Source organism: Euprymna scolopes, chromosome 37, assembly GCF_053919585.1.
Source record: "Euprymna scolopes isolate OS-2025 chromosome 37, ASM5391958v1, whole genome shotgun sequence".
Taxonomy (NCBI): Eukaryota; Metazoa; Mollusca; class Cephalopoda; order Sepiida; family Sepiolidae; genus Euprymna; species Euprymna scolopes.
This window is the reverse complement of record NC_136518.1, coordinates 34,475,304-34,763,661: the sequence shown is the minus strand read 5'-3', so window position 1 is coordinate 34,763,661 and position 288,358 is coordinate 34,475,304. Positions and strand designations below refer to the sequence as shown.

General features: G+C 33.1%; 2 protein-coding genes and 1 long non-coding RNA gene across 5 annotated transcripts; 2 read left to right on the top strand and 1 right to left on the bottom strand.

Moving 5' to 3' along the window:
• Positions 1-8,825: 8,825 nt before the first annotated feature.
• LOC145261128 (high affinity cationic amino acid transporter 1-like) lies at positions 8,826-90,643 on the top strand. 2 transcript variants are annotated; one of them, XM_080119393.1, is made up of 15 exons: positions 8,826-8,959; positions 38,588-38,707; positions 43,371-43,490; positions 49,029-49,157; positions 50,740-50,895; positions 57,252-57,391; positions 63,057-63,177; positions 68,490-68,712; positions 74,059-74,198; positions 76,519-76,621; positions 78,450-78,506; positions 79,748-79,866; positions 81,311-81,474; positions 83,924-84,032; positions 90,354-90,643. In XM_080119393.1, exons 2-15 carry the CDS (start codon positions 38,593-38,595, stop codon positions 90,428-90,430), a joined length of 1,773 nt encoding a protein of 590 aa, XP_079975519.1. In that variant the 5' UTR covers positions 8,826-8,959; positions 38,588-38,592; the 3' UTR covers positions 90,431-90,643. The 2 variants fall into 2 exon arrangements, with proteins under 2 accessions (XP_079975519.1, XP_079975518.1); XM_080119392.1 differs by having other exon boundaries at positions 84,664-90,643.
• A 23,949-nt stretch (positions 90,644-114,592) lies between these two features.
• Positions 114,593-249,683, top strand: LOC145261130 (cationic amino acid transporter 2-like). Of its 2 annotated transcripts, none has more exons than XM_080119394.1 (15): positions 114,593-114,751; positions 182,859-182,978; positions 185,946-186,065; positions 193,005-193,133; positions 200,981-201,136; positions 202,445-202,584; positions 206,925-207,045; positions 209,708-209,930; positions 216,986-217,125; positions 228,274-228,376; positions 232,158-232,226; positions 235,142-235,248; positions 238,561-238,724; positions 245,043-245,151; positions 249,380-249,683. In XM_080119394.1, the coding sequence occupies exons 2-15, from the start codon at positions 182,864-182,866 to the stop codon at positions 249,496-249,498; spliced, it is 1,815 nt and encodes a 604-aa protein (XP_079975520.1). In that variant the 5' UTR covers positions 114,593-114,751; positions 182,859-182,863; the 3' UTR covers positions 249,499-249,683. The 2 variants fall into 2 exon arrangements, with proteins under 2 accessions (XP_079975520.1, XP_079975521.1); XM_080119395.1 differs by lacking the exon at positions 114,593-114,751 and adding an exon at positions 144,022-144,632.
• An 18,490-nt stretch (positions 249,684-268,173) lies between these two features.
• On the bottom strand, positions 268,174-288,065 carry LOC145261127 (uncharacterized). Its single transcript, XR_013864416.1, has 3 exons — positions 287,945-288,065; positions 281,645-281,703; positions 268,174-270,984 (listed from the first exon to the last, which is right to left on the bottom strand). It is a non-coding gene; the product is annotated as an uncharacterized LOC145261127 (long non-coding RNA).
• Between the last annotated feature and the right edge of the window lie 293 nt (positions 288,066-288,358).

Here is a 288,358-nt window from a genome sequence, read left to right as displayed (position 1 = left end):
GATTTTAGCATAGTGAACAGTGGGAATTTTGTAACTTGGATTACTTAGGGGGACGATTCAATTAGAACTCGTTCACATTGGACTTTTTCTTTTTTTTTTTTTCATAGGTATCACCACATTATCAAGGCCAAGAGGCCACTCAAGGATAAGGGTTAAAGAGTGTACAGTAGAAATTGGACAATATAATAATCATTAGTAATGAAAATTTGTTAAATTTGATAACTTATATGGAACGGCTCATCAAGAACTTATTTACGTTAGACTTGAAGACAACCATATTGTAGTCAGCCGGAAAGCAGGACAAACGGAAGACAATTCCACAGGCGTGCAGTTCTAATAAAAAAGCTTTGTTCATGGAATCTACGTTTAGGTTTAGGCACAGATAAAGAGTGGGGGGAATTATTGATAGTGTTTACAGCTAGACGAGTGTTTCTTGTGAAAGTTTGGCGAGGGGGGACCATAGATTGAAGCTCAGTCGAACACTTTCCATGAAAATAACGATACATCAGAGACAAACTCGCAACATCTCTTCTGTGAGATAGAGCTTGCAAGGAAGAGAAAAGGACATCTCCTACGAGGCTACAAAGTCTATTTTGAACTCTATCAAGGCAGGACAAGTCCTTTCTAGCAGCTCCTGCCCAGATGTGGCAACAGTATTCCATCCTTGGACGTACCTGGCTCTTATATAAATAGAGAATTGCATCAGCAGTGAGATATCAACTGGATCGATAGAAAGATCCCACCATTTTTCCAGCGGCCTTGGCAACAGATTTGATGTACGTGTTCCATTTCAGATCAGGAGTAATGGTCAAGCCCAGAAGCTTGTCAAAACTTGAGGCCTCCTGAAGACGAGAGCCATTCATTTCAATTGATGCCAGATGGGGATCAGAATGTTGATGATGTAAAGAGAGAAGCTTGGTTTTAGATGCATTAAAAGTAACCAGCCACTCCTTTCCCCATTGTACTACATGCTCAAGATCAGAGGAGAGAGAATTGGAGAGAACTTGATCGTTTACTGTCTTAGATGTGCTACCATAAATGGTAGTGTCGTCAGCATAAATGTCTACAAATGATGTAAGGATGTGATTTGGAAGATCATTAATGTAGATCAGGAAAAGAGTTGGGCCCAGGATGGACCCCTGAGGGACACCGGCATTAATACTGTGGGCTTCTGATTTTTGCCCCTCAACTACTACTCTTATGAACCTATCAGAAAGAAATGATTTAATAATTGAGAAGACATTTCCAGCTATACCATAGCTAGAGATCTTATGAAGTAAACCTTTATGCCATACCCTATCAAAGGCCTTAGATATGTCAAGAGCAATTGCCCTAGAAAGGTTGCCTCCGTCGAGAGATTTGCTAATCCTATGAGATATAACTGTAAGCACATCTGCTGTAGATCTAGCAGAACGGAAACCATATTGAGTGTCACTAAGAAGGTTATTTTTTTTGAGATGGTTGATCACTTCTGTATTTAACACAGATTCCAGCAACTTACTCATGACGCACAGAAGACTTATTGGCCTGTACTGAGAGGGAGATGAGCGATCACCTGAATATTTAAATACAGGGCATACTGATGAAATTTTCCAGGGAGATGGGAAACTATTCTCCTTAAGACAACGTTTAAATAGTTTTGTAAGTATGGGCGCTAGTTCAGGTTGAAGTTTTTTGAGTACTATAATCGGAATACCGTCCGGGCCAGTTGCTTTACTGGAATCAAGGTTTTTGATTAGCTTGGCAACATCACGTACAGATATACGTATATCACATAGTGTGTTTTCAGATACAGGAGGAAATATTGGGGGTTGGCGGCCTTGATCGCAAAAGGTAGAATTAGCTGCAAAGTTCTTGACAAAGAGTTTGGCTTTGTCTGATGCTGACGAGATTACCTCAGGTCCATTGATAATAGTTGGGATGGAGCACACGCTTCTGTTCAGAATTCTGTTTGCTATTTGCCAAAACTGGTGGGAACCAAGCCGCTGCTCAGCTACTTTAGACTTAACAGATTGAGCATACAACCACCTTGCGCTCTTTATTACTTTCTTACAATGGTTGCTGGCAGTCCTGAAAGCGGTTTTAGTTTCCATACATCTATTACGTTGGAAACAGTGGAAAAAGTGATTTCTGTGTGCAATGGCAGCAGCACATTCTGGAGAGAACCATGGCTGGCTGTTAGGTTTTTGCTGAAACTTTTTCGAGGGTATGAAACGATCAATACCTACAATTAACCATTCCGTCAGGTCTAATACTATAGAGGACACATCCTTTTTAAATATGGAATGCAGAGGTAGATCAGTTATAAATGTACGGAAGCTATCCCAGTCAGCCTTAGTGTATCGATATACTGTACGATGGAGAGGTACGTCTGGGGACTTATTACATTTCATTTTTATCTTAATTGATACAACAGAGTGGTCGGAAGATCCAAGAGGCGACAGAACAGAAACTGAACATAGTTCAGGGCAAGTTGTGAGAAAAAGGTCTAGTAGGCTCGCATACTGGCCATCATTGTCGGGCACATGGGTGGGTTCCTGAACAATCTGAGTGAGGTCATAGGCAATGGAGAAATCATGACAGAACCTCCCCTCATCATCGGTCTTGTTTGAGTGGGTCAACCATTCGACGTTGTGAACATTGAAGTCTCCACATACGTGAATGTTAGCTGAAGGATAAGCAGATAGGACTTGGTCAATTTTCTCAGATATGCTTTTAAAGATAGTAACTCCGCTGTTGTGGGGGCGATAGAGAGTAAATAAAAATGCCGTAGTGTGAGCTAAAGCAACCCGGAAGCACATATAGGGTAAGTTAGGATCTTCCCTGGAGACGTCCCTACCACATGGAAAGCCATCTTTAATATAGGCACATATTCCATGCCCATGGCGATCTTGGGGGTCAGATTTAGAAGTCAAGTTAGAGTATCCTTTAATTGCAAACTGTTCTAGGGAAATAGCTTGTCCAATGCCAGTTTCACTTAAAAATAAAAGGTCTGGTTTAGTCTCCTGTAATTGGGTTTCAACCTCTGGAAGGTTAGAACGTAGACCCCTGATGTTGGAGAAGGAGACATGGTAGTAGGGGTCTACGTTGGAAGTTGGAGAACCGGGTTTAATCGTGTATTTTTTCTTGAAACTTGTCATGATGAAATTTTGAAATTTGTGGACTAGGTCGTCAGATTTACTTAGAGCAGGACAGAGAGGGGAAATTAAGAGAGAAAAAGAAACGAAGAATTTTTTTTTTTTATTTGTAGCTAATGATAAGGTAAAGCCGTAACCCACTAGTATGGCATCGAGAGGCTTCACCAGAGGCTACTGCATGGTCCAGAATCCATTCACCAAATGGCAATACAGCAGCCCCAGTACTTTGCACCTGCTGATAGGACAGCCTCCTTAGTGGTTAATCCAAGGTTCGGGTCCCTGACTATCAGGCGGATAACGTCAGCCCAGACAAAACGTTTACCTCCAGCACCCTTACTAGTGACATGGCTACAAGGATAGACATAGAAACAGAAAATTTCCGCCATCTCAGCCAACTGTTCGCAAAAATACTGCCAACCTAGAAAACAGCTTTTTCTTCTCCCTTTGTCCGAAAAATCACTCATTAAACTTGAATAGGGGATATCAGAGGTGACAGATTGCTGACATGTGATACGACATGAACTCGATGAAAGTAAATTGAAAGAATCTGTTTTCATAAGATGATGTCAACTGATATTGGTGTTTTTTTTTGTTTTTATAATTTTATCTTTTTGCTTTTGTTGGAGATGAGGCATTCTATCGGATTCCAGACATTCATCCACTATTTCAGAGACTCCAACTAAGAGATCCTTTTTAGAATTCTAACCGTCTCTTTAAGTACAATTGTTTGGATCTCTTTTGCACTTGGTTCACCGGGTATATTCACCAGATAGTTTTTGAAATTTTTTTCTATAAGCCTGGTAAATCCTATGATTACTGTTTCTTTTCATGTTGTACATAAGACATTGGTACTTAATTATCTTCCTTTTCTCAGCTCTATTTAAGCCAGCATCATTAGGGACATTGAATTCAACGAGGGTTGCTACTCTCCCCTTCTTGTCCCATGTCATTGTATGAGGTTTAACAGCTCCGTTTTCAAGGTATGTAGCTGCAGTGGTGTGTGGTATGTTGCCAATTGTCATGTTTGGAACAAATTGTTTGCTTTTCCTCTCTAGAATTTTTTAACATATTTTATGTATATGCTATTTAAATAAATTTTTTTTATTGATTTTGAAGTACAACCTAGTTTAAAAAAAATACTTTTATACGGACAGTGGAACAGAATATTTCTTTGCTTTGCAGACGATCATTAATTACCATCGTTTCATCTGAAAAATATTTTTTGTTTGTAGGATGATCACATTTTTGAAAATTGAAGCTAAATTCGAGATATTCCAATGAAGAATTCTACCCTGAGTTTTGTGTAACTTGCATCATGGATTGATTACATTCTTAGTTGTAATTATCGCCAACGACCATGTTAACACACACAGTCGTTAACTGTGACCAGAGTGTAACTAAAAAGAACGACATTAACCAGTTATAATTGGTTAATCATAATTGAATATCACCAACATCATTGACACCTTTTATACCTCTTCCCCGGAAAATATATCCTTTTGTGTAATTGTGTTGAGAACTTTCTGTTCTTAACTCTGTAACCTTCTGGATATGGACGACTCAATCACAAAAAACATAAAGTGGAATAAGTACACAGAATATGATGTCAAGTTGAAAACAAACATATTTAATTTATTTTTGTTTATTAACAGTTTACTTCCAATTTAGAGGCGCACATTTCCGACTAGTCAAGTGTATCCACTCATGAAATTATCTTCGCATGAACTATGAGACTAACTCCTACAATTACTTTGTAATGAAACGATCATCAAACAAAAGGAAAGCAAAGGAAAGCAAAGGAAGGCAAAGGAAAGCAAAGCCTGATATATTTATTTGAGTGACCTACACCGTTGGGTGTAGGTAGTCAAAAGCTAAGACAGTTTTATTGTGAAGAAAATAAGAAAGTTCGTTAGCTCCCTCTTTTCTTTAATCTATGTTTCTTCCAGTGGAAATTAGTCTTGCTCAGCTTTCCAGCAGACAGAGGCAGAAGTAGAGGACATTTTTCTTCATTTGTGTCAGGAAGCTTTCTGTTAGCTCTCCATAATCCTCTAACTATTTGGAAGTAGTATTTCAAAGGTCAGTTGAAATTAATCGGTCCTCAAATCACCTTGTTGGGGGGGGGGGCTGCTTTCTGCCAGAAGAAAGAAATACAAATATTTATAACTGCTAGATGTTTACTAAAAGCACTTTCATTCTTCTGCAAAATTTGGAAATTTAATCTGGCACAGAATTCTGGGAAGAAAGATTTTTATAATTTATGCACCTCAATTTGTAGATTTTAAAAACTTCTTTTATCTCCATTTATCTGACTCTATTTAGTTGTGGATAAAGCATTTCTCCAGAATGATGTAACTGAAACAGCACACAATTTATACCCGCATTACAATGCATAAAAAAGTTTTTCCACATTTACATGTTCTGGCAATCTCTGTCATTACTATCCAGCACAACGCTACCATTGAAGATCAAAAGGAAGACTCTATCAAGCATGTGTATAGAGTGTGATGATGTGTAGAGATAAAACCTAACCTGGACATGTGTTGCATGGAGAGAAATTATATAAGAATGATACGATAGATGTGTAATGCAAGTCTTAAAGAGAGGCTTAGAACTGATGACCTTAGAGGAAGATTAAATTTTGGTAGTATAGGAAGATATGTGCAGAACAGTAGCCTTTGATGGTATGTTCACATTGAAAGAATGTATAGTTTTTTGGTTTGTAGATGTAGAGCAGTTGTGGTATCAGTGCCATGTATGGAAATGATGCCTGGCCAAGAACGTGTTGCAAGGAGCGAAATAATATAAGAACAATATGATTGATATGTAATGAGAGTTTTATAACGAGATGATGACCTCAGAAGAAGATTAAATTTGAACAGTATGGAGAGATATGTGCAGAACAGGAAACTTTGATGGTATGGCCATGTTGACAGAATGGATGACAGTTATTGGGTTAGTAGATGTAGAACAGTTGAGGTAGCAACTTCACTTCACAGGAGAAGGTAAAAAATACAGGATGGGGTGCGTAATGAGAATGAACTTGCAAGATAGAGGGATAAATAAAGACCTGGTCAGGGATAAATTCTTGAGGCCGCCCATTGCATAACAGCATGTAAAATGAATGCTTACAAAAATAAGAAATAAAAAAGATTACACGAAACAAAGACATTTACAGGAAACACTTTTAACCAATCAAATTCAGACACATCCACTAGAGTTAGCTCATTTTTTATATTATTATTATACACTAGCTTTTCCAAGTTTTCCATTTGTTTTCAAATGTAGATAACCCTTATCATAATCGTTAATTTTAAATATGAGTTATCCACCTTGCTGCATATTATTTATTTACAATAGTAGGAGGTGTGATCCTGCATGGAATTCACACTTACCATAACATTATCCCTACACCTCGGCACTAATGGAATTAGATGGTATCACAGAATAATTTTGGTGACAAAAAGCAGTGTACTTTTTATCTGTGACAGGTGCGCTAGTTAACAGATTAGGAGGAGGCTGAATCCCGGCTAGAACCCAAATTCGTTATCTAAGTGAGTGTTTGTGTGTGTGTGTGAGAGAGAGAGAGAGAGAGAGAGAGAGAGACACGGTGGGGTTAAACAATTAATTACTATCGAAGATCAACTAGAAACAAAGTTTCTTGTGCATTATAATTAAATATCTAAAAAAAATTTTTTTTGAGTATATTAAGTAAAGACATTACATGATCACGTGTTATGTCGAAATTTATAAATATTCAAAAAAATGATCGAGTAGAAGAATTATTAAAAAAAACAAACATCGTAATTATCATAAGTCTATCATAATTTTATCATAAGTCTATCATAATTCTATCATAAGTCTAGGTCATTGGTTATCCGACTAGGGTATTAAGACCCTATGTTAAGATTTTGATTCTCTTCCTTCGAAGAGAGCAAGTACAAGTAGCACTAGTAATTCACATGAAAAATATGAGGGTAGGGTCACTGGCTCAGTAGGAAAACTGGTATTGATATAGGTCTTTGTGGTTCTTCCATTACTGCAGCCAGGCGTAATTTGAAGGTATTTACTGAGGGGGCATTGATAGTGTGGGAACTTAGCCTGTCCCAAATAGAAGTCACTCAAGAAAAGAAGTGGCCATGGAAGCCAGGATAGTAAAAGTTAAGTGAAACACATATAGCCTCAAGGTTTTATAAAAAAGGAGATTAGGGGGTGGGAAAGGATGCCATAGAGGCCACAACCAAGAATACATGAAATGAATAACATTGGAAGTGTGTAGATTCTGACTCCATATAATTAAAGACAAACGAATATTGAAGGTTGAGAACCGATTTTATTTACTACTAACAACTTGTATTAGGAGAGGCAAAGTGTTTGTAGGATGGAATGTGATTTAACAAAGGAGATGAATGTTTGTAAAATGTTTGTAGGTATGTATGAATTGACAAGTAATGAATGTTCGTAAACTGTTTGTAGGTATGTATGAATTGACAAGGAATGAATGTTCGTAAAATGTAACTTATCTTTTGGACGATGGAGAGGGTAAGGGTAGGCCGGTCATCCTGCTGTCGGTGATGCGTGTCCTGGCTTGTAACTGGAAAGCGAGTGACTCCTTTCATCAGCTCTAGCAGCCCAGCGTCTTTGTCTTCTTTTTCCTCCTCTGTTCTTTGTTTTGTGTGAATTAGGCATTGTTTAGAATTGAAGGCGTTTGGCCCATAACATGAGAGTGTAGTCGGCTTCAGTTCACTGGTGCCTTATTTCTTTTTCTTCTTCATCTCTTTAGGTCGGGTGGGAGAATCCGTCCGTGCGTTCACTGACGCAGCAGGGCGAGTTTCGTCTTTCTCTCCTTTTGGTTCCCTCATTTTATAGTGGCAAACTGGCTCCCAGCGACTGTGATATTTGAGGTGTTTATTTTAGGCGCGGAGCTCTGCCATTATTCGATAATTATTTCGTGGTTATCTTATTTTTTTCTTCCCAAGCGGAAGCGATGCGTGGAGCCATGTGCAAAGGACGATTTTTCATTGTGTCTCTCATGGTGGATACGTTCACATCCAGTTCGCTGTTAATTCTCATCATGTTCCCTCACACAAAAGATAAGTTTGTCATATGGAATTTGACTAAATCGTTAAAACTGCATCAGTCGATAAATTTGATTTTTTCACGTAACTATTTTTGTACTCGATCATTTTCGTAATTTATGTAATTTTTACTAATGTTTACATGACAGGTAATAATAGTATTTTTGCTTAAAATGTCATATTCCAAAAACCATATAAATTGATAAAGTTAGTAGTTTTATTTTTAATTAAGAAAATCAAATTTTATGAGTAAGCAAAAAGAGGCTGTCTGGCATCGCCATCTTGAAAACAAAAACAAAGGAGATAACTCCATGATAATTGAAACTCGCGAGACCAGATTATTAAATAGTAAAGATTTCACAGTAATCGTTTAAAAATGATTTCCTTTATAAATAAATGCTTGATCAATTTAGATTACTTTTGGAATATAACATCTTTGTTCCGTGACAACTTCGTATATCATAAATATTTTTCTGCACTTTATTTATTTATTTTTTATATGTTTAACTCTAAATAAGTACTAAATTTACATTTACAATAAATTAGGTACAATTTAGGATTTCAATTAAACAGTACAGGAACAAAGAACGATAACTCTCTCGACATTCAATTCCAAGAACGATAACTCGTGATTGTTTATATAATGATTATTTATCATCTGATCGAAGCAAGCATTTCTTGACATCGGACCCGACGTTAAAATCTGTTGAGGAAATTGGCTTTACACGATTGAAACAGATTTTAACGGTAAGTTAACGACTCCTTCTATGTTTAAATTTATTTTATAAAAACGAATGTTAATGATACTTCGAAACACATGTACGACCAATTTTTACTTTTATTTGTATATTCCTATTTTTAAAATAACATTTTTTTAGTGTTTGTTTTCTTGTTTTCTATAAGTTGGTGAAGTCTGTAAGATATGTAATAATATACACAAATATTAAATAATAGAATAAACTGCAAAATCACCTAATTTTACACGTATGCGTGAAATTTAAAACGATAGATTTTTTTTTTTGATATTGATAATACTCTTTTAATATTGATAAACTTTTTACGAAATGCACTTTTTTTTTATCGACCGCGTTACGTTACGATGACCAACACCAAAAAAAAAAAAAAAAAAAAATTTTTTTTACGTCGTTCGAAGTTATGCCCACTATTTGCGTACCTTCTGTCTTTTAAAAAAATATTTGTCGTATTGCCACCCGGACCCTAAGGTTAGTGGTCGCGGGGCCAATGAAGAAGAGCATACCCATTTTTATTTATTTTATGATTTTTAACATTGATATTGTTTATACTAAAAGTTTGATTAGGAGCAATAACGGTTCAATAGATTGTTCGGAATTGTTAAATGTTTAGAAACCATGAAATCAAGTATGACTTTTTTCTTGTTGCTTAAACGTTAATGCGAATCAGAAATTGCATTTGTTAACAGTTTAAAGGCTTTCAAATTACTTTCGAATTTGACATAATCACCATATGGGCATTTTTACGAATTTTTTTATTTCTTTAAGTTTATAGTGTGAAAAACTATTGAGAAAAGGTGTTTGTTTCGGATCGTTCAACTTCACCTTAATAATTCAGGTGGTGGAGACCCTAAAGTTGTGCAAGGCGATCAGATTGGAAGTTATTTATGAACTTGGGTAAAAAATAGGTTTAATAAATTTTTTTTTTTTTATAAAACATTGGACTTTTTATTGTTTTACAATAATTTATCAATTATAACAATAATTATAAACTTACAATATCTTTTTTTATTGTTAAATTGTTAGGCGGAAGTACAGAAAAACGCCCTCCCCATGTTAAGAATAGCTTTCTAATTATTTCAGCATGGTAACATAAGTGCATAAGTATTGATATTTCATACAAAAAAAAGTGTGCTTAACGTAGAATTAGAATGATTACATTTTTTGGTACTTATACGCAGAATTACAGACCGTCCTGAAATAACGTTATTATTTAGAAATAGCCTCCTTAACACAGAGAGGGAGGAGGCCTAAATTGAAATTTTTAAGGGTAGTAGAAACCTACTCAATAAATGGGTTTGGGACATTTATTAGGTGTGTTTCTATAGGTGTGTCAGAAATTTCGTGAAAATAGTGAATAATTCCACCCCATCTTTCCAAGCTTATAACTCCTCGAAAAATGTAATTCAAGCCATAATTTTTTTTTCAATTAAAGGAGCAAGGACCAAGGTTTCATTAAAAAAAAAAAAACAACGTGTTTTTGTTTTTTTTTAAGGTTTTAAACTTCGGACTTTACAGGTAAATTTCTAAAAAAACAGTACTTTTTTTTTGTTTTAAATTTGAATATATTATTTATTGACCTTTTCTCTTCAATTTGTGATATATAAGACTTTGGTACATAAATTAATTATTTACTTTTTAATATACATTTCAAAATGGGAGGCGTGAATTATTCGACCCCCTGTCTTTCCAAGCTTATAACTCATCGAAAAATGTAATTGAAGCCCTAATTTTTTTTTTTCAATTAAAGGTTCCATTAAAAAAAAAAAAATAACGTGGTTTAAAAAAAAAAGGTTTTAAACTTCAAACTTTACAAGTAAAATTCTAAAAAACACTACGTTTTTTTTTGTTTTAAATTTGAATATATTATTTATTGACCTTTTCTCTTCAATTTGTGAGTAAATTAATTATTTACTTTTCGGTGAGTAAATTAATTATTTACTTTTTAATAAACACTTGAAAATGGGGGGGGGCGTGAATTAAAAAAAAAAAACGTTTGTCTAAAATATTATATTCGGTTTATTGGAAAGAACATAAAATTTCACATTGACCCTGAAAATATCGTAAAAATAGAATCAATAGAAAAATTTTGATAGATTTTTTAAAGTTTAAAAATTGAAAAATATTGAGTTCGGAAAATTCATTACTGTTTTTAAAAAAAATATATATATTTCTATTACTTTTAAAACAACTTTAATATTTTATTTTGGAAGTATAATCCATAAAGAAAATAAACAACCCACTTTTAACAGAGAAATTACGAGATTTTTATATTTTATTTGCAGTTTCGTGTTAGGGGTGTCAAAAATTCCTACAAAAATTCTGATACACATAGTGTTTCTATCAGCGTTTTGTTTTATTTTTTATTTTGAAGAAATTATCGAGTGTTCAGACATCGTGGCCCTCTTTTCTTGTTCTCCGGCAGCGTTCAACATTACTCGTTTTTCGAACCGAATAAATATTTTACATTAAATAAAAACACTAAAAACACTAAAAACTTATCCAGTTAGGTAGAAAAGTAACTTGTCTTTGATAATATTTATTTGTTATTATATTTGTTTTTTTTGACAACTTTTTCGAATCTGAGTGTATAGTAAAACAAACCCACTTCATAATAAATAAAATGACAAAGCAGGGTAGGGTAGAGAGAGAGAGAGAGCGGTAGCCCAAAATGTATCTAAGGCTTTTAACAGGGTATGGCATGATTGTCTTTTCAGAAAAATCAGACCATATCACTGGACGAATACGTAACATAATTAAATACTTCTTAAATAAGAGAAGAATCCAGGTTGTTCTCAATGGTCGTACATATAAACAATATGATATAAATGCGGGTGTACCTCAGGGATCTATCCTTTGACCTTTATTATTCCTAATATTCATAAATGATCTTCCTGATAAAATTGTCTCGGAGATGGGTATTGTTAAATTTGTGTTGGTGCATCTGCTACTAGTTTCTCGCTCCTTGACAAGGTTCAAAAGAGAGTCGCCAACCAGATAGGTCCTGTACTGTCATTTAAGTTTCAACCACTGTCCCATTGACGAAATGTTGCATCCCTCTGCCTGTTTTACAAGTATTTTAATGATGGATGCTCTGACAAACTACAAGCCCTTGACAAAATCGACAAGCAGCCAAGTCCCACCCCTACACAGTAAAGATCCTTAGATGTAAGAATCTTTCTACTCTAATAGTTTCTTCCTCAGAACTGCTAGACTCTGGAACTCCCTTCTGGGTTCATATTTTCCCAACTGTACTGACATGCAGAAGTTCAAATGTAATGTGAACAAACATCTTGCTACTCAACTCTCTACATAGTATCCCTTCAAATTCTTTCCCTGATAGTAGCCCTCTACATCAAAGTGGCACTGTGCCTTGTTTGGGGTGAAAATGTAAAAAAAATAAAACTTATAAAAACAAAACTAAAATAAAGAAAGGTGACTTTCAAATCACAAACTAATTTGGCAATTTCTAACGAGACTGAGATGTCCGAAACTCTTGATTATTTCCGCATTTTATTCGATCTTTTAATGATCTTCGCAATTCATTTGATTTTGCTTTCCGTAAACGCTGTTAAAAAGTATTTGCATGGCGAACTAAAGCGTGGCGTTCGTAATCCAAATACATTTTTGGAAACGACCAAATTTCGTTGTTACGGTAATTCGAATTCCTTATTCGGTCGGATTGTGAGACATATAAATGTTTTTTTTTTTTTTTTTTTTGTTTTACTTATTTCTTCTAACAATTTTCATTTTGAAATTGTGGATATCAGACGACATTTTTATTCAATTAGAAAAATATTCAATAAAGTAACGTGAATTTTATCCTGTTTAAGTTGCCACCATTGATCAGTACACAAATGTGGAATCACATGAATGAGATCGTGCTGAATCGTTCAAGGTTGGACATGGAATTTCTTGAATTAATTTACTTTTCAGGGCAACGCCGGGACACGTGTCAGCTAGTTCAAGAATGAATAACAAAATACATATAAAAAAGATAGTTTGCCAATTTAAGTGCGACTTTTGACATTCCCATTCGGTCATTTTAATTAAATGTTTATCTTTTCTTGATAACATGGTTTCCAAAGTATTTTGATTAGATAAGCTTAGTTTTGAGTTGATAAAATAATGCAAAAAGTCATTGTGTTTTTTTTTTTAATTTTTTTTTTTTTTATAAATATTGATTGTGACGTTTGCTTAAGCGGTAGACTTTGTTCGTGATTCGAAATCAAAATATAAATTGTAAGAAACAAGTTATTTTCTCCATTTTGGATAAAATTATCAATTTGAAGGACTGAAATCTCTTCATTCTCAAATTATTTATTTTTCCCCTACCCTAATAAAAAGTGTGTGTGTGTGTGTATTTCCGTCCCGTCACACAAGTTAGTAAAAAAAAAAATCTGCCATATATTTAAGGGAATAAAGAAAGTAAATAACAAGAAAGACACTAATGTCATTAATCTATTTCCATAATGAGACTTAATTTTTCTTACTGTTTTCGATACTGATTGATATGCTGTTTTTTTTTGTTTTTTTTTCGTTAAGACTGTTTTCTTCTTTTAAACATTCCTCATTCAGACGTTATTTTATGAGAATATTAGTATGAACACTGACAAAGGATAATTTTTTTTTGACATTTTTGGCAGAGAGTGTATATTTGGTTATTTATTAAACACAGTTTATTCTGAAATACTAAAAAGTTATAATTTTACAGAAAATATATGAAATATAGTACTAAATTCAGTAAGTAATTTGGAAAAACCTGACTTGGTTAGATTATTTCAATAAAGAAAAGTAATTTTACAAAGTTATTTAAATACCAAATTAATCCCCTTCTCTCTCTCATATATATATATATATATATATATATATATATATATATATAACTTGATCACTCTCTGATTGTCTGCATTAAACGTTAAGCTTCATTAATGTTAAAATTTTTCTTAATTTTGTGGCGGTGAACAATGGCCATGGGGTATGTCCCTTGCTAATGGAGTCAAAGGTGACTTCATGGCAGGGTTCAAATCCTTAAACCAGTGTTAATCGTCATCTCCTGCTCTGATGATTGCATAAACATGAAAGATATGAAAATAATTATTTATTATTTCTAATAGTATTACTACCTACGGTGATATTTTTTGGTGGTAAAATAATGAACTGTTAGTTTTATTACCGTTAATAAACAGGTATAGAGTATAAAATAAGATGAGGATGTCGAGATAAAGTGTAGTAGGAGAGAGTGAAAGTGATAGACAAGGTCTGGTCATTTGATGAATTAATTGCAAATTACGGTTACTTGTGACAATTAAAATGGACATTTTTAAAACTTAACTCAATCTCAGAACCAAAACTTTTGGCATTTAAACAAACGTTGATTCACTCAACTTTTAATAATAAATAATTTGTTTTTATATCAACTATTAATTAAACTTGGCTTTTTATTTTAATGGAAGAAATGTTCTTATCGAAAATTGAATTAAACCTAGTGTTCCAAGGTTTAATGAATTACAAAAAAAGGAAAACCAAACAAAGTAGCATACAATACAAACAATTCTTAACAGTAATTAAAAACATAGCAATGGAGTAATACGAAAAAAAAAAAGCTTTTGACACTGACACATTTCCATATAATTTGTTATTGTCCCAATTTATTGTCGCATGGGCATGGTTTTTAACGTGAGGAAGATCTGTTGGAAGTAGCAGCAGCAGCAGATATTTTTATGTATTGACTCATAATGAGTCGGTTCCAATATTTTTCCCGATTCCAATACAATTACTAATTCTGTTCTAAATTTTCAATTTAAATTCTCCTTAAATCTTAATATTTAGTTAGTTATTTTTTATTTTTGGATTACTGTAAAAACCTCATAATATATCGGCATATACTTTCACAAACGAAAGTATATGCACATTTGGATTGATTTTAGGTTTACTGGTAGTTTAAAAGCAATATATATTTATTTTATCATTGGAACTAAAAATAAACACTTAAAAGAAATATTTTTGGCATTGGAAAATATGCTGATACCTTAAAATGTTCCAATTCAAATCAATCATCTCGACACTCTTACGCCTTCAATCAGCAGTTTCTTTCAGTCAACCAAGGATGCAAAAATATTCACCGATGAAAATTTGCATGTATTATAAAAAACAAAAGTATTTTTTTTTTTTTTTTTTTTTCTTATCTGATGCATGTGGATATGTCCTTATAAGCTAATCTCAGACTGTGGCAGACAATGAAAGAGTTTTATGAACTACTAAACACAGTACCAGCACGTACACATTGCTATTTGAACTCTCTCACATACAAAATTGTACATAAACTATCTCACTAACAAAACATGCATGCTAGTATATGTACCAGTCTACAATTCCTGTCACATTTACACACACATAAAAGCACAAGAAGACAACTGAAATGTTTACTTAATTCCTCCTAACAGATAAAACACCTTCTTTCACCCAGAACGTTCTTGGACTCTTTGAACTCATTTATTGACAACACTTTATTTTGCATTGTTAATTTTGTATGGATTATTCTTTGTATTATTTTGAAACATAGCGGCTTAAGACGGCTGACACACGGGTACATTGAGTTCATTTTTTACAGGGGGAGGGTGGCTATAAATAAAACAATAAGTAAATGTCTATTTTTTTTCATCAAATCCTTTTTCGTTCCAAGGATACATCTGGAAACAAAAATAGGTTTAAGGTTCCTAAAATTCAGACTAGAGATGTTTAATCTGTCATAGCTGAAGGAACAAGAGCGTGCTGCTCCCATAGGTTGAATGAAGGATTCCATTCAAAATTCCATATAGATTTCAGAGTCCAACAAAAATTCAAGATACACTCGAAGAAGGTCGGAGGTTACATCAACTGAAATGTTGTACAAATAACACTCAAGATGAGAACAGTAGTCTGAGGAATCCAATTAATACCAACAATTAATCCTCATCTAAAAAATTCAGAACTGTAGGATCATTCTTTCTTTTGATATTGCCTTTCGCTCTACAGTATTGTGTGTGTGTGTGTGTGTGTGTGTGTGGTCTCTCCTAACTATGCTGACATCAATTGCATCGTTTTCGTAAATGTTCAACAGGTGCCAGTGAATGTTGATTGGTTCAATTTTTACTTCCTGAAAGAATTCAGTGATGTATCTCTTGCTTCTTGTGCATGTCCATTGCTTTCTTAGAGTCTCACATCGTCAATATCTACAACAGAGATGAAACTTTTAGATCATAAATGCATAAGGCCAGTCATCATAACAATGCAATTTTCAATCTCCTCTAATATAAGACTGAATAAAAAATAGGATGCATTACTTTTAGAACACCCCTGGTAACACTCAAGATGAGAACGATAATCTGAATAATCTAAATACAAATTGTCAATACTTATCTAAAAAATTCAGAAACTTAATGGAATAAAAGAAACAGTTTCTGAAAACATGCATCAATAATTTGGTTTAAATTCATACAGTTTTTAGATTGGTTTAAATTCATACAGTTTTTAGATTGGTTTAAATTCATACAGTTTTTAGATTGGTTTAAATTCATACAGTTTTTAGATTGGTTTAAATTCATACAGTTTTTAGATTGGTTTAAATTCATACAGTTTTTAGATTGGTTTAAATTCATACAGTTTTTAGATTGGTTTAAATTCATACAGTTTTTAGATTGGTTTAAATTCATACAGTTTTTAGATTGGTTTAAATTCATACAGTTTTTGGATTAAAAACAAAACATACAGGTTAATGAAATAGATGAAAAAAAAACTATATCGGTCAATGAAATAGATGAAAATCTAACTTTACTTTTTATATACGAGAAAATATGGTTACGAATGTTTGGATAAGATTTTAAGTCAAATGTTGTATACACTTAAACCCCCCCCCCAAAAAAAAGGCTTCTATTTTGTTATATATTCATCTAGGCAACGTCGAGTAACCCTGTTAATAAAATAAAATCGTTACATTTTTAGATTTTTAAAGATAATAGTTTTATGGTGTGGTTCCTGGCCATGGTAGGGCCATTTGGACGACAATAGCGTCTTTGAGTATTGCCAGAAATTACGCCAACAATTAATGTAAATTGTCTATAAATCTTACGTTATAGTGGAGAAATAAAATGACGCATATTAAACGGTTGCTCATGCATAATAAAATGGAAATGGAACATTAGCGAATATTAGGGTCCTGTTCCAACAAATGCTAACTTTACACGAACAGTGTTTTGTAAATGAAAAATCAAGGAAAACATAATTAAATAACAAAACATATAATTATAAGTTTACAAGAAAATGAAAGTCAGTTTTAGTCCGAAATGTTAATTTGTGAAAGCTTACACAACTCTTGTTTTTTGTAGGAAAATGTCTAGTAAATATCAGACACGACTGTTTGAGCTGTGTGTGTGTGTGTGTGTGTGTTAGTATTAGTACATGTGCACGAGGTTATTGAACTCGTACATGAGTCTTGAAATACTCTTTCTTTCTGGGTGGGGAGCATACATTCTAGGGTTCTTTGAGATGCGGTTCGCCAAGTTTGATTTTTGGAAAACTCTAATTTCGCTGACCAGGTCACCGTATTATAAAGTTTTCGACCTGATTGTCGTGAACTAAAAAATAAGTTCCATTTTCTTTTCATTTAACAAAACTTGGGTCGGCCATTTCAGAATGTAAGCCTAACAATATTGTATTTCAGGGAAAAAATTAAATATAAATAAAAGCACTTTTAAAGTATTTTAAGCTTTGAAACAAAAGCAAATGGGTAGAAATGTAACTTTTATTGCCTTTGGTAACAGTTATTTGACTTTTTGGCACCACTTTTTGTTCTTTTGGAAATTCTTGACGATCATCTAAAATTGCTTAATGGTGACATTTGAAACGGTTTTAGTTTCATTTGATGAACGATGCTCACATGCGCACGCATCACGTGTGAGAATTTCGTAGATGTCTTCTGTCTTCAGCATGTGACGATGTAAAGAGAAAGAACTTGTGCCACATTTTGCCCTCTTAGTATTGACATTAGTTTTAAACTGTTGATTTAAAAACAATATCGAATATACTCTTTAAGTTTGCAAAAACAAAAAAACAATTGAACTATGTATTTGTTTGTTTAGAAGAATCGTGATGGAGGGAGGGTTGGGTTCATATTACACTGTGTGAAATACATTAATACATTAATATTATGGTTCGTTTAGAAACCATTCATGTGAATTTTATTTACATTTTTTTTTTTTTTTTTTTTCTATGTACGTAAAATGTTTTTTTTATTTGTATATACATTGAAAAGACAAAAATATGAAAAACTCGTGTCCTAAGATGGCATACAACGACCCCATATGGGGAGATGCTGCTAAAAGCATTTTTCATTTTCTAGACAGTTCAAAATCTGTTCTGGGTAATCTCGTGTATTACTTATAGTCCATTTCTCATGAAGAGACGTTGCTATTTTCTCTCTAGTCTATTGTCTGGGAAGGGGCTCGACTAAGCTCCAATTTCTGTTTTCGTCCATGCAAAAAATCTTCACAAGAACGTACCTTTTTATGACAACCTAAAAATAACTTTATTTCCACGCGTGCTTAGAATCAGTTGAAATTTTTATGAACAAAGTTTCTTCACAAACGCTTCCTGTAAAACACATTTCCTCAGAACTGCTTCTTTGCAGACTACAACTTGGTCGTTTTCAAATCCAGTTTCAGAATACTTGTCATATATCGTCCCCACAAGTAACCACACTTGATTCCATTGGTCATCTCATGTGCTTATCTCATTAACACTTATTTATCCTTGAGTGACCTTTTAATAACATTTTTTTTTTAAAGCCTGATTTTCTTATGCTTGGCAGATGCAATAATGCTTATCTCCATATCAGAGTTGTGCAAACTTTGCATCACAAGAGCCACATTAAAATCTTATAGAGCCACATATTAACCTACAATATTCAAAATAGAAAAATAAAAAAAAAACATTTAAAGAGAAAAAAACAAATCCAATTAATTTTTATTATTCAATATTTTTAAAATGCTGTAGAATATTTTTGAGAAGATGGAACAACTTTTTTCTTTTTTTTTTTTTTAATAAATATTTTTAAGTAGGTACTTCACCTTTTGGGGAAATTTTATTTTTGATTAAGAGAATTTTTGGGAGAGAAGGGGTATTTTTTTTTCAGTGCGTGTGTGAGTTAAGTCTATGATTTCAATGAATACTGTCAAATGCAGTCTAGTCGCAACCAGCCTCCAATTCCAGACAGTCTTAGTAGAAACCTAAGTCTAATGTGTACTTATTCATTGTTTTCGTTTCAGCTTTAAAAAAGATTTGTTTGTATATATTTAAATTCACTTATTTGTGCATGTCATTTTATGTAATACTAAATGTATGTAGCATTTTATTCGTCGAACCTGGATTCCATTTGAAAGATCCTTTTAACTCCTATATTTTTACATTATTATCAACTTTCATGCAAGCATGACTTCTTTCATAATTTGTAGTTTTAAATTTACGTGCTAAACAGCAAAATTTATAGTCTGCCTATGAATGTCATTTTTCTAATTACTTTCCTCTGAAGATAAAAGCCATTCATGGAATTAGGAAAATTTTTAAAATTTGTATTCCTTGTCGAATAATAAATTGTGATTTCTCATTTACAAAGTTTATATTGAATTCCTTATATATATATATGAGAAAGAAAATTAAAACTGTAAGTTGAACTTTACAATCCAAATTTATTGTTCAACTGAATACTCCAAAAAACAATTTACAGAGTCCTTATTCCGCAGAGTTTCAAATAATGCTATTCTTGTTATTCTTCTCATCAGAGGACATAAAGAAATCAGCAAATTATATTTGTAGTAATGCTAGAATTTGCTAGTTAAGGCATTAAGTGAAACCGCAATTTATTGTAGTTATAAATTGCCCCCCCCCCCCCCAAAAAAAAACAAAAAAACTGCACATAATATTTCAGCTTGCATGAAAATCCTCTCAAGTTGATCCGAAAAGTGAAAATAGTTCTTACTTTGGACTCTATTCTTTCTAAAGAACTATTTTCGCTTAGTAGAAGTAGTAGTGTCCCCAATTATGTTGGGTTTAACAAAGCTGAAAGGGAAAAGATAAAAAAAATACCAAGATCTTATGGACGACATGAAAAGAAACCAGTGTAAGAGAGATTTGAACACTCTCACTTTAAGGGACGGTCAGAATCTAAAAAATATCTCTCGGTTGAAATATCCGAGTTAACGGGTTAACATTTGGCATCAAGTAGAGTGCTTTATCCCTAGCTTTAACAAACTGATAAGAAAATTAAAAAAATAATTACTCTTAATATTGTCGATAATCTTATATGTGTAGGAAGATTGAAAAATACTTTTTGCCTTGTGAGTTTTTTTTATTTTTACATGGAGAGTTGCATAAAACTTTGATTAATATTTTTATCGCTATAATTTGGCACAGCCTTAATGTTTTATTGGAGATACTATTATTTCCGTGTAATTTCTAACTATATACGGTTGATAGTATATCATTTATTAATTTCTCCAAGGCATGTTTATTTTACCTGTTTGTAATTGGGCAACTTTACTTGCAGAAAAAAATTGAAATAAGATTCCCTCTTTCGTTGCCATTGTGCTAATTTGCAGTTGGATATTTCAATTAAGTCAAAGCACATCATGTGACATACATCATTCCTCTCTCTTTACTTAACTAAAACTCAAATCAAATATTGATTTTCTTTTAATTCTGATTAGGAATTGTCTCCCTTTAATTGAACTTTTAATTAGAAGTGTGTATTTATTTCTCCCCCTCCCCCCCCAAAAAAGGTGGGGGCGAACCTGTAAATTCACCCTTGTCTGTTCATCTGTCCGCACATTTCTTAATGACTATGCCTTGGAACTTTTTTGAAATTTTGTACAAACATTAAACATGATACGAGTAAAAAAGTAACAGAATGGATTTTCCAAGAAAACTCCGGTTGCCCCTTTAGGGGTGCCTTTTGGGTTAAAATGGCTAAAATTGACACTTTTGTACTTAGCAAAAAAATTGATGCCTTGGAGTTTTATAAAACTTTCTGAAAAGTTGTAACTAACTGATTTCTATATAATTTTGTTTGTCTATACTTCGTGATAGCTCTTTTAGGGCTAATAAAAAGCACTCCATTTTTGGCACTATTTTACCATATTTGTCCAAAATTTTCTGTGTATGTCTATTTAGCAGTTTTTCATGGTGCTGAACTCAAATTTAAATATGTTAAGGCCTTGGGGACTTTTGGGGCTAAATGAGGGGTGCAATGATGGGCTTAGTCATTTATTTTTTTGCATGGTGCAGAACACAAATTTACATATGTTAAGGCCTAAAACTGCATTGTTTGTTCATTTTCACTAGAATTTGACATCCCCTGACCACTTCTGGGGCTAAATGGGGGAGGGGGAAGGGGCAAGTGCTGAACTTAGTCATTTTTTTCATACCTCGTTCATTGTACACTCACGGGGGACCATGCATGCTTCATTTGTGTTGGTCTTGTTTCAGCCGTGAAAAGGAAATAAAATTTTTCTTTATAATTCTACTTTGATTATAATACGTGCCGACTTCATTTATTTATTTAAGTGCTTTTGTTTCGAATTGTATTTGTTCCTAATTTGTTTAGGTTTGGTTTAATATTTTGAAAAGCCACAAGATGTCGGTAACTTCATCTTTAAGGAAGAGAAAACTTGATGTTGATAAGATTATCTTTGTATTGAGCTTATTGAAGTCTGAGGTCTTTCTTCTATGAAAGCCGCTATACAAGTGTGGTTATCATCAGTGAAAGATGTAATTAACCAGATAGGTGCTTGTTGGTTTACCAAGAATACTGAGTATTCACTTGTAGAACCAGATACTACTAATATAGTCGTGTTCTAGGACAGAGGAAAATCTCGCAAATTTAAATGACTTTAAGAGGGTGAATTCTCTAGACATATCTGGTTTTTGACATCCCGAAAAAAATGCGTTGTAAAAAACCTTAACTCCTAAGTTAACATTTGAGGTTAAGTTTGCTAAGTACTGGCAAGTTTGGTTGAGAGAATGTTATATCACTATTTCAAAACTTGTTTTTGGCAAAGACCAATAAGAACATGGAAGTGATAAAGATGGGTTAGAAAGAAAGAGGGATAAATAACCTGGTCAGAGATAAGTTAGTTAAAACTCTAACATATATCGGCATTAAAACAGACACTAAACCGAATATGATGATGGTTTCAATGTAAATATTGGATTGGAAGTGAATTTCTTGGGTAGCATTAATGATAGTTTTGTCCACAATTTGTAAGGCATGAACTCCTGGATTTTGATAAAATTTATGGAATTAATTTTGCATATTATCTGAACTAAAAAACGCGCTGCTTTTTGTATTTTTTTTTTCTTCTAAAGTATGCATTACTTCTAGCTAAAGTTAATACATAACCCTAAAGGTATTACTTCTTAACCAGCTTTTTAAACGAGTTAAAAATAACCAGACTTTTTTCAATTTGATAAAAGTTCCATTATAGCATATTTATTATGGGGTCGAGCTGGAACGGTTTAACATCCCAGCTCGACCTTGATAAAGACAAAAAGTATCCATGCATTAACTATCTTCAAGTACTACCCTAAGCCGTGAATGGGGCAACAGACTTACTAAGTAGATATTAATAAGTCCTTCTCACCTTTTATTTTATTTTAGTTTATTTATTTATTCTTTTTTCAATGGAGAGTAGATAATGCATGTGGATGTGTTATCGGCAGCTCCAGTAACTCTTGCTTCTCCTTTTTTGTCCTTCAGTCCTCATTTCCAATGGATGAAGAAAATGCTATTTTCTAGGTTGTTAGTACTTTGTAAAGAGTAACCTGAGATGTCGGAAAATTTCTGTTTCTATGTCTATCCTTGTGGTCATGTCACTAGTAAGGGTGCTGGAGGTAAACGTTTCATCTGGGCCGACGTTACCTGCTTGATAGTCAGGGACCTGAACCTTGGATTAACCACTAAGGAGGCTGTCCTATCAGCAGGTGCAAAGTACCGGGGCTGCTGTATTGCCATTTGGAGAATGGATTCTGGACCATACAGTAGTTTCTAGTAGGGCCTCTCGATGCCATACTAGTGGGTAATTGTTACGGCTTTACCTTATCATGTGCCACAAAAAAAAAAAATTTCTTGTCTTTTTCTCTCTTATTTTCCCTCTCTGTCCTGCTCCAACCAAGTCTACCGACCTGCTCCACAAACCCCAAAACCTCAATCATGACAAATCAAAGAAACACAAATAAACCTAGAACCCCATCCACCAACGTAGACCCCTACTACCAGATCTCCTTCTCCAACATCAGGGGTCTACGTTCCAATCATCCAGAGGTTGAAACACAATTACAGGAGACGAAACCAGACTTATTTTTTCTAAGTGAAACTGGCATAGGGCCAACCACTTCTCTAGACTAATTCATAATTAAAGGATACTCCAACTTAACATCTAAATCTGACCCCAAAGATAGTCATGGGCATGGAATATTAAAGATGGCTTTCCATGTGGTAGGGATATCTCCAAAGAAGACCCTAATTTACCTTATATGTGCTTCCGGGTTGCACTAGCTTACACCACTGCATTTATATTTGCCCTCTATCGCCCCCACAACAGTGGGGTTACTATCTTTAAGAGCATATCTGAGAAAATCGACCACATCCTGTCTGCTCATCCTTCGGCTAACATTCACATTTGCGGTGACTTCAATGTCCATAATGGGGAATGGCTGACCCACTCAAATAAAACCGATGATGAGGGAGGTTTTGTCATGATTTTGCCATTGCCTATGACCTCACTCAGATTGTTCACGAACCCACCCGTGTGCCCGATATATACCTGGTCAATATGCAAGCCTTCTAGACTTTTTCCTCACAACTTCCCCTGAGCTATGCTTATGTTCCATTCTATCTCCTCTGGGATCCTCTGACCACTCTGTTGTAGCAGTTAAGATAAAAATGAAATGTAATAAGTCTTCAGACGTACCTCTCCACCATACTGTATATCGATACTCTATGGCTGACTGGGATAGCTTCCGTACATTCATATCTGACCTACCTCTGCATTCCATGTTTTAAAAGGATGTGTCCTCTATAGTATCAGACCTGACTGAATGGTTAATTTTAGGCATAGACCGATTCATACCATCCAAAATATTCCAGCAAAAACCTAACAGCCAGCCATGGTTCTCCCTAGAATGTGCTGCTGCCATCGCACACAGAAATCACTTTTTCCATAGCTACAAACGTAATAGATGTACTAAGACTAAAGCTGCTTTCAGGACTGCCAGCAACCACTGTAAAAGAGTAATAAAACATGCAAGAGAGCTATATGCTCAGTCTGTTAAATTCAAAGTAGCTGAGCAGCGGCTTGGTTCCCACTAGTTATGGCAAATAGCAAACAGGATCTTGAACAGAAGCGTGTGTTCTATCCCAACTATCATCAATGGACCTGAGGTCATCTCATCAGCATCAGACAAGGCCAGACTATTTGCCAAGAACTTTGCAGCTAATTCTACCCTATGTGACAATGACCATCAACTCCCTGTATTTCCTCCTATAACAGACAACACGCTATGCAACATACAAATATCCGTGCATGAGGTCGCCAAGCTAATCAAGAACCTTGATTCCAGTAAAGCAACTGGCCCTGATGGCATTCCAGTTATAGTGCTGAAAAAGCTCCAACCAGAACTTTCCCCCATACTTACAAAAATGTTTAAGCGTTGCCTTAAGGAGAAGTGCTTTTCAACACCCTGGAAAACCTCATCAGTATGCCCTGTATTTAACAAATTCAGGTGAAAAAGGTTTCCTTTCCAGGGCAATTGCTCCTCACATATCGAAGGCCTTCAATAAGGTATGACATAAGGGCCAACTTCACAAGATTTCCAGCTACGGTATTACTGGAAATGTTTTCTCAATCATTAAATCATTTCTCTCTGATAGGTTCATAAGAGTAGTGGTTGATGGGCAGAAATCAGAGGCCCACAGTATTAATGCTGGAGTCCCCCAGGGGTCGATCCTGGGCCCAACTCTCTTCCTGATCTACATCAATGATCTCCCAAAACGCATACTTAAATCATTCGTTGACATCTATGCTGATGACACGACCATCTATGGCAACACATCAAAGGCCATAACTGACAAAGTTCTCTCTAATTCTCTCTCCTCTGATCTTGAGCGCGTGGTACAATGGGGAAGAGGTGGCTGGTCACTTTTAATGCATCCAAAGTCAAGCTTCTATCTTTACATCATCAACGCTCTAATCCCCATCTGGCATCAATTGAAATGAATGGCTCTCGTCTTGGGGAGGCTCCATGTTTTGACAAGCTTCTGGGTTTGACCTTTACTCCTGATCTGAAATGGAACACGTACATCAAATCTGTTGCCAAGGACGCTGGGAAAATGGTGGGATCCTTCTACCGCTCCAGAAGATATCTCACTACTAATGCAATTTTCTATCTGTATAAAAGCCAAGTACGTCCAAGGATGGAATACTGCCTATCCTGCCTTGACAGTACAAAATAGACTTTGTGGTTTAGTGGGGGGTGCACTTTTCTCTTCCCTGCGACCTCTCTCCCACAGAAGAGACGTTGCGAGCCTGTCTTTGTTTTATCGTTATTTCCATGGCAAGTGCTCGTCTGAGCTCCAATCCCTTGTCCCCCCTTGCCAATCTTTCACGAGAAACACCCATCTGGCTGAAACTACTGTCAATAATTTTCCCCACACTTTATCTGTGCCTAAATCCAAACGTAAATTCCATGAGCAAAGCTTCTTTCTTAGAACTGCATGCCAGTGGAACTCTCTGCCGCTTGCCTGTTTCCCACCTGACTACAACTTGGACATCTTCAAGTCAAACATAAACAGACTCCTGACAAACCGCCCCCTTAAGTAAGACACTCTATCAAAACCCCTAATACTAATGATTACTACAATACTATCTCATTGATTACTGTACACGCAATAACCCATATCCCTGAGTGGCCTTCGGACCTTCATAAGTGGTGAACCCCATGTAAAAAAAAAAGAAAAAAAAAAAAAAGGGAGTTGTGCGGAATGTTAGTAGAGGCACCTTTTTAATAATATCTGTTACAGGACGGTCATCTTATATTTGGAAGGATCTCTGTGGACAGTCACCTTAGATATAATGCCCTATATTCTACACACAGTGTTTAGCATGTATGTTTTTAATCTCGCTATACTTTTGGCCAATTACCGTCCGCTTATCAAGATACTAGTAGAGTTGGGTGAGAGGGTAATTTATTTATCCTCTATCTATCTATTCTTCTTCTTCTTCTTCTATCTATCTATCTTCTATCCATCTCCTATCTATGTTCTATCTATATTCTATCTATCTATCTTCTATCTATCTACTATCTTCTTCTATCTATCTACTATCTTCTTCTATCTATCTACTATCTTCTTCTATCTATCTACTATCTTCTTCTATCTATCTTCTATCTTCAATCTATCTTCTATCTTCAATCTATCTTCTATCTTCAATCTATCTTCTATCTTCAATCTATCTTCTATCTTCAATCTATCTTCTATCTTCAATCTATCTTCTATCTTCAATCTATCTTCTATCTTCAATCTATCTTCTATCTTCAATCTATCTTCTATCTTCAATCTATCTTCTATCTTCAATCTATCTTCTATCTTCAATCTATCTTCTATCTTCAATCTATCTTCTATCTTCAATCTATCTTCTATCTTCAATCTATCTTCTATCTTCAATCTATCTTCTATCTTCAATCTATCTTCTATCTTCAATCTATCTTCTATCTTCAATCTATCTTCTATCTTCAATCTATCTTCTATCTTCAATCTATCTTCTATCTTCAATCTATCTTCTATCTTCAATCTATCTTCTATCTTCAATCTATCTTCTATCTTCAATCTATCTTCTATCTTCAATCTATCTTCTATCTTCAATCTATCTTCTATCTTCAATCTATCTTCTATCTTCAATCTATCTTCTATCTTCAATCTATCTTCTATCTTCAATCTATCTTCTATCTTCAATCTATCTTCTATCTTCAATCTATCTTCTATCTTCAATCTATCTTCTATCTTCAATCTATCTTCTATCTTCAATCTATCTTCTATCTTCAATCTATCTTCTATCTTCAATCTATCTTCTATCTTCAATCTATCTTCTATCTTCAATCTATCTTCTATCTTCAATCTATCTTCTATCTTCAATCTATCTTCTATCTTCAATCTATCTTCTATCTTCAATCTATCTTCTATCTTCAATCTATCTTCTATCTTCAATCTATCTTCTATCTTCAATCTATCTTCTATCTTCAATCTATCTTCTATCTTCAATCTATCTTCTATCTTCAATCTATCTTCTATCTTCAATCTATCTTCTATCTTCAATCTATCTTCTATCTTCAATCTATCTTCTATCTTCAATCTATCTTCTATCTTCAATCTATCTTCTATCTTCAATCTATCTTCTATCTTCAATCTATCTTCTATCTTCAATCTATCTTCTATCTTCAATCTATCTTCTATCTTCAATCTATCTTCTATCTTCAATCTATCTTCTATCTTCAATCTATCTTCTATCTTCAATCTATCTTCTATCTTCAATCTATCTTCTATCTTCAATCTATCTTCTATCTTCAATCTATCTTCTATCTTCAATCTATCTTCTATCTTCAATCTATCTTCTATCTTCAATCTATCTTCTATCTTCAATCTATCTTCTATCTTCAATCTATCTTCTATCTTCAATCTATCTTCTATCTTCAATCTATCTTCTATCTTCAATCTATCTTCTATCTTCAATCTATCTTCTATCTTCAATCTATCTTCTATCTTCAATCTATCTTCTATCTTCAATCTATCTTCTATCTTCAATCTATCTTCTATCTTCAATCTATCTTCTATCTTCAATCTATCTTCTATCTTCAATCTATCTTCTATCTTCAATCTATCTTCAATCTTCAATCTATCTTCTATCTTCAATCTTCAATCTATCTTCAATCTTCAATCTATCTTCAATCTTCAATCTATCTTCTATCTTCAATCTTCAATCTATCTTCAATCTTCAATCTATCTTCAATCTTCAATCTATCTACAATCTTCAATCTATCTTCAATCTATCTTCAATCTATCTTCTATCTTCAATCTATCTTCAATCTATCTTCTATCTTCAATCTATCTTCAATCTATCTTCTATCTTCAATCTATCTTCAATCTATCTTCTATCTTCAATCTATCTTCAATCTATCTTCAATCTATCTTCTATCTTCAATCTATCTTCAATCTATCTTCTATCTTCAATCTATCTTCAATCTATCTTCTATCTTCAATCTATCTTCAATCTATCTTCTATCTTCAATCTATCTTCAATCTATCTTCTATCTTCAATCTATCTTCAATCTATCTTCTATCTTCAATCTATCTTCAATCTATCTTCTATCTTCAATCTATCTTCAATCTATCTTCTATCTTCAATCTATCTTCAATCTATCTTCTATCTTCAATCTATCTTCAATCTATCTTCTATCTTCAATCTATCTTCAATCTATCTTCTATCTTCAATCTATCTTCAATCTATCTTCTATCTTCAATCTATCTTCTATCTTCAATCTATCTTCAATCTATCTTCTATCTTCAATCTATCTTCAATCTATCTTCTATCTTCAATCTATCTTCAATCTATCTTCTATCTTCAATCTATCTTCAATCTATCTTCTATCTTCAATCTATCTTCAATCTATCTTCTATCTTCAATCTATCTTCAATCTATCTTCTATCTTCAATCTATCTTCAATCTATCTTCTATCTTCAATCTATCTTCTATCTTCAATCTATCTTCTATCTTCAATCTATCTTCAATCTATCTTCTATCTTCAATCTATCTTCAATCTATCTTCTATCTTCAATCTATCTTCAATCTATCTTCTATCTTCAATCTATCTTCAATCTATCTTCTATCTTCAATCTATCTTCAATCTATCTTCTATCTTCAATCTATCTTCTATCTTCAATCTATCTTCTATCTTCAATCTATCTTCTATCTTCAATCTATCTTCTATCTTCAATCTATCTTCAATCTATCTTCTATCTTCAATCTATCTTCAATCTATCTTCTATCTTCAATCTATCTTCAATCTATCTTCTATCTTCAATCTATCTTCAATCTATCTTCTATCTTCAATCTATCTTCAATCTATCTTCTATCTTCAATCTATCTTCAATCTATCTTCTATCTTCAATCTATCTTCAATCTATCTTCTATCTTCAATCTATCTTCAATCTATCTTCTATCTTCAATCTATCTTCAATCTATCTTCTATCTTCAATCTATCTTCAATCTATCTTCTATCTTCAATCTATCTTCAATCTATCTTCTATCTTCAATCTATCTTCAATCTATCTTCTATCTTCAATCTATCTTCAATCTATCTTCTATCTTCAATCTATCTTCAATCTATCTTCTATCTTCAATCTATCTTCTATCTTCAATCTATCTTCAATCTATCTTCTATCTTCAATCTATCTTCAATCTATCTTCTATCTTCAATCTATCTTCAATCTATCTTCTATCTTCAATCTATCTTCAATCTATCTTCTATCTTCAATCTATCTTCAATCTATCTTCTATCTTCAATCTATCTTCAATCTATCTTCTATCTTCAATCTATCTTCAATCTATCTTCTATCTTCAATCTATCTTCAATCTATCTTCTATCTTCAATCTATCTTCTATCTTCAATCTATCTTCTATCTTCAATCTATCTTCTATCTTCAATCTATCTTCTATCTTCAATCTATCTTCTATCTTCAATCTATCTTCTATCTTCAATCTATCTTCTATCTTCAATCTATCTTCTATCTTCAATCTATCTTCTATCTTCAATCTATCTTCTATCTTCAATCTATCTTCTATCTTCAATCTATCTTCTATCTTCAATCTATCTTCTATCTTCAATCTATCTTCTATCTTCAATCTATCTTCTATCTTCAATCTATCTTCTATCTTCAATCTATCTTCTATCTTCAATCTATCTTCTATCTTCAATCTATCTTCTATCTTCAATCTATCTTCTATCTTCAATCTATCTTCTATCTTCAATCTATCTTCTATCTTCAATCTATCTTCTATCTTCAATCTATCTTCTATCTTCAATCTATCTTCTATCTTCAATCTATCTTCTATCTTCAATCTATCTTCTATCTTCAATCTATCTTCTATCTTCAATCTATCTTCTATCTTCAATCTATCTTCAATCTATCTTCTATCTTCAATCTATCTTCTATCTTCAATCTATCTTCTATCTTCAATCTATCTTCTATCTTCTATCTTCAATCTATCTTCTGTCTTCAATCTGTCTTCTGTCTTCAATCTGTCTTCTGTCTTCAATCTGTCTTCTGTCTTCAATCTGTCTTCTGTCTTCAATCTATCTTCTGTCTTCAATCTGTCTTCTGTCTTCAATCTGTCTTCTGTCTTCAATCTGTCTTCTGTCTTCAATCTGTCTTCTGTCTTCAATCTGTCTTCTGTCTTCAATCTGTCTTCTGTCTTCAATCTGTCTTCTGTCTTCAATCTGTCTTCTGTCTTCAATCTGTCTTCTGTCTTCAATCTGTCTTCTGTCTTCAATCTGTCTTCTGTCTTCAATCTGTCTTCTGTCTTCAATCTGTCTTCTGTCTTCAATCTGTCTTCTGTCTTCAATCTGTCTTCTGTCTTCAATCTGTCTTCTGTCTTCAATCTGTCTTCTGTCTTCAATCTGTCTTCTGTCTTCAATCTGTCTTCTGTCTTCAATCTGTCTTCTGTCTTCAATCTGTCTTCTGTCTTCAATCTGTCTTCTGTCTTCAATCTGTCTTCTGTCTTCAATCTGTCTTCTGTCTTCAATCTGTCTTCTGTCTTCAATCTGTCTTCTGTCTTCAATCTGTCTTCTGTCTTCAATCTGTCTTCTGTCTTCAATCTGTCTTCTGTCTTCAATCTGTCTTCTGTCTTCAATCTGTCTTCTGTCTTCAATCTGTCTTCTGTCTTCAATCTGTCTTCTGTCTTCAATCTGTCTTCTGTCTTCAATCTGTCTTCTGTCTTCAATCTGTCTTCTGTCTTCAATCTGTCTTCTGTCTTCAATCTGTCTTCTGTCTTCAATCTGTCTTCTGTCTTCAATCTGTCTTCTGTCTTCAATCTGTCTTCTGTCTTCAATCTGTCTTCTGTCTTCAATCTGTCTTCTGTCTTCAATCTGTCTTCTGTCTTCAATCTGTCTTCTGTCTTCAATCTGTCTTCTGTCTTCAATCTGTCTTCTGTCTTCAATCTGTCTTCTGTCTTCAATCTGTCTTCTGTCTTCAATCTGTCTTCTGTCTTCAATCTGTCTTCTGTCTTCAATCTGTCTTCTGTCTTCAATCTGTCTTCTGTCTTCAATCTGTCTTCTGTCTTCAATCTGTCTTCTGTCTTCAATCTGTCTTCTGTCTTCAATCTGTCTTCTGTCTTCAATCTGTCTTCTGTCTTCAATCTGTCTTCTGTCTTCAATCTGTCTTCTGTCTTCAATCTGTCTTCTGTCTTCAATCTGTCTTCTGTCTTCAATCTGTCTTCTGTCTTCAATCTGTCTTCTGTCTTCAATCTGTCTTCTGTCTTCAATCTGTCTTCTGTCTTCAATCTGTCTTCTGTCTTCAATCTGTCTTCTGTCTTCAATCTGTCTTCTGTCTTCAATCTGTCTTCTGTCTTCAATCTGTCTTCTGTCTTCAATCTGTCTTCTGTCTTCAATCTGTCTTCTGTCTTCAATCTGTCTTCTGTCTTCAATCTGTCTTCTGTCTTCAATCTGTCTTCTGTCTTCAATCTGTCTTCTGTCTTCAATCTGTCTTCTGTCTTCAATCTGTCTTCTGTCTTCAATCTGTCTTCTGTCTTCAATCTGTCTTCTGTCTTCAATCTGTCTTCTGTCTTCAATCTGTCTTCTGTCTTCAATCTGTCTTCTGTCTTCAATCTGTCTTCTGTCTTCAATCTGTCTTCTGTCTTCAATCTGTCTTCTGTCTTCAATCTGTCTTCTGTCTTCAATCTGTCTTCTGTCTTCAATCTGTCTTCTGTCTTCAATCTGTCTTCTGTCTTCAATCTGTCTTCTGTCTTCAATCTGTCTTCTGTCTTCAATCTGTCTTCTGTCTTCAATCTGTCTTCTGTCTTCAATCTGTCTTCTGTCTTCAATCTGTCTTCTGTCTTCAATCTGTCTTCTGTCTTCAATCTGTCTTCTGTCTTCAATCTGTCTTCTGTCTTCAATCTGTCTTCTGTCTTCAATCTGTCTTCTGTCTTCAATCTGTCTTCTGTCTTCAATCTGTCTTCTGTCTTCAATCTGTCTTCTGTCTTCAATCTGTCTTCTGTCTTCAATCTGTCTTCTGTCTTCAATCTGTCTTCTGTCTTCAATCTGTCTTCTGTCTTCAATCTGTCTTCTGTCTTCAATCTGTCTTCTGTCTTCAATCTGTCTTCTGTCTTCAATCTGTCTTCTGTCTTCAATCTGTCTTCTGTCTTCAATCTGTCTTCTGTCTTCAATCTGTCTTCTGTCTTCAATCTGTCTTCTGTCTTCAATCTGTCTTCTGTCTTCAATCTGTCTTCTGTCTTCAATCTGTCTTCTGTCTTCAATCTGTCTTCTGTCTTCAATCTGTCTTCTGTCTTCAATCTGTCTTCTGTCTTCAATCTGTCTTCTGTCTTCAATCTGTCTTCTGTCTTCAATCTGTCTTCTGTCTTCAATCTGTCTTCTGTCTTCAATCTGTCTTCTGTCTTCAATCTGTCTTCTGTCTTCAATCTGTCTTCTGTCTTCAATCTGTCTTCTGTCTTCAATCTGTCTTCTGTCTTCAATCTGTCTTCTGTCTTCAATCTGTCTTCTGTCTTCAATCTGTCTTCTGTCTTCAATCTGTCTTCTGTCTTCAATCTGTCTTCTGTCTTCAATCTGTCTTCTGTCTTCAATCTGTCTTCTGTCTTCAATCTGTCTTCTGTCTTCAATCTGTCTTCTGTCTTCAATCTGTCTTCTGTCTTCAATCTGTCTTCTGTCTTCAATCTGTCTTCTGTCTTCAATCTGTCTTCTGTCTTCAATCTGTCTTCTGTCTTCAATCTGTCTTCTGTCTTCAATCTGTCTTCTGTCTTCAATCTGTCTTCTGTCTTCAATCTGTCTTCTGTCTTCAATCTGTCTTCTGTCTTCAATCTGTCTTCTGTCTTCAATCTGTCTTCTGTCTTCAATCTGTCTTCTGTCTTCAATCTGTCTTCTGTCTTCAATCTGTCTTCTGTCTTCAATCTGTCTTCTGTCTTCAATCTGTCTTCTGTCTTCAATCTGTCTTCTGTCTTCAATCTGTCTTCTGTCTTCAATCTGTCTTCTGTCTTCAATCTGTCTTCTGTCTTCAATCTGTCTTCTGTCTTCAATCTGTCTTCTGTCTTCAATCTGTCTTCTGTCTTCAATCTGTCTTCTGTCTTCAATCTGTCTTCTGTCTTCAATCTGTCTTCTGTCTTCAATCTGTCTTCTGTCTTCAATCTGTCTTCTGTCTTCAATCTGTCTTCTGTCTTCAATCTGTCTTCTGTCTTCAATCTGTCTTCTGTCTTCAATCTGTCTTCTGTCTTCAATCTGTCTTCTGTCTTCAATCTGTCTTCTGTCTTCAATCTGTCTTCTGTCTTCAATCTGTCTTCTGTCTTCAATCTGTCTTCTGTCTTCAATCTGTCTTCTGTCTTCAATCTGTCTTCTGTCTTCAATCTGTCTTCTGTCTTCAATCTGTCTTCTGTCTTCAATCTGTCTTCTGTCTTCAATCTGTCTTCTGTCTTCAATCTGTCTTCTGTCTTCAATCTGTCTTCTGTCTTCAATCTGTCTTCTGTCTTCAATCTGTCTTCTGTCTTCAATCTGTCTTCTGTCTTCAATCTGTCTTCTGTCTTCAATCTGTCTTCTGTCTTCAATCTGTCTTCTGTCTTCAATCTGTCTTCTGTCTTCAATCTGTCTTCTGTCTTCAATCTGTCTTCTGTCTTCAATCTGTCTTCTGTCTTCAATCTGTCTTCTGTCTTCAATCTGTCTTCTGTCTTCAATCTGTCTTCTGTCTTCAATCTGTCTTCTGTCTTCAATCTGTCTTCTGTCTTCAATCTGTCTTCTGTCTTCAATCTGTCTTCTGTCTTCAATCTGTCTTCTGTCTTCAATCTGTCTTCTGTCTTCAATCTGTCTTCTGTCTTCAATCTGTCTTCTGTCTTCAATCTGTCTTCTGTCTTCAATCTGTCTTCTGTCTTCAATCTGTCTTCTGTCTTCAATCTGTCTTCTGTCTTCAATCTGTCTTCTGTCTTCAATCTGTCTTCTGTCTTCAATCTGTCTTCTGTCTTCAATCTGTCTTCTGTCTTCAATCTGTCTTCTGTCTTCAATCTGTCTTCTGTCTTCAATCTGTCTTCTGTCTTCAATCTGTCTTCTGTCTTCAATCTGTCTTCTGTCTTCAATCTGTCTTCTGTCTTCAATCTGTCTTCTGTCTTCAATCTGTCTTCTGTCTTCAATCTGTCTTCTGTCTTCAATCTGTCTTCTGTCTTCAATCTGTCTTCTGTCTTCAATCTGTCTTCTGTCTTCAATCTGTCTTCTGTCTTCAATCTGTCTTCTGTCTTCAATCTGTCTTCTGTCTTCAATCTGTCTTCTGTCTTCAATCTGTCTTCTGTCTTCAATCTGTCTTCTGTCTTCAATCTGTCTTCTGTCTTCAATCTGTCTTCTGTCTTCAATCTGTCTTCTGTCTTCAATCTGTCTTCTGTCTTCAATCTGTCTTCTGTCTTCAATCTGTCTTCTGTCTTCAATCTGTCTTCTGTCTTCAATCTGTCTTCTGTCTTCAATCTGTCTTCTGTCTTCAATCTGTCTTCTGTCTTCAATCTGTCTTCTGTCTTCAATCTGTCTTCTGTCTTCAATCTGTCTTCTGTCTTCAATCTGTCTTCTGTCTTCAATCTGTCTTCTGTCTTCAATCTGTCTTCTGTCTTCAATCTGTCTTCTGTCTTCAATCTGTCTTCTGTCTTCAATCTGTCTTCTGTCTTCAATCTGTCTTCTGTCTTCAATCTGTCTTCTGTCTTCAATCTGTCTTCTGTCTTCAATCTGTCTTCTGTCTTCAATCTGTCTTCTGTCTTCAATCTGTCTTCTGTCTTCAATCTGTCTTCTGTCTTCAATCTGTCTTCTGTCTTCAATCTGTCTTCTGTCTTCAATCTGTCTTCTGTCTTCAATCTGTCTTCTGTCTTCAATCTGTCTTCTGTCTTCAATCTGTCTTCTGTCTTCAATCTGTCTTCTGTCTTCAATCTGTCTTCTGTCTTCAATCTGTCTTCTGTCTTCAATCTGTCTTCTGTCTTCAATCTGTCTTCTGTCTTCAATCTGTCTTCTGTCTTCAATCTGTCTTCTGTCTTCAATCTGTCTTCTGTCTTCAATCTGTCTTCTGTCTTCAATCTGTCTTCTGTCTTCAATCTGTCTTCTGTCTTCAATCTGTCTTCTGTCTTCAATCTGTCTTCTGTCTTCAATCTGTCTTCTGTCTTCAATCTGTCTTCTGTCTTCAATCTGTCTTCTGTCTTCAATCTGTCTTCTGTCTTCAATCTGTCTTCTGTCTTCAATCTGTCTTCTGTCTTCAATCTGTCTTCTGTCTTCAATCTGTCTTCTGTCTTCAATCTGTCTTCTGTCTTCAATCTGTCTTCTGTCTTCAATCTGTCTTCTGTCTTCAATCTGTCTTCTGTCTTCAATCTGTCTTCTGTCTTCAATCTGTCTTCTGTCTTCAATCTGTCTTCTGTCTTCAATCTGTCTTCTGTCTTCAATCTGTCTTCTGTCTTCAATCTGTCTTCTGTCTTCAATCTGTCTTCTGTCTTCAATCTGTCTTCTGTCTTCAATCTGTCTTCTGTCTTCAATCTGTCTTCTGTCTTCAATCTGTCTTCTGTCTTCAATCTGTCTTCTGTCTTCTATCTGTCTTCTGTCTTCTATCTGTCTATCGTCTTCTATCTGTCTATCATCTTCTATCTGTCTATCATCTTCTATCTGTCTATCATCTTCTATCTGTCTATCATCTTCTATCTGTCTATCATCTTCTATCTGTCTATCATCTTCTATCTGTCTATCATCTTCTATCTGTCTATCATCTTCTATCTGTCTATCATCTTCTATCTGTCTATCATCTTCTATCTGTCTATCATCTTCTATCTGTCTATCATCTTCTATCTGTCTATCATCTTCTATCTGTCTATCATCTTCTATCTGTCTATCATCTTCTATCTGTCTATCATCTTCTATCTGTCTATCATCTTCTATCTGTCTATCATCTTCTATCTGTCTATCATCTTCTATCTGTCTATCATCTTCTATCTGTCTATCATCTTCTATCTGTCTATCATCTTCTATCTGTCTATCATCTTCTATCTGTCTATCATCTTCTATCTGTCTATCATCTTCTATCTGTCTATCATCTTCTATCTGTCTATCATCTTCTATCTGTCTATCATCTTCTATCTGTCTATCATCTTCTATCTGTCTATCATCTTCTATCTGTCTATCATCTTCTATCTGTCTATCATCTTCTATCTGTCTATCATCTTCTATCTGTCTATCATCTTCTATCTGTCTATCATCTTCTATCTGTCTATCATCTTCTATCTGTCTATCATCTTCTATCTGTCTATCATCTTCTATCTGTCTATCATCTTCTATCTGTCTATCATCTTCTATCTGTCTATCATCTTCTATCTGTCTATCATCTTCTATCTGTCTATCATCTTCTATCTGTCTATCATCTTCTATCTGTCTATCATCTTCTATCTGTCTATCATCTTCTATCTGTCTATCATCTTCTATCTGTCTATCATCTTCTATCTGTCTATCATCTTCTATCTGTCTATCATCTTCTATCTGTCTATCATCTTCTATCTGTCTATCATCTTCTATCTGTCTATCATCTTCTATCTGTCTATCATCTTCTATCTGTCTATCATCTTCTATCCGTCTATCATCTTCTATCCGTCTATCATCTTCTATCCGTCTATCATCTTCTATCCGTCTATCATCTTCTATATAAATAAAATGAATTCATTTTCCCCCTCCAACTTTGACCTTAATAGGATTAAAAATCATAACATTACATGCCAATGTAATGTGTACAAACTCGACAATGGTACATTCCTATATTTTTTTTTATGAGAGTCCACTGCCAAAATCAGTTAGATTCAATGGAAATTGCAACATGTTTTCTTTCTATTAGATTCCTCCTTTCCCCGCTCCTCATTTACACCGCAGCGGAAGCGTTCACAAGGAACAGTATGAGGAAACACCGGTTTGGAACTGTACAAGTTTATTTATTCTGTTTTTTTTTGTTTTTTTTAATGATATATGCGTTTTGTTTTTCTCATAATAAAATAGAAATAATAAAAAAAAGAATGCGATTATTATTATTGCTTTCTCCTTGCTTTTTTTTACTTCCGGTTTTAACGACTCTAACCGTGAAATCAAACTATGACCTTTATTTATTAGTGCTTCCAACTCAACATTTACTTTTACACAAAGAATTCATTCTTTAGTATTTATTATTACAACGCAATGATAAACCAAAACAAACTTCACTGCGGAATTGACATTTAACCTAATTCACTTTTTAGTTAATTCATTACGTTTTTTTTTTTGTTTTTTTTTCGCCGGACCTTTCTTTAAAGTTTAGTGTAAAATGCAATGATGTTGTAATTTTTCTTTAAATCTTTGAGTAATTGTAAGAAAAATGATTTTTTTTTTTTTTTTTTCAACTACTTTAGTAAAATAGTTACTTCCCTTAAAACAATTAATTAAGATTCTGAATAACCGTTACTTACACTTTGAACTATCTTTTAACACTCGGTTCAGAGAATGGGGTCTTAGTGTTGTATTTATTCTGTTGTAATGAGACTATTCTTCTAGGCATTATCTCCTCCTTTGTAGGTGAGAGTATAGTGTTGTAAGGTAGAAATTTTTACCGTCCGCTGTTCATTAGCAAACTCAACATATTTGTATTATATATATATATATTCTAGCAAAAATGTGATTGAAGGGCGAACATTAATAATATATTAATTTAAATAAAATAAACATATATTGTACCACCACGTGCACATATATACATGTGGTGGCACAATATAAAATGGTCGTGAAGTGTCAAAAAGGATGGAAAGATGATAGGGAGAGTTTCACTGGTAGGGTGCAGAAATTATGGGAACATTAAGTGGGGGTTATTGTCACTTAAATTCGAGAGATTCCAAGATCAATATTTGTTGCTAGTGAAAAATTTATGGTGAATGGCTGTTGTGATAGCACAAAATGATTTGCAATAGTTATCAAAATAAATCTAAGGAAACGTGTAACTCGCTTCAAGGAACACTACTGGTTATTGTCATTCAGCAATCACTAAAAATGATTGTGTAAAAAATCCTTGTAAGTAAAAAACATTTCATGATTATGATATAAAAAAAAAAATAGGTTGTATGGATACCATTGGAAGCTTTCAGATGAGATTTTTAAAAATGATGTGAAATTTCTAAGTTATAAAAACGTGTAAAAAAAAAAAAAAAAATTTTAAAAACTAATTGCTGAAATGTTTTATTACATGTTTTCTTTTTCTCTCATGAAATGATAATGGATGCATAAACTTCATTTAATATTTTTCCAGATAATATGGGACTTTTATTTCACTTATCCAAGCTGTTTAGGAAAAAAGTTCTAAAAGAAGAAGATATTGGAAAAACAAAGCTTGCTCGAGTATTATCTTTGGTTGACCTTACGCTTTTGGGTATGTATTGATGTTTCTTTATGCCATATTTTCTTTTTAGTATTATGCTTACAAATATATTAACTCATATTGTTATGCAACATGCATAGCCACAAAATGCTAATGAAATAAAGAAAAAGGAATATGGTCTTGCTTAAAATAATTGAATATATAAAAAATAGCATAGAATTGCGATGAAAAGATGTCTATTAATTTGCTTGTTAAGAGAGGTAAGTGGGTAAATGTTATTAGTGACATTTCATGTCTGACAGTTGTGTTGTTAGTTGAGTCTTGAGAAAAACTGAATTTCGGTTTGAAATAAATCATTTTTCTTAGTGAAGATCAAATTGTCTTAAATCATCTGTCATGTTTCTTTTTTTTTTTTTTTTTTTGAAGTGTCTATTTGAAACGATCATTTATATATCTTTAGCTTTATACTTTATTATACAATTAATAAATCGACAAAATAATTTAGAATTCTGTCTATTATGTTTTCTTTTTATTTTTCCATTAATTTCATTTCAAGTCTTAATGATTGATAAAAGAACAGTAGAAATCATCCTAAACTCTTGACCCCAAGTTGAAAAGCCATTACTCAAAATGACAAGCTACTATAAAAAGGCTGACTGGAAAGCCATAAGAGATCACATCAAAGACGATCCATAGTGTAGTATTGTTTCTCTTCCTGCGAAACCATGTGCAAATGAGACTTCTAAATAGTTCAAAGCAGTAATTAAAGCGTATATTCCCACTTGAAGTTCTTTAACAAACCACATGCTCCCCAATGGTTCACCTCTGATTGTGCAGCTGGCATCACTCAAAGTCAGCATACATTGGGCATACTTATCAGACATAAGTCCACAAATAGACAAAAGTTAGAAATAATTGGAAGAGAAGTAGTCGCAGACAAGAGAAAGTATTCAGAAGTCACTAGAAAATGTATTGAGTCGCAGAAATTAGGGACTTGTGATTTCTGGAAAATTTATAACAGTTAGTAAATAATGGTCAATCAACAATTCCTCCACTATCCAATAACCTTGAGAATGTCTGCATGGCAACCAAAAAGGCAAATCTGCTTGCCTGAAGGTTTGCGTTTAACTTTAACCACCTAACCGCTCCTTCCTAAATTTCCCTTTGCCGACTGAGGTTATACTCAATGATCTGAAAATCATCCTTTCCCTTGTTCGTGATGTCGTAAAAAACCTGGACACTTCAAAAGCATGTGGGCCTGATCTTATCCTTGCTATACTATAAAAAAAAGTTCCGCTGAAGTTGCTCTGGTTCTCTCCAAATTCTCTAACAAATGTCTGACTGAATCTTGCTTTCCTGACAGCTCGAAAATTGCTTCTGCTGTGCCAGTTTTAAAAAATTTCACTAAATTATTGCCCCATTAGCCCCCTCCATCTCTCCACCAAAATCTTTGAGTCTTCAATCAATCAATCACTAATTCGTTACCTCATAGATAAACTTTTTTCTAACTGGCAGTATATTTAAGCAAGCCCGTTCTACTGCAGATACCTAACTGTAATCTCTGAATGTACATACCATGCACTGAATAAGGCAGGGGAGGCTAGGTCAATAGATATATCTAATGCCTTTGACATGGTTTGGCATGATGTTCTTCTAATCCAAATTAAATCCTATGGCATTACTGGACACATACTTAACATAATCAAATCCTTCTTAGATTTGAGAAAAATGCAGGTTGTCCTTGATGATCGTACATCTGAACACCGTGATATAAATGTGGGTGTACTACAGGAGTCAATTCTTGGACCTTTATTATTCCTGATATTTATAAATGATCTCCTGATAAAATTGTCTTTAAGATGGCTGTATTTACTGATGACACTATGCTCTATAAGACTTAAGGGGAAAAATGAATGAATACATATCTAAGAAAATGGCTAAAACTATAGGAAGACCTCCAGTCTGTGATGGAATTGGGCCGAAACTGGATGCCTTCTCAACCACTGATTTCCATGGCTAATGATGCACTGCTTGAAAGTACTTCCTTCAAGCTCATAGGCTTAATATTTGTAGGCAACATGAATTGGAACAAATACATTGAGGTAATTTCCAAGGCTATGGCAAGGAAAGAGTACTCTCTCTAACTTACTAGAAGGTTATTCACACCTGAGAATGTTATATGTCTACAAAGCCACTATTTTCCTATGCTTCGAATACTGTTGTCATATCTGGGCATCAGCCATTAGTCTCTCGCTCTTAGACAGGGTTAAAAAAAGAGTTGCCAACCTAATAGGTCCCGCACTGTTAGCCAAACTCCAACCTCTGTCACATCGCCCAAATGTAGCACCCCCATGCCTGTTTTACAAGTATTTTAATGGAAAGTGTTCGGACGAACTCAAATCACTAGTGCTCCCTCGATGTAAATACCACCAACAAACCAGACAAGCAGCAAAGTCCCACCTCTACACCATAGAGATCCCTAAATGCTGTAAAGCCTTCTACTCAAATAGCTTCTTCCCTCAAACTGCTAGACTTTGGAATTCCCTCCTAGGCTCCTGCTTCCCTAACTATACTGACATGCAGAAGTTCAAGTGTAATGTAAACAGACATCTTGCTGTCCAACTCCCTACATATATTAGTCCCTTATAACTTAGTGGTACTGTGTCTTGTTTCGGATGAAAAAAACCCCCAGTAAAATGTGTATGTGTGTATGTATGTGTATATATATATATATATATATATATATAATAAAAATCTTGATATTGAAAATTTATTCAAGTTTTCAAAAAACTTTATAAACCTGTAAGGAAGGTATACAAAATTTTAATTATTCGACAAGGGGTACAAATAAAACAAGAAAACCTTATTCCATGGAGTTTCGAAAAGAGCAATTCTTCTCATCAGAGGGAAGAGATTTACAAAATATACAAAAAAATTTGCATCTCAGAAAACACACAATATGAAATTTATATTTTCATCAAAAAAGTCATTTACCAGTTTTTTTTTTAAAAGTTTATAGTGATTTAAAAAGATTGGGAAAGCAAGAAATGGAAGAAAAAGGATATGATGAAGATTCAATCGGAAAGACTTTCAGAACAGGAAAAATGCATAAAGGGTATGTTGAAAATCCCATGCTGATCCATAAGGAAACCGAAATATAGATATAAATGTCCAGGGTAAAAATGGAGTTTAAAAAAAAGCATCAGGTCCAGCAGGTTTTTTTTTTTTTTTCTTTTAATAACGGATCAAGGAAATTGAAGATGGGAATTTTAAATGAGATTAGAAAATGGGGTGGTAAGAGAAAGAAAAATGAAAAGAGAAATGTAAGGATAAAAGTGAGGAAGAAAGAATAAAAATTCGAGACATAGTTAATTGGGGAAATGATAAAGTAAGGATAGAAAGGGGCAGATAGTCATTTTTCTAAATCTATTTTTAGAACAAATAAATATAGGTCAGTGATTGACCTAGACAGAAATATGATTCAGGTTGAATAATTTTAAATTTGGAGAGAGGTAAAGAAGGGGATGGGAATGCAATGATGCAATGCAAAAATTGTAATTGTATGCATACACATATATACGTATATAAATGCATATACACACACATATATAAAAATATATAGAGAGAATAAAATATATATATATATATATATATATATATATATATATATATAGAATAAAAAATAATAAAATAATGTGAAATAATATAAGAAAAAAGTGAGACTAAAGGTATTATATCTATATGGTTGCTTAAAAGAATTTTCTACAATATTAAAAAATTCTTTTGGTATATTTGTTTTGACATTTGAGCTGAAGGAAGGATTAAACCAAATATTTTTCTTTTTCCTCGGACGGTTGTGGGTTTTTTTAGCTTATTATGATTATTGCATTGGGCTGAGCTTGTATGTAAGGTGGTTGGTTATTAGTTATTATTCAACGGAGTAGATTGCTTTCTAGAACATGATTTATTTCTTATCATATTATGGGTAATTACAGAGGTTAGATGGTTGGTGACAGGGTTATAATGGTTACATTGTATTTTTTCATGAATTTCTCCCAAACCTCTGGCCTTGATGGAGGGGAGACTAAAACTTGCTGCTATGGTTTCAAATGATCTGAAATAACAGCAAGAGGAGACTTGATTCCAAATATTTCTCATATGTTAAATTTCCCCTCTTTTGGAAATAGGGTACGATTATGAATATCTTCAGTATCCAATAATCCTTATACACTGTGAAATTTACTTTATGTATGGAAACCAAATATTTGGAATCAAGTCTCTCCTTGCTGTTATGTTAATGACAAAGTATGCAAACAAAAATGCATCCTTTGGCTCGGTCATTATTAATAAATTTGATAATGCTCTTTCCTGCTTTCTAAAAAATTTGATAATGCTCTCTCCGCTTTCTGAAAAAGAAAAATGAGCTTCCATTTTTTTTTCTTTTTGGGCGATTACAAGTGAACACCCTAAAAAACTTGACAGAAAGAATTAAAAAATTTAAAAAATCTTCTAGAATTTAGAGTGTGGCATCAATATCATATATATATTTTATGTAAAATGAACCCCTAATACATTTTAACTTTTTAGGGCACTTGACATTTTCTTTTTACCAATGAACGTTTGTCTAAGTGACACGATCATAAAACCACATTCTAGATTTTATATATTTGTTAACCATGATTCATTTGGTTCTTTTCGTTCTTTCTTTTTTCAGGCGTTGGCAGTACACTTGGCGCTGGTGCTTATGTTCTTTCTGGAGATGTTGCTAGAAAAACTGCAGGTCCCGCAATCGTTGTTTCATTTTTTATCGCAGCAGTTGTCTCCATTCTTGCAGGTAACTCGTTTAATATACTTAAAAATGTGTCTTTATAAATAAATTGAAAAAAAAAACTACCAGTTTTAACGTATATGCTCCATCTGTTTGTTTGTCTGTCTGTCTAGACATTTTCAACAGTTGATCTTGCAAAATCAATATCTTTTTAACCTCCCATGTGTCCTTAGTAAGTTGCTGGGATCTGTAATAAATAGAGAAGTGATCAGCCACCGTGGCAAAAATAACCTACCTAATGACATGCAATATGGTTTCCGTTCTACTAAATCTACGGCTGATGTGCTAACTGTAATATAACACAGGATTAGTGAATCTCTCTATGAGAACTTCATTTCATGAGCAATAGCTTTTGACATATCAAAGGCTTTTGATAAGATATGGTATAAAGGTCTACTTCACAAGATAGCCACCTATGGAATAGTTGGAGATGTCCTCTCAATTATTAAATACTTTCTCTTCAATAAGCTTATAAAAGTAGTTGTTGATGGGCAAAAATTAGAAGCTTATTGTATTAATGCTGGCATCCTTCAGGGTTTCATCCTGGGCCTGACTCTCTTCCTGATCTTCATCAATGATCTCCCAAATCACATTCTTTGATCATTTGTATACATTTATGCAGATGACATGGCAATCTATGGCAACACTTCAAAGGCCAGCAATGACCAAGATTTTTCTTATTCTCTCTCTTCTGATCTTGAGCACGTGGTGTAATGGGGAAAAAAGATGGCTGGTTAATTCTAATGCATCAAAAACCAAGCTTCTCTATTTTCATCATAATCACTCTGATCCCCATCTGGCACTAATTGAAATGAACGGCTTTCGTCTTGGGAAAGGCCCATGTCTTGACAAGCTTCTGGAACTGACCTTCACTCCTGATCTGAAATGGAACACATACACCAAATCTGTTGCCAATATTGCTGGAAAAATGGTTGAATCATTATATCGCTCCAGTAAGTATTTCACCGTTAATGCTATCCTCTATCTGTATAAGAGCCAAGTACGTCTTAAAATAGAGCACTGTTGCCACATCTAGGCAGGATCTGTTCGGCGCACCCTAGTTAAAAACTGGCTTTGAAACCTAGTAGGTGATACTCTTTTCTTTCCTGCAACCTCTTTCCCACATTGCGAGCCTGTCTCTACTCTATCATTATTTTCATGGCAAGTTACAAAAATGTCTACCACAAAAACTGGCTTGGATTCTCTACTTACACAGATGCAGTGGGCAGCACAACTCATAGCTTCTCTATATCTCATTCCCTATCACAAATTGTTACATTTCCAACCCGTTTCCCTGACCAGCAAGAACAACACGCATCACTTCTAGATCTGTTTTTGACCATAGTTCCTGATGATTGTATAACGAATGCCGACAGCCCACTTGGGAATGCAGTGATAATGGTTGAAATCACCCTAAACTCTAGAGCCAGTGCTTAAAACAATGAGATATTATAAAAAGGCTGACTGGGAAGCCATCAGAGATATTATCAGAGATGCCCCATGGGGAAATATTTTTTCTCTTCCTGCTGAACAGTGCGCAAATGAGACCACTGAATGGTTCAAAACTGCAATCGAAGCGCATGTTCCCATGCGGAAATTTTATAGCAAGCCCCACTCTCCCCAATGGTTTACTTCGACTTGCACAACTGCCATTGCTCAAAGGCAGCATGCATACCGCAGATTTAACCAACATAAGTCCAGTTCAAACAGACAGAAGTACATAGAAGTAATGTTAAGAAAGAAATAGCGACAGCTAAGAGAGAATTTACGGAAACCACTAAAAAATGCATCGAAGCACAAAAACTAGGAACTTGTGACTTCTGGAAAATCTACAACAGTGTAGTAAATAATGAGCAATCAACAATTCCCCCACTAACCAAAAATCACGAGGTTGTTTGCTCAGCAACCGAGAAGGCTAACATGCTTGCCAGTCGGTTTGCTTCAAACTCTACACTGGATCCTTCCAACCACCCCCTACCTGAATTTCCTATGCGGACAGACGCCACGCTAGACGATCTAAAAATCACCCCTGCTCAGGTGCATGCTATCATAAAAAAACCTTGACACTTCAAAAGCATGTGGACCCGATCTCATCCCAACTGTGCTATTAAAATTGCTCAGCCGAAGTAGCTCCAGTTCTCTCCAAACTCTACAACAAATGCCTTAATGAATCCTGCTTTCTGGGCTGTTGGAAAACTGCTTCTGTGGTACCAGTATTCAAGAATTCTGGCGAAAGAACTGACCCATCAAATTATCGCCTCATTAGCCTCCTCTCACTTTTTGCCAAAATATTTAAGACCTTAATTAGTCCATCACCTTACAGATGCTAAACTTCTGACTGACAAACAATATGGATTTAGACAAGCCCGTTCCACAGCAGACATCCTAACTGTAATCTCTGAACGTATATACCATTCACTGGACAAAGCGGGGGAGGGCAGAGTGGTAACTCTAGATATATCTAAGGCTTTTGACAGGGTATGGCATGAAGGTCTCCTCAGGAAGATTAGATCATACGGTATCACTGGTAAAATACTTAACATAATTAAATCCTTCTTAGATAAGAGAAAAATCCAGGTTGTCCTCGACGATCATACATCTAAACAATATGATATAAATGCGGGAGTGCCCCAGGGGTCTATCCTTGGACTTCTATTGTTCCTGATATTCATAAATGACCTCCCCGACAAAATTGCCTCTGAGATGGGTATATATGCTGATGACACCACACTATAACAGACACGACAGGAAAACAAATGAACACATATCTAAAGAAATGGCAGAAACACTAGAGGATGACCTCCAATCTGTAGTGGAATGGGGACAAAAATGGATGGTCACATTCAATGCTGCCAAGACTAAACTAGTTTCATTCAATAATTACAAGAAACATTCTCTACTACCTATAGCAATGGCCAACGACTCTTTATCTGAGAGTACATCTTTCAAACACCTTGGCCTAACGTTCACAGAAAACATGAGTTGGAACAATTACATTGAAGGCATTGCCAGGGCCGCTGCAAGGAAGGTGGGCTCTCTTTCTTGCTAGAAAACTACTAACACCCGAAAGTATCCTGTACCTCTGTAAGGCCACCATTTGCCCATGTATGGAGTACTGTTGTCACATTTGGGCTGGTGCATCTACTACTAGTCTCTCACTCTTTGACAAGGTTCAAAAGAGAGTCGCAAATCTGATAGGCCCTGAACTGGCATCTAAGCTTCAGCCTCTGTCTCATCAACGAAACGTTGCATCCCTCTGCCTGTTCTACAAGTATTTTAATGGTGAATGCTCTGACGAACTGCAAGCACTTGTGCCCCCATGACGTGAACACCCTCAACAAACCCGACAGACTGCTGAATCCCACCCCCACACTGTAGAGATCCCTAGATGTAAAAGATCTTTCTACTCCAGTAGTTTCTTCCCCAGAACCGCTAGACTTTAGAATTCCATTCCAGGTCCCTGCTTCCCCAACTGTACTGACGTACAGAAGTTCAAGTGCAACGTGAACTGACATCTTGCTGCCCAAATCCCTACATAGTACCTCAGTAGTTGTTGCCCCTGATAGTAGCCCCCTACACCAAAGTGGCAATGTGCCTTGTTCAGGGTGAAAATGTAAAAAAAAAAAAAAAAGTCTGGGTTCCAATCTATGGCCCCCCCCCTTGCCAAACTTTGACAAAAAAACACTCGACTAATTACAACCACTAGCAACAGTTCCTCCACTCTCTATCTGTGTCTAAATCTAAATGCAGTTTGTATGAACAAAGCTTCTTTCCTAAACTTGCCTGTCTATGGAACGCTGTGTGACGTGACCGTCCCAGGGAGCAACAGCAACCAACCTTACTGAGAGAAAGATTTGATTTATAAATTCCATTATTTTATGAAAACGACAACTTCATGTCACTGTGAAAGTTGTAATGAAAACATAATTTTGTTTCCGATGCCAACGGGTGATGACTCTGTTTGGCCTTTGAGTGCAGTTACCAGACCTACGAGGTCACAGGGTTAACCTTTTGATCGTGAGAACAGTGCCTGCAATCCACAGGTGTAATCGGGGGTAGATGGGACCTCCCCTGAGGTGACGTAGCTAGTTGCGATTGGTCCAGGAAGCAGCCCCGACCACCCCTCACCTCCCTGAACGGGCCCTGCGGCAAAACCGGCAGAATCAAGCTGAGATTTTGAGAGAACCAAATACAATCGAAGAGTCGCCCCCCCCTCTCTTCCCGCATCCTTCCACCGCCATATTGAGAGAGAGAAATCAATCTATTGTTATTTTTTGGCTCAGTTGAGTCCGTCAATATACAGACAATTGTGTATAAGTATATATATTGTACATCTATCTTGAATTAACCAGTAGAATAGATAATCTAGTCTGTCTTTCTTTTGTGTGCATGAGATTGATTCTCTTCCAGTGACGAAGCAGCAACATATCAACCCGAAGGTGAAATTGATTCCGACCAAATCGATTAACGGGCCCTGCTACATTGAGACACTGTGTGAAGGATCCCCTGTGACTGGGATAGCATCACATGTGGACCCGTTTAACCAGGATAGCTGCACAGCTGTTCTGCTAGCCTGCTTCTTAACTGACTACAATATTTTAGCCTCCAAGTCCAATTTAAACCGGTTCTTGTTGAACCAGTCCCTTAAATAATCAATTTCTACCTAACTTTTACCATTAACAATTACTACATTATGGTCTTACATTCATTAACTCTTATCCTCAAGTGGCTTTTGGGTCTTGATAAGTCGTGACTCCCAAGTAAAAAAAAACTAACAGGTTAATGGAGGTGTTTTAGTCATAGTTTTCATATATTTTGATCGTTTTGAGATGTAAAGTGTTCCTCCTTCCTCTCTAAAAATTCAGATAAAAATTCTGATTTTACGTGAAATTTGAACTACAGAGAATTACGAAAGATTCTCAATATTTCAAGACCATCTGATTTATTTAAAGTGGTTAAAGGTGCATAAAGAGTGCACTACTCATTTCAATTTTGATTCAACTGAGTCATTCTATGCTCGTAGTTGAAATCTTCGACAAAATCCAGATCACTACTCTTATATACGTGTACAATTCCTGGTATTCCTAAATGGTCACCCATTTAGTATTGCTCAGGTTCAACCTTGCTTAACTTTGGTGATCTAATGATAACTGATGTGTCAACATGATTATGTACCGATTTGATAATTCAGATATTTCAAGCATGACATTTGAACAATGGATTTTAGAGACAAATGAACATAATTCTCACATTAAAAAAATTTATTTTAAGAATTCTGAAACCTAGTCGAGGGTGTCGTGCTTAAGCTTCAAATTTAAACAACCACCTTTTTAAAAGTTCAATATTTCTGATTTGCATGACTTTGCTACATATGTAGTAATATTTATCTGTTTTAAAAGAATATTTTTTTACGGTCAAATCTGTCAGTTGTTTTAATTTCTATTTTCTGTTTTCTTATTATAATATAAAAAAAGCATTGCAAATAGGTAAAACACTTACATAAAATCTGTTTAATTTGCCATTTTTCTTTGTCTTTTCCTAAAGGTCTGTGCTATGCCGAATTTGGAGCTCGTGTTCCTCGGACAGGATCTGCTTATGTTTACAGTTACATCACTGTTGGAGAATTCATAGCATTTATTATTGGATGGAACCTTATATTGGAATACGCAATTGGTAGGTTCCTTTTTCATTTTCTTATATTGGTACTTATGCACTTATTGTACCATGCTGGAATAATATTACTTAGAAAGCCATTCTTAACATGGGGAGGGTGATTTTTAACTATTTTGTACTGTCACCTAACAATTTAATGAAAAAAAATATTGTAAAACTTGAATTTAACTTGAAAATATTTTCCTTGTCTTTCCGGGATGTCAATTGTCTCTCCAGTCATCATCAGTTCTTTTCCTTGGTCGTCAACTGAACTGTACTATCGTCACCGTTAGAAACAGAATAAACATTGCAAAATACATTTGAATACGTTTAGGTGGTCCTCAGTGATGATTGCCATCTTCACTGGCGATTTCGGGGTTCTTACTCACCAGATTGGCTCGGACAGACAACCCTGACCTGTTATCCAATCCTACAGGTTGCCACCTTGTAAATATTTGTGCTACTGTTCTCTTTGCAGAATTTATAATTCTCGCTCAAAAAAAAAGGGGCAAGTATCTTTGTAGATCCGATACAATAGAATCTACAAAGATCTATGTTAGAAGGAATCCGTCACAGCACGTTTAACTGTCTGACTTCAACTGCAGGTGAGAAATCACTTGCCTAAACACATAAAAGAATCATTTCAACAAACATTTAAATTGGTTGATGAACTAAATCACTATTTCCATCAAGAAAAAATATTACATAAAAATATGTGACTAATTTCTGAAAGTTAAATTTAATTATGATGTACGATAACAATTAAATTTAACTTTCAAAATCCTATTAAAAAAAAGATAATTTGGCTTATAAAATAAATAAACAAAAACGAAATGAACATAAAAAGACCCTTGGACAACACTACATAGGTAAATGTAGATTTAGTACTTGTACAGTTTAATCAAGACACTAAAAAATGAAATATTGAAAAAAAGTTATGTTGTACGTATCCGTTTTGGACTGAAGATCCTCGAAAAAATTTTTACTTATTTGATCGAGTAGTTTTTTTTGCAGCAAAAAATACATATTTATGACAGTGCGTTAAAGATAGTCATCTTTGAAGTTTTTGAACACGTCACAGGGAGATAACTCAGTTTAAAGCGCCGACACTCCCTCCCCATCTTTAATACTAGCTTTTCTTCCAAAAAATCGGACTTTTTGCTGATCATTTTGTATCATAACAAATTGTTTTTTTGCTGTAAAAAAAAAAAAAAAATACTTGATGAAATTAAGTGAAATTTTTGTTCGGAGAACTTCATTCCATAACGGATACATACAATATAACCTTTTTTCAATATTTTCATTTTTTAATGTCTTGATTAAACTGTACAAGTACCGTACATTTATATAAAACACTAAAAAAAATAGTAACCTAAATCGATATTTTTTATTTTTTAAGGTAAGTCAAAAAAGTTTCCTACTAAGAGAAACTAACTAAACTAGCAACAAAACTATTTGATCACTTGTTTGCTTCAAAAAATAATAGTGTCAATGTTTTTGTTTTAATTGTAAAAGTATTTTCAAAGATGTTTATTTTACAGTCCAAAAATCAATTTTATATGTATATGTATCCATCAAACTTGTCTTTAAATTTCCTTAACAGGTACAGCAAGCGTTGCCCGTGCATGGTCAGCCAATTTTGATTCCCTGATTGATTATAAGATCAGTCATGCTTTAAATTCATCTCTTCATATGCATGTCCCAAACTTGGCCGAATTTCCAGATTTCTTTGCATTGGGACTTACGCTACTCCTAACAGGTAAAACAAATTTTCAGGTTTATTTCTTAAAAAATAATTAAAAAAAAGGCTATCTTTTAATTTTTCTTTTCACTCTATTAAATTCTGTTTTAGTCAATATTTTACATTTTTGATCTATGCATGCTAGAATAGAAATCTTGAAATAGTCATGCTTATGCTGAAAGCCGTTCTTAACATAAGGGCAAGTTTTCCATAAGGAAACTTTAACAGGTTATGAATAAACTATTGCATAGTGACTCAAATAAGTTACATTTCAAATATAGAAAGGTTATTTTAAATGTATATGGATTCATTACTTAGAAGAAAAAGTTCAAAATAATATTTATAATCTATATATATAAAAGCGAAAATGTATGTATGTATGTATGCTTTTCCTTGATGTCTACAAAAGGCTTCTTTCAGAGAAGTGCTTGCTCGGTTCACAACTTCTTAAAAACTTTTTATATCATCTATAAATTGTAATATCTCAAAGTTACCCACGGAGCTCGCCTGTCTATTTAATTTAATGCACTTTCAAACGTTAATTATTCGACATTTACCGCATCGGCACGCACTACATTCGGTTTTCGGTATAAAAAAAAGCGAAACTCGACTCTAATAACAGGCCCAGAGCCAGTGAACGTTTGTCGACTTCGTCATATCAGACGGGGGAACGGGTTTTTGAAAACAAACAAACCGATTAATTGACCTCATTAAAAACTGTCCCACACAAAATTCTGACTGCTGAATACCTATCGCCGTCACGTCAATCAAAAACGAGCATCTGTTTTTTTTTTTTTTTTTCACACTTTACTATTTTCCAACTGCGCGTCGTAAAAGCTTCTTTTTTTTTTTTTTCACACTTTACTATTTTCCAACTGCGCGTCGTAAAAGCTTTTTTTTTTTTTTTCACACTTTACTATTTTCCAACTGCGCGTCGTAAAAGCTTCTTTTTTTTTTTTTTTTCACACTTTACTATTTTCCAACTGCGCGTCGTAAAAGCTTCTTTTTTTTTTTTTTCACACTTTACTATTTTCCAACTGCGCGTCGTAAAAGCTTCTTTTTTTTTTTTTTTCACACTTTACTATTTTCCAACTGCGCGTCGTAAAAGCTTCTTTTTTTTTTTTTCACACTTTACTATTTTCCAACTGCGCGTCGTAAAAGCTTCTTTTTTTTTTTTTTCACACTTTACTATTTTCCAACTGCGCGTCGTAAAAGCTTCTTTTTTTTTTTTTTTTCACACTTTACTATTTTCCAACTGCGCGTTGTAAAAGCTTCTTTTTTTTTTTTTTCACACTTTACTATTTTCCAACTGCGCGTCGTAAAAGCTTCTTTTTTTTTTTTTCACACTTTACTATTTTCCAACTGCGCGTCGTAAAAGCTTCTTTTTTTTTTTCACACTTTACTATTTTCCAACTGCGCGTCGTAAAAGCTTTTTTTTTTTTCACACTTTACTATTTTCCAACTGCGCGTTGTAAAAGCTTCTTTTTTTTTTTTTCACACTTTACTATTTTCCAACTGCGCGTTGTAAAAGCTTCTTTTTTTTTTTTTTCACACTTTACTATTTTCCAACTGCGCGTTGTAAAAGCTTTTTTTTTTTTTTTTCACACTTTACTATTTTCCAACTGCGCGTTGTAAAAGCTTCTTTTTTTTTTTTTTCACACTTTACTATTTTCCAACTGCGCGTCGTAAAAGCTTCTTTTTTTTTTTTTTCACACTTTACTATTTTCCAACTGCGCGTTGTAAAAGCTTCTTTTTTTTTTTTTTCACACTTTACTATTTTCCAACTGCGCGTTGTAAAAGCTTCTTTTTTTTTTTTTTCACACTTTACTATTTTCCAACTGCGCGTTGTAAAAGCTTCTTTTTTTTTTTTTTCACACTTTACTATTTTCCAACTGCGCGTTGTAAAAGCTTCTTTTTTTTTTTTTTCACACTTTACTATTTTCCAACTGCGCGTCGTAAAAGCTTCTTTTTTTTTCACACTTTACTATTTTCCAACTGCGCGTCGTAAAAGCTTCTTTTTTTTTTTTTTCACACTTTACTATTTTCCAACTGCGCGTCGTAAAAGCTTCTTTTTTTTTTTTTTCACACTTTACTATTTTCCAACTGCGCGTCGTAAAAGCTTCTTTTTTTTTCACACTTTACTATTTTCCAACTGCGCGTCGTAAAAGCTTCTTTTTTTTTTTTTTCACACTTTACTATTTTCCAACTGCGCGTCGTAAAAGCTTCTTTTTTTTTTTTTTCACACTTTACTATTTTCCAACTGCGCGTCGTAAAAGCTTCTTTTTTTTTTTTTCACACTTTACTATTTTCCAACTGCGCGTTGTAAAAGCTTCTTTTTTTTTTTTTCACACTTTACTATTTTCCAACTGCGCGTTGTAAAAGCTTCTTTTTTCTTTTTTTTCACACTTTACTATTTTCCAACTGCGCGTCGTAAAAGCTTTTTTTTTTTTCACACTTTACTATTTTCCAACTGCGCGTTGTAAAAGCTTCTTTTTTTTTTTCACACTTTACTATTTTCCAACTGCGCGTTGTAAAAGCTTCTTTTTTTTTTATGGGCACCTGTTTTTTTTCACACACACCTACAAACACCCCGGCAATGCCAGGTACCCCTCGCTAGTTAATATATAATAATCTATAATATAAATCTCACCTGTCTGTTTAAATGTATGTATGTTTGTATGTCTGCCTAAAAATTTCGACACAGGTGACGGATTTTCACGAGATCAGTATCGTTTTGAAGCTCGACCCTTCGGACAACAAATATCGAAAAATTGGCTAAAAACATAAATTCCTTCACCCTCAACTGGGCACTTTTCTACAGGGAGGGGTCGCTTTTTTTTGCTGATATTTTTTAAAGTCATCCCCTTTTCAATTGACTAGTCTTAATTTAAACCTTTGCCACTTCCAGTTTGGCGATGAACACAACGGCAAAAATGTCACTTTTTTTTCATGTTCTTTTCCTCTTTCACGGTACGGCTCAAGCCTGCCTGCCTACTACCACTTTTTTTTTTTGCTCAACACACACCTTAAAACATCCGTGCAATGCCGGGCATGAAATAATATTTTATAACATTACTGTTATAACATAACAGTAATGTTCAAAATAATATTTTATGACATTACTGTTATAACATTATAACAGTAATGTTCAAAATAATATTTTATAACATTACTGTTATAACATTATAACAGTAATGTTCAAAATAATATTTTATAACATTATAACAGTAATGTTCAAAATAATATTTTATGACATTATAACAGTAATGTTCAAAATAATATTTTATAACATTATAACAGTAATGTTCAAAATAATACTTTATGACATTATAACAGTAATGTTCAAAATAATATTTTATAACATTATAACAGTAATGTTCAAAATAATATTTTATAACATTATAATAGTAATGTTCAAAATAATATTTTATGACATTATAACAGTAATGTTCAAAATAATATTTTATAACATTATAACAGTAATGTTCAAAATAATATTTTATAACATTATAATAGTAATGTTATAAAATATTTTATAACATTATAACAGTAATGTTCAAAATAATATTTTATAACATTATAACAGTAATGTTCAAAATAATATTTTATGACATTATAACAGTAATGTTCAAAATAATATTTTATAACATTATAACAGTAATGTTCAAAATAATATTTTATAACATTATAATAGTAATGTTATAAAATATTTTATGACATTATAACAGTAATGTTCAAAATAATATTTTATAACATTATAACAGTAATGTTCAAAATAATATTTTATGACATTATAACAGTAATGTTCAAAATAATATTTTATAACATTATAATAGTAATGTTATAAAATATTTTATGACATTATAACAGTAATGTTCAAAATAATATTTTATAACATTATAACAGTAATGTTCAAAATAATATTTTATAACATTATAACAGTAATGTTCAAAATAATATTTTATAACATTATAACAGTAATGTTCAAAATAATATTTTATAACATTATAATAGTAATGTTCAAAATAATATTTTATGACATTATAACAGTAATGTTCAAAATAATATTTTATGACATTATAACAGTAATGTTCAAAATAATATTTTATAACATTATAACAGTAATGTTCAAAATAATATTTTATGACATTATAACAGTAATGTTCAAAATAATATTTTATAACATTATAATAGTAATGTTCAAAATAATATTTTATGACATTATAACAGTAATGTTCAAAATAATATTTTATAACATTATAATAGTAATGTTATAAAATAATATTTTATGACATTATAACAGTAATGTTCAAAATAATATTTTATGACATTATAACAGTAATGTTCAAAATAATATTTTATGACATTATAACAGTAATGTTCAAAATAATATTTTATAACATTATAACAGTAATGTTCAAAATAATATTTTATAACATTATAACAGTAATGTTATAAAATATTATTTTATAACATTACTGTTATAATGTTATAAAATAATATTTTATAACATTATAACAGTAATGTTCAAAATAATATTTTATAACATTATAACAGTAATGTTCAAAATAATATTTTATAACATTATAACAGTAATGTTATAAAATATTTTATAACATTACTGTTATAATGTTATAAAATAATATTTTTTAACATTACTGTTATAACATATCAATTGGAGTAGAACTAACTAATTGTCCCTTTTAAATGCTTTAGTATGATTGTGGCCTTATGTGTTTTGGAATTTTTGAGATGAGGATTAATAATTTGGATTATTCTGACTACTGTTCTCATCTAGATTGTTATATTTTTGGATTGTCCATCTTCAGATGCATCTTTTTGAACCAGGATTCGATAGAAATGTTTATTTATGCTATTTTTAGTTATTGCCTGGAGTAAGGATTGAACTTGTAACTCTTGGAAGAAATCTGTCACTCAGAACTCATTTATTAACCAATGTTTTAAGTCATCAGACAATTCTAGTAAGAATTTTGGAAGAAATTCACTACAGCTTAATCTTTAGTTAGCATACTAATGACAACAAATGTAGTAATATTTATAGAAGGGAAATAACTATTAACTGATAGTAATATAGAAATGACTAGCAACAACAACTTTACTGTTATTTTAGTTATAGTCAGCTAACATACTTCCTAACTTCTGGCATAGCATTACTGGCTGCAGTGACAAGGTAAATCGGTTCCTTCACTTTTATTGTTCTTCAATATTTTTATTCTGAAGCGATTTATTGAAATAAAATATAACAAAAGGACATTATTAGAAAATATACAATTAAAAATTAACAAAATTATAAAAAAATAAAAATAACACCATCAGTCTTTATTTGCACTTTTAATAACAAAATTAAAAATAAGTTTTTAGTTTATTCAAAATTTTAGAAGAAATGTGTTTGAAATTATAAAAATATGTCTTTGTTTTCAAATTTTAAAAATAAAAGATTTTATTTCAATTTATATGATAAATATATATATGTTAATGAAAGTTTAAAAATATCAGAAAAAAGAGTATATAGTGGGCGAAGGGCGCCCACTGTAATTATAGTGGAGGGTTAGAGAGATAGTCGCATAGTCTCCTTAGCCAAGAAATTGGTACACAAAATTTGCCAAAATTATATTTACAACCGATGTACATTTATTTACAGAAATTGATACAAGTATAACGTAAAACGGTTCAATAGCGAAAAAGTATAAGAAAACTTGTGTGATTGTTTCAAGAGTTTTTTGTGGGAGTGCAAAACACGAGTGTGAGTTTGACGCGTCTGCATGATTCCAGGTTCAAGGAAGAAAGAGAGAAAGGAATACAAACTGGATGTGTGAGATGTATCACCATCTTGTGGCAAAAAATGGCATTGTCAGAATTAAAGGGCAATAATTATGATTACCTTAAGGTCATCATTTTGTGCTCGTGTGTTCGCTTGCATATGGAACTTGGTTCCCATAAGTACATGCACAGGGAAGATATAGGCGTGAGAGAAAAACGTGAAGGAACCGATTTGCTTTGTCACCACTTCCAGTAGCACTACAACAGAAGTTAGGAACTTCAAAGAAATTTATATTTGGAAAATATATATTGACTTATGTCTAATACATATTGTTCAAATTTCACACAAATCTGAAGTATTTGAATCTTCCTAATTTGCATTAAATAAATATAGCTCACATTACCTACCTTTACTTGTTCCAAAATTCATAATTGATTATCTTTAGAATGAATCCCATACATAGAAATACATAAAACATACACACATACCTAACTTTATATAGTTATATATGAAATGTTAGTGGTGTATATTTAATTCAAAATCAATGTACACTTGTATATATTTTTTATATTAATTTTTTTTTTTCTTACAGTTCTTTTAATTCTCGGAGTGAAGCAGTCGGCAACTTTTAACAGCATTTTTACAGTTATCAATCTTCTTGTTCTTCTGTATTTCATGATTTGTGGATTTTTTAAGTGTGACCCGAAAAATTGGAAAATTCATAAAGATGATGTAAGTAGATTTTTTTTTTTTTGCATTATTGAAATATTATCAACACAAAAGAATGTTTAATATGAAGTAAAACTTATTTTGCTATTTAATTTACATGTGTGTTTGTGGTGTGTAATATCATACTTATGTAACTTAGATAACAAACTTAGTCATACTTTCTTTAAGTGCTCTGAGACATTAAGAAATATTAGAGCGTGATTAAATCATTATAGAATGTGATGAGAAAAATACATAGTTAAGGTTACTCGTTCAGTTAATTATAAATTACAGCTAATTAGAACAATGCAAATAAACTGAGATTTTATGAATAAAGTACATTTTAGCATGTTTTGTGATTGAAGAGTCATAGGGAAACAAACGTTGATAGACTCGCATTTATTCATGACTTTTTTTTTTTAACCTCAAATTTTTGTATTCTAAAAAGATAAATCTCCCAAATACATGAAATCAAAAAACTATTCAAATCCATACAAAATGTTGTTGGATTTAATTAGTAAATATTCAAATTTAAAAAAACAAAAAAAAGAAAACATTACTTTTAATGAAAGTAAACACCAAAAGTTTGTATGATAAAATTATTTTTAATTAAAAATGAATTTTCATCACTTAAATGAATTGTTGAGAGAAATGTATAGATGTTAATGCATAATTTTTGCGACCTGGTATAACAACTTAGTTTTTATGGTTCTGAATTTTTGAGATGAGGATTGATGATTTGGATTCTTCAGATTACTGTTCTCATCTTGAGTGTTATTTTCACAATGTTTTAGGTGTATATTGTTAAACTTGATAAATCTTTATGCTGAATTTTGAATTCTGCAGGGAATTTCTAACAGAACAATTTATTTAATCCACTGGGGTAGCATGCTCTTGTTCCATCGGCCATGACTGGGTAGAAGTCCTTAGTAATTTGCAATTGTATTTTTGGATTGGCTGCACTGAGGATTGAACCTTCAATCAATAGGAATGTAACTTTTACAACTGAATTTCACCACTGCACCATAGGATAAGAATAAAATGCCACAGGTTTCACACTTAAAGAGCCTTTCAGTTTACCCCCGTAATTAGAAAGTCTGATGGGGTTTAAGCATAGAGAAGTTTTCTTGACTGAATGTTCAATGGGACGACCCAACGAATCCCTGGAAATGTAGAAAAGATGAGGATTTAAGTACAGATATTTTCTCGATTGAATGTTCAATGGACAACTCAACGGTCCTCGCTCATAGCCAAGAATCTTAAAAGAATATAGCAAAGTTATTTTTTTCTTTTCACATGAGATGAGGGGGAGGGTAAGAACTTGATATGAATCTGTGAACCAGGGCTAGCAAGAGAAAATATCATCAACCTGTTTCTTTTTGGCATAATTCGTAATCACCTCGCTACTCCAGGAGAATGTATCTGGTTTGATGCGTAAAAGTTCCAATTTCCAGAGATGGTCACGCATCCTCGCAATAATATCAAATGAGGGACCTTGTACCTCTCGGGGCAGGAAATTACCCTCCATCATTGCTCCATGTGCGATTTACTGTGATTAAGCCCTTTTTGCCCAAAGAAAACGTGTCTCTTCATGCTGACATAAACTGAACAAGAGAAAAAATCTTTTTTTCTTTTTTCCTTTTTTTTTCCTCACCACCGATCGGCATGTGCATGGTGTCATTTGCCCATATCCTGTATCATATCTTAAAATAGAATGTACTGCCGTCTGATAGATTTCCTGTCGCCTATGTGATCTCTCATTCTGATTTAATGGTGATGCTTACAACTGCCCTGTTGAGTCAGGGCACCACTTTATTACTTCTTCCTTCTTTTTCCAGTGTTGCCCTAAGTGTTAGATGGATAGATGTTGGGCTAGAAAATAGTAATTCTTCCCTTTTTGTCAGAAACATCGCTCATGGAATAAGAGGACTAAAGGATACAATACGGACAGTGAGAGTTACAAGGCTGCAAAAAGTATACACAAGGTCCACTCCTAGATTGCTTTTGATATGAGGAGGGGGGTTGAAAAATCAGCAGTATCCTGTGTAACAGGGATGCGAGATCTCAGCTTTTTTTGTAAATTAGAAAAAAGTGGAATTTTGCTTTTTATTTTTTTGAATCCAGAAAATGCATTTTTGTGATTTTTTTTTTTTTTTTTTTTTTTTTTTTTTTTTTGTTGTGTAGATAATCTATATATATATAAAAATCTATAACATTATACTTAATTTTTCTATGATAAATAGGTGGTTTTCTTTGTACCGATAGGCCATTTTTTTTATTTAGGGACAATTATTTATTACCGCTTCCTGTTACATGACCAGTGTTTCCAATTTAGCGGTTTTCCTGCTAGATCTGGAGATTTCGTTTGCAATCTAGCGGGGAATTCTAGAAAATCTGGAGATATTTTGCACCCACACACTCGCAATTTTAGATTAAAAAATAAAGAAAAGCGCTTGAAAATACTTTAAAACATAAAATAAACTCATTCATGTAAGTAAAAAAAAGTAGCATTTATTGCCTTTGGTAACAATTATTTATTGATTATTTGTTTTGTTTTTCACCTTGTCAAAAAAACTAACCATTCTTAAATCTCGCTATAAAATCGATTTTTCCAAGTACATTTTAGGTGGGGTGGGGGCATTCCAATCTGTGAAGTTTAGATTAAAATATGATTTAAGTAACCCCGCTTAATTTAGTTGAAAATTGTAAAAAGCTAGAAACAGCAAAAAAAAAAACTTATACCAATACAGTAGAATTTAATTATCTACCAACCTAAATACTTTTAACATGCTAAAGCAAAGTTTTTTTGTTTTTCTAATTTCAAAATATGTTGCACCATTATTGTGATGTTTAATTTGCAGTATATTTTAATTTAACTTTTATTATAAAAAGTTTGAGTTTATGATTTGTTTCTTGCATAAAAAAAAAATACCCTCTCTGAAAAAACAGGTAAAACTAGCTGATAAAATATGTAAGCCTTCGTGGGAGCTAACCGCTTCAATATAATTCCAGAAACATATAGTGAGAAAACACGGAACATTTTATATATTGAATATATTATATTTATAATTTTTTTATTGTAGGAAGTTAAAATATGGAGGTTTTTTTTTTGGGGGGGGTGAATTAGCGATTTTTTAAAATTTCAGATGATAAAAGTTAAAAATCTAGCGATTTTCTAGACATTTCTTTCTCCTGATCTCGCGTTTTTTTTAAAATCTCAGTTGCCAACACTGCATCACTAAAAGGATATTTTGCTCTAAGCACTACAGGCTTAATGTAAACAGAATGTGTTTACAATATCGGTAAATTTTCAATAGGTTTAATCACATGATTATTGATAATATAACCATATGATTGAAATTTGATTTAAATTAACCACACGTGGTCGCTTTCCTATCAAATATTCATAGAAAAATGGTAGGTACAGACAAAATGAATGCCGACACTCAGTGTATAAACATTTTGACCCCTCCCTTTACTTAAAAATTCACCAAAAATCAGGAAATTAACCAATTTTAATGAAAATTTCAGTATTTATCAAATAATGATCGCAGAATATAATGAACTAATTATTTTTACTTAACTCTTAGTGAAAATGTTTTATTTTGTTTAAACAAAAAATACCTTTACTAAAGTTATGGTTTTCAGTAGTAAATAAAAACGCAAGAATTTATTTTTGCTTTTTTATATAAATAAAGCATCGTAATTTGTAACAATAAAAAATAATTTTTACAGGAACATTCCGAAAAAAGCCCTTAAAGTCCATATTAATGAATTCGATATAACTCGAAGAAAAATGAATTTTTCGCATACTATTCAGGAAATTAAAGATTCAATTAGATTCCTATTTCAGTCACCTAAATTATTTAGGGTGAAATGAGTTTAGGAATTTATAGCCAAATATTTTTTTTTTTTGCTTAAAAAAAATAGCATTAATACAGTAAGTTATGTAAAATTTGCATAGAATGCTCTGCTTTACGGTTGTTGTAAAAATGGAACGGAAATTTGAATTTCGTTCCCTTTTAAATTCGGTACATTTTTACATTATGTCCAACTCATCGTTCACATTCGACATGTCAACTTTTATAGCTTTTCGGGTATGCTGGCAAGGTTAGGGGTGTCTATTCCGAAAGCCGTTCTAACATGGGTAGATTGGTAGGTGTGTCAGAAATTTCGTGAAAAATACTGAATAATTCCACCCCGTCTTTCCAAGCTTATAACTCCTCGAATAATGTAACTCAAGCCCTAATTTTTTTTTTTCAATTAAATCGGCAAGGACTTCAATTTGTGATATATAAAACTTTGGTGTGTAAATTAATTATTTACTTTTTAACAGACACTTGAAAATGGGGGGGGGCGTGAATTTAAAAAAAACGTTTGTCTAAAATATTATATTCAGTTTATTGGAAAGAGCATAAAATTTCACATTGAACCTGAAAATATCGTAAAAATAGAATCAATAGAAAAATTTTGATAGATTTTTAAAGTTTAAAAATTGAAAAATATTGAGTTCGTAAAATTCATTACTGTTTTTTAAAAAATAAAATAAAATATTTCTATTACTTTTAAAACAAAATAGTTTATTTTGGAAGTATAATCCATAAAGAAAATAAACAACCCACTTTTAAAAGAGAAATTACGAGTTTTTTATATTTTATTCGCAGTTTCGTGATAGGGGTGTCAAATTCCTACAAAAATTCTGATACATCTACTAGATTGGAGTGTTTATTCGTTGTAAACGTACCCGACAACCTATAAATGTCGACATTTCCAATGTGAATGGTAAGCTGGACTTATGTAAAAAATAACAAAAAGATATACCAAACTGACTTTTTTGTTTAAAAATGGAATTATTTCCCTTTCGTTATTAACTTTTTTTTTTTTTTTTTTTTTTTTTTTTTAAATATTTTTTGTTTTATATATATAAAGTACAATTGTTGAATGTTACTGTTTTGATTATATTCGTTTGGGGGGGGGGGCACAATTAAAAAATTAAGAAAGATTAAAACGGAGCGAAATTTAAGTTTCCGTTCCATTTTTTTTACAACAACCGTAAAACAGCGCATACTCAGCAATTTTTATCGTAATTTATAAGCATAATGTTGAAACACTAAATCAACATTTTATTTATTTTTCTGCATAATTAATGATGGAAGTATTTTTCTGTTTATTTTCTGAACATCTGTTAAAAAAAAAATTAATTTGTGCATTCTCTTAAAAAAAAAGAATCAAACTTTTCTGAACATTCACATAACTATTTACAGTGTTCATGTAAAGCATTCATCCGTTCTTTTTATAATAAAAATTCCGTTTTCAAAGAGAAACGTTTACTGCCAAATTTCTTTAAAAAAAAAAAGTGCAAGTTTTCCTGAAAAAAAAAACTTTCACCTAACAATTTATGGTAAAAAATTAATCTTTTTTGGGGGAAAAAAATAACAACTTTTATTGATAAAAAAAATTGCAAAAAATAATAAAAGTAAATAAACGAACAAAATGCAATTTTTCTTGAGGAATGTGTTCCATTTTAACACACTGAGCCACAGCAACGCATGGCCGGGTACAGCTAGTATTTAATAATTTTACAATTGAAGTAAGAGATGCCTGAACAAGCAAATACATATTTCTATCATTATTTAATGTGTGCCAACAAAATGCATTTTCTTTAATATATTTTTATTTATAATCAAAGATTCCAGGGGATGTCGAAGGAGGGAAAGGTGGTTTCATGCCTTTTGGACTTTCTGGTGTGCTTTCTGGTGCTGCCACCTGTTTTTATGGTTTTGTCGGATTCGATTGCATTGCAACAACAGGTTGGTTCCATTAATTTTGTTTTTCAAAATTTTCATTAATCAATAGGGTAGCATGTTATGAACTTGTTCATGTGGTGTTAATGTAGCATGTTATGAACTTGTTCATGTGGTGTTAAAATCCCTCTAGACTTAGTTGATTTTTTTTGTTTTACGGCATATCAACCTTTTTCAGGTTATTTAATGTCGAATCTAGTTATTTTGAGGAACAATTTTTAATGGAGTATATTTGTTTTTTAAGTCGGATTCTATTTAACCCATAGTTGGGATCCTAACAGGTACTATCATTCCGGGTCAGAGTGGACCTGGGAGCAATGGCAATTAAAGGGTGGCTCCACACTCCCCAAGGCCTGCAAGGTGAAGCCTCACCATCGGATATAGTTTTAGGTCATATCCAGGACCCTTTAGACTTATTGTGTTCAATTATGGTCTTATCATTTGGTATTGTCCACCTTAGCTTAAATTCAATTTAAATTCAATTTTATACAACAAAATTGTCTTCCTGACTTAAAATACACAAAACATTGATGTTATTGTTTTTTCTTTCTCTTAGCAAAATACAATCGTGTTATGTAAAGGCAAAAATAACAATTTTCATCCACAAAACAACCAAACCAAATCAAAAGCTATAAATATTTGAAGATATAAGGAAATTAAAGCATAAAAACTTTCAGCAAAATAACTGGATTAAATAAAAAAAGGTTGATATGCCATAAATCAAACGAAACAATAAAATTGTAGTTCAGTGTGAATGGTATGGTTAATTAATATTATGTTTAATTAGTATTATGGTTAATTAGTATTATTTAAAACTCATCTACATAATATTCTGCTTGTTCCTTCATTAGTCTGAACATTACACTTTGAAAAAAGCCAACCTGTTTCTAAAAAGGCCAAATTCACAAAATGTGGCCTTAAAAAGATCAATCTTGGACAAGAATATGAGGGTGACTTCCCTTTGATGTAGCTTCATTTTTAAATATCATTATAATAATATATGATCATTGTTGTAATGGTGTGAAAAAGTAATTCTTAGTAATTTCAACATGTAGTAGTTTGTCATCAAAGAAAGAAGTCAGTGAAACTTAATGCCAAAAAAAAAAGAACATTCAAAAGAAACATGGCAAAAAAAAGAACATTGTCAAGAGGTACAGGACTGAAGGAGTAAATTAAAGATTGTCTCTTAGGATGTGATTTTAGTATTGATATTGACCTATGTAATACAATATTATCTTCTGAGTATTAGTATTTATTAATTTATCTTATTAGGATCAGTTCCGTTTTTAAAATACAATGGGCACTATCATAGAAATGTTAATAAACTCATATTCGCTGTATGTTATTGGTATTGTCCAAATAACAATTTTTTGTGCTATTCAGAAAAATATTAGCTTTATGAAAACATTTGTTGATTAAATATATTTCTCAATCCGTGGAATTTCCATAGATCCTACTAGTTTTAATAAATACATTATCAGTTTTAATAAATACATTATTAATGATTTATAATTGATTTTTATTTTTATACATAATTTCAAAGGAAAAACAAAACTGTAATTAGTAATTATCTACTTTTTTAGTTGAAATTTTAAATTCAACAAATCTCAAAATAAATTGAAAATGGTCTTTATTTGATTATTTACATATTCTGAAATAAATTACAATCTGTTTTGAAAAATAGAATTTACTGTATATTAATAAACATATTCTATTATAAACAAAAAACACAAATTTAAATGGTATTACCACTGTAAGAATTATATTTTTTTCTAAAGAAACCATTTTTTGTCTTCATTTAGTGTTTCTTCCAAATCAAATGCAGGTTGTACATTGACTGTGGTGACATGAAGTAACTTTTTTGTAAAATTTTATCATTTGTTGGTTTCAATGTGCTATTGCTTCAGGTCATCTTTGAATAAGTTATTCCAAGTCTTTCTTTCACTTGAAATGTGTTGTTTATCCAACCAGAGCACCATTTAGTGTATCCATATCACTGCAAGAAGTTTTTAAAAAATTTTTTTATCGCATTTTCACCCTAAACAAGGCACAGTGTCACCTTAATGTAGAAGGGCTACTATCTGGGACATAATTTGTAGGGACACTACGTAGGGAGTTCAGCAGCAAGATGTCTGTTTACATCAAACTTTAACTTCTGCATGTCAGTACAGTCAGGGAAGCAGGGATCCGGAAGAGAATTCCAAAGTCTAGCAGTCTGAGAGAAGAAACCATTAGCATAGAAGGCTTTCTGGTATCTAGGGATCTCTTACTGTGTAGGAGTGTGATTTAGCTGTTTGTTGGGGGTATTTACGTCAAGGGGGTAGGTACAAGGACTTTCACTTCTTCGGAGCACCTACCATTAAAATATTTGTAAAACAGACAGAGGAATGCAACATTTTGTTAATGGGACAGAAGTTGAAGGTTAGCTGACAGTACAGGACCTATTAGGTTAGCGACTCTTTTGAACCGTGTTTAAATGATAGACTAGTAGTAGTAGATCCACCAGCCCAAATGTGGCAACTATATTCTATGCATGGGCGAATGGTGGGCTTGTAGAGGTACAGGATATTCTCAGGCACAAAGCTGACAATTCGATAAACATTCGGTCTCAATAAGAGGCAGTTCGAACAAACACAATCATGAAGGTGCGCACAACAAATCCACCAAACCATTCATCGTATCATTCCTTTGCATCTTCAGAAAGATAGTTAGTGGGAGACTAGAATTCATTAACATATAACATGAGTCATGCATTGTGATCTGTGCCGACCAGAAGTATTGAGAGATTGATTTTGGATTTTAGATTTGGATTCAGTAGCCATTTTGCTATTTCATCATTTACTACATCCTTTCAAAAATGAGCTTCATAATAATAATGATCCATTCCATATTTTTTTTCGTTTATGAAAAATGATTGATTTACACAATTGAACAAATTTAATTATTATGTAATAATTTTTAATGATTACGAAACAATTTTTTACATTTGATGAACTTTGGGTTTTGGCACGTGTGCCAGTGTGATTGCATGAGTTAGGAGTTGCTGGAAACTTCTATCATTACTAACCAGCAAAGCATTACCATTGTTGAACAAGGGAAGAGTTTATCAGGGATGTACATGCAGTGATAATGTGTGAAGCTGAAACCTGATGGTTGAAGAATCTTTTTTGCAAGGGAATCACCTCTTATCACCACAAAAGCCACTCAAGGATAAAGGTTAATGAATATACGGTGGTCACCGAGTAGTGATCGTTAGTTGTGGAAAATAAGTAGAATTTGATTATTTAAGAGGGCGGTTCTTGTAGCTAGTCATGTGCTTCATGTGAAACTTTGACAGAAAGGCACCATAGATTGAAGCTCTGACAAGTACTTGCCATGAAAATAATGACATGGCAAAGACAGGCTTGTATTATCTCTTCTCTGAGAAAGAAGTTGTACGGAAGTGAAAAGGGCATTTCTTACAAGGTTTCGAAAGATTTTTGAACTTTATCAAGGCAGGATAAGTGCTCTAAGCGGCTCCTTCCTAGATGTGTGAACATTTTAGGATGTATCTGGTTCTATTACAGGTGGAGGATTGCATCGGAAGTGAGATACCTTCTGGAGCGGTAAAATGACGCAACCATTTTTCCAGCAACATTGGCAACAAATTTGATGTAAGTCTTCCATTTCAGGAAGGTCAAACCCAGAAACTTTTCAAAGCAGGAAGCTTCTTTGAGATGAAAGTCAATTAGGATCAAATAGGGATCAGAATGTTAGTGGTCAAAAGATAGAAGCCTGGTTTTGTATGCATCAAAGTTAATCAGCCACCTTTTGAGAAATCGGCTAAGGAAGCAGTTGAGTAAGTGCTAGTCTTAAAGAACAACAGATCAGGTTTGGTTTCCTGTATTTGTATTTCTTCAAACTCTGGAAGGTTGGAATGTAGACCCCCCCCCCCCCCCAAAAAAAAAGGAGACCTTGTTGTTGTAAGGGTTTACATTGGAATTTGGAATTCTCGGTTTTTTCATGTTGTGTTTGTTTGAATTTTTCATTGTTAGGTTGGGAAGTTTGTGGAGGAGATCAGCAGAGTTGTTTAGAGCAGGTTTGAGGGGAAGTGTAAGAGGGAGAATAGGGATGGAGGAGAAAGTGAAGAAGGAAGACATTTGTGGACTAATGAAAAAGAAGAGCCTTAGTAGTTCCCACAAATATGGCATCGAGAGGCCCCATGAGAAACTACTGCATGTTCCAGACTCCATTCAACGAATGGCGATGCAGCAGCTGATAGAATGGCCTCCTTTGGAGTTGGTCCCTATCAGATGGATATCGTCAGCCAGGAAAACATTTACCTCCAGCACCCTTATTAGTGACCTGGCCATAAGAATAGAAAGAATTTAGTCATCTCTAGCTACTGTCTGCATACTGATCAAGTACACAGCGTTTTCTTCCGCCTTTGTCAGAAACATCACTCATACATTGAAGATGAGGACCGACGGACAAAACGGGGCACGTGAGTTTCTGGGCCGTCTAAAATGCATCCACAATGCCTTTTCTACTTTCATTTAAAAAAGACAACTAAGTATTGTACTTAGTATAAGTTGAGAACTATTATTCTAAAAGAAAGTTTGAAGATAGGTACCCCTCTCATGGGGTCATGAAATGGAAAAATTTTTGAGAGGGAGCTAATATTGCCTTATTTAAGAGTGCAAAACTTAAGGAATTTCACCTACCTGATCAAGTGGCTCAAGCATTAATGTAAGGGGAGGTAAGAATGGTAGAACTTATTTTATTCTATACGAAATATAATCACGTTCATAATGAGTTTAAAAGAAAAATAAAGAAATGAGAAGCGGTTTCAAATAAGTTCCTTGCATCTTAAAACCTGCGTTATATGGAAAGAAACGCTATGAGAATATGATACGTAATTTGAGTCTTAAAAACCAGTTTGGTTCTGACAACTTTCAAGGAAAATTAAATCTAGAAAGTATAAGGAAATGTGTGTAAAACAGGATACTTTGATGGTATGGTCACATTTAAAGAATGAATGAGTGTGCTTGGATCATTAAATGTAGAACAGTTAAGGTAGCAGGTCCAATTTAAAGGGAAAAGCTAATGAAAACATGAGGGAGGGTAGTGATAAAAATGGACTTCTGAGAAAGATGGATAAATACATACCTGGGCAGAGAGTTATTCTGGAAGTTAATTTTTTAAAGCCAGCCAATGTATATCAGCATATGTAATGGATATTTAAACTGAATGAAATGATGATAAACTCTTCTTTTTTTTTATTTTAATTATATTTTTTATTTATCTATTTATTTATTTATTTATTTATTTATTTTCAGGTGAAGAAGCCAAAAACCCAGAAAAGTCGATCCCCATCAGTATTATCGTCTCTCTACTCATCGTGTTTATCTTCTACTTTGGAGTCTCTGCGGTCCTTACAATGATGGCCCCTTATTACACCCTTGATTCTGGTGCCCCATTGCCAAAAGTGTTTGCATTGGCTGGATGGCCTTTTGCCAAATATGTAATTGCTGTTGGTGCAGTCTGTGCCCTCACTGCCAGGTATAAACATCTTTCCCTTTTTTTTATAACTTTTAATCACTCAAACCAGAAATGACTTGTCGCCAGCTTCGAATCTATTGACTGGTGTTAATCGTGACACCCTGCACTGAAGATTCCCGAAAGGATGAAACACTAGTGTTTGCAGGTATTTAATTATTATAGTAAATACTTATGTCGGCCCTTTTAAGAAACTCGTTTCTTATTGTTGAGCACTTTCAGTTGAATTAAGTTGGTCAATTTAGCTCTTATGCATAGATCGTCATATAATGATTAGATCACTCTAACTGATGTAAAAAACATTTAAAAAATAAAATGTTAAATTTCAACGTTATTTCACGCGGTTAACGGTAGCCGAATGGATACAGTCCTTGCTAATCAAGCCAGAGATGGCTTGTGTCGCCGGCTTCGAATCTATCGACTGGTGTTAATCATGACACCTTGCACTAAAGATTCCCAAAAGAATGAAACACTAGTGTCTGCAGGTTTAAATTATTATAGTAAATAATTATATATATATATATATATATATATATATATATCTCTTTCCCTTTTTCATAACTTTCTCTTGAATTTAAAATGTTTTGTTTTTGTCTGTATTATGCTTTCTTGGAAATCTTATTTTATCAAAATTTAAGGTTTTAATAAACAAAAAAAAATCTTATTGTAATGGAGATTGTGTTTATCAGTAATTGTAAATTTATCACTGCCTGTATCCCACTTCTTTTGTTAATGTAGACATACTGAAGCAGGAGAGTGAATTATTTCTATATGCACTCATGAACATGGTAAACTTACAAAGTGCTTGTCTGGGAAGCTATGATGAAATCGTGTTATACATTTGTCACCAGCCAAAACGAGGCTAAATCAAGTGTGAAATTTCAGATTAAAAAAAGTGGTTTTTGATTGAACAGCAGTTTTGTCTCTGGGACTGGTGTAGACTTGACCCATCTTTTGAGGAAAGAAAGAGAAAAGAAAAAAGCTCCAAACTCTGTACCATTTCCACAATATTGCATCCCTATGCATGATTATAAGTATTTTAATGGAATGTGTTCTGATGAACTCCTAGCACTTGTGTCTCCTCAATGTAAATACTCCGACCATTTCACTGATGTTTTGAGGTGCCAAAAAGCCTTCTACTCAAATAGCTTCTTCCCTCAAACTGCTAGACTTTGGAATTCCTTCCCTGTTTTCTGCTTCCTTGACTGCACTAACTTACAGAAGGTTAAATAAATCTTGCTGTTGAAATTCCTACAGTCCCCTGTTAGACACAATCCCAAATATTAGCTCCTTATATTCCAAGTGGTAATATGCCTTGTTTGGGGTGAAATAGTTAAGAAAGAAAGATATATAGAGGAAGAGAGAGCTCTTGTTTGCAGTGTTGGCCAATGTGCAGGATTGGTTGATTCAGTAGCAGTTACTTGATTAAGGTCGGTTTCCTTTTGTATTTACATGTAATCATTTTTATACTAATGTGAAATGAGATTCGGTTGGCTGATACAAGCATGTCCAAACTTGCATACAAATACTATTTCAGCATCACTGCACATGTTCATGTTTCAGCCGTTTCTGCCCATACAGTTTTGTGTCAGTATGAACAGTTAGTTCCTATCAAGATGTCACATTTCTGGGTTCATCTCTTGTTGTAGCTTAGATAAGAGGCAAACCCCAAAACCCAAGGCCAACAGGCCTGGACTCTATTACATTTCTATAAAACATGCCTACTGTCTTGGCCTTTTGGTCAAGATCAAAGTGTAGTATCTGTTCCGGCAGATGGTGCACTTAAGATGGTTTGTACCAGTCAATGGAGGGGAAACCCTCTATACTGGGACAATTATTATTTTTGGTAACCAGAGTGACCCCTTTTAGGGGAGCTGGTTTTTACCTCACATTAAAAACGGCCTTGTGCCTAATTTGCTCAGTGGGGGAGCAAATAAATACCATCTGTTCCGGCAGATACTGCAAGCTATGACTAGCTATGACTAGCAAAGACCAGATGTGGGGGCAACCCCACATGCCTGACCTTTAACCAGCTCCCATTTCCCACCTCTCGGGAGCTGGTCCCCCCTTTCCCTTCCCCCTCCCTTCACTCCTCACATTAAAAATTGGCCTTGTGCCTAATTTGCTCGGTGGGGGAGCAAATAAATACCATCTGTTCCGGCAGATGGTGCACTTAAGATGGTTTGTACCAGTCAATGGAGGGGAAACCCTCTATACTGGGACAATTATTATTTTTGGTAACCAGAGTGACCCCTTTTAGGGGAGCTGGTTTTTACCTCACATTAAAAACGGCCTTGTGCCTAATTTGCTCAGTGGGGGAGCAAATAAATACCATCTGTTCCGGCAGATACTGCAAGCTATGACTAGCTATGACTAGCAAAGACCAGATGTGGGGGCAACCCCACATGCCTGACCTTTAACCAGCTCCCATTTCCCACCTCTCGGGAGCTGGTCCCCCCTTTCCCTTCCCCCTCCCTTCACTCCTCACATTAAAAATTGGCCTTGTGCCTAATTTGCTCGGTGGGGGAGCAAATAAATACCATCTGTTCCGGCAGATACTGCAAGCAAAGACCATATGTGGGGGCAACTCCACATATAAGACCTTGGTCAATGTAGGGGCAACCCTTCATACCAATTGTCACTATCCAGCTCCCCTACTCCCCGGGGAGTTGGTCCCCATTTCCCCTTCACTCCTCACTTTAAAAATCGGCCTTGTGCCTAATTTGCTCGGTGGGGGAGCAAATAAATACCATCTGTTCCGGCAGATGCTGCAAGCTATGACTAGCTATGACTAGCTATGACTAGCAAAGACCAGATGTGGGGGCAACCCCACATGCCTGACCTTTAACCAGCTCCCATTTCCCACCTCTCGGGAGCTGGTCCCCTTTTTCCCTTCTCCCTCCCTTCACTCCTCACATTAAAAATCGGCCTTGTGCCTAATTTGCTCAGTGGGGGAGCAAATAAATACCATCTGTTCCGGCAGATGCTGCAGGCTATGACTAGCTAAGACTAGCTATGACTAGCAAAGACCAGATGTGGGGGCAATCCCACATGCCTGACCTTTAACCAGCTCTCATTTCCCACCTCTCGGGAGCTGGTCCCCTTTTTCCCTTCCCCCTCCCTTCACTCCTCACATTAAAAATTGGCCTTGTGCCTAATTTGCTCGGTGGGGGAGCAAATAAATACCATCTGTTCCGGCAGATACTGCAAGCAAAGACCATATGTGGGGGCAACCCTACATATAAGACCTTGGTCAATGTAGGGGCAACCCTTCATACCAATTGTCATTATCCAACTCCCCTACTCCCCGGGGAGTTGGTCCCCATTTCCCCTTCACTCCTCACATTAAAAATCGGCCTTGTGCCTAATTTGCTCGGTGGGGGAGCAAATAAATACCATCTGTTCCGGCAGATACTGCAAGCTATGACTAGCTATGACTAGCAAAGACCAGATGTGGGGGCAACCCAACATGCCTGACCTTTAACCAGCTCCCATTTCCCACCTCTCGGGAGCTGGTCCCCTTTTTCCCTTCCCCCTCCCTTCACTCCTCACATTAAAAATCGGCCTTGTGCCTAATTTGCTCGGTGGGGGAGCAAATAAATACCATCTGTTCCAGCAGATGCTGCAGGCTATGACTGGCTATGACTAGCAAAGACAAGATGTGGGGACAACCCCACATGCCTGACCTTTAACCAGCTCCCATTTCCCACCTCTCGGGAGCTGGTCCCCTTTTCCCCTTCCCCCTCCCTTCACTCCTCACATTAAAAATCGGCCTTGTGCCTAATTTGCTCAGTGGGGGAGCAAATAAATACCATCTGTTCCGGCAGATACTGCAAGCTATGACTAGCTATGACTAGCAAAGACCAGATGTGGGGGCAACCCCACATGTCTGACCTTTAACCAGCTCCCATTTTCCACCTCTCGGGAGCTGGTCCCCTTTTTCCCTTCCCCCCCCCCCTTCACTCCTCACATTAAAAATTGGCCTTGTGCCTAATTTGCTCGGTGGGGGAGCAAATAAATACCATCTGTTCCGGCAGATGCTGCAAGCTATGACTAGCAAAGACCAGATGTGGGGGCAACCCCACATGCCTGACCATTAACCAGCTCCCATTTCCCACCTCTCGGGAGCTGGTCCCCCTTTTCCCTTCCCCCTCCCTTCACTCCTCACATTAAAAATCGGCCTTGTGCCTAATTTGCTCGGTGGGGGAGCAAATAAATACCATCTGTTCTTCAGATGCTGCACTTCATTTTCTTGTTCTCTTTAAATAGGTACATGCCTACTGAACCAACTTACTTTTTTTTATTAACTCCTTCTCATTCCTATTTTGTTAGACAAAATTGTTAAGGTTGACTTGAATAAATCTAATTTAGAAAACCAGTGCAACATGAGATTTTATAAAATAAATATTTGTTTATGATCCAGATTTTCAATGATATTACATCTTCATCAGATATTTCTTTTTTTTTTTTCTCTTTTTCTTCGTTCTTCTATGTGGCGAGCAGTCAAACTGTGATATTTTGAATATTTGAGTCTCAAAGAGTCCATGTGGCAGCATGAAATTGTTAAAGATTTTTTTTTCTAATTTTTTAACCAATCCATGCTGCAAGAAAAAGAAATCCTTGATAAAAGTGTAATATCACCAAAAATTTGGATTATAAACAAATGTTTATTTTTAAAAATCCTGTATTATATTGGCTTTCTAAATTACAGATTTATTTAAATTTAAAGAACGTTCCCAAAGAGGTTAAAAAAACTTTTAAAATTGATTTAATCCTTTAGGATTAAATCAATTTTAAAAGTTGGTATTTTTTTTGTTGATTCCTTTTTTCTTCATTTAAAAAAAAAAGGCTAATTACAGAATGTCCATCTTTCCCTCTCTTTCTGATAAGCATATCCAGCTCATTAATTCCAGTTACAATAGTTTTTTCTTTTTTGTTTTTTTCGTATGAAGTGGGTGATGTCAAGTACTAAAAAAGAACTTTTTTGAAATCCTGTTTCACAAAATAATTTGATTACAAAATCAAAGTAAAAATAATTACTTTCAATGTTTTTTGGTAAACTAATAATTGATTGAATAGAGTGCAACAGAAAAATACTAAATTACAATTATTATTGCATTAATACAATATTGTTTTCTTTTACGTTTCAATGCACAATGTTATATTGCATTATTATCACTGTTGATATTCTAAACTTTCTATATGGTATGCACAATCCTTCAAAAAGACTAAGACTTGCTTTATAAATCGAGTTATTTTAAATTAAATGTTAATCTATTTAAAACCTATCTTAATTTTATTTAATTTTTACTTTTTTATATTGATCATAATATTTTAATTTTATTTCAGTTTAATTGGTGCTATCTTCCCCTTGCCCCGGGTTGTGTATGCAATGGCAGAAGATCGGCTTCTCTTTGCTTTCCTTGCTAAGGTATCAGACAAATTAAAAACACCAATTTATGCAACAATTGCTACAGGCCTCTTATCAGGTAAACTATCTTTCAATCACTTAAATTCTTGTCTTAAATTGTTTATTACAACTAGTATCGACCAATAACAAGTTATGCAATGTGCGTGTGTGTTATTTCAATCTGATCACCATCAAATGTGAAATCTGTGACACTGAAGAGTGAATATAATGAGAAGTGGTGGAGAAAGGGGATGCATTTTTTTTATTTTTGTATTGTTACAAAGAAGTCACCACTTATTTAGTTTGTTAGCTCAGTTCGTGTACGAGGTGGTACATTTTCATTTTCTATTCAATCATGCCAATATGCAAGAAGAAACTGATGTAAATGTAACGTATTGGCCTCTCTATTCTTTGCATGGAGTCTGCATAAATTCCTGTAAAATTCCTCAAATACTTAGACTGGATGATGCTAAGTATATGGTCACAAGAACAACTTTTCTAGCAGCCAATTTTTGCATTGACTGTAAAACCAACTCTTATAATATTTTATGTAATAAAACAATTGTCAAATAAAATCCTTTTATAAACATGTATCATGAGTAACCTACATAGTTGAGTATAGATAGCTGACTATTAAGTCTGTCACCATGGAAGAAGTAAAACAGTGAGAAAAAAGTTTGCTGGCTGCAGAAAATTTTGAGCAAAACTGTTTTGCTTGGAGGCAGGGAACGTCTTTCTTTGTTGGTGCCAATTAGCTCTGCTTAAAGGTAGAGGAGAGGACGTCTTTCTTTGTTGGTGCCAATTAGCTCTGCTTAAAGGTAGAGGAGAGGACGTCTTTCTTTGTTGGTGCCAATTAGCTCTGCTTAAAGGTAGAAGAGAGGACGTCTTTCTGCATTGGTACTACTTAACTCTGCTTTGAGGTAGGGGAGAGGACATCTTTCTTCGTTAGTGCCAATTAGTTGCACTGATGTTTAAATCTCAAGAGGTCAGTTCAAAGTTTTTATTAAAATTAATATGCTCTGGATTAACATGAAAAAAATCGCTTGTTTATGTTTATGACTGCTAGATCATCTGCTTAGGCAGAAATCCAACAACAGAGAAAAGGTAGTTTTTGAAAAGGGAAAGACAAAAACATGTGTACTCTATTTACTGATGAGTATGTAAGACAGGTTGAGGTAACACAACAGAAGAGAATGTCATTTATTCTATCGAATTACAATGTTCATGTTCTACTGTCTCTGCCATTTATTGCTAAATCGCTGATTTCTACTCCATGTATCTAAATCTCCATCTGCTGTATTTAACTTTTTTCTGGAAATCAAACATCCACATTTCAAATTAATCTCCTTGAAATTAGTTTCTGTTTTTCTCTGATATCCTCACATTGCCATAAAACCGATTGTTGGAGGATTAGTTATTAACTACTATTTTTTATGTCTCAGAAATGACGGCCAGATTGTTTATCGGCACCAATTTTTATCTGTCTACTTGAAACTCACATAGTCTATGAGAAGGAGGGCTGAAAAAATATGATGCAGCTGACAAACAGTTTGGGTTAGAAACACGATCATCTCAACTGGAAGATACACAATGAAAATAAAAACAATTTGGATTATTTTAAGCACAATTTATAGAAATTGGAAATCATCACTTTTTTTAACTTGAATAAGATGGACAATGATGAATGTGATTCCTCAAATTTTTTAAACATAATCCAATAAGGAATTTTAACTCAAATTAAATGGCAGCTTTTAGTACTGACTGAATACAATTGACTGAATGAGGTACAATTTCAATCTGGGGAAAAGTGGTTATCAAAAAAAAAAAAAACTGCTATAAAACTTGATACTTAAATGTTCAAAATTTAAGTCAGAAATTATGTGAAACAATAAATAAAAAATATTGGAAAATTGAAGATCAAAGAAGTGATGTAGAATGGTATAAATGAGTGTTATATAAATTACTGGAGGATGAGCAGGGAATAACAAAATGGAAGACTGGTGTTTCATAACTGGATCGAACCACACATGCAGTCAGTTTGTGCAAAAGTTTGGGAATTGTAGTCATATCAAATGTGAAGTAAATAAGAATATAATTTTTGTATAATTTATCAAGTCTTATATCTACTGCTTTTTTTTTTCTTCAACCACCGATGATAGAAATCGATGAAAGAAAAACAACTTTATATCAAACAAACAAAAGTATGAATTGGATTGTCTTCTTTATATCCTAATTGATTTTAAAAGTTTGTCCATCCATAACATCTAATGGAATATATTTTCTATTCCAAACAAAAGAAAAACAGTTTTTATAAACACACACAATTGGTATTATAGATTATATATTACCATGTTTTTTCTTTTTTCTTTTTTTCTTTTTTTTTTTTTTTTTTTTTTCAGGAATAACTGCATTAATTTTTGATTTAACTGAACTTGTAAATATGATGTCGATTGGCACGTTGCTGGCTTATGCTTTTGTAGCCAAATGTGTTGTTATCTTAAGGTAAGTCATACTTTTCTATTCAATGTCAGTCTTTATCTTGAATAACTGTCATTTCGTGTAAATAAAAGTAACAAAATCTTACAACTGCACGAGTTAAGGCGACAGATACAGGGTAAACTTTTTAAGCTTTTTAAGCAAAGGAACACAACTCAATACTTTTTATAGTAAATTATAATTTTGCTGTATTTATGTTGAATTATAATTTTGCTGTATTTATGTTGAATTATAATTTTGCTGTATTTATGTTGAATTATAATTTTGCTGTATTTATGTTGCCTAGAATTCTTTTTATTTTCATCTTGTTTCATTTTTTTTTTACTATTACTTTTTTTTTTTTGTTACAATATATTTTTTCAAATAGAATTTTGAAAGTTTAATTTAATTATTATGGTATTGTTTGTTCATTATTGAACTCAATTGTTATAAAGCTATAACTAATATTTATACATATTAATCATGTTTTAATCTTTTATAAAATTTTTGAATGTAAATACCTTACAAAGCTTTTAATTCCCTGGTATATGTGGATTTGCTAAGGATTTTTAAGCAAAGAATCAATTTCTACTCGATAGTTTAAATCCTTTCCAAAACAAAAGATTAAAAAAATCTTTCCAAACATAATTTTGGGGATTTAACTTTGTAATTGAATTACATTTTTAAATACAATTTTAAAAATTTTGTAATTAAACTTTATTTTTAAATACAATTTTAAAAATTTTGTGATTGAATTATATTTTTAAATACGGTTTTAAAAATTAATTGAATTATATTTTTAAATACAATTTTTAAAATTTGTTTATTTTATGCTTTTGGGTTTTTAATTTCAGTAGATTATTGAAATAACAAAATTAATAATTGAAAGTGTAATTATCAAGTTATGCTAACATGAGAAATACACAGACATGCAAGAAGTGATTGCACATTAATGTTTTTTCCCCTTTTATTATGCCATGGTCATAAAACTGTTAACAATAGACAAAGGCCAATAAGCTAATTAGGGAATGCATAAAGCTTAGGAAAATCATGATAGCAACTACAAAACTCTTAATGTGTGACAGTAATACATATTCATTCACACAATTCTGAGGCAGCACGTTCAGGACTACAGAACACAATGTGAAAGGAGATCGTTGGTACATCTCTGAGCAAATACCAGTGTGATTATGTAGAGTCTAATGTGAGTGTATATCGTTGCAGGTTTAGTCTGTTCAGCTGCAGCACAGGGTGGTTTTTAAGTATTGTGGTGGGCAAAAACTACAAAATAATCTGTACACAACAAAAACAACTATTAAATTCCGGCGAATGGACAGCTATATATGTCAATATAGAGATTATAAATATTAAAAAGAAAATATTCCAATTAAAATGCCTTTACTGACCCTTATACTTAACATTCCAGTCAATGAGATCTTTCTCAATATGTGTAGTAGTGTGAATCAAGTAAAAATATATATATCTTTTTAATTCCACATTTTTAGGCTCAATGGCGACCAGATCGTCCCTTTTAATCTGGGAACGCGTACTCCAACTTTCCATATCAAAGGAAGAAACAGACATGTATTACACTGGATTTGTGTTGGAAGAAAATTATATGCGAAATGTCTCTTCCCACAATTATGAAAGAATGATTGAAAATTATGATTTCGGCCATGGTTCTGCTCAGAGGAGTAAGATGACCCGATGCATAATGCTTATTATTTGGAATTCGTTTTCAAATCAAAGTTGGTAGAGAAGGATGATAAATGTTGAATAAAAAGTGAGGCACATCTAAAAATCATTTAAGAATAAAACAAAATCTTCACAAATAATGTTCTTTCTTTTCTTTTAGGTACAAAGTAAATGCCTTTGAGACTGAGGATTTAAATAGACCTTCATCAATCAATAGGTAATCAGTTTTTGATGCTTTTAAAAGATCAGTTTTTGATTTTAATTTGAAGAAAAACACTGTTTATTATCAACTATACTTATTTTTACACAACTATAAAGTAACATTTTTATTTTCTTGGTATCCTTGTTCTGCATGCCAAAAGGGTGTTAGATGTAATGTGATATGATGTAACTTGTACAGGCTCACAAAAAGTATGGTGACTTGAAAGGTATGTTAGCTCTGAACCCCAATTTTGTGTGTAGATATTTGGGATGGATTCATCGTATTGATGGACATTCTTATAAATAGGTTTTATTAGAGAACAATACTCTGGAGAAAGCAGACTCTTTCTGTTACAGAGGAGAAATGCTACGTGCAGATCGCTGATGTGCCTCTGTACAACCACAAGAGTAAAAGCAGCATAGACAAAATTTTCTGAGCTGCTGCCACTCTTAGCATCATGAATTGCCCCTCTCTAGATCAAACGAAATTTGTATAATATCTGTGTCAGAATCGTCATTGTAGCAAGTGTTTGTCTCTTGATTTTGTTTTGTCTGATTGCAGCATAATCCATAATGGATTTGCAATGTGAAATCTGGTTAAACCAAACTTATCAAATGAGAGGATTTGCTAAAAGCACTACATTTGCTCACTATATATTTACTGATATGATCATGTGAAGTGTCCTTCTGGATTAAATGGTTGCAGAAGTTGAATTGCAAAGAGGTTGACCAACCAAGGAAGATTTCAATATGTATGCTTGGATGGGGCAGTATAGAGTGGAGTTTGGAAACTTGACCTGGTGAACTGTTAGGATTGGAAAATGAACTTGGGAAATAAAAAAAAAGAAAAAGACACTTGACTCTCAAATAAATAAATGAAGAGAAAGAGAGAGGACAAATGATTTTGTAGTTGTATAATATCAACTTCATAACTTCATAAATTGTTCTGTTAAACATTTTCTGTCTTATGTGAATTTTAGCAGTTGGAAGTTTGTGACATTTTACAATTTGATTCATATAATTGTATAACTTTTTTTTTAAAATATTCTTTTAAGATTAGTCATGCAAGAAAAGGTAATTTTTATTATGTTTCTATTGAAGTTTTTTTTTTTTTTTTTTTTTTTAGTGTGTGAAAACGTTTATAAATTTAAAAAAATTGTTTTGTCATTTCTAATATTGCAAAACTAACAAATAACAAAAACTGTCTACACGTACATCAATCACGTACATCAATCTCAATGTTATGTTTTCTTTCAGTGATGATCATGTGGCATTTATTACACCTCGATTTACTTTTAAAGAACTTTTTTATCCACTTTCAACCATACCAACGAAAAGGACAGAAAAAATAGTGCTTATATGCTCAGGACTTCTTTGTAAGTGATTTGATTATTTAAATTGAAATTAAATTAAAATTTTGAAGTGAAGGTGCCTTTTAGTCTAGTTTTAACAAAGGGATGTTGTGTTATTATTAGTATTACATAAAGTATTCCAAAGGTCCTTTATATCAAGTTTGGCTTAATTATTATCAATTATGTTTGAAGCTTATAAGTGTTTATAATTATTAATATATAATCATGATTATTTTCCTTCATGCAATGCAAACATTTTAACCGAAGCATATAACTTAAACTTTAAATAATGCATATGTTTATAATTATTAATATATAATCATGATTATTTTCCTTCATGCAATGCAAACATTTTAACCGAAGCATATAACTTAAACTTTAAATAATGCATATGTTTATAATTATTAATATATAATCATGATTATTTTCCTTCATGCCAAACATTTTAACCGAAGCATATAACTTAAACTTTAAATAATGCATATGTTTATAATTATTAATATATAATCATGATTATTTTCCTTCATGCAATGCAAACATTTTAACCGAAGCATATAACTTAAACTTTAAATAATGCATATGTTTATAATTATTAATATATAATCATGATTATTTTCCTTCATGCCAAACATTTTAACCGAAGCATATAACTTAAACTTTAAATAATGCATATGTTTGTGCATTTTTTTTGCGGACTGTTATCCTCATCTTCGTAGTTGTTGTTTCACCATATTTTGGACAACTTACTGGGGATAAGTTACAAGACTCAGCATTTCTATACTGTCGTAGTTAATCACCTGAAGAAGGCCAGAGGATGAGTTGGCCGAAACGTGGAGAAACGAAATGAAGTTGAGGTCTGCAAAAAGAATGAATGCACAAAGTGTAAAGACTCATCTCAAAGGATTCCCTCCAAAAATTACATGTTTAAATAATGCATAAAAGAGAAAGATAAATAAAAAAAATAATATTTAATCTCATCATTTTTGGTTTTATTTGCAAATTCATTGCTGCAGCCACATAAAACCATTTCCAACCAACACCTATGTGGATCCAATATGGATTTACTTTGAAAAGGTGTTGATCAACCTCAAAATATCAGAAAAAACTTTAACATGGTATAAATACACATGCTTATTTTTAATCAGTTGATAGTAAATATAAAATAAAGTGCTTGCATATTGTCTCTTTGTGTTGATCATCTCATTTTTCTGTCTAACAGTCTATAATTCAGCCGATACATATTGCATTCTTGCAGCCTTCTAAACTTCAAACTTATTAATTATTAATGTTTTGATTTAAATATAAAACATGTATAACTTGTCAAAGGTTTGTTCATAATTTTTTTGTCTGTAAATTTCAATAAGCGTGAGCAAATTAATTAAAAATCCAAAACCTTTTTAATTGAAAATGAAATTATTGATTTTAAAAAATATAAGATTTTATTGGATAATAATCTGTTGTCTTTCAGCTCTTTTCATCATTTTTCTAAATGTTGATCTCGTCTATGGTGAAAACGATCTTAACAAGTTCAGCTGGGTAACCGGATTTTTGGCAATCTTCGCTATCATTTGTGTTGGATTGGGAATCATTATCTGGTGCCAACCTCAAAGTCCAGACAAGCTTCCTTTCAAGGTAAAATTCAAATTGTAATAAGAATAAAGATGAAAATCTATGAGTCTCCCATGCATTCGTTGTTGTTGTATTATTTCTGTAAAAGAATGGTCTTGTATGAAATATATATTTTACTGCCCAGTTGCAGCGAATGAGTAGAATAAGAAAGAGTAAAGTGAGTAAATCCATGGAAATTGGTTTACCAAATTTGCTCATCAACCGTCTTTCTGCTGATGTCTACGCCAGTTAACCTTTTTGAACACCCATCACCTGCAACATTTTTTCCGAGATTTTACCTATGCACTCGATGTATCGACATCACCTAAGGGATGTGGTTTGCAGACATTTTATTGCTTATTTAGCAACATCTGCTTAGTCTACAATTGTACTTTGTTAGTGTGTCTGGATCAAATCACTGGATGTTTATTCTTAGTCTTGTTGTATATGATATTAACTGCTCACTCTCACCAGCCCAGTGAACTCTGAATAACCTTACTAATATAGAAATGAATATTTTTCTACCCTTGTTATTTAAACTATGAAGTTTAAATTTTATAGAAATGATATCCTACCTATAGTCTTCAGTTGGAGTTTTTTTTAGATTTTTGTTGTTTTTTGTTTTAGGTGATCTTCCCAGGAAATCAAGTTTCTTTACTTATATATAAATATAAATAATAATTTGCTAGATTCCAAAAATTCATCTTACCAATTATTTTTATTTTTATTTTTTTTTTCGAAACAAACTTTTACAGATTTCTTTCATTCATGATGAGCAACCAATATTTGTTAATACTGGATATTTCCTCTGTTGATTCCTAAGGAAAAAAATGTTCTCAAATAAAAATTGCAATGCTATATAACAAATACACCCTCCCCCTCTAAAAAAAAAATCAACTCGCATTGAATCCATCTACAGCTACAAGAAAGTTTTAGTAATTGCTATGTACTGTGGGCAACCATTTTGTCTTATCAAAAAAAATTATCAAAAGTATAACTATGCTGCCTAATAAAATTCTATAAGAGTAATATTTAATTTTGGTTGCAGGTTATTTTTTTTTTTTTACATAGGCATCATCACTTATCAAGGCCAATAGGTCACTCGAGGATAAGGGTTAAAGAGTGTACAGTAGATAATTGGACAATACAGTAATCGTTAGTAATGGAAATTCAGTAAATTTGTTAACTTAAGTGGAACGGCTCATCAAAAACTTGTTTACGTTAGACTTGAAGACAACCATATTGTAGTCAGCTGGAAAGCAGGAAAACGGAAGGCGTGCAGTTCTAAGAAAGAAGCTTTATTCATGAAATCTACGTTTAGGTTTAGACACAGATAAAGAGTGGAGGGAATTCAAAAAATAAATTTATAAAATATCTTAGAAATTTTCTAAATAATATATTGAACTTTGGAATCCAGCAAAATTGTTATTTAGTTATATATATCCTATTGTTATATCTTAATCATTGAGCTTCAGATTTAAAAAGATTGACATACACAAATGTAAAGTAATAATACACAAATACTATACCTGAACATAATGAAAAAAGGAAACAAGTTAATTAAAACTAAAACAATGTTAAGTAACAAAATAATTAAACTTGTTAATTAACACAAAATGAAAAATAAACTGTAACAATAAAAAAATGTTAGAAGTACAAAAATTAAATGAACTTTTTTAATTAATGGAAAAAAAAATCACATATTGATCTTTGATTACAATAATTATAAGAAGGAATACTTCTCCCCCCTTCCCTCTTTTCCACCAAATAAAATCCATGAGATGAAAGTGGAACATCTCACTTCTAGTCTCCAATCATTTGTGGATGCGTCTTTTGGAATAAGATCAAAAACCTTCATTTTAAAATAAAAAATTGTTTTTCTTTACTTTAGTTAATCATAAATACTAATAAAAATATGTAAATTTCAATGTTAATTATTTATATATATATATATATATATATATATATATAATGTATTTTAGTATAGATAATAATATACAAAGCAACACAAAAAATGTTAATTTATAAAATTTCAAGTAACATACTTTTTTCTATAAAAATGAGAAATAAAATAAAAATGGATGAATTGAATTTCAGCCATAAAATGAACTTGAGTAACAGGTTAAAAACTGTTCAAATTATTATTTTATTTCAGCCAATCAGCATCATTTATTATAGTGCCATCTTAGTATCATAGCAGTTGTGATAGATACAAGTGACTCTTTAAATTATCCTATTAAGACAATATATTCGTCTATATTTGATTCACTTATTAGATTTGATTCCTTGGAATTTAAATTGTATTATTTTTCACAAGAATTGCTTGTAATGAAAATCATGTTTTTAGAGTTTACCTCATGTATAAATCCCTCTACACTTGACCAATTCTAGTAGAAAAAAAGATCTTTTTTTCAAAGTTGAAGAGAATTTAGAATGCAGTTTTACCAATTTTTTTTTTTTTCTTTTTTAACAGGTACCATTAGTTCCTCTTTTTCCTGAGCTCAGCGCTGCTATAAATATATATCTTATGTTGAAGTTACCAATATCAACGTGGGTGAGGTTTGCTGTTTGGATGACAATTGGTAAGATAGATTTTATTTCATTAACATCCTGCCCTGTTTACCTTTTTTGTTCTGTAGCAAAACCAAACCTACTAAGCCTTTGTTGGTCAAGTGGAGGAAAAAAAATATTTCTGCAGCAACAAGTCCGACATTTGTTATAGAAGTTATGGTCACCATATATATTAATTTCAATAAACTTATTATTTTAATTAACTAATATTTATTACATTTCTGTATTTTGACCCAAAAATGTGAAATTAGTAGTTTATTTGTGTAACAGAGCGCAGACCTGTAAATGCATACAAAGTGTGAAATAATGTCACTGTAAGGAAAAGACTTTAAAAAGGAGAGGTCACATGCGGCAAATGATGTGATCATGTCGCCATCTACTGCAGAGACCAATTAGCTGCAGGGGGAATAACTTTGAACCAACAATCAATTTTTTAGATATAAACTAAGCTAAATAGAAAAAATACTTCAATGTTTCCTGTAGATTTTTAATTGCTATGAAATGTTTGAAATATTTTGTACAACTAAAAAAAAATTGAATTCATATAAAATAACAATAACAATTTAACATCCTGTTTTTGTTGCAAATTTGTTCTAGATTTTATATTGATCTTGCTTCATAAATGCTCCCTCTTTCGTGCAGGCTTTATCCTCTATTTTGGTTATGGGTTCTGGCACAGCATGGCAAGGGATGACCGTCGCAGACCACACCACTACAGTCCTATCCCCAAGGAAGAAGACTGTCCAGATTATGATGACATATCCTAACAAGAAATTTATTTTTTGTTTTACAAAAAAAAAACTTGGTATTTTATCCCAAAATGTCTGCCACGATTCGGTTATATCCTTTCCTCATTATTCCTTTGTCATTCTTCGCTTTTACATCTTGTGTGTGTGTGTGTGTGTGTGTGTGTGTGTGTGTGTGTGTGTTTTAATCCTTCATTGAAAGCAATTTTTTCATTTGATTTAAAGAGATGTTGATAATCTTAAAAGTCATTTGTATAATATGAACATACATATTTTTGAATTTTTGGCAAAAAGAAAAATTGATTTATGTTTTCTTTAATTGAAATATTATCTCCATGAAATGCGATTACCATGACATAAACACAAACGACTTCACAAATTCATGTTTACTTTAAAAAATTTTTATTTCATTTCATGAACAATTTTTACTGTAAATTTGATATTTTATTATCAGGTTATTTTACATGTTTTGTAAGGAATTATTATGTGATTAATTGGCATAAATTTTGAGATATCATTTGAAATAAGACGTAGTTCTCAAATTGGTAATTTTTTTTCTTTTAGGTTAAAGTTGAATCATTTTTACTTTTAGTAAATATAGTTTCTTGGAATTTAGAAAATGCTCCAAAAACCTCGTTTTGATTCATCAAAATATTCAACTGTTTTTTCCCCTATTTTTTAGACTTTTACGCTTGACTTTTTTTATTTGTCACCCCCCCCCCCAAAAAAAAACCCCAATAACATTTCTTTAGTAAAGACAAAAATGCATTATTTTATAAATTAATGGCCTTCAAAGAAATGCTATTTATTATTTACTTTGCAGCATAATGTTTGACTTTGCCCAATAAATTTTAATTCTGTCCAGAAATTACTATCTGTAGATTTAAAGGATTCAAAATCACTTTGGAATTTCTTATAGAGAAAGAAAACAGTGGCATTGTAATATATATATATATATATATATATATATATATATATATGGATTTGAGCCTTTGGATTATTTTGGACCATCTTCCAATTACAGGATTTCCTTGGATTTCACTTGTGCAAATGGAAATTCAATTAACTTTCTTGAAGTTATATTTTTGGATTATTTATCTTTCACCAGACTATCCATCACGTGTAATCACCTTTTTCTTCACCATATTCCCTCTGCTTCACTTTTTTGTTATCAAGTAAGATCTTTGACTTACTTGTTGTTTCATCAAATACTTTTGTATGCAAAATCCGATCCCGCATTTTGCTAATTCCTACCCTCTGATGAGAAGGAAAGTATTTCTTCGAAACTCCGCGGATTAAGGACTATCCATTTATCAAGTGTTTCCTTTTCAGATTAAATATGTTTTTAACTCTTTTTCAAAGTGTTTAACATGTTTTATTAACTGTTTGCTCGTATATATATATATATATATATATATATATATATATATATATGAAACAATATCTGATACAATGTTTACTATGACTATGCGAAATTTTGATGTAATTTTGAAATATTTAAAATGCCAACTTGAAAGTGAATTTCTGGCTTGAATTAAAGTTTATAAATCCAAGTGGTTTATTACTTTTTATTTGAATTCCTAAATTAAAAATTTAAATCAGATTTCCTTGAAGAACCATTAATTTTAAAGAATCAAACAAAAAATCCCCCCTCCTCCCCCAATTAAAAATCATTAAAACATAGTTGCAAGGAATTACCTAAGGATGAAAATGATATGCAATGTAATCCGGATATAAGAGACTTCTTATCCGATCCCTACAACTCTCTAATATCTGTATTTCTTATATCTGCATTACCTTACTGTACATTAACACAGGCTTTAATTTGGGACCAGAGAAAATCTCTCTTATATCCGTTTTTCTTATATTCGGGTTACACTGTATATATTGTTTTATATTTAATCGGATCTCATAAATCATTAACTGAAAAAGTAAAGGCACATAACTCGGAGCTTTGGATGTCTACTGCACACAACCAGAGCACACAACTCTTAATTAGTATTACTGCTTATGGCATAATAACTAAGTTTAATTCAATGTTTAAGATATACATGAATATCTTTTTGATGCTGCTGACATTTTAGGAAATTCTATAAAAAATTCAAAGTGTTTCTTCGGATTTTTGTCAACTACTTTCTCCCTCAAACCCTTCATTCCTTGTTTCTGTTTACCTTGTTGATAAAAAAATACAATCAAATCTATTTTTATTTATGAATTATTGTGTATTTGTATAGACCACTCACCATGATTCAAGTAAGTACCTTTATGTAACGTTGAAGAAATTACAAAGTATGTTCCAATTCTTTAAACCTGTTGCTTTACATTTTTACCAGGTCATTTTGCATAAAATCATGATTTTCTTGCATAACTCAATGAATTTTAATATTCATGTTTTTAAAATTGTCTAAGTGAAATAGACTTGCTAAGATATGTGCCATAAGCATTCTACTGTTTTTGTAATTTCTCCGAAGATACAGCATGAATAATGGTCTATACAAATGCTGAATATTGTTGAATTTTTTTTTCAGGAAATTCTGTAAATTTTATTTGAATAGCAAAATTAAAAAAAAATAAAAAAACAACCTTAAGAATATGAATTATATTTTCAAATTCCATGAAGATTCCCAAGTTGGACAAAACTTGCATAAAAAAGGTAAAAGATTACATCAACTGAAAGAGTGTGAGAATAATAATTCAAATAATACAAACTTATAAATTTCGGATCAGCGAAATTCTTATTTTATTTAACTTAAATTGATTTTAACAGCAAAGAATGCTTATTGAGTTAACAACTCAGACTAAGATCTGTTAAACTCTGTAAATATGACTAATTTTGAAATGCAGTCTTATGTTGTAAAAATGTGATGTTTCAAGTTTTAGTGACAACAGAAAAATAGTTTGATTTAAGATTTTCAAATTATTCATGATTTATAAAATAAAAGTTCACTGATTGCTATTTTTTTTCAAAATAACACACAAACTGGCAAGGATAATTTGATTAAAACTCTTTCTCTAGTTTTTGTTCTTGGTAATTGCTGTGTTATTTGAGGGTGGACTTTTATTTTGCAGCCCAAGAAAAATTTTTTAAATCTTGAATAAAAAGTACTTCACCGAAACTTTAGATATCACGATTTTTCTACACAATAACAAATCTGCATAACATAAAATTAAAATCATCTACAAATTTTATCAGATCTTAGCGTTGGTTTCATTTACTCAGAAAGCACTTAAAGTTAAGAAAAAAATATTTTTTCCCTTTTTCTTTAGCTTCATTTTATTTTTTATAAATACTATTTAGATTTAAACCAACAACTCTTACATTTTTTACCCTGTTTATGAAATTAAGTGTTTCCAACTCCATCTCAATTATTGAATAATTTCTTAATTTTCATGTTCTGCCCTTCTCACACTGGTTGTTATAATGTGCACAGCATTTCAGGTTTTGTACTCTCCAAACTTGTTCAGGTGCCTTCTGTTTTAGTCAGTAACCTTTCAAGAATTTCAAACCGGACCCTTTATTAAATTCACTGTGATAGACTGACCTCATTCCATGTTCCATGCCTTTCAGATATCTTACACCAGTTTAAAAATTTTTTATTCCTTTTATTTCCTTCAGCTGGTATTGAACTTAAACTTGTAGGTAGAATCCACTCTAGAATATATCTCAATCCAATGGACAAAGGTTTTCTTTCACACAACGAATACAACATAAAAAGATATGGAATTCAGAATGATTTTCCCCTTTTCTTTTATTGAGTTTTGGTATTTAGGGTGCTGTGATTTGGGATAGATAACACCGGGCAGCATCCTATGACTCCTTTCCATGCGATTTGTTGACGTCAGTCAAGTTGCAAACAGTTGTATCACTTCTTAGACACTCAAATTGGGTCTTCTATCATACTTTTTTGGTGCCTGAGATATCCAATTATGTTATGAAGTTGGCATCCATAATTCAACCAATACCAAGTTTTTGATAAAACATGGGTGAAAAGATCCTTTAGTTTGCAGCCACACATTTAATCATGGTGTGATCATTGCTCTCAAGGTATTGCAAATCAAGTGTTTGAGGCTTGTGTCTCATTGCCATACAAGATGGTAGAATAAACACAGACTGTAAAGACCTTACCCAGGCTTCTGGAAGAAATGTGCATATGTGTAAGGATTGGCAGCCTTTTTAACTTTTCTCATGAAACCTAACGGCAAGCAAAGATAGTGTGTTTGTAACCATCACCAGCATTTAACATGTCACTCAAATCGTAGAAAGTAGTTTCAACATCTAGTGGGACATCATCTACATCAACATGGGTCGCAGTTCGATCACGAATTGGGTGGACAGCAACCTGATATCTGCAACAAACATAATCTGGGTCGACTCTCCATGAGGCCACAACACTTATGGACTCTGAGTTTGCACTGGGAGCATTCAATGGTGTTTGCCGTTTGCTCTCTATGCTGCTCTCCCATGTCTGCAACCTGGAAATTAACTCTTCTAGGGATCTGCAATAATAAGATCGTCCACATACAGAATCTTGCAAGAGGCACCCAAATACCTGACAATTAAATAAAGAGTTCATTTGAAATTTCTAGAACAAAACAAGGGTACCTGAAGAAGACCAGAGCCGAAATATTGTAAACATGACAACAGTTCAAAAATTTTAAATAACAACAATAACTTATCTCTGAAATATTGTGCATTATATAAAAAAAAAAATAACTTAATGTAATAATTTCCAAAAATAAAGGTAGGCCGGTCATGTACTCGATTGATCGAACTAAGCATCTGTATAAATCTTAATTTACAATATTTATGCCTTGGTCACATGATATAATCTGTGATATAACCTTTCAAAAATTGCTTTTTCTCCTTTTTAATATGTATATTTGGTCACTGTTTTGTAAATATGACTGGTGACATTTATAAAGAGCATAAGAATGTCCCAGATTTGCTAATAAGTAGCATTGTCATTTTAAACCTTAAAAACATGTTAATCTAATAAAAAAAACAAAACATTTTTATGTTGCTAAAAACAAATTAATTCTGAAACTTATGTGATCATCTAAAACCATATTGAGATTTATATATCATTTATACCATAAACAAAATTTATAACATGTTTTACTTATTTCTTTTTGTAACCATCTTTTATCTGTTTTAATGGGCATACAATAATTATTAAATGACAGCATAAATGTGCCTTGATAACAATGCATGATTCGTAAAATTAAACAATTTCTTTAAAAAATGTCGCCCGGTATCATAATGTTATATTGTTTTTCATCAAATATATTTTTGATATAATCTAAAAAATTTTTATTCTCAATAAAAATTAAATCCATTTCTGCTGAGTTTGTAAATTTTATTGAATTTCTTGGTGCAATTTATTTTCAAGCTAGGCTCAAAGCTTCACATTAAAAATCAGTTTTCATTGATTTACATTTTTTTTTTTTTATTCAGCATCACAAATTATTTTTAGTTTAACATCAATATTTTGTTTTGCAATTTTATTAATGGAATAAAATAATAATATAAAAAGATTTGCCAGTGGATTTTCGAATTAAAGATTCTCGTACAAATCTGTTATTCAGGTTTTTTCATCTATTTTTGTTATGGTTTTCGAAAGACACAACCAGTCAAAAAAAGCACTCAAGGAGCATCATTCTAATGAAATGAAATGCAGAAAATGTCCATAACTACTCTGATAAATATATGAAAACATATTTTATTGGGTAAAGAAAAAAACAGAATGTCCAGTTGTATCCAAAACCTATGGAGAAATGAGATGATTTCAGATTTGTGAAACAGTTTTGTAAAATCTTTTTTTTATATTGTGTAAATATTTTTATATGTTGAATGAAACTTTATTTTTTGATTAAAATTTGTTTTTGTTATTATTTTTATTTTTTTTTATACTTGCATTTCTCGGTTGAAAGTGGGTTGCGATAGCATCATTTCAACTTTGATATGATACTTGCATAAAAAATGATATGCAGAAATATTCTATAATATCTTCACTGACGTATATCATTGTGATCAATCATCTGGTGCGTGTGTCTTTACGTTGTGTGTGTTGATGATTACTTGTGGCTCGACTTCACTTACTATTAATCTTAATCAACTATAAAAAATGGTTCTTATTTGGGATTCAACCTAATTAAAAAAATAAATACAGAAAATGGAATGAGAATGCCATATTCCAAAATCATGTAAATTGTAATTTTATATATACATATATATATATAAAATCATTTTATACGATTTTTAGTGCTTAATAGTATATCATTTTTTTATTTTTATTTTTTATTATATTTTCACCCCAAACAAGGCACATTGCCACTTTGGTGTAGGGGGCTACTATCAAGGGCAAGAACTACTGGGGTACTATGTAGGGATTTGGGCAGCAAAATGTCGGTTCACGTTACATTTGAACTTCTGCACGTCAGTACAGTTGGGGAAGCAGGGACCTGGAATGGAATTCCAAAGTCTAGCGGTTCTATGGAAGAAAGTACTGGAGTAGAAAGATCTTTTACATTTAGGGATTTCTACAGTGTGTGGGTGGGATTTAGCAGCCTGTCGGGTTTGTCGAGGGTGTTCACGTCGTGGCAGTTCGTCAAAGCATTCACCATTAAAATACTTGTAGAACAGGCAGAGGGATGCAACATTTCGTCGATGGGACAGAGGTTGAAGCTTAGATGCCAGTTCAAGGCCTATCAGATTTGCGACTCTCTTTTGAACCTTGTCAAGGAGCGAGAGACTAGTAGCAGATGCACCAGCCCAAATATGGCAGCAATACTCCATACATGGGCGAATGGTGGCCTTATAGAGGTATAGGATACTTTCGAGTGTTAGTAGTTTTCTAGCACGGTAGAGAGAGCCTACCTTCTTTGCAGCGGCCCTGGCAATGCTTTCAATGTAATTGTTCTAACTCATGTTTCCTGTGAACGTTAGGCCAAGGAGTTTGAAAGATGTACTCTCAGATGAAGAGTCGTTGGCCATTGCTATTGGTGGTAGAGAAGGTTTCTTGTAATTATTGAATGAAACTAGTTTAGTCTTGGCAGCATTGAACGTGATCATCCATTTTTGTCCCCATTCCACTACAGATTGGAGGTCATCCTCTAGTGTTTCTGCCATTTCTTTAGATATGTGTTCATTTGTTTTCCTGTCGTGCCTGTTAGAGTGTGGTGTCATCAGCATATATACCCATCTCGGAGGCAATTTTGTCGGGGAGGTCATTTATGAATATCAGGAACAATAGAAGTCCAAGGATAGACCCTTGGGGCACTCCCGCATTTATGTCATATTGTTTAGATGTACGACCGTCGAGGACAACCTGGATATTTCTCTTATCTAAGAAGGATTTAATTATGTTAAGTATTCTATCATAATCATTTAATTATGTTAAGTATTTTACCATAATCATTACAAAGCTGATTTTAAAATCTGTAGTTGTCTCACATTAGTTATTAAATATAAATCAAGACACTTATCGATTGCTTCCTGATAAAATTTATTCTTAGTAAAAAAAACCCCACCTAGTCAGTCAGCGTGACTTTTGGAATATGATAGGTATATATATTACTGTATTTTTTTTTTTTTTAATTAGGTTGAATTCTGTACTAGCACCAAAAAATGTATATAAATCTCCTGTCATTGTCATCAGATTACAATGATGGTCAAAACCACTTAGGAAGCAAGAATGCAAGATCTTCACTTTTTAATGGAATTCCACTTTATTTTGTAAATCAGAATAAACAGTAATTTTGTTTTATCTTTAAATTTAGTAAAAAGCATATTTCAAAATATTTTGTAAAAAGACTGATTTTAGCTGAATTGCTAAAATTAGGCTTTCTCTTTTTCACTCGTTTCCTCTTTCTTTCTCCATTTCATTTTTCTGGTTTTTGCCCCATGCCATACTTCAAATGATTCATGATGTGATTAGTGAGAGGGAGAAGACCTTGAGTTCATCAAAGAATTGGTCAATATTTTCAGTATAAAATTATCGGATTCTACTTTTTATTTTATTTTTTTTTTAAGGCAATTCTGTGACATTACCCTGAAAAAAAAAAACAAAAAAAAAAAAACTTCAGGTTAGTGGTAGAGTTAACAAAGAATTTTTGTCAGGCTGGGAGATTTATCTCAATTTCAGATTTTTTGTCATTGGCTGCTCATATTTCTGAAGAAGGAACACTGACAAATTTCCAAAAGTTTCTCTCTCAAATTCAACTCCCCAGTTGCCTTTAATGCATCATTTTAGTCATTTGATCATTACATATGCAAATTAGTTTACACTAGAAAAATCATTTGATCATTACATATGCAAATTAGTTTACACTAGAAAAATCATTTGATCATTACATATGCAAATTAGTTTACACTAGAAAAATCATTTGATCATTACATATGCAAATTAGTTTACACTAGAAAAATCATTTGATCATTACATATGCAAATTAGTTTACACTAGAAAAATCATTTGATCATTACATATGCAAATTAGTTTACACTAGAAAAATCATTTGATCATTACATATGCAAATTAGTTTACACTAGAAAAATCATTTGATCATTACATATGCAAATTAGTTTACACTAGAAAAATCATTTGATCATTACATATGCAAATTAGTTTACACTAGAAAAATCATTTGATCATTACATATGCAAATTAGTTTACACTAGAAAAATCATTTGATCATTACATATGCAAATTAGTTTACACTAGAAAAATCATTTGATCATTACATATGCAAATTAGTTTACACTAGAAAAATCATTTGATCATTACATATGCAAATTAGTTTACACTAGAAAAATCATTTGATCATTACATATGCAAATTAGTTTACACTAGAAAAATCATTTGATCATTACATATGCAAATTAGTTTACACTAGAAAAATCATTTGATCATTACATATGCAAATTAGTTTACACTAGAAAAATCATTTGATCATTACATATGCAAATTAGTTTACACTAGAAAAATCATTTGATCATTACATATGCAAATTAGTTTACACTAGAAAAATCATTTGATCATTACATATGCAAATTAGTTTACACTAGAAAAATCATTTGATCATTACATATGCAAATTAGTTTACACTAGAAAAATCATTTGATCATTACATATGCAAATTAGTTTACACTAGAAAAATCATTTGATCATTACATATGCAAATTAGTTTACACTAGAAAAATCATTTGATCATTACATATGCAAATTAGTTTACACTAGAAAAATCATTTGATCATTACATATGCAAATTAGTTTACACTAGAAAAATCATTTGATCATTACATATGCAAATTAGTTTACACTAGAAAAATCATTTGATCATTACATATGCAAATTAGTTTACACTAGAAAAATCATTTGATCATTACATATGCAAATTAGTTTACACTAGAAAAATCATTTGATCATTACATATGCAAATTAGTTTACACTAGAAAAATCATTTGATCATTACATATGCAAATTAGTTTACACTAGAAAAATCATTTGATCATTACATATGCAAATTAGTTTACACTAGAAAAATCATTTGATCATTACATATGCAAATTAGTTTACACTAGAAAAATCATTTGATCATTACATATGCAAATTAGTTTACACTAGAAAAATCTGCCATTTTGTATGATTTTTAGTACTTAATAGCACCACATAGTCATAGCACAACTGATTTTAAAATCTCAGTAGTTCGAATTTTAAAGAAAAAAGAACTTGTGTGTATAAATACACAAGTTCTTTTTTTCCCTGTAGAACATGCATGCAAAACATTTAAAACACTTTGAAGCTGGTTAGTGTTCATTTTTACCCATTGCTACAGCAACAGACAACAAACAGGCTTACCCTGAATAAGATATCTATCTTTATTTTTTGGCAAAATTGGCAGAAATGTCTCTGTTAGTCTGAGAGAAAGAGGGAGGGCTTTAAGCAGATGGACTGTTTGTATTCAGTCGGAAGAAATGTTTGTTCTGGTTGCAAGTTCATTGTTCAGTAGAGAAACCAAATATCATTGTAACCTCTTAAAAATTAAACCTCATTACATGTTTTTAAGTTGTGAAGAAAGGGTGTTAGGAAATCATTTGCAGGTGTTTAGGGCCCAAGAAAAAGTGAAAAAAAAAAAAAAAAAAAAAAATGAAGGGAGTCCTGCATAATTTGACCCTAATTATTGTGAATTCCTATCAAGCATTGATCAGCGTCAGCCGCAGAGTATAGGAAAAAACAAAACAAAGAAAGAAACAAACAAACCAACAAAATGAAGTGGAATGAATACAAATGGGGGGGAAAAAGCTCCCAGAAAACTTATCGTGTAAAATGCAATTATGTTTAATTTATTTTGTTTTTTGTTTTTATTTTTTATTTTTATTTTTTTTGTTGGTTTGTTTTATTCAATAAAATCAAAGGAAGAAAACAAACCAGAAAAAAGTACAAATGGGGGAAAAAGAAAGAAAGAAATAAAACCAGAAAACTGATCGTGTATAACGAATAAATGTTTGATAGATTTTATTCATAATTTTTTGTTTTATTGTTGGTTTGTTTTATGCAAAAAAAGTATTTTTCACCGTATAATTGTTAGGTGTAAGTATAACGGTTTGTTATGTGTTTTGTTTTGTATCTTCTTTGTTGTATTGTTTTCTTTGTTGTCACATTTTACCAATTGGAATGTCATCTGGTTCCATATCAATAGCGTAATAGTAATTGGGCTTATGAAATTACCATAAAATCAATGTATAGAAATAAATAATGAATGAGTAACTAATCCTAGTATCACGTATAAAATCACTGTAAACATGATAGAAGGAAAAATATAGTAAATAAAATATATAAATCGAGTAATTATTTGAGCATTTGAAGGACTCTAGTGCCTGACTGTTATAGCTTGTTGAATCCAAGGTTGGTTCATTTCGTTTAAGTAACCCTTTGAACCGCAGTCCCCCCCTCCCCCAAAAAATAAATAAATAAATAAAAGAAACTGTATAAGTAACCCATGTAATAGGTGTAATTGAAAGTTGTGTTTCACCCGACGGTAAAATGCCATTCCATTTTTTTTTTAAACAATTAAGAACCGGTGTTGGCTCCCAAATTCTTCTGTGGACGTATCCGCAACGGTGTTAAGTGGTTGTGGGGGGAGTATGAACGTAATAGAGAGAAAATATTTTACCACTTCCATTGATTTTTACAGGTTTTGGCGGTGAACTCTCACCAGAAAAAATATAGGAATGTACGGTTATCGAGGAAGTGTAAGGGTAATAGGCCTATAGCACACCTCAGATCCCGTGCTGCAGTTTGTGCACATTACATTTGCATGAAATGTCTTGAGTTTTAATCCTATTAAGGTTAAACTCACACCGTGAAAAAAATGACTTAATTTTATTTATATAGATAGATAGACGAAGAATAGAAGATGAGATACAAATTGGTATTGTGAGAGGTCACGGGTCTTTTTTTTTTTTTTTTTTATTAATAATGAAAATCGCTCTATACATGTACAAAGCTAAAGAAAATATCATGTCAAGGTCAAAACGATATTGATAGATTCTGACCCAGAAAACAGCAATATTCTCCCTTTGTCAGAAACATCACTTATGGAATGTGAGGTCTAAGGACAACATGTGTTACGAGACTGCTGAAAGTAAAGCCAACATCCAATAAATACCATTGCAATTTGAGCGATGCTACACCCTCGCCCCACTCCAATATTTTGGTCACCAAATTAGGATATTTTAGTGAAAAAGAACAACAATTATTAAAAATGTTTATTTTATGTTTTTGAGATGAGGATTGATAATCTGTATTCTTCGTACTATTGTTCTCATCTTGGATGTTATTCTCATGTTTTGGCCGATACAAACTCTAATCATGGAATCTGGAAATCTATACTGAATTTCAATCTGAACATGCTATTTGATTCATGGAGGTAGATTGTTCTTGATTCCTCAACCATTAATCGCTAAAAGTATTGTGTCATTATTTTATTCTGATTGTAGTGAGGATTTGAGCTTTCAACTGTCAGAAGATTGTTACTCTGAACTGAACTTAATGCCTTTTTCTAGCACCTGAAGAAGGTTGGAGGTTACATCGGTGAAAACATGGGGTGAGAATAATATCTAAAAAAAACTCACACAAAATGCGATATAGTTCATCGAGTTGATGAAGATGTGGATCAGTACGTTTCTGTAACACATATCAGTGGAAGAAAATCCCGGAAAGAAGAGTATTTTCTAATTGGAACTAATAAAAAGGTATCCAGTGGATAAAAATCCAGCAAAGTTCATTTTTTAGAATTGGATATAGAGGAAGATTACAACCATGGAAGGAAAACCAACATAAGAGAAAAAGTCTCAAAAAACTAAAAAGTTTTTTTTTTCTTTTTTTTTTTTAAGTCTTGTTTTGACAACACTTTATTTTTTTAGTTTTCATTAAAAAACATAGAAATCAGATAAAACTTAAATCCTGTGAAGTTAAAATCTTTAATGAAATTTTGCAATAATTTCTCGTGTTTGTTTTTCGCATCTGAGACTTATATGTTAATTATTTTACTTATAATCAATTATTTCATTTAATGCCATATCGGGAATGTGCAGGTCTATTTGTACTTCAAACTTAAAAAGTTTGTTCTTATTTGTTGCAAAGGACCAAGTAAAGAACAGACACCCTGTAGCAGAAGATGACGACCTGCGCACATTTTAAGTGACACTGGTGATTTGACCTTGACATTGGCACAAGCGCATGGCGTTGGTTGTTTGTAAACACGTCAAATAGCGACATGGTCGAATGTTCGCAAGCAAGATTTTTCAAATATATTTACAAAACTTTTGAAGATTTAAAAGAAAAATATATATTTACAAAACATTGTTTTTAAGTAACAAAACGAGCGTTTTTAAATAAAAGATATTTAAATAAATGGGTGTCTTTCTGAGTGCGTTTTTAATATTTACAGAACTTTTTAATAAAACTTAGAATAATAATAATACAATAAATAAATTTAAGCCAGAAACAAATAGAAAATAACTGACTGGTTCGAATTTTTGCGAATGTTTCGCGGATTTTTGAGACCAAGATTGATTTTTATATATAGTGTTTTTTTTTTCTTCTTTCTGTGTGCATTTTTTAATACAATTCAATATTTATTTAATTATTCTTTAAAACATTAACTTTAACGACAATATATTTTTAAGATAATATTTTTAAATATTAAATTTTGATTTAATCTCATGATACCATCACGTGATCAATTTATTAAATGACAAAAATAAATCCAAAAGTAATATATTTAAATAAATGGGCGTCTTTCCGAGTGTGTTTTAAATATATTTACAGAACTTTTTAATAAAACTTAAAATAATAATAATTATAATTATAATAAAAAATAAATAAAAAGAATGAGCTATATTAATTAAAAAACATTAAAAATCGACGTTCTGTCTATTAAAAATACATAATTTTAAAAACTTTTTAAAATAAATTTATTTGAACCAAACTTTTTAATGATAGAAACAGATATAAATAGGCACCGCCAAAACTGGGGGGGGGGGGGCAGGTAAGTACCTTTTGACGGACCATCTTTTTAAAAATCTACCAAAAATCAGGTAATTATCCAATCAACACAAAAATTTCAGTGATTATTAAGAGAAGAATGAACTTTATAACAGTGTACTTATTTTTCATAAACAATATTTATATATATATATATATATATATATTTTTTGCTTACAACCCCCCCCCTTGTTTTGAGGGGGTTCCAAATATGCTTAAAATAATCATCTGAAACTGAACAAAACATATTGTGTTGTTGTAAGGGACAGGATTATAGATAAAAAAAAAAAAATTGTTTGCATACCTTATTTGGCGTCTGAATATCAGAACTTCGATTGTGTTTAATTATCCCGCTTTTGAGTTTTGAAGTGTAAAATTCGGTGAATATGTTAAGTAAAATAATTAATTTAAGCAAAACAAAAAATTTTTTTTAATATTTATATGAAAAAAGCCATTTTAAAATCTTTGATAAATAAATTAACAATTTTTTTTTAGCGAGCCGAATAATGCATGACCATTATTAAACATGGCATGCTTTGAAGAATCGATACAAAAAAAAAATTCAATAAATATTGTGCTCTTTGTGGTAAAAATAGCATCATTTTTTCGATTCCATTTGAAAACGTTTGCCGCCTTTCGACTACGGTGGACCAAACACGCTGAAATAATTTTTTTTTATTCTGCTTTAAATTGCCCCCCCCCCATTTTGGGGAGCCTGGCCCCCACACACATACACATTAAAAACCAAACTCATACAAATGGTCACCCATCTGGTACTGGCCAGCCTCAGCGTTAATAATACATTGAAATTTTTGTCACTGAAAAATAAGTTTTTTAGGGCCTGTTTGGTCTTCCATAGTTTGCTTTTTATCAACTACAAACGTAAACATTGTCTAGATTGACGCGGAGTAACTGGTTGCCTATATGAATAAGTGGAATTATTTGAAATCCAGGTACTTATATTATAATATTTTTGCATATTCTCATAGAAAATCACCCTAAATCTTAGTTAGACAACAAATAAATAAATTAATTAATTCAAAAACCTTTTTTTTTTTTTTTTTTTTTTAACTATTTATATACGTTTTTTGTGCAAGACAAAAAATGTCAATTGTTAACTTTTTGGGAAAATTTAACATTTAAAATTTAATTAAAAATAGTAGAAAAAGTTTTACATTATTCTGTTTTCTATATGATAAAATTCAGGGTTTTATCTTTCTGGGGGGAAAAAAGTTACTCAGAAATAATGGATTTTAATAAATGTAATTTCGTTTTAAAAAACAACAACTTGATTTTTCGGCCATTTTTGGCGGTGTCTAGATATAAAATAACTGTGTAAATGTGTATTTTAGTGGTGTAAATTATTTGACACACAAAAATTTATAAAAATGATTTATTTTTATATAAAACACATTATTAGACTCAAGGGCTGAAATAAAATCCGAAAAAATTTAATTTTTATTATTTTTTCAACATTTTTTTAAATGTACAACAACGGAGGTCGCCGCCATCTTGTTTTGAAATTTTGGCTTTTCTAAGGCTTGCCAGATTGGCCTTTTTGAGGCCAAATTTGACCTTTTTTACGCTCTTGCATGGGCCAATCTGGCAAGCCTTAGAAAAGCCAAAATTTCAAAACAAGATGGCGGCTTCGATTGTTGTACATTTTAGTATAATAAAAAATGTTGAAAAAATAATGAAAAAAATAAATTTTTTCGAGTTTTATTTCAGCCCTAAGGTCTAATAATGTATTTTATATAAAAATAATTTGGTAATCGTGAAGAAAGATAGAGCCTGTTTCCTCCGTTTGACTATAGGTGGCGTTACTGTCTGTTCACCCAGTTACGGAAGCACAAAATATATATAATGCCACCAATGCCACCATTGAAATAAAAATAAATGTTTTTGTTATATTTTAGTTTTAAACATTTTTTTTTTTTTTTTTGCAAGCATATTTAAGTTTTATTTTTCCAAACATTTACGTTTTGATGCTTGTTTATTTTTAAGCATTTACGTTTTTTTTTTTTTTTGGTTTATTTTGCAAGCATAAGCTAAATGTTTTTGCTATATTTTTCTTTTAAACATATTTATGGGTACAACCGTTTTTCCGCGAGTATTTTTTACGCTCTTATAATAATAATAAAAAAAATCAACGTTTTTTCTTTTATCTTTTTTATGGACCCCCCCTTTTTTTTCTTAATTTTTCTGCACTTATTTTACCTTTTCCGCAAGTATTTATATATATACATATTTGAAAAAGGATATTGTAAAACTTGAATCTTACTTGAAACTACTATTAAAAAATAGCGCGGTACAATAAGTGCATAAGCGTTGATTTTTTTTTTTTTTTTTTTTTTTATCATAAGAGCGTAAAAAATACTCGCGGAAAAACGGTTGTACCCACAAATATGTTTAAAAGAAAAATATAGCAAAAACATTTAGTTTATGCTTGCAAAAAAAAAAAAAAAAAAACAAACAAAAAAAAAACGTAAAAACAAAAAAAACGTAAATGTTTGGAAAAATAAAACTTAAATATTTTCAAAAACACAAAAAACGTAAATATGTTTGAAAAAAAACATGTTAAAATTAAAATATAACAAAAACATTTATTTTTATTTCAAAGGTGCCATTATATATATTTTGTGCTTCCGTAACTGGGTGGACAGACAGTAGCGCCACCTATAGTCAAACGGAGGAAACAGGCTCTCTCTTTCTTCACGATTACCAATAATAATAATAATAATTCAACCTTTTTAAATCTACTAATATTATATCTTTCATGATGATGATTAATTGTCAAAATTCGTAGAAAATATTTACTGAACAAAAAGAAATAAGTTAGTTTTCTTCAAACAAGAAAAAATTGGAAGCAAAAAAAATGTTAAAATAATTTGAAAAAAATGTTAAAATAATTTAGCTTAAATATGTTTGCGATTTTTTTTTCATCAGCTTTTTTAATAAATTTGATTTAATAAATAGTTTGTATTAATTCTCAGTTGGTTAAGAATCATTGTTTGATGCAATTCTTTAGACATTATGCTTTTGCAATACCACCTACTAACAATGTGTCACTCATGAAGATAGTGCTTAATTTGTTTGGAAAGTGATTTCGAATTTTTTTTAAAGATACATGAATTACTGAATGCTTAGTGATGAAAAATATGGGTGTGCTACAAAAAGTGTTTAATATTCTTGTCTGTTGTTAATTAGCAATCAAATCGATTTATAATATGTAGGAGGTGGACATGCGTGACATAATGCACTAATGTTAAAATGGAAAATGATAATGTATAACTTATAATAAAAGGTAGCAAATGTTTGTGTTTCAGATGAAAAGAAAACAATGGTGTTGCTGTTGTAATATCCCCCCCCCCCCAAAAAAAAATGGGTAGATAAAGTGATCAAATCAAAGTTAACAGTTGGTGAGAAAAAATTTCAAAGTTGCAGAAGCTGTATTTGGTCTGGCCATAAGAATTGAGAAAGAAAAGGTACATGAAGCTGTAAGATGAAGAAAGATAAGGTGACAGAATTCATGGATATTATTGCAGAAAAGTTGAGGGTTGTGGTTAATACCGGCATTGAGATGATCATAACTTTGACAAATCAGATCATAAAGAAAAGAGTGGCATCAAAAGAGTTGCCATCATTAAAACAAAAAACCTATCGCATATGCATCAAAGTTTCTTACAGACATTCACAAGCAGTATGCATGCATATAAAGAGAACTTCATGCAATTGTATTTGATGTTCAAAGATTCCATGCATAACTATATGGACATGAATTTAAAGTATTCAGTAAATCTAAAGTACACTGGTTTTGTTGGTCCTTTTTTGACTAATACTTTCCCAATTGATAAGGCCTCGTTGCATTATAATAGACTGGGAATGAAATTGTAACAACGTTAAAAAAAAAAAAAGGTTTTGCATCTTATGCTTATGCTGGCTAATTCGAAAGAAAACGGGCACTCCAGTCATCGTTTCTCAAAAGATAATTTTGGAACAATTTTTATCCGACCTCATAATGCTGAGGTTGAGGATAATTGCATCTATGATGAATAGCATTTCCTCTACCACTGCACGGTAAGAAGAATCGGAAGACATGCTACGGCTTTTAAAAATGTTAATTATAAACTAGAGGCGATTAAATATCATAAAAAATTCTAACTAAATTTTCTTTCACGGAAATATGCATTAAACTGATGTTTGTGTTAGTCCTGTAATAAATTGTACAAAATAAAAAATATTTAGTCGTCTACTCACCAGTGCCAAGTTAGACACAAGGTCAATTTTAACGAGGGGAAAATCCAGGTCCAAAGAGGCACTCTGGATTGAGACAAATCAAATAACCTCAAAATGAATTTTATCCTTCATGTGGACAGAAATAAATCTATCACACTAAGTGTAAAAGTGCAGAAGAATTTTTCTAATGTTTCTTCTCACTGAAAAACTATAATTTTTCCTTCTCTGACTGAGGACAGTAGGATTTTTTTCCTATTTTAACTAAGTGCAGAAGAATTTATATTCTCACAGGAAATAGAATATATTCTTTCTTCTATCAGAAAATACAGAATTGTTTTCTTCTACTAGGAACAGAATAATTTTATCTTCTTACTGGGAACAATAAATTTTATTTTTCTTAACTAACTAGCTTTTAAGACCTCTTTATAAAAATAGAAAAAGTATAAAGAAATTTTTTCTTCTGGCCAAGGACAGATCCAAAGTCAGAAGGAAACTACAACTTAAACTTAATTAATAACGCTAAGTCCGGGGGTAAATGTCCCACATGGTAGATCTTACAATAATTAAATGCACCCAACTGCAAATTAGGTTGGGGAAAACAAAGAAAGGAAATATTTTTCCTTAAAACCTAAAGCACTATGTCCTGGGTATAAATGAATTAATGAAAAAGAAATAAATTCTTTGTTGAACTAAACGAATACAATTTACCGAAAACCTATCTCTTTTTTAAACATTTTTCTTTCAAATCATAAACCCATTATAGGAAAATAAATTAATCCTCAGTAAAGAAGTTTATCGTAAATTAAAAATTGTAGGAGAGCTAAATATCTCAAGAAACCTACGCTAGCGGGAGGTAAATATTTTATTAAATTCTCGTATAATTCACGAGGTAAAAGGGTAATTTCTATATATCAAGTATAAAGAAGAAAAATTAAATAATACATTTAATTTTTAAATAAAATTTGTTGTATACCAACAAATGTTACGTGTGCTCAGCTAATACAACAAGTAAAAGAAAATGTAAATTTAGCATATAATTATCTATTTAAAATTTAACAAATTTATTTGCCATGTAATTAATTTGGAAAAAATTCAATATGGCATTGAAGCAAATAGGCAGACGCATGGGATTAAAAAAAAAACGGCGGGAAATAGAGCAGTGCCAGGTAAAAATACAAAATTTACACATATAACATACAAAATTTACAAAACATAACATACAAAATTTACACATATAACATACAAATATGGAAATGAAGCAACCATCCACTCGACCAAGTAAATGAATGGGTCTTGCTCCAAAAGTTAAATTTTTAGATAGGGGAAATTTAACTACACAACAAACATCGTACTGTTATAGAGGAATAGGAAATGAAGAAGGGGAAGACAAAAGTGTGTGTTGACGTCACGCACACAAGTTTAGAAAATAATGAGAGGATTCTAAAGAAAGCTAAAGTGTCATTTGTAAAATACCCACGACAATAGGAATCACAAAGGTAAAATAAAAATTGTGACTTAAAATGTAGAGTTGAATGTAATAAACAAAGAAGAAAGCACCCACGTGTGTGTGTGCATTATGTGGTTATATGACTTACCTTCAGATGGGATCTGAAAGAGAGAGAGAGAGAGAGAGAGAGAGAGAGAGAGAGAGAGATTAAAGATGGTGGCCATAGATTTATATCTTGTGGAATGGCATGAGATCTCATTACCCACTGCACACATATGCAAATGGAATGGAGTCAGTTTTCTAATAAAATGCCTGTTGGCAGAGGTGGTGGCGAGAACGCGTGCTGGAAGTTGAGAAAGTTGACAGTGACGAATTTTTGTTTATTTATTTTTTTGCTGTTTACCGATTTTACTGCAAGCTATTTCGGCGTAATGGGGGATAACATTATTTTTCTTGATCGTTTTATTTTAACCATACTTTGTCAGTGCTTCTTACTAAAATTACAGTAATAATAAGTAATAAGTAGAGTGCAAGGTAGGGGTAACATTTTTTTATATTGCGCGAGCCTTTTCTAGTTTCACACAAAAACACGCGTTCACATTTCAAGCTATATTACTTGTCATATACATACGTGCACACAAACATACGCGCCCACGTCCACACACGTACATATATTCACGGTCGCGTACATACACTCACATTCACGTGTATATACACACACGCTAACATACACACGTACTCACACACGTGCACACGTAAGCACACACAAACAACGTCACTTCCCCTTTCAAAGGAAATCCACACATGCGCAAAAGACACACCGGAAACACCTATAAAAGGAAGAGACAAGCTGTTTCCAGCCTTTTCAGACCAGCCTCCTAGCTGGACGGTCTACGGACTGACAGCGTGCCGTTTCAGCATGCGCGCGCATGCGCGTGCCTCACACCACTTGCTACTATGTGGGACAAAAAGCCAACAGACAGTACGTACACTTCATATGCTTTCTATCTCCATAACCTGGATTGACTTTCTCACTCTATCTCCCTTTTCGTTTTGGTCCATCAAAACAGACATGTGCGCGCCTCTCTACTGAGCTTAACCCTCTCTTTCTACAGGCCAGCTTGCCACTTTGCGTTTCTCTATTGCATTCCCCTTTCCTTCCATGCACGTACTCGTCAACGGCTGAATGAACACGTGTACACCCAAGACTTTCATTTCTCAACAGAAAATAAACGACATGTTTATTTTATTCCAGCATTTGAGTTCTTTGTTTCCTTCATTCAATTCGTTTCATTATTTTTTCTTGTAGCGAGTTTAGGGTATTTATATCCTAGTCTTCTACAATATCGACATTTCCCTTGAATAATATAATTGTCATTATTAACCTAATTTCTTTTCATATTATTAATAATAATGAATAATATAATTGTCGCTATTAACCTGATTTCTTTTCATATCATTTTATTATTACGTTTGGCAGTTCTGTGAAGATCTCCTTACTAACATTACATTATTATATTTGATAGTAAGGAGGGTGGAAACAAAAACTTCTGTTATACTTTGTGTTGTGCACGAACAATAAAATTCTTATCATTAACGTCATTTGTCTTCACAAGAACCCAGCTGGGCAAACTTGAGTCCTTGTACCGGAAAAAATATCCAGTAAATAAAACGTTGTTTAGTAAATCGTTATTTTTTTTTTCATTTCCATACATATACATGGCATAAATATCATTGAAATATCTGCTGGCTCATAATCTTCATTTTGATACCTACCTTGCCTGAGTGGATTGCTTGTAGGCTGAGACAAATCGCGTCACACACACACACACACACACACACACACACACACACACACACACACACACACACACACACACACACACACACACACACACACACACACACACACACACACACACACACACACACACACACACACACACACACACACACACACACACACACACACACACACACACACACACACACACACACACACACACACACACACACACACACACACACACACACACACACACACACACACACACACACACACACACACACACACACACACACTACGAAAATTTATAATAGGATATGTTTATTTTAACCATAGTTTTGTTAGTGACATGAAGGCATCATGACTAACATTACATTTTTATATTTATTAAATGATGGAGAGTAGCAGAAACTTTTGTTCTATTCAATGTTTTCTAGTACCAACTAAACTGTTATTATACACATTATTTCTCTTCATAAGTTGATTCGAAGCGTAGTGCTGTGAATCTTTCCTTACTAGCATTGCTTTATTATATTTGGTAAGTAAAGCAGAACGTAAGGGAGGGGAACAGAAACATTTGTTGCAATCAGCATTGTTACCAGGGTTGCTGAGTTGGAGTGGAAAGGAGTCTGAGGTTTTAGCTGGAGTCGGAATCGGAGTCAGAGTCGGATTTTTAAAAGTACTAGGAGTCGGAGTCGGAATTTTTTATCCGACTCCGACTCCTTAAGTCCAATGAATTTATTTTTTACATGTTTTTCTATTTGACTTTCCTAGTTTTTTCTTGTTGTTTTATTGCATTTTTACCCCAAACAAGCACATTGCCACTTTGATGCGCTGGGCTACTATTAGGGACCTAAGTTGCAGGGGTACTATGTAGAAAGTTAAGCAGCAAGATGCCTGTTCACATTACATTTGAACTTCTGCATGTCAGTACAGTTGGGAAAGCAGGAAACCGGAAGAGAATTCCAGAGTCTAGCAGTTCTGGGGAAAAAACTATAGGAGTAGAAGGCTTTATTACATCTAGAGATCTCTACTGTGTAGTGGTGGGACTTCACTGCTTGTTGGGTTTGTCGGGGTATTTTCGTCGAGGGGGTACAAGGGCTTGTAGTTCGTCAGAGCGTCCACCATTAAAATACTTTTAAAACTTTTTAAAAAATTTCATCGATGGGACAGGGGTTGAAGCTTAGATAAAAGTTCAGGACCTATCAGGTTGGCGACTCTCATTTGAACCCTGTCCAGGAATGAGACTAGTAGCAGATGCACCAGCCCAAATATGACAGCAGTACTCCATACATGGGCGAATGGTGGCTTTGTAAAGGTACAGGATACTTCCAGGCGTAAGCAACTTTCTAGCACGGTAGAGAGAGCCACCTTCTTTGCAGCAGCCTTGGCAATGATCTCGTTGTATCTATTCCAATTCCTGTTCCATGTGAACGTTAAGCCAAGGATTTTGAAGGGAGTATCCTTAGCCATAGCTATTGGTGGTTGGTAAGGTTTCATGTAATTATTAAAGGAAACGAGCTTTGTCTTGGCACCGTTGAACGTTACCATCAATTTATGACCCCATTCTACTACAGACTGAAGATCTTCATCTAGGGTTTCTACCATTACCTTAGATATGTGCTCATTAGTTTTCCCCATGTGCCTGCTATAGAGTGTGGTGTCGTTGGTAAATATACCCATCTCAGAGACAATTTTATCAGGTAAGTCATTTATGAATATCAGAAATAATAAAGGACCAAGAATCGATCCCTGAGGTACACCCGCATTTATATCATATTGTTTCGATGTACACCCATCGAGGACAACCTGAATTCTTCTCTCATTTAAAAAGGATTTAATTATGTTAAGTATTCGCCCAGTAATACCATAGGATTTTATTTTCATGAGAAGACTATCATGCCATACCCTGTCAAAAGCGTTAGATATATCTAGGGCTACTGTCCTCTCTTCCTCTGCCATATCCAGTGCTTGGTATATACCTTCAGAGATTACAGTTAGAGTATCTGCAGTAGAATGGGCTTGTTTAAATACATATTGAGTGTCAGGCAGAAGTTTAGCAGCTGTAAGGTGGTGGACTAGAGCTTGATTAATTATGGACTCAAATATTTTGGCGAAAGGAGGGAGGAGGCTAATTAGGTGAGAATTTAATGGGTCAGTTCTTTTGCCAGAGTTTTTGTAAACTGGTACCACATAAGCAGTTTTCCAGCAGTCAGGAAAGCAAGATTCGTTAAGGCATTTGTTAAAGAGTTTAAAGAGAACTGGAGCAACCTCAGTGAAGCATTTTTTTAATAGCACAGCCGGGATGAGATCAGGTCCACATGCTTTTGAGGTGTCAAGGTTTTTTATGATATCATGTACTTGAGAAAGGGTGATGTTAGATCATCTTGCGTGGTTTCTGTCCGCCAAGAAAAATCAGGGAAGGGATGGTTTGCTGGGTCCAAGGTAGAGTTTGTAGGCAAACTGATGGGCAAGCATATTAGCCTTCTCTGTTGCCGTGCAAACAACATGATTGTTGGATAGTGGGGGAATTGTTGATTGCACATTATTTACTACACTATTATAGATTTTCCAGAAATCACGAGTTTTTAATTTCTGCACTTCCATGCGTTTCCTGGTGGTTTCAGTATATTCACTCTTCTTACTTCTTTCTTACAATTACTTCTATAAACTTTTTTTCTGTTTATACAGGTCTTATGCCGGTTAAATCTATGGTATGCATGTTGCCTCTGAGCAATGGCAGTGTAGTAGAATGGGGTCAAAAATGGCGAAAGAACTGACCCATTAAATTTAAGTAGAAGTAAACCATTGGGGAGAGTGGGGTTTGCTATAGAACTTCCGTGTAGGAACATTTGCTTCGATTGCTGCTTTGAACCATTCAGTAGTCTCATTTTCGCGCTGTTCTGCAGGAAGAGAAAAGGTATTTCCCATGGGGCATCTCTGATGTGATCTCTAACGGCATCCCACTCAGCCTTATTGTAGTACTTTGTCGTTTGGAGCAGTGGCTCTTCAACTTGGGGTCGAGAGTTTAGAGTGATGTCCATCATTATCACAGCATGATCAGCATTCCTGAGTGGGCAATGAGTATTTGTTATACAATTCTCAGGAACTGTTGTCAGAAATAGATCCAGAAATGAGGCTTGCTTGTCCTGACGATCTGGGAGATGAGTCAGGAATGTTACTATCTGTGTCAAGGAATGGGATATAGCAAAGTTATAGATGACACTACCAGCTGTGTCAGTGCAGTTAGAGAAGCCAAGCCAATTTCTGTGGTGGGCGCTAGTGTCAAGGGAGAGTGTTACATATATGCTATCAGAGACATAATTGATTATAGTATAGTCCTGGTTTGATGGAGAGCGATAAAAAAAAATACAGGTAGCTAATGCTATGTTGTAAATTTTGTTTAAAGCACATGAAGGCCTGGTCACCTGATTTTAGTTTAGATTCCCTAGACATGGAGAGGGTGTTACGAATATAGACTCCAAGTCCGTGTATATGTTTGTCAGAGTTTTTACGACAAATGGAAGATAAACAGACATGTTAAAGTGGTTTGATGGGATGGAGGAGTTCAAGTTAGTTTCACTTAGTGCTAAGATATCCGGGGAGTTTGCTAGTAGAAATGATTTGACATCATCTAAGTTAGCTGTAAGTTCACAGATATTTGTAAATGCAAGCCTCAAGGAAGGAGGCGAATTCTTTGAGTGTGTGTCTGGTTTGAACACTTTTTTTTTGGATTAAGCTGTCATTTCATTTTATTTCATAGTTTCAGACCTAGCGTGAGGTGCTAGGCAAAACGGATGTGCATAGCCACCACCATGCAGCACAAGTAGACCATCAGCCGGCTACTCATCTACAGGAATGTGGCCTCAGGAATGCCCACCAGAGATGAGTGCAGGACCCCTTTCCATGCACGACATTGAACTACAAGCATCCCGATATTATACAACTGATGATAGAGCAGCTGCTCTTAGGGTTCTCATACAGTCAGTCGGAAACAACAACCAGCAACTATCAAACTGGTACCCTCAAATCTATCTGACAGCAATCCAATCATGTTGGCATATATGGTAAACAAGCACCCCCAAAATGCCCAGCTATTGGGGAATAGAATGATGCAAATGTGGGGGACAGCATTCATTTCCCTAGTCAGGAAACAAGGCTAAGCATTGGATGTCTCTAATAAGTCCCTGCAGCCCTACCTCTGCTCCTGGCTAATAGGCAAAAAAGGAGTATGGAAGCCGGGCGATAGACTGAGGCTATCTACTCCTTAAGCAGTTTAGGTTTGCAAACCGGTGATTTGATCAAGTCACCAGCTCTAAGAAGGTTGTCATCAAGGGCTGAGGAGGCCTCTCTCCTCCGTTTGGTACCAAGATGTATGAAGTCAATGGCACAGATTTACAAATTGGAGTTTACCTTCTAGATGGCTGACCTGACAATCAGTGCCAAAAAGTTTTTCCACGCACCTGGTTTCAAAACCCTGAAGTGATAGTTTGGATTAGTAGAGTTAATATCAAAGAATTAGTATCTGCTTTGAAGTTACACTCCTCAGAATAGGAATAAAATTGGAAGATGTGGTTACGTTTTGAAAGGAGGTATCTATGAGTATGGGGTGTAGATTTAAGGGTTAAGAAAATACAAAATATGGTTTGTGGATTAGTGACGTTTCTTGTGCTTTAAGTGTTAGTTTTCATGTAAAGATAATCACCAGTACTTTATCCCATCTACGTGAAAGAAAGATATAGTTGCTAGTTAATATAGATCATTGATAATCTGGGCACAAACTGTGGCTATTAGTTATCTATTTTATAGACATTCTATAGAGTATAAATATAGGTTTAGCTAATGCATGCCTTAGCAATAAAAATCTACAGATGTTTAGTATTTATCGATTTTTAAAGGGTCAGCCTACTAAAGTTTAGGACTGGAAGCTAAACCCCCTCCCAAGGTATGTGCAAAGTATATGATTTTATATCAGCTTGGGGAGCAGAGCAATTGGTATTTTGTTCAGTTGGAAGTCAAGTCAGGATTGTACCCTAATCAGTAATGTCTCTGATAATATAGATGCAGCACTCTCCTTGGATAGTAACGCCCAAATACATGTGTTTGGTGACTTTAATGTACACTATAAAAAATGGCTTTTCAGGTTAGAGAGATGCTTTACTTCTATATAGCTTCTCTATAGCTCACACAGACAGTAATGTTTCCAACTCGCCCACCAGATTGTGAACCTCAGCAGGCTTCATTACTTGACCTATTCCTCACCACAGGATTGTGTGACTAATACCAACAGTCCACTTGGAAACGCAGACCACCTAGTGGTATCAGTTGACATCTCATTTAAATCCCAACCTCAAGGTGAGAAACCATTGCTCAAAAAAACAATTTACTACAACAGGGCTGACTGGGAAACCATTAGACAACACATCCGATATGCCCCATGGACTGATATCTTCTTGCTTCCTACTGAACAGTGTGCCAATGAGAAAACTGAATGGGGCAAAGTGGGCATTGAAGTATTATAGCCCCACTCACCCCCCATGGTTCACTACAGAATGTGCAGCTGCCATTGCACAAAGACAGCATGCATTCCACCGGTTTGGACGTCATAAGTCAAATACAAATAGGCAAAAATTTGTAGATGCTAGAAATCATTGTAAGAGAGAAATAGTGACAGCCAAAAGAAAGCATATTGAAATAATCAGGGAACACAAAAGATAAGAATTCGTGATTTCTGGAAAATCTATAATAGTGTAGTGATTAAAGGGCAATCAGTAATTCCCCAACTAAGCAACAGCCAGAAGTTTGCATGCACAGCAATGGAGAAGGCGGAACTGCTTGTCCAGCAATTAGCCTCCAACTCCACCTTAGAGCCAACAAACAACTCCCTCCCAAATTTTCCTATGCGGATTGAAACCACATTAGATGATGTAAAAATCACCCCTTCTCATGTCTACAATATCATAAAAAACTTAGACACCTCAAAGGCCTCATCTCATCTCTGCTATACTAATTAAGAAATGTTCAGCTGAGCTAGCCCCTATACTTTTCAAGCTCTACAATAAACACCTTGCTGAATCTTGCTTCCCTAATAGCTGGAAGATGGCCTCTGTGGTATCAGTGTACAGGAATTCTGGTGAAAGAACAAACCCTCTCAATTATCACCCCATTAGTCTCTTCCCTTCGCTAAAATCTTTGAGACCTTAATTAATCAAGCACTAGTTCACCAACTCGCAAAAGCAAATCTTCTCTCTGACAAACAGTATGGATTCAGGCAATGTCGTTCTACTGCAGATATCTTAACATTCATCTCTGAACGCATTTACCATGTACTGGATAAGGCGGGTAAAGCCAGGGCTGTAGCCCTTGATATATCCAAGGCCTTTGACAAAGTCTGACACAAAGGGCTGCTAATGAAAATTAAATCGTACATTATAACTGGACATATACTAAATATAATTAGATCCATCTTAGACAATAGAAGCATATGGGTTTTCATTGACGGACGTACATCCAAGCAGCATAACATTAATGCGGAAGTGCCTCAGGGGGGTCGATCTCTGGACCATTATTATTCCTGATATTTATGATATTGTGTCTGAGATGGGTATATTTGCTAATGATACAATGCTCTATAACATGCATGAGAGAAGAACAGAGGTACATAAATCTAAGACAATGGCAGAATCGTTAGAAAATGACCTCCAGACCATTATGGAATGGGGCCGCAAATGGATGGTAACATTTAATGCTAGTAAAACTAAGTTGCTTTCCTTTAACAATTACAAGACGCCTCTCCAATCGCCTATATTGATGACAAATAACACTCTATCTGAGAATTCTACCGTCAAACTCCTCGACCTAATATTTGCAGACAATATAAACTGGAACAAATACATGGAGGACATTGCAAAGACTGATGCAAAGAAGGTGGGTTCCCTCTATCGAGCTAGAAGACTATTCACACCTGAGCGTATCCTGTACCTCTACAAAGCCACCATTCGCCCATGCATGGAATATTGTTGCCACATCTGGGCTGGTGCATCTACCACTAGTCTCTCCATCTTGGATAGGATACAAAAAAGAGTTGTCAATCTAATATATCCCACTTTATCAACTAACCTCCAGCCCCTGTCCCATCGTTGCAATGTTGCATCTCTGTACCTGTTTTACAAATATTTTAATGCAATGTGTTCTGAAGAACTCGTTGCACTTGTACCCCCTCACCATACATATCCCCGCAGCAAATCCGCTTAGCAATAAGATCTTATTCCTTCACTGTTGAGTTCCTTAAATGCCAGCAAGCTTTCTATTCTAATAATTTCTCCCCTCAAACAAATACACTTTGGAATTCCCTTCCTGCTACCTGCTTCCCTGGTCGTACTGATATGCAGAAATTAAAATGTTACATAAACCAACATCTTGTAAATCTTTCCACGACATGGTCCCAAATAGCAGCCTTTTACGTCCAAGTGGTAATACACCTTGTTAGAGGTAGACGTGAGTAAAAAAAAAAAAAAATAAATAAAGCTGGTATAGTGTATATGTGAGTATATTTATGATACAAGTGAATGTTAAATGTCAAAAATAATATGCATGAAAAGTAATTATAAAATGCATGCTGAATAGATATGGGAGGCTGGTATATGGATCTGCAGAATAGATTTTCACATAGGAGTAAAGGAGTCGGAGTCGGAGTCGGGAGTCAGGAGTCGGAGTCGCAAATATCAAAGAAGTCGGAGTTAGAGTTGGAACCAGTATCCTAGGAATTCTAGGAGTCGGAGTCAGAGTTGGACTTTTACCATCCGACTCCGCAACCCTGGTTGTTACAGTGCTATAAAATTGTCTTTATTAAAATTACTAGATTTGGTGATTTATATAATATCTAAGATTTCGAAAAAATATTCATTCGTTGACTCTAAATTGATGCAAAATTCGTCAGGGGAGGCGGGAGGTTCAGCTAGATTATCTATTAACTAAAGGGAAGTAATTCTGATTATTTTTCAAGAACTCATTCCTCAAGTAATCTGTAAAATACAAAGTCTGCATGTGCGTGTGTGTGTCCTAAAAGAAGAATTAGCTTGGCAGAGAAGAAATAGAAGGGGGGGGGGGAGAGAAAGAAATAGATATTTTAATAGAAATATGTTACACTTTTGCTGCAGGTAACGTCGAGTGGCCTTGCTAGTCTAAGTATAAAAAATAATTAGTCTTATACTATATGTTGCTTTCATCAGGGTCATCATATTATATGTGTATCTGATCTTGAATGTGTTTTAGACAGCACCCATATGCATATTAGTTCTACCAGATAGATGTACTAGTATACTGGTATACCAAAAAAGAATAAGTCATCAAAAATATTATCTTTAAGATAAGGATTGACCCATGGCACAACGGATATAAATGTTAAGTAATAATCAGTTTTAAGTGATATTCTTCTGGAGGTTGAAAGTCTCTTACAGAAAAATATCCCCGTTTCTTCAACACATAATAATAATACTACTAATAAAATTACTTCTACTCAGTCATGTCTGGTGGAACAATAGCAACGTATTTCTTAGGACTAAATAAAGGGTTTCGTTCTAAATTTCTGTATAGATTCCAGAATTCGACAAGAGATATCATAAAATGATTGGAGGTTATATCGGTCGAAACGTTGTGAAAATAACATTCAAGATGAGAATAGAACAATAATACTACAAAAGCTGGATTAAAAAAAGATCTTTTGGCGACTGTATATGCGATCTCTCTCTCTCTCTCTCTCTCGTTTTTAATTAAGAAACCTTTTATCTCTGAAATGTTTTGATAAGATAAGATCTGTTTTAAGTTTTCACAATCGTTTAAATCTCAAGTCATTTTGCTTTTTGTTATTGCACGCATTTAAACGATTTATGTTTTATGGAGATTTTTGTGTAGCTGTAAACTTTGCTCATCCGTCGTTCGTGATTCTGGATAATAAGAAACACAAATTGTAAGTAAAAACTAATTTTCTTGATTTTGAATTGAAAGGTTGTTAAATTTCGAAGGTGAAAAAACTGTGTTTCGCATTTATACTAGACTAGCGGTGGTACCCGGCCTTGCCCGGGTGTGCGTAGGTGGTGTTGTAGTAAGGACTCCGGAGGGGGGGGGGATATAAAACAAGTGGTAGTAGCGGGGAGGGAGAATCAAAACAACAGTATGCAGTTTGGGTGAAAAGAGGTGCTAAAAAAAAGTGGTAGTAGGCAGGCAGGCTGGAACCCGCAACGTGAATGAGAAAAAAAAGGTGAAAAAAAAAAAAAAAAAACATGTGACGTCATTGCCGATGCGTCCATGGCAAAACCAGAAGTTGAAAACGTCGAAATTAAGTGTAGTCAATCGAAAAGAAGACGATGACTCGTCGGCAGAAAAAAACAACTCCTCCTTGAAGAAAACTGGCGAGTTGAGGGTGAAGAGATTAATGTTTTTGCCCATTTTTTTTCGGTATTTGTCGTCCGAAAGATCAAGGTTTAAAACGATATCAGTTTCGTCACGTTCCGACGTGTCTGTCAGAAGTTTTTACGGGACATATAAATACACACACACACACACACACACACACACACACACGCACGCACGCACGCACGCACGCACGCACGCACGCGCGCGCGCGCACGCACACACACACACACACACACACACACACACACACACACACACACACACATTTTACACTTATATAGATTTATTTAAAAAAACATTTTATCATCTTTGCCAATTCTTAAGAACAGTTTGTTTGTCACTATGATGTTTGTTTGTTTGTTTACTTGTTTGTGTACAGCCACGCATCCAGATCGCTTGCTTGATCATCATTGAACTAGGTCAAAATATCGATCATAGTCTTTCCCTTACAGATCTTTACCTTTAAAAGTTTTGTCACAACAAAATTATGACGGAATTTCAATTTCCTATTTTCACAAATTTGATGTATGAATGTGATACTTTTGATAACAATAACCATCATGAAAAATTCAGTTTGCATAAATAAGTAGTTTTTGAGTCATTTTCATGGTGTAATTTCCGGAATACTTCATGCAACATGAAGAAGTAAATCCCAGATGAGATTTTCGGCAATTGTTCAGAATAGAGTCTCAATTCCATTTTATAATCACATAGCGAGGCATATTGGTCACAAATCCACACATGGCAGAGAAATGATTAAAATGTCATTTATCATCATACTACATAATTACATATAATATCAAACACATAACTGAATGTTTGGCATTGTTGAAGTGATTAAATTAGCATTCATTACGAATTAAGTTACCTCTTTTATTTTGGTTGTTTCTTTATATATATATATATATATATATATATATATATATATATAAATTGGGGCCATATTCTGAACAATTGCTGAATTTCTTTGTTAGCGTTTATTTTTTAAAATTTAATTTAAGTTTTTTTAATTAAAGTCCGTTATAAATCAAGCTTCATTAATACAGTGATTATTTTTTTTATGTTGAATGGTTGACCGAACTCATTAAAAACAACAGTTAATTGTTTTCATATTTATTTATGGTTTCTTGAAACCATAGAAAGAGAAAAAATCGATGGAAACAAGACAAAAAGAGTAACCGAGTAAAAAGAAATTCATTTTTATTTTCGTTAAAATAATAGTAATGAAATTATTCGTATAAAAAGTCAAATTTAGGATATACTGATCTCTCTCTCTCTCTCTCTCTCTCTCTCTCTCTCTCTCTCTCTCTCTATATATATATATATATATATATATATATATATATATATATATATATATATATATATGATTTGAAAAGGTTAATTTTCAAATATAGAAATTTTTATTGTTTGAAAACAAAGAATAAAATTTAGACCGAAAATCGCTGGATTTGCACATTAGTAGATATATTTAATTTCATTATTTTGAAGAGTATATACATAGACATGAGCTTAGCCAAAATAAATAAGTAGATGAATTGGTTACATAATTAAAAATATTAAGAAGGATATTAAGCTATATTCTTAACAGGCAGAAAAGGAGTATGGGGTTCAAACGATTATAAGATTAGTAATTGAGTGGAATAATGATCCTAGGTAGGTTTGATTATAAGTTTTGAGTAGGGGTTTTGGATAGTTTTATGGAAATTTAACACTTTAGTTACCACTCTAGGTTGAGATATTTGAGTTGAACGCATTATATACCATTCTATACCCACAGTTACATGGGGACATCTACATATATATATATATATATATATATATATATATATATATATATATATATATATATATATATATATATTTTCTTTTTAGTGTCGTTTAATAACTTTTTTAAAGTGATGACTTGTACATTTCAGTTGACCTATATTATTTTGTCCTATATATATTTTCGCGCCTTTAACATTTCCTGTCTGGGTCGTTTTGACTTTTGTTTCCCTTTATTTTATATTTAACTTTATCATTTTTTTTTTTTTCTTCCCAGGTTTTTTTTCTTCCCAGATCTTTTTTATTTATAGTTATGTCTCGGAAGTAGAGTGAATAGCACATCTTATTTTTCTTTTATTAATATTATTATTTTTTTTTCCTTGTACACATGTTTGTGAATTATTCCATGGATTTCTGCCTTTGGATTATTATGGACCATCTTCTTCCAATTACGGGATTTCCTTGGATTTTACTTGTACAAATGGAAATTCTTTTAACTTTCTTGAAGTTTTACATTTGGATTTTACCGTCACTGGATTAGTTATCTTCCACCAGACTATCCATTCATGTGTAATCACCTTTTTCTTTACCATATTCCCTCTGCTTAACTTATTTTGCTTTCAAGTAAGATCTTTGACTTACTTGTTGTTTCATCAAATACTTCTGCATGCAAAATCCGATCCCGCATTTTGCTAATTCCTACCCTCTGATGAGAAGGAGAGTATTTCTTCGAAACTCCACGGATTAAGGACTATCCATTTATTTAGTGTTTCCTTTTCAGATTAAATATGTTTTTAACTCATTTCAAAGTGTTTTTTAAGATATTTTATTAACTGTTTGCTCACATATATATATATATATATATATATATATATATATATATATATATATATAACTACTTCATTTACTCACATAAAATTAATATACAAAAGTATAAATTTATGTGTAAACTTTAAGTATTTACTTCAAAAGTGCTCAATACGTAGGTAGAGCTAGTTAGTAATTTATAAAATATATATGGTGATTAAGCTGCACTAAATATTCTACGTTTCATCCACTCTAAGCCTGAAGAATCCTACAGTGGATGAAATGTGGAATATTCAGTGTAGCTTAATCGCCATATATATTTTATAAATGACTATATATATATATATATATATATATATATATATATATATATATATATATATATAAGACATTTTATATTTATACACATATACATATCTGCACGTGTCGACATATGCAGACGCAAACTTATATAATTACATGTACAACAGTTTAACAACAACAACAACAACAACAACAATAACAACACATACGTGCTTACACATATATTTAACAAAAAGAAGGTGAAAGCGTAAGATAAGATAAGGTATAGGAAAAATGAGGCATGGAGTTTAGGTATGTAGATGTTACTATTATTATTTGTATGGAACAGATGTTTGTACTGAGTGTATGATTTGGCAGATTTAATACAAGTTGTATGAGGGATGTTTCAGAAAGGTGTAAAATTGCTAAGGAAGTGGGGTTTGTAATGCCGACAGTTTATGGTAGTTTAATTTTTTTCTATTTAGTAATTTATCTCTATCTTGAAAATTGGTGATAAAGAGTTTTTCGTTTAGACAGGGGAAGCATGTAAAATTTAAGGATTTACATATGCTAGGTTTTTTAAGGATTTCCCAATTTATGGTTGGTGTAAGGTTATTTTAGATTAGATGTAGATAGTGGATTTAGGATTAGATGTAGTTAGTGAGGTTTTGTTAGTGTGGTTGGGGTTTGTAAAGGAGCATTTATGTACTCTAAATCTGTCTTTAAAAGAGGTGCTGACCAGGCCAATATAGTATTTTTTGTCGTTTGGATTTTTTTGTAGGGGAAAATTGTATTTGTATTTATTATTTTTTTTATTATTTTAAAAGTGGGTTGTTTATTTTCTTTATGGGTTATACTTCCAAAATAAACTATTAAAGTTGTATAAAAAGTAATAGAAATATGATTTTTTATTTTTTTAAAAACAGTAATGAAATTAATTGAATTTTACGAGTTCAGTATTTTTAAATTTTTAAACTTTTAAAATCTATCAAAATGTTTCTATTGATTCTATTTTTACGATATTTTCAGGGTCAATGTGAAATTTTATGCTCTTTCCAATAAACCGAATATAATATTTTAAACAAATGTTTTTTTTAATTCACTCTCCATTTTGAAATGTCTATTAAAAAGGAAATAATTAATTTACTCACCAAAGTTTTATATATCACAAATTGAAGATAAAAGATCAATAAATAATATATTCAAATTTAAAACAAAAAAGAAGTGTTTTTTTAGAAATTTACCTATAAAGTCCGAAGTTTAAAACCATTTTTTTTAAAACCACGTTTTTTTTTTTTTAATGAACCCTTGGTCCTTGCTCCTTTAATTGAAAAAAAATTAGGGTTTGAATTACATTTTTCGAGTAGTTATAAGCTTGGAAAGACAGGGGGCGAATTATTCAATATTTTTCAAGCAGTTTCTGACACACCTATCAGTACACCTGTAGCAAAGTTTAATTGTGCTTTTATTAAAGATTTTGTGTAGTGTGAGATTAGGTGGTAAGTGGGTGCTTATTAACTGAAAGAATTTTTTACCCAGTTTGGTTTTGACCATTATATTGAATGTGGGGGGAGGGTAAACTTAATGACTTTTCTAGGTCTATTTTTCTTATTCAAATTATTTTAGGAATTAGGTTCAATGTAATTAATGATGGTATTTGAGTGTCCACTTTCCTAAAGAGCATTTACATAAAATGGTTTATGTTTGTTGAATATTTCAATTTTAGAAGAATTGGTGTTGTCTTTTTTCAAGATTTACGGATATGTTCAATGACATCTTTTGCGTGGTTTGATAATGGATGTATATAGAGTGGGTAGGTATTGTCCTTGGCGTATTGTTCATATAAGTTATTTGAGAGGTTGAGAGTTATGTCGAGAAAGTTGACAGTTTTTATGGCAGATTTAATGTCTACTTTAAGGCCTATTCTATTCATTTCCTTAGTTAAAGTTTTTATTTTTTCACACTTAGAGCCATTTGACTTTTCAACTACGATAAGACCATCGTCTCTATATAGTCCTATGTTTTATTATTTATAGTTTTGGTGAAATTGTACAGAATAAAAAGACCAACTAGGTCAGTTGCTTCTGCTGAGTCTTAAGATCCCATTGAAAAGTCAAATATTCCAGATTGGTCCTTCTTAGTCCATTGGGTGTCTTTTTTTTCTTTTTTTTTTTTAAATTCAATTTTCACCCCAAACAAGGTACAGTGCCACTTTGAAGTAGGGGGCTACTATCGGGGACATAAGTTGCAGGGGTACTATGAAGGAAGATGTCTGTTCACATTACACTTGAACTTCTGCATGTCAGTACGGTTGGGAAAGCAGAATCCCTCAAGGGAGTTCCAAAGTTTAGCAGTTCTGTGGAAGAAACTATTGGAGTAGAAGGCTTTCTTATACCTAGGGATCTCTACTGTGAAGGAGTGGAATTTAGTTGCTATCTGGTTTGTCGGGGGTATTCACGTCGAAGGGGTACAAGTGCTTGCAGTTCGTCAGAGCATTCACCATTAAAGTACTTGTAGAACAGGCATAGGGATGCAACATTTCGTCGATGGGACAGAGGCTGAAGCTTAAATGACGGTTCAGGATTTATCAGGTTGGCGACTCTCTTTTGAACCTTGTCAAGGAGTGAGAGACAAGTAGCAGATGCACCAGCCCAAATATGACAACAGTACTCCATACATGGGCGAATGCTGGCCTTATAGAGGTACAGGATACTTTCAGGTGTGAGTAGCTTTCTAGTACTGTAGAGAGCGCCCACGTTCTTTGCAGCAGCCTTGGCAATGCTCTCAATGTATCTATTTCAGTTCGTTTCCCTGTAAACATTGGGCCGAGGAGGTCATAGGAACTACTTTCGGGTAATATGTTCTTGGCCATTGCTATTGGTGGTAGTGAAGGTTTCTTGTAATTATTGAAGGAAACAAGCTTAGTCTTGGCAGCATTAAATGTGACCATCCATTTTTGTCTCCATTCCACTGCAGATTGGAGGTTATCTTCTAGTGTTTCTGCCATTTCCTTAGATATTTCATTTGTTTTCCCCTCGTGCCTGTTATAAAGAGTGGTGTCATCAGCAAATATACCCATCTCACAGACAATTTTGTCAGGGAGGTCATTTATGAATATTAGAAATAACAGAGGTCCAAGGATAGACCCCTGAGGTACTCCCGCATTTATATTATATTGTTTAGATGTACGACCGTTAAGGACAACCTGTATTTTTCTCTTACTTAAGAAGGATTTAGTTACATTATGTATTCTTCCAGTGATACCATATGATCTAATTTTCTTTAGAAGACCATCATGCCATACCCTGTCAAAAGCCTTAGATATATCAAGGGCTACTGCTCCACCCTCCCCTGTTTTGTCCAGTGAACGGTATATGCGTTCAGAGATTACAATTAGGATATCTGCTGTGAAACGGGCTTGCCTAAATCCATATTGATTGTCGTTCAGGAGTTTAGCAGCTGTAAGGTGATGGACAAGAGCTTGATTAATTAAGGACTCAAATATTTTGGCGAAAAGCAGGAGAAGGCCAATGGCACAATAATTTAATGGGTCAATTCTTTCGCCAGAATTCTGGAAAACTGGTACCACAGAAGCGGTTTTCCAGCAGTCAGGAAAGGAAGATTTGTTAAGGCATTTATTGTAAAGTTTGGAGGGAAATGAAGCAACCTCAGCGGAGCATTTTTTTTAATAGCACAGCCAGGATGAGATCGGGTCCACATGTTTTTGAGTTGTCTAGGTTTTTTATGATACCATGTACCTGAAAATGGGTGATTTTCAAATCATCTAGTGTGGCATCTGTTTGCAAAGGAAAGTCAGGGAGGGAGTGGTATGCCGGGTTCAATGTTGAGTTTGAGGCAAACTGACTGGCGAGCAAGTAAGCCTTCTCGGTTGCTGTGCAAAGAACCTCATGATTGTTTGATAGTGGGGGAATCGTTGACTGCCCATTATTTACTACACTGTTGTAGATTTTCCAAAATGTTTATTTCGCATGGGCGTAGGTCAGAAAGGAGAAAGGCGAAATCTAAGACTTCATCATCTTTTGACATGGAAGTAACTTTTCATATCTAACTGGATAAAAGCAATAATAACTTTTTATTATTGAACCATTTAATGGTGTCATTGGTGTTAATCCTCTGGTTTAATTCATATTTGGTTTGAATTTGTAAATTGATTCTTTCTAGCATTTTTTTTACTTATTCTTCCCATTTAAGGCTTAATGGGTTTTATAAGTCTAGTTTGAAGCCTTGTTTCAAAATTGGGTTTATGGTTCTTAAGAAGAATGTAGGCCTCTTTTTTTTTATTTTTGAGTTTTCCGACTCTGTTGCCACTGTTAATTGTACCAGTAATATTTTTGCTGTTTAAATTAATGTCCTTAACTAGGTCTACATCTGATTTATTATAGTTAGTGATGCTGTTTTCTTTAAATAGTTTTAGGTACATTTGTATATGGATCTTGTAAAAGTTTTGTGTCTTATCAGCTTTGACATACAATAATTTTCACCCTTTCCCTCTCCTCCTTCCCTCTCTTCTTATCCGTGTCTGGATTTAATATTTTAAACTCCCTCTTGCCCCTTATCATGTTCCAATGTTTTTGAAACTTGTCTGCTGCTGATGTAGTCTGATTGAAGTTCTTTTTTTTTTGTGCTTTTTCTAATATCTTTTTTTAAAAAATATTTTTTATATTTTTTTTATATAATAATATTATTTCTGTCTGATGAAATTATCAGATTGTTCCATAATCGAAACATGTGTAGCTAAGCAGATAAAACAATAAAATTGTGGGGTCTGCATTCGCACTGGCCTCCATAGAATGGAAATAGGCACAAACTTTAATAAAGACTTTTCATATCTATCTGCGTAAGTATACTTTGATAATTATGTTTCAGGTTGAAGAAATGTGGTATAATAAAATTATGGGGTGTTCGTTCGCGTCTGCCCTCCATAGAATGGAAATATGTCACAAAGTTTAACAAGGTTTTTTAATATAGATCCACAGAATATTGTGATAAGTGTTTCAGTGTGAACAGGTATGGTATAATAAATTATGGGGTCTATCTATTTTATTTTTACTTTCATCATATTTTGCTTTGGTTTTGATACCGCCAAATTCGAAGCTATCTCTTTACAATCCTTCCTTTTTATAACCTATCATACTTTCATATATCAGAGTCAATTTTCTGTAGGCTGTTTTTGAACCCAGTCAATGACGGGTACTTTTAGCAGCAATCGCACCTTGCACTGATGGTTCCCGAAAGAATGAAATACTTGTGTCTTTTTAAAATTTTTTTATTCCAATTTTCACCCCAAACAAGGCACTTTGATGTAGGGGGCTACGATCGGGGACATAAGTTGCAGGGATACTATGAAGGGAGTTGAGCAGCAAGATGTTCGTTCATATTACGTTTGAACTTCTGCATGTCAGTAAAGTTGGGAAAGCAGAATCCTGGAAGGATGTTCCAAAATCTAGCAGTTTTGGGGAAGAAACTATTAGAGTAGAAAGCTTTCTTACACCTAGGGATTCCTACTGTGTAGGGGTGGGATTTTGCTGCTTGTCGAGTTTGTCGAGGGTATTTATGTCGAAGGGGAACAAGGGCTTGCAGTTCATTGGAGCATTCACCATTAAAGTACTTTTAGAACAGGTAGAAGGATGCAACATTTCGTCGATGGGATAAAGGCTGAAGCTTAGATGACAGTTCAGGACCTATCAGGTTGCCGACTCTCTTTTGAACCCTGTCCAGGAGCGAGAGACAGTAGCAGATGCACCAGCCAAAATCTAGCTCATGTTCCCTATGAACATTAAGCCGAGGAGTTTTTCAGGTAATGTATCTTTAGTCATAGCTATTAGTGGTAGGGGAGGTTTCTTGTAATTATTGAAGAAAACAAGTTTAGTATTGGCAGCATTGAATGTGACCATCCATTTTTGACCCCATTCCACTAAAATTGGACTGTTTCTGCCATTTCCTTAGATATGTGTTCATCTGTTTTCTCCTCATGACTATTATAGTGCATGGTGTCATGAGCGAATATACACATCGCAGAAACAATTTTATCAGGGAGATCATTTATGAATATTAGGAATAATAAACGCCCATGGATAGATCCCTGAGGTACATCCGCATTTATATTATATTGCTTAGATGTACAACCGTTGAGGACAACCTGGATTCTTCTCTCGTTTAAAAAAGATTTAATTATGTTAAGCATTCGTCCAGTAATACCGTAAGATCTAATTTTCCTGAGAAGACCATCATGTCATAAGCCTTAGATATATCTAGGGCTACTGCTCTACCATCACTTGTTTTATACAGTGTATGGTATATACGTCCAGTGATTACAGTTACAGTAGAATATCCGCTGTAGAACGGGCTTGCCTAAATCTATATTGTTGGTCAGTCAGATATTTTGGTGTGATAATTTAATGGGTCATTTCTTTCACCAGAATTCTTGTAAACTAGTTACACAGAAGCAGTTTCTCAGCAGCCAGGAAAGCAAGATACATTAAGGTGTTTGTTGTATAGTGTGGAGAGGACTGGAGCAACCTCAACAGACCATTTTTTAATAGCACAGCCGGGATGAGATAGGGTCCATATGATTTGAGGAGTCCAGGTGTTTTATGATATCATGCACTTGAGAAGAGGTGATTTACAGCTAACGTAGTGTAGTGTCCTTCTGCAAAGGAAAGTCAGGGAGGAAGTGGTTTGCTGGGTTGAATGTTGAGATTGAGACAAATGGACTGGCAAATATATTAGCTTCCCTGGTTTTCGTGCAAACTTGGACAGTGGGAGATTTGTTGATTGCCCATTATTTACTACACTGTTGTCTATTATTTACTACACGGTTGTCCATTATTTACTACACTGTTGCCCATTATTTACTACACTGTTGTCCATTATTTAATACCCTGTTGTCTATTATTTACTACACTGTTGACTATTATTTACTACATCGGTGTCTATTATTTACTACACTGTTGACCATTATTTACTACTGTTGCCATTTATTTAGCACACTGTTGTAAATTATTTACTACATTGTTCTCCATTATTTACTACACTGTTGACCATTATTTACTACACAGTTGCCCATTATTTACTAAATTGTTCTCCATTATTTACTACACTGTGGCCCATTATTTACTACACTGCTGACCATTATTTACTACACTGCTGACCATTATTTACTACACTGCTGACCATTATTTACTACACTGTTGACCATTATTTACTACATTGTTCTCCATTATTTACTACACTGCTGACCATTATTTACTACACTGCTGACCATTATTTACTACACTGCTGACCATTATTTACTACACTGCTGACCATTATTTACTACATTGTTCTCCATTATTTACTACACTGTTGACCATTATTTACTACACTGTTGACCATTATTTACTACACAGTTGCCCATTATTTACTACATTGTTCTCCATTATTTACTACACTGTTGCCCATTATTTACTACACTGTTGACCATTATTTACTACATTGTTCTCCATTATTTACTACATTGTTCTCCATTATTTACTACACAGTTGCCCATTATTTACTACACTGCTGCCCATTATTTACTACACTGCTGACCATTATTTACTACACTGCTGCCCATTATTTACTACACTGCTGACCATTATTTACTACACTGTTGCCCATTATTTACTACACCGTTGACCATTATTTACTACACTGTTACCCATTATTTACTACACTGTTGTCTATTATTTACTACACTGTTGACCATTATTTACTACACTGTTGTCTATTATTTACTACACTGTTTCCATTATTTACTACACTGTTGCCCATTATTTACTACACTGCTGACCATTATTTACTACACTGTTGCCCATTATTTACTACACTGTTGTCTATTATTTACTACACTGTTGACCATTATTTACTACACTGCTGACCATTATTTACTACACTGTTGCCCATTATTTACTACACTGTTGTCTATTATTTACTACACTGTTTCCATTATTTACTACACTGTTGCCCATTATTTACTACACTGTTGCCCATTATTTACTACACTGTTGTCTATTATTTTCTACACTGCTCACCATTATTTACTACACTGTTGCCTATTATTTACTACACTGTTGACCATTATTTACAACACTGTTGTCTATTATTTACTACACTGCTGACCATTATTTACTACACTGCTGACCATTATTTACTACACTGCTGACCATTATTTACTACACTGTTGACCATTATTTACTACACTGTTGTCTATTATTTACTACACTGCTGACCATTATTTACTACACTGTTGACCATTATTTACTACACTGTTGTCTATTATTTACTACACTGTTGCCCATTATTTACTACACTGCTGACCATTATTTACTACACTGTTGCCCATTATTTACTACACTGTTGACCATTATTTACTACACTGTTGTCTATTATTTACTACACTGTTGCCCATTATTTACTACACCGTTGACAATTATTTACTACACTGTTGCCCATTATTTACTACACTGTTGTCTATTATTTACTACACTGTTGACCATTATTTACTACACTGCTGACCATTATTTACTACACTGTTGCCCATTATTTACTACACTGCTGACCATTATTTACTACACTGTTGACCATTATTTACTACACTGCTGACCATTATTTACTACACTGTTGTCTATTATTTTCTACACTGCTAACCATTATTTACTACACTGTTGCCTATTATTTACTACACTGTTGACCATTATTTACTACACTGTTGACCATAATTTACTACACTGTTGACCATTATTTACTACACTGCTCACCATTATTTACTACACTGTTGTCTATTATTTACTACACTGTTGACCATTATTTACTACACTGCTGACCATTATTTACTACACTGTTGACCATTATTTACTACACTGTTGACCATTATTTACTACACTGTTGACCATTATTTACTACACTGTTGCCTATTATTTACTACACTGTTGACCATTATTTACTACACTGCTGACCATTATTTACTACACTGTTGACCATTATTTACTACACTGCTGACCATTATTTACTACACTGTTGACCATTATTTACTACACTGTTGACCATTATTTACTACACTGCTGACCATTATTTACTACACTGCTGGCCATTATTTACTACACTGCTGACCACTACTTACTACACTGTTGACCATTATTTACTACACTGCTGACCATTATTTACTACACTGTTGTCTATTATTTACTACACTGCTGACCATTATTTACTACACTGTTGACTATTATTTACTACACTGTTGCCCATTATTTACTACACTGCTGACCATTATTTACAACACTGTTGACCATTATTTACTACGCTGTTGACCATTATTTACTACGCTGTTGACCATTATTTACAACACTGTTGACCATTATTTACTACGCTGTTGACCATTATTTACTACACTGCTGACAATTATTTACTACACTGCTGACCATTATTTACTACACTGCTGACCATTATTTACAACACTGTTGACCATTATTTACTACGCTGTTGACCATTATTTACTACGCTGTTGTCTATTATTTACTACACTGCTGACCATTATTTACTACACTGTTGTCTATTATTTACTACACTGCTGACCATTATTTACTACATTGTTGTCTATTATTTACTACACTGTTGCTCATTATTTACTACATTGTTGACCATTATTTACTACACTGTTGTCTATTATTTACTACACTGCTGACCATTATTTACTACACTGTTGTCTATTATTTACTACACTGCTGACCATTATTTACTACACTGTTGTCTATTATTTACTACGCTGTTGCCCATTATTTACTACATTGTTGACCATTATTTACTACACTGTTGTCTATTATTTACTACACTGCTGACCATTATTTACTACACTGTTGTCTATTATTTACTACACTGCTGACCATTATTTACTACACTGCTGACCATTATTTACTACACTGCTGACCATTATTTACTACACTGGTGACCATTATTTACTACACTGCTGACCACTATTTACTACACTGCTGACCATTATTTACTACACTGCTGACCATTATTTATTACACTGCTGACCATTATTTACTACACTGCTGACCATTATTTACAACACTGTTGTCTATTATTTACTACACTGCTGACCATTATTTACTACACTGCTGACCATTATTTACTACACTGCTGACCATTATTTACTACACTGCTGACCACTATTTACTACACTGTTGACCATTATTTACTACACTGTTGTCTATTATTTACTACACTGCTGACCATTATTTACTACACTGTTGTCTATTATTTACTACACTGTTGCCCATTATTTACTACATTGTTGACCATTATTTACTACACTGTTGTCTATTATTTACTACACTGCTGACCATTATTTACTACACTGCTGACCATTATTTACTACACTGTTGTCTATTAATTACTACACTGTTGCCCATTATTAACTACACTGTTGTCTATTATTTACTACACTGCTGACCATTATTTACTACACTGTTGTCTGTTATTGACTACACTGTTGCCCATTATTTACTACACTGCTGACCATTATTTACTACACTGCTGACCATTATTTACTACACTGTTGTCTATTATTTACTACACTGTTGACCATTATTTACTACACTGTTGACCATTAGTTACAACACTGTTGTCTATTATTTACTATACTGATGATAATTAATTTCTACACTGCTGACCATTATTTACTACACTGCTGACCATTATTTACTACACTGCTGACCATTATTTACTACACTGTTGACCATTATTTACTACACTGTTGACCATTATTTACTACACTGCTGACCATTATTTACTACACTGTTGACCATTATTTACTACACTGTTGAATATTATTTACTACACTGTTTACCATTATTTACTACACTGTTGACCATTATTTACTACACTGTTGACCATTATTTATTACACTGTTGACCATTATTTATGAAACTGCTGAGCTTTATTTACTACATTGTTGTCTATTATTTACTACACTGTTTCCCATTATTTACTACACTGGTGACCATTATTTACTACACTGCTGACCATTATTTACTACACTGTTGACCATTATTTACTACACTGCTGACCATTATTTACTACACTGCTGACCATTATTTACTACACTGTTGTCTATTATTTACTACACTGTTGACCATTATTTACTACACTGCTGACCATTATTTACTACACTGTTGTCTATTATTTACTACACTGTTAACCATTATTTACTACACTGCTGACCATTATTTACTACACTGCTGACCATTATGTACTACACTGCTGACCATTATTTACTACACTGCTGACCACTATTTACTACACTGTTGACCATTATTTACTACACTGTTGTCTATTATTTACTACACTGTTGAACATTATTTACTACACTGTTGTCTATTATTTACTACACTGTTGCCCATTATTTACTACATTGTTGACCATTATTTACTACACTGTTGTCTATTATTTACTACACTGCTGACCATTATTTACTACACTGTTGACTATTATTTACTACACTGTTTCCCATTATTTACTACACTGCTGACCATTATTTACTACACTGCTGACCATTATTTACTACACTGTTGACCATTATTTACTACACTGTTGTCTATTATTTACTACACTGCTGACCATTATTTACTACACTGTTGTCTATTAATTACTACACTGTTGCCCATTATTTACTACACTGTTGTCTATTATTTACTACACTGCTGACCATTATTTACTACACTGTTGTCTGTTATTGACTACACTGGTGACCATTATTTACTACATTGTTGTCTATTATTTACTACACTGCTGACCATTATTTACTACATTGTTCTCCATTATTTACTACACTGTTGTCTATTATTTACTACACTGTTGCCCATTATTTACTACACTGTTGACCACTATTTACTACACTGTTGACCATTATTTACTACACTGTTGTCTATTATTTACTACACTGCTGACCATTATTTACTACACTGTTGTCTATTATTTACTACACTGTTGCCCATTATTTACTACATTGTTGACCATTATTTACTACACTGTTGTCTATTATTTACTACACTGCTGACCATTATTTACTACACTGCTGACCATTATTTACTACACTGTTGACCATTATTTACTACACTGTTGTCTATTATTTACTACACCGTTGACCATTATTTACTACACTGTTGCCCATTATTTACTACACTGTTGTCTATTATTTACTACACTGTTGCCCATTATTTACTACACTGCTGACCATTATTTACTACACTGCTGACCATTATTTACTACACTGTTGTCTATTATTTACTACACTGTTGACAATTATTTACTACACTGTTGACCATTAGTTACAACACTGTTGTCTATTATTTACTACACTGATGATAATTAATTTTTACACTGCTGACCATTATTTACTATACTGCTGACCATTATTTACTACACTGCTGACCATTATTTACTACACTGTTGACCATTATTTACTACACTGTTGACCATTATTTACTACACTGTTGAATATTATTTACTACACTGTTTTCCATTATTTACTACACTGTTGACCATTATTTACTACACTGTTGACCATTATTTACTACACTGTTGTACCATTATTTACTACACTGCTGACCATTATTTACTATACTTCTGACCATTATTTACTACACTGTTGACCATTATTTACTACACTGTTGACCATTATTTACTACACTGTTGTCTATTATTTACTACACTGCTGACAATTATTTACTATACTTCTGACCATTATTTACTACACTGTTGACCATTATTTACTACACTGTTGACCATTATTTACTACACTGCTGACCATTATTTACTACATTGTTGTCTGTTATTTACTACACTGGTTCCCATTATTTACTACACTGCTGACCATTATTTACTACATTGTTGTCTATTATTTACTACACTGTTTCCCATTATTTACTACACTGCTGACCATTATTTACTACACTGCTGACCATTATTTACTACACTGTTGACCATTATTTACTACACTGTTGACCATTATTTACTACACTGCTGACCATTATTTACTACACTGTTGACCATTATTTACTACACTGTTGACCATTATTTACTACACTGTTGACCATTATTTACTACACTGCTGACCATTATTTACTACACTGCTGACCATTATTTACTACACTGTTGCCCATTATTTACTACACTGTTGTCTATTATTTACTACGCTGTTGACCATTATTTACTACACTGTTGACCATTATTTACTACACTGTTGCCCATTATTTACTACACTGTTGACCATTATTTACTACACTGTTGCCCATTATTTACTACACTGTTGCCCATTATTTACTACACTGTTGACCATTATTTACTACGCTGTTGACCATTATTTACTACACTGTTGACCATTATTTACTACGCTGTTGACCATTATTTACTACACTGTTGACCATTATTTACTACACTGTTGCCCATTATTTACTACACTGTTGTCTATTATTTACTACACTGCTGACCATTATTTACTACACTGTTGTCTATTATTTACTACACTGTTAACCATTATTTACTACACTGCTGACCATTATTTACTACACTGTTGACCATTATTTACTACACTGTTGTCTATTATTTACTACACTGCTGACCATTATTTACTACACTGTTGACCATTATTTACTACACTGTTAACCATTATTTACTACACTGCTGACCATTATTTACTACACTGTTAACCATTATTTACTACACTGCTGACCATTATTTACTACACTGTTAACCATTATTTACTACACTGCTGACCATTATTTACTACACTGCTGACCATTATTTACTACACTGCTGACCATTATTTACTACACTGCTGACCATTATTTACTACATTGTTGACCATTATTTACTACATTGTTCTCCATTATTTACTACACTGCTGCCCATTATTTACTACACTGCTGACCATTATTTACTACACTGCTGCCCATTATTTACTACACTGCTGACCATTATTTACTACACTGTTGCCCATTATTTACTACACTGTTGACCATTATTTACTACACTGCTGACCATTATTTACTACACTGCTGACCATAATTTACTACACTGCTGACCATTATTTACTACACTGCTGACCATTATTTACTACACTTTTGACCATTATTTACTACACTGTTGCCCATTATTTACTACACTGCTGACCATTATTTACTACACTGCTGACCATTATTTACTACACTGCTGACCATTATTTACTACACTGCTGATCATTATTTACTACACTGTTGACCATTATTTACTACACTGTTGCCCATTATTTACTACACTGCTGACCATTATTTAGTACACTGTTGACCATTATTTACTACACTGCTGACCATTATTTACTACACTGCTGACCATTATTTACTACACTGTTGCCCATTATTTACTACACTGCTGACCATTATTTACTACACTGCTGACCATAATTTACTACACTGCTGACCATTATGTACTACACTGTTGACCATTATTTACTACACTGCTGACCATTATTTACTACACTGCTGACCATTATTTACTACACTGCTGACCATTATTTACTACACTGTTGTCTATTATTTACTACACTGTTGACCATTATTTACTACACTGCTGACCATTATTTACTACACTGCTGACCATTATTTACTACACTGTTGACCATTATTTACTACACTGCTGACCATTTTTTACTACACTGCTGACCATTATTTACTACACTGCTGACCATTATTTACTACACTGTTGCCCATTATTTACTACACTGCTGACCATTATTTACTACAATGCTTACCATTATTTACTACACTGCTGACCATTATTTACTACACTGGTGACCATTATTTACTACACTGCTGACCATTATTTACTACACTGCTGATAATTATTTACTACACTGTTGATCATTATTTACTACACTGTTGACCATTATTTACTACACTGTTGTCTATTATTTACTACACTGTTGACCATTATTTACTACACTGCTGATCATTATTCACTACACTGTTGACCATTATTTACTACACTGTTGTCTATTATTTACTACACTGTTGACCATAATTTACTACATTGCTTACCATTATTGACTACATTGTTGACCATTATTTACTACACTGCTGCCCATTATTTACTACACTGTTGACCATTATTTACTACACTGTTGACTATTATTTACTACACTGTTGACCATTATTACTACACTGCTGACCATTATTTACTACACTGCTGACCATTATTTACTACACTGTTGCCCATTATTTACTACACTGTTGTCTATTATTTACTACACTGCTGACCATTATTTACTACACTGTTGACCATTATTTACTACACTGTTGACCATTATTTACGACTCTGTTGACCATTATTTACTACACTGCTGACCATTATTTACTACACTGCTGACCATTATTTACTACACTGCTGACCATTATTTACTACACTGTTGACCATTATTTACTACACTGCTGACCATTATTTACTACACTGTTGACCATTATTTACTACACTGTTGACCATTATTTACTACACTGTTGTCTATTATTTACTACACTGCTGACCATTATTTACTACACTGTTGTCTATTATTTACTACACTGTTGACCATTATTTACTACACTGCTTACCATTATTTACTACACTGCTGACCATTATTTACTACACTGCTGACCATTATTTACTACACTGTTGACCATTATTTACTACACTGCTAACCATTATTTACTACACTGTTGACAATTATTTACTACACTGTTGACCATTATTTACTACACTGCTGACCATTATTTACTACAATGTTGCCCATTATTTACTACACTGTTGACCATTATTTACTACACTGCTGACCATTATTTACTACACTGCTGACCATTATTTACTACACTGTTGACCATTATTTACTACACTGTTGTCTATTATTTACTACACTGCTGACCATTATTTACTACACTGTTGTCTATTATTTACTACACTGTTGACCATTATTTACTACACTGCTGCCCATTATTTACTACACTGTTGACCATTATTTACTACACTGTTGACTATTATTTACTACACTGTTGACCATTATTACTACACTGTTGACCATTATTTACTACACTGTTGACCATTATTTACTACACTGTTGACCATTATTTACTACACTGTAGACAATTATTTACTACACTGTTGTCTATTATTTACTACACTGCTGACTATTATTTTCTACACTGCTGACCATTAATTACTACACTGTTGCCCATTATTTACTACATTGTTCTCCATTATTTACTACACTGCTGACCATTATTTACTACACTGCTGACCATCATTTACTACACTGCTGACCATTATTTACTACACTGCTGACCATTATTTACTACACTGTTGTCTATTATTTACTACACTGTTGACCATTATTTACTACACTGTTGTCTATTATTTACAACACTGTTGACCATTATTTACTACACTATTGACCATTATTTACTACACTGCTGACCATTATTTACTACACTGTTGACCATTATTAACTTCACTGGTGACCATTATTTACTATACTGTTGTCTATTATTTACTACACTGCTAACCATTATTTACTACACTGTTGACCATTATTTACTACACTGCTGACCATTATTTACTACACTGCTGACCATTATTTACTACACTGCTGACACTTATTTACTACACCGCTGACCATTATTTACTACACTGTTGACCATTATTTACTACACTGCTGACCATTATTTACTACACTGTTGACCATTATTTACTACACTGTTTACCATTATTTACTACACTGCTTACCATTATTTACTACACTGCTGACCATTATTTACTACACTGTTGACTATTATTTACTACACTGTTGTCTATTATTTACTACACTGTTGACCATTATTTACTACACTGCTGCCCATTATTTACTACACTGTTGACCATTATTTACTACACTGTTGACCTTTATTTACTACACTGCTTACCATTATTTACAACACTGCTGACCATTATTTACTACACTGTTGACTATTATTTACTACACTGTTGTCTATTATTTACTAAACTGTTGACCATTATTTACTACACTGTTGACCATTATTTACTACACTGTTGACCATTATTTACTACACTGCTGACCATTATTTACTACACTGCTGACCATTATTTACTACACTGTTTACCATTAGTTACTACACTGTTGACCATTACTTACTACACTGCTGACCATTATTTACTACACTGCTGACCATTATTTACTACACTGCTGACAATTATTTACTACACTGTTGACCATTATTTACTACACTGTTGACCATTATTTACTACACTGTTGACCATTATTTACTACACTGCTTACAATTATTTACTACACTGTTGTCTATTATTTACTACACTGCTGACCATTATTTACTACACTGCTGACAATTATTTACTACACTGTTGACCATTATTTACTACACTGCTGACCATTATTTACTACACTGTTGACCATTATTTACTACACTGTTGTCTATTATTTACTACACTGTTGACCATTATTTACTACACTGTTGACCATTATTTACTACACTGTTGACCATTATTTACTACACTGCTGAAAATTATTTACTACACTGTTGTCTATTATTTACTACACGTCTGACCATTATTTACTACACTGCTGACAATTATTTACTACACTGTTGACCATTATTTACTACACTGCTGACCATTATTTACTACACTGTTGACCATTATTTACTACACTGTTGTCTATTATTTACTACACTGCTGACCATTATTTACTATACTGCTGACCATTATTTACTACACTGCTGACCATTATTTACTACACTGCTGACCATTATTTACTACACTGTTGACCGATATTTACTACAATGTTGACCATTATTTACTACACTGTTAACCATTATTTACTACACTGTTGACCATTATTTACTACACTGTTGACCATTATTTACTACACTGCTGACAATTATTTACTACACTGTTAACCATTATTTACTACACTGTTGACCATTATTTACTACACTGTTGTCTATTATTTACTACACTGCTGACCATTATTTACTATACTGCTGACCATTATTTACTACACTGCTGACAATTATTTACTACACTGCTGACCATTATTTACTACACTGTTGACCATTATTTACTACACTGCTGACAATTATTTACTACACTGTTGACCATTATTTACTACACTGCTGACAATTATTTACTACACTGCTGACCATTATTTACTACACTGCTGACAATTATTTGTTGCACTGCTGACCATTATTTACTACACTGTTGACCATTATTTACTACACTGCTGACCATTATTTACTACATTGTTGACCATTATTTACAACACTGTTGTCTATTATTTACAACACTGCTGACCATTATTTACTACACTGTTGTCTATTATTTACTACACTGCTGACCATTATTTACTACACTGTTGACCATTATTTACTACACTGCTGACAATTATTTACTACACTGCTGACCATTATTTACTACACTGCTGACAATTATTTACTACACTGTTGACCATTATTTACTACACTGTTGACCATTATTTACAACACTGTTGTCTATTATTTACTACACTGCTGACCATTATTTACTACACTGTTGTCTATTATTTACTACACTGCTGACCATTATTTACTACACTGTTGACCATTATTTACTACACTGCTGACAATTATTTACTACACTGCTGACCATTATTTACTACACTGCTGACAATTATTTACTACACTGTTGACCATTATTTACTACACTGTTGACCATTATTTACTACACTGTTGACCATTATTTACTACACTGCTGACAATTATTTACTACACTGCTGACCATTATTTACTACACTGCTGACAATTATTTACTACACTGTTGACCATTATTTACTACACTGCTGACCATTATTTACTACACTGTTGACCATTATTTACTACACTGTTGTCTATTATTTACTACACTGTTGACCATTATTTACTACACTGTTGACCATTATTTACTACACTGCTAACCATTATTTACTACACTGCTGACAATTATTTACTACACTGCTGACCATTATTTACTACACTGTTGACAATTATTTACTACACTGTTGACCATTATTTACTACACTGTTGTCTATTATTTACTACACTGTTGACCATTATTTACTACACTGCTGACCATTATTTACTACACTGCTGACCATTATTTACTACACTGCTGACAATTATTTACTACACTGTTGACCATTATTTACTACACTGCTGACCATTATTTACTACACTGCTGACAATTACTTACTACACTGCTGACCATTATTTACTACACTGTTGACCATTATTTACTACACTGTTGACCATTATTTACTACACTGTTGTCTATTATTTACTACACTGCTGACCATTATTTACTATACTGCTGACCATTATTTACTACACTTTTGTCTATTATTTACTACACTGCTGACCATTATTTACTACACTGTTGATTATTATTTACAACACTGCTGACCAATGTTTACTACACTGCTGACCATTATTTACTACACTGCTGACCATTATTTACTACACTGCTGACCATTATTTACTACACTATTGACCATTATTTACTACAATGTTGACCATTATTTACTACACTGTTAACCATTATTTACTACACTGTTGACCATTATTTACTACACTGTTGACCATTATTTACTACACTGCTGACAATTATTTACTACACTGTTAACCATTATTTACTACACTGTTGACCATTATTTACTACACTGTTGACCATTATTTACTACACTGTTGTCTATTATTTACTACACTGCTGACCAGTATTTACTATACTGCTGACCATTATTTACTACACTGCTGACAATTATTTACTACACTGCTGACCATTATTTACTACACTGTTGACCATTATTTACTACACTGCTGACAATTATTTACTACACTGTTGACCATTATTTACTACACTGCTGACAATTATTTACTACACTGCTGACCATTATTTACTATACTGCTGACAATTATTTGTTGCACTGCTGACCATTATTTACTACACTGTTGACCATTATTTACTACACTGCTGACCATTATTTACTACATTGTTGACCATTATTTACAACACTGTTGTCTATTATTTACAACACTGCTGACCATTATTTACTACACTGTTGTCTATTATTTACTACACTGCTGACCATTATTTACTACACTGTTGACCATTATTTACTACACTGCTGACAATTATTTACTACACTGCTGACCATTATTTACTACACTGCTGACAATTATTTACTACACTGTTGACCATTATTTACTACACTGTTGACCATTATTACTACACTGTTGACCATTATTTACTACACTGCTGACAATTATTTACTACACTGCTGACCATTATTTACTACACTGCTGACAATTATTTACTACACTTTTGACCATTATTTACTACACTGCTGACCATTATTTACTACACTGTTGACCATTATTTACTACACTGTTGTCTATTATTTACTACACTGCTGACCATTATTTACTATACTGCTGACCATTATTTACTACACTGCTGACCATTATTTACTACACTGCTGACCATTATTTACTACACTGTTGACCATTATTTACTACAATGTTGACCATTATTTACTACACTGCTGACAATTATTTACTACACTGCTGACCATTATTTACTACACTGTTGACCATTATTTACTACACTGCTGACAATTATTTACTACACTGTTGACCATTATTTACTACACTGCTGACAATTATTTACTACACTGCTGACCATTATTTACTACACTGCTGACAATTATTTGTTGCACTGCTGACCATTATTTACTACACTGTTGACCATTATTTACTACACTGTTGACCATTATTTACTACACTGCTGACAATTATTTACTACACTGCTGACCATTATTTACTACACTGCTGACCATTATTTACTACACTGTTGATCATTATTTACTACACTGTTGACCATTATTTACTACACTGCTGACAATTATTTACTACACTGTTGCCCATTATTTACTACACTGCTGACCATTATTTACTACACTGTTGATCATTATTTACTACATTGTTGTACATTATTTACTACATTGTCGTCCATTATTTACTACACTGCGGACTATTATTTTCTACACTGCTGACCATTATTTACTACACTGTTGGCTATTATTTACTACATTGTCGTCCATTATTTACTACACTGCTTCCCAATATTTACTACACTGTTGTCTATTATTGACTACACTGTTGACCATTATTTACTACACTGTTGACCATTATTTACTACACTGTTGCCCATTATTTACTACATTGTTCTCCATTATTTACTACACTGTTGTCTATTATTTACTACACTGTTACCCATTATTTACTACACTGCTGACGATTATTTACTACACTGTTGACCATTCTTTACTACATTGTCGTCCATTATTTACTACACTGTTGACCATTATTTACTATACTGTTGACGATTATTTACTACACTGTTGACCATTATTTACTACATTGTTGCCCATTTTTTACTACACTGTTGCCTATTATTTACTACATTGTTGACCATTGTTTACTACATTGCCGTCCATTATTTACTACACTGTTGTCCATTATTTACTACATTGTTGTATATTATTTACTACATTGTCGACCATTATTTACTACATTGTCGTCCATTATTTACTACATTGTTGTCCATTATTTACTACATTGTCGTCCATTATTTACTACATTGTCGTCGATTATTTACTACATTGTTGTCCATTATTTACTACATTGTCGTCCATTATCTACTACATTGTCGTCCATTATTTACTACATTGTCGTCCATTATGTACTACATTGTCGACCATTATTTACTACACTCTTGCCCAATGTTTACTTCATTGTTGTCCATTATTTATAACATTGTCGACCATTATTTACTACATTGTCGACCATTATTTACTACATTGTCGACCATTATTTACTACATTGTTGTCCATTATTTACTACATTGTCGTCTATTATTTACTACATTGTCCACCATTATTTACTAAATTGCCATCCATTATTTACTACATTGTCGTCCATTATTTACTACATTGTCGTCCATTATTTACTACATTGTTGTCCATTATTTACTACATTGTTATCCATTATTAACTACATTGTTGTCTATTATTTACTACATTGCTGTCCATTATTTACTACATTGTCGTCCATTATTTACTGCATTGTTGTCCATTATTTACTACATTGTTGCCTATTATTTACTACATTGTTGTCCATTATTTACTACATTTTCGTCCATTATTTACTACATTCTCGTCCATTATTTACTACATTGTCGTCCATTATTTACAAAATTGTCGTCCATTGTTTACTGCATTGTCATCTATTATTTACTTTAATATTTACATTGTTCCCTATTATTTACTGCATTGCTGTCCGTTATTTACTACATTGTTGTCCATTATTTACTACATTGTTGACCAATATTTACTACATTGTTGTCCATTATGTACTACATTGTCGTCCATTATTTACTACATTGTCGTCCATTATTTACTACATTGTTGTCTATTATTTACTACATTGTTGACCAATATTTACTACATTGCTGTCCATTATTTACTACATTGTCGTCGATTATTTACTACATTGTCGTCCATTATTTACTACATTGTTGTCCATTATTTACTACATTGTCGTCCATTATTTACTACATTGTTGTCCATTATTTACTACACTGTAGCCCATTATTTACTACATTGCTGTCCATTATTTACTACATTGTTGCCCATTATTTACTACATTGTGGACCATTATTTACTACATTGCCGTCCATTATTTACTACACTGTTGCCCATTATTTACTACATTGTTGTATAGTATTTACTACATTGTCGTCCATTATTTACTACATGGTCGTCCATTATTTACTACATTGTTGTCCATTATTTACTACATTGTCGTCCATTATTTACTACATTGTCGTCCATTATTTACTAAATTGCCATCCATTATTTACTACATTGTCGTCCAATATTTACTACATTGTCGTCCATTATTTACTACATTGTTGTCCATTATTTCTACATTGTTATCCATTATTAACTACATTGTTGTCTATTATTAACTACATTGCTGTCCATTATTTACTACATTGTCGTCCATTATTTACTGCATTGTTGTCCATTATTTACTACATTTTTTCCTATTATGTACTACATTGTTGTCCATTATTTACTACATTTTCGTCCATTATTTACTACATTGTCGTCCATTATTTACAAAATTGTCGTCCATTGTTTACTGCATTGTCATCTATTATTTACTTTAATATTTACATTGTTCCCTATTATTTACTGCATTGCTGTCCGTTATTTACTACATTGTTGTCCATTATTTACTACATTGTTGTCCATTATGTACTACATTGTCGTCCATTATTTACTACATTGTCGTCCATTATTTACTACATTGTTGTCCATTATTTACTACATTGTTGACCAATATTTACTACATTGCTGTCCATTATTTACTACATTGTCGTCGATTATTTACTACATTGTCGTCCATTATTTACTACATTGTTGACCAATATTTACTACATTGCTGTCCATTATTTACTACATTGTTGTCCATTATTTACTACATTGTCCTCCATTATTTACTACATTGTTGTCCATTATTTACTACACTGTAGCCCATTATTTACTACATTGCTGTCCATTATTTACTACATTGTTGCCCATTATTTACTACATTGTGGACCATTATTTACTACATTGTCGTCCATTATTTACTACACTGTTGCCCATTATTTACTACATTGTTGTATATTATTTACTACATTGTCGACCATTATTTACTACATGGTCGTCCATTATTTACTGCATTGTTGACCATTATTTACTACATTGTTGTCCATTATTTACTACACTGTTGCCCATTATTTACTACATTGTTGCCCATTATTTACTACATTGTTGCCCATTATTTACTACATTGTCGACCAATGTTTACTACATTGTCGACCATTATTTACTACATTGTTGTCCATTATTTACTACATTGTCGTCCATTATTTACTACATTGTCGTCCATTGTTGACTACATTGTTGACCATTATTTACTACACTGTTGCCCATTATTTACTACATTGTTGTCCATTATTTACTACATTGGCGACCATTATTTACTACATTGTCGTCCATTATTTACTACATTGTTGTCCATTATTTACTATATTGTTGCTCATTATTTACTACATTGCCGTCCATTATTTACTACATTGCTGTCCATTATTTACTACATTGTCGTCCATTATTTACTACATTGTTGTCCATTATTTACTACATTGTTGTCCATTATTTACTATATTGTTTTCCATTATTTACTGCATTGTTGTTTATTATTTACTACATTGCTGTCCATTATTTACTACATTGTCGTCCATTTTTTACTGCATTGTTGTCCATTATTTACTGCATTGTTGCCTATTATTTACTACATTGTCGTCCATTATTTACTACATTGTCGTCCATTATTTACTACATTGTCGACCATTATTTACTACATTTTTACCCATTAGTTACTACATTTTTGCCCATTATTTACTACATTGTTGACCATTATTTACTGCATTGTTTTCCATTATTTACTGCATTGTTGTCATATTTTTACTACATTGTCGTCCATTATTTACTACATTGTCGTCCATTATGTACTACATTGTCGTCCATTATTTACTGCATTTTTTTCCATTATTTACTGCATTGTTGTCCATTATTTACTACATTGTTGTCCATTATTTACTGCATTGTTGTCCATTATTTACTACATTGTTGTCCATTATTTACTATATTGTTTTCCATTATTTACTGCATTGTTGTCCATTATTTACTACATTGTTGTCCATTATTTATTACATTATTGTCCATTTTTTACTATATTGTTTTCCATTATTTACTACATTGTTGTCCATTATTTACTGCATTGTTGTCCATTATTTACTACATTGTTGTCCATTATTTACTACATTGTTGTTACTGCCTTGTTGTCAATTGTTTACTACATTGTTGTCCATTATTTACTATATTGTGTTCCATTATTTACTTCATTGTTGTCCATTATTTACTACATTGTCGTCCATTATTTACTACATTGTCGTCCATTATTTACTGCATTGTTGTCCAATGTTTACTACATTGTCGTCCATTATTTACTACATTGTCGTCCATTATTTACTACATTGTTGTCCATTTTTTTCTGCATTGTTTTCCATTATTTACTGCATTGTTGTCCATTATTTACTACATTGTCGTCCATTATTTACTACATTGTCATCCATTATTTACTGCATTGTTTTCCATTATTTACTGCATTGTTGTCCATTATTTAGTACATTGTTGTCCATTATTTACTACACTGTCGTCCATTATTTACTACATTGTCGTCTATTATTTACTACATTGTTGCCTATTATTTACTACATTGTTGTCCATTATTTACTACATTGTTGACCATTTTTTACTACATTGTCGTCCATTATTTTGTTGCACAATGACGTAGCCCCTTTTAAGGGAGCTGGGGGCTGCTATATTAATAACCACTATCTCTAGCTTCTAACCTTGTGCCTGACTTTGTGATGCAGTTATAAACGTTTCATGCAGGTGTTTTGGGGTTTGGGAACGTTAGATCATGTCGGTTGGTTTGAGTGACAGGTGTTATGAAACTTTTAAAGGTCAGATTTAAACGCGGATATCTGAAGTTGAAAACTAAAACATTGTGTGAAAAGCATATTTCTCTCTCTCATTCTCTCACTCTTTCTTTCTCTATTTCTCTCATTGACTTCCTTTCTCTCTCTTTCAATGAAGAAAGAGAGAAATTAAATATAATTTGATTGTTGTAAAGATAGTTGAGGCTTGCTCGCTGTACGCGATTGGTCGACTAAATATGTTTCCTAACTTGTTAACTGTTTAATAAATTATATTTTTATAAAAATGTATTTTGTCGCTGTTTTCATACAAGTGTTCGATTTCAGCATACCATTAATGCCGACGACAGAGAGCTGCAATGAACACGCAACAAGCGACGATGGGAAGATGCCTGCAATGACCACACATAATGCGACCCGTACCAAACAGTTATAGCCGATAACGGATCGACCCGTTTCCGTTGTGTTTTCAGCATTTGCCTATCGTTTAGATATCGTTGGATATCGTCCATTCCCCATGGAACTGGTTGCATTCCCAAAACGTTCATCAACCAAGTAACCCTCCCGGGGAGCGATATTACTTCATTGTTGCCGTAAATCCAGGATTGTTGCTCGCATAGAAACAAGCACGACCCTATGGGAAAATCCACGGACACAAGGAAAAAAAATCAACCACTAGACAAATAAAAATCCACGGACACAAAAACTAAAGAAAAGAAACACAAGATTAATCAAAGTCCACGGAAACACAACAACGAAGAACTCAACTCCAAAACAGCCACTTCAACCCAGCATCTACAGAGAAAAAAAAGACACCAGAACTCTTAAGAAAAATTAAAGTAGGTGACTATTTTCTCTGCTCTTTTTGTTACTCTGCAAATTTTTTGGTTTTACTAATTTGTAAAAATTATTTTGTGGATAAAGCTTTTTGTTTAAACGTCGGCTATTTAAAAATATACATTTAGACAAAATGGCTAACACAAACCAAGCCCCATTTAACAGAATATTCACAGGTGGATCGAAGATCCCAATCTTTACTGGAAAACCATCCGACTTTGGACCATGGCTAGCAGCTCTGAAAAAGAAAGAGCGGATCTACCAGCTTACAGACCCAGAGCTAGTAAACCTAGCGTATGATTTTACGGACGGACGTATCGGAAATGATCGGAGAATTTCTCGATGATCATCCGAACTGTACCAGTAAAGATCTGCTCGATCAAATAGCAGCCCAGTACGGCGAGATTACAAATGCTGCCGACGCTGCTCGGGCTTTAATAAGAATAAAGCAAGATCGAGATGAGGCACTCGCAGATTTAGCAAGTAGGATGAATAAAATTGCTAAGTTAGCCTATAGGGACGCAGAGATGAGGGAAGGTCCAGCTGTGCAAGTGCACTTAGCTAAATTCTTCATAGATGCGTTAAATAACTCCTTTATCAAGGAGGACGTGGTCAGATCGAATCCGACGACATTATCGGAGGCCTTCTTGTCTGCTGCTAGACAAAGCGAAATGCTTTATGAGCGACTCCAAAGTGGCCACAAGAAGGAGCAGGCTTTCTTAAATAATAGCTTTAACAGGTATCAGGGACCAAGGGGGCTCCAATTAGATTTAGGGTACCCAAAACCGAACCTTACAGTAGCTGTAACGCTGTAAGATATAAGTTTTGTGGGGGTGCTTCAGCAAGACTGCAGCGAGGGCGTTCCAGCTATAATAGGCTAGAACGAGACTGGCAATGCGCACCTGAAGAAAGATTAAATAACTTCACTTCAGGAAAAAGCAAGGTCAAGTTACACTCGAAACCCACTCACCACAGACCGCCATAGAGGTCAAACACACGGACATGCAACCATGACACACCCTCAAAGAAAGGAGTAACCCTGAGAAGAATAAACACCAGAGGTCATGGATGTCTGGAAAGCCGTGAGAGCAGACCTAAACGGGCCCACCAAAAGAATAAATCGGTCAAGAAAACTCGGGAAAATAAAGAGACCCGAAGAAATAAAATTCCCAACCAGAGCTCCGGAATGGAGTGTATAATTAAAATAAGAGGTAGACCGATAGAGGCACTGATCGACACTGGATCGGAAGTCTCGCTCCTCAAAACATCAGTTTTTGAAGAGTTAAAAACGCATAAAGGAGAGTTAAGGGATTCTAACCTAACAGTTACTCTCGCAAACGGGCAAAGGATGCCACTGAAAAGCATGGCCCATTTGCCTATTAAAATTAAGAAGGCGCAAACTTCGTCTAGGTTTTATATCACCCCAGACTTAGATCGGGAGTTGATATTAGGTGCAGACTGGTTACAAAGGAAACACGCCCAAATAACCTTCCACCCTAACCAACTAACAGTTAAAGGGATGAACATACCAGTGGTATGTCATACCACTTGTTAATAATACCAGAGATAGAGTCAAGTTACCGTCATGTACTGCATCGACGAGCACTGTTAGAGTAGTTTCTAAAAAACAAAACAAGAATCCACCCCGTCAACATCGATCTCCAGTCCGAAAAAGGAAACCTGTATTAGAGGCAATTAAAGTATGCCCCCACCTATCCACACCACAGGTACCTGTGAATCGTAAAAGCCTCAGAAAAACTGCCGACTTTTCACAGGACTTTTCCTTTCGGAAAAAGAATGAGTTTTTAATGACCAATTCCTTCACACAAAAATCCAAGAACTCTCAAACGCGTAGAAAATATCTGGATAACCCACAACTTACAGAATTCCCGAATTCACCCCTATCCAACATTATTAGTAGAAGCCGACTACAAAACAAAAAACTTTTGAAAACGGCCAAGAAATTTAAAAATAAAAAGAAAGAAAATATATATACAGAGAAGCAAAGAGAAATTGTCACCAACACACACACGCACGCGCGTGCGCACAAAGAAAAATGTTGAAAAATTCAAAACAAGTAAGGTTTCACAAAAAGTCAATGAAAAATCAAATGACTATAAAACGAAACAGCGAACGACTAACGTTTTTCGAAAAAGAAGATACAACAAATTGATCAAATATTATATTAAAAAAAAAAAAAATGATCAAAAGATTGAATGTTTCGGGAGAAAAATGTCCATAAAATTGAATGAGAAAAAAATTTAACAGGGGAAGATAAAGGGTTTTCAAAATAAATAAAATAATATTTTATTAAAAATAAAAAATGATCTAAAGAATTAATGCTAAAAAAAAAAGGTGATTAATACTTGAGAATAATTGAGAGAAGAGAAAAAGATTTTAAAATAATCATTGTGCCAATGACCCGATGATATGACATTTGCCAGTCAGAGCAAAGGTCACAAAAGGGGGGGACGAGATGTGGCACAATGACGTTTTTTTAAAAAAAATTTTTAATTCAATTTTCACCCCAAACAAGGCACAGTGCCACTTTGAAGCAGGGGGCTACTATTAGGGAATTAATTAGCGGTGTCATTATGAAGGGAGAAGAGTAGAAAGATGTTTGTTAACATTACACTTGAACTTCTGCATATCATTGCAGTTGGGAAAGCAGAATCCCGGAAGGGAGTTCCAAAGACCCGCAGTTCTGGGGAAGAAACTATTGGAGTAAAAGGCTTTCTTGCACCTAGGGATCTCTACTGTAAAGGGATGAAACTTAGTAGCTTGTCGGGTTTGTCGGGGGTAGTTACGTCGGGGAGGTACAAGTGTTTGCAGTTCGTCAGAGCATTCACCATTAAAGTATTTGTAGAACAGGCAGAGGGATGCAACATCTCGTCGATGGGACAGAGGTTGAAGCCTAGATGACAGTTCAGGACCTATCAGGTTGGCGACTCTTTCTTGAACCCTGTCCAGGAGCGAGAGACAAGCAGCAGATGCACCAGCCCAGATGTGACAACAGTACTCCATACATGGGCGAATGGTTGCCTTATAGAGGTATAGGATACTGGCAGGCGTAAGTAGTTTTCTAGCACGGTAGAGGGAGCCAACCTTCCTTGCAGCAGCCTTGGCAATGCTCTCAATGTATATATTCCCGTTCATATTCCCTGTAAACGTTAGGCCGAGGAGTTTAAAAGTAGTACTTTCAGGCAATGTGTTCTTGGCCATTGCTATTGGTGGTAGAGAAGGTTTCTTGTAGTTATTGAAGGAAACAAGCTTAGTCTTAGAAGCATTGAATGTGACCAACCATTTTTGTCCCCATTCCACTACGGATTGGAGGTCATCCTCTAGTGTTTCTGCCATTTCCTTGGATATGTGTTCATTTGTTTTCCCCTCATATCTGTTATAGAGAGTGGTGTCATCGGCAAATATATCCATCTCCGAAACAATATTATCAGGGAGGTCGTTTATGAATATCAGGAATAATAGAGGTCCAAGGATAGACCCCTGAGGTACTCCCTCATTTATGTCATATTGTTTGGATGTATGTCCGTCGAGGACAACTTTGATTTTTCTATTACTTAAGAAGGATTTAATTACATTATGAATTCTTCCAGTGATTCCATATGATCTAATTTTCCTTAGAAGACCATCGTGCCATACCCTGTCAAAAGCCTTAGATATATCAAGGGCCACCGCTCTACCCTCCCCTGTTTTATCCAATGAACGGTATATACGTTCAGAAACTACAGTTAAGATATCTGCTGTTGAACGGGCTTGCCTGAATCTATATTGTTTTTCAGTCAGGAGTTTAGCAGCTGTTAGGTGCTGGACTAGGGCTTGATTAACTAAGGACTCAAATATTTTGGCGAAAAGCGGGAGGAAGCTAATGGGGCGATAATTTAGTGGGTCAGTTCTTTCACCAGAATTCTTGAAGACTGGTACCACAGAGGCGGTTTTCCAGCAGTCGGGAAAACAAGATTCGTTAAGGCATTTATTGTAAAGTTTGGACAGAACTGGAGTAACCTCGGCAGAGCATTTTTTTAATAGCCCAGCCGGGATGAGATCTGGTCCACATGCTTTTGAGGTGTCTAGGTTTTTTATAATAGCATGTACCTGAGAAGGGGTGATTTTCAAATCGTCAAGTGTAGCGTCTGTTCGCAGAGGAAAATCAGGGAGTGAGTGGTGTACCGAGTTCAGTGTGGAGTTTGAGGCAAACCGACTGGCAAGCAGATTAGCCTTGTCAGTTGCCATGCAAGCAACCTCATGATTGTTTGTTAGTGGGGGAATAATTGACTGTCCATTATTAATTACGCTGTTGTAGATTTTCCAAAAATCCAGGGTTCCTAATTTCTGTGCTTCAATGCGCTTTCTGGTGGCTTCAGAGTAATCTGTCTTAGCTGTGTCTATCACTCTCTTACAATTATTTCTAGCTTCTATAAACTTCTGATTATTTGAGCTGGACTTATGTTGGTTGAATCTGCGGAATGCATGCTGCCTTTGACAAATGGCAGCTGGACAAGCAGAAGTAAACCATTGGGGAGAGTGGGGCTTGCTATAGTATTTCCGTGCGGGAACATGTGCTTCAATAGCAGTTTTGAACCATTCAGTTGTCTCATTTGCACACTGTTCCGCTGGAAGAGTAAAGATATTTTGCCATGGGGCATCTCTGATGAGCCCCCTGATGGTTTCCCAATCAGCCTTTTTGTAATACCTCGTTGTTTTGAGTAGTGGGTCTTCAGTTTTAGGGCGAGAATTTAGGCTGATTTCTACCATTATCACAGCGTGATCAGCATTCCCGAGTGGGCTGTGGGCATTTGTTGTACAGTCATTGGGAACCGTTGTCAGAAAGAGATCTAGAAGTGAGGCATGTTGATCGTGCTGGTCTGGGAAACGTGTCGGAAATGTAACAAACGTAGCATCTTTTAAGGGAGCTGGGGGCTGCTACATTAATAACCACTATATCTAGCTTCTAACCTTGTGCATGACTTTGTGATGCAGTTATAAACGTTTCATGCAGGTGTTTTGGGGTTTGGGAACGTTAGATCATGTCGGTTGGTTTGAGTGACAGGTGTTATGAAACTTTTAAAGGTCAGATTTAAACGCGGATATCTGAAGTTGAAAACTAAAACATTGTGTGAAAAGCATATTTCTCTCTCTCATTCTCTCACTCTTTCTTTCTCTATTTCTCTCATTGACTTCCTTTCTCTCTCTTTCAATGAAGAAAGAGAGAAATTAAATATAATTTGATTGTTGTAAAGATAGTTGAGGTTTGCTCGCTGTATGCGATTGGTCGAATAAATATGTTTCCTAACTTGTTAACTGTTTAATAAATTATATTTTTATAAAAATGTATTTTGTCGCTGTTTTCATACAAGTGTTCGATTTCAGCATACCATTAATGCCGACGACAGAAAGTTGCAATGAATGCGCAACAAGCAACGATGGGAAGATGCTTGCAATGACCACACATAATGCGACCCATACCAAAAATATATAGCCGACGACGGATCGACCCGTTTCCGTTGTGGTTCCAGCATGTGCCTATCGTTTAGATATCGTTGGATATCGTTCATTCCCCGTGGAACTGGTTGCATTCCCAAGACGTTCATCAACCAAGTAACCCTCCCGGGGAGCGATAGTACTACAATTTACTACATTGTCGTCCATTATTTACTACTTTGCTGTCCATTATTTACTACATTGTTGCCTATTATTTACTACATTGTTGCCTATTATTTACTAAATTGCCGTCCATTATTTAATGCATTGTCGTCCATTATTTACTACATTGTCGTCCATTATTTACTACATTGTCGTCCATTATTTACTGCATTGTTGCCTATTATTTACTACATTGCCGTCCATTATTTACTACATTGTTGCCCATTATTTACTACATTGTCGTCCATTATTTACTACATTGTTTCCCATTATTTACTACATTGCCGTCCATTATTTACTACATTGTTTCCCATTATTTACTATATTGCCGTCCATTATTTACTATATTGTTGCCCATTATTTACTACATCGTTGCATATTATTTACTACATTGTTGCCCATTATTTACTACATTGCCGTCCATTATTTACTACATTGTCGTCCATTATTTACTACATTGTTGCCCATTATTTACTACATTGCCGTCCATTATTTACTATATTGTTGCCCATTATTTACTACATCGTTGCATATTATTTACTACATTGTTGCCCATTATTTACTACATTGCCGTCCATTATTTACTACATTGTCGTCCATTATTTACTATATTGTCGTCCATTATTTACGACATTGTCGACCATTATTTACTACATTGTTGCCTATTACTTACTACATTGTTGCCTATCATTTACTACATTGTTGTCCATTATTTACTACATTGTTGCCTATTACTTACTACATTTTCGTCCATTATTTACTACACTGTTGTCTATTATATACTACATTGTTGACGATTATTTACTACATTGTTGCTTATTATTTACTACATTGTTGCCCATTATTTACTACATTGTTGATCAATTTTTTATTACATTGCTGTTCATTATTTACTACATTGTAGACCATTATTTATTTCATTGTTGTCTATTGCTTACTACACTGTTTTCCATTATTTACTACACTATTTAGCTTTATTTACTACATAGTTGTCAGTTATTTACTACACTGTTTTCCATTATTTACCACATTGTTGTCAGTTATTTATTAGTTTTTGTCCATTATTTACTACATTGTTGTCCATTATTCACTACATTGTCGTCCATTATTTACTACACTGTGGTCTATTATTTACTACACTGTTGAACGTTATTTACTACACTGTTGACCATTATTTACTACACTGTTGTCTATTATTTACTACACTGTGGTCTATTATTTACAACACTGTTGTCCATTATTTACTACACTGTTGTCTATTATTTACTACACTGTTGTATATTATTTACTACACTGTTGCTTAATGTTTACTACACTGTTGTCCATTATTTACTACACTGTGGTCTATTATTTACTACACTGTTGACCATTATTTACTACATTGTTTCCCTTATTTACTACATTGTTGTCCATTATTAACTACACTGTTGTCTATTATTTACTACACTGTTGACCATTATTTACTACTCTGTGGTCTATTATTTACCACACTGTTGACCATTATTTACAACACTGTTGCCCATTATTTACTACACTGTTGACCAATATTTAGTACACTGTTGTCTATTATGTACTACACTGTTGTCAATTATTTACTACACTGTTGACACTTATTTACTTCACTGTTGACCATTATTTACTACACTGTTGTCTATTATTTACTACACTGTTGACCATTATTTACTACACTGTTGACCATTATTTACTACACTGTTGTCTATTATTTACTACACTGTTGCGCATTATTTACTACACTGTGGACCATTATTTACTACACTGTTGACCATTATTTACTACACTGTTGTCTATTATTTACTACATTGTCGACCATTATTTACTACACTGTTGACCATCTTTTACTACACTGTTGACCAATATTTGCAATACTGTAGCCCATTATTTACTACACTGTTGACCATTATTTACTACACTATTGACCAATATTTACTACACGGTTGACAATTATTTACTACACTGTTGACCATTATTTACTACACTGCTGACCATTATTTACTACACTGTTGACTATTATTTACTACACTGTTGTATATCATTTACTACACTGTTGACCATTATTTACTACACTGCTGACCATTATTTACTACACTGTTGTCTATTATTTACTACACTGTTGACCATTATTTACTACACTGTTGACCATTATTTAGTACACTGTTGATCATTATTTACTACACTGTTGACCATTATTTACTACACTGTTGACCATTATTTACTACACTGTTGAGCATTATTTACTACACTGTTGACCATTATTTACTACACTGTTGAGCATTATTTACTACACTGTTGACCATTATTTACTACACTGTTGACCATTATTTACTACACTGTTGACACTTATTTACTACACTGTTGACCATTATTTACTACACTGCTGACCATTATTTACTACACTGTTGACCATTATTTACTACACTGTTGTCTATTATTTACTACACTGTTGACCATTATTTACTACACTGTTGACGATTATTTACTACACTGTCGCCCATTGTTTACTACACTGTTGACCATTATTTACTACATTGTTGACCATTATTTACTACACTGTTGACCATTATTTACTACACTGTTGCCCATTATTTACTACACTGTATACCATTATTTACTATACTGTTGACCATTATTTACTACACTGTTGACCATTATTTACTACACTGTTGACCATTATTTACTACACTGTTGACCATTATTTACTACACTGCTAACCATTATTTACTACACTGTTGACCATTATTTACTACACTGTTGAGCATTATTTACTACACTGTTGACCATTATTTACTACACTGTTGACCATTATTTACTACACTGTTGACCATTATTTACTACACTGTTGACCATTTTTTACTACACTGCTGACCATTATTTACTACACTGTTGACCATTATTTACTACACTGTTGTCTATTATTTACTACACTGTTGACCATTACTTACTACACTGTTGACGATTATTTACTACACTGTCGCCCATTGTTTACTACACTGTTGACCATTATTTACTACATTGTTGACCATTATTTACTACACTGTTGACCATTATTTACTACACTGTTGCCCATTATTTACTACACTGTATACCATTATTTACTATACTGTTGACCATTATTTACTACACTGTTGTCTATTATTTACTACACTGTTGCCCATTATTTACTACACTGTTGGGCATTATTTACTACACTGTTGACGATTATTTACTACACTGTCGCCCATTGTTTACTACACTGTTGACCATTATTTACTACATTGTTGACCATTATTTACTACACTGTTGACCATTATTTACTACACTGTTGCCCATTATTTACTACACTGTTGACCATTATTTACTACACTGTTGATCATTATTTACTACACTGTTGTCTATTATTTACTACACTGTTGACCATTATTTACTACACTGTTGACCATTATTTACTACACTGTTGACCATTATTAACTACACTGTTGTCTATTATTTACTACACTGTTGACCATTATTTACTACACTGTTGACTAATATTTTGTACACTGTTGACCATTATTTAGTACACTGTTGCCCATTATTTACTACACTGTTGACCATTATTTACTACACTGTTGACCATTATTTACTACACTGCTGACCATTATTTACTACAGTGTTGACCATTATTTACTACACTGTTGACCATTATTTACTACACTGTTGACCATTATTTACTACACTGTTGACAATTATTTAGTACACTGTTGCCCATTATTTACTACACTGTTGACCATTATTTACTACACTGTTGACCATTATTTACTACACTGTTGCCCATTATTTACTACAATGTTGTCTATTATTTACTACACTGTTGACCATTATTTACTACACTGTTGTCTATTATTTACTACACTGTTGACCATTATTTACTACACTGTATACCATTATTTACTATACTGTTGACCATTATTTACTACACTGTTGTCTATTATTTACTACACTGTTGCCCATTATTTACTACACTATTGTATTATTTACTACACTGTTGGCCATTATTTACTACACTGTTGTCTATTATTTACTACACTGTTGACCATTATTAACTACACTGTTGACCATTATTTACTACACTATTGACCATTATTTACTACACTGTTGACCATTATTTAGTACACTGTTGACCATTATTTAGCCTCACTGTTGAGAATTATTTACTACACTGTTGACCATTACTACCGCACTGTTGTCTATTATTTACTACACTGTTGCCCATTATTTACTACACTGTTGTCTATTATTTACTACACTGTTGACCGTTATTTACTACACCGTTGTCTATTATTTACTACACTGTTGACCATTATTTACTACACTGTATACCATTATTTACTATACTGTTGACCATTATTTACTACACTGTAGCACATTATTTACTACACTGTTGACCATTATTTACTATACTGTTGACCATTATTTACTACACTGTTGCCTATTATTTACCACACTGTTGACCATTATTTACTACACTGTTGCCCATTATTTACTACACTGTTGCCCATTATTTACTACACTGTTGACCATTATTTACTACACTGTTGACCATTATTTAGTACACTGTTGCCAATTATTTACTACACTGTTGACCATTATTTACTACACTGTTGACCATTATTTACTACACTGTTGTCTATTATTTACTACACTGTTGACCATTATTTACTACACTGTTGTCTATTATTTACTACACTGTTGTCTATTATTTACTACACTGTATACCATTATTTACTACACTGTTGCCCATTATTTACTACACTGTATAGCATTATTTACTATACTGTTGACCATTATTTACTACACTGTTGTCTATTATTTACTACACTGTTGCCAATTATTTACTAGACTGTTGAGCATTATTTACTACACTGTTGACGATTATTTACTACACTGTCGCCCATTGTTTACTACACTGTTGACCATTATTTACTACATTGTTGACCATTATTTACTACACTGTTGACCATTATTTACTACACTGTTGCCCATTATTTACTACACTGTTGACCATTATTTACTACACTGTTGATCATTATTTACTACACTGTTGTCTATTATTTACTACACTGTTGACCATTATTTACTACACTGTTGACCATTATTTACTACACTGTTGACCATTATTAACTACACTGTTGTCTATTATTTACTACACTGTTGACCATTATTTACTACAATGTTGTCTATTATTTACTACACTGTTGACCATTATTTACTACACTGTTGTCTATTATTTACTACACTGTTGACCATTATTTACTACACTGTATACCATTATTTACTATACTGTTGATCATTATTTACTACACTGTTGTCTATTATTTACTACACTGTTGCCCATTATTTACTACACTATTGTATTATTTACTACACTGTTGACCATTATTTACTACACTGGTGTCTATTATTTACTACACTGTTGACCATTATTTACTACACTGTTGACCATTATTTACTACACTATTGACCATTATTTACTACACTGTTGACCATTATTTAGTACACTGTTGACCATTATTTAGCCTTACTGTTGAGAATTATTTACTACACTGTTGACCATTACTACCGCACTGTTGTCTATTATTTACTACACTGTTGCCCATTATTTACTACACTGTTGTCTATTATTTACTACACTGTTGACCATTATTTACTACACTGTTGTCTATTATTTACTACACTGTTGACCATTATTTACTACACTGTATACCATTATTTACTATACTGCTGACCATTATTTACTACACTGTAGCCGATTATTTACTACACTGTTGACCATTATTTACTATACTGTTGACCATTATTTACTACACTGTTGCCTATTATTTACCACACTGTTGACCATTATTTACTACACTGTTGCCCATTATTTACTACACTGTTGCCCATTATTTACTACACTGTTGACCATTATTTACTACACTGTTGACCATTATTTAGTACACTGTTGCCAATTATATACTACACTGTTGACCATTATTTACTACACTGTTGACCATTATTTACTACACTGTTGTCTATTATTTACTACACTGTTGACCATTATTTACTACACTGTTGTCTATTATTTACTACACTGTTGTCTATTATTTACTACACTGTATACCATTATTTACTACACTGTTGACCATTATTTACAACACTGTTGCCTATTATTTACTTCACTGTTGTCTATTATTTATTACACTGTTGTCTATTTTTTACTACACTGTTGTCTATTATTTACTACACTGTTTACCATTTTTTAGTACACTGTTGCCCATTATTTACTACACTGTTGACCATTATTTACTACACTGTTGACCATTATTTAGTACACTATTGCCAATTATTTACTACACTGTTGACCATTATTTACTACACTGTTGACCATTATTTGCTACACTGTTGTCTATTATTTACTACACTGTTGACCATTATTTACTACACTGTTGTCTATTATTTACTACACTGTTGACCATTATTTACTACACTGTTGACCATTATTTACTACACTGTTGACCACTATTTACTACACTGTTGACCATTATTTACTACACTGTTGACCATTATTTACTACACTGTTGAACATTATTTACTACACTGTTGTCTATTATTTACTACACTGTTGACCATTATTTACTACACTGTTGACCATTATTTACTACACTGTTGAACATTATTTACTACACTGTTGCCTATTATTTACTACACTGTTGTCCATTATTTACTACACTGTTGAACATTATTTACTACACTGTTGTCTATTATTTACTACACTGTTGCCTATTATTTACTACACTGTTGACCATTATTTACTACACTGTTGACCATTATTTACTACACTGTTGACCATTATTTACTACACTGTTGACCATTATTTGCTACACTGTTGACCATTATTTAGTACACTGTTGACCATTATTTACTCTCACTGTTGAGAATTTTTTACTACACTGTTGACCATTATTTACTGCACTGTTGTCTATTATTTACTACACTGTTGAACATTATTTACTACACTGTTGACCATTATTTACTACACTGTTGCCCATTAGGAACTAATCTGTTGACCATTATTTACTACACTGTTGACCATTGTTTACTACACTGTTGAACATTATTTACTACACTGTTGACCATGATTTACTACACTGTTGTTAATTAGTTACTACACTGTTGTCTATTATTTACTATACTGTTGACCATTTTTTACTACACTGTTGTCTATTATTTACTACACTGTTGCCCATTATTTACTACACTGTTGACACTTATTTACTACACTGTTGCCCATTATGTACTACACTGTTGACCATTATTTACTACACTGTTGACCAATATTTTGTACACTGTTGACCATTATTTACTACACTGTTGACCATTATTTACTACACTGTTGACCATTATTTACCACACTGTTGACCATTATTTACTACACTGTTGACCATTATTTACTACACTGTTGACCATTATTTGCTACACTGTTGACCATTATTTACTACACTGTTGACCATTATTTACTACACTGCTGACCATTATTTACTACACTGTTGACCATTATTTACTACACTGTTGACCATTATTTACCAAACTGTTGACAATTATTTACTACACTGTTGACCATTATTTACTACACTGTTGTCTATTATTTACTACACTGTTGACCATTATTTACTACACTGTTGACCATTATCTACTACACTGTTGACCATTATTTACTACACTGTTGACACTTATTTACTACACTGTTGCCCATTATGTACTACACTGTTGACCATTATTTACTACACTGTTGACCAATATTTTGTACACTGTTGACCATTATTTACTACACTGTTGACCATTATTTACTACACTGTTGACAATTATTTACTACACTGTTGACCATTATTTACTACACTGCTGACCATTATTTACTACACTGTTGACTATTATTTACTACACTGTTGTATATCATTTACTACACTGTTGACCATTATTTACTACACTGCTGACCATTTTTTACTACACTGTTGAACATTATTTACTACACTGATGACCATTATTTACTACACTGTTGACCATTATTTACTACACTGTTGCCCATAATTTACTACACTGTTGAGCATTATTTACTACACTGTTGACGATTATTTACTACACTGTCCCCCATTATTTACTACACTGTTGACCATTATTTACTACATTGTTGACCATTATTTACTACACTGTTGACCATTATTTACTACACTGTTGACCATTATTTACTACACTGTTGACCATTATTTACTACACTGTTGACCATTATTTACTACACTGTTGCCCATTATTTACTACACTGTTGACCATTATTTACTACACTGTTGACCATTATTTACTACACTGTTGTCTATTATTTACTACACTGTTGACCATTATTTACTACACTGTTGTCTATTATTTACTACACTGTTGACCATTATTTACTACAGTGTATACCATTATTTACTATACTGTTGACCATTATTTACTACACTGTTGTCTATTATTTACTACACTGTTGCCCATTATTTACTACATTGTTGACCATTATTTACTACACTATTGACCATTATTTACTACACTGTTGACCATTATTTAGTACACTGTTGACCATTATTTACTACACTGTTGACCATTATTTAGTACACTGTTGACCATTATTTAGCCTAACTGTTGAGAATTATTTACTACACCGTTGACCATTACTACCGCACTGTTGTCTATTATTTACTACACTGTTGCCCATTATTTACTACACTGTTGTCTATTATTTACTACACTGTTGCCCATTATTTACTACACTGTTGTCTATTATTTACTACACTGCTGACCATTATTTACTACACTGTTGACCATTATTTACTACACTGTGTACCATTATTTACTATACTGTTGACCATTATTTACTACACTGTAGCCGATTATTTACTACACTGTTGACCATTATTTACTATACTGTTGACCATTATTTACTACACTGTTGCCTATTATTTACCACACTGTTGTCCATTATTTACTACACTGTTGCCCATTATTTACTACACTGTTGCCCATTATTTACTACACTATTGTATTATTTACTACACTGTTGACCATTATTTACTACACTGTTGTCTATTATTTACTACACTGTTGACCATTATTTACTACACTGTTGACCATTATTTAGTACACTGTTGACCATTATTTAGCCTCACTGTTGAGAATTATTTACTACACCGTTGACCATTACTACCGCACTGTTGTCTATTATTTACTACACTGTTGCCCATTATTTACTACACTGTTTACCATTATTTAGTACACTGTTGCCCATTATTTACTACACGGTTGACCATTATTTACTACATTGTTGACCATTATTTACTGCACTGTTGTCTATTATTTACTACACTGTTGACCATTATTTACTACACTGTTGACCATTATCTACTACACAGTTGCCCATTATTTACTACACTGTTGCCCATTATTTACTACACTGTTGACCATTATTTACTACACTGTTGAACATTATTTACTGCACTGTTGTCTATTATTTACTACACTGTTGACCATTATTTACTACACTGTTGTCTATGATTTACTACACTGTTGACCATTATTTACTACACTGTTGACCATTATTTACTACACTGTTGACCATTATTTACTACACTGTTTATAATTATTTAGTACACTGTTGCCCATTATTTACTACACGGTTGACCATTATTTACTACATTGTTGACCATTATTTACTGCACTGTTGTCTATTATTTACTACACTGTTGACCATTATTTACTACACTGTTGACCATTATCTACTACACAGTTGCCCATTATTTACTACACTGTTGCCCATTATTTACTACACTGTTGACCATTATTTACTACACTGTTGAACATTATTTACTACACTGTTGTCTATTATTTACTACACTGTTGCCCATTATTTACTACACTGTTGTCTATGATTTACTATACTGTTGACCATTATTTACTACACTGTTGACCATTATTTACTACACTGTTGACCATTATTTACTACACTGTTTCCCATTATTTACTACACTGTTGACCATTATTTACTACACTGTTGAACATTATTTACTACACTGTTGTCTATTATTTACTACACTGTTGACCATTATTTACTACACTGTTGACCATTATTTACTACACTGTTGACCATTATTTACTACACTGTTGCTCATCATTTACTACACTGTTGCCTATTATTTACTACACTGTTGTCCATTATTTACTACACTGTTGACCATTATTTACTACACTGTTGCCCATTATTTACTACACTGTTGCCCATTATTTACTACACTGTTGACCATTATTTACTACACTGTTGTCTATTATTTACTACACTGTTGCCTATTATTTACTACACTGTTGCCCATTATTTACTACACTGTTGCCCATTATTTACTACACTGTTGACCATTATTTACTACACTGTTGACCATTATTTAGTACACTGTTGCCAATTATTTACTACACTGTTGACCATTATTTACTACACTGTTGACCATTATTTACTACACTGTTGTCTATTATTTACTACACTGTTGACCATTATTTACTACACTGTTGACCATTATTTACTACACTGCTGTCTATTATTTACTACACTGTTGACCATTATTTACTACACTGTTGACCATTATTTACTACACTGTTGACCATTATTTACTACACTGTTGACACTTATTTACTACACTGTTGCCCATTATTTACTACACTGTTGACCATTATTTATTACACTGTTGACCATTATTTACTACACTGTTGCCCATTATTTACTACACTGTTGTCTATTATTTACTACACTGTTGCCCATTATTTACTACACTGTTGTCTATTATTTACTACACTGTTGACCATTATTTAGTACACTTTTGCCAATTATTTACTACACTGTTGTCTATTATTTACTACACTGTTGACCATTATTTACTACACTGTTGACCATTATTTACTACACTGTTGTCTATTATTTACTTCACTGTAACCCATTATTTACTACACTGTTGCCCATTATTTACTACACTGTGGCCTATTACTACACTGTTGACCATTGTTTACTACATTGTTTCCTATTATTTACTACACTGTTGACCATTATGTACTACACTGTTGTCTAGTATTTACTACAGTCTTGACCATGTTTTACTACACTGTTGTCTATTATTTACTACACTGTTGACCATTATTTAGTACACTGTTGACCATTTTTTACTACACTGCTGACCATTATTTACTTCACTGTTGACCATTATTTACTACACTGTTGACCATTATTTACTACACTGTTGTCTATTATTTACCACACTGTTGACAATTATTTACTACACTGTTGACCATTATTTACTACACTGTTGTCTATTATTTACTACACTGTTGACCATTATTTACTACACTGTTGACCATTATCTACTACACTGTTGACCATTATTTACTACACTGTTGACACTTATTTACTACACTGTTGCCCATTATTTACTACACTGTTGACCATTATTTACTACACTGTTGACCAATATTTTGTACACTGTTGACCATTATTTACTACACTGTTGCCCATTATTTACTACACTGTTGACCATTATTTACTACACTGTTGACCATTATTTACTACACTGTTGACCATTATTTACTACACTGTTGACCATTATTTACCACACTGTTGACCATTATTTACTACACTGTTGACCATTATTTACTACACTGTTGACCATTATTTACTACACTGTTGTCTATTATTTACTACACTGTTGACCATTATTTACTATACTGTTGACCATTTTTTACTACACTGTTGTCTATTATTTACTACACTGTTGCCCATTATTACTACACTGTTGTATTATTTACTACATTGTTGACCATTATTTACTATACTGTTGACCATTTTTTACTACACTGTTGTCTATTATTTACTACACTGTTGCCCATTATTTACTACACTGTTGTCTATTATTTACTACACTGTTGACCATTATTTAGTACACTGTTGCCAATTATTTACTACACTGTTGTCTATTATTTACTACACTGTTGACCATTATTTACTACACTGTTGACCATTATTTACTACACTGTTGTCTATTATTTACTTCACTGTAACCCATTATTTACTACACTGTTGCCCATTATTTACTACACTGTGGCCTATTACTACACTGTTGACCATTGTTTACTACATTGTTTCCTATTATTTACTACACTGTTGACCATTATGTACTACACTGTTGTCTAGTATTTACTACAGTCTTGACCATGTTTTACTACACTGTTGTCTATTATTTACTACACTGTTGACCATTATTTAGTACACTGTTGACCATTTTTTACTACACTGTTGACCATTATTTACTTCACTGTTGACCATTATTTACTACACTGTTGACCATTATTTACTACACTGTTGTCTATTATTTACCACACTGTTGACAATTATTTACTACACTGTTGACCATTATTTACTACACTGTTGTCTATTATTTACTACACTGTTGACCATTATTTACTACACTGTTGACCATTATCTACTACACTGTTGACCATTATTTACTACACTGTTGACACTTATTTACTACACTGTTGACCATTATTTACTACACTGTTGACAATTATTTACTACACTGTTGACCAATATTTTGTACACTGTTGACCATTATTTACTACACTGTTGCCCAATATTTACTACACTGTTGACCATTATTTACTACACTGTTGACCATTATTTACTGCACTGTTGACCATTATTTACTACACTGTTGACCATTATTTACCACACTGTTGACCATTATTTACTACACTGTTGACCATTATTTACTACACTGTTGACCATTATTTACTACACTGTTGTCTATTATTTACTACACTGTTGACCATTATTTACTATACTGTTGACCATTTTTTACTACACTGTTGTCTATTATTTACTACACTGTTGCCCATTATTTACTACACTGTTGTATTATTTACTACATTGTTGACCATTATTTACTATACTGTTGACCATTTTTTACTACACTGTTGCCTATTATTTACTACAATGTTGACCATTATTTACCACACTGTTGACCATTATTTACTACACTGTTGACCATTATTTACTACACTGCTGACCATTATTTGCTACACTGTTGACCATTATTTACTACACTTTTGACCATTATTTACTACACTGTTGACCATTATTTACTACACTGTTGACCACTATTTACTACACTGTTGACCATTATTTACTACACTGTTGACAATTATTTACTACACTGTTGACCATTATTTACTACACTGTTGACCATTATTTACTACACTGTTGCCCATTATTACTACACTGTTGTATTATTTACTACACTGTTGCTTAATGTTTACTACACTGTTGCCTATTATTTACTACACTGTTGACCATTATTTACCACACTGTTGACCATTATTTACTACACTGTTGACCATTTTTTACTACACTGTTGACCATTATTTACCACACTGTTGACCATTATGTACTACACTGTTGACCATTATTTACTACACTGTTGATCATTATTTACTACACTGTTGACCATTATTTACTACACTGTTGACCATTATTTACTACACTGTTGACCATTATTTACTACACTGTTGACCATTATTTACTACACTGTTGACCATTATTTACTACACTGTTGCCCATTATTACTACACTGTTGTATTATTTACTACACTGTTGCTTAATGTTTACTACACTGTTGCCTATTATTTACTACACTGTTGACCATTATTTACCACACTGTTGACCATTATTTACTACACTGTTGACCATTATTTGCTACACTGTTGACCATTATTTGCTACACTGCTGACCATTATTTACTACACTGTTGACCATTATTTACTACACTGTTGACCATTATTTACCACACTGCTGACCATTATTTACCACACTGTTGACAATTATTTACTACACTGTTGACCATTATTTACTACACTGTTGTCTATTATTTACTACACTGTTGACCATTATTTACTACACTGTTGACCATTATCTACTACACTGTTGACCATTATTTACTACACTGTTGACACTTATTTACTACACTGTTGACCATTATTTACTACACTGTTGCCCATTATTTACTACACTGTTGACCATTAGTTACTACACTGTTGTCTATTATTTACTACACTGTTGACCATTATTTACTACACTGTTGCCCATTATGTACTACACTGTTGACCATTATTTACTACACTGTTGTCTATTATTTACTACACTGTTGACCATTATTTACTACACTGTTGACCATTATCTACTACACTGTTGACCATTATTTACCACACTGTTGACAATTATTTACTACACTGTTGACCATTATTTACTACACTGTTGTCTATTATTTACTACACTGTTGACCATTATTTACTACACTGTTGACCATTATTTACTACACTGTTGACCAATATTTTGTACACTGTTGACCATTATTTACTACACTGTTGACCATTATTTACTACACTGTTGACCATTATTTACTACACTGTTGACCAATATTTTGTACACTGTTGACCATTATTTACTACACTGTTGACCATTATTTACTACACTGTTGACCATTATTTACTACACTGTTGACCATTATTTACTACACTGTTGTCTATTATTTACTACACTGTTTACCATTATTTACTATACTGTTGACCATTTTTTACTACACTGTTGTCTATTATTTACTACACTGTTGCCCATTATTACTACACTGTTGTATTATTTACTACACTGTTGCTTAATGTTTACTACACTGTTGCCTATTATTTACTACACTGTTGACCATTATTTACTACACTGTTGACCATTATTTACTACACTGTTGACCATTATTTACTACACTGTTGACCATTATTTGCTACACTGTTGACCATTATTTAGTACACTGTTGACCATTATTTACTCTCACTGTTGAGAATTTTTTACTACACTGTTGACCATTATTTACTGCACTGTTGTCTATTATTTACTACACTGTTGCCCATTATTTACTACACTGTTGACCATTATTTACTACACTGTTGCCCATTATTTACTACTCTGTTGTCTATTATTTACTACACTGTTGAAAATTATTTACTACACTGTTGTCTATTATTTACTACACTGTTGACCATTATTTACTACACTGTTGTCTATTATTTACTACACTGCTTACCATTATTTACTACATTGTTGACCATTATTTACTACAATGTTGACCATTATTTACTACACTGTTGGCCATTATTTAGTACACTGTTGCCCATTTTTTACTACACTGTTGACCTTTATTTACTACACTGTTGACCATTATTTACTACACTGTTGTCTATTATTTACTACACTGTTGCCCATTATTTACTACACTGTTGACCATTATTTACTACACTGTTGACCATTATTTACTACACTGTTGCCCATTAGGAACTAATCTGTTGACCATTATTTACTACACTGTTGACCATTGTTTACTATACTGTTGACCATTATTTACTACACTGTTGACCATGATTTACTACACTGTTGTTAATTATTTACTACACTGTTGTCTATTATTTACTACACTGTTGACCATTATTTACTACACTGTTGTCTATTGTTTACTACACTATTTACCAATATTTACTACACTGTTTCCATAATTTACTACATTGTTGTCCATTATTTACTACACTGTTATCTATTATTTACTACACTGTTGCCCATTATTTACTACACTGTTGACCATTATTTACTACACTGTTGTCTATCATTTATTACACTGTTGACCATTATTTACTACACTGTTTCCATTATTTATTACACTGTTTTCTTTATTTACTACACTGTTGACCATTATTTACTACACTGTTGACCATTATTTACTACACTGTTGACCATTATTTACTACACTGTTTCCATTATTTACTACATTGTTGACCATTATTTACTACACTGTTGCTTGTGTATGACATGAAAATAAACTGGATACTTAGGAATATCACCATCATTCCAGTAATTATAGGAGAAACTGGACTCATGAAAAAGAATTTAAAAAATGATCAGGTGAATATATCCAGTGAACCAAGTGCAACAGAGATACAAACAATTGCTCTCAAAGAGACGGTTAGCAACTAAAAAAAAAAAGGATCTCTTGATTTGGAATGCATGAAATGGCATGTGAATATCTGACATCAGGATGCCCCATCCCCAGCAAGAACTAAATGATATAAAATTTGTTGAAAAGTGGGGATCATTTATCAACACTGTTGAATGTTTTCGTTTCTACATTTGATTTCATCGTCTTTCCAAAATTCCGTAAACAACAATAACCTAATATTTTTTCTCCACAAAACATTGTAAAGCGGGATAAACGTTTTATTTTTATATATTTTTATAAAGGTATAGCATTATAAGATATATATTTTTATATATTTTTATATATTTTTATATATTTTTATAAAGGTATAGCATTATAAGGTATATATTTTTATATATTTTTATAAAGGTATAGCATTATAAGATATATATTTTTATATATTTTTATATATTTTTACTTGCAGTTCAGCCCGTCTTTGCTCGGGCCCTATGTACTATTCATACCTTTATATATTATACCTGAATATATATATATATATATATATATATATATATATATATATATATATATATATATATATATAGATATATATATATATATATATATATATATATATATTAAAAAGTTTGACTCATGTCCAGGTAAACTACATCTAAAATTTCACGTGTTTAGACCCAAAATTGGCAGAGGAATTTGGTAGAGTCTGCAAGGCTCAACTCTTTCAACTTTGACCTCTTGGCAGCTTAAATTTTCGGCTGAAAACCGATTAAAAAGCTTGCCCGATGTCTGAATACAATTTATGTAAAATTTCAAATATTTAGACCAAAAGTTGGCTGAGTAATTTAGTAGAGACCGCAGAGGTCAATTTTTTTTTATTTGACCGCAATGTTGACCCCTTAAAATTTATTATTTTGGGCTCAAATTAAAATAAAAAGTTTGATCTATGTCCAAGTAGCTTATATCTAAAATTTCAAGTGTTTAGACTCCAAATTAGCAGAGGAGTTTGGTAGAGTTTTCAAAGGTCAAATCGTTTAACTTTGACCTCTTGACAGCCAAATTTCTGTCCGAAACCCAATTAAAAATATTTTCCCAAATCTCAATTACCCTTATGTCAAATCTCGAATCTGTAAACTGAAAATTGGCAGAGTAGCTTGGTAGGGAAATGCACACACACACACACACACACACACACACACACACACAAACACACACACACACACACACACAAACACACACACACACACACACACACACTTTCACTTTTATAAATATACTAGCATTTCAGCCCGGCGTTTCCCGGTTGTTTGAGGTGTATGTTGAGCAAAAAAACAAAATGTGGTAGTAGGAAGGCAAGCTCGAACCCGTACCACAAAGGAGGAAAAGAACGGGGAAAAAACGTGACGTCTTTGCTGTTACGACCACCACCAAACCGGAAGTGACGTAGGTTTAAATTAAGTCTAGACAATCGAAAAGAGGGGATGACTTTCGACAATATCGGTGAAAAAAGCGACCCCCTCCCTGTAGAACAGTGCCCAGTTGAAGGTGAAGAAATTAATGTTTTCAGCCAATTTTTCGACATTTGTCGTCTGAAAGGTCGAGCCTAAAAATGATACTGATTTTGTGAAAATCCGTCGCCTCTGTCAAAAGTTTTAGGCAGACATGCAAACATATATACATACATTTATCTATTATTAGCTCAAATTTTCAACCCAAACCAATTAAAAAGCTTGCCCTACCTCTGAATACTCTTTATGTAAAATTTCAAATGTTTAGACCAGAAATTGTCTGAGTAATTTGGTACAGACTGCAGCGGTCAATTTTTTTTTAAATTTAAATCCCTATTATGACCCCTTAACATTTATTGATTTGGGCTCAAATCAAGTTATTAAGTTAGATTTATGTCCAAGGACCCTATATCTAAAATTTCAAGTGTTTAGACCCAAAATTGGCAGAGGAGTTTGGTGGAGTTCTCAAAGGTCAAATCGTTAACAGCCAAATTTCTGACCGAAAACCTATTACAAAGATTTTTCCAAATCTCAGTACATCAAATTTCGAGCCTGTAGACTGAAAATTGGCAGAGATTTTGTGTAGGGAAATGTAGACACACAGACAGACAGACAGACAGACAGACACTTTCACTTTTATAGATATATAGATATATACTTTTTCTTATATTGTTATTTCATAGCAGTTGGTAAAAGTGTTTATGAGAGTATCGATAAAGAAACAATTAAAACATTATCAAGAGGAAATGTTAAATGCTAAAACGGACACAAGACCGCCCTTAAAAGTGATATAATCAATATTATTCGCTAAAAGAGGCACTTGAACTTTAGATTCCATCTTTAGATGAGTCAGATAATTTACATCATAAAAAGGTGTAAACACTGAATGGGCGTATCTTATTTTAAATGCTTCCAAGCATATCAAGAACATATTTTGCCCATTAATTGGTTTGTCACACTTAGGTTTGAAATAGCATTTAAGTTTGTCTGTCAAATGTACTTTTAAAATAGTATTTGTTATGCTTAAGTTTGAAATAGCATTTTAGTTGTTCTATCTCTTTAGGTCTGCCTGTCACACTTATGTTTAAAATTCCACTTTCATTTACTTGTCATGCTTATGCTTGAAATAACATTTTCGTCTGTCACACGTAGGTTTGAAACAGCATTTTCGTTGGTCTGTCACACTTATAGCATTTGACTGATGTGTCATGCTTCAGTTTGAAATATCCTTTTTTGTTTTTCTCAAGTTTATGTTTGAAATAACATTTTTATTTGTCTGTCATGCTTAAGTTTAAAATAGCATTATATTGAGTAGTTCTTCATAGCATTATAGCTGTTTCTTATTTAGTTCGCCTCAGAAAGGGAATTGTATCTTGTTATGTAATTTCTTCCATGTTCACCGTTAATTAGTTAAGGAATGATTCCTGTATATCTAACATATATAAACATAATTAACTTTATAAAGATATATTTATAAAGAAATATTTATAAAGATATATTTATAAAGAGATATTTATAAAGATATATTTATAAAGACATGTTTATAAAGATAAATTTCATTTGAATTATTTGAACAAAATCTGTTTTCATTAATAAATTTCATTTTTCATGGAATGAAAACATGGTCACATGAACTCCAGATAAGATTGATGACGAAACTTTTTCTACTCTTGACACACATTTGGAAAGATTTTTTTGGTCGAACTATGGACTTGATTATTAGTCATGAAGAAAGATAGGGTGATTGAAAAGGTCAGAATGGTAGACACTTTGTTAGAAGATGCAGCCATTTGCATAGTTCTATGGAACATCAACCCTTTTCATGCCAAAATAAAATACTTATTGTAAACAATTCATTAAACATTATTTGCTTCATGAGAGAAGGTTAGGGTTCATACCTTGCCTACATATATTACATTATGAGTTAATGCATTAAATTTGATTGGATTTATATATAAAAAAAAAACATAAATCCATTGTGAGACTGCATACCTCAACCTGACAACGTAAGGATGAATGAAAATCTTATTTTGTTTTTACTTTATTTTATTGTTTTTATTTTGTATGAAATATTTTCAGACCCGTCCTATGGAAACGTTAATACCTCAAAACCTAAGCTGTAATTTTGCATAGTGATTATTGTTCTCAAGAAATATCAGATCTATATATTAAATTTGGAAAAATCGGAATTTCGTCAACTGATCAAAAATACACGTGAATAAGCATATATAAGCATATATGAGCATATATAAGCATATATAAACATATATAAGCATATATAAACATATATAAGCATATATAAACATATATAAGAATATATAAACATATATAAGCATATATAAGAATATATAAGCATATATAAACATATATAAACATATATAAACATATATAAGAATATATAAGCATATATAAACATATATAAGCATATATAAACATATATAAGACTATATAAACATATATAAACATATATAAACATATATAAGCATATATAAGCATATATAAATATATATAAGCATATATAAACATATATAAACATATATAAACATATATAAGAATATATAAACATATATAAGCATTTATAAGCATATATAAACATATATAAGCATATACAAACATATATAAACATAGATAAACATATATAAGCATATATAAACATATATATACATATATAAGTATATATAAACATATATAAGCATATATAAGCATATATAAACATATATAAACATATATAAACATATATAAGCATATATACGAATATATAAGTATATATAAACATATATAGGAATATATAAGCATATATAAACATATATAAACATATATAAACATATATAAGAATATATAAACATATATAAGCATATATAAACATATATAAACATATATAAGCATATATAAGAGTATATAAACATATATAAACATATATAAACATATATAAGCATATATTAACATATATAACATATATAAGCATATATAAAGATATATATAAGCATATATAAGAATATATAAACATATATAAACATATATAAGCATATATAAGAATATATAAACATATATAAGCATATATAAAGATATATATAAGCATATATAAGAATATATAAACATATATAAGTATATATAAGAATATATAAACATATATAAGCATATATAAGCATATATAAGAATATATAAACATGTATAAACATATATAAACATATATAAGCATATATAAGAATATATAAACATATATAAGCATATATAAAGATATATATAAGCATATATAAGAATATATAAACATATATAAGCATATATAAGAATATATAAACATATATAAGTATATATAAACATATATAAACATATATAAGCATATATAAGCATATATAAACATATATAAACATATATAAGCATATATAAGAATATATAAACATATATAAACATATATAAGCATATATAAGCATATATAAGAATATATAAACATATATAAACATATATAAGCATATATAAGAATATATAAACATATATAAACATATATAAACATATATAAGCATATATAAACATATATAAACATATATAAGCATATATAAACATATATGAACATATATAAACATATGAACATATATAAGCATATATAAACATATATAAACATATATAAGCATATATAAGAATATATAAACATATATGAACATATATAAACATATGAACATATATAAGCATATATAAACATATATAAACATATATAAGCATATATAAGAATATATAAACATATATAAGCATATATAAGAATATATAAACATATATAAACACATATAAACATATATAAACATATATAAACATATATAAGCATATATAAACATGTATGAACATATATAAACATATGAACATATGTAAACATATATAAGCATATATAAACATATATAAGCATATATAAGAATATATAAGCATATATAAAGATATATAAGCATATATAAGCATATATAAACATATATAAGTATATATAAACATATATAAACATATATAAGCATATATATTCAGAGAGAAATCAGATAGTGTTTTGGGCAATTTTCGGGAAACATACAAGTTTTAAACTTATCAAAAATCAAATTCGTACTGGCTCTTAAGAATTAGCAATTTGAAGATTTTATGAAGTTTTTTACAATTTATTTTGCAAATTATTGTCTTCATATCCTCATTTTTAGAGGTTCTAAGAAACTTCTCGATATCAAAGTTAAATGACCTCCCTAAACACATACTTAAATCATTCGTTGACATCTATGCTGATGACACGACCATCTACGGCAACACATCAAAGGCTGTAAATGACAAAGTTCTCTCTGATTCTCTCTCCTCTGATCTCGAGCGCGTGGTTCAGTGGGGGAAGATGTGGCTGGTTACCTTTAATGCATCCAAAACCAAACTCCTATCCTTACATCATCAACGCTCTGATCCCCAGCTGGCATCAATTGTGATGGATGGCTCTCGTCTGGGTGAGGCCCCGTGTTTTGACAAGCTTCTGGGTTTGACCTTTACTCCTGATCTGAAATGGAACACGTACATCAAGTGTGTTGCCAAGGTCGCTGGAAAGATGGTGGGATCCTTCTACTGCTCCAGAAGATATCTCACTACTGATGCAATTCTCTATCTATATAAAAGCCAAGTACGTCCAAGGATGGAATACTGTTGCCATATCTGGGCAGGAGCGGCCAAAAACAGGCTATCATGCCTTGACAGAGTACAAAATAGACTTTGTGGCTTAGTGGGGGATGCCCTTTTCTCTACCCTGTAACCTCTCTCCCACAGAAGAGACGTTGCGAGCCTATCCTTGTTTTATCGTTATTTTCATGGCAGGTGCTCGTCTGAACTCCAATCTCTGGTCCCCCCTCGCCAATCTTTCACGAAAAACACCCGTCTAGCTGAATCCACTGTGAAAAATTTCCCCCACTCTATATCTGTGCCTAAATCAAAACGCGGATTCCATGAACAAAGCTTCTTTCTTAGAACTGCACGCCTGTGGAACTGTTCCGTCTGCCTGCTTCCCTCCGGACTACAACTTGGATGTCTTCAAGCCCAATGTTAACAAATTCCTAATGAACCGCCCCCTTAATTGAACACTTCATCAAATCTCCACACTAACGTAATGTACTTGCAATAACCCTTATGCATGAGTGGCTTCCGCGCCTTGATAAGTGGTGATCACTGTGTAAAAAAAAAAAAAAAAAAAAAAAGATTCAAACAAACTAAAGGACTTTTTACAGGCAGCTTATAAGGGATACCATCACTATAGATAGACCACATGCAGAGGTAGAAGACTACTGGAGGCCTCTATTTGAAACAGAAGACACATACAACCGAGAGGCCCAGTGGATCAAAGACATTATTAGGCTCAACGAAACCATGACACCAGAACCAGTCATAATTTCTGGTACAATAGCAAGAAAACTGCCACAATTCTCCAACCACAAGGCACCTGGTATTGACAATGTCCAAAACTTTTGACTGAAGCAATTGACTGCACTCCATCGCCACTACAGTGATTGCTTCAACAGGATGCTGAGAGGTGAAGAAACAACCCGACCCTGGCTGACAGAGAAGGACACCAGCCTCATACCTAAGATCAAGGAGACACAACACCCAAATAAATACAGATTAATATGCTAACAACCGCCTACAAACTTTTCACTGGTCTGGTGGCTGACAATATATATGACCACCTATCTTCTGGGACCTACCTTGAAAAAGAGCAGACAGAGTGCAGGAGAAAATGCCTCAGTACCAAAGACCAGCTATTGATAAACAAGACCATCTTAGAAGACTGTAGGAAGAGCCAAAGAAACCTGATCATGACATGGATCGATTACCAGACAGCGTGTCACACTCATGGTTACTTTGGTGCCTTGAGTTATACAAAATCCACCCAGTAATTAAACAAACACTGGCGGCTCACCTTCAGATATGGAAAACCACCATATCATTAAGTCACAATGGAGGAATGACCATCATCCCTGAAGTAAACATCAAGAGGGGAATATTCCTAGGTGACAGCTGATCTCCCTTACAATAGACCCACCCAACAAGCTCCTGAATAACAATCTGAACACCTACAATTTGAGCCAGGGACGCCATTGAGATCCAAGCAAGAGAGTAAACTATCTGCTCTTCATGGATGGTCTTAAACTGTATGCCAGCTTTGACACCGATCTGCACCAGCTTCTCCAATGACATCGGAATGAAGTTTGGCCTGGATAAATGTGCCAAGTGTACACTCAGAGCTGGAAAGAAGACCCACACAGAAAATATGCAGCTAAATGAAGACATCGACATCAGGGATCTAGAAGAGCACGAGCCTTATAAGTACCTAGGCATTGAAGAAAATGACAACGTACAACATGCCAAGATGAGGGAGAAGATTAGTAAAGAATATGTACACCATGTAAGAAAGATCTGTGAAACACAACTTACAAATAAAAATAAAATAACTGTCGTCAACCAGCTTGCCATGCCAGTAATAACGTATAGTTTTAGTATCATTGACTGGCCACAAAAATACATCAACCGGCTAGATGTCAAGACATGGAAGCTACTAACACTTCATAAAATAATATATAGAAATCAGTGTCTACCAAGACTGTATTTACGAATATATATGAAGGAGGACTGAGGCTCTCAGAGATCAACCACCAACATAAGGCAATAATAGTGAGCACAGGCCAGTATCTGAGAAGCTCCCAGAACCACACCCTCTCAATGGTCAAGAGACAAGAGCCAGCAGAAAAACATCAGTCACCCAGCTGGTCAAACATTTTGGTCAGGGCTGTCTCATAGATGCGACTTAAACACCAAACAAACCTGCCACAAAAATAGCAAAAAAGAGCTGGCAGAAATATACCAAAACCTTCCAAAAGAGGAACCTTGAAGAGTGGGACCAACATCAGCAAAGTATTTTCTGGGGGAACTCTCCCAGGAATACATAGACAAAGAAGATTCCTTGGACTGGCTCAAGAGGGGAGCCCCCCACCACGATCAGGAAAGGGTTATAATGGCTGCTCAAGAACAGGGATTGATGACCAATGCATTCAAGAAGATGGCAGGTCTCACTAATGACAGCAAATGTAGATTCTGCCACACGGAATTGGAAAGTGTGTGTCATCTGATATCAAGTTGCAAGGTTCTTTTGGGAGATGGTTACTACACAGCGAGACATGATGGAGTATGTAAGTACCTCCACTGGACTATTTGTAAAGAATGAAAAATCCAACGTAGCAGCAAATCCTGGGAACATCAACCTGAAAAAACAGTTGGAAATGACTTATATACCATACATTACGACCATGTAATCCCTACAGCCACCTACCTTGAAAATGCTGCTGTAAAACCTGACATAGTTATATGGAATAAGTCAGCAAGAGTTGCAACCTTGGTTGAAGTGAGTGTCCCTAATGATGGAGGTCTGAACAGAGCTGAAAGAGAGAAACCAAATATCAAGGTCTCATGTATGATATGAAAAGAAACTGGAATCTTAGGGAAATATCAATTATACGATTTATTATAAATACCACAGGGCTTATGAAGAAGAACTTGGGGTTCTATCTGACTAATATTCCTGGTGAGCCAAGTGCAAAAGAGATCCAGACAATTGCATTTAAGAGAACAACGAGGATATAAAAAAGAGCTCTCAGCTAGTTTCAATGGAAGGCAGGGCAATGTTTGGCAGCTGATTTGGCTGCCCCATGCTTGGCGTTGCAGTCTTCAAAGGAAGAAAAAAAAATGTGATATAAAAGCGAACCTTGGATTTACTTTCGCCTAACTCTCATTGCTTGTTTCTTTACTTTTTAATTCTTAAATTTTATGGGAGGATCTTTCTGACAAAGAGAGAAAAATTGCTCTTTTCCAGATCGGCTATTGGTGGTATGTGGAAATTTTTAGCCCTCCCATAGTATTCATCATCATTCAGCTGTCCATCTATCCATACCTTTATCCTTCAGTGGTTTGGAGTTACCACTCACCCCCCCCCCCCCCCAAAAAAAAAAAAAAAAAAAAAAAATTAAAAAGACCAAGTCGATTGCACTGAAAAAAAAAGGCACGACGATTAGTTAAAAAAGGGCAATGCATAAATTTTGATTGGATGAAAAGGAAGATGTAACATTAGAAACGATTTTAAATAAACCAATCAGTGATAGAGTTAAGAGGCAGCCACATTGGCTCATTCCATCTGTGCTGTTGCATAAAAAATAAAACGGTAAAACGTTTAGAATGATTGCTTTTTAAATAAAGTTAAATCTGCTTCTTTAGTCATTGGTGTTGCACAAATTTGAGTCATCAAAAAAAAAAGCACTAAATGAGGACATCCTAGAGATTACTCGGCACATCATCATGCACTTGTTATTCTCCAGTAATTATTTGATTTTTTTTTTTTTTAAATGAGATGAATATCGCTTATTTTTACATCTCTATGCCAAAGCGTTCTGAAGATGAACCTATGATATTTGCTAAAAGATGGGAACTTTTGAAGCTAGTGATAAAGTTTAAAAAGATGTTGCTTTTTTGTTAGGAAATAGATCGAAAATAAGAAAGAAATATGTTAAATCATATTGTAGACACGTTTTACCGTAAGTGAGGGTCAGCTGATCGGATCTGTTTGTGAGTCACGTGATCAGGTTAGCTGGAGTCAGTGAGTTTGTGTTTGGACGTAGAGAAGAACAGACGGCTTAACAGGTCGTCCCCTCCCCTTCACTGGGGGGGGGAGGCGCTGGCGTTTGTGAAAATAAGGCCTAAGCAAGCGAAGACATTCACTTTCCATCTTTCTGCGATCGACATCTGAAAGGTGAATAAAAACTATATAAAACAATTCATCTTCTTCTCCAGTCTCCCTTTTAAGAACAAGATGAATTCCAGGTGGACAAGATCAACGACGCATGAAGAAGGTATGTCCAAAATACATGTACCACACACACACATACACACACACACACACACACACACACACACACACACACACACACACACACACACACACACACACACACACACACACAAGCATATGAACAATTAGATATGAATACATCACAAGTAAACAGAACATTAGATGATCATACACCGGTGTCCCCTTTATGATACAACAATACAAAATTTTGACGACAAAATTCATTAAAATACTGACTGCGATTTTGCAGCAGGAATGATGCTTCTGCTAATAATGTCCACCATAGCACGGCACCACTAACGAATTAGTCATAAAATAAAATGCACGAGAAAAGGAGGCAAAAAAAGCATAAAATATAAATAAGAATGTTTTATTTCATTACAAATCAACATGACTCTAGGAAAGAACTGCTGGAGTAGATGATGATGATGATGATTATGTTGCTTTGGGCAAGACAGAAAATTGTTGCTAGTGATAGAAAGTAGAATCGTTATTGCTAATTTTACTGGATAGGAACAGAGCTGCTGCTGATGTTATGCTGTCGGTGCATATAGAAAAAAAAGCTGCTGTAACTGTAGTCAATGGATCAGTAGAAACAGGGTTGTTGGTGCCATTTGTAATTGTTGAAGATTACCATTGAATGGTACCACTAAATCGTCATCTTGCCTAATGGCAAGTCTGGAGTAAGCCTCAAAGTCACTCTCACCTGGTTTCCTGATGGTTGCTACTACTATTGGTCATCATCAGCATCATCATCTTCATCATCATTGTGTATCATAAAATACTCTTTAATTGCAAATGCTATTTGATAAGTTAAACGGTTTACTACAAAAAAATATTACCGGCTGGGGCACCCATTGAGCTTGGGGTAAATTATTTGAATCAGAAGAAAGTGATTTTGCAAATCCAATTAAATCTAAAAAAGATCTTTAAATAAAAAGTTAAAATCCAAAATTAGTTTTTGTCTTTCCTCCCCACGAGCATGTTAAATCTGGTGATTTCCCTAATTATTTTTTACCGACTATTCCTATCTTTTTACACTGTTTTTATCACACGTTTAACTGCTAATAAACACACACACACACACACACACACACACACACACACACACACACACACACACACACATATATATTTCTTTAGTGGTGAAAAAAACCGGACAAGAGTGCTCAATGTGTAGCCAGAGCAGTATCTAGGAAATTTATTGCTGTGAGTCCAGAATGAATTTACATATTGTTTCCGCTAGGAAGATATCCTCAGAAGATGAAGAAATATCCAACCAGCTTCGTCAGAATTCATAGATGGACTGTTATGTAGAGTCCATCTATGAATTCTGACGAAGCTGATCGGATCTCTCCTCATCTTCAGAGGATATCTTCCTAGTGGAAACAATATGTAAATTCATTCTGGACTCACAGCAATAAATTTCCTATATATATATATATATATATATATATATATATATATATATATATATATATACTAGACTAGACTACCCATGACCTGTTGGGTCAGTATGTTGTATTAGTTATGTAATTAATGTATTAGCGTGACACTTGTGACGTAAAGAAAATAGCTTTTTGTGACATAACAGAAACATTTCTATGAAAGCATATTAAAATGAACACAGAATATAGATAAGTCGTTCTGTTTATAATTATTTATTTTTGAAAAAAAACCCCAAAAAACTTACAACCATTGAATTATAAGTGGGTTGCCATACTTATAGGTAAATGTGCACTGAACAGATACCATAATACTTCAAGTTAAATTCAAATTTTGATATATCTTTTAATTTAAACGCGAAAAAAAAAACTAATTTGCAGACTGAAAACGTACACTGTAAAACAATATGTTTTATTGTCGCGTTGATTATTTATTTGTAACGCAAATTAAAAAAGCATACTTTTGGGGTTATTTATGTTGGTAGTGTAGAAGAAAATGTATGAATGTTTTTTAAGAAAGGTGTATTAAAAAATGGAGAATAAATAAAAAAACAATGAAGGCGGTGAGTAAATTGCGGTTGTAAAATGCTCTTAAGGTTGTCAATGAGTTAAAGTAGATTTATTTTTAAGAAAATTTCGTTAAAATAACTTAAACGCAATACGGAATTGAACGATGTTAAAAAATGCAGAAAGTATTAACAATTGTTTATTTGGATAATTTAAACGCGAGAAAAAACAATTGGGATGCTGAAAACGTACACAGTAAAACAATACGGTTTATTGTCGCGTTGATTATTTGTTTATGTACGCATGCGCAATCGAAATCGTAAACCGGATGTTGTGTTACAACACCCGTTACAAGGTCATTTAAGTTTTATAATTATATATATATATATATTTCTATGAAAGCATATTAAAATGAACACAGAATATAGATAGACAGTAACATATATATATATATATATATATATATATATAGAGAGAGAGAGAGAGAGAAAGAGAGAGAGAGAGAGTAGCGTGTGTGGCACAAAATGAGAGTGTGTCGGAGGTTCAATCAAAATGCAATGAGAAAGGAAAGAGTGATAAATAGTAAAGGCTCATTAGAATAAATAAAATGGATTCTTTTTCCAATCATAACTTAATCCCCACATTGAGGAGTATTTTACCATGTACTTTTTGTGATTAAAATATATATTAAAAACAACTTAGGGAAACAAATGTTCAATGAATCACTTTAATTATAGATGCTCTTAACGTGATTCATTGAACATGCTCTTCAGTTGACAGCGAAGCCATTTCTAAGCCAATTGATGAAGGTACAGAACTTATAGCGGGGAATTATTATCATAGCAATTGGCATGTGTAACTACCTGCCAGTTTAAAAAAAAATTTTTTTTTACATAGGCGTCACCACTTATCAAGGCCGATAGGCCACTCAAGGATAAGGGTTAAAGTGTAGAGTAGTCAAAAGGACAATATAGTAATCGATAGTAATGGAAGTTCGGTAAATTTGTTAACTTAAGTGGAACGGCTCATCAGAAACTTGTTCACGTTGGACTTGAAGACAACCATATTATAGACAGCTGGAAAGCAGGAAAACGGAAGACAATTCCACAGGCGTGCAGTTCTAAGAAAGAAGCTTTGATCATAGAATCTATGTTTCGGTTTAGGCACAGATAAAGAGTGGGGAGTGTTTTCAGCTAGTCTAGTGTTTCTTGTGAAAGTTTGGTGAGGGGGTACCATAGATTGAAGCTCAGTTGAACACTTTCCATGAAAATAACGATAAAGCAGAGACAAACTAGCAACATCTCTTCTATGAGATAGAGGTTGCAGCGAAGAGAAAAGGACATCTCCCACCAGGCCATGAAGTCTATTTTGAACCCTATCAAGGCAGGACAAGTCTTTTCTAGCAGCTCCTGCCCATATGTGGCGTCCTTGGACGTATCTGGCTCTTATATAGATAGAGAATTGCATCAGCAGTGAGATATCTACTGGATCGATAGAAGGATCCGACCATTTTTCCAGCATTTTTCAGGAGTCAAGCCCAGAAGCCTGTCAAAACTTGAGGCCTCCCAAAGACGAGAGCCATTCATTTTAATTGATGCCAGATGGGGATCAGAATGTTGATGATGCAAAGATAGAAGCTTGGTTTTAGATGCATTAAAAGTAACCAGCCACTCCTTTCCCCATTGTACAACGTGATCAAGATCAGAGGAGAGAGAATCAGAGAGAACTTGGTCGTTTACTGTCTTAGATGTGCTACCATAGATGGTAGTGTCGTCAGCAAAAATGTCTACAAATGATGTAAGGATGTGATGTGGAAGATCATTAATGTAGATCAGGAAAAGAGTTGGGCCCAGGATGGACCCCTGAGGGACTCCAGCATTTATACTGTGAGCTTCTGATTTTTGCCCATCAACTACTACTCTTATGAACCTATCAGAGAGAAATGATTTAATAATTGAGAAGATATTTCCAGCTATACCATAGCTGGAGATCTTGTGAAGTAAACCTTTATGCCATACCCTATCAAAGGCCTTTGATATGTCAAGAGCAATTGCCCTAGAAAGGTTGCCTCTGTCGAGAGATTCGCTAATCCTATGAGATATAACTGTAAGCACATCTGCTGTAGATCTAGCAGAACGGAAACCATATTGTGTGTCACTAAGAAGGTTATTTTTGCTGAGATGGTTGATTACTTCTGTATTCAACACAGATTCCAGCAACTTACTCATGACGCACAGGAGACTTATTGGCCTGTACTGAGAGGGGGATGAACGATCACCTGAATTCTTAAATACAGGGCATACTGATGAGATTTTCTAGGGTGATGGGAAGCAATTCTCCTTAAGACAACGTTTAAACAGTTTTGTAAGTATGGGTGCTAGTTCTGGTTGAAGTTTTTTGAGTACTATAATTGGAATACCGACAGGGCCGGTTGCTTTACTTTATCATTTTTATTATCATTTTATTCATTAATCAATGTGGAAATTACAAAAGAAGATGATAACATTAAAAAACGAGACAATAAAAAAGTAGACACTAGCAGGAAATGAACAAACTCAGAATAAGGGATAGTTCTAATTACCATATGCCTCATCAGTATGACACTAGCAGTCATTAAAATAAGAAGGGTAATTAGAATGAGAAGGGCAAGTAGAATGAGAAGGGTAATTAGAATGAGAAGGGCAAATAGAATGAGAAGGGTAATTAGAATGAGAAGGGCACGCAATTTGTATCTTGATCTCATTCCCATTTCCTGTTTTAGTCGCAAGAAAAAAGTTGCAAGAAAAAAGTTGCAAGAAAAAGTTACAAGAAAAAAGTTGCAAGAAAAAAGTTGCAAGAAGTCATAAATAAGAACACCACAAACTAATAAACAAAATATGTTATATACCAAGTTATAAACACTATTTCAATAACAATTTATGTTAAATATACGATAAAAATATATATTATATATAAAAATCACTTTGTGTATGTGAGTTCCTTCCTTATAGGTTCCGAAACGGCTGAGCCTATCTTTTAAACATTTAACATAAAGGTAATTTATGTATCTGGCAATGTTTTTAGATATGTTTTGTACAGAAATTTGTCTGATAAGTATCGAAAATCGAAAAAAATTAAATCCTAAAAATAGTCTTTCTTTCTTACAGATAAAAAAGAACTTTTACAGGGAATTATTTTAGGTTGCACCGACAAGAGAGATAATAAAATCTCAAGAAATAATTTCTTCTTATAAAAAAAGCAGATTTATTGATATCTGGAAACACAGCTCAGTGGTAGAGCATTCGACTACAGATCGAATGATCCCATGTTCAAGCCCAGGTGCCATTTGAATGGTACTGATAAATCGTCATCTTATTTTATTTTAATTTTCACTTATTAATGAATTCAATTTACGCTAAAAGAAGAGGTACCATTTAAAATCGCCGCAAATCATTTCTTTGTTTGCATATTTTAAAACTAAACATTAACCAGAAGTGAGTTTCCAGAGCATTCATTCTCAGCTGACGTGATATTGTAAACAAACACAGACGGAATTTGATGAACTACATTATCATTATTATTCATTTTATTTTTGGTTTATTTATTTATTTATTTTTGCGAATTAGTCCACTGGATGAATTATTCCTCCTGATATATAATAATCAATGGAGGATTAATTCTACAATAATATATACGCAATCTGCATAAATTAAAATATCATGTTTAAGCGTATTGTACGACCGAGCAACACTAGGCGTTCAGCTAGTATATGATAACAATAACTCATTGACCGTTACAAAGTTTCAGACAAAAGATGTTCCGTTTCAGAAAAGAGAAAATGGTAATGTTAATGCTATCAGAACATTCACTGTCACTTGCGAACCCCCAACTGCTTCAAAAATGTCTTTCTGACAGAAACATTTTCTTAAAGCAAAGGTCACAGCTTTTAACAAGAATTATTAGTATATTTTGCAGAATCAACACAATTCTTCCATTGCAATGAAAGTATATTTTAGTTTTATCATTTAAAAAGGTTAAAAAAACTTTATTGAATAATGTACATGTTTGTCGTCTTCAAGTTAAAGAGATATCCATAACATAAATAAATTTCGGTTAACATTTTTGTGTTTTCCTTTTCCAGATAATATGGGGCTTTCATTTCACTTATCCACGCTGCTCAGGAGAAAAGTTCTGAAAGAAGAGGATATTGGGAAAACAAAACTTGCTCGAGTATTAACTTTGGTTGACCTTACGCTTTTGGGTATGTATTGATGTTTTCTTATGTATATGTGTGTGTATCCGTTATATATTGTATGTGTGTGTAAATTTAGTTTGAAAATTGATATCAGTGGAGGTTCAAAGTTGTGTTCTGTCCCGCCTACAATCGTTTGAGTCAGCTTCAATAATCCTGATAAACATACACGTCTGTTTGCATAACGCGCCACCTTTGAACTCACCATTCGTTTCTTTTACTGCTTCTTTTATGCATTTTTTTGTATGAATTAAGTTGCATAGAGTGTGCGTTACTCACACATTCTTCTTCTTCTTCTTCTTCTTCTTCTTCTTCTTCTTCTTATTATTATTATTATTATTATTATTATTATTATTATTATTATTATTTATTTATTTATTTATTTATTTATTTTTTCCTTAAGCGAATGAACACGACACCAACGCTATTCAGGTAGGCTACGATTTTCCCTGCAGATATTTGACTGTATGTGTAAATATAGACAGGAATAAAATAATAAACAAAGAACTAAATAGAAAAGGAGAAATTAACGCAGAGTTATGCTTATATTTATACAATATTTCGTTTATGAAATTTTGTTGAGAATAAGCATTTATTGAACAGTGTTACGATATTTTTCATTTAAAAATACGAGGTGGAAGAAATGTAGGCGAAGTCCCCTGTGTAGAATCCACGATTCGGTGACACTTTTCCAACATATTAACGAAATGCGACACTTTGCCTTCGTTCAGATCAATATTCTTATAAAATAACCAAATAAAACACACGAACAGCAAAAATGACAACGCAAAGACCAAGGGTTTATATATATATATATATATATATATATATATATATATATATATATATATATATATATATATATATATAATTATTTTTTTACTATAATAATTAAATACCTACAGACACTAGTGTTTCATCCTTTCGGGATTCTTCAGTGCAGGGTGTCACGATTACTACCAGTCGAACGATTCGAACCCCGCGACACGAGACATCTCTGGCTCGATTAGCGGATGTTTTTATTACATAATAGGTTCCAATCTCATCCAAATAATCTTCATACAATACCCAATGAGTCGAGAGAGAATTCGGCAAATAAACTAAAATCTCTCTTTTTTTTCTCTTGCCTATAAGAAATGATCACTCTAGTCCAAAAATAATAAGAAATGATTACTCTAGTCCAAAAATAATAAGAAATGATTACTCTAGTCCAAAAATAATAAGAAATGATTACTCTAGTCCAAAAATAATAAGAAATGATTACTCTATTCCAAAAATAATAAGAAATGATTACTCTAGTCCAAAAATAATAAGAAATGATTACTCTAGTCCAAAAATAATAAGAAATGATTACTCTAGTCCAAAAATAATAAGAAATGATTACTCTATTCCAAAAATAATAAGAAATGATTACTCTATTCCAAAAATAATAAGAAATGATTACTCTATTCCAAAAATAATAAGAAATGATTACTCTATTCCAAAAATAATAAGAAATGATTACTCTATTCCAAAAATAATAAGAAATGATTACTCTAGTCCAAAAATAATAAGAAATGATTACTCTAGTCCAAAAATAATAAGAAATGATTACTCTAGTCCAAAAATAATAAGAAATGATTACTCTAGTCCAAAAATAATAAGAAATGATTACTCTAGTCCAAAAATAATAATAAATGATTACTCTAGTCCAAAAATAATAAGAAATGATTACTCTATTCCAAAAATAATAAGAAATGATTACTCTAGTCCAAAAATAATAAGAAATGATTACTCTAGTCCACAAATAATAAGAAATGATTACTCTATTCCAAAAATAATAAGAAATGATTACTCTATTCCAAAAATAATAAGAAGCGTATTTTTATTCATGAATGCTATATGAAATTAGCTTGATTCTGCAATGGGGATGGAGAGGGCTTGGACGATGGAGAGATTAGAGTTAGAAAATACAAAGTACTTAACTGAGGGATACATGTTGTATCGACATAAAATGTCCAAAGGAAGTAATATTCCGATTCTAAAGATTTCTGGAAATTCAGTATGCAACAAAGGTATGGTCCAGTCTTTTGCTCACATCCCTTCAGTGGGATCAACATTGTCTCTCTCTCTCTCTCTCTCTCTCTCTCTCTCTCTCTCTCTCTCTCTCTCTCTCTCTCTCTCTCTCCAGCAAGTATATCCATAGCATAGTGAAAAAATAGTTCTCTCATTTCACATCTCCTTCAACAGGATCAACATTGTCCTTCTCTCCAGTAAATAATTCCTCATAGCCTCCTGGAAGGCCAGTTCTTCCAGATCGCATCCCCTTCATTGTCATTCTCCAGGCCTTCTTTTCATGAGAGGCTTTCTTGTGGCATAGTTGTAGATAAGTACTTTTACTTCATGCAAGATAGCACTGTCTTTAGCGTCCCAGACTTTTGTATGCTTATGCCATGCAGCAACAACTTCTTTGCATCACTGTTGTAGGGCAATCAAATCTGCATTTATTGTCCGGTCTAACCCTTGTGGATTGACTTGCGCTCATGGTGTTTAGGCATGGATTCGCTTCACCGCACGATCGATGAGACACCAGACATTATGCGTCTTCACTGTTAACTTGAATAAATTGCTTTAACGGTTTTTGCTGATTCGGGCTAAAATGATTCTTTTGTTTCATTTCCGCTCACTTTAACTTTGAAACTTTAGTGAAAGAAAAAGAAAGAGAGAGAGAGAGAGAGAGAGAGAGAGAGAGAGAGAGAGAGAGAGAGAGAGAGAGAGAGAGAAAAGTAGAAATACACTGCGACAGGGAGGGGGTTATTTCCGATGGGGTGTTAATTGTTGTCATTCGGAGGATGGGGGAGGGTTGTTTGGTAATTAAAAAAGGTGGTGCTCATCTGATCTCTTCTATATTATAGCCCGTCATATTATTTTCAGATTAAATACAGGAAAAGTTTATTAACCATGATTCATTTGATTCTTTTTATCTTTGTTTTTCAGGAGTTGGCAGTACACTTGGCGCTGGTGCCTATGTTCTTTCTGGAGATGTTGCTAGAAAAACTGCAGGACCAGCAATCGTTGTTTCATTTTTTATTGCAGCAGTTGTCTCCATTCTTGCAGGTGACTCATTGCTTGATATATTTAAAAATGTGCCTTGATAAATAAAAAGTTTGAAAGCGCCAAAGTTTTGGGATATATACACTATAGAAACTAATTCCAAGAAATCCTGGAATTTAACAACGTTATTAGGTGCAAGCATATTCTTAATATCATCAGCCATTTTTTTTTAGCCTGGTTTTCTTCCTTTATTGTCAACTAGTAGTTCAACCCGGCTTGTGCTCTGGTTCCATATACTGTTCTGTTATGTGGAGATATGTAATCAACCCGGAACATTCTACATAAGGAACCGAGTCACCGGACTTTTGAACAGAGACTCCTTCCTGAACGTTAACACGCTTTATTTGTCTCTATGTAAATATGTAAATAAACTTCTCTTTCAGTATTCAAACTACAGTGTATTTATTTATTCATTCCTTTCACGGAATACGTTATCTGTGATTGTCCTTATGATAGGCCACCTTAGGACATATCAAATTGGCGACGGAGACGAGATACAAACTCAGTAAAAAAAAAAAAAAAAAAAATGAGCACGTGGTGAGTGTGAAATTAAAAAAAATAACAAAAAAATTTTTCTCAAAGAGTTTATATCCGATTAAGGAAATACAGCGAAAGACTAGTATTCACGCAAGTACAAAGAATTTTTATAGTCTTATTGCCGTTTTTCTTTGAACTTTCTGAAAGTTGACGTCATATCGTCTCGTTTTGAAAAGCAATTCGGAGGTGTTTTGTTTTTGGTTAATATGATAAAACGAATTGTATTGTGGAAATTGTTTTTCTGTCATAAAGAAATTCTTAAAAGAAGTTTACGTGTATTTGAAAAAGACGAAAAGGATCTCTGAAAATTTGTAAACTATTGATATTTTGTGTGGTGAATTTTTTTTCTCTTCGAACATTTCTCAAGTACTGGCAATTTTTTTCTTTTCGTGACGAGATCTGAAGGGGAACATCTTATTTTTGGAACAAAATTGTGTATACATTGACTTTGTATTTGTGCGTTTAAAAAATGTCTTCTGAACAAATAACACAGTTGACGAAAACGTTAACTAAGAGCTTGATCGCTCAGCAAAAACGGATGTTGATTCAGCAAGAACGTTTTGAATCACTCGTCATTCAGCAAACTACAGAGAATCGTTTATTATGTGAAACTGTGTTGTCACAAAAATCTAAAGATGGCGCATCTACATTTTTTTCTGGCGGATTTCAAATACGACCCAGAACGAGGTGATACGCTCCCTACCTATTATCGTAGGTTCGAGACGATTTTTAGAAAAAGATGTGAGAAATGGTCGGACGAGGAAAGAATCACACTCCTACTTCAGAAATTGGGTACGGAGGAAAACACAACATTTACGAATTTGATTTTACCTTAGAAACCGAAAGATATTTCTTTTTCAGAAACTGTTCGAATTATGTACTCGATATTTGGTGAAATAGACAGCCTTTTTCATAGAAGGTATAAGTGCTTGAACATGCAAAAAGAAGAAACTGATTCTATTGTCACATATGCGGGTAAAGTCAACGCCCAGTGTGAACTATTTAAATATAAAGATTTGTCAGCTGACATGTTTAAGTGTTCTATATTTGTTCAGGGACTGACAGCACCGAAGGACAAGGATTTAAGGTCAAGGATTTTATCGATTATGGAGCAAAATCCAGAAATTAACTTGCAAAAAGTGACAGAAGAATGTCAGAAATGGATAAATGTGAAAAGGGATACCACTAGGATAGAGGGAAAAACTACATCCCACGTCCTAATGGTAAAACGAAAAACATTTTTCAAGAACAAAGGAAAAAGTTTTGAATGTTTGAGCTGTGCGGGTTTGCACTTAAGAAAAAATTGCCCTTTTAAAGACCAACCTTGTGCCAAATGTGGTTTATTCGGGCATCGAGCCTCCTAGTGCCGAATTAAACAAAGTAAAGACAAAAAATATAAGTCTAAAGTAAATGTGGTGTTGTCAAAAGAAGAAATGAGACAATGAGGCAAAAGAAAATTTGTCAAAACCAAAACAAATGATCACAACAACTTTTGGATACAGGTAGCGATATTTCAATTATCGACGAAGTGACCTGGAAGAGGATTGGGTGTCCAAAACTGGAAAAACATTTAAAATTGCCAAAGAAGTATCCAGCAAGAGATTAAAATTCATGAGAGAATTTAATTGCAGTGTATCCTTTGGATCAAAAACTTTTTCTACAAAAGTATCAGTTGCCTCTTCAGAATTGATTGGATCGTTTTATTTGATTTATGGGAGCTACCCATAAATTCATTTTGTAACAGTGTGAGTGTAGCTGAAAAAAAAATTCCAAGCAAAATGAGGATTTTCTTACGGTCTTAAAAAGTGAATTCCTCAGGGTTTTTTCTGAGGGGTTAGTAGGTACTAGGACTGAAGTGAATTTTGAACTAAAACAAAATGTGAAACCTGTTTTTAAGCCAAAAAAGAAACGTGCCTTTTTCTTCAAAAGAAGATATTGAAATTGAACTGCAGAGACTAGAGAAAAATGGTGTAGTCGAAAAAGTTGACTATTCGGAATGGGCAATGTTAAAAAGAAAAATAAGAGAATTCGGGTATGTGCCGATTTTTCTACAGGCCTCAATGACTGTCTTATGGATCATAGTTATCCACTTCCATCCCCTGAAGACATTTTTACAAAGCTGCATGGAGGGAAAATTTTCTCCAAAATTGATTTATCTGAGGCTTACCTTCAGGTAAAAGTCAGTGAAGAATGTTCGAAGTATTTGTGTATCGATACCCATTTAGGACTCTTCAGATTCAAAAAGCTCCCTTTTGGTTTGAAAGTAACGTTATTTCAGCAAATAATGGACACAATGCTTGCCGATTTAGGTTTTGCAATCGCATATTTGGATGAGATTCTTGTAAACAGTAGAAATGTACAGGAACATAAAGAGCATATCAGAACAGTTTTCCAAAGAATTGAGGAATTTGGTTTCAAATTGAGTGCCGAAAAATGTTAATTTTTTTACAAATATCTGGGTCAAATCATTGACAGCCAAGGCAGAAGACCGGATCCTCAGACAACAGAAACCGTTAAGAGGATGCCAGCACCTCGCAATGTTACCCAGTTACAATCTTTTTTGGGGTTTAGCACAATATTATGCTATCTATATCCCCAAAATGCATAAGTTGAGAGCACCATTGAACGAATTATTAAAAAAAAGGACGAAAGTGGATTTGGTTAAAGGAGGGCCAAAGTGCATTTGAAGAGATTAAAAAAATGCCTGCTATCTGATTTAGCACTGGCACACTTCGATCCACAGAAGGAATTGATTGTGGCATCAGATGCAAGTGATTACGGTATAGGAGCAGTACTTCTCCATGGACTGGAAGACGGTTCAACAAAGCCAATAATTCATACTTCCAGATCACTTTTTCCTGCAGAAAGAAACTATTCTCAAATTGAAAAAGAAAGTTTGGCAATAATTTATGCAATTAAAAATTCCAGAGATTTATTCATGGCAAGATTTTATGTTGCAGACTGACCACAAGTCCTTGTTGACTATTTTTGGATCTAAAAAAGGCATACCCACTCACACTGCAAACAGACTTCAACGATGGAGCATAATTCTGTGGGAGCCTTTCCTAGTCTCACACAAAAACACGCGTTCACATCTCAAGCTATATTACTTGTCATACGTGCACACAAGCATACGCGCGCACATTCACACACGTACATATATTCACGTTCGCATATATACACTCACATTCACGTGTATACACACACACACGTTAACGTACACACATGTACTCACATACACGCACACGTACGCACACAAGGGCAACGTCACTTCCCCTTTCAAAAGAAACCCACACATGCGCAAAAGACCACCGGAAACAATTATAAAAGCAAGAGCAATAAGAAGCATCTTCCTTTTCGGACCAACTCTCGAGCTGAGAGGTTCGGCGAACCAGCCGCCTCACTTTCACTGCTACTATGTATGGGGCACAAGCTAACAGACAGTATGTACACTTTATACGTTTTCTATCTCCATGGCCTGGATTGACTTTTTCTCATTCTCTCTCTATACTATAATAGACTTTCCTCCTCACCAGCTAATAGCGAGAGACGCACACCAAACTGGATTGACTTTTTCTCATTTTCTCTCTCTATATATATGCTGCAATAGACTTTCCTTCTCACCAGTAAACAGTGAGAGACGAACGCAGACATAAACTTTCTTCCACTTGTTTCTTTACGAAATAAATCCTAGTTTGTTTAATTCAAGTAAATGCGTTGTTCGTTCCTTCCTCAAAGCAATTAATTTTTCCTTTCCCAATTCAAATCATTTTTCCTATCTTGTACGATTGGGGGATATGTATAATATATCCACCAGTCCAGAAGGAAGGCCTTGATGTGCGGATATACATATTGGCCTAATATGAACCGGGACATCGAAAAAATGGTAAGAGAGTGTCGAGGGTGTCAGGTAGCAGCAAAGGAACCACCTGTACAGATACAACCGTGGCCGAAGACGGATGCACCATGGATGCGGTTACACATTGACTATGCACGTCCGTTAAATGGACATTATTTCTTAGTGGCTGTCGACAGCTTAACAAAATGGCTGGAAGTGTTTAAGTGTAAACATCCGACATCGACTAGTATTATAGATGCATCTATTCTATAGATACGTCTCTTCAGCAAAGAATTTGAAGAATCTGCAAGGCCCTATCCATTGAACATTTAACAACTGCAATATACCATCCAAGATCAAACGGCCTCGCAGAGAGATTTGTTGACACGTTCAAAAGAGCTTTAAGGAAACACCAAAGCATGGACACTGATGAGAAGAGTCTTGAAAATTTTTTGTCCGTATACAGGATCACCCAAACACGAATGCTGGTTTATTACTAACTGAACTAATGTTCGCACAGAAAATCAGATCCGTATTTGACAGGATTTTACCAAATGCAACCAAGACAACAGCAACGAGAGAAAATCATTCGACAAGGTTCTACAAACCTGGTGACAAAATATTCTTCTTGAATTGTAGGACTGGGAAAAAACATTTGGGAGGAGGGGATGATTATGAAAAGAATTGAACACATACTATAATCGGTAAGAAGTAGTAAATTTGACTGTCGCTGGCATATGAATCAGCTAAGACCTCGACACACTGATGACTACAAACAGGCAGAAGATAATGAACTTCTCTTAGAAGTATTGTATGAGTCTTTTAATATTTCTCTACCCATAGCACAACCTATTCCGAGAGTGGTATCTCCTACTCCAGGTCAGAGAGTACCAGTTTCACCACCAGCTCCATCCCCTCAAACGGTGTTGAGGAGGAGAAAAAGTACACGGGTGAAAAGAAAAGTTAACCGACTGAGCCCCAGATGGTATTAAGCAAAATTCTCCAAGGAGTAATTGGCTTGGGGAGGTGTTATGTGGAGATAGATAACCAACCTGGAACATTCTACATAAGGAACCGAGTCACTGGATTCACTGGACCTTTATGAACAGAGACTTCTCCCTGAACGTTAACATGCTTTATTTGTCTCTATGTAAATATGTAAATAAACTTCTCTTTCAGTATTCAAACCACAGTGTTATTCATTCCTTTCACGGAATACGTTATCTTTGAGTGTCCGTATAATAGGCCACCTTAGGACATATCATGCTCATAACTTTATGTGCATATGTATAGATATTTTAAAAAGTTTGACACATCTCCAAGTAACCTACATCTAAAATTTCAAGTGTTTAGATCCAAAATTGGCGGAGGAGTTTCGTAGAGTCTGCAAAGGTCAAATCTTTCAACTTCGACCTCTTGGCAGCCAAATTTTCGCCCCAAAACTGATTAAAAAGTGTGCTGCATGTCTGAATACCCTTTATGTAAAATTTCAAATGTTTAGACCCAAAATTGGCTGAATAGTTTACTAAAGACCGCAAAGATCAAATCTTTTGAACTTTGACCCCTTGGCAGCCAAAGTTTCGGCAAAAAACGATTAAAAAGCTTTCCCTATGTCTGAAGTCTGAATACACTTTATGTAAAATTTCAAATGTTTAGAACAATAATTGGCTGAGTAATTTGGTAGAGGCCGCAGAGGGCAAAAATTTTTTTAACTTTGACCCCAATTTTGACCCCTTAACATTTATTGTTTTGGGCTCAAATCAAATTAAAATGTTTGATCCATATCCAAGTAACCCACATCTAAAATTTCAAGTGTTTGGACCCAAAATTGGCGGAGGAGTTTGGTAGAGTTTTCAAAGGTCAAATTGTTGAACTTTGATCCTTTGACAGACAAATTTCTGGGCGAAAACTGATTAAAAGGATTTTCCCAAATCTCAATACCCCATATGTCAAATCTCGAGTCTGTAGACTGAAAATTGACAGAGTAGTTTGGTAGGGAAATGTACACACACACAGACACACAGACAGATACACAGACAGACAATTTCTTTTTTATAAATGTATAGAGGATCTACCCTAAATATTTTATCTTCTTTAAGAACAATTTGCGTTTTTACGCCCTTCTTATTTATCCACTATCAAAAGCTATGTAGATAAGAAATTAGTTTTTTAGAAGAATTGAATTAAATACATGATAGCATTACAAGTTTCAGCCATTTTGTCTGCTTTTCATCACAAATTCTGACTAGTTTTGTCTGTTTCATTAACTTTTCTTTTAATTTTTCTTAAGATTTAATTCAATTTTAATCTCTGAAATGCATAATTTATTACAATACAAGTAATTTTCTAAGAAAGTATTCTAAACATTTTTTTCTCATATGTTTTTGATGTCTTTGAAAGTAAAAAACAAAAATCCACTCATGGAATCGTTAATAAAATTAAATTCTTTCTATGTGACTAAGCTACAAAATTTTTCTGCTCTGCACACATATCCCTTTCTAGTCCAGACTTAATTTTTCTATTATTTTAGAAAATGTAAATATTCGCCATTTGTCTTTTTCCTAAAGGCCTGTGCTATGCCGAATTTGGTGCTCGTATTCCTCGGACAGGATCTGCTTATGTTTACAGTTACATCACTGTTGGAGAATTCATAGCATTTATTATTGGATGGAACCTTATATTGGAATACGCAATTGGTAGGTTCCTTTTCCCTGATTTTCTTTTCTCCATGATTTTCTTTTTAAAATATTAATAATCAATTTGTTTAAAAGAAACAAAACAATTTGTTTTTTTTTAAATAATCGATTTGTTTTTTAAAATAATCGATTTGTTGACATTTAAACAGTTATTCTCTATTGTTTATCGAATAGAAATAATTTAAAAAAATGTAGCGTTTCTACACTTTATCGCTGAAATTGGAGACACCATTTTATTTCACACACTGCTGTCCAACTGCAAGGGAGAAACCATTATTTTAAACTATGGCCAAAGCATAAAATAAATAACAAAAAAATGAAAGTGGTGAACGATTGCTTCTGGAAAGGGAAAGAATAAATTAACCTAAAATTAGAATTTATTACTTCCAGAAATGTGGTGAAACTGACATTACTGGAGAAAATCAATCGTGGCAGTATTACTCAAGAAGACATCTATTTTTTTTTACATCAGGATGATAGACTTTATGCATGGGCTATAAGAAATTTGTAGCAGAAACAAATAGAACTCTTTTCTTGTGCATCAGTGCCTCCCCTGACTGTGCGATATGGCACATACTGACCAATCAGATGCATAGCACAGGGACCTTCCTTACCCTCTAAGGAACTCTAACTCCTCCTTTTTCCAGCCAGACGCCAAAGAGAGCAGACCTGTTTCCTTGGCAGATAGAGAGCGGACCTGTTTTATTGGCAGATGGAAATTTAACACAAGAAGCAACATCAGTGGCTATACTTACAGCCATTGAACGCCTCACCAGAGAGGTGTGAATATGAGCAGGTCACATTCGCCCGATGCCACTTCAAAAGCCGCTCACCTTCCCCACACCACCATCGCCATTCAAACATGCCAGGACTATGTTTTTACCATAGTCGTTATGGCACTGAGGCACGAAAATGTAAAATGCCCTATTCTTTTCCTAACCAGGGAAACTAGATAGTCGGAAGACGAGCACGGCAAGCTTTCCACAAAATTCTAACAACCGTGCCTATTTCGTTATGGACTCTCGATCCCAAGCACATTGTTTGGTGGATACGAGTGCAGATTGCAGTATCTGGCCACTGAAACTCATTAAATAGAAGCCACCAGTGTCACTTATCACACTGCAAGCGGTAAATCATTCTCCCATTCCCACGTACGGTCAAATTTCACGTTCTCTGGACTTGAAATTATGGAGAAACTTTACATGGGTTTTTACTGTAGCGGATTTACCTTACCCACTCCTAGGCACGGACTTCCTGCATCATTTAAATTTAATGGTAGACATGAGCAGACGCCGGCTGATAGATGCTGGTATGGAACTTTCCATCCCTGGCATAATGCCAAATGTCCCATCTATCAACCCAGTATTTTTCATTGCCGCTTCAAATGATCCTTACCACGAGTTGCTATACTCTTACCTGGAATTAACAAACCTAAATTTTGTGGTGAGCAAACCCACGCACACCACAAAACACCACATCGAGACCACAGGTGCTCCTGTGTTCTCATACCCTCGTTGCCTCCCTGCTGATAAACTTAAAGCAGCGAAGGCTGAATTCAATCATATGCTACAGTTGGGAATAATACGCCCCTCGTCCAGTCCATGGGCTTCCCCTTTGCATATGGTCCCAAAACGTGACGGAGATTGGCGTCCGACTGGGGACTAACCGACGACTCAGTGCCATGACAGTACCTGATCGTTACCCAATCCCACATATACAGGATTTTGCTTCCTCGTTGCATGGTTGTAAGACCTTTTCCAAACTAGATTTGGTCAAGGCTTACCATCAAATCCCAGTAAATCCGGCCGACATATCAAAGACGGCAGTAGCACCTCCATTCGGAGCATTTGAATTTTTAAATATGCCTTTCGGTTTATGTAATGCTTTAGTACTTTTCAGCGTTTCATGGATGAAGTAGTGCATTATTTGGACTTTGTCTATAACAATATAGACGATATTCTTGTGGCAAGTGGCTTACATGAGGAATACGTCACTCACCTCCGCCTACTGTTCTAACGGTTTCAGCAACACCAGGTGAGGATTAACCCTGGTAAATGCGTTTTCGATGCTTCGTCACTAGTTTTCTTGGGCCACATTATCAGCCCAGACGGTATATCTCTGTTACCGGAAAAGATGAAGGCTTTGCAAGACCTTCAACCACCCACTTCACTTCGCCAACTAAGGCACTTCCTCGGTCTGTTGAACTACTACAGACGCTTTATCCCACACTGTGCAGATCTTCTAGCTCATCTTTCCGACCTATTACGTAACAGGAAGAAGAAAAATGAGCAGATCTCACTTAAAAGCTTTCAATGAAGTGAAAACAAAACTAGCGACAACATCTCTACTTGCACATCCTGTACCCGATGCCCAGTTTTCACTGGTCGTTGACGCATCAGGCAAAGCCGTAGGTGCAGTGTTGCAACAGCAGCATTAACAACAGTTACAACCTCTCACATACTTTTCACGACAACTGAAACCGGCAGAACAACGTTACAGCACGTTTGGCCGTGAACTGCTGGCAATGTACCTCGCAGTGAAACACTTCCAACATTCACTCGGGGGTCGTCAATTTGCGATCTACACTGATCACCGTCCGCTTACATACGCACTTCGTTCTAAGCTGGACAAATATTCTCCCCACGAAACACGCCACTTGGTTTTTGTTCTGCAATTTACCAGCGATATCCGACATATCTCAGGTGAGCAGAACACAGCGGCAGACGCCTTGTCTTGCCTTCCCATTAATTCTCTATTCTCACCATCGGATATCGATTTACAGCAGATGGCCTTAGACCAGCCTAGTCTGGACACGTTGGATCCATCGTCACCTGAATTTGCGACTTATAAATTTGCATACCTGACCGTACCTACCTCGGACACGCAGATCATCTGTGACACCTCAACGGATTCACCTCGATCATTTGTTCCAAAGACTCATGTTTTTGACACTTTACACAACCTGGCACACCCCAGATGCAAAGCCACAGTGAAGCTAATTACAGTTAGATATTTCTGGCCAAATATGAGGCGTGATATCACTACCTGGACACGTTCCTGTGTTATTTGCCAAAAGTCAAAGGTACACGAGCATATCCATGCACCCCTTGGAACATTCAGCACCCCAGATGCTCGGTTTAGCCATGTTCACATAGACTTGGTTGGATCATTGCCGGTCAGTCAGGGATTTACTTATCTCCTGACCTGCATAGACCGTTTCACACGGTGGTCTGAAGCTATTCCCCTAAAGGACATTTCGGCTGAATCTGTAGTGCGAGCCCTTATATCAGGCTGGATATCGCGTTACAGAGTTCCCACCACCATCCTCACTGATCGTGGTGTACAATTCGAATCCCACCTAATCCGGGAACTGTCCAAGATCCTAGGGATCACATGCATTCGGACAACGAGCTATCACCCAGCTTCTAACGGGATTATAGAACGATTCCATCACCAATTGAAAGCAGCATTACGTGCCTACTCTGACCAACAGCGATGGAGCGAGTACTTACCAGTCGTCCTTCTTGGCTGTTGTGCCACAATCAAAGAGGACTTGGGATATTCTGCAGCCGAACTAGTCTATAGAGCACCTCTATCGTTGCCAGGTCAGATGCTGACCCCGATAGAGGATACAACAACTGACTCAGCTCTGTATGTCAACAGACTACGAGCCTATCTCAGTAAGCTACCACCGATGCACCCTAGGGAACAGGCTATAAAATCTTTGGTTCCGAAGGACATATCAACATGGACTCACGTGTTCCTTAGAAAGGACACAGTAAAAGCTCCCCTAACTCCACCCTACACTGGCCCTTATCGCATGCTTTCACGCACTGATAAAACTTTTATCCTTGACATTAGTGGTAAAAAAGAGACAGTTTCCATAGATAGGGTAAAAAGAGCCTTTCTGGACACATTAATACATGAGCCACACATTCATCCAACATACACACAGCATCATCATACACCTGAGGTAAATGTTCCACGTGAGAACAGTTATGTGACCACTACACGTAGTGGCCGATGGGTATATTGGCCAAAGAAACTATGTAAAACTGTATATTTCTGTTAAAAAAGAAACTTTTCTTTCTCTCCTTTCTACAAAAAAGAACGTTTTATTAAAAAAACAAAAAAACAAAAAAACGCACATATTCCCCAACTTTTTACAGAAAACTAAGAACATTTATTTTTTTCGTAAAAACAAAAAAAATAACTTAAATAAATTGACATTTTTATTTAATATATATACATATTTTTTTTTTGCTATTTGTTCTGCTAACTTTTTTTCTGTCGGCTTTCAGCCTAAGCAGGGGGTTATGTAGCAGACACAAACAGAACTCTTTTCTTGTGCATCAGTACCTCCCCTGACTGTGCGATATGGCACATACTGAATAATCAGAGGCATAGCACAGGAACCTTCCTTACCCCCTAAGGAACTCTAACTGCTTCCGTTCCGGACGAGAAAAACTCCTCCTTTTTCCAGCCAGACGCCAAAGAGAGTGGACCTGTTTCCTCACTCTCCCTTTCTGCCAACACCGGTATCGGCGATTCCCACTTGGGAATAACTACCGGGCAAAGGCAGACAAGTTTTATCCGAGTTATATCTTTTGGACATCTTACCCTGACTCGCTTCAATAAGCCTTTTCCTTGTTAAGTTTTACGAAGTTGTTTGTTCATTTATTCAGTAGCTTGTGTCGAATTATTTATTTTATTAAGGAGTGCCCGAAAAGCACTAACTCAACTCCCTAAAAATTTCTTTCTCACACAACTTAATTTCCTCCCTGCACAAACAAATGAATTCCACAAACAAAAGCCATATTTTTCAAACACAAAATTTATTCACAAGTAAAAGCAATGAAAGTTCTTTGGCTCTGGTATAGTCCTTTTGCAAAACGGTGGCCCGATTTTCCCCCATACGCATGGAGCCTTTAGCTCGAATTCTTATTGTTGGAATGCTAGTTCGTTGTTCCTTTGTAAGGATCCATGAATGTTCCATGGTAAACTCGGTGGGAATGATGGCGCCTATAATCAGGCATATGTGAGCCCCTTGGGACTCAAGATGAAATAAGATAAGATCCAATATTTGGTAAATAAACAGTTTTTGAATGTCATCCTCAATTAGGATAAATACAGCAATATAAGTTGTCTCTGCTTGTAGAGATGTGGCCTTCGTTCACCAACTGTTTGGTGTCAATAAAGGATCATCTTGGCTCCCTCAAGAGAGAGGGCCGCTGAGTTGAGTCTATCACGAGACCGAGTTTCTGTTAGGCTGAAAAATAATAGCATGATACAAAAAGCGCGCCAAGTCAAATCCCCACATTCAAATTTAAACCAAGCACAGACCGGCTACTAGAACTGTGTGGCCGGCCTAAAGAAGAAAGATGGCGGTTGTATATGGAATTTCTCACAGGGCTTCTCGCAGGTTCTCAAATTTGTTGCTGTGAGAGGGAAATGCGAATGGTATCTGCAAGGGAATTCAGTGACGGTTTTAAATGGCGGTGTCCCCATCAACTTTTCAATAAATATTTTTACAATTATATTTCGATTCCCAGTAAAAAAAAAAAAAAAACAACAACCCACTTCTCCGTTAAAAAAAGAAAAAAAAAACAATCATTTAAATTAATTTGTTGTTAGCCCTTCAAACTTGCTTTAATTCAATAACATGTTTAAAATTATTTATTTGTTTGAAAAAAAAAAAAAAAAAAAAAAACATTTTATAAAAATCCAATGTTGCTTTCATTACAAAATTGTTTTGTTAAAAATTATATTTTCTTACGCAAACTTTTCAATAAATGTTTTTACAATTATATTTTGATAAATTTGTATACAGTAAATGCTTTGGTTTTCATTTCCCGTTTTCATTAATTAAATCGAAACATTTCCAATTAAACAATTATAGATATATGTTCTCTTTCACTTTCTTTATTTACTTTTTGTCATAGTTCTTTCCGGAAGTTTAATTTTTTTGTTATTTATTTCATGCTTCGGCCATAGTTTAAAATAATGGCGTCTCCCTTGCATTTGGACAGCAGGTGCGTGAAATAAAATGGCGTCTCCAATTTCGGCGATAAAGTGTAGAAGATGTTGGCTAAAAATTTGTGCTAACCAGAGAAAAAATGGATTTGTATATTACAAATTTGAAATTATACTAGCAAAAAAAATGTGACTTGTTAGGTCACTCCACTCAGTCACTCCACTCACTGAGCTCGGTTTTGTAAGGCTGCAGCAAGTGGAATTAAATCTCGTTGCCCCAAACAAAATAATTAAAAAAAAAAAAAAAAAAAGAAGAAAACAAAATGACACCTCCTTCTGATGTAAAATGCATCGCATTTATTTTTAACAAAAAACAACAAGGTGAATAAACAAAGGTCCGATCGGTGGAAGTCATTTCGAAGTCATTATGATTAGAATGTTAGATAAACGCCCTTCGTGGAATCAAGGAGTTTAGAAGGTTAAAGTCCTGTGTGAAAATTAGGAGATTATTTTAAAGTTTGTGTTTTATCTGGCGAAGTTCGCCTTACTTAAAAAGTCTCATGAGGAAAGTAATTCGGGAGGAAAGTAAGTCGTTGTTATTAATTAGAAAACGTGCGGAATGGATGCGTGTGTGCATAACTGATTTTTGAGTGTCCGCGTGGCGTGTGTAATCATGGTGTTGATGGCTTTGGTAGCGACGATGTTATGAAGACGAGAGGCATGTTCTCGTGTGTTGTCGAAGCGAGAAGGAAGGAAAAAGACTGAAGTGACTTAATGAACGAAATGAACTGAATTAATTCTAGAAGACTGTTTGATACGTTTTTATACATTTTGGGCCGGCTCCAAAACAAGATTGCCACTGCTGATATTTTGGTTTTTGGAAAAGTGTTAAAAAGACAATCTTCTGAATTTTCTTATTGGTCGCTTGTGTCACGTGAGACTGTCGCCAACTACGTCCGCCAGAAATATGTTCATTTTACTTTTGTTGTTGTGAGAAAAGTGTATGGGCGCATTTGAAATTGTACCGTTGCTGGAAGAACTTATTTTTGTGCAAAATACACAGAAAATTGGAATCAATAAAGGTTCGTTTATTCGCGCGCACGCGTGTGTGTGTGTGTGTGACTGTACAAATACTCCCCCAGATTGAAAAAAAGATATAAAACTGCTTTTCTTTATTTTTTCAATATGTAACGTATTTCTTAAAACGTTTCGGCTAGTGTACTTTCCTGCCGGTTTTCGTTTTTGTTGTTTCAATTGTTGGAATTGCTGTTGCATGATTCTGTATATAGTTCATTCCGAAATCTGTTCCATTTTCAATTTTTTTTTTTCGTATCTACTATCTATTAAACAATAACGTTTCTATATACAACCAAGAGAAAGAGACAATTTCTTACTCTATATAAGAATTGAATAAAAACTCTTTTTATACGTTTCTTGTTAAGTAAAAAAAAAAAAAAACTGGAGAGAAAAAATACTCACTTTCTGTAAGTAATGCTAAGTTCTTCTAACGTTCTTTATATTTTTCAACTTGCAAGGTCATATTGATTAGTTTGTCGTTAGACTTTTTTTCCTAAGCTTATGTTGTCAATTATATGATCCTGCGAAACGGATACATAATTGCTGTCTGGAATGAGTGTCGTAGTCAAAGCACGAGGCTTGTATGCCTTTCCACATCTCTACCATGTGGCTTCACCAGTCGGTATTATGGCTTAACCAGCCTATCACAATCTTGTAAGAAGGAAAGACCCGGATGTACTCATTCATTACATCAATATTTTTTTTTAATTATAAAAGTATTTAAAAAATATTTGTTTTATAGTCAACTAAACAATTATTCCTCACACTTGTCATTTATCCCTGAATATCCTCAACAGGTACAGCAAGCGTTGCCCGTGCATGGTCAGCCAATTTTGATTCGCTGGTTGGTTTTAAGATCAGTCACGCTTTGAATTCAACTCTTCATATGAATGTCTCCAACTTGGCCGAATTTCCGGATTTTTTTGCATTGGGGCTTACACTACTCCTGACAGGTAAAAAATATATAAATAAAAGATTATTAAAAAAAAAAAAAATGGCTACCTTTAATTTGTCAACTGTCTCTACCGAATTTTTTTAATTGATATTTAAAATTTTTAATCTGTGTGCTAGAAATCCTGCAATAATTATGCTTATGCTAAAAAATGTTCTTGAGATAATATCATGTTCCTAGTTAAAAACGTTGACAAATAAATAAACAACCTATTGTATAGTGAATTAAATAATTTACTTTTCCCAAAGATAAAACATTAATTTCTAACAAATATGGATTCAATAATTAAAAACTGATTTTAAAATAACATTCATAGCTAATAATGGCGTTTTTCTCTTTACATATTAAAAACAGCAACAACTCGACCAAAACATGTAAAACATGGAAGAAATGAAACGTGAAATGTAAAGTGTTTTTAATGAAAACCACTGGCATCCTACCTTCCTTAAGGCACTAAACATTTCTCATTCAGTAAACATGGATTATGATTTATCTAAGGTGCACTGAAAATTTATGTGCGCTTAAACTTTTGTTAGTTTTAACTAAACAAAAAATATATGAATAAACACAATTGCCCAATTACGTTTACACATTTATTATACACTGACAAACATTTAAACAACAATAAAACACAATACAATAGCGACAGTTCGATAAGACTCACCGACTGGTGGAAAAAGTTCTCGTGGTGAACGAAGGTTCTCCTCTTCTTGAGAGGGAAAAGGCAACACGTCTGCTCGTGACCAAAGGGAAAAACCAACCAGCCTTAGAGCAGGGGCAAATTACTCCTCCCCGGTGTCCTCTGATTTTTAGTCCCCTACACTTTTTATATGCATATATATATATATATATATATATATATATATATATATATATATATATATATATATATAAACCTGTTTTTAAATACATCTTATGATATAAAATCTCTCTCCCTCATTCTTAGTTCAAATTATGCACACACACACACACACACACACACACACACACACACACACACACACACACACACACACACACACACACACACACGCTACATGTTATCAAACTAAAAAGCTGTATGTGATAAACCACTGTCCAGATGATCTGCTGAGTTCAAACAGGTCGTCCTCATAATACACCACTACTAACGTAAAAAAAAAATCAATGTTAACGTAGGAACAATGTCATTAACAAAGCTATTATTGCATACATCAATCTTTTTTTCTTTTTTAAATATTCAAAATTAAATATTAAGATGTTTAAAAGTGTACATTTTGAATATTTTTTTTATTTTATCTTTTCCAAATCGAATTTTTTTTTCTTACAGTTCTTTTAATTCTCGGAGTGAAGCAGTCGGCAACTTTTAACAGCATTTTTACAGTTATCAATCTTCTTGTTCTTCTGTATTTTATGATTTGTGGATTTTTTAAGTGTGACCCGAAAAATTGGAACATTCAAAAAGATGATGTAAGTTGATTTTTGTTTGCATTTTTCTATTGAAAACTGAAAGGATAATTATGGCAGCAAGAGACACCGAAAAAAAACAAACAAAAAAAAAAAAAACAGAAAACAGAGAGACAAAACGAGAAAAGAGAAATGGGAAGAGAAACAACTTCACGGAAGATTCATAAGAATGACAAAAGATGAGAATAACGAAAACACCTGGACATGGATGCGAAAAGGACATATAAACCGAGAAACTGAATCTCTAATAACTGCAGCACAAGATAACTCGATAAGAACCAACCATATCAAAACAAGGATCGATAAAACACAAGAAAACAGCAAATGCAGACTATGTGGACAGAGAGACGAAACGATAAACCATATAGTAAGTGAATGCAGCAAACTGGCCCAAAAGGAATACAAAAACAGGCATGACCAAGTGGGGAGGGCGGTGCACTAGGAATTATGCAAACGACTGCATTTTGAGCGTATAGACAGATGGTACAAGCATAAACCTGCAACAGCACTCGAAAACGAGAACCACAAAATCCTATGGGACATGGACATACAGACGGACAAACCCATCCAAGCAAGAAGACCAGATGTCGTAATAATTAACAAGAAAGAAAAATCCTGTCAAATCGTAGACTTTGCTGTCTCAGCTGACCATAGGGTGAGTATGAAAGAAAAGGAGAAACAAAGCAAATACACAGAGCTAGCCAGAGAGTTAAAAGGGATTTGGATGATGAAGAAAATCAAAATAGTACCGATAATAGTAGGAGCACCGAAAAACTTTGAAAAAAGAATGGCAGAAATTTGAATCAGAGGAATAACTGCAAAAATACAACACCTAACGATAAAGAAAACAGCTGAAATATAAAGGAAAACCATAGAATGTGGGGAATAACACAAGCGTTACAGGGAATGAAGAAAGCCGAAGCTGCATATCAACAAGTTCTACACCACCATCATGCATCCCCCCATTGTCTCATCACCGCCCCCCTTCCAATAGAAAAGTGATACCAAAGAGCCGAGAAGGGTCAAGGAGGATGGAAAGACCTCCGCTGGACAAGCGCGAAGAGAACTGGGATCGTGGGGAGGCTTAATGCCACTCAAATTCCAGTATAAACCAATGACCACTACCAGCGAGAAATCAATGGTATGAGGCTGTTGCGATGATGCAGATTTATTTGCAAATGCTATTGAAGGAGGTGGAGAGAGCTGGACGTCTGGGGCGATTTATTGTCACTCAGCTTCCAGAGAACACCGATCGTTTGTTGACTTGTGTGAAAGCTCCATGTGAGCCAATAATAATAATAATAATAATAATAATAATAATAATAATAATAACCACCACAAAGTTATGTTATCACATGCTGTGATAAAGGGAGATAATAAATTAGAAGTAACTATTCATTCATTATGTTTTAAATCATAATTTTAAAATTTTCATTTTAATGCTTTTCATTTTAAAATTTTCATTTTAATGCTTCTCATTTTAAAATTTTCATTTTAATGCTTTTCATTTTAAAATTTTCATTTTAATGCTTTTCATTTTAATGCTTTTCATTTTTAAATTTTCATTTTAATGCTTTTCATTTTAATACTTTTCATTTTAATGCTTTTCATTTTAATACTTTTCATTTTAATGCTTTTCATTTTAATATTTTTATTTTAATGCTTTTCATTTTAATACTTTTCATTTTAATGCTTTTCATTTTAATGCGTTATTGAATTTTTGATTTCGATATAAATCATTGCAAAATTTAGGAACTTAGGATTTCTGAAAAAATTATAATAGTGTAGTGGATAATAGGCAAATGACAATTACCCCACAATCCGACAACCATGACGTTGCTTACATGGTAATTAAGAAGGCTAAACTGCTTGCATTGCGATTTGCCTCTAACTCTACTTGAGACATCACAAACCAATCTCCTTCCAATAAAGAAATGCTCCTATTCTCTCAAAATTCTACACTAAATGCGTTGTCAAATCGTGTTTCTCTGATAGCTGAAAATTCGTGGTAACAGTATTCAAGAACTCTAGTGGAAGAATTAACCCACACACTTATTGCACTTATTATTAGTCTTCTCCCTCTCATTGCTAAAATATATTTCAACATTTAATGCTACTAAGACAAAGCTCCTTTCCTTCAACAATTGCAAGGAACGTTTCCAGGCATCAATTGCCATTGATAATAACAATCTAGTTGAGAGTTAATCGTTCAAACTTCCCATCCTAACATTCACAAGTAACATGAATTGGAAAAAATACATAGTAGACATTGCCAAGGCTGCTGCAAAGAAGGTGAGCTCTCTCTACCACACTAGAAAAATAATCACACTTGATAGTATACTATATGCCTACAAAGCCACCATCCGTTTCCCGTTATCCAAAAAAGAATCACCAATTAGGTCCCACACTGTCAAACAAGCTCCAACCCCTGTCTCATCATCGAAATGTTGTATCCCTGTGCTTGTTTTACAAGTATTTTAATGGAATGTCATCTGACGAACTTGTGTTACCATTGATGCAACCTCAACATAAATAACCCAAGAAGAAGCAAAATCCTTCACTACAACAAAAATCTCACCATTCTTCAACCCAATTCTTAGAGTATCCTTGCAGACATGATCCTTAATTCACAGTAGCCTTAGAGTGAGTGAAAAAAAATTGAATGCTTGATTTCTAGAAAAATATGGTTGCAAATTATTTCAAAAATAATACTCCATATCAATGACATGTATGAGAACTTTTTCAGGGCAGGTGCTTAAGTGAAAAAAAAAACCACCATCTTGGTGGGGCACAGGTCTATAATACATCCCTCTGAAAAGGGCACTTTTAAAACAGGAGTAAAAGGGGCAGGTGCTTGGGCACTCCTAACACCCCTCCTCTGCATGCCCCTGCTCTATATATGTATGAATATGTATAGATATATGTAATATATGAATATGTCTAGATATATGTAATATATGAATATGTATAGATATATGTCTAGATATATGTAATATATCTATACAAACATATATATATATATATATATGTATATATATATATATGTATATATATATATATGCGATTATATCGATTGTATATACATATATATATATATATATATATATATATATATATATATATATATATATGAACAAATGATTAATAAAACATGTTAAAAGACATCTTGAAAAAGTGTTAAAAACATATTTAATTTTAAAAAAGGAAACACAAGATAAGTGGATAGTCCTTAATCCGTGGAGTTTCGAAGAAATACTCTCCTTCTCATCAGAGGGCAGGAATTAGCAAAATGCAGGATCGGATTTTGCATATAAAAGTATTTAATGAAACTACAAGTAAGTCACAGATCTTACTTGGTTAAAAAAAAGGGTGAGGTAAGATGTTTTTTAACATGTTTCATTAATCATTTGTTCATATTATAAGCTCTATTTCCTTTTTGGTTTTATTGAGCTTTTACATCTGGCTGAGTTTATTTTACTTGTAAATATTAACTCTTTAATATTTATAATATATTTTAAGTTTACCATTTTGATTACCTTGGTAAACTTATTGTAATTTTTATTTTTATTATATATATATATATATATATATATATATATATATATATATATATATATATATATATATATATATATATATATATATATATATATATATATATATATATATATATATATATTTATGTCTCGGCAGTAGAGTGAAAAGCATATCTTATTTTTCTTTTATTAATATTATTGGAATTTTTTCCTTTTTTCCTTGTACACATTTTTGTGAATTATTCCATTGATTTCTGCCTTTGGATTATTATGGATCATCTTCTTCCAATTACGGGATTTCCTTGGATTTTACTTGTGCAAATGGAAATTCAATTAACTTTCTTGAAGTTATATATTTGGATTTTACCGTCACTGGATTATTTATCTTCCACCAGACTATCCATTCATGTGTAATCACCTTTTTCTTCACCATATTCCCTCTGCTTCACTTTTTTTGTTATCAAGTAAGATCTTTGACTTATTTGTTGTTTCATCAAATACTTTTGCATGCAAGATCCGATCTCGCATTTTGCTAATTCCTACCCTCTGATGAGAAGGAAAGTATTTCTTCGAAACTCCGCGGATTAAGGACTATCCACTTACCTAGTGTTTCCTTTTCAGATTAAATGTGTTTTTAACTCATTTCAAAGTGTTTTTTAACATGTTTTATTAAACATTTATTGCTCGTATATATATATATATATATATATATATATATATATATATATTACTTTTAAAAAATCTTTATAATTGTTCACATAAAATGTTTTTTTTCTACACTTATTTATTTTTATTTGATAATCAAAGATTCCAGGGGATGCCAAAGGAGGGGATGGTGGTTTCATGCCTTTTGGACTTTCTGGTGTGCTTTCTGCTGCTGCCACCTGTTTTTATGGTTTCATAGGATTTGATTGCATTGCAACAACAGGTTGGTTCCATTTTGGTTTCTTAAATTGGATCAATGGATGCTATAGTAGGTTATGAAATATCTGATACTAAATTCAAATTCTTTTGGATAAGTAACTCTAGTAATTCATTTATCTCTATTAGTTTATTTTTCAAACTATTTGTAGAACGATGTATTAATTTAGATAAAGCAAAATATGTGAATAAATATGTGACAAGTGATTCGTTGGCAGCAATTTGTAATTTGGCAACCATTTGTAATTTGGCAGCCATTTGTAACAAATGTAGTGATATGATTGGATAAAAATCTAATTTCTCACTTGTTTTACTTTATTTTTTGACAAGAAACCCCAAGGATCCAACATTGCTATAGCTGCACACTTGTGGACTTAATGAAACGCACACATGCCTATATAGATACATAGGCACACGGTCTGACTTGAACACGTTTATATGTACAATACACATTCTTATGTGTGAATTTCTTTCCTTTCCTTACAACCAGGACATTCAAACTTTTTCATTATATAAACGTTTCTTTCTTCCCTACTTATGGGACCCTTACTCAACACCATGTGGACTCTAATTTTTTGTCTTCTTCTATACTTATGAACTTACTCAAGTACTACACCCATCTGTTTCAATCCCTTTTATTTTATTTATTTATCAATAAAGTTGTTTTAAATGTTAGAATGAAACTTTCTCTTCCTATTTTGCAAAGTTTCTTCTTGTATCAATTAAACATGTTTTTCGCATGCACGCATTCCTTGATAGTGCGTGTCTTTGAACAGTAGTGCCATTCTCTGTATTCGCTGTCTGTGACAAGGTTGATTAAGTTGTAATCGTCTTTCTCTGGGCTGTCTTTCTGTTCCAATAAGGGAAATACAGGACTTTCAAATCCAGTGGTTCTCTAGAGATGAGACGCAGGTACACAGCAGGTGCCGGAGTGAACAGGATTCTGATCTATATGTACATATTTGCACTGTTTAGCATGATGGGATCTACAGGGGGCGTTCCAAAAGTACAAAAGTAATGCCTCCTATTTTTTATTCTGTTTGAATGGATCAGAATGGATTGTAAATTGCATTGTTATGATAATTAAACTTATGCATTCATGACCTGAAAGTTTCATCTCTGTGATGTGGGTATCGACAGGTACTCAAAGTACCTGATCAATGATGAAATGCCAAAGCAGCAACAGATAAAACGGAATATTATAGCTCGTTTTTTGGTCGTTCAGACGAAATCATAATGAACAATAGTCTACAGTACTCTGAACAGGCTTTTCAAAGCTTCAGCAATTCCTGAGGCATCAGACACGTCACAAGCACACTTCACTACACTAGAAGCAATGGCTTTATAAAGAGACATGTGCGCAATTAAAGCGACAAAAAAGAGGCCTGACACCCAATTAGTTGTGCTACAAATTAGGGCAACACCAATAGACAGCAAACTACCATCACCAGTTGAAATAATTTTTGGAAGACCTAAACCAACCACCTTATCGAATCGATCAAAACCAGGAAAAATAGAAGATGGTGAATAATTTCATGAGAGACCAGCAAGCATAAAAACCCACCATAAAGATTATAAAGATTATAAAGATTATAGCGAAACCAGAAAATTAACACCATTATTCTCTCCTAAATAAAGTTGTTATGCTCGATATATTTTCAGCTCTTTATTATTAAACAAATACCAACAACTATCATTTCAGTCTGCAGCTTCCTTCAGAATCTCTGCTTCAGCCATGGCAGCCGTAGTCTCCTTTTCATGAACATGGGAAAATCTCTAAGAAATAAAAGCTGGCTATGAGTATGTATGAGTACTATGTAAGTTCAACAAAATATGGCACCCTGGAACCATCGTCAAGAATGACAAAGGACCAAGAAGCTATGAAGTAGAGTCGCCTAACGGAACTAGACTCCATCTCAATCGCATCTATTTGTGTGCAATACCAATTCCGGTGACAAAGCAGGTTCACTTTAATATAAGACCAAAGGAGGTTGATATTAGAGTCACAAAACCCAACATCACCAGAACTACACTAGACAAAAACAAATATGGCCAACTTCAAACTAAATCAGACAGAACTATAGAACACCGTTGTGATACAAAGATTGATCTTATTCCATAGATCCTAACACCATCACATGTTAGAAATAAAAGACAAAGCAGAAAATAAATATTCACATACGATTAAACAAGGAGTATGTTATAGTACCACAGATACTATTTGCCTTGGATTGCGTGGGACTGGATGTAACCCTTACTGGCCTTGTGTGCTCTCCTAAATAAAGTTATCATGCTCGTTATATTGTTTGGCTCTGATTTATTAACCAAATAGTTACAAGTATCATTTCAGTTTGCAGCTTCCTTCAGAACCTTTGCTTCAGCCTTGGCAGTGGCAGTTTCCTTTCATGAAAATGGGAAAATCTCTAAGAAATAAAGGGTGCATTATTTCTGTCTTTTTTTATAAAAAACAATAGATTTTCTTCATTAAACAAATCGAATAACAATTCTAAAACAATTTTACATTTGGTAAGTTTTACTTTGCTTTTTTTTCAGGTGAAGAAGCCCAAAAACCATGGATATTTAAACTGAATGAAATGATGATAAACTCTTCTTTTTTTTATTTTAATTATATTTTTTATTTATCTATTTATTTATTTATTTATTTTCAGGTGAAGAAGCCAAAAACCCAGAAAAGTCGATCCCCATCAGTATTATCGTCTCTCTACTCATCGTGTTTATCTTCTACTTTGGAGTCTCTGCGGTCCTTACAATGATGGCCCCTTATTACACCCTTGATTCTGGTGCCCCATTGCCAAAAGTGTTTGCACTGGCTGGATGGCCTTTTGCCAAATATGTAATTGCTGTTGGTGCAGTCTGTGCCCTCACTGCCAGGTATAAACTTCTTTCCCTTTTTTTTTTATAACTTTTAATCATATATATATGTATGTATATTTTGTTCAAGGTTAAAATATGCAAAAGTAAAAACTATTTAATTTCAACAAGTTTTTTTTTTTTTTACATAGGCATCAAGAGGCCACTCGAGGATAAGAGTTAAAGAGTGTACAGTAGAAATTGGACAATATAGTAATCGTTAGTAATGGAAATTCGGTAAATTTGTTAACAAGTGGGACGGCTCATCAAGAACTTGTTTACGTTAGACTTGAAGACAACCATATTGTAGTCAGCTGGAAAGCAGGAAAACGGAAGACAATTCCACAGGCGAGCAGTTCTAAGAAAGAGCTTTGTTCATGGAATCTACGTTTAGGTTTAGGCACAGATAACGAGTGGGGGAATTATTGATAGTGTTTTCACGTAGACGAGTGTTTCTTGTGAAAGTTTGGCGAGGGGGGACCATAGATTGAAGCTCAGTTGAACACCTTCCATGAAAATAACGATAAAGCAGGGACAAACTCGCAACATCTCTACTGTGAAATAGAGGTTGCAGGGAAGAGAAAAGACTACGAAGTCTATTTTGAACTTTATCAAGGCAGAACAAGTCCTTTCTAGCAGCTGAACGTATCTGGCTCTTATATAGATAGAGAATTGCATGGATAGATATATAAATCAAGGCTGACTATGAGTACGTATGAGTACTATGTAAGTTTAACAAAATATGGCACCCTGGAAACATCATCAAGAATGACAAAGGACCTAGAAGCTATAAAGTAGAGTTGTCTAATAGAAATAATAAACTACTACTGGATCGATAGAAGGATCCTACCATTTTCCCAGCAGCCTTGGCAACAGATTTGATGTACCTGTTCTATTTAAGATCAGGAGTAAAGGTCAAGCCCAGAAGCTTGTCAAAACTTGAGGCCTCCTCAAGACGAGAGTCATTCATTTCAACTGATTCCAGATGGGGATCAGAACGTTGATGATGTAAGTGAGAAGTTTGGTTTTAGATGCATTAAAAGTAACCAGCCATTCCTTTCCCCATTGTACCACATGCTCAAGATCAAAGGAGAGAGAATCGGAGAGAACTTGGTCGTTTACTGACTTAGATGTGCTACCATAGATGGTTGTGTCATCAGCATAAATGTCTACAAATGATGTAAGGATGTGATTTGGAAGATCATTAATCTAGATCAGAAAAAGAGTTGGGCCCAGAATGGACCCCTGAGGGACTCCAGCATTAATACTGATTTTTGCCCATCAACTACTACTCTTATGAATCTGTCAGAAAGAAATGATTTAATAATTGAGAAGACATTTCCAGCTATACTGTAGCTGAAGATCTTGTGAAGTAAACCTTTATGCCATACCCTATTAAAGGCTTTAGATATGTCAAGAGCAATTACCCTAGAAAGGTTGCCTCCATCGAGAGAATCGCTAATCTTATGAGATATAACTGTAAGCACATCTGCTGTAGATCTAGCAGAACGGAAACCATATTGTGTGTCACTAAGAAGGTTATTTTTGTTGAGATGGTTGATTACTTCTGTATTTAACACAGATTCCAGCAACTTACTCATGACGCACAGGAGACTTATTGGCCTGTACTGAGAGGGGGATGAACGATCACCTGAATTCTTAAATACAGGGCATACTGATGAAATTTTCCAGGGTGATGGGAAGCAATTCTCCTTAAGACAACGTTTAAACAGTTTTGTAAGTATGGGTACTAGTTCTGGTTGAAGTTTTTTGAGTATTGGAATTGGAATACCGTCAGGGCCGGTTGCTTTACTGGAATAAAGGTTTTTGATTAGCTTGGCAACATCACTACAGATATATTTCACATAGCATGTTCTCTGATACAGGAGGAACTATTGGGGGTTGGTGGCCTTAGTTGCAAAGGGTAGAATTAGCTGCAAAGTTCTTAGCAAAGAGTTTGGCTTTGTCTGATGCTGACGAGATTACCTCAGGTCCATTGATCATAGTTGGGATAGAACACACGCTTCTATTCAGGATTCTGTTTGCTATTTGCCAAAACTGGTGGGAGCCAAACCGCTGCTCAGCTACTTTAGACTTAACAGACTGAGCATACAACTCTCTTGTGTCCTTTATTACTTTCTTACAATGGTTGCTGACAGTCCTAAAAGCGGCTTTTGTTTCCATACATCTATTACGTTGGAAGCAGTGGAAAAAGTGATTTCTGTGCGCAATGGCAGCAGCACATTCTGGAGAGAACTATGGCTGGCTGTTAGGTTTTTGTTGGAACTTTTTCGAGGGTATGAAACGGTCTATACCTACAATTAACCATTCCGTCAGGTCTGATACTACAGAGGACAGATCATTTTTAAACATGGAACACAGAGGTAGATCCGATATAAATGTACGGAAGCTATCCCAGTCAGCTATAGTGTATCGATATACTGTAAGATGGAGAGGTATGTCTGAGGATTTATTATATTTCATTTTTATCTTAATTGATACAACAGAGTGGTCGGAAGATCCAAGAGGAGACAGAACAGAAACTAAACACGGTTGATAGTACTCAATAAAAAGAGCAAAGTATTATTTTATTCTAAACAAAATTACCTTTGGTCGAAACAATAAATCTACTATTTTAGTCTAAAAAGATTTCATCAGGCGACAAAAACAGCCTCTGGCCTTAGTCGAGGCATGGCCTTTAATCCTAGACTAAGACCAGAGACTGTTTTTCTCGCCTGATGAAGTTTTTTTAGACTGACACAATATCATGTTACTAATTTTCCATAGGACATCAATCAAGGTTCCGACTGCTACATGTTGTGCTTTTGCTGTAGAAATGTTTTTAAAGAATGATGAATCTCTAATAGCAACACAGAAAACGTTTCGATTTCATTACATGTTAGGGTGGAAGAATCGTGTTTCGGATAGTAAAGCAATACTGCTATGGGGTGTACATTTCAGAGCTACAGATTCAGCACATTTGAAAATCACCCGGAAGAAAACTACCGATCTTCCTTTACAGGCCTTTCACACAACAACGTCTCAATTCGTATGGCCGCATCACTCACAGTCAGTTATCAAAAACGCCGCTTCAAAATATGTCCAACATAATTTTGATGGCTCAAATTGATATGTCGCTTAAGACATGGCAGAAATCAGTTGATGTTAACCTGATTAAAATAGCAAAAAGCAAAGTTGAAAGTCTTTTAGAAAACGTCGACATGAGACAAGAATACAATAAAGGAAAACCATCGAATGCAAAAATTATGCACCAAATTATCCACATGAGATATCGGCCATATAGAAACTGCACCAGAAGTAGAACAAAAGATAATACCACATGAAACCAAGAAAATTGAAACTGCAAAATTTTAAGTTAATTACTCTCACCCCCTCCCGAAATAGAATTGTCAGCATCGACTGGCACCCACCAAATAGTTGAAAGGAAGATGAGTGTAAAGAGAACTGGGACCTTGGGGAGGCTTGTTGCCACCCAAATTCCAGTGAGGACCAATGGTCATTGCCAGTAAAAAAATCAATGGCAAGTGGCTGTTACAAATTCATTCGCAAAGTTACCAACAGAGGTGGAGAGTACTGAAAATTTTGGTAGACTTGTCACTCGGATTCCAAGGAACACCACTGGCTGTTGTCAGTGAGCAATCTCTGATGATGACCTGTGTAAGAACTCCTAGTGAGTACAAATAATACGGATAAATCAAAGCATAGTTTAAAGATAGATTTTTGTCCTTTAAAAATCAACTCCAAAACTTAAAATTTGATACTTTTTATTGTTTTTCTTTTTCTTTTTACTTAAACATAATTTAGTTTGAATTTTTTGTGAAAAAAAGCGGCAAAAGCAATCTTGTTTTGTTGCAATCTTGTTTATTCATTTTTTTGCAATCTTGTTTATTCATTTTTTTGCAATCTTGTTCATTCATTTTTTTGCAATCTTGTTCATTCATTTTTTTGCAATCTTGTTTATTCATTTTTTTGCAATCTTGTTCATTCATTTTTTTGCAATCTTGTTCATTCATTTTTTTGCAATCTTGTTTATTCATTTTTTTGCAATCTTGTTTATTCATTTTTTTGCAATCTTGTTTATTCATTTTTTTGCAATCTTGTTCATTCATTTTTTTGCAATCTTGTTCATTCATTTTTTTGCAATCTTGTTTATTCATTTTTTTGCAATCTTGTTTATTCATTTTTTTGCAATCTTGTTTATTCATTTTTTTGCAATCTTGTTCATTCATTTTTTTGCAATCTTGTTTATTCATTTTTTTGCAATCTTGTTTATTCATTTTTTTGCAATCTTGTTCATTCATTTTTTTGCAATCTTGTTCATTCATTTTTTTGCAATCTTGTTTATTCATTTTTTTGCAATCTTGTTTATTCATTTTTTTGCAATCTTGTTTATTCATTTTTTTGCAATCTTGTTCATTCATTTTTTTGCAATCTTGTTTATTCATTTTTTTGCAATCTTGTTTATTCATTTTTTTGCAATCTTGTTTATTCATTTTTTTGCAATCTTGTTTATTCATTTTTTTGCAATCTTGTTTATTCATTTTTTTGCAATCTTGTTTATTCATTTTTTTGCAATCTTGTTCATTCATTTTTTTGCAATCTTGTTTATTCATTTTTTTGCAATCTTGTTTATTCATTTTTTTGCAATCTTGTTCATTCATTTTTTTGCAATCTTGTTTATTCATTTTTTTGCAATCTTGTTCATTCATTTTTTTGCAATCTTGTTTATTCATTTTTTTGCAATCTTGTTTATTCATTTTTTTGCAATCTTGTTTATTCATTTTTTTGCAATCTTGTTTATTCATTTTTTTGCAATCTTGTTTATTCATTTTTTTGCAATCTTGTTTATTCATTTTTTTGCAATCTTGTTTATTCATTTTTTTGCAATCTTGTTTATTCATTTTTTTGCAATCTTGTTTATTCATTTTTTTGCAATCTTGTTTATTCATTTTTTTGCAATCTTGTTTATTCATTTTTTTGCAATCTTGTTTATTCATTTTTTTGCAATCTTGTTTATTCATTTTTTTGCAATCTTGTTTATTCATTGTTTTGCAATCTTGTTCATTCATTTTTTTGCAATCTTGTTTATTCATTTTTTTGCAATCTTGTTTATTCATTTTTTTGCAATCTTGTTTATTCATTTTTTTGCAATCTTGTTCATTCATTTTTTTGCAATCTTGTTTATTCATTTTTTTGCAATCTTGTTTATTCATTTTTTTGCAATCTTGTTTATTCATTTTTTTGCAATCTTGTTTATTCATTTTTTTGCAATCTTGTTTATTCATTTTTTTGCAATCTTGTTTATTCATTTTTTTGCAATCTTGTTCATTCATTTTTTTGCAATCTTGTTTATTCATTTTTTTGCAATCTTGTTTATTCATTTTTTTGCAATCTTGTTTATTCATTTTTTTGCAATCTTGTTTATTCATTTTTTTGCAATCTTGTTTATTCATTTTTTTGCAATCTTGTTTATTCATTTTTTTGCAATCTTGTTCATTCATTTTTTTGCAATCTTTTTTATTCATTTTTTTGCAATCTTGTTCATTCATTTTTTTGCAATCTTGTTTATTCATTTTTTTGCAATCTTGTTTATTCATTTTTTTGCAATCTTGTTTATTCATTTTTTTGCAATCTTGTTTATTCATTTTTTTGCAATCTTGTTTATTCATTTTTTTGCAATCTTGTTTATTCATTTTTTTGCAATCTTGTTTATTCATTTTTTTGCAATCTTGTTTATTCATTTTTTTGCAATCTTGTTTATTCATTTTTTTGCAATCTTGTTTATTCATTTTTTTGCAATCTTGTTCATTCATTTTTTTGCAATCTTGTTTATTCATTTTTTTGCAATCTTGTTTATTCATTTTTTTGCAATCTTGTTTATTCATTTTTTTGCAATCTTGTTTATTCATTTTTTTGCAATCTTGTTTATTCATTTTTTTAGCAATCTTGTTTATTCATTTTTTTGCAATCTTGTTCATTCATTTTTTTGCAATCTTGTTTATTCATTTTTTTGCAATCTTGTTTATTCATTTTTTTGCAATCTTGTTTATTCATTTTTTTGCAATCTTGTTCATTCATTTTTTTGCAATCTTGTTTATTCATTTTTTTGCAATCTTGTTTATTCATTTTTTTGCAATCTTGTTTATTCATTTTTTTGCAATCTTGTTTATTCATTTTTTTGCAATCTTGTTTATTCATTTTTTTGCAATCTTGTTCATTCATTTTTTTGCAATCTTGTTTATTCATTGTTTTGCAATCTTGTTTATTCATTTTTTTGCAATCTTGTTTATTCATTTGTTTGCAATCTTGTTTATTCATTTTTTTGCAATCTTGTTTATTAATTTTTTTGCAATCTTGTTTATTCATTTTTTTCAATCTTGTTTATTCATTTTTTTGCAATCTTGTTTATTCATTTTTTTGCAATCTTGTTTATTCATTTTTTTGCAATCTTGTTTATTCATTTTTTTGCAATCTTGTTCATTCATTTTTTTGCAATCTTGTTTATTCATTTTTTTGCAATCTTGTTTATTCATTTTTTTGCAATCTTGTTTATTCATTTTTTTGCAGACTTATCTTCATCTTCATAAGTTGTTGTTGTTTCACCACATTTCGGCCAACTCATCCTCTGGCCCTTTTCAGGTGATTAATTGTGACGGGATAGAAATGCTGAGTCTTGTCACTGTATCCTCAGTAATCACTGCTTTCCATAGTTGTTTTTGCCTCATCACGTTTTGACCAACTAATCCTCTGGCTTGCTTTTGGTAGGATTGAAACCGCTATCTTCACACAATGCTCACCTGGAACCGTAGAGACTCAACGCCTCTATCCACTGCACCGACACTAACTATGGAAGGCAGTAATCATTGGGGATATAGTTACAAAACTCAGCATTCCTATGTCGTCAGTGTTAATCACTTGAAGAAGGCCACAGGATAAGTTGTTTTATCCTTTTATTAAGATATATAAATAAAAGTTATTCACGGTAAAATATAATTAAAAATAAAACAGTTAGCATTATCTTATTTTTACATCTAAATATTTAAATTTTATTTCAGTCTAATTGGTTGCATTTTTCCTTTGCCCCGGGTTGTGTACGCAATGGCAGAGGATCGACTTCTCTTCGGTTTCCTTGCTAAAGTCTCAGACAAATTAAAGACACCAATTTATGCAACAATTGCTACAGGAATCTTAGCTGGTAAATCATCTTTTATTCCTTTGAATTGTAAATTGTTTAGCAATTTCTTATTGCAACATTTATGTTGCAACATTTTTTTATATAGCGGGGGGGGTATATATAGTACGTGAACATCTAGTATTTAAAATGTTCCTCTAGTTGCATGTATATATGTATGTATATACGTATGTATATATGGATGTTTCACATATAACTCTGTTCACATCGTAACAAACAAACAAAGGACATTATTTTACAACAAAGAATAACCATTTTTGTCCGCTTGGTCCTGATAAAGGAGAAACATACCTTTTCCATAGGGACGAATAGGTATCTCGTTTTTCTAGTTTTTTTCTTGCAATCCTAATACAAATGTCTGCCTTAAAAAAATGTCAAATACTAAGTTCATATTATATAAACTTTATTCTCGTCTCCCATTGGAGCTGCAAAGTGTTGTAAGTTTCTACATTATGCTAAGGTCGCGTTTCTTCCAGCTTCCAAACGTGGAGACGATATCTTCTATGCTAACTTGCTCAACTCTCCCACTGACTAACTCCATTCTTAAACTCTACGAGCATTTCTAGACTATTTCATTATACCATCAACTTCCGTAACCAAAGAAACAAATCAACTGATCCAACTTTGTCATATATTTTGTTTCTTTAGCTAACATCACTGTTTGTTCTAACATTCTTACATTAACGTTTCCAATACATTTTTACTATAAATATTTTATCTATAAAATACCTAATTTATGTTGATGCATATTTTCTAACATTCTATTTTCCAAATATCAACAATGATAATAATAATCGTTCAGGTTAATTGGCGTTGCCTCATCAGTAACACGTGTGTCGACGTTAACTATGACTTTTACCACCTATTAATCTTAAATTGGAATCATGGACTCACCCAGTTACAATGAAACATTTATTTACATCATTTATTTATGTTGTAAAACATATTTTTTTATTTTCCAAATGAGATTTGCTGCCAGGCAAAAGCAATGAGATTTGGGTGTCTTTTTCTGTTAAAAAAAGAGGCATAACTCTAGTCTACAATAATTTCTGCAAAATGGAAGATAACTCAAGAAGGTCGTAAACATATCATTTAGTTGTGTAACATGTCATTTTCGAGATGGGGCTTGTTTCTCATCTAATAAATCGTAGGTTACTGATTGAGATGATATTAAAAATAAACAGAAATGAAACCAGTACATTACTAATAACTCACTTTGAATCATGTTGAACAAGTATTTTGCAAGTACAAACGAAGCTTACATCAAAAGTAATATTAGATTAGGTTCACTATTCCAACCGGAATGGAGACAAATGAAATGATTAATCACGCCACATTCGATTCCTCAACTGCTATAAAAAAAAGTAGTTACCTCCCTTTGTTCAAACTAATTATGTCGACCACTTTTCCTTTCTGAAAGCCCTATTTTGATTGGCTAGGATGAAGCTCCTTGGCCAATCAACAAACATTTAATATAAGCAGAATTCTGGAAAAACAGATTCGCCCTCTTTTTGAATCAATCGTCGGCCTATAGACAACTATGGAAAATCTTTCCTAAATTTGCCGCCGAATTTTGATTGAACTTTTTCAGGGAGCCGTCCAAGACTTTTGGACGATAAAGAACTTTTTATTGGACTTCTAAAGCCGCAAACACAATTAGTTTTGCAAGAACCTTTTCTTTGTAATATTTTCAATTTAATATACATAATTTTCTCCAATTCTTGTGTGAGTTCAGCAATCTTTATTTCTGTATTTCCCACTTCCTACTTCAACAAGACACCAGCTCCCGGCAATCGCCATATTTTGCAAAACTAAATAACGTTTAGCAGCTTGTTGTGAAGAAAAAAAAATAAATAAAAGGGAAGAGAAGCTTTGAACTCCTGAGGATATTTGCAAGGAAAATGGAAAAAGGAATACCAATTTGAGAAGCCCCTCTTAAAAAAAAAAAAAAAATTTATTTCGTTTCCAAAAAAAAAAAAAATCGAATAAATAGTATTTCTGCCTTTGTTAAAGGTTTAAAATTCAATGAACATTTTAAAGGAAAAAAAATTTATTTCGTTTCCAAAAAAAAAAAACGAACAAATAGTAATTCTGCCTTTGTTAAAGGTTTAAAATTCAATGAACATTTTAAAAGAAAAAAAAAAAAAAATTATTTCGTTTCCAAAAAAAACGAACAAATAGTATTTCTGCCTTTGTTAAAGGTTTAAAATTCAATGAACATTTTAAAGAAAAAAAAAATTTATTTCGCTTCCAAAAAAAAAAAGCGAATAAATAGTATTTCTGCCTTTGTTAAAGGTTTAAAATTCAATGAACATTTTAAAAGAAAAAAAAAAAAAATTATTTCGTTTCCCAAAAAAAAACGAACAAATAATATAATATTTCCTGTTGTATTATTAAAAGTTTGAAACTTTCTACCGACTGAAGTTCGCGTAAAGCAGGCATCATTCGTTCAAGAGCGTGGCGTCGTACATACGAATGTAAATAAACATGGCCTCCTTATATAAGGGCGATAACTCCACTTATGCAAACTTCCGTCCAAGGGCCATAACTCCATTTATGCTAAGTTTCGTCCAAGGGCCATAACTCTTCTCGGCCTATACACAGACATTATCAACAATACTCCCACAAATTTAACTTGTTTAAAAAAAAAAACAACTTAAAACCATCATCCTTTCCCAAAACAAAACAACTGTAAAATGGATGATTTCCGGACCTTGAAGGGTGTTAGGGCGCTCATGGACTCCAGAAACGTGTTAAAGGAAGATATTTCCCTTAACACGGACATGTTGGAAGAACGCGAAGGTTTGAGGAAAAAAACCTTCCAGAAGGAAGAAGCTATAATTAAGGAGTTGCAGATTGAGGTCCGCTCCTTAAATGATAAAATTAAAGGGCTGTGTATAAAAGCAGAACTTGATTTAAGGGAGTGTGGATTTGTTGAGGAGCAAAGGAGGGAAATTGGCTTTCGAGCTAATATTAATGATCGCCTTGCCGACATTGAAAATTCTATTGAAAACCCCACCACATCACGGAAAAATGAACCTACCTCTGTACCTTTGCTTTCTGTCCCCAAGTTGCAGTGTGCCACCTTTAGTGGAATCAATCCTTCCAAATTTGAATATAAAAATTTTATTGCTCAATTCAAAAACTGTACTGAGTCTATTGATTCCGGCAGGGCAAAATTAGCCTTATTGAAAGGGTATTTGAGTGACTATGCCTTGCAATTGGTTTCCCATCTGACCTTGGAGGATGGTAATTACGATGTAGCGGTGGATTTGCTGACCAAGGAATTCCTGGATGTCCCCTTTATAATAAGTGAGATCTTCAAGCAGATCATTTCTACTTCTCCTCAATATGACCCTGAATTTGTGGCTGTGAAGCGATACCTTGCTGAGGTGAGAGCGGATTTATCCGAATTGAGGACTTCATATCTGATAGATTTTTTTGAGGAGAACTCCCCCCGATTTTTGCTGGTCAGCCATATTATATACGAAAAGTTGCCAGTTGCCTTGAGAAGGGAAATTAACCACAGAGTGGGCACGAGTTACCCGTCTCTAACACAAATTTTTGAAAATTACAATGAGGCAGTTCGTGCTCTGTCTTGAAATAAAAAACTTTTTCGGGTTACGGAAAACCCCTCGAAGAATGATAAAGGGCAGGTCAAGACCTATGAAAAAAAGAATGGTGATGCTGCTCTACAGAATTTCACTACAAGCTCTTCTGGGGCATATTGCAAACTTTGCACATCACGTGGCCACACTATGCTAAAATGCACCAAGTTTGCATCTTATGAAGCCAGAGTTGAGAGGTGCAAGCAACTGAAACTGTGTACAGGATGTTCCAGCTTAAAGCATAAAAGTGAGAATTGTCCTGGACTCCAGAGCAAATCCCCCCTCACGTGCAGCTTATGCCTTTCAAAGGCGCATATTGCACCCCTGTGCAACACTAAGAGAGTGGTTTCTCTATTCTCTCACGTTTATGAAAACGAAATCATATTGCCTGTTGTAGCTATTTCTTTAAATTATGGATCTGAGAAAGCTACTATTAACTGCCTATTGGACACAGGGAGTCAGCGTTCATATTTTTCTAAGAAAATATTAAAGGAGCTGAAGTATCCTGATGGAAATTCTGATCCAACCGATTATCAAATGAAGACCTATGCGGGTGTGACTATGAAGCGATTTGAACAGGTTGTCTTGAACGTTATCGTGGGAAGGGGGAAACAACTCCCTATTCCTGTTTTAATCGATGATGGATTCAGTATGCAGTTTGAGTTCGCCAGCTTTGGCCAAGTGAAGTCCAACCTGAATGAGTTGAAACACAGATCAGCATTTTCAAATGAAAAACAGGGTGATTCCATAACAATTCAGGGTATCCTGGGAGTTGACATATTTCAGTTCATGGAGGGTTCCAGAATCATTAAATGTATGAATGGACAGGCCTGGGATTTGCCTCAAGGGATTGCCCCATTTGGTAATGTACAACACTTTTTATATCCTCATCAAGTCAGTCCTGTGAGATGTGGAATTTCCAAAACAATTGTCAATTATCATACTACAATATCCAAATATGCCCATTGCCCTGAACGACAGTTGAATTCCATATTGGAACCCAAGTCTTCCTACCCGGATCCGTTTCCAGATGTATTTGAGAATTCCAACATGGAACGGAATTTGGAAAAAATGTTTGCTGTGGACTCAGCTGCTGCTTCCCATGACGAAGAACTAATTGGTGATTATGACAGAAATAGGATTGAAAACTTCAGGAAGTCTATCGAATTAAGGGACAATTCTTATTTCGTGGATCTACCTTGGTATAAGGACAAAATAGATTCCGTTCCCTCTAACTATCAAGTCGCTCTTAAAGTGCTTGACAGAACAATGCTTTCATTGGAGAAAAGGGACTTGGATAAGACCTATACTGATATTTTTCTTCAGCAAGAGAGCGAAGGGATTATCGAGAGAATTGAAGTCGCCCCACAAGATTTCTGCAAATACATTTGGATACCCCATCGACCGGTCTTTAAGTCGGATCAACAGGTAACCACTAAAATCAGGCCTGTTTTTAACTGTTCGTTGAAGACCGGGGGTGGTTACTCCCTCAATGGAGCATCTTATCCGGGTGTGAACATGATGAATAACATGCTTGAACTGTTGCTCTTATTTCTTACTAACAAATATGTATTATTGGGAGACATAAGAAAGGCATTTCTTATGATCAAACTCCGGTCGGTTGAGGACAAAAACAGATTTTGTTTTTTCGTAAAAGATGGAGACAATTTGCTTTGCTTCCGATATTGTACGTTGATATTCAATGCCAGCCCATTCATTTTAAATTACGTTCTCAAACACCATGTCAGCCGTTTTCCGAATGATGCATGTACTGAGATGCTGAAAAATCGATTTTATGTCGACAATTTATGTATGACCAGCAATTCTTCTGAGGAAATAATCAGTCTCTATAAGAGTGCCGTGCCTCGTCTGCAGACGGGAAATTTCCAGTTGAGATCGTGTAACTCCAACTATGAGCCTCTTCGAGACATTATAACGGAGGATGACAGAATCGTGCAGCATGGTTGCGAGTACGAAAAGGTCTTGGGATATAAATATCACCCTGAATTGGATACTATTAGCATTGTTAACACTATGGTTCAGAGGAACATACTCTCAAAAAGGGATATTTTGGCCCAGACAGCAAAAATATTTGACCCACTGTCACTATGTGCCCCGGTTACAATTAGGGCAAAAATACTTCTCCGAAGATTGTGGTTGCTCAAGTTGGGTTGGGATGAAAAGGTTCCTACTGACATAATGACTACCTGGTCGAATTTGGCCGAGGACCTTTCTTTTTTTACAAGACATGCTATAGACACTGGTAGCCAACTGAAATCATATTTGTTCTGTGATGCATCACCACAGGCTTATGGATTTGTCATATATGGCATGCAAAATGGGAAGTCTCACATAATATTTTCCAAGGTTAAAGTGGCCCCGATGAGGACAAAGACATTACCTATGATGGAGTTGCTTGCAGTATATATTGCATTCAAGGCTTTAACTATGATACTGAGATCCTTCTCTGGTGTCAACATAGAGGACGTTTTTGTTTCTGTGGATGCGCAAGTTGTTTTGTCATGGTTGCTCACCGAGAATATAAAGGCAAAGAGTCTGTATACCAGAAACAGAATTAAAGATATTCGAGAAATGAAGGAGAAGTTGAGTGAGGAATTTGGGTTGGGCATTCATTACAAATATGTTCCTTCTGCCGACAACCCGGCTGACCTTCTTTCTTGTGGTATCACTCTGGAAAAGTTTAAACAGGGATTGGACTACTGGACATGTGGACCTGCATGGCTTGTTGAGCAACCTGAGAAGTGGCCTACGAGTACTTTGAGCTGTCTGAGCCCGGAAAATAAGTGTCATGTGGAAAGTGTTTTCCATAATACATTGAGTGAAGCTGTTAGGGAACCACTGATTCCATTTGACAGGTTCTCGGACTTCAACAAGTTGTGTCGATCAACTGCTTTCGTATTCAAGTTTGTGCATCGATGCAGAAAAGTGAAGGAACATTCAAATCCAAAACAGACAGCCACGAATTACCTGATAAAGATGATGCAATTGCAATCGTTTGAAAAGGAAATTGCTTATTTGAAGAATCCTCTTGACAGGGAAATCCCAGTGCTGGTGAAGAATCTTAACGTTTTCATCGATTCTGATGGGATTTTGAGAGTGGATGGTAGAATTGCCAATTCGACAAGATATGACTACAATTTAATCTATCCAATATTGCTTGCAAAACATCACTCTCTTACAAAATTACTGATTATGGATAGCCATAATCGATGCAGGCATTTGGGTATTGGTACGACAGTGACCAAATTGCGGTTATCTGGTTACTGGGTCCCACAGGCAAGACAGTCTGTGAAGACTGTGATTTCTAACTGCAATACCTGTAGGAAATTCAACAGCCTAGCCTTCAAATACCCCAAATTGGCAAATTTGCCAAAACACCGTGTTAGATTAATCAATCCTTTCCAACACACAGGCATAGACTACACAGGTCACATCTGGGTACAAAGAGATGGAAAGTCTCAAAATGTATTTATTAATTTTCACATGTATGAACGTGAGGGCTGTTCACATTGAACTTGTACCTGATATGAGCACACAAGCCTTCATTCAAGCCTTGATTCGGTTTTCAAATACCTATGGAGTTCCCAGTCACATATACAGTGACAATGCACGTTCCTTTAATGCAGCCTTAGGTGGTGATGTAATTAAACATCACATAAACAGTAATGAGTTCTGTAACTCATATTCAAGCGCTGGCATTAAACACATAAAAATACCCTTATACTCCCCTTGGGTTGGAAGTACTTGGGAAAGAATGATCAGAGTGATAAAGCCATGCCTATTCAAAACACTTGGCCGATCTAAAATCAGTTATTTTAACCTTTTAACTCTTCTATCAGACATCAAAAGAGCCGTGAACTCTCGACCTCTGACCTACAGATGCTCTACTGATATTGATCTGCTTCCCTTAACACCCAACTGCTTCACTCATCCAAATATAAACTGTGAGCTCTCCTTCCAATCTGACACACCCAGTTTGGTTGAGACAGAACCAATAACTAGGTCTCTCCTTGTGAGTACCTTGGAAAGCAGAGAGGAATTAATATCTAAATTCAAAGAGATGTGGCACGATGAATATTTGCTAAGTCTGAGGGAGAGTTGCAAGGATTTACACGAAATCGAATTTCACAATAAAATAAATATCAACGACGTAATACTCGTCAAGAATCCGGCCAAGTCCAGGCCCTTCTGGAAGCTGGGCAGAGTTATTGAGCTATTTAGTGGCAACGATGGCAAGGTTCGTTCTGCTCGAATAAAAAGAGGTGATGGTGCAGTGGAAACACATAGCCTCAAACATTTATATCCGTTGGAGTTATCACTCACTCATAACCACTTTCCTGACACCCCAGCAGATGAGGAATCTGATGAATTTGCATCCCACCCTATAGAAGAATGTAGGGACCCATCGGAACCTTCAGAAGAAATGGCCAATTACAGGCCTAAAAGGATCAAGAAATCCACATCTAATCCTGAATACATTTATTATTAAAAAAAAGAAAATTTGCATTGTAAATGGGCCATAATAATGCCCAACACATTAAGGTATATTCTACCTGTTAAATATTCCTATTAAACAGAATATTCTGTACAATTTAATATAAACACTTTATGTAGCAATCACAAATATTGTAACTGATTGCCTTTATATAGCATGCAACGATTTCAATCGTCGCATTATTTGTTGTTGTTGGGAGAGTATAAAAAAAAGTAGTTACCTCCCTTTGTTCAAACTAATTATGTCGACCACTTCTCCTTTCTGAAAGCCCTATTTTGATTGGCTAGGATGAAGCTCCTTGGCCAATCAACAAACATTTAATATAAGCAGAATTCTGGAAAAACAGATTCGCCCTCTTTTTGAATCAATCGTCGGCCTATAGACAACTATGGAAAAGCTCTCCTAAATTTGCCGCCGAATTTTGATTGAACTTTTTCAGGGAGCCGTCCAAGACTTTTGGACGATAAAGAACTTTTTATTGGACTTCTAAAGCCGCAAACACAATTAGTTTTGCAAGAACCTTTTCTTTGTAATATTTTCAATTTAATATACATAATTTTCTCCAATTCTTGTGTGAGTTCAGCAATCTTTATTTCTGTATTTCCCACTTCCTACTTCAACAAGACACCAGCTCCCGGCAATCGCCATACTGCATGTGTTTATCAATGTCTTGCAACATTTTAACTGTTTATGTTTTTCAAATTTTAAATTTGTTTAATGCTGTTGTGGAACAACTTTCGATTTTTCATTATTTGGATTTAAAAGAGGAAACAGACAACGAAAAGAAAAAAGAAATTACGTATTGCATCCAATAAATCGATTCAAAATTTTAATATACATCATGATCGGCACGCGTGGAAGCGTTCAAAACTTGTGTGTCAGTATCTTAGTTGGACCCACCTACGGTGAAAAATTAGTTCGTCCAAGGGCTTACAAAAAGACAACGTCAGAGTTGTTCAGCGAGTAACTGCCGAGATTGCTCTGGTACCATGTCGGGTCATATCGACGGAGTTGTTCGGGATCGTACCAGGTCGTGTCGACGGAAGTGTTTGGTACCGTGTCAGGTCGCATCGTTGTTTATATTGAGTCGTGTAGAGTGAAACGTCCGGTTTACATTTGTTGTTTAGTTAGTTGACTTGAGGGTTGTCGCAGTGATACTGCCGCGTGTGATAACAATATATATATTTAGGGGGAGGGATCCGTTTCTCTTCTCTTGTAAAATTACATATACATCAACTCTGTATCTGTTTATTATTACTGAATGGTACTTTAACTTCTGTATCTATTCATACACGTCATTAATATTAAGTTTCTCAGACGATCCATCTCTCATCTTTCTCTTCTATATGCCATTGAAGAACAAAAGAGTGTTTTGAAATTTGTATGGATGCTTTATTTCTTGTATATATCTACCTTTTTTTTTTCTTTTTTTTTTGATACACAGACCATAAATATAATTATTATAATCTAAACTAAATAAACGTAATAAAGAACGACACAATAAATAGAACAAAATACATAAAACAAATGGAAAATACACAGAGAGGCACAACAAACTTATATATCAAACTTTCACCTTTTCCTTGGTGGTGGTGCTCAACCAGAGTTACTCAAAATACTCAAGATGTCATTTTTATAATATTAGAAAATATCAGCAGCAGTTCACACAAGGGAGACGGGGGACCTTTGTGGCCTTCGGGCCAAGATCAAAGTGTAGTATCTGTTCCGGCAGATGCTGCACTTAAGATAATTTGTACCAGTCAATGGAGGGGAAACCCTCTATACTGGGACAATTATTATTTTTGGTAACCAGAGTGCCCCCTTTTTGCCTACTTTTAGGGGAGCTGGTTTTTACCTCACATTAAAAACGGCCTTGTGCCTAATTTGCTCAGTGGGGGAGCAAATAAATACCATCTGTTCCGGCAGATACTGCAAGCTATGACTAGCTATGACTAGCAAAGACCAGATGTGGGGGCAACTCCACATGCCTGACCTTTAACCAGCTTCCATTTCCCACCTCTCGGGAGCTGGTCCCCTTTTCCCTTACCCCTCCCTTCACTCCTCACATTAAAAATCGGCCTTGTGCCTAATTTGCTCGGTGGGGGAGCAAATAAATACCATCTGTTCCGGCAGATACTGCAAGCTATGACTAGCTATGACTAGCTATGACTAGCAAGACCAGATGTGGGGGCAACTCCACATGCCTGACCTTTAACCAGCTCCCATTTCCCACCTCTCGGGAGCTGGTCCCCTTGTTCCCTTCCCCCTCCCTTCACTCCTCACATTAAAAATTGGCCTTGTGCCTAATTTGCTCGGTGGGGGAGCAAATAAATACCATCTGTTCCGGCAGATGCTGCAATCAAAGACCATTGCCCTTGCGGCAATCTTCTGGTCCATGTAGGTGCAACCCTACACACCAGTGTGCAAATCACTAACCAGCTCCCATTTTCCACCTCTCGGGAGCTGGTCCCCTTTTCCCTTCCCCCTCCCCCTCTCTCTCCACATTAAAAAAACGGCCTTGTGCCTAATTTGCTCAGTGGGGAAGCAAATAAATACATCACATTAGGGAGACAACTACTTCAACTGTCACAATATATTAATCTTTTTAAAACGCCATGAAGACAAAATTCAATACAACTTTAATTCAATTCATTTGATTCTACATTTTAATTAGGTTAATAATTTTCCAAACACACAAATTATTATACCTCTGTAATAAAAAAAAAAAAAAACTCTTTACAAATTGAATTTTGAATTAATTAAAAAGGTAGAATTCTTTCTTTCCTAGAACTATCAGCCTATGGAACTCTATACCGTGGTGCTACTTTCCAGCTGGCTACAATATGGTTGTTTTCACTACCAATGTAAACAAGTTCTTATTGAACTGTCTTCTTAAATAATCAAATTTTATCCAATTTCCACCACTCACCAACCACCTGACACTCAGTAACCCTTATCCTTGATAACTTTAATGAATAGACACATAACGTCGATTATATTAATGTATCTTTTGTTTCTCTTCTTCAGGAATAACTGCATTAATTTTTGATATCACTGAACTTATAAATATGATGTCGATTGGTACATTGCTGGCTTATGCGTTTGTAGCCAAATGTGTTGTAATCCTAAGGTAGGTGATGCTTATCTATTCATGCTTAGGCTATTTGACATTTTATACGGATGGAAGACAATACCAACGAAGGTCCACCGCTGCACAATGAGTTAAGATGTTAGAGAGGATGCTAAGGCAAACGGAGTTGCTATTCTCAAACTTCTCCCAAGTTTTTAAGCTTAGAACAAAAGACTAACATGAAAAAGGTTGCCATATGCCCAGTTTTTACATGTAGTGGTTTTGTTTCATGAAGAAGAATAGCACGAATATGACCACTGACAAAACTATTGTAATTATATGATATTATAATTGTTAAGAAAATTAATTAAAGCAATTTGGATACTATTTTCAAAACTTTCTAAGTATTTCAAGGAAGATAATTTACACGAAAATGGTGTAAATCCACAGCATTAGCAAAACGTCTGATATCATTGGGGTATGAAGAACAGATACTACACTCTAAATTATTTGCACAAAACATAAAAAATTGCATTTTAAACGAATTAGGCACAAGGCCATTTTAAAGTGTGGGAAAATGGATATCTTGATAATGTTGCCCACGAAAATTAGTGACGAAGCACCAAAAATACATTTACCAGGGTTAATCCTCACCTGGTATTGCTTAAACCATTGGGATAGTAGGCAGATGTGACTGACATGTTCCTTAGATGGGACACTTGTCACGAGAATGTCGTTTATGTAGTTTATATGTCGTTATAGACGGAATTCAAATCATGCACTATTTGCCCATAAAGCGTGGAAGGTGCTAGTTGCATTTTGCAAACCAAAAGGCATAGTTAAAAATTTAAATGGAGTTTTTACTACTGTTCTCAGGATATCGGTTGGATTCACTGGGATCATATGGTAAGCCTAAATCAAATTTAGTTTAGAGAAGGACTTATAACCATGCAGAGAGCAATCGAAGTCCTGTATATGTGGGATTGGGTAACGATCAGATACAATTATGGCATTAAGTCGTTTATAGTCCTCAGTCGGATGCTAGGAATGCTTCAGGATCATATACAAAGAGAAAACTGGATGAGAGACATATAATTCCTAGTTGCATATAATTAAACTCTACCTTTGCAGCCTTTATTTTATCTGTATGGTGGCAGCAAGGGGATGAGGACACAGGAGTATCTGTAGTCTCTATGTGGTGTTTTGTTGAGTGAATTGGTTTACTCAACACAAAATTTGGATTAGTTATCTTCAGGTAGGAGTGTAATAAGTTTTTAATAAGAGTGTAATAAAGTTTGGTATGGGTTGTCATCAATAAAAAATGCCAAGTTGATAGATAAGGCATTTGGAATGGAAAGTTCCATATTAACAGCTATCAACTGATGTCTGTACATATCCACTATGAAGTTGAAGTGGTGCAGAAAGTCTGCAATAGTAATTACCATCCTCAGCATAATTCCAAATTCAAAGGATGAGAAATTTCACCATACGCGGAAATAGGAGAGTGATTTGATGAGCGACACTGACGGCTTATCAGCGAGATGTTTCAGTGGCCAAATAATGCAAGCTGCTCCTGTGTCAACAAATCAACGTGCTTGGGATCGAGAGTCTATAATAAAATAGTTCTGTAAATCCTGTGAAGAGTGTACAGTACTCAACTCTCAAGATCTTAGTTTTCCTGCATTTTGCATCTATGTACCTTCGTATCGAAGTGACTATAATAGGAACAGAGTCTCAGCTTGATTGAGTAACATCGGTGGTGGTATGAGGATGATGAACGTCTGGAGTCGGCGCATGCACAACTGCATCTCCAACTTGCTCAGTTGTCTCACCTCTTGAATGAAGCGTTCAATGGCTTTGAGGGTAGTTGTTTCCATTAATAGAGACAGTTCAGCCTGTAACATAATAGTTACTGAGGCTAACTACCTTGAAAAAGAAAAAAAAAAAAAACATTTATCGATAAAAAATCAAAAATTCAAATATCTGAAAATTATAGAGATTTTCAAAGAAACATGTCTTAGAGATAAATACACAAAATGGAAAATATCACATCTGATCTTGACCTTCTATTGGTGCTTGAAGAACGCGATCCAATCCTGATTAGCAAAAGATTAAACCTCTTGGTTATTACTCAGACACAACATCCACACTACGGTTATGATCGCGAAAAACACCATTCATCTCTCCTTGTCCCACGGCAGCCCAGCATTGTTGATTATATAGAATACATTCAGTGGGTGAGGATATGTGGGATTGATATGAGTAGTCACCTTGCTGGCAGGAGTTCACAGTATATGAAGAAAGCATGTTCACGCATTTATTCTGCTGGACTCCTGAAAATCCATTATTCTGGAACTGTGTTGTATGGCAACACATTCCAGACCAATCACCGGGTCAGAGAGAACTCAGGGTTGTTGGGATAACTCAAATTTAGCACCCCACTCCACTCAGAGTGGACCCTTTCTTCTGACCAGGTCATCAATTGCCCCTTACTAATCACCTATGAAATTCTTTTCTAGAAGTCAAAGAAAGCTTGCAGGATCTTAGAAGCTTTTTGACACGTTCCTAAACCTATGGCGACCCTCAACCAAATGATCGCAAATGAGGTTGGGAATGGTGTTATCAACCGCAGAGTTCCACACAGATTCCTCCATCAATGTTCAACTCAGCAAAGCCAGTTTCTCAACATCTCAATGGCACATCAAGCTGGACATTCTCAAGCCTTCCCCATGCACACATTGAATACAGACCTGTCGTTAACCGAATGTCTCTTCCTGTCCCAAAAAAGCAAGAACAGAAGATGCTGAAGAGCCTTTAGGTTTTTCACAGCCAATTGGTACAGAATGAGAGACGTAAGCGGCACCCACCTCGGCTCTACTCTTTGAGGAGAGTTTCCTCCGAAGCCAAGAATTAACAAACATTTTATCCTTTGACTGTACCGCCAACCTTTTCCAGCTGGAGGCTTGGTCTGACCCATATGCCAAGGATACTAACCAGGTCATTCGTCCAACTGAAAGGAGCTAGGAGGGTGGTATCACCACTCTGGGCATCCAACCACAGGCCAACCGACTTGCTGAAGTTGATTTTGGCACCTGTGATCAGATACTACACTCTGATCTTAACAAAAAGGCAAACCATAAAAATGTTTTTGCAACTAGGTATTTTTTTAATGAATGAAGAACAGAAACACTCCCTAATTTGATTGGAATATCTTTTAATAGAGGTGGATAATGTAAATCTGTTCTGTTGCAATAAACAGTCCTCCCAGTAATTACCTCCTCCTTCTTTTCAAGGGTGTTGGAGGAATCCTCCCACGCATTATATCCTCCTTTATTATATTAGCTTTTCTATTAGAAATGATTCGCGTAGTATTCATCCTGTCGACATGAGATCTTCCTCACATAAATTATCTCCCTTTCTTGCATCATCCTCTGAGAAGGAGGTAATGTATTATTTGCTGTGTTGTCATGAGACCATCTTCCTAGAAATATGTCCTGTTGTTATGATATCATAATCTCAGGCATTACCGTCTTCTTTTATGTAGAATATTCTCAGGTATTATCTAATCTTTTTTGGAGTAAGTAGTGTAGTGTCTGTCTTGTTCTCATACCAGCCTATCAGGCATTACCAGCTCCTTCAGGGGACGGCGGTGTAGAATAGGTTTGTTGGTTCATCATGATACGATCCCTCCAGGCATTACCATCATCCTTTTGGGGAGGAAGAATCATTCCAACTTTACATTCTCCTTTGAACGGTAGTGTAGTATATTGCCAATTATAAAGAAAAATAAAAACTTCCAAAATAATTTTCTTGTTCTAATACGTTTTTTTTTAATATTTAGGTACAAGGTAAATGCATTTGAGACTGAGGTAACCGTGAATGATTCAAATGGATCCTTACAAATTGCTAGGTAAACAGTTTTTACAGTTTTTAACAAAATCAGCTTTCAATTTTGTTTCAACAAAGTCACTTTTTCATATTTGTATTATTTGTATCAATTTTGTTATATACATATTGCTAAATGTATAACATTTAAGAATTAAGTTGCATCTTTTACACAAATTATCTTCAATTCATTATTTTTTATGCAAACTACCATTACACAAATTGTCTTCAATTCATTATTTTTTATGCAAACTACCATTACACAAATTGTCGTATATTAACTAATTAATGAAAAATGCAAAAGAATATTATTCAACAAAAGCAAAATAATAAACAAACATAAATAGATGAGTAAAAAACAAAGAGAATATTTGTAGATGAGAAAAGAGAAGTTAAAGCAATTACAAAAATATTGGAGAATCGATCATCTGCAGTAAAAATCAATCAGTTTCCTTTGCATCATAAGTAAGTTTCTGGAATCTGCAATCATTAATTACCTCAGCAAAAGCAATCTACTCTAAGGATTTCATCCTGCAAGATTAGCAACTGATGTGCTGACTGTAATATCACAATGAATCTATGGGCGGCCTTTGTTTCTAGAACAATAAGTCTTGACATACCAAAAGCCTTTAATAGGATTTAGCATAAAGGTTTAATTCACAAGTTTGCTAGCTGTTAAATATCTGGAAATGTTTTCTTAACCATCAAAATTTCTCTCTCTGACAAATTTTTAAAAGTAGTCGTTTATGGGCAGAAGTTTGAAGCATATAGTATTAATGCTAGCAGGCTTCAAGGACCCATTCTGGGCTCAACGTTTTCCTGATCTTCATCAATGATCTCCCATTCTAAAGTCATTCATTGAAATCTATGCAGTTGACACAAACATCTATGGCAACACTTCAAAGAGCATTAATGATCTTTCTGATTCTCTCTCTTCTGAATCGTGCAATAAGAAAAAAAAAAGTAGCTGATTACTTTTAATGCACCTAAAAAAACCTTCTCTCCTTTTATCACCAATGTTTGAATCCTCATTTTGCCTCAATTCAAATGAACGAAGCCCTCTAATTCGATAAACTGTACGATTGATTTTCAGACCTGAAATCGAAAACTTACATCAAATCTGTAGCTTATTGGAAAAATGTTTGAATCATTCTATCGCTCCAGAAAGTATTTCACTTCTGCCGCGATCCTCTACATGCACACGAGTCAAATATGTTCTGTGATGAGGTACTAACATCTAAGAAGTGCCTTGACAAAGTATAAAACCGACTTCAAAATTTAATGAAAGATGGCTTCTTTCCCAAAAACCTCTTTCACACAGAAGAGAAGTTGTAAATCTTTTTCTACTCTACTATTATTTTCATTGCAGGTCCTCGACTGAGCTCTAATCTCTTGTTTCATCTGTAAACCATTCATAACAAAAATTTGTTTAGCTACTGTGTAAAATTTTTCTTTCTTTCATCTGCTTCACCAAAAACTAAACGAAACTTCCATGAACAAAGTTTCTTTCCAAAAAGTACCCATTTGTGGAGCATGACACTGTGGGGCCGCTTCTCAGCTGACTGCAACATGATCATTTTCAAATTCTTTTGGATACATCCACTTAAATAATTTAATTCTGACCTGTTTCAACAGTTGTTAAAAATCCTCACCTGACAATCTCATTAACTCGAGTGGCCTTTGGGTCTTGATAAAAATATTCTAAATACAGGAAATAAATAGAATAAAAAAGAAGCATAAATGGCTTGAGAGAAATATGCTCAATTACGCAACATTTGGACGTTCACGTTTTGCAATCTACAAGGTGGAACGATAAAATTGTCGCCCTAAAGAAAACAACACTACAGCTTTATTTTAAAAATTTTATATTCAAAAATCAATTCAGGTAACTTGATTATGTAGTAGAGCTTACATCTATTGAATGTAGCCGCCTTCAGCCTAAATCACTGCCTTGATATGTGTCTGGAACTGAGAGTATGCCTTTTCCACAAGTGCCGATGGGAGTTTGGCAAATACTTGACAGATGGCGGCAATCAGGCTGGCTTTCATGTTGTGGGAGGTCATGTTGGTGATGTTCTTGATGTATGACTAAATGAAGTAGTCCAGCAGGTTCAGGTTGGGGAGCCAGTGAGAGAAGGATCGTAGCACTCCTCCTGAATCCAAGCCTGGGTCTCTTTGGCATGGGCTTGCGCCAGGTCCTGCTGCCATATCCAGGGTCTGCCAGCGGCCACCTAATTGCACCAGGGGATCACCCCACTCTTCAGCATATCTAAGTACACTTTGGTGTCGACCCTTAAACCAACTTCGAAGATGTAAAGTGGCATGATATGACCCTCACTTGAAACCACACCAAAGACCATAACTGTGGCCAAAAACTTTGTTTACATCACCCTGGGCACGTCTCTGCTATTTGTGGCAATTCAGCGATGTATTTTGAGGGTGCTGGCAATGGTCCTGTTGTCATAACTTGGATCAGTAGAGAGCATGAGTTGTACACCAGTGCATCTCCGATCTTGCTCATTGAAAATTGTGTCACTTTCAGATATGATAGGAGATTCCTATCGCTCCTGGCCAACTAGTAGATGGTCTGCAACAAAAAAGAAAACCGGTTTTCATTAAACTGAAATGGAATCATGTCATCTTTTCTGGGGCGACAATTTTATTGATCCACCATGTATAAAAAATCAGTAATCTCACAGCCAACCAATGTGTGCATATTGCAAAAATACTCTTTTGACCAAAGAAATAATAGGAATACTTGACAGAGAGGTCATATCCCCGAAATATGGTAAAATTCTGGGACTCTAGTGATCGAGGGGAAAACTAAGATCTAAAAACTAAATTAAAATTAAAAATTATTTTCAAATTACTGTTTCTTTCTTACAATCCTGCATTGTTAGAGCCATGACGACACATGCATTATTTCTTTTCTTTTTTCAGAGACATTTTTGTATCAAAATTTACATTAAAAGAACTTTTTCATCCACTTTCAAATGTGCCAACAAAAAGGACCGAAAAAATTGTAATGACCTGCTCAGGACTTCTTTGTAAGTGATTCAATTATTTGAATCGAAGTTTCTATTATTTGGATTACTGAATTTTATTTTCATAACATTTCGGCTAATTTAATCTTTGACCTTCTTCAGGTGGATCTTATCAAACTCGAGAATCTTCATGTTGAACTTTGGAATCTTCATAGAATTTTAAATGGAACCTATATTGAATAAACAGGGATAACATGCACTTGTTCCATCAGCTATGAAGTTCTAAGTAATTCGTAATTGTGTTCTGAGTATCACCCGCACTGAAGATCGAACCTTCGACCTCCAGAAGAGTATCACTTACAACTTAATTTTATCTGTTATGTCACGAGCCCATGCAGATTAGATAAAAGATTCCATTTGAAATTCCTTGCAGATTCCCGAATTTGACAGAAAGATTCCCAAGTTTGACAAGAAGAAGGTCAGAGGTTACATTGACGTTGTGTAAATGACACTCAAGATGAGAACAATAGTCTGAATAGTGCAACTAATTCAAATTATCGATCCTCATCTCAAAAATTGGAAGGAAGTTGATAATTGGTTAGAATATTTTCACCAGAATTTGTTGTGAAAATGTGAAAGGTGAGTTTATTGCAGTAACTTGTTTCATAAGAAGAAAGTGCTGCGTCATGAGATTTGAATGATCGTTTTGAAAAGATGTTTCGTGGTTTTCAGGATTTTGAAGAGGAGATGGCGATAGGAACAAGCAAAGAGAAAAGTTTTAGAATTTGCTTTTGCTATGAAAATGTAGATTAGTTCTTGCTGGCATATAACTGATGATGATGATGATGATGATGATGATGATGCAATTAAAATTTGAAAGTTGAAGGAGGCTTTTAGTGAAGCTTTTGTAGAGAGATGTCGAAACTTTGTTCTACCATACATAATTAGTATTCTTTGTTCTACCATACATAATTAGTATTCTTTGTTCTACCATACATAATTAGTATTCTTAACATCTGACATTCTAAGGATTCTTTGTGTTAAATTTGGTGTAATTATCACCGAAACATTTGGTGCCTATCGGTGCTTATAATTTATATTATTTATAGGTCTTGATTATTTTTATTATTTATAGGTGCTTATAATTTATAATATTGATAAGTTCTGATAATGTTTATTATTTATAGATGCTTATTTGTAAATTAAATTATTTGTAATTTAATTAAATATTTTCATTTTGGCCCCTTTTTTTTAAATTTTGCATGAAAATGATGCATCATATGTTTTGGAAATTTCCAGATGAGGATTGATAATTTGGATTATTGAGACTATCATTCTCATTTTGGTAATTATTTTCGCAACATTTTGGTCGATGTAACCTCTGACTTTTATTTAGAGGGGAGTATCTTTTCAAACTCAGGAATCTTCATGTTGAATGTGAGAACCTTTATGGAAGTTTGAACTAGATCCAATATTAATCCATGGGGAATAGATATTTGCATTCCATTAATCATAATCGTGTAAAAACGCTAATTAATTTTTATGTCATTCTTAGTCATTATCGCCTGTATTATTAATCACCATAGGGTTAATATTATTAGTATTATTAATCACCGTAGGGTTAATATTATTAGTATTATTAATCACCGTCGGGTTAATATTATTAGTATTATTAATCACCGTCGGGTTAATATTATTAGTATTATTAATCACCGTCGGGTTAATATTATTAGTATTATTAATCACCGTCGGGTTAATAAAACATTCTGTATAGATTGCAGAGTTTGACAAGATGTAGCCGATGAAGCTGGAAGGTCAAAATGTTGTGAAAATAACAACCAGGATGAGAATAGTAGTTTGATTAATACAAATAATTCATTTCTAACCAGTACTTCATACACAATGCAACACTGCACATGTATATTCACACTAACAAAACAATATATACGCATACACATCCTTAGCCCATGTGTCTGCTTATTCACTGAATAGTTTTTATTAAAATAAAAATCTATATAAATTATTTAATTGGAATTCATTATTGAGATGAGTATTATTTATTAATTTATTTTTTGTGGATATTTATCCTCATCTATTCCTCTGGCCTTTGTCAGGTGGTAGCCGCGACGGGATAGGAACTTCAAATCTCCCAACTACATTCTCAGCAATCACTGCCATCCATAGTTGTTGTCGTCTCATCACATTTTGGCCAAGTAAGCCTTTGGCCGGCTTTGGGTAGGATTGAAACCGCTATCTTCAGACAATTTTCACCTCGAACCATAGAGATTCAACGTCTCTATCCACTGTGCCATGAGCCCTGAAGGGCGTTCAAGGTTTGATCTTTTAGTCTTATAAATCCACGAGAATGTTGTTAGGAGATTCAAAGTTCCTATCCCGTCGCGGTTACCACCTGACGAAGGCCAGAGAAATAGTTGGCCAAAACGTTGTGAAACAACAACCAAGAAAGATTGGGATAATTGTCTGCAATAAATAAATTAAAACCCAAATTGTTTTAAATCTTCCTAAATAAACATTTCGGGACTAAAAATAATCTTTATATTTATGTAAAATTATATAAATATTTTGTTATTTAATCATGTTTAACTTGATTTTTCATTTACAAAAGTGTATTAATTGATTAGCCATCTATACTAGTGGTTTCTGAGAATATTTCATGAGTTTGAATACCATATCTTCAGTAGGTGGTCTAATGTCCAATTAATATATTTATGTGTATAAAACTCAGTTTTGTATACAACAGATAACGTAAGGGAGCTATAGGAACTGAACCTCTTCTAAAACTTCAAATATATCTCATATAAAATATCTTTCAGAAATGTATCTCATATAAAATATCTTTCAGAAAGACGATGGAAATGGTCCTGAATCTCTAAGTGAGCCATGAAAACAGAATTCTCTTAAAAGTGGAAACACCTCGAAGTGGAAATACATATATCCGATTTAAATGAAATTGCAACTATATGTATTACACTAATTCAGACAGTTTTCCGACATTTTGGCTCCTTCCAACTATATCAGAGGGTGAAACAGAAGAAGGAAGGCAGTAAAAACGAAGTAGTATAGAGTTATTACCATAGTGAAAAAATAGATTGTGATAATCATTCAATCCCGAGCAACGTCGGATCTTCTTGCTAGTAACTGTATAATATTAGAAATAAAATATATATCATGCTCTTATTAACCTCACATATATCACGTGACTGCATGTGACATGCGTGCACTTATACAAGAATTTTTTCATTAAAGTTGAAATGTAATTATTAATTAAAAGAAAAGATCCACAAAATGCACATCTTCAGAAATAAAACCTTGTTTTTTACTGTTTCTTTCATTGGATAATAATTTGTCTTTCAGCTGTTTTCATCATTTTTCTAAATGTTGATCTCGTCTATGGCGAAAATGATCTTGACAAGCTCGGCTGGGTAACCGGATTTTTGGTAATCTTCGCTATCATTTGTGTTGGATTGGGAATCATCATCTGGCGCCAACCTCAAAGTCCAGACAAGCTTCCTTTCAAGGTAAAAAAAAAAAGGTAATCTAGGCTGATACTACACAGAATGATTGTGATGGTCAAGCAGATAAGACTGCGGAGGGAACTCAGCAAGTAGACCTCAACTAGATGTGAGAATATTGAAATCTTTGCAAGACTTATTGTCACTCAAATTCTAGAGAAGACAATAGTTGTTTCTAGCGAGAAATCAATGGTGGACGGCTATTGTGATAACATAAAATAATTTGCAAAAGTTTTATAAAGATAGCTGGAGATCTGAGAGGACTTGTTGTCACTCAGATTCCAAGAGAACACCACTTGTTATTTGCAGTGAGCAATTACTGATACTGATTGCATGAAAACTCCTAGTGAGTTGATATATATATATATATATATATATATATATATATATATATATATATATATATATATATATATATATATATATATATATATATATATATACCGGTGAGTTACATTCCAAAAATCAAAAAACAGAATCAGTCCACAATCATAATTTTTTAAAAATTTATTCATTATTATTTGCACTCACTAGGAGTTTTCACACAGGCCATTATAAAAGTTTTCACACAGGCCATTATAAAAGATTTCTCACAGGCCATTATAAAAGTTTTCACACAGGCCATTATAAAAGATTTCACACAGGCCATTATAAAAGATTTCTCACAGGCCATTATAAAAGATTTCACACAGGCCATTATAAAAGTTTTCACACAGGCCATTATAAAAGATTTCTCACAGGCCATTATAAAAGATTTCTCACAGGCCATTATAAAAGATTTCACACAGGCCATTATAAAAGATTTCTCACAGGCCATTATAAAAGTTTTCACACAGGCCATTATAAAAGATTTCACACAGGCCATTATAAAAGATTTCACACAGGCCATTATAAAAGATTTCACACAGGCCATTATAAAAGATTTCACACAGGTCATTATAAAAGATTTCACACAGGCCATTATAAAAGTTTTCACACAGGCCATTATAAAAGTTTTCACACAGGCCATTATAAAAGTTTTCTGTCAAAAACTTGTGGTTTTTCCCTGGATTCTTGATGACAACAAGTTTTCTCATACTTCCAGTACTCTCCATCTCTTTTGATAACCTTTACAAATGAATTTGTGTTATTGCGACAACTGTTTACCATTGATTTCTTGTTGTCAATGACCATAGGCCTTCATTGGTATTTGGGTGGCAATAAGCCTCCCCAAATTCCCAGTCCTCTTTGCACTCATCCAATGGAGGTCTTGTTAGTGCTTTCTCTCCTCGGTCTTTCCATCCTCCTTACCCCCTCACAATTATTGTGCCAGTTGATGCCGATGCTATAAGTTTTTTTATATGGAGGGCGGGGGCGACTAACAATCATATGGTTTCAGTTTTTTTAATTCCATGTGTTTCTCTTTCGTTTTGTTGTAATTTTGAAAATTGGTGTTTGTAGTTCATGCAGATTAGTTTCTGCATTCAAGAGTTTTCCTTAATATTTTGGCCGTTTTCATTATTGTTTTTCGTTTATTTCTCATTCTTTTTTCAGGATTGTTCCTAGTGCTCCTACTATTATTGGTGTTATCTTGACTTTCTTCATCTTCCGCATCCCTTTCAGCTCCTTGGCTAGTTCCGTGTATTTGCTTCGTTTTTTCGTCTTCTTGATATTCATCCTGTGGTCTACTGAAACAGCAAAATCTGTGATCTGGCATAATTTTTCTTTCTTGTTAATTCTTATGATATCTGGTCTTCTTGCTTGGATGGGTTTATCTGTTTGTACATCCATGTCCCATAGGACTTTGTGATTTCTGTTTCCAACTACTGCTGCTGGTTTGTGCATGTACGATTTGTCTTGGAATTCAAGATGCAATTGTTTGCATAATTCTCAGTGTACTGCCTTCCCCCACTTTATCATGTCTATTTTTATATTCTTTTTGGACTAGTTTCTCTACCCTGCAACCTCTCTCCCACAGAAGAGATGTTGCGAGCCTATCCTTGTTTTATCGTTATTTCCATGGCAGGTGCTCGTCTAAACTCCAATCTCTGGTCCTTCCTCGCCAATCTTTCACGAAAAACACCCGTCTAGCCGAATCCACTGTGAAAAATTTCCCCCACTCTTTTTATCTGTGCCTAAATCAAAACGTGGATTCCATGAACAAAGCTTCTTTCTTAGAACTGCACGCCTGTGGAACTCTGTTCCGTCTGCCTGCTTCCCACTGGACTACAACTTGGATGTGTTCAAGTCCAATGTTAACAAATTCCTAATGAACCGCCCCCTTAAGTAAACACTTCATCAAATCTCCACACTAACGTAATGTACTTGCAATAACCCTTATCCCTGAGTGGCTTCCGGGCCTTGATAAATGGTGATCACTGTGTAAAAAAAAAAAGAAAAAAAGTTTACTGCATTCGCTTAGTATGTGGATTATTAATTCGTCTCTTTGTCCACAGAGTCTGCATTCGCTGTTTTCTTGTCTTGTTATGCTTTGTTTTGATATAACTGGTTCTAATCGCATTATCTTGTGCAGCTGTTATTAGAGATCTACGAGTATTTTATCTGTTTAAGTGTCCTTTTCATAGTTATGTCCAAGTGTTTTCGTTAGTTTCATCTTTTGTCATCCTTATGAATAACTGTTTCCCTTCCCATTTTTTTTCTCGTCTTATGTCTGTACTGTTTGTCCTGTTTTGCAGTGTCTCTTTCTGTGGTGATTACCCTTTTTGTTATCTATTTTTCTAATTCGTTTTGTTTTTGTTATTCAACGTCTTCTATTCAAATATTCAAACTAGTCCTCTTCCCCCATTTTTCCTTTTCATGTAGAGTCGGTCATCATCATCTTTTAGGTGTAGTGCATTGTGCATGGTCATAAGTTTCCTAGTCTTTTGGTCGAGTTGTTTCAGTTCTTCTTTGGTTTAGTCTATAAACAATTATTTTTATAATTATTTATATTATTCGTACTCACTAGGAGTTCTCACACAGGCCATCATCATCTGGAGTCTGGGTGCCAACGAGTCTACCTAGATGTGCAGTATAGGTGTGGCACCCGTCTATGCCGACAGTACAATTTATTTTTTTTTGTGAGAGATAGGTTAGTTAATTTACACTTTTGCAGCTTCAGTTTTCTTGGTTCCACATGGAATTCTACAATCATTTTTTACTTCTTTTGCAGTTTCCAAATGATTGGTTAGCGTTTGTAGATTATGCAGGTTATCCTTAAGATTCCAGCTGTTTTCAGCATTATCGTCTGTTGTATAATATTAGTCTTCCCTTTGATTCTGATTTCTCCTAGTCTTTTATCATCAATGTTCTTTGGGGCTGATCCCAATTCTGTTACAATTATTGATATTAAATTGATTTTCTTCAGGTTTATTATTCCTTTAAGTTCTTTAGCAAGGACCATACATTCGTTTCATTACTCTGTGGTCTACTGAGATAGCAAAATCTGTAATTTGATAGATTCTTTACTTCTTGTTAATATATGGTGATGCGTAGTCTCCTTGCTTGGATGAGTTTATCTGTTTGTACCTATATGTACCAAAGTATTTTGTGCATTTTGGTTTCCAGAATTGTCTCCAGTTTGTGTTTGCCCAATTCGTCTGCATGTTTGAAGTGTAGTTGTTTGCAGAGTTCCCAGTGTACTATCTTCCCCATGCAGGCGTGGTTGCCTTTATATTCTTTTTGAGTTAGTTTACTGCATTCACTTCTTATGTGATTTACCGATTCATCTCTTTGTCCACAGAGTCTACATTTACTGTTTTCCTGTGTTTTATCTATTTTAAGATTAGTGCGGTTAGTTCTAATCACGTTCTTCTATGAAGCTGTCAGTAGAGATTCTGTTTCTCTGATCATGTGTCCTTTATTATTATTATTAATTTATTTATTTTAACCATTTTTATTTGTAGGCAGATGCCAATATTTTTTTTCATATAGAAATACAAACACACATACACACACATTATCTAAGTAAATCGCAATATATCCAAACAGTTGAGCGAGATGGATGAGCGGTAAGGGATTTAGGTTCATTACCATGGGGTCCCGATTTTGAATCTCGCTAGATTCAGCCACTCTGATGAGTCGTAGACGATGAAATACGTGTCAGTGGATTATTATATTTTAAAAATAATATATATGCCACTCCTCATGTGGGGGTACCAAATTGGTTAAAGGGAAAATTATTCCCAACTCTATCTTTACATCATCAACGTTCTAATCCCCATCTGGCATCAATTAAAATGAATGGCTCTCGTCTTGGGGAGGCCTCAAGTTTTGACAGGCTTCTGGGCTTGACTTTTACTCCTGATCTTAAATGGAATACGTACATCAAATCTGTTGCCAAGGCCGCTGGAAAAATGGTCGGATCCTTCTATCGATTCAGTAGATATCTCACTGCTGATGCAATTCTCTACCTGTATAAGAGCCAAGTACATTCAAGTATGGAATACTGTTGCCACATATGGGCAGGAGCTGCTAGAAAAGACTTGTCCTGCCTTGATAGGGTTCAAAATAGACTTCGTGGCCTGGTGGGAGATGTCCTTTTCTCTTCGCTGCAACCTCTATCTCACAGAAGAGATGTTGCGAGTTTGTCTCTGCTTTATCGTTATTTTCATGGAAAGTGTTCAACTGAGCTTCAATCTATGGTCCCCCCTCGCCAAACTTTCACAAGAAACACTAGACTAGCTGAAAACATTATCAATAATTTTCCCCACTCTTTATCTGTGCCTAAACCTAAACAGATTCCATGATCAAAGCTTCTTTCTTAGAACTGCACGCCTGTGGAATTGTCTTCCGTTTTCCTGCTTTCCAGCTGTCTATAATATGGTTGTCTTCAAGTCCAACGTTAACAAGTTTCTGATGAGCCGTTCCACTTAAGTTAACAAATTTACCGAACTTCCATTACTATCGATTACTATATTGTCCTTTTGACTACTCTACACTTTAACCCTTATCCTTGAGTGGCCTATTGGCCTTGATAAATGGTGACACCTATGTAAAAAAAAAAAAAAAAAAAGGTAAAAATACACTTTCGTAAATAATTGAATGCATTCAAAACGTATCGCAAAAACAAAAACAAACAACAGCTAAGTAAATCGCGATATATCCAAACAGTTGTGCGAGATGGATGAGCAGTAAGGGGTTTAGGCTTGTGGGGTCCTGATTTCGAATCTCGCTGATGAGTCTTAGACGACGAAACACGTGCCAGTGGATTATTATCATACATGAAAATCTCAGGAACAAGTTGCTGGAGTTTGTTAAGATTGAAACTGGAGTGAATAGTTTTTGGTTTTTTAAATATTAATCGATTTTGTGTTCATCGTTTAAACAATAAATTCATGCACAGTTATTAGGAGTTCTCAGATGTGATTTTTAAATATAAATTTACTATAGGTTGTGCTAAATAGATAACAAAAGAAAAATAGATACAGAAAAAAAATTGTTTAAATATAATTTTTTTTCTTTTAAATTTTGATGTACGAAAGTGCTTTTTACTTAGATATTTTTTTACTATGCCGTTTTCTTTTTTTTAATATCATTTTTTTTTAAATTTCAAACAATAATAATTATATGTAATTCTTTTTTTTAATATAATTTTTTTTAAATTTCAAACAATAATAATTATATGTAATTCTTTTTTTAATATCATTTGTTTTTTAAATTTCAAACAATAATAATTATATGTAATTCTTTTTTTAATATCATTTTTTTTTAATTTCAAACAATAATAATTATATGTAATTCTTTTTTTAATATCATTTGTTTTTTAAATTTCAAACAATAATAATTATATGTAATTCTTTTTTAATATCATATTTTTTTTGAATTTCAAATAATAATAATTATATGTAATTCTTTTTTTTAATATCATTTGTTTTTTTAATTTCAAACAATAATAATTATATGTAATTCTTTTCTTTAATATCATTTTTTTTTTAATCTCAAACAATAATAATTATATGTATTCACGAATGCAGAATTACATCCCTTTTTTTTAAATATAGTATTTCTTTGAGAATAAATTTCACTCGTCCAAAGTATTTTCTGGGAGGAATTAAATAGAATGACATCTTATTGTTCTTAACAACATGTTGCAAAGATCCACAAAGAAATGATGAATGAGAATCAAATATTGATATTGTAGAATGAAAACTATCGATGACAAAGACACCATAAATAGGCTTACTTTACTTTATATGTTAGATTAAATATAGAAATTTAATTGTATTTTTAATTAATTTATTTATTTTGCAGTGTTTTTAGATAGATTTCCATGGTGGGGGGGTATAGTAATTTCCCCCCATCATAAATATTTATCACTTTTTCAAAAACATTGGCTCATTCCAGGTACCATTAGTTCCTCTCTTTCCTGAGCTTAGCGCTGCTATAAATATATATCTTATGTTGAAGTTACCAATCTCAACGTGGGTGAGGTTTGCTATCTGGATGACAATTGGTAAGACAGATTTTATTCCATTTTGTAATTTTTGAAAATTGTAATTTTTTGGTCATTTCATCACTAAGTCAATAACATATTCTTCTATAATCTGTAGATTTATAAAGTTTGACCATTTATTGTAATCATCGTGAAATTATAACACTAAATTCATATTCACAATTCTAATAAAGAGAGTCTGTGTATGCAATCGATGTTATAAATTTAACTAATTTGCATATTTTGAAAAAGGATATCACATTAATTTTCTAATTAACAATAAAAGTGAATATGTTTTCATTGTTAATTAGAAAATTCAATGACTATTTTCATTAATTATGACAGTTCTATCAACGAATATTTTTTTATATCACGGAAAAATGTTTCATTAATTATGACAGTTCTTTTAACAAATATTTTTCTGTATCATGGAAAAATGTTTCATTAATTATGACAGTTCTTTTAACGAATATTTTTCTGTATCATGGAAAAATGTTTCATTAATTATGACAGTTCTTTTAACGAATATTTTTTACATCATGGAAAAATGTTTCATTAATTATGACAGTTCTTTTAACGAATATTTTTCTGTATCATGGAAAAATGTTTCATTAATTATGACAGTTCTTTTAACGAATATTTTTTACATCATGGAAAAATGTTTCATTAATTATGACAGTTCTTTTAACGAATATTTTTCTGTATCATGGAAAAATGCTTCATTAATTATGACAGTTCTTTTAACGAATATTTTTCTGTATCATGGAAAAATGTTTCATTAATTATGACAGTTCTTTTAACGAATATTTTTTACATCATGGAAAAATGTTTCATTAATTATGACAGTTCTTTTAACGAATATTTTTCTGTATCATGGAAAAATGCTTCATTAATTATGACAGTTCTTTTAACAAATATTTTTTACATCATGGAAAAATGTTTCATTAATTATGACAGTTCTTTTAACGAATATTTTTCTGTATCATGGAAAAATGCTTCATTAATTATGACAGTTCTTTTAACGAATATTTTTCTGTATCATGGAAAAATGTTTCATTAATTATGACAGTTCTTTTAAAGAATATTTTTTACATCATGGAAAAATGTTTCATTAATTATGACAGTTCTTTTAACGAATATTTTTCTGTATCATGGAAAAATGCTTCATTAATTATGACAGTTCTTTTAACGAATATTTTTCTGTATCATGGAAAAATGTTTCATTAATTATGACAGTTCTTTTAACGAATATTTTTTACATCATGGAAAAATGTTTCATTAATTATGACAGTTCTTTTAACGAATATTTTTCTGTATCATGGAAAAATGCTTCATTAATTATGACAGTTCTTTTAACGAATATTTTTTACATCATGGAAAAATGTTTAGCGTTCTTGGATGAAATAACTCCCTATTTATTCGCTTCTCCTGAGAACAGAGTTAGACACAAGGTTGATTTTTAACGTTTATACAATGCAGCTCTCTCAAAAGAAATGCTATGGATTAAGACAAAAAATGTCTCGGTCTACATGAAGGAATATGTATTCTAATAGTTACATTTTATACAACCACTTACAACATGTAGAAGAAATTTAACATTATAACATTTCTCGATATACACCATTTTGTTGACTGTTTGTTGATTTTTTAGGGCAACCGTGGGACACAGGCCCTGATGGTCTAAAATTAGTTGACGTTAACTCAGATGTTGAGTCAATTAATGTTTAAATATTTAATAACCCGGGGGAACAACTGTTAACATAATTTCTGGAGTTTTCACTTGATTTAGGCTAATATTTACTGATTTCAAAACTGCATCCATTTTTTTTTAATCATGTCTTCACTCTTCAGCCTTCAACTGTTTGAATAAAACACAATCTGTTTGCAAATAGGACTGATCAACTGGTAGGGTCAGCAAAGTTATCTTCAAAGTTATGGAAGTTTAGGGCCAGAGTTGGAAAAAGATATCAATAGTCTCCAAATATCATGAGAAAGATCTTGTCGCTGATTTTTGTTATATGACAAGGTCCGAGAGTAACACTATGATTCTCCCTTCATTTGCTGATTAAACAGCTGTGTCATGCTTCAGTTTGGTTTCTGCAGATGAACACTCCATTCTGTAGGGTTCGCTTAAATAACTTATCATTTTACAAGTACATACATTCAACTGTAGAAGTGAAATTTGTACAAATTATATTACCCCCCCTCCTTGTATGTCTCTTTTATGTTGTGTTATAGTTCATTAAGACAAATTATTAATAAATGTTCATATTATCTTTCATTGTTAATACATACATACTAAATAACTAACAAAAGTATTTTCCTTCTAGTTGCATATTTTTGTTAGGCTGGGAGGATCACATAATTGTGAAAGAATTGTATAATCAAAGCAAAAATAAATTGTTTTGACTATTCAAATAATTTTCAACATTATTAATAATATTTACTTATTCATTTGTTCATTTTTTTTTATCAGTTATGTTGAACTTCATGCTTTGAAACGTGACAAGCCATAAATATATGACGTCACACCAAAGCTCTAATTATTTTGTTAAGGTAATGTTTTAAGCTCTATTTATAAGAAAATACCGATAGCTCGATTGGTAGAATTTAAGACTAGTGATCTGATGATTTCAGTTTCTATTTCCGGTCATGACACCTGTTTTATTTTTTGGGAATTTATTAATATTTTCCATTTCTAAAAGACGATATATTTATTACATTAAAAAAAATGACTGTGGACGGACAGACAAACAAAATGTCTAATTATATAAATGAATTTTGAATTTTATGTGAACATATAAAAACAGACTGAGATTTATTGATCCTTTCTTATGATGGCAAAAGCAGAATTTATAACTGCATTTTTTCCATTTTTTATTGTGACCATCTATTATCTATCTTTTTAATCTATGTTAAATCACAGTAAAGATGCGCCTTTTAAATTCATGATTTAATAATATACATATATATTTAATATATACAAGTAAACTTGTCTGTTGGTGTGAGGAATGGTCTCTAATAAACTACTCTATTAATTTTGCATCTACAGACTTGAAACTTGATAAATAGAGGATTTGAACCTGTGGAACAAATTCAATTTGGTTTACAACCGGTAAAAATAACTGCTAAAAAAATTAAACTTGACAGGTTTAAGTCGACTAAATATGTTATTTATACACATACGTAAACATCCATTTATATTTTTAACAACTTTTTAAACAAGTTTTTATATGTGTATTATCATGCACATATAAAAGCTAAGGCCGGAGAGTTACATAGTTTGGTTTTGATTCTACCTCGTTACATGTATATATATTTTTTTTACTTTTGAAATCATTACTATATATCGGATAATAGTATTATAATAATCAATAGAGAATCGGCCCTAAAATCTGCATAAATTTAAATATCATATTTAAGCTTATTTTATGACTAGACAATGTCGGCAGTGATTAAACAAATTTCCTCTTTTTTTTTTTTTTTTTTAAATGTCTGCCTATATCATAATTTGTAGCCTGTTTTTTATTAAATATAGTTTGGTTCTTGTCCAGACTCACGCTATCTAAAAACAAAAATAAAGAAATGTATGATGTATGTACAGGCGACAGAAAAAATATTGTATTCAAAAAATCATGTAAATTGATCAAGTAGTTCTATTTTAGATAAGAAAATAATTTTTTATGGCTAAACGAACAGCAACAATATCACGGCGTCAACTAGAAATAACTCCAAATAATTCAAGCTTGCGAGATTTATAAAGCCATTCTAAGAATAGGAAAGTGAAATCATTAGAAAATCTCAAATTTGTTTAAAAAATGATTTTCTTATTAAAAATTAAAACTACTTGATTACTTAACATGATTTTTGGAATACAACATTTTCTTTCTGTGACGGCTACGTTCATTGAATTGATTGTTTTTTTTTTATTTAGCATGGAGGGATTCTGGACACGTATCTATATTTTACTAATGAGCTTAAAATGTTATTTCCTTTCAACAATTTTGATGAAAAACGCATTTTTATTGAGTTTGTATATTCGGTTGAATTTCTTGGTACAAGTTATTTTTAAACCAAACTCAAAGCTTCAAATAATAAATCAATTTCCATTAATCGACATATTTTTTTACATCATAAATTATTAGTTTTATTTTTTAATTAATATTTTAATATTTTATCAGTGGATTAAAAAAAAATTATCTACAAATTTCTTTACCATTTAAGATTTTTTCACAAATCTATTATTCAGGTTTTCTCATCTATTTTGGTTATGGTATTCGAAAGAGTTTGGCAGGCAAAAGAGAGCGTCATTCCAGCCAGAATTACGTGAAGGAAATGTCCAAAGTCAACCAGGAAAATAATAAATAGAAACATGTTATATTGCACAAGGAAAAAAATACCTAAATCATATTTTATGGAAGCTTGGGATGATTTCAGATTTGTGAAACTGACTTATAAAACTTTTCTTTTTTTTTTTGTGTAAATATTTATCTCTCTTATATGCACATTATTTTCTGTATTTTGTTTAAATTAAAATTTGTTTTGATATTTTCTATTATTTTGCTACTTTTATATTTCTTGTTGCAAACATTTTTGCCATAAAAAATTCTGTTTGAAATTTCAGAGTTTTTTTTTTTTACTCATATTCATACCAAATAAAGCAAACTTCCATGGAGATGTAAGAAGTTATTGAGAATTAGGGACTTGGCATACAAGGACACTTTAAGTAGGGAGTTGAGTAGCAAGATGTCTGTTCACATTACACTTAAACAATCGAGGAAGCAGAATACAGGTAGGGAATTCCAAAGTTTAGCAGTTTGAGAGAAGAAACTTTCAGAGTAGAATACTTTTTGGCATCGGGGGATCTCTATAGTGTAAGTGCATGATTTTGGTCAGCGATATTTACATTGAGGAGGCATTAATGCTATGTTTGTTAGAGCACATTCCATTAAAGTATTTGCAAAACAAGCACAGAGATGAAACATTGCAGTGATGGGACAGGAGTTAGAGCTTGGTTGACAGTGGTGGGACCTATTTGATTGAAAACTTTTATTGGACTCTATCCAATAGACAGATAGATTAGTGGTTGATGTACCGGCTCATATTTGGCAACAGTACTCGATGCATGAGTGAATGGTGGCTTTATAGAAATATAGGATACTGTCAGGTGTGATTATTTTTCTAGCATGGTAGAGGGAACCTACATTCTTTGCAACAGCCTTGGCAGTGTCTTCTATGCATTTGTTCCAATTTATGTTGCCTGTGAATGTTAAGCTGGGAAGTTTGAATGATGAACTCTCAACTAGATTGTTATTATCAATAGCAATCGATGGCTGAAAAGGTTCTTTGTAATTGTTGATGGAACGAAACTTTGTCTTAATAGACTTAAATTTGACAGAAAAATTCCTAAGTATGACGAGATACACCTGAAAGTCAGCCAAAACCATTGTGAAAACTTCCAAGATGAGAACAGTAGTTCGAATAACCCAAATGATCAATCCTCATCTCAAAAATTCTGAAGCATAAGTAACAATTGCTTTCTCTGCTGAATAACAGATTTTTAAATAAGAAATCTCATCCAATCAAATCAAAACACAAATCTCAGTTTAGAGCTCATCTCTCTCGAGACACACAGATTCAACCATCTGTCATACAAAACCAGTATGATGCCTAGAGGGCCAACTTCAACCGACTTTCCTGGGATATTTGATGTATTTTTGATGAAAATCGTAATTTCAGTCTTTTTCTCAATTATCCACATTCAACCACTCAGAAGGACCACTATGATATCCAGCCAGTATCCATTTAAAAAAGACCTATCTGCAGACAATTTATGAACATTATTTCTTTGGAGTCTTCATTTCTCAGTATGAACTCCTATTTAAAGAGACACTTACCTTTTTTTCAAAGAGAAATACAATTATGTATGGCCGAACCCATAATCCAAGATATTTTGAATTCATTGTGTGGCTTCTTTTCTCTTAGCACAATATCTCTCACTTGCAGTAAAGCTGTTATTTGCATATACTGCAAACATGCAACTTATTAAACACACAATCAGCTACTGCAACTCTACAAGATAATTATGCAACCTGTGCAATCTCTCCACTGAATTATATCTTTGTTTTAGTGCACACAAAAGAATGTCGCTGGCGATTTCCAACAGCGATCAGCAAATATGACTTTTCACTCTCTAATCAAACCTAAGATTTAAGAAAAATGTCCATAAAATTGTTCCTTTGCAAGGTGCTGCCTCCAGAAGATGTTGAGAAGAGCTCTTAGCATTTTTGTGTACATTATCAAGTATTTTCTAGTTGCTTGATAAAAATCCAAATGCTACTTCCTAATACAATAACGACTTCAAAGTAGTTATGTTTTATTTTGGTAGGAAAATTTGACTTCCAGATTCCTTTCAGCTCATGGTTAAAAAATACAAGGGAGGTAATTCGAAGTTTTGTTATAAAAAAAAAGACGAAATATTTTCAGGTTAGCAAGTTGCAATAACCTGTAATAGAAAGAAACTTATTGCTTTTAGCACAAAATTAAAGATTGATCTGAGAGAATTTAATTAAATGAAAAGCGTTTTTATTTTTAACCTTTTATTTATATTCAATTGGAAAATTCACATTTTCAACTAGGAAAGAAAATAACATAAAAGTTACATTTTTAAAAAATTATTTGAGTTTTTATAAAAGATGTAAACTCTTGGACAAAAACAAAAAAAAAAAAACTGCAAATTCTTCTGTTTTTTTTTTCCTGAAAAAATGTTTTATGCATTAAAAAACGAACAAGCAATGAAATGAATGAGAAAAACAAAGTTTCTAAAATAATTCATTTTTTTTCAAGAAATTTCCACTTGGTTGCATATATTTTTGAGTTGTGGTTTTCTAAAGGCAAACTTAGTCAGAAATTAGAGATGAAAATGCATGTAAGATGAAGATGAAAGTGTATCTAAGATAAAGATTACCTTTAAATCCTCTTGAATTTTTATGATAATTGCTTTTAATTGTTGCTAAGCTGCAATACTTTCGAAACAATAGTAAAGGTGGGGGAGCATTTGCAAATCACTAAAATGTAAACAACTAAAGTAATAAAAATAAACCCCATAAAAAGAACAGAACAGACTTAAATATCTGAAATAGTTTTTTGTTTTTTTCCAAAATATTATTTTATGTGGACTCCATCAAGTGAGACAAATAAGATACAGAAACTTTTGCCTTCGTTTCATCCTGTTTTCTGTCCCATCTCTACTAAATGCATTGTGAATTGTCATCTTTAAATTATATATAATACTGCACAGAATGATTCAAGCAGTGAAAGTATTAGTTTTTACTGGTATTGTTAAAATGTTAAAAAATATTTAATCGAATATATTTTAACTAAAAAAAAGAAAATGAAATAAAAACGAGAGAGGAATTGTGGCAAACATATTGTTCTCTCAGTGATCAGCCCAAATAAGGAGAATAGAGGAAGTGGATTTATGAGTCATGCTTTTTACATTGGTGACAACGTTGCTAAATAACAAGCACCAGATTTAAACAAATTTTTTTTTATATAATGCTTACTATAAAAACATTCTTAGATTCTATCACTTCATCTTCTTCACGAATATATATCAACAGCATCAAAATAAATATTGTTTCAGATGAAAAATTATTTTTTTTATCAAAAAATTATTTTTGTGATGACAAAAATTTGATTGAATAAATTTTTTTTCAATGGGTGAAAAACAAATGAAGATAATTTTCACATTTTCTTTAGAAAATAAATATTCATTATCAAATTTGGTTCAGCGTTCATTTTACATGCTGTCACGTATTAGCCGACTTTTAGAAATTGACTTCCAAATTAATCTATCTCTCTAGTCTTTATCTTTTTTTTCTCTCTAGTTTATCCTTATCATTTCTTCCCATATTTTCCTTGGTTTTCCTCTGAACTGACCCTGCTACCTCAACTGTTCTATATCTACTAAAAAACTCAAGAATTCTCACCTATTCTTTCAACATGATCACGTCTCCCTAAACTATCCTAATTAAATCTTCCTCTGAAATAATCAGAATTAAGCCTGTCTTTAATATTCACATTACACATCCATTATAATATTCTCGTATCATTTCTCTCCATGCAACACCTTAACCTTCAATAGCCAGATTTCACTCCAAAACATCATCACACTGCATACACATCCCTGATAGACTCTTCCCTTGGTCAGCTCTGCTGATTAGTAATGCTGAACTTACTCTATCCACTCTGAAAATTTCAATCATACTAACACCTGCTCTGTCTTATGCTCCAGTGATATCACCAAGGTAACAAAACTTCTGAACATCCTCAATAGCTTCATCGTTCAAATATATTTTCTCTATATCTGAGTTCATTTTCTTATGCTTTTTTCACACAAACTGGTTATCATCTCTCAACCTACCAGTAATTCCATAATCAAAGAATTAAGTTCTAAAATTAAACAACTGGTCACGTAGTGTCTCAAAGGCACCTTCAACAGAACAAGTCTAGTGGTGATAAGACGACTGTATATTTAGGAATGTGGCTGAACTAAACTTATTTAACTTTAAAACTGCATTAAATTTCCAAAAAGAAAAATGTGGTCTATTTTAGTAAAAGTATTTCATTTGAATGAAAAAAAAAACAAGCAGGGAAAGAGGAAGTGAACTTTTACATCAGTGACCACATTTCTAAATTAACCAATGGGGGTGATCCTTCATGGTCATATGATCTGTGATTTCATGTATTATAAAAGGTGACCCCCAACAAATAGAAGCAACGCAAAGGTTAGCTGAGATTTGAATGCTGAGCATGATACACATAAAGTGCTTGAAAACTAAACCTTAGAAACTGTCTTGCTTGTAAATTATAAGTTTCAATTTGGAGTTCTTTTATTAATTTATACAACTTCAACTTACATTTAAAACCAATATTGAAAAAATTCAAAGGATTTTCAAATTAAAGATATAAAAGAAAAGTTTCTTTTTAAGGAAAATTTCTTTGTAAAATGTAGAATCTTCCTCAAATGTTTAAGCCAAAGAACCAGCTTAATTTCTGTTATAATGACTAAAAAAAAAATTTTTTTTTAATATTACAATACACACTTTCATCTCTTTTTTTTTATATAAAAATCAATTTGCCTATCACTCAAAAGTATTGTCTGAATTCATTTGTTTTTATCTCAAGTGATAAACTGAAGTTGGGTTGAAACATTCATTTATGGTAAAGCTTTCTGAGAAAAATATTGGCAATAATGGGCAATTAAAAAATAGAAATTGAAGTGGGTTTATACAAAAATAATTACATCCCATTTTCAAAGATTTTTTTAAAAATTTTATTTCAAGTTATTAAAAATTTGAGTACAGGTGAATGTGATGAAATTTCCTCACCTTTTTAAGACGTTTTTAATTCTCAACCATAAAAGCAGTTCAAATTAGTTAAAATTACTAAAACGAGATAAAAAGTTGAAATAATAATCGAAAGTATTCATGTCATATAAATGAACAACACATTCAAAATAGAAATAGTTGAAAATACTGAAATACTTTTAAAGAGTAGTGGCACTTCCAATAAATACTGTTTAGGAGAACAAATAAATCATAATACTTGCCTTTGAATAATAAATTTTAATTCTAGTCAGAAATTATTTTATATCCACAAAATCAAATGCTTCAAAATCATCTTCAAATTTCCAACAATAATAAAACCTATTTTTTTTACCATGACATGAAAACAAACATGTTTTGCATGGTATTTATATTTAACTGCAGGAAATTTTAAATTGATTTTAAAGAAGTTATTTGGGCTAAAATGAAAGGTCAAGTATTCTTGTTCAATTGCACGCCTAATCCAAAGATAAACAGCATTTGTTGGAAGAGACACTAATCTAGAAATATATCGAAAAAGTTTTGCATACAATAGAGTAGCATAAACAAGCTGTTGAAAATAAAAATTAATTCATAAATTAATAATTTTATTTTAAAAAATGTTATGAATAAATTTAGTTTCAAAATCCTATTTAAAAAATAGTTAAACAAAAAGCAGCATACACTGCACCTTCGGCCATTAAACTTGTATTTTCTTAATAAAATTATCGGATCAAAATATGCAAATGTGTGTAAATATAAAAAATCGTAATTTGAAAAAAAAAAAAAAAAAAAAAAAATCAATAAAAATGGAACTAAATAACTGCTAAAGTTGGATTCATTTCTTTCAATAATGCTAAAATCAAAAGACCCTATTTTAATTCAACTTTATATAACAGATGCGTCATTGTTTTATAGATGTTTACTGCATATGTATATGTAAGGTTAACTAATTTGCATATTAATTTGGAAAAAGGACATCTTATTAATTTACTATTATTTATTGTTTATTTTTTAATTCAAGGGTTGTTTTGATTTTAATATAGCAAATAAAACTATAATGTGAAATAGTACTATTTCCTGAACAAATGACATTTGTGTTCAAATGCTCCTTTATTTAAAAGCACCAATTTGAAATTTGAAATAGATCACTTGTTAAATAACAATCGACTAAAAAGAAATTAATTTCTTTTTAGTCACATTTAAAAGATAATTTTTTTTACAGAAATGACCAAAATGTAACATATTTATATAAATAAATGAGAAAAATTGCTTTTACGTTTACACCAAAGTTTTGAATGAAATGTTTATTATTTTAAATTAATGTTGCAAGCATTTCAAGTAGCGAACTTTGCAAAGTGATAGCCAACCGGCAAAATCAGTTCATTAATAGAGACAAAGGAGAGGGGGAAGGGCAATGATTGAAACAAAAATTAAAGTAAAAAGACTCCCGGGCAATACCAGGTGGAGACAGCTAGTTATTTACAATTTCAACAAAAATTTCAATACTGTTGTGGTATCTGCAATGATGTGCAGAGTGGGAAGGAGGAGCTTGATCATCTAAATTGTGAAGGAGGAATTAAATCATATTCAAACCATCTCCGTTTCTTATATTTCTCAGTACTAGGATTTATACTTGAGTTTTTGGGATACACAATCAAGGAGTTGGCCTCAGATATCAGCAGATCTCTGTATGCAACTCAACATCTGTAATCAACTAAGTTTAAAAAGTCAGATTTATTTTAGTCTCTATTTACTTGCCTCCCCTCGGGGGCAAAGTTAGACAGATGGTCACTTATTAATATGGAAAAATCCAGTTCCATAAAACGGGGCATTCTGGCTTGAGACCAAAATAAAAATTTCTTTGATCTAAAAGAATTTCTCCTCCACTGACTAAGAACAGAAATGTAATAATGTAATCTAATTTATAAAACTCACTATGTCTGTCTGTCTGTCTCCATATTTTCAAACTATCTCTTCCGAAACTAAAAGTCACAGAGCAGCGCTAGGGTAGGGGCCTCAAATGATTGGATTTTTTATGGACCATTCTTTTATGGGCCATTCTTTTATAGGCCTTCAGCCGGTTAAAATAGGTTTTAAGTCAAAAACGGGTCAAAATTGAAAAAATCGTTATTTATTTTGAACATCATCTTAGTTTATTTTTAATCAGTTCATATGTATGTCCCGTTGGTACAGTGGTAACGTCACCAGCTTTAAATACTAGTTTTGGTTTCGATTCTAAATACTTTTTTACTTTTGAAATCACGATTCTATAATCTATATTTTGTATATGTTAATACAAAATCTGGGCAAATTAAAATATCTTATTCAAGCATATTTTACGACTGGGCAAAGCTGTCCCACCCGTTAATTAATAATATAATAATAACGTAATAATGTAATTAACAATGTAATAATAATGCAATAATAACGTAGTAAAAAGTATGAACCGGTTCCCCCTCTCTATGAGTAAAATGGCAACGTGCGTTTCAATAAATCACATATAATGAATTATCTGTAGTAGAAATTGCATCTTGGCATTATGTGATCGCAAAAGGGGTTGAATTGTCATAAAACAGTAAATCAATCCAACACAGATCGATAATCATTTGAATGATTTACAAAGAAAATACATTCTCCATCGAAGATTACCAAATAAAATCAAACTTACAGGTTTTATTTGACAAAATCTGTCTTCAAATGAATGATTACAGGGTGCAGACACCAAAATCTCATCATACAACTCCTTGTAAAGGGGTGGTAGGCAGTTATTGATGCTGTTCAGCTTTCGTTTCATGGTTCAGGTTTGATGTTCTCCAGTTTTTTTTTTGTCTCAGACAAGGAGCTTGAACACTCATTAAAGGAACGAGGACAATTCAGAGTAATACAAAATCGAATGGATCCATTTCCTTATCTGAGTTGCCTTTAGTTATCTTCAAGACATCACATGATGAAAACCCAAGCAATCCATCATCTACTTTCATGGGTTAATCTAGCAATCAAACCCTGTTAATCATACCTAATAACTAAATGTTCATGAAACTTTAAAAGCAAGAATAGCATTTAAATTTCATAGCAGCCTCCATGAAATTTTGAAAGATCACCTATTTCTAGTTTTATACTAACCCGACTTGGCACTGCCCAAGCGTGTTTATACTTTCTTTTTATTGGTACATTTGTTTATTGGTTTGTATTTGTTTATTAAACAGATGGAAACCAAATTAGCTTAAACTTGTTAAATAAATGATACAATTAGTTCAGAATAAAATGCAGTTTTGGCAGAAAAGATTTGTGAGATGAAAAAAAAAAAAAAAAAATAGAACATGAAAGTTAAAGAAATCGATTACAATCCAATAAATCCGTTTTTTTTTTCTAGATCTGGTCTACCTCAATTTTATTTTCTCATTGTTGGCTAAATAAATTTGGAGTTAATTTTTAAAATTTTATTTTTCTTATGGATTTAAAAACTTTGAATTAAAAATATAGATTTTAAAACAAAAATGCTTACATATTTTTTTTTCCAAGTGTATATTTTTATTTAAATGTAATCATCAATCTCTAATGTTTTTTTATATTAATAGCTATTTTAGTATTGAGCATTAGAAGATTTAAGAAGATTTATTACCTAAATGCAATTTTCTCTCTCTCTCTCAGAACTTTTTTTGTCAGAGATGTGAGTGGCCAATGTCCAAAGAATCTGAAAAAAAAAAAAAAAAAAAAAAAAATCTCCCAACATGGGAGTTGGGATGGAGGGAGGGGGCATGCCCATATAAAATTTCCCAACAAGGTGCATATGTGAAGGGAAGGAGACCGGAATAGATTCTGTGGAGAAATAAAAGTTTTTACCTCCCCTTACTGTGAATCGCTTGAATTACAACTTGAAGTAAAACGAAGAGGAAGAGAGAAAAACAAGAAAAGATAAAGTGAAAGAGAGAAAGAATGAAATAAAATCGAGCCAAATGATGGGGGAGGGGGGAGGATGTTAGTGATTCAGCAGAAATTAATTTTTATTTAAAAAAAAACAAAACAAACAAAATGGGGAAAGAGGTGACTGGTTAATTTTAATGCATTTAAAACTAAGCTTCTATCTTTACATCATCAACGTTCTAATCCTCGTCTGGCATCAATTAAAATGAATAGCTCTCGTCTTGGAGAAGCTCCATGTTTTGACAAACTTTTGAGTTTGACCTTTACTCCTGATCTAAAATGGAACATGAATATCAAATCAGTTGCCAAGGTCACTGGAAAAATGGTGGGATACTTCTACTGCTCCAATAGATATCTCGCTGCTGATGCAATTCTCTACCTGTATAAGAGCCAAGTACATCCAAGGATGGAGTACTGTTGCCACATCTGGGCAGGAGCTGCTAGAAAGATCTCATCCTACCATGACATAGTTCAAAATAGACTTCATAGCTTAGTGGGGGATGCTCTTTTCTCTTCTCTGCAAGCTTTATTGCACAGAAGAGATTTTGCGAGCCTGTCTCTGCTTTATCGTTATTTTCATGGAAAGTGCTCGTCTGAGCTCCAATCTATGGTACCCCTTGCCAAACTTTCATGAAAAACACTCGTCTGGCTGAAACCACTATCAATAATTTCCCTCACTGTGCCTAAACCTAAACATAGATTCCATGAACAAATTTCTAACTACAGTATGGTTGTCCTCAAGTCCAACGCAAACAAGTTCTTGAGCCATCCCGTTAAATAGTCCAATTTCCACAATTTTCACTACTACGATATTGTCCCATTGACTACACATATTAACCCTTATCCTCGAGTGGCCTCCAAGCCTTGATAAATAGCGGCTCAATTTTTCTGAATTTAAAGAAAAAGTGAAGATCTTACATTCTTGATTTATTGTTCAATTATAGATTGGCAATGGAACTGCTTTAGGATCAATCTGAGGGTGGACCAAATGTCTAAAATGGAAAATAACTGTCTAACTACGATGATAGATAAGTTATTATGAACCGTTTTATGAACACGCAAGTGTGGAACTGATATTAAAAAACAGCTGAAGTCCTCTGTGGAAGGGGAGGGGGTAAAAATTATTTTCTCTCCTTTTTATCTTAAATGTGCGAAAAAATTAGGTCCAACAACTTTCTTTCTCCTTCTTTCATTATATTAAAGCAGTTGCAAAAGTTTGTGCATGAGAGAGAGAGAGAGAGAGAGAGAGAGAGAGAGAGAGAGAGAGAGAGAGAGAGAGAGAGAGAGAGAGAGAGAGAGAGAGAGAGAGAGAGAGAGAGAGAGACTTATAAAAGAAAAATTTTACACACGTTTTTCTTTACTTTTATTTTCTCATCCAGGAACAGGGCAAAACCGGGTAGTCTTGCTAGTATCTTTAGATAGTAATATTAACTATTATTAATTTAGATATTATTAATATTAACTATTATCAATTAATTTAGATACTAATATTAATATTATTAATATTAACTATTATTAATATCCGGGAAAGCATTAGGATTTCTTTTTAAACGAGTCAAAAACGTATTTTTTTAAATAAAATTTATAAAATTAATTTTTACATTTAATTTCACACATTTTTAATTCAAGTTTATTAAAAACTTATTTCAATTTCAACTTAGCATTCCAAATTTCAGATGAATAAAAATTGTAAAACTGCTTATGTAACAAAACATTTCCAAAAGTTACAATAAATTTTTATAGCAAAAACAAATTTGTAATGAATTTGTAGAGAAATTTGTTTTTTTAAAAACGTTCATATTAAAACGAAAAGTGGTAAAATATGAGAAAACAAGTGAAACGAAAAGTCATTATCCCAATATTAACCCTGAATCAACAGAAAATAAAAATAAAACACAAAAGAAACAAATAAAAAAAAAACAATAAAAATAAAGGAATGGTATATTTGTTTTAATTTCCTTAATTCGCCATCAACTGCTCATTCATTCAGAAACTGTAACAACATGGGATACTTTTAATGGGGATTAAAAATGTATTGCACGGTTTTTTTTTTTTTTTTTTTCTATTTTAATTAAACATTGAGCCTTTCCTACAATGTTAAATTCAATTTGCATACACAATCTACAACATGTAATATTATTATTATTATTATTATTATTATTATTGACGACGACGACGACGACGACGACGACGACGACGACGACGACGACGACGACGACGACGACGACGACAACAACAACAACAACAATAATAATAATAATAATAATAATAATAAAAAAAAAAAAAAATTAAGTAAATAAATCTAAAAAAGCTTTCAAAGGCCGGAAGAGAACAGTCAGCAAATATAACATCTATATTTTCAAATAATTTTTTTCAGCATTTTCTTTTTCTAAATCAACAAATAAATTCTAATCAAGTTTAGAAATTTTTCAAATAATAATAAAAAAAAATCTTTCAATTACATGAAACAATTTTTCTGGAGAGAAAAGAAGAAAACAGATAAAATTTCTTTACAAATTCGATGAACAATTCAAACACTCATTTTGTTCACCAAGGAAAGGAAATCATCTTGATTGGAGTTTAAAAAAAATTCATTTTCTTTTAAATTAAAAATATTTGATACTTTTATAACCGAGAATCCATAACAGCTTGAATATTTCCAATGTGATTTACAGAACAGATTAGAAATAGCTGACCTATTGCTGTACAGATAAAAAAAAAAAAAATGTTTTTTTCATTTTTTCATGACTTAAAGTTAGGGTCAATTACCTTCTTTGCCTTCCATGTTTAAAAATGTTTTTTTTTTTTTGTATAATTTTCTTTAAAAAATGAATCAATTTTTTTAAACTTCATTTTTTGAGGAGCTAAAAAATTTTCTAACGTTAACTTATGCATTTCAGTTTGCATTTGTTGCCATGAAGGAAGCTGTCTTTTTGAAAGCATGAGATTAATTCTTTAGAGAAACTGAATGGCTGCTTTCACGACTGTTTCATTTATTTTGGTTTTTCAATCACCAGAGTGTAATCTGCCTTTTTATTTTGTTTTCAAATTGTAAACTGCTTTGGGTATTTTCAGTTTGTTCTGTAAATCGCAATTTGAAATATTATGGACTGTTATGTATCCCCGGCAAATTTTAAAAAATAAATTTTTATTAAATTAAAATTTATAAATAGAAAAAAATTCTTTCATTGTAATTGCAAATTTTTTTATGACCCCAGATTTTTAAATTACATCAATCAAAAAATACTTTAAAAGTTAAAAAAAAAGAAAAAAAATGTTCTTAGTTAAAAAAACCCAAAAAAACTGCAAGTAGGAATGCTCTTATTGTCGTATGTCACAGGCAAAAATAAAAAAAAAACATTAAATTACCAAAACAGAGAAAAATTAAATAATAATAATGAAAGTAGTAGTAGTAGTAGTAATAATAATAATAATAATAATAATAATAATAATAATAATAATAATAATAATAATAATAATAATAATAATAATAATAAAAAAAAAAAATTGTGAGGGGAAAAACAATGAACTAAGAATCTGAGGTTTTGGGTTGAATTCACAATTTCTATTTCACATTGGCAAAAAGAAGAGAAAGAAAATTCATGTACAACTTAATGGGGCGAACAATCATTTACAGCACCATTTTATAATCTGAAGAGGAATTGGATAATGAAACAACAATAAAGAATCAATAGGAAAAAGAAAAAAAAAAGAAAACTATAATATTATAATAATAATGATGATGATAACAATTATAATATCACCAATAATCAAAATCAGCATAATCATTATGAAACAAAATCAATAAAAATAATGAAGTCATAATAATTTGACATCAGATAATTATGTACAGCAGAATATATTACACAAAAAAATAAAAATAACATGTAGGTGGAAAAAAATTGAGTTTTTTTTTTCTTGTAAATTTTTTTTTTTTTTTTTTTTACAAAAGAAAGCCCACATTTGTTGTCCGACATAAAAACATATTCATGCAAAAAAAAAAAAAAAAAAAATTAAATAAAAAAAACAAACTAGGTTTCATTTCTTAATCGTACAAAATTTTTAAAGGCGGAGAATTCTCAAAAAATATATCTTAAATGTGGACAAAACATAAAAGTATATATATATATATATATATAAGTAGATTTTTGGTACAGCAAAATGGAAGGAGAAATTTCAGAGGAAACATAATTTAATTAAATACCAAAAAAAAAACACAAGAAATGGGCAGGTGAAATTATTAAAATATCCTTAAGGCCTTATCGTCTGACCCTCTAAGAGGAAACGTCAGAATGATAAATTAAAAACTAAGAAACGAATGAGGGAAGAAGGGAATTTTTGGTTTCAGTTGGAAGAACAGTGAAAAAAAAAAAAAAAAAAAAAAAAAATCTCACTGTTCAGGTGGTTTTAAATCAATGAATATCTCCAACTGATGTTTCAGAATCTTTTGTCTACACAGGCTAGGTCGAGAGTTGTTAATAACTAACGCCTCAATAATATTGAGATGATAGTTCGACCTCGCACTGTATAAAACAGAAAACCACCCATCGGAATATTGCTCAGAACACCTATTTATACTCAACAGGTGATTCCCAATGGCGGACTCATGAGCTTGGGAGTGCCCGGATGTTCTCGAAACCTGGTGTAGTCGAATATCCCGAGGGATATGTTGGGATATTCTCATTTCTAATCTTTGGGATGTTTTGCCAACGTAGTCAGCTCCACACTGACAAACAAATTTATAAACAACAGAATTCTTTTGAATGGTTGGCAAAACATCTTTACGAAAAGAAGAGAAAAAGGTTCGAGTTGTGTAAACTACTCTAAGCATAGTAGCTGGAAAACAACGTTGAGTAGCAGAAGAAATCCTTTTAACAATATGAAGGCCAGCAGGACCCAACCATGGTAATTTTAAATAAATGGGACAACGTGATGGACCGATATGTTTAACATTATTAAATGTAGTAATTTTACGTTCAATAGTAGATTTTATTATATTAATGGGATATCCATTACTAAGAAAAATATTAGTGATTTCCCCAAGTTCCGTATCGAGACGGTTTGGTGAACAAATCATAAGTGCACGATGCGTAAGAGCGCTAATGAGGTTTATTTTTCTAGACTGAGGGGCAAAAGAAAACCAATTAAGATAGAGCCCTGTAAATGTAGGTTTTCTATATACGGAGGTCTCAAACGTAGTACCAACTTTAGAAACACGAACGTCGAGGAATGGGAGAGAGCCACAGTCCTCAACCTCCATAGTAAATTGTAACGATGGATGCAGGTTGCAAAGAAGACGAAGAAACTGTTCAGCTTCACTCCGTGAGGGAAAGCATGCAAAAGTATCATCGACGTAGCGTGTGTAGAATGCTGGCTTAGTAATTTTGGAAAATAATTCGTTTTCCAAAAATCCAACGAAAATGTTGGCTAGCGAAGGACCAATCTATACCCATAGATATCCCGTCAATTTGCCGGTACATAATGTTGTTGAAATTAAAGGAGACTGATTTAGTAGCAAGTTCCATCAGTTCAACGAAAATTCGTTCAGGAAATTGTGGAGATTTTGAGGGGCCACGGTATAGATAGTCAGCACAAATACCAATGGTTTCATCCAAAGGTATATTAGTAAAGAGACTATTAATGTCAAAGGAAGCCAAGAACTCGGTATTTTTAGATAAAGATAATTTTTGTATCTGAGATACGAATTGAAAAGAATCAGAGATACAATGGACCGAATAAAAAGAAAGCACAGGTTTAAGAAGATCAACCAGCCATTTACCAAGTTCATGTTGTGCAGAACCCAACATAGATAAAATGGGTCGCAAAGGAATGTTGGGTTTATGGACCTTGGGTAAACCGTACATTCTAGGCCTTTGAGAGCCGATGGGTCGGATTCTATCATAAATCTCCTTAGAAATAAATCCGCTTTTATGAAGTTGAAGAAATCTTTTCTGGATTTTTATTTCCATACGAAAAGTATTATCATGGCTTAAATCACCCAAACGGAGAAATTTACTTTTATCGTCCAAGATTTGTAACATTTTGGAGATATAATCCGTTTTGTTAAGTATAACAACGCCTGATCCTTTATCAGGGCGAGAAAGATAAATGTCGGGATTAGACCTAATTAATTTTGCCGCTTCAAAATGATTTTTCTGCCAAACAAAATCACTAGATTTAGTATTTGTGGCAGAAAACCTCCGACCTAATTCGCCCAACTGAATTTTAACACTAGTTAATTCATCAGTAGAGATAGGCGAATGGTGTTTTAATTGAGTATATAATAATTCAATTTCACTAAATATTGAAATTTTATCAACAAAAGGGGGAGGAATGCAAAATTGTAAGCCAGCAGATAAAACAAATTCTTCTATATTGGACAAAACATGAGAAGAATAATTAAATATATGTTTATCCAAATTTGTTATAATCCCAAACTTCTTAGTAATTAGATTTTTTAAATATTTATCATAAGAAGAAGTACATTTATTACGGGTAAAATTATCGGCAATCGATAAAAACCTGGAAAAACGGAGTTTATCAAAGAAAGATAGTTTCTATATTCTATTATATATATATATATATATATATATATATATATATATATATATATATATATATATATATATATATATATATATATAAAGATCTTTATACTCACATCCCTTATTTTTTTTAAATACATTTTTTTCAAAACTTTAGTTTACATTTATTTTGATAGATATTTTTGTTTATTATTAAAGTTAGGAATTGAACTTTGCTTAAAACGCAATTACACTGGCTTGCATCTCAAATCTTTTTCAATAATCAAATATTTTCTAACTGATTTTGGATTATTTTTACTGAATTTAAAATCAAATCATTTTCTTTGATCAGATCTGGTTTTTAAGATTTTTTTTTCCAAATTAAATTAGCATTCTATCTTAGCCACATTTAGTCATAAATTTTTTTTCAGCTTTCAAGTGGAGAATTGCATTAACATTTATCAGATGCATAAGACGTTTCCCAATCAGTTTGGCTACATCTATGGATATATCCAGTCGTTTCAGATCAACAAACCCTTACCACAGATTTTATGAAGAAGGCAAATCAAGTGTTCGTTGGAGTCAAACATCCATGAGTTTCTTCTTGGTATCTTATTTATTATGCCCTGTTTGGTATCTCTTATTGCAATTGAACCTTGCATATTATAATCTACACCCATTTTGAAAAAGGAGGTCGTCCGATTGCCAAACATCAAATATACAAGTAAAGTAACTGAAAATTAACTGATGTCACTAAGAAATTTTAAAAATCCTTACTTTACCCATTCTAAAATTAATTATTCCAAAATTGAAATCTGTTGACCTGCTGACATATTCAGATTTCTAAATTTATTCTTTGCATTCTTTTTATTTTAATGTCATTTTAATAGATATCTCTAAATCTTAAAATTTTTAATAAATATATAAAAAAATAACATTTTTTATTTAAAAAGTATATTTTAAAAATAATGTAAAATAATTGTTAGATAAAAAGAAATAGAAATATTTTAAGAAGATTTCATTTAAAAAAGATAACACGATATTCAGTTTATTTAAAAAATATAGTGCTAATAGTGATAATTCATTTTACATAAAAAAAAGTTTTTTCTTAATATTCTTAAAAATCTTACATTTTTTTATTTAAAAAAATATAAAAATAGATGACGAAAGTACCATGGAATTTCTGCGGAATACTCTAGTAAAGAAATATTCTGGAAACTTTTATGGATAAATCAGCTCAAAATTTGCTTTCATCATTATCATGTACCATTTAACGTCCATTTTACACGCTGGCATGTATTGGACGTGTTTAGAAATTGACTTCCAAATCTCTGGCCAGATCTTTCTCCCAAATCCATCGGGTTATCAATTCCTCCTAGATTTTCATGATCCTTTCCCTACCAAATGACCCTGCTATCTTAACTGTTCTATTGTTCTTTTATGTAACCAAACTAATGTAATCTCCTGTTCTACACATATCTCCATATACTGTTCACAGTTAATTTTCCTCTGAGGTCATCAGATCTAAGCTTGTCTTTAAGATTCATATTACAAATCTATTGAATTATTCTTATATTATTTCTCCCTATGTAACACACATTCTCAAACCACACTCACAAATTTTACTCACTTACACATAGAATATGGGAATTTCTGTAAGGATCTTAAATTTCAAATAATTGATCTGATTAGACAAAAGGAACATGAGTTTTGCATTCAGCACAAAAAAAAAAATGGCCGAAAATCAAGAATTCTATGTTAAAGATAAAAAACGGCTCAAACTAGTTTACTAATTTGGCTTTTATTGGATTAGAACTCATTAGAAAAATATATTTAAAACTGAGAAAGAAAAAAAGACTGAACAGAAAATGTGGTTCTTTTTTCAAATTGTAAAAAAAAAAAAAAAAAAGAAAAAGTCTGTTAATATTTTGTTTGACTTTTTAACAACAGTTTTTTTTTTTTTCAATTTTTTGTATTAAAATGGATCAGAAGTGTAAGATCCATCCTAATAGGTTCTGTTACATCTCTGGACATATGATTCTTTTATATCATGGATCTTGTGAACAGCATAGAGCATGTTTACTTTGAAGTCAAACTGTGCTGTACTTTTCTTGCTTTCTATTAGAAATATTTTGCTTCAAAATTTGTTTTGATGTGTTTCAGTCATTGATAAATAGAAATATAGTTATTTCTAATGTGAGCTGATATTTCAAATAAATAATCTCTAGATTTACACAATTTTTATATTCAGTACAAAACTGACCTAAAATCAAGTATTTTACGTATGATCTTGAAAACAAACAAAAAAGTGCAAACCAGTGTTCTTTATAGAATAAAGAAATCAATGTCTTATCTATTGTTTATGAAAAAAAAAAGCATTGTAAATCAAAAGTAAAACCGTTTTAAAAATTTCTCAAACTAAGAATACAATGCTAAAAACACATTGTACATTAGATAGATTTTTTTCTTATGTTCACTTAGTACTTATTAAACTCAGCAATTATTGACATAACATTATATATAATGACCTTGGATCAATTTAGAATTATTTAATCTTTGTACAATTTATTTAGCCAAAAAAAAAAAAAAAAAAAAGAAGAGTCAACAAAATCCTGGGCCAAAATTGAAATAATATTTTATTTACATTTTCCACCACCAAATATAAATATTATAAACAAATAAGTTTCTTTTTTCATGAATTATTTTTTCTTCTCCAACTTCCAACTACATCATCCCTTTTTTCTGTCTCCAAAATGGAAATCCTGAATATCTTATAATAATGTTCATTCCATATGAGCAGATGTAAATATTTCAGACATTCAAATGCTAAGATATTTTGGTATTTTTTGGAAAAACATGAAATAAAAACACAGAAAGTAATCGGGTTTGAGATGAGGCTGTGTATGTACGAAATCACAGTCATCATATTTATCAATTTATATACTCCATCCATTCTGCTAAGTAAAATTACCAGTTACTATTAGTGATTATGAAGAGAGCTCTTTCGGTTAGATTATATTGTTTATATAAGAATTAAGATTTCTATTATTTGAAAAATAATTGGTTGGATTTTAATCTCAGCTTGAAGTAATTGCCTATCCAGTTGCACTGAAAAGCTGTGACATCGGCACACACACACATAAATGTATATGTATATATGTATTAATTAATTATTCCAAAATAAATATATATATATATATATATATATATATATATATATATATATATATATATATATATACACATACACACTAACCGACTTACTCAACATTGCCTGAATGTCAAATATTTTGAATGTAACGTGTATTTATTTGCATACATAACTGATGTAAGCTGGTATCAAATATTTATTTACAACAATATGAACCGTATCATCATTATTATACTAGATTTAAATACAAATTTTTTATTCATAAAAGAAACATTATTTCGTTTTGGATTCCTTCAAAATGCAGTTTCAGTTTTTTTTTTTTTTTTTTTTACTCACTCTAACTATAATAGTGGAACCTTGTGTTCTCAAATGATATTGTAGGTTAATTTTAATAAGATTATCAAATTACTCTCCTAGTTGGGCCATATCGGTATCTTTCATTTCTAAAACACACAATAACAAAATACACAGCTTGATGCCTGTTGGTTGGAGGACAATGTGAAGTACTTTCCAAATTGTGGTTAGGGATGCCTATTTGTAAGAGGAAGAAAATTACAAAGTGCTCTAGAAACCCAGGACATCTAACCATAATGGACATCACAAAGCGTATCCATCTCTTTTTTTGAACATTCTTGAATATATATATGATTAAAATAAATTATTGTGAAAAAATATGAAGTGTTGATTTTTTTTATTCTTATCTAATATATAAAGTTATCTTACTGGATTTTCAAAGTCAGACCCAAATAGTAATCTGGTTAACATATCTATACTTGATTTGGACTAGCCAATTTTTAAATTTTTTCCTTTCTACTATATTTTTACAACAAATATATTTTAGTTTTTTTTTTTCTGAAAATATTTATTCGGGTTAAGAAACTGTTTAGAGTCAATAAATATTCCTTTACTCACCAAACATTGTTAACCCTTTTTGAACGGGTTGAATTAATCTGTTCAGTCATAAATAAATAAATATAACAGCATAAATAAAGTGGGAATTGATTCAAACATGTCTTGAACATATTAGTTCAGTATCTGGATAGATGCCAGATACCTCCATTGCTTACATTCAGAATTCAGAATACCGCCATCTGTCATAGAGTGTGGAGGATTTCGTTTGTTGTCATAAACACACTTTTTCAAGCACTGTGAGGTAAGTTTATGAAATGCAAAAATTCTCAGTGGTAGTTTAACTATTGAACTTCATAATTTTTCCAGTTTGAAAACAATCATAGTATCATTACCATTTAAACTAACTAAAATTAACAATAAATATTTTTAATCGTCTACATCATAATTCAGATCATAAGGGGTTAAATAGAAGTAATAAAACCTTTGCAAAGACACTTTCTAGTTTTAAACAGTAAAAAGGAAGTTTTCACACTACTTGCACACATTATTAGTTTTTGTTTTACTATTAATTGATCGATTAAAATGTTAAATACTAAAACAAACTTTTTAAAAATTCATATTTAACAATATAATTTCATTGCAAAATTATGTCACTTTTTCTTTTACACTCGGTCAATGCTGAGTAGGTACAACTAGTTATTGATATAGTCTTGGATTTTACACTGAGCTTTCTAGTTCTTTACTTGGATATACTCTGTGAAGACCATCCTCTATCATATATATATATATATATATATTTAAAATTACAAAGATGAATATTAATATATTAAATATATTAGAACCTAACTAGATGATAGAACACTCAACATTCAATATACTAGATCAATTAAAAAACAAAAATTGAATAATATAAATATTTAATTACAATATTTATTAATCTATCAAAAATTTGAACAAGAATTATAATTCTTTATTATAAGTCTTTATTAAAATTCCATATTTTAGTTTTTGATGATTAATAAATATTGTAATTTATTCAATGTTTATTTTTATCATCAATTTTTATTTTCGATTTTTATGAGAATCAATTTCCAAACCAAATGATGTTCAATATTCCATATTTATAAATTGAAATAGTTATTTTTTAAATTTGCAATCAAGCTATAAATAAATAAAATCACAAATCAGGGTTATATCGTACTGTAAGATTTTCTCTGAAATTTATATTACATCACCGTATGATATAATTCTCATCTGTATTTATCTCTCTCTCTCATATATATATATGTATATATATATATATATATATATATATATATATATATATATATATATATATATATATATATATATATATATAAGAGAGAGAGAGAGAGAGATAAGAATGTTTAAATGTAATGAATGAATTACATTCCATACCTCTTTATATATTTTGTCTTTTTGATTGACTTTAACTAAGTGATTAGATTATTTTTATTTTCATTTCATTTTTATGTTTCCCTTTCTAATCATGCAGATATTTCATGATCACATTATTAATATTTCTATATTTCACATTATCATGGCTTCCATTTAAAATTTATTTTTTCAAGTTCAAGGGAAACAGAATGGAATCAAAGAAAACGTTTTATGAGGGAGACAATTTATGTTAGAAATTTTTTACAAAGCAGTTTGCGTGCTTTTTTCACCTTTTTCACAATCAGAACCTTTTTTCTGATTAGAATTTGATAAAATGTATTGCACATTTGATATTTATATAATAATTATAATAATAATAATCATGGTTATAATAATAATCATGGTAATAATAATAAATATATAAATAAATCCATATAGAAAAATAATTATGGTGGTGATGGCAATAAGTCTATTAACACGGGTACATTTTATTTTCTCATTTCGTGCATGCAGCACAGCTTCAAACGTTTGCCTCTCGACTGATCTCAATATTTGGGTAGCATTTCTCTTTCTCCAGGAACGTCATCAACTTCTTTTCTCGTTCTTTCAAAGTTTTGATTTCTTTTTGAAGAGTCTGAAAAAATACATAAAATATCAAAAATAAATGTTTAAGAAAAAATCCTCTGCTTTCACCTTCAGTCAAACACATTTTTTTAATACTTTCCTGCACACTAGAAGTTTTATTGGCAGATTTCAAAGATCTAACGCTACAACACAACTTCAAATTAAAAAAAAATTGCAAGCATCTAATATAATGTAAAATAAAATTAAAAAATTTAAAACATCCAACCCTACAACACAACTAAAATATACAAATAAAAACTGTAAGCATTTAACTCTATAACCCAACTTTAAATTTAAAACAAAATTACAAACATTGCAAATATCTAACCCCACAACACAACTTTAATTAAAAAAAATGCAAACATCTAACCCTACAACACAACTTTAATTTAAAAAAAAAATTGCAAACATCAAACCCTACAACACAACTTGAATTTAAAAAAAAAATTGCAAACATCTAACTCTACAACACAACTTTAATTTAAAAAAAAAAATTGCAAACATCTCTAACCCTACAGCACAACTTTAATTAAAAAAAAAAAATTGCAAACATCTAACCCTACAACACAACTTTAATTTAAAAAAAAAATTACAAACATCTAACCCTACAACACAACTTTAATTTAAAAAAAAGAAAATTGCAAACATCTAACCCTACAACACAACTTTAATTTAAAAACAAAATTGCAAACATCTTACCCTACAACACAACTTTAATTTAAAAAAAAAATTGCAAATATCTAACCCTACAGCACAACTTTAATTTAAAAAAAAATTGCAAACATCTTACCCTACAACACAACTTTAATTTAAAAAAAAAATTGACAACATCTAACCCTACAGCACAACTTTAATTAAAAAAAAAAATTGCAAACATCTAACCCTACAGCACAACTTTAATTTAAAAAAAATTGCAAACATCTCTAACCCTACAACACAACTTTAATTTAAAAAAAAATGCAAACATCTAACCCTACAACGCAACTTTAATTTAAAAAAAAAAAATTTCAAACATCTCTACCCCTACAACACAACTTTAATTTAAAAAAAAAATTGCAAACATATAACCCTACAGCACAACTTTAATTTAAAAAAAAAATTTCCAACATCTCTAACCCTACAACACAACTTTAATTTAAAAAAAAATGCAAACATCTAACCCTACAACACAACTTTAATTTAAAAAAAAAATTGCAAACATCTCTAACCCTACAACACAACTTTAATTTAAAAAAAAAATTGCAAACATCTAATCCTACAACACAACTTTAATTTAAAAAAAAAATTGCAAACATCTAACCCTACAACACAACTTTAATTTAAAAAAAAAATTGCAAACATCTAACCCTACAACACAACTTTAATTAAAAAAAAAAAAAAATTGCAAACATCTTACCCTACAACACAACTTAAATTAAAAAAAAAAAATTGCAAACATCTAACCCTACAACACAACTTTAATTTAAGAAAAAAATTGCAAACATCAAACCCTACAACACAACTTGAATTTAAAAAAAAAATTGCAAACATCTAACTCTACAACACAACTTTAATTTAAAAAAAAAAATTGCAAACATCTCTAACCCTACAGCACAACTTTAATTAAAAAAAAAAAATTGCAAACATCTAACCCTACAACACAACTTTAATTTAAAAAAAAAATTACAAACATCTAACCCTACAACACAACTTTAATTTAAAAAAAAGAAAATTGCAAACATCTAACCCTACAACACAACTTTAATTTAAAAACAAAATTGCAAACATCTTACCCTACAACACAACTTTAATTTAAAAAAAAAATTGCAAATATCTAACCCTACAGCACAACTTTAATTAAAAAAAAAATTTCAAACATCTAACCCTACAACACAAATTTAATTTAAAAAAAAAATTGCAAACATCTAACCCTACAACACAACTTTAATTAAAAAAAAAATTGCAAACATCTTACCCTACAACACAACTTTAATTTAAAAAAAAAATTGCAAACATCTAACCCTACAGCACAACTTTAATTAAAAAAAAAAAATTGCAAACATCTAACCCTACAGCACAACTTTAATTTAAAAAAAATTGCAAACATCTCTAACCCTACAACACAACTTTAATTTAAAAAAAAATGCAAACATCTAACCCTACAACGCAACTTTAATTTAAAAAAAAAAATTTCAAACATCTCTACCCCTACAACACAACTTTAATTTAAAAAAAAAAATTGCAAACATATAACCCTACAGCACAACTTTAATTTAAAAAAAAAATTTCCAACATCTCTAACCCTACAACACAACTTTAATTTAAAAAAAAATGCAAACATCTAACCCTACAACACAACTTTAATTTAAAAAAAAAATTGCAAACATCTCTAACCCTACAACACAACTTTAATTTAAAAAAAAATTGCAAACATCTAACCCTACAAAACAACTTTAATTTAAAAAAAAAAATTGCAAACATCTCTAACCCTACAACACAACTTTAATTTAAAAAAAAAAATTGCAAACATCTAACCCTACAACACAACTTTAATTTAAAAAAAAAATTGCAAACATCTAACCCTACAAAACAACTTTAATTTAAAAAAAAAAAAATGCAAACATCTAACCCTACAGCACAACTTTAATTTAAAAAAAAAATTGCAAACATCTAACCCTACAACACAACTTTAATTTTAAAAAAAAATTGCAAACATCTAACCCCACAACACAACTTTAATTTTAAAAAAAAGAAAATTGAAAACATCTAACCCTACAACACAACTTTAATTTAAAAAATAAATTGCAAACATCTAACCCTACAGCACAACTTTAATTTAAAAAAAAAAATTTGCAAACATCTAACCCTACAACACAACTTTAATTTAAAAAAAAAATTGCAAACATCTAACCCTACAACACAACTTCATTTTAAAAAAAAAATTGCAAACATCTAACCCTACGGCACAACTTTAATTTAAAAAAAAAAAATTGCAAACATCTCTAAGCCTACAACACAACTTTAATTAAAAAAAAAATGCAAACATCTAACCCTACAACGCAACTTTAATTTAAAAAAAAAAAATTTCAAACATCTCTAACCCTACACCCTACAACACAACTTTAATTAAAAAAAAAAAATTGCAAACATCTAACCCTACAGCACAACTTTAATTTAAAAAAAAAAAATTGCAAACATCTCTAAGCCTACAACACAACTTTAATTTAAAAGAAAATTGCAAACATCTAACCCTACAGCACAACTTTAATTTAAAAGAAAAAATTGCAAACATCTCTAACCCTACAACACAACTTTAATTTAAAAAAAAAAATTGCAAACATCAAACCCTACAACACAACTTTAATTTAAAAAAAAAATTGCAAACATCTAACCCTACAACACAACTTTATTTAAAAAAAAAATGCAAACATCTAACCCTACAGCACAACTTTAATTTATAAAAAAAAATTGCAAACATCTAACCCTACAACACAACTTTAATTTAAAAAAAAAATTGCAAACATCTAACCCTACAACACAACTTTAATTTAAAAAAAAGAAAATTGAAAACATCTAACCCTACAACACAACTTTAATTTAAAAAATAAATTGCAAACATCTAACCCTACAACACAACTTTAATTTAAAAGAAAAAATTGCAAACATCTAACCCTACAACACAACTTTAATTAAAAAAAAAAATTGCAAACATCTAACCCTACAACGCAACTTTAATTTAAAAAAAAAAATTTTCAAACATCTCTAACCCTACACCCTACAACACAACTTTAATTAAAAAAAATTGCAAACATCTAACCCTACAGCACAACTTTAATTTAAAAAAAAAAATTGCAAACATCTCTAAGCCTACAACACTACTTTAATTTAAAAAAAAATTGCAAACATCTAACCCTACAACGCAACTTTAATTTAAAAAAAAAATTGCAAACATCTCTAACCCTACAACACAACTTTAATTTAAAAAAAAAAAATTGCAAACATCTAACCCTACAACACAACTTTAATTTAAAAAAAAAAATTGCAAACATCTCTAAGCCTACAACACAACTTTAATTTAAAAGAAAATTGCAAACATCTAACCCTACAGCACAACTTTAATTTAAAAGAAAAAATTGCAAACATCTCTAACCCTACAACACAACTTTAATTTAAAAAAAAAATTACAAACATCAAACCCTACAACACAACTTTAATTTAAAAAAAAATTGCAAACATCTAACCCTACAACACAACTTTATTTAAAAAAAAAATGCAAACATCTAACCCTACAGCACAACTTTAATTTATAAAAAAAAATTGCAAACATCTTACCCTACAACACAACTTTAATTAAAAAAAAAAATTGCAAACATCTTACCCTACAACACAACTTTAATGTAAAAAAAAGAAAATTGAAAACATCTAACCCTACAACACAACTTTAATTTAAAAAATAAATTGCAAACATCTAACCCTACAACACAACTTTAATTTAAAAAAAAAAAATTGCAAACATCTAACCCTACAACACAACTTTAATTTAAAAAAAAAATTGCAAACATCTAACCCTACAACGCAACTTTAATTTAAAAAAAAAAATTTTCAAACATCTCTAACCCTACACCCTACAACACAACTTTAATTAAAAAAAAATTGCAAACATCTAACCCTACAGCACAACTTTAATTTAAAAAAAAAAATTGCAAACATCTCTAACCCTACAACACAACTTTAATTTAAAAAAAAATTGCAAACATCTAACCCTACAATGCAACTTCCATTTATAAAAAAAAAAATTGCAAACATCTCTAACCCTACAACACAACTTTAATTTAAAAAAAAAAAAATTGCAAACATCTAACCCTAAAGCACAACTTTAATTTAAAAAAAAAAAATTGCAAAAATCTCTAACCCTACAACACAACTTTAATTTAAAAAAAAAAATTGCAAACATCAAACCCTACAACACAACTTTAATTAAAAAAAAATTGCAAACATCTCTAACCCTACAACACAACTTTAATTTAAAAAAAAATTGCAAACATCTAACCCTACAAAACAACTTTAATTTAAAAAAAAAATGCAAACATCTAACCCTACAGCACAACTTTAATTTAAAAAAAAAAATTGCAAACATCTAACCCTACAACACAACTTTAATTTAAAAAAAAAATTACAAACATCTAACCCTACAACACAACGTTAATTTAAAAAAAAGAAAATTGCAAACATCTAACCCTACAACGCAACTTTAATTTAAAAAAAAAATTGCAAACATCTCTAACCCTACAACACAACTTTAATTTAAAAAAAAAATTGCAAACATCTAACCCTACAGTACAACTTTAATTTAAAAAAAAAAATTGCAAACATCTCTAACCCTACAACACAACTTAAATTTAAAAAGAAAAAATTGCAAACATCAAACCCTACAACACAACTTTAATTTAAAAAAAAAATTGCAAACATCTAACCCTACAAAACAACTTTAATTTAAAAAAAAAATGCAAACATCTAACCCTACAGCACAACTTTAATTTAAAAAAAAAAATTGCAAACATCTAACCCTACAACACAACTTTAATTTAAAAAAAAAATTACAAACATCTAACCCTACAACACAACTTTAATTTAAAAAAAAGAAAATTGCAAACATCTAATCCTACAACACAACTTTAATTTAAAAAAAAAATTGCAAACATCTCTAACCCTACAACACAACTTTAATTTAAAAAAAATGCAAACATCTAACCCTACAACGCAACTTTAATTAAAAAAAAAAAAATTTCAAACATCTCTAAGCCTACAACACAACTTTAATTTAAAAAAAAAAATTGCAAACATCTAACCCTACAGCACAACTTTAATTTAAAAAAAAAATTGCAAACATCTCTAACCCTACAACACAACTTTAATTTAAAAAAAAATTGCAAACATCTAACCCTACAACGCAACTTTAATTTAAAAAAAAAAAACTGCAAACATCTCTAACCCTACAATACAACTTTAATTTTAAAAAAAAATTGCAAACATCTAACCCTACAGCACAACTTTAATTTAAAAAAAAAAAAATTGCAAACATCTAACCCTACAGCACAACTTTAATTTAAAAAAAAAAAAATTGCAAACATCTCTAACCCTACAACACAACTTTAATTTAAAAAAAAAATTGCAAACATCTAACCCTACAACACAACTTTAATTTAAAAAAAAAATTGCAAACATCTAACCCTACATCACAACTTTAATTTAAAAAAAAAATTGCAAACATCTCTAACCCTACAACACAACTTTAATTTAAAAAAAAAATTGCAAACATCTAACCCTACAACACAACTTTAATTTAAAAAAAAAATTGCAAACATCTAACCCTACAACACAACTTTAATTTAAAAAAAATTTCTTTGTACTACTATTCTCATCTTGGTGGTGATTTTCACATTTCTGATCATGTAACCTTGTATCATTTTCAAGTACATCTTTGACTTAAGAATGTTTATGTCAAAATTGGAAATCTATATAAATTTTAAACTTGATCATGGGAGGGTTGATTGGTCTTCTTCCATTAACAATGATTGTGTATAAGTGTTGACAATTAAAGTATAAAGTTGAGAAGTTTTAAACTATCCTGTTTAGATGCGTAGTATTAACACACACACACACACACACACACACACACACACACACACACACACACACACACACACATATATATATATATATATATATATATTATAAGGTAAAATTAAAAGCCAAGAACAATGCGATATTTTTTTTTTTTTATATAGAGTAAAATTAAATGCAAACAAAAGAAATAAATTTCTTTTTTTTTGTTGTTTGTTTTTTCTTTTTCACACAAATTTTAACTCTAAACAACAGTAATTTTTTTTTTTCTGTTGTATTCAATGGTGTTATAAATCTCAATATATTTCAGACTTATTAGTCCTTTTTCAAGAGAAGACAGCGGAAGAGTGTTCAAAATTGGAAAAATTGTAAAAGTAGCCGCAGAGAGTTTGCCACGTGATACCGCGAAATATAGAACAAAAAATGACGTTAGGAGAATGTTAAAATAAATCAGTTGATGTTTGAAATACTTGTTGCGTTTGTGAATCAAGGGAGATGACTATTCAAGCAAGGTTTTTTTTTTTATATTAATTATTGTTTTTCTTATGTTTTAAACTTATATTATAAAAGCGGAGCTCAATTCCAGTCTATTGTTTAGTGTGGGAGTATTTTTTGAAATAATTAAAGATTCGAGGATACGAAGTTGACCTACGTTTCTTGAAGAAGCAAGGATGTTGATGTGAAAATCTGGTTCTGAATTAATGCAAGTGCGAATATGTTTATAGAACGACGAAGCAGTAGTGTTTAAGTGCTCTTTAATGCGGTGATGAAGCAATCTGGTAGTGCTTCCGATGTAAGATGCACTGCATTTAGCGCATTGTAGGTCGTAAACAACGTGGTTCTTAAAGCATAAACCTGTGTGTGATATTGGGCAATTAGAGAGTGAACAAGGGGAAGGTGTATGCGATGGATGTTTTCGGTTGAGCTGTTGTCTTAAAGTAGATCCAGTGTGGATGAGTTGAATGTTGAGTCCCTCGCTGCGGATGACTTTTCGGATTGAAGATGAGATTTTGTCACTGAGGAAGGGTAGTTTTAGAAAACAATTGTTAGAGAAGGGTCGGGTGTTGCGTTTTTTCTTTTTAAGTGAGGATAGGATCGTATTAGGGTAGCCGTTTAGTGAGAGGGTCTGTAGGAAATTGTTAGTGTGTGTATGTTTGTCGGAGATGTTAGTGCATTTGTCTTGTATGCGTGAGATTTCGGCATGTGCGTAGTTTAATTTGTCCTTGAGAGGTAGTGCAGATTTGAAATGTACGAAGAGGCGTTTGCTGGCGGGTTTTCTGTAGAATGCAGTGCATATGGCACCATTTTTTTTTATTTGTATTTTAAAATCAAGTAGAGAAAGAGATTCAGAAGAGTCTGGGTGTTCTATAGTAAATTTTAAGTTTGGGTCGGCGTTATTGAATTTGTGGAAAATGTTAATAGCTTCTTCGCGGGAGTATGTGATAATTAAAATGTCATCGATATATCTAGTAAAAAGGAGATATGAGTAGCAGGTACTAAGGGTGTGTCTTTCAAGTTTGTCCATATAAGCAATGGCAAGAATACCGGATAGACTGGAGCCCATGGGTAGTCCAGATACTTGTTTGAACGTGTTTTGTAGGAAAGTAAAGTAAGTGTTGTCTACTATAATACGTTAGCGTTAACGGTCCCCTTTATAAAATCTCTTGGTTAATATCCCGCCTACTTAAACCTCTACTCTCTACCTTCCCAGCCCATGTTAGTAGTTCCAACCAAGTAATTAACAGACTCAACGATCTACCACACCATCTACTCAAACTATACAGATACCCATTTAGCCTAGACGTCGTTTCTTTATACACCTCCATTCCTGCACATCCAGCCATCAATCTCATGGCAGACATTATAGCATCTAAAAACCCACAATGCTTCAGAATTACTCCAGGAGATCTCTTACAACTCCTCCGTATTATAGTAGACAACACTTACTTTACTTTCCTACAAAACACGTTCAAACAAGTATCTGGACTACCCATGGGCTCCAGTCTATCCGGTATTCTTGCCATTGCTTATATGGACAAACTCGAAAGACACACCCTTAGTACCTGCTACTCATATCTCCTTTTTACTAGATATATCGATGACATTTTAATTATCACATACTCCCGCGAAGAAACTATTAACATTTTCCACAAATTCAATAACGCCGACCCAAACTTAAAATTTACTATAGAACACCCAGACTCTTCTGAATCTCTTTCTCTACTTGATTTTAAAATACAAATAAAAAAAAATGGTGCCATATGCACTGCATTCTACAGAAAACCCGCCAGCAAACACCTCTTCGTACATTTCAAATCTGCACTACCTCTCAAGGACAAACTAAACTACGCACATGCCGAAATCTCACGCATACAAGACAAATGCACTAACATCTCCGACAAACATACACACACTAACAATTTCCTACAGACCCTCTCACTAAACGGCTACCCTAATACGATCCTATCCTCACTTAAAAAGAAAAAAACGCAACACCCGACCCTTCTCTAACAATTGTTTTCTAAAACTACCCTTCCTCAGTGACAAAATCTCATCTTCAATCCGAAAAGCCATCCGCAGCGAGGGACTCAACATTCAACTCATCCACACTGGATCTACTTTAAGACAACAGCTCAACCGAAAACATCCATCGCATACACCTTCCCCTTGTTCACTCTCTAATTGCCCAATATCACACACAGGTTTATGCTTTAAGAACCACGTTGTTTACGACCTACAATGCGCTAAATGCAGTGCATCTTACATCGGAAGCACTACCAGATTGCTTCATCACCGCATTAAAGAGCACTTAAACACTACTGCTTCGTCGTTCTATAAACATATTCGCAATTGCATTAATTCAGAACCAGATTTTCACATCAACATCCTTGCTTCTTCAAGAAACGTAGGTCAACTTCATATCCTCGAATCTTTAATTATTTCAAAAAATACTCCCACACTAAACAATAGACTGGAATTGAGCTCCGCTTTTATAATATAAGTTTAAAACATAAGAAAAACAATAATTAATATAAAAAAAAAAAACCTTGCTTGAATAGTCATCTCCCTTGATTCACAAACGCAACAAGTATTTCAAACATCAACTGATTTATTTTAACGTTCTCCTAACGTCATTTTTTGTTCTATATTTTGCGGTATCACGTGGCAAACTCTCTGCGGCTACTTTTACAATTTTTCCAATTTTGAACACTCTTCCGCTGTCTTCTCTTGAAAAAGGACTAATAAGTCTGAAATATATTGAGATTTATAACACCATTGAATACAACAGAAAAAAAAAAAATTACTGTTGTTTAGAGTTAAAATTTGTGTGAAAAAGAAAAAACAAACAACAAAAAAAAAAGAAATTTATTTCTTTTGTTTGCATTTAATTTTACTCTATATAAAAAAAAAAAAAAAAATCTCGCATTGTTCTTGGCTTTTAATTTTACCTTATAATTTTCTTCAACAATGCTTCAAGCAAACTACAACCTACTTATATATATATATATATATATATATTGCATCAGTATCATTGGTTTCAAATTCAAACAAAGAAGACCTATAATTGGTTTCCTTTTAAGGGACTCTTCAGCCTCTGTTTATGTGTGCCTCCCTGTAAAACAGTATGTCACGCATTGTATGACATTTTGATATTTCGATCCTTATTTACATCCTTATTTACATTATTTTAACTAATTTAACATTTCATGCACAAATTCTGATGATATTTGCATAGTGTGCAAATAATGCCAAATTGGTAAAAAAAAAAAAAAAAAAAAAATGAAAATGCCTTCTTGAGAATTTTGTTGAACACATTTTACTCAACATCTGATATACCAGTTCATCTTTTCTTTGACTTCTTTGTGTAAGGCATGAAACTGTGGCACTAACCCCAAGGTGGGTTTAACCAAAAGAGAAGGTTCCATTGGCATATAAAATTCACAAGCGGTCCCTAATCACATGTAAGGCACAAAGAGACTTTCGGATTCAATTGTAAAACAAAGGATCACCAGAACTTTTGTGGACTATGGATAGAATTTATTTTAATTCAAAAACTTTTAACTTACCACTTGCAATTCTTGTTTTTCTCGTTTCAGTTTCTGATTTTCAGACTTTAGAGCTTCAACTGGAAAAATAAAAATAAAATTTACAAATTTCGTTTTTCAATTACAAAATCAAAACTAATATATATATATATGTGTGTATGTGTGTGTGTGCATGTATGTATGTTAAATGATTGATCTAAGAACCAAACTAATCTTTTGATCCAATGTTCTTATTGATGTTAGAAGTTTTTGAAACTTGTTTAAAACTTATCAATCAAAATTAAAAGTATGTAAAAATAAAAAAAAACCCCAAATCTTCCAATATTCCCTTTGATTTAATATTTTCTATTATTAGCCAACAACACAACATCATTAAAATAATCTGAAATTTCTCACTACAAATAAAAAATTTCTCACTACAAATAAAAAACAAAAACATAGCATTCTTATAATAGACAATCAAACTATTTTACACAGAAAAGTAAAACTGTTTTAATTTTATATTTCAAATCTCACACTAGATATTGTTTTTGTTTTTTTAGTTACAGCATTCCAGTAATCTCACTTGTTGATACCGATCATCATCATAAACCCGAATAATGTACTTATTTATTTTTTTCTAACAGGTACTTCAGTTAAACAAAAAAATTAACTGATGATGCATAAAAGATAAAAGACATACATTATTGCATCAGCAAATATTCAAAGACAGAATACATAAGAAATAATTCCTTAATCCATGGAGTTTCAAAAATTTATACTTTTCTCAGACAAAGTAAATAGTTCAGTAGTGTAAGAGAAAGCATTTATTGAACAGTATGAAAATTGAAATTTTGGTCGTGGAATCTGATTGTAGGAGTGAGAAAGAAGGCAGAATCCATAACAAACAAATCCAATTTTGTGGACAGAAAACTTTATTTAAATTTCATCCACATAGTGGATACATGATAGACACATGATAGTTCACATACATTTTCATGATAACAGCATTTCATGTATGTGACATTATCCACCATCTGTCAACTTAAGAGTTACAGAGAATTCAAAATGGCCTCTTCATAGCAATATGTACTATTGGCTTAAAAACGGACTTGCAAATAACTTTGAAGAAAAGATATTAGTCCCAAAATATCAATAAATATCTTACATCTGTGTTGTCTTTGCAGCAACTATTATGCCTGGTCGCAATAAATCCCTGGCAGGAACATTTCATAGCGATCACTAAATTAACGCCTACGCGTATGAAGAACGCATAGGTACATGATGTTATGATGCAACCACACACATACGTTAAACAAAAGGAACTATGTTATTCTCCCTTGCGTAGAAATACAGTGAACAGGCTGGAACATTCGAGAAGGCCTGTATATAAAGATTTTCCTGCTAAAAATCAAATCAATTTTCTCTTTGATTTCTCAAGAACAGCACATGTTCAGGATAACTCCGTCACAGGGAGATGTTAAAATCCCCGTCCTGATATTACGCGCAATACAACATCAAATGAGAATTTAAATCTTCCTTTAAACAAATATATTTCGAGCTACTGTTTTTACGATATGAATAGACACACACATGCGCGTATTCGCTTATATAATTTATGGACTGCTTTTCTCAGAAAATAACCACATTAACTTTAAGCTCATGTGTGACACTTTGATCATAAAAGTCAGCAATTTCAAACCTTGTGCTAATCTCAAAATCCTCACTTCATTAATCTTTCATTATGAACATTTCACACAAGAAAACACGTTGGAACGATTTAAACTAATATTACTAACACGTAAATAAATGTTTATTTCATGGGATACTGTGATTTTGTGTTCTTTGTTGAGCCATATTATTTTCTGGATTTCATTTTTATTTTTTACGTAGGTATGTGGCTTGGTGAAACCTTTCTATTAATCGGCGATCCTGTTAAATTTACCTTTAATGATCCCATGAATACACTCCTACTTTCAACATAAGTTGCAGCATACACAACCTCGATCCTAAAAATTGATAAATCCCGATTATAAATTGGTTTACCTACTGAACTACATTTCCTATAAGTGGTGACTGTGAGTCCAGCATCTTCTTAAGATTTTTATGAAGAAAAAGTGACAATCTCATTTTCTTTACTTACATACTATATGACATTACTAGAATCAAAATTATGAGTGAGAAAAACAATCGAAACATAAAAGAGCTCACTAAAATGTTCACAGAATTTCTGACATATGAAGTTATTTTGACAGATTTTCAAACTAAGACCCAAACAGCATTTAATCTAACAAATCAAACTTCTGACTAGTTATGTTACATTCGTTATTGCTGTACTATATGACTAGCAATACAATAACCTATTTCACTTTCAAAAATTACTTAGTTCAGCTTAGATCACTGCTAATATGAAACATTTTTAAATGATCACCTTAAAATAAAAATCAGTATGAGTATACCTTATATTTTTTTAGATTGAAGAATAAAATGGGAATCATTTACCTTTAAAATCTAATCTGACTTCAATGCATGCAAGCCAATACTGGCAAGATTTAGCTTGTTGTAAATAATAACTCATCTCCAATAGGAATGGTGGGGAGTTGCACATTGGATGAACCACAGTAGGATACATCAACATTGGACAGTAGTTAGAAGGGAAACCAATGTAAATAATTATAGAATTTCTCATCAAAATTGCATGATTGTAGATTTCTAAAACATGAAATTCATGCACATAAACATATCAAAAACTAGGATTCTCTCTTCCTTCGTATCTCCAGAGGATTGAAGGTTGCCGTCTCTGAATTGCATTGCATTATAGGATGTGATGCCATTTGCGTACATTGGTTCCACCATCGTCCTACCTAAGTAGAGTGCAGCACAGGTCAACCATTAAGTTGGAGCTTCTAGATTCACTTTTGCATACCTCCAGTGGTCCTTATAGGGTCATAGAGATTTCAATAAAACAAAGAGGTGTATTTACCAATCTGCCATCTGGTTAATCATTCTATGATAGACTCTCCCATTTATTTTGGCCAATGAATTAGTCAGGGGGCATTTGTCATTAATTAATAGCTACTTCAGAAATTTTGCCAAAATTGATTTTTCACTTGTATGTGTTGGAGGTCATCATAGATAATCACTTTCAACTTGTCTTCCAAATTTCAGAGCCGTTTTAAGCGCGTGAGAGCGATTTTCAAATTGGCTGCCTAATTTACTGACAAAAATACCTAAAATCCCAAAAATAACCCTAAATGTCTTTATTTCTATTGATTATCTTAAGTTTATTATATTGCAATGTTCTAAATGTTGTATTTTTCCTTTGCAGGGCTGCAGCTGGCCTTAGATTTGTGTTTGGAGCAATAGTAACCAGAACAACGGCAATATGGAGGAATGCATCATATGCGACGAGAAGCTGCACGATCTGTTTTCTACTGCAACTGAAACATCCCCCTCCAATATCAGATTGTGTAGTGAAAGATGGGGTAGAATTGGCAAGAACAGAAACATTTGTGATAGAATAAATACATTGAAAATAGTTAGAGGAACAGATTACCATTACCATAGAAAGTGTTACAAATCATTCTGTCACACAAGCAATCTTGCAAAAGCTGAAAGGAGTCATGAAGAAGAATTAAAAGAGTCAATGAGCAAAAAGCGAGGAAGGCCAAGTACAAGTTTTGTATCACCAAAATCAAGGAAAACATTTGATTCAGATTTATGTGTCTTCTGTCAAGATCAAGGCAGAGAACAAATTCATGAAGTGTGCAGCGAGTCCATGGGGAAAAAATTCTTGGAAATCAAGAACTGTAGTCCAAGTGAAGATGTCCGTGCAAGACTAGCACTCCTTATGGATGCAATGGATGCATTTGCACAAGATTTAAAATACCACTTGACATGTTTAAGAAAAGAAACCAGATACCTTGAAACATCAAAGACTACCAACAACCAACAAACAGAAAATGATGACATTGGAGGTGCTATATCTATTATTGAAATTGTCAACATTGTCCAACTAAGATTAACTAGCAGTGATACTTTTCCAGGCATTGATATGAATGTAATCAATGATGCCTACATTAAACTCCTTAAAGAACATGAAGCGCCAGTTCTAACTAGCAACTACAAGCAGCTTTTGAAAAAGCGTCTTCTTGAGAAGATTCATGGAATTGATTTTGTCAAGCGTGGTCCTAAACCTGAAGTAGTTGTCTCCAAGAAAATTAAAGACAAAATTGTTTCTCGTGAGTATGAAGTGTCAGATGTAGATGAAGAGATGGAAATCCTAAGTAAAGCATCAAAGATAATTAGACAAGAAATAGATAGCATCAAAGATTGGAAATATCTAGGCTCATTTGAGGACTTTGAAACACCAAAAAAATTATTACAGTTAGTAAGGTGGATAACATATGGCCTACATACTAGTCTACATAAAAACGAGAAGAAGAAGCAGAGAAAATGTCAAGAAATTTAACTCAGCACATTGTGTCTTCATATAGATCCAATCGACAAGTAAACTACGAATCTGAAGATGGTGGTGGGTTCCAGAAGGATAAGCATACACCATTTACAGTTGGTCTGGCCCTTACATCATATCAAGCAAACAGGTCACGTTCAGAAGTGGAAATGCTCAGAGACATGAAGGCGGCTGTTTCGTATGATGAGGTGGAGAGAATAACAACAAGAATGGCTTTGGCTGTAATGGATAATGTAAATGACAGTGTTCAGGGCATGCACATACCCCCTTTTCTAAAGCAGGGTGTGAGACCCTTGTTTGCAATTGACAATATTGACTGGAGTAGTGAGGTAGGGCCATTTCATGGGGCAGACTTGCTAATAGCACAGCAAGAGCTTGAAAGTAATCCTATTCTTGGTGGTAAACTTAAGTTAAACCTAGGTATCAAAGACAAGTCTTTAAAAGAAAATTTAGATGTAAAGTACTTTCAATGTGACAAACCATCAATTCCAAAGGTTGATCATGTGAATTACAAATTGTACACTCTGAAAGGCACTGACATTGTCTATGAGCAGATGAATGTAATTTGGTTCTTGACCTGTAGCTGGATTTTGTCAAATGTGTTGAGGGATGGGAAGTGGGGAAAAGATGAAGAGTGTGAAGATGGTGAAGATGTAGCTGATAATACAGGAACAGAGTCACAAGGAAAACAGGTATATGAAGAAGTTAAAGAAATGGGAGCCACGAGCACAGGCACCAAAGACAATGAAGATGAAACATATGTGTTGGAAAACATGGAGGAAAAAACTACAAACAATAGAGATGAGGAAGATGAGATGGGAGGTATATATGAAGAAACCAAAGATGGTTCAGTGACTACTGCTGTGTCAGATAAAAATTCAACAGAAATTATGACGACTGGATCAAAAAATAAAGTCTGTACTCAGAAAAAGAATCTCCAATGTCCTACGTGGTCAACCTATAATTCACTTATCACTAAGAAAACACCAATTTGGAATGTTGGAATATGTGCCCCTCTTTACAGGAGAAGTCCAACAGAGTGGCCTGTACTCTTGACTATTCTAATGCAGGCACAGAAGATTAATTGCATGACTATGGGAGATGATTGCAGGCCTGTGATTACATTAGATGGCGACTTGTATAATCGTGCAGTAAGATTGAAAGATTACAAATCGCAGTGGTGCATTAGACTTGGGAGTTTGCACACTACTATGGCTGCTCTCAAATGTTTAGGGAAGTATGTTGAAGGCAGTGGCATTGATATAGCTTGGCAAGAGTCAGACCTTTATGGACCAGCGACAGTGAGGCAAATATTAGATGGGCGACATGTGTACAGAGGAATAGAAGCACATACAGTGACACTCATAGCATTGCATCATTTGGCTAATTGGCAGAAACTGGAAGTCTTTGACAATGACTGCATTGCTGGTTAGCTCACTGGGTGCCAACTACTTTTCTCTGCCAATATCTCCATCTGCCATCAACATCTTTGATGATTTGAATATGTAGCTTGTCTCTCAGAGGGAAAGCAAACTCAAGATGTAATCCTCTCTACAACCCAACTGACTACAACTGTCTGAGTAATGCCAGCATGTTCGTGGACAACTAAGGATCTGGATTGTAATTATCAAGGACAACTTGGCTGAATTCTCAAGTCCATATGTGCAGACGGTGGTGGAATTACGAATGACTAGCCACCTCATACAACCTTATTTAGGACTGCTATGCATGAACTGCCATGTTTAAAAAATATACTACAGAAACCAGTTCAACCCAACCAACCATTTAGTAAACATAGTTGCATGTTGAGCTTTTCTTTTCCAATTCCTAAAAATTTTTCAAAACTTAAAAGTTGATTTTTTACTTACGCTCTTGGGATTCTGGAATTGAAACACAACCTCCATCTTCACTGAAACTATTTGACAAGGATGTTTTCATGGTTGTATTTGGAGTGCCAACAGATGACATGCTTTTCTGAAATAAACAAAAAATCTATTAAAATGTGACAAATACACACACATTTGATCAAAACTCACAAAGCAAATACAGAAAATATGAATGCATTAAAATTATTGATTGAAAATATAAAACTGAAATGGACAAAATAAGATTTTTTTTTTATAAAGCAATGTGAATAATATAATTATAAAGATTTAGATAACAGAAGAAAACCATATAACGCAGCGGTGTCCCGTCTGGCTTCGCCTACCAAACCATTCCGGCTGGAAAAATCACAATATTCAATGACAATTTATTTACTACATTGTTGACCATTATTTACT

What these genes read in the sequence shown, in the direction of transcription:
- LOC145261128 (XM_080119392.1), top strand. Translation starts at nt 38,593, where the DNA reads ATGGGACTTTTATTTCACTTATCCAAGCTGTTTAGGAAAAAAGTTCTA. An exon ending in CGATTGCATTGCAACAACAG is followed by an intron (nt 63,178 to 68,489) that starts GTTGGTTCCATT and finishes ATTTATTTTCAG; the next exon opens with GTGAAGAAGCCAAAAACCCA. An exon ending in TATATGCTCAGGACTTCTTT is followed by an intron (nt 79,867 to 81,310) that starts GTAAGTGATTTG and finishes GTTGTCTTTCAG; the next exon opens with CTCTTTTCATCATTTTTCTA.
- LOC145261130 (XM_080119394.1), top strand. Translation starts at nt 182,864, where the DNA reads ATGGGGCTTTCATTTCACTTATCCACGCTGCTCAGGAGAAAAGTTCTG. An exon ending in GCTTACACTACTCCTGACAG is followed by an intron (nt 201,137 to 202,444) that starts GTAAAAAATATA and finishes TTTTTCTTACAG; the next exon opens with TTCTTTTAATTCTCGGAGTG. An exon ending in TGATTGCATTGCAACAACAG is followed by an intron (nt 207,046 to 209,707) that starts GTTGGTTCCATT and finishes ATTTATTTTCAG; the next exon opens with GTGAAGAAGCCAAAAACCCA.